General features: G+C 42.0%; 1 protein-coding gene and 1 long non-coding RNA gene across 30 annotated transcripts; one reads left to right on the top strand and one right to left on the bottom strand.

Moving 5' to 3' along the window:
- Positions 1–54,095: 54,095 nt before the first annotated feature.
- On the bottom strand, positions 54,096–262,235 carry adgrb2 (adhesion G protein-coupled receptor B2). 29 transcript variants are annotated; one of them, XR_015108006.1, is made up of 37 exons: positions 261,259–262,235; positions 199,401–200,280; positions 164,495–164,575; positions 162,400–162,588; positions 154,573–154,806; positions 149,572–149,736; positions 148,402–148,566; positions 146,455–146,556; positions 144,103–144,209; positions 142,651–142,845; positions 142,066–142,134; positions 141,487–141,595; positions 140,968–141,114; positions 134,733–134,820; positions 132,316–132,418; positions 123,469–123,512; positions 107,866–107,992; positions 98,419–98,522; positions 98,157–98,259; positions 97,134–97,284; positions 92,515–92,584; positions 90,254–90,320; positions 85,724–85,809; positions 84,113–84,211; positions 81,658–81,757; positions 80,523–80,594; positions 77,778–77,870; positions 74,291–74,330; positions 73,893–73,907; positions 72,607–72,779; positions 71,626–72,321; positions 69,857–69,892; positions 68,394–68,507; positions 65,967–66,048; positions 60,700–60,751; positions 59,218–59,271; positions 57,279–57,305 (listed from the first exon to the last, which is right to left on the bottom strand). XR_015108006.1 is itself a non-coding variant. In XM_086171278.1 (36 exons), the coding sequence occupies exons 2-35, from the start codon at positions 200,263–200,265 to the stop codon at positions 59,234–59,236; spliced, it is 4,899 nt and encodes a 1,632-aa protein (XP_086027404.1). In that variant the 5' UTR covers positions 200,266–200,280; positions 261,259–262,235; the 3' UTR covers positions 57,164–57,305; positions 59,218–59,233. The 29 variants fall into 29 exon arrangements, 28 of the variants coding, with proteins under 28 accessions (XP_086027406.1, XP_086027392.1, XP_086027394.1 ...); XM_086171278.1 differs by lacking the exon at positions 65,967–66,048 and having other exon boundaries at positions 57,164–57,305; XM_086171279.1 differs by lacking the exon at positions 59,218–59,271 and having other exon boundaries at positions 57,240–57,305.
- LOC147220538 (uncharacterized) lies at positions 81,938–88,827 on the top strand. The gene is made up of 3 exons (XR_015108007.1): positions 81,938–82,023; positions 87,265–87,389; positions 88,549–88,827. It is a non-coding gene; the product is annotated as an uncharacterized LOC147220538 (long non-coding RNA).
- Positions 262,236–265,525: the final 3,290 nt, after the last annotated feature.

The raw sequence follows: 265,525 nt of genomic DNA, 5'->3' as shown, positions 1-265,525 counted from the left end.
TTTAACGGGATTTTTTTTTTTTTTGGGGGGGGGCACAGGGGTGCAAAATGAGTATCTGAACCCTTTCTTTGGTTATATAAAAGACACTGTCCAGATATTAACAATATTGTTTAGACAACAGTTTCAAGAAGCAAACGGTCAGTCTGAAAATATGTCTGTTTCACCGCAATGTGAAAGAGCAATTAATTCACTTTGTTAAATTCACATTTTTCGTTACTTTATTTTGACCTTTTCAACTTTTAAAATACATATCAGACGGATGATGGCGCACGCAGATCCAATCAGGAGGTTTAATTAGGTCGGAAATATCACATTTGTGTTTCTTCTACTTTTTATCTCTGCCTGTGATTAGAGTTTATTTTCTCATATATAATGAGGAGATGCAATGAAAGCCAGGTTGTGCAACACACTCATAAGGTAAATACATGATAGTGCTCAATAAAAGCAATTGCATGGAAGATGAACTTTGAACGCTTAAAAAGAGGAGTCTATCAAAATTAACTGAATCGATGTCCAATTCGTACCCCAAAGATCAAGTGTTTTAAAAAGATGGAAGTCTCTATTAAAAGTGGCGTCCTTTGCTTCGCTTCCTGTTTTGTCTCCGACGACGCGCCGCTCTTTAAGAGTGCCAGTCATTCCAGAAATTAATCCAGATTGGCAAAATCGCACAACTGTTTGGAAAATATCATCCTGAACTTAATTGGCGATGGTCGGGTCTCGGGGTGAACGTTTCCCACCATCTGTAGTCGGGTGAAAAAAAAGAGCAACGGACAGAATTTCTATTTGTGGAAAATACTTGCAGGCTTCAGTTCGCAGCCAGTCTCAGGCCCCGGAATTTAATATGGTTTAATTTGGGCCTGAAATTAGATGAACGAACTCCTTTGAGTCTTTCAAAATATCTTTATTATTGCTCTTTTTAGAGACAAGCTTATCAGAAGACAGAGTTCTATCCCTTAAATCTCTCTCTCTCTTTCTTGCTTTCAAACTCTCTCACTTGATTTTCAAGCCTATAATTCAACCGCTATCAGCAGCTGGCGTCATATTCTGCACGGGTGCATGTGAGGAACAGAATCAATACCTAAATTAGACTAAATATTGGTAAGAATTCGTTCGTATCCATCTGTGTTTGGTGTGAAACAGATTTCATAACAACTCGTCACATTACGCTTTACGTTCACGTTCCTCCCTCGTCTGTTCACACTTTGAAAGACAGCAGGTGAAACTCTATGTGAAAGAATTTTCACATCAAGCGAAAATTAAATGTGTGCAATAATTAGGCAAACAATCACATGACTTATTGATTATTGCAAAGGGCTGGGAGACACTGGTGGAACCCCAAGATCACACACACCTTGATAACGTTACATCAACAACACATTTTCATTTGCCCGCTTCTCTACATGTAGATGTTTATCAGTCGGTGATTTAAAATTAAAAGGAGACAGAGCACATATGTTAGCACTCACCCCTGATGCAGTGTCCTTCTGGAGCCTCCTGAGTGGCATTTGCGAGCTCCTCCCTTGGTTCTCCTCCTCCAGGTGAAAATAGTACCGGCTGATTAACGACACAAAACCGTCCGTAGGTAGCGACTGCTAGGAGGCGTCTTCATGCGACCTCGCCCTCAAGCGCCGACTCGTCGAGGTCAGGGGTCGGCAACCCATGCGGCTATTTCTTCTTTGCACCGCGGCTCCGAGCGGCTTGGGAAAATAAATGATAAATATTTAATTGAAGTGTGTTTCATTTGTGTTAATTCCTTTTTTTTTTTTAATTTTAAGTTCTAAGTTGGAAGATTATTGTGATCTTGAAATATTAAATAAAATTATATTTATAATTTTTTCGCCGCTCAAAATTTTTTTGAGCGTTTTTTTATGTGAAACTCTGGCACAACAATTTCCTTCGGGATTCATAACGTTGTTCTCATCTCAAATAACGTCACACTCGTGGAAGTCGGTAAAGTCGCGATTTGCAGATGCTGTGCGCAGAAGTTCAGCAGCAGAAGTCCCATAAACCAGGTAAAATAAATATTGATGAAGATATTTTGCAAATATTTATTTTTTATTGTTTACTGACACAGTGATTTTTTTTTTCCGATTTATTTTTAAAATTCAGGTCGAGGCTCCGCTAAATGCTCTGAAAGCCCAAAACTCAAAATGAGTTCATTACATAAATAAAATTTAATTTTCTCCGTAACACTTTGTGAATTTCAGAAGCAACACACGACACACTTGTTTATACAAACTGTAAAGGTAATAAAGAGCAACATATACAGTGGTACCTTTTTTTTAGACGTCAAACGTAATTGCGTCTCCCAGTGTTTTCTTTTCCGGGGAAACCGGGTCCGAATGGCTCTTTGGGTGATTCGGGTCGCCGACCCCTGCTTTAGGGTTTACTCTCGCCGGAGGTCATCTGGGACGGCTTCCGGCCCTCCTGTGATCCTGCAAGCACGATAAGAGAGTCAAAGTCAATTTTAGCGTCAATATTGCCATATGTGGCTCATGTACAGAGGACCGAAATTGTGTTACCCAACGGGTGCCGGGAGCTAGTTTAGCATCCTGACAGCCTGATGGATTAAAATTGTCCTGGAGTCTGTTGGTGCTGGTCCTGAAATATTCTCCCTGACGGCAGCAGACTGCAGGAGCTGTGAGAAGGTGCCAAACCATGTTAGGATGACACCGTTCGGGAAGGTGGGCGTGGCTCTGGAGCTTCTCTTTTTGCAGAGGAAGTAGAGATGCATGTGTTCTTACTTGTATTGCAGTGATTTTGGTCCAGGAGGGGTGCTCGGACCGGTGCTCACCCAGGAACTTAGAAAACACAGTTCCAACCATGAATGACTGCCAGTGAAGTACGGTGAGGATCGTGGCTGGTGAGGCACGTCTACCATGAGGCAAGGGAACTGCGCGCCTCACTTAGCGGCTCCTCGCAGATGTTGTATAATCGCTCAGCACTAGAAACTAGTAACACGCATACAGTTGTTGATGAATGCAGTTTATATGGCAAAAATGTTTTTAACATTTTAATAGTGACATACAGAGACAGCAATACGGTCTTAGTGCAGAGCATGCCGGCAGACAGCCGTCATCCCACAATTACGTTGAGGCTAAATAGTCCGCTGCCTCATCACATGTCTCTTCTCTGTGTTTGAACAGTGATAATCCAGTGATTTTGAATAAAAAAAGAGAATCTAAAACCGGTGATGTTAAATGAAAAATACCTTTATAGTGCAAATTACGGATGAATATAACCATATAATTCAGTTTTTCCTCTGACATTTTTTTCTTTCAAAGATTGGCAAGTGAGGCACGGCCTCTCCTGCCTCCCCTGACTGCACGCCACTGATGACTACAGGAGATATTACACCAAGGTGACCCAAAATGTCCACAAGAAAGTTTGACATCCTACTCTTTTAAGAGAGCAATATACCAATACCAAAATGGTGGGAGAAACATCTGGAAGCACAGCAAACACACACACACAAACATGCAAGAGATACACTTTGCAACCCTAGCAAATCTGTTCACATTGGACCAGCACACTTGAATCACGAGGAAATCTATTGCTTAAAAGCTAGCGTTTTGTTAGCAGAGCTTCACTTTCGAAGCAGGTGATCCTGCGGGAGTTTGGACTCGAACAGTAATATAATGATTACGTCTGCAAACTCATTTCACAATTGGATGAAAGGGGCGTATTTGGTCTAGTTTCAGGGCGAATCAGAACAAAATTGCCATATTTATCCCCTTGTGTGACGCCAGTATTACTGTAAAAAAAAAAAAAAAAAAGAAAAACAATCACCTGTCATTCTCTGCCCCCATTTTCCCACCGCACGGGGTCTGGCTTGGTAACAATTTCGGTGTGTTTATGTGACTGACGTTTTCAATCGTATGGAGAAAGATATGTTCACTATAGCGGTTGAAGATCGCTGATAAACCCAGAGTGCATCAATCCGGGGAAAAGGAAATGTGCACGTTGTGTCACACATGAAGTCTGCAGCTGATCAATTCCTTGTTAGCAGCACAGTAGCATCGACTCAGCTGACTCACTGAGATTGACAATGACAGATTGACGATGACATATTGTATTGATTGCATTCAACTCCATTGGGGAAATATGAGAGAAAAAATACGACAAATTTATGGATTTTATTTCTTATTTTCAGAATTTCTCACTATATTCTTAAGTGATGAATAACAATATCATATTCATAGCTTTTTTTTAAAATGCCCATATATTGGCTGAAGTTATTAGTTGATGTGTCCACGCCAGTACAACATTTTTCTTCATCTCATTTCTTGGTCTCTTCATCAAAAAATAATTAGATAAATAATTAACCGATTAAACGAAAGAACAATTTCAAATTAAGTTTCATTTTAATGCATCGTTGTGTTTTCTGAGTGGTAAAGTGCGGTCGCAGATCAACCAAAACCTGACTTATCCGTAATCAACAGCATTGATAAGCCAGATGTTTTCTGTAGTAATTTATCCTTATATAATGAGAAAGCAGGAATCTCCATGGACCATGATGTTTGCGGATGACATTGTGATCTGTAGTGAGAGCAGACAACAGGTGGAGGAACATCTAGAGAGGTGGAGGTATGCTCTGGAAAGGAGAGGAATGAAAGTTAGTCGCAGCAAGACAGAATATATGTGTGTGAATGAGAGGAACTCAGGTGGAACGGTGAGGCTACAGGGAGTGGAGATCAAGAAGCTGGAGGATTTCAGGTATTTCGGGTCAATAGTCCAGAGCGTAGGAGAGTGTGGAAAAGAGGTGAAGAGACGGTCCAAGCAGGTTGGAATGGGTGGAGAATGATGTGATTGAAGACTTTCAGCCAGAATAAAAGGAAAGGTGTACAAGACAGTGGTGAGACCAGCGATGATGTTTGGACTAGAAACTGTTCCAATGACCAAAAGACAGCAGGCAGAACTAGAGCTTGCAGAGATGAAGATGTTGAGGTTCTCTTTGGGAGTGACCAGGATGGAGAGGATCAGGAATGAGTCTCTCAGAGGAACGGCACATGTTAGATGTTTTGGAGAGAAGGTCAGAGAAGCCAGACTGAGATGGTTGGGTCATGGACAGAGGAGGGATAGTGAATATATTGGTAGACGGATGCTGGAATTGGAGCTGCCAGGCAAGAGGTCTGGAGGAAGACCAAAGAGAAGATTTATGGACGTAGTGAGAGAAGATATGAAGGCAGTTGGTGTGAGAGAGGAGGATCCAGAGAATAGGGTTAGATGGAGAAAGTTGACTCGCTGTGGCGACGCCTGAAAGGGAAAAGACCAAAGGAGAAGAAGAATTTGTCAGAGAGGTGCAGGACATGTATGACTGAGACAAAATGACGGCTGAGATGGTTTGGACTTGAACACTCCTCTTATCATGTCCAAACCAGGGCGAAGATCTGGGTAGAAGGTTGCTGCAGGTGGAGCTGCCAGGCAAGAGGTCTGGAGGAAGACCAAAGAGAAGATTTATGGACGTGTGAGAGAAGATATGAAGGTAGTTAGTCTGAGAGAGGAGGATCCAGAGAATAGGGTTAGATGGAGAAAGTTGACTCGCTGTGGCGACACCTGAAGGGAAAAGCCGAAAGAAGAAGAAGAAGAAGAATGAGAAAGCAGAACTTTCAACGCATTAGTCCAAAATCTTTTCATCTCAATTCGTCCCACAAAACCGGGCAGAAAGTCAACGCCGGCAGTTTGGCGTTCAACATTTCCCCAGACTCCCCGGGTCGTCTTGGCCCCGAATCGTCACGCCACCGATTTCAACCGCCATCCGCCCCACACGTGTCCCTGTATGTACTTTTGCAAATTTACAGTGTAAATAATTTGGCACACCACATGGGAGTCTGAGCTACACAGGGGGCCTATTATCATCGCAAGTGCTCTCCCACTCACGCTTGTTTGTTGTTTTCGTCTGAGGACTGTGCGCACACGTGAATGTGTGCGTGTCCCTTGAGCCGCACACTTGAAGGGATTTTCCTCGGTTTTTGATCTCAGCCGAAATCCAAACAAGCTAAACAGGAGGTAAGATGGAAGTAGACGGAGGAGAGGCAGAGAAAGAGGAAAATACAGAGGGAGATATGTGACGGAGGAGACGGCGATGAGCAAAGGGGGGAAACAGAATGCAGGTCAGGTCTCGTAAGATTACTGCATGAAGGTGGTCTTGGCAGCACGGCTAATTGGGCGTGACATTACTGAATAAGCTGTTCCACTTGCTACATTTTATTAAACTGGGTGAGAGACTGCATGCCTTAATTCATTATTTATTGATTTATAATGGAAGTGTCTCGGCGGAATGACGGGGAACGAACAGGCAAATTGTCCACCCGCCGGCTTCACGCTCGGGCCGGAGAAAGAGAAAAGTTTTTCGGATTTTTTCGGGGAGGTCGAAAATCAATCCCGTTTCATGATTTTCTACAGCGATATCAAATAGCTGATTGGAATTTTGGACATTTCTGCCCACGTCTTCCTTTGGCATATTAACTATTCATGTATTTGAGCGTTGGTTGTCGGCGCTCATCTTGCACGCGGACTGTTCTGGACCAGGAAACATGGAAAAAAAAAAAAAAAAAAGAAGAAAAATGAAAAATAAAAAAATAAAAATGCACAAAGGCACAGGGAGAATACTACAAGCTCAACCCAGGAGGCCACAGGTTTGCGATTGCGTCAGAAGCGGTTCGGAGACGCTCAACTACCGCACAACGGCCGACATTGCCGGCTTTTGGAAAGCGGATTTGATATCGTCCAGGGAAAATACTTCCTTTCTGATACTACGAGAGAGTGAAGGTCAGAGCTCCAATTTTAGTTTTGTTTTTCCCAACTGATATTTGTACAGAGGTTGACACGGCAAGGCTGTTTTTGCATTTTCCAATAAAAAATTGTGAGACGCCTTGTGCTCATCGGACATGCCCGGTTCAGGGCTGAGTCTGGGGCAGCTCGCAGCTGAAATGGAAGCAACAAGGCTCAGAATTATAAATACTGAAGAGGTCTTTTCGATGCAGAGGTTTCTGACACTATTTTAGATACATCTTCTGTATTGGTCACCTCTCTCCACAGTGTGCCGTCCCCTTCTGAGGGAATCACCGTTTCCCAGCTCGGCAGTCGTTTCGTAACTTGCCATTTTATTATTTTGCCGCCAAATTTGCTGTGATAAGCGGTTTAGGGTGGGAGTCGAGACAATAAAACTGAAAGTGTATTTATGCACATTGATGCTGCAGCTAAAAGGGTTCAAGTGTTTGACGTCACCTCGACGTTACAGCACCGAATAGTTTCAGATATTTCAGCGCGGACACGAGTCCTTTAAACGAATCTCCCGGAGTTTGTTCACATTTGGGCGGATATATGGAGTTTTTGCCGGGCAAATGAGCGACCGTTTCAGGAAAATAATAAACATTCGCTCGGCTTTGACTCTATTCTTCCGATTGAGATAAAGACAGAAACACCAAAACACGACCTCCTTGGAATTGATGATTATACCTCGACTAACTGTTGGATTATTTCTCTGATCGATTTGATCTTTGATACCGTCGCTGGCCTTAAGACAGGCACACTGTTTGATTTGTGAAATTAATACACAGATCTCAAGACAGCTTTGTACCGTTTAACCGCCCCCCCGAGGTAATCCGCATTAACAAATAAATGCCGAGCTCAAGAACGTCTCCTGCGTATCAGTAAAGGGAGTTTTGTACTGAACAAGGAACTGACTCAGACCTCATACTGAGTCTGTCGTGATGCTAATCCGTTCATTTGTTCTTCCTCCTTCCCTACAAGGTGTTTGCCAAATGTGTTAATCCACCTAAATATACCAATTTATCCCAGAGTGCAGTTTGATTCGCGGAGGAAAAAAAAAAAAAAAAGCCGCAGAGTGAGATTTTCGTGAAGCTCATTCCTATCGACGCAAACCTATCGCGCACGTACACAATCCTTATCCGCAGATGCAACTTCCGTGCTCCGTAAAGACACACACAAAACACGTGAGCACGATTTCCTGTGAACTACACTGCCGGGTGAAGCTCTGGGAGCAGATGTTTTTGTGCATCTCTGAGTTGCCAGTGTGAATTAGAGAGAAGGCTGCTCTGCCCCCTCTAAATGTTTCATGGTGTTTACCAGGCTGTTTGTTCTGAGAGCAGATCAAGGGCGGACCACTCCCACCGGCACCAACCTAGCAGGGTGGGGGGTGGAGAGGTGCGGAAAGGAAACAGAGGTGGATGAAGGAGTACAGCAGTGGGGAATGGATGGGGTGGAAGGATGGCGCCGGTAATGGATGCTCGGATAGATGCGGACATCCATCATCCCGGGATCGCGCCGAACGTGCTCGCCGTCCGCCGGCCGTGCGAAATCGACGGAATCGTTATCGGTCACGTTTTTATCGCGGAAAAATCACACAGGTTGTCACCACGCCGGGGCGAAACGGATTTTATTGGTGCGCAAGTACGGGTAGGAATGCGAAGGACGGCGGGTTTGGTCGTCGTGGAGCAGATCTGTGCTTCTTTATGTTTTTTTGGAAGGACGTTTCTATCCCGAAATGACAAGCGATGAGGATTCATCAACAGATAAGATAAACTTTATTGATCCCCATGGTGGAAATTCCTGTGTCACAGCATAACAAATAAAAAAAAGTAAATAAATATGAATAGATATATACAGAGAGAGAGAGAGAGACGGAAGATGCAATGCATCCACAAATAACGATTTCATTGTAACGAAAATTACCAAGTTTACATCATGGCCATGATTGTCTGCAACTAAATAAAATTAAAAGAGAAAGTGCTCAGATGTGATCGGTAGTTTGCTGGTACGCTCTTGTTTCTAAATAAAAAAAAAAAAAAGGAAATAAATGAATGAATAAATCACTAAAAATCACTGTCTGCAATGTGAAAATCTGGCAGCGCCAGAAGGTATCCAAATTTTCCGTGATGATTCGTTGGTTAAAATAAGAGGGAGAACATTACATCATTACACGCCATTTTATCAACAAAGAGAAAACCAAGATATCTGCTGCTTCAGCGGTCTGCAACCCCCGGGCCGCGGACCATCACCTGTCCGCGGGTTGTTTGGTAACGGGCACAGAAAGAATAAATCACTTACAGTATTTCCGTTTTATTTATCATCCGAGTCTGAGCGATGTTTTATTTTGAGAAATGACAGAATTCACTCCGCTACATCCGTCTATGACTCACTCTTGACGCACGTCAAGATGTTTGTCTGGGTCACGTGATACATTAACGCTACTATTATCGCCACAAGCTAGCAAAATGAGTAAAAAACAGACGTCTTAGGAAAGTTTCTTTGCAAAGGGTAAAAGGCCCGGTGAGGAGACAGAATAAAGAGCCTATGACCAATCAGAAAAAGAACGCATACCAGGAGACCGACTTAAAATATGGATTTATCACGACATATGATTCCCAAGAGCCCGTCGACCGGTTCTCCAATGAGGCAACAAATTCTTCGAAACAGCTCGTCCGATTGGAGACCAAACATTAAAATACAAGCCTTTGGAGTAGTTTGAAAGAAAAAAAAAAAACGGTTTATTGTTTGATTGGATTATATGTTGAGCCAAGCAAATGTAATGTCTACTTCATGAGCAAAGCAAATATGTTGATTTCTTCAATATTCATATGTTTTCATCCGCCGCACCTTAGAGGCTGGTGCTTGAAAATATTGTCTGACATTAAACCGGTCCGTGGTGCAAAAAAAAGGTTGGAAACCGCTGCGGTTCTTCACAAAGTTTCGGCGATAATCGATGGAGACGCACTCGACGTGCAGATAGAACCGCAGGAAGGCAGCGAATAGAGAGGAGGAAGCCTGCAGTACATTTGTCTGGCAGGAAAGATATACAGCTAATCATAGACGTCCATGGCCTGTAGCTTCATAAAGGATCAAAAGGAGACTGAGCCAGCCTTTTGTATACTTTTCAACAATAAATAAAATAAAAAACGCTGGTCGAAGCTCTTCTTTGTATTTTATATTTAGGAGCTGAGTCTGATCTGCGGCCGCTCGGAGGTCTGCCGGCGATGGACGATGAAAATGTCCGACCAGGAAGAGCTTTGCGGGGAAGGGAAAGGATTTGTAATCTGGATTATATCACGGAGAGGCGAATCGATGCCGGCGTCGGCGGCTTCATATTTCCTATATTGACGGGAGGGAAGGTTTGGTATTCAACTCCGATTCTCGAATATAAGGCACTGCTGGTTGTTTGTTTGTCTCGGCCGCACGAAAAGATCAAATTTAGCCGTTACAAGCATCAACCGCGCAGACCATTAAAAGGAATAAAATACCCTTTAAAGGGCAACTCCTCACATCGTAAGGTAGCATCCGGCTTAACGGGGACCGGCTTCTCTGTCTCGTCCACCGGCTTCGACTTCGACGTCCGGCGTCCGAGGACACGACATTCAGGAAAGCCAGCGGGGTAATATTTTACCGTGTTCACTCGCTTTCCATCTGATATCAAACAATATGGAAGAACTCATTAGTATTCTAGCCTGTAGTCTTATCTTTCCTCCTCCTCCTCCTCCTGTTAAGCTGCTACATTGGACAAATAATTTCTCCCCGACTTACCATTTTTCATCGTTTTCAAAACCGAATCCCCGCTCGCCTTCCGTCGCTCCTCAGACGGGGTTTAAGGTGATAATTGACATTCTCAGACAAGATCAGAGCTGACCTGGAAGCAAGCAGGGGAGCATTTAGGCGACTGCGAAGCTCACAATGCCCCACAGTTCTGATGGTAATTACACCCGAGGCGCAGAGATCAGCCACCGCTTATTGAATTCATATCAAATAAAACTCCAGAGAAAGCGCCGGCTGGTAAAGTGCCGCAGCGACCGTCGCCACTTCCTCACCCGTCTCTCCACGCTCCCTCCAGCCCGGATCCCGGTTCCTTCTAATTCAATTATTCTGTCATATATGCTTCCCGTCTCTTATTTGTTGGCTCAATTCTCCAGCCATCCTTCACTGTCATCCTCGCTCACGGAGAGCATGGGAGTGTTTTGTCTCAGTTTTCATTTCTTCAGAAAGTGGTCAGACCTCCAGCGCTTTCTTCATCTGGTTCTTCAACTGCTTTGCTCTTCCTAAAATAGGAAACCTTCGCGTTCTACGCCGGTGGATTTTTCCAGTCATTGTTTTGTCTTTGAGCTCACCTGCTTTGAAATCCTGTCATTGCTAATTTCACTTTCTTGACTTCAGCTTATTTAAATGCTATGAATCTCATCGTATCGCTTTATATTTCATGTCACTCCCAGATAGCCCTTAATGATGATAATTATTCTCCATGTCATTTGAATTAACATTATCAACAGACTAAGCATGCAGGTAATAACTCTCTACTTGACATAAATAAAAAAAAAAAGAAAAAATGCTGTTTTTGTTTTGTTTTTTTCCTGCATGTGTGTGTGTGTGTTTTGTTTTTTTTTTTCTCCTTTACAATGCCGCAGTTTGTCTCCGATCCAAGAATTCTTCCACTCGCCACTTGGGGGCGTCGTGACCATATGCTTCCATTCAAAAAAAAACATTCCCGCGACTGCAGGTCCGTTCCCTGTTGCGCCATCCAGCTCCTCCATCCCGTGGGCATCCGCCTTCTCCTTCCCAACCTTAATCCCTCCATTACCCCGAACACCCCCCTCCCCCCCCAAACCCCCGCGCTTCTTAAATCATCTGCAATAAAAACAGATGCCAGATTGAAATGTCACCGGCGTATCTCAGACTGCGAGAACATTAACCTGTTCACCCTCAGGTGCCTTGATTTGCTCGGGTGGAGGGGATGTAGGGGCGGAGCAGGGACGGGGGGGCGGGGTGACCCCCGATTGATGAAGAGCCCTCGTGGGTTTCAAAGTACGGGCAGATATACAGGCTGGAGGAGAGGGGAAAAACAAGCGGCGTAAGCAAAGTAGACAACAAATACTCCGGCTTTTCAGAGCGAGAGGCGATGTAGAGCGGAGAATAAGCCGGAGAAGAAGCCGGGCGAGGGGGTCGAGACAACAGGGGAGATAAAGTCAGAGATGAGAGGGATGTTGGGAGAAGGGGAAAGGTGAGTAAATACAAAAGTACAAATAATACAGGGAGTGGTAAAAGGTATGATTGAGGCTTTTAGATAATAATGGTAAATGTTGTGAGCATTGATCTGTAAAGAGAAGGACAGGGAAAACCAAGGTGGTTTATGTGCTGCGTCTCACTGAGGGCCATTTGGTTGATAATAAGCTGATAAAAACCACCGCTAGCTCTCAATGAACGTCGTATAAATCTCGCATCGATATTTATCCTGTCTCAATCCTTCTCGTGTTCCCGTCTCATCTCACAACACAACCATCTCAGCCCAAACAGGTCAGCCATGCCTTTGAGAGTCTTTGTAAATAGGTTTGAAGAATAAAAAAAAAAAAAAAAGAACATCGAGGAGAAATCCTTCACTTTGACTCGCAGGACCGGTATTAATATTGTAAATAAACGCATGCTGAGCGTCAACCATATTTAATTTCAACTTAAAGCCTTAAAGCAGCGGATCCATCCCTATCTGCACTTCCCCCGTTTTAGCGCTCCTCCTCATGCCTATCTCTTCTGTGTTCCCAGATATCCACTTCATTGACACATCCATAAATCACCAGGAATGAGAGGGTCTTGTTTGCATCAGAGGGTAATTATATGTACTGTATGTAAGCTCCCAGGCCATGATGAATTAGATGCCCTACATAGAGCGTTTCCGACTGACACCGTTGGCACCACCCACCACGCTTCTGAATCAAACAAGTAAATATGTGAGCGGAAAATGAGAAAATAAATTAAAGAATGGCGAGGCAGGTGCAAGTGGGTACTCCTAAGTATCTCTAAGCCCCACGGTAGAAATCGCGGTCACAGTGTCATAGCTTGATAAGGAACCGGAAAAAAATAATAAGCAATTTGCGGATGCTGTTACTCTGCAAACACATTTCAATGGTGCTTTGGACTGCAAGAACAAAATCAAAGGTGACAAAAGGTATCATTAAATGAAAATGTATATTTCAAGGAGCATCTTCAGTTGTTCTCAAACCCCAGCCCCGCACTTACAAGGGTACAATCCCACACATCACCGAATTTTCCAGCCTCACCCTTATCGCCGCAATACCATTGACTTCTGCGAGGGTCGAAATTTTTGTCAGCCGTAAAGCCGCGCAACGCACAACATGGGCGCGATGAACATTAAGTTCGCAAATCGCGCAATTTCGTCGACAGCGTTATTGCGTTGCAGAAAGAGAAAGTGCACTTGCGTCTGTCTGCGCGTTAGTAGTCGTCTCGACGCTATAAACGCCGGCCGCAATGAACCACAAGACCGTGGTCAGCTCCAGCCAACAGTAATGGGTATTCATCCATTCAATATCCCAAACCACTTATCCGTCAGTCACAGAGATGTGCAAATATTCGTGCTTCTGGACGATTTAGCGTCTCAAATGAACCTCCTGGATGTTGTCGGAGGAAACACTGAGGCTGTGCGCCGAGAGGCCGCCCTGTCGGAGCTCCACCGGAGATCTTTCTCCTTGCGGAAGCACCAAACAGGGTGCCACTCTACTATTAAAAAGGTAGTTAAATGTGTCATTGCAAATGCCCAGTTTGCTCATATTTGGTGTCACAACATGCAAAATATCTAAAAAAAAAAACCCACAAACATTTACATATGAAAGGAGGCTCCAGCAGTTGTGTGCTTTTTTTTTTTTGCAAGTTCAGGTTTCTTTATCCGTGGACTGACTGAACACCTGCAATGTCCACCGACTTCCTGCAGTACCAATCAGTATCTCCCGGTAAGAGGCTGCATTTATGCACGATACACACCATTACGACGGAACGGGTTTACTTTTAGTAAATAAAAGTTTGCCACGCATGGAGAAACATCCCCCGGGGCAAATATTATAAAAATAAAACTGTAGTTATAAACTTCACTGGAGGCTTAAAAAGCTGCAGGGGAAATGAGCAGATCCTAGTTTTAGAAACAAGTTGTTTCCTCACAGAGAAATGATTTTGTTTGTTTGTTTTCAAACTGCCAGATGCATCCTAACCCAAGGTGCCGTTGCCTCCAGCTCTTCAGGGGGGGACGATAGAACGGTATGAATGGGCACATTCTTGTTATTCAAAAAACACACCAATTTGAAGATTAAAACACCAGGCTTTCTTCCCTAATTAATGATCATTGAACTGAATTAATTCAACACGCTCCCAGTTGCACTTGCACTACGCTTTAACCGTATGCCAAAGATTATTTGACTGAGGCCCCCAGTGTCTGAGATAGATAACAGTATAAACTTTCTGATCCCCCGTGGTCATTACGCAAGTTTTCACACCCTTTCTCTAATCTACATGTCTTTTCAGAAGAAGATATGCGACGCAGTTCAAAACTTTCATCTTCTAGAAATTACCTTTGCCAACTTCCATTTCACAAAATTGATAAAACTTCATTATTTGCCCCCCCCACCCTTTATGTCAAGTCATGACTGTGCGGGAAGTGCCGCAGGCAGGTTTTTGCAAACGCGCCACTGCAAAGATGTTTTGGGGAGTGAATGAGTTTAACAATATTCTACAACAATCAAGCCGGTTCTCCTGTCACGTATTAACGGCGTCACTTACCGAGTCGTATTATGATAAGCATGATGACGGACGGGATTTTCATCTAAATGGAGTCTGCAGCCTCCGTCTGAGAGGATCCACGTGTGAAGCGATTCTAATATGTCGGTCTGATATTTTCTGAGATTTTGCATATACAAATCGTGTCGACGAAAACGTCACGCCAAACCCGAAGGGGTTTTCAGAGACCAGTTCGATGGATGAACGCCGGCTGCGGCTCCTGAAAAATGAGAGTTCTGTGGATCTCTGGCCAACGGAGGGTCGGGTTTACCATGACCCGGATGGAAAATGGTCCAATTAGAGAGGACACTGGAAACATTTCCTGTCGCGGGTTTCTTGAAAATGCAGATTTTCTTTGCAGTCAAGGCTACGGTGTTAGCCTCTAGCGTCATCCCGCTCTGCCGTGCGGAATAACAACAACCGTCTTTGTAACTTCCGCGTGTTATTGTTACACGTCAAGAAATGCATCGCTCATAATAAACCAGAACCGGATTTATGGATTGATCCCTCGAATGGTTTCATCTACTGAAAACTTTAGCTTATCATAAAGACATCAGCCCTGACGTTTTTTGCACAAAAGTTGTTACAATTATTTTGTTTTCATTTTAATAAACAGGAAAACAGTTGGAAACCTCTATTTGTGATCTAAGCGAGTTTTCTGCTCTACCTTCCACACAAGCGAACCTCTGATGGAATTCAAACTTCGGAAACAGATGATAATTTTTTGCAGATTTATTTTGCAAGCTCATATAGCCAAACATATTAAACTGACATTTATATTTTGCAGCACAAACAAATTAAGGTGATTTCTCTTCAGTGAAATGGTTTTCTGAACTATATGAGATTTGATGTGAGATTTTTTTTTTTTTTTTTTTTTGGGGGGGGGGTTGTGACTGACAAACTGTTTCTGACGTATCTGATACTTTTGTTATTGCAGCGGCTTTAGTGAATCTTGTTTGCTTGCTGAGAGGGAGACATATTGAATAAAAAGTCAAGCAGTGGAGACAGGGTGAGCTTCCAGCCTGCTAATAAAAAGATTAATAATAAAAGTAAAGTGAAAGAGATGACCTTACTTCCCACACCTTAATGCCAGCCGCTGCGCTTCGTCAGCCACACCGATGCTATTTCGACAGAAAGCCGTACTGTTTAGCGTCCGGCAACAAGACAATGGCAAGAATGAGGAGGAGCAATGTGGCAGGAAAAAGAAAGAAATGCAAAAGTGTGCAAAAGTTAGGAAAATGTTTTTTTTTTTTTTTTTTGTCCAACTCCTAACCTCATGACATCCATTTATGTTGACTTCCCTCCTGAATGGAAGATGTTAGTGAATAAATCTTTGAAACCACTTTTACAGAGCCTCTTCGAGACGTGAGAATTCGACTACTATTCTGCGTTAACCTTCTGTAGAAAATAAAAAAGTACTGTTATTACCACCGCACAAGGGTCAAGTGGCCTGATGTGACGGCGTCCTGTTGCGAAACATGTCAAAGCTCTCAGATCACACACACGAGTGTGACGGCATTGTGTTCGAGTTTGACTAAACGAACAAAGGAAACTTCATGAAGGTCGAGCAAAGTGCAAAAAAACAAAGAATTGGGGAAAAACAGCCGGATATGTTGAGGAGATACAGACGTAAAATGTTGTACATACATGATCACATATAAGGAGGAGGATATTTTTCTTTTTCTAAAATACCACCTTAGCATGTGATCTGTCGCACCACATCCCCTGACTGTAAGGCGATGATAAGCTGTGTGTGAGTCGAGTATCTTGATGAATAACGAGTGTGTATGGTGATCGCTTAACTTGCACCAGTGACAGATGTGTGGTTTGTGACGGAGTTTATTTTAACTCGGGGAAGGATTTCTCATCTTCTGTCACCCTGACTGACTCCCTTGTTAGTTGGTTTCTCATAATAGCGAGGGAACTTGTCGGGGACATTCTGAAGGGTTCCAGCTTGTTTTTTCTTGTATTTTCACCGAAACCCGAGCTTCTTATTTTGCAGGAAGAACCTGCAAAGCAGCAAACAGTCAACTGGGACCTTTATGATGAAACAGAGGGACGAGACCACGTCGAATTAAAATATTAGCGGGGAGCCTTTGTGTTAATGTACTCGCTTCAATTCGGAATTGGCTCATCGGAGTCACATTTTTGATTTATTAATAAGACCTCCGAAGTGTTTTGTTCTTGTTTTTGAATGACGCGTTCCTCCTGCCAGGGGAAGATAATGGGTCTGACATTACAGAACGCATCAACCTGTTATCACGGTTTCGAACGCAACATCCAACAAATGTCTCAATAAAAGATCACATCGAGCAATCTTTTTACCGGAAACCGTTACGAGATCGGTCCCGGCGTTCTTCGGGACTGCAGAAGATGAACAAAAGGAGCGGAGTCAACAAATTGCAGTCAACACAGCGGGATTTTTGCAAACAGCTAAGTCGAACAAATTAGCTACGCTGACGGGTGCAGATTTCGGTTTAGTGTCACAGACTGCTGAGGTTTAGACCCTTCCTGCTGTCTATACTCTGATAGCTTGATCCAATCTAAATCTCTCGCTCACTATTCCACCCAAAAACGGGGAGGTTGTATTAGCATGTTTTGCTCAGAATGCAGATACTTAAAATTCAAGTACAACAACTCGAGTCTGAAACAAACGCCGGTCCTGTTTTCTCCTGGCGTTCGGGTCAAAAGTTTGAAAAATCTCGATCCCGCTGCGAGTCAATGGACGATATTCCAGATATGGAAGATAAGATCGATGTTGCGGGACAGTCCGGCTTCCGAAAAGACCGTCAACACATGGCTGTCCTGAACATCTGTATAAATGTCAACAAGGTTTACGACTGAATCGAGTCCCACACCGAGTGGTTAAAGTCATCCGCGCAAATTGCAGATGACGAGGTTTTACGAGGTTGGTTCCAGCAACTGAAACTCGTAAAAAAGGTTGAGGTCACCCTTAAATGGCCCTGAGGTTCTCCAGGTGGAATGTGGACGATTGTCTTTTGCTCTTAACCCTCTCCATCTTTTTTTTTCTGTTAGTCTCACTGGTACAACCCTCCTCCAACCAGAGGTGTGTGCATGTCCAGCTGGTGAATGTCATGCTCTGCTGCGTATTGCTACACAGTGGCCAAGAGAGCAGCTGGACACACAAACACACACACACACACACACACACACACACACACACACAGGCGGGAGGAAAGTCTTCCCGGAGATATACTATTCATTCTCTTCATTACCATTTTGCCTGTCTTTCAGACGGGGAAGAGGCAGGTTGTGAATGATGCTGCTGTTTCACCAAGTAACGCCATCCAAGTTCCTTTGAATAGCTGATGGCCAATGGCAGGTTTCCATTTCCATCAAACCAGAAAAACCCATCGGGGTAAAGGTATTAAGCCTCCATTTACAATTGCTGGATTTTATCCTGAGCTGGCACTTTCAGCAAAACAATACCAATCACAAGGGCTCTGAAAAGACAACCGAAGTGGCTGCACTTTACCTACAATATGCCCAACTGAAGTTGGCGGCAAGGAAGAGCAGATAGTAAGTTCTGGCCTGATTTAATCCCGGTCCAGTTTAGCCTGACAAATTTCAGAACAAACCCAAACTCCCTTCAGAATGGGTGTTTATCACGGTTTTTGAGCAGGAACACAGCAGCCCAATAAATAGCCGCTGGAGCTCCCTGACAATCGTGCCGGATAATGTGGCATCAAGCCACATCGATGATAACGCAGAGCGACACGGCGTGGTTAGGATGGGCAGGACGGACGAAGCGCGGCTCACTGGAAACATGGACCTCTATACCGGACCGGATTTTCTCCGTGACTTCCATCGTGGAGAGAACATTTCAAAAGGCGATAGCGATTGCTCTTAAGCAGCTGGAGAAGTCACATATGAAATGTTCCTCCAAGAAGAACACATTGTAAGATAGAGCAGCCCTATGTCGGAGGAGATCTTCTGAAAGCCAACTAAAAGGACGATGGATAATTGCTGCTAATCGGTTAATCGGCGTGATTGCTCGCAGTGTTTGGCCACTGAGCTGCTCTTCCTCCTGGGGAAAGGTTGTCCCCACAGAGACCCGGCCGTCAGCGTTGACAACACCGTGGTCTGGCCGACCACAACTGCGAGAAACCCGGGTGTGGTCTCAGACAACCAACTGTCGATCTCAGAGAACGTCGCAGCAGTTGCACGTTCCTGCAGATTCCTCCTTCACAACAGCAGGAAGATCCACAGATTCCTCACAGAGGATACAGAGCAGATACTCATCCAGGCTCGAGTCGTCTCTGGTCTGGACGACTGCAACTCCCTCCTTGCCGGAGCCCCAGCGGTGACCATCAGGCGTCTGGAGCTTCTTCAGAAAGCTTCAGCCCGTCTGGTGCTCCACCGTCCCAAATCCTCCCACATACTCCCCTTCTTAGGTCCCTTCACCGGCTCCCGGTAGCCGCTAGCATCAAGTCCAAGACCCTGGTGCTCGCCGATGGGACGGCCCCGTCTTATCTCCAGGATATGGTGGAACCACATGTCCCTACCCGTCCCCTCAGATCCGCCACCTCCGGGCGACCGTCCACCCCGTCACTCCGAGCCCCGGCTGACGATCCAGCCGGTCTCGGCTACTCGGTGGTGGAACGAACCCCCAAAAAAGGTCAGAACAGCCGGGTCGCTGCCCATCTTTCACCGTGAGCTGAAAACATACCTCTTCACCAAGCACTACCCTGCTAATCGCACTTAGCACCCAACCCCCCCGGAAAAAAAAGAAAAAAATTAACGATGAAATGTATGTATGTCTTTGGTTCTGAGATGGCTATTTGGTAGTGGTCACTTCTGACTGCTGGTACTTTGGATCTTCATGACTGAATTGCACTTCTTGTAAGTCGCTTTGGATAAAAGCGTATGCTAAATTACTGCAATATAATGCAATATAATGACCAAACAAGCTGCTGTTCTACTGCTCGGACAACATCTCTAGTATCAGTGGATAGTGCCATGTTTTCAGGACTATTGGGTGCACCTGAATATAAGCTGCAGCAGCTAAAAATAAAGAAATATTCCGCACTTGTATATAACCTGTCCACATTGTAACATGAGATGTTTACACGGAAACATTATTTTTTTACTTTTAATTGAATACATACCGGTAACATTCACGTATTGGAAATGCTCTTTTCCCGTAACACAGCTTATGAAAAAGATGAATAATAAATAACACAAGGAAAAGTATCCGTTCATCCATTTTCTATCCCCGCCTTGACCTCCTCCAGCCGGTCTTCCTTCTAAAACCACTGAAGTCGCCTCTTTCGGTGTCTGAATTGAACGGCCTCGGAATTTCATCGGTCCAGTGTGACGAGGCTAAACGTTTTGGCAATTTTGAGCGGATTTTAGTTAACACACAGCTCTTAATTTATGTGAGAGCCAGGTCTGTGCAGAAGGGAGGGGCAATTAAATCCCTCACACGGGTCTGAGAGTCCAATAAGTAGAAGACAGGAGTCTCCGTTGTTCTGATATTTCAGCACTTACAAGTCCCAGGGTTTATTACATCCTAATTGCATCATAAATCTGATCGCAGTGATTCTCAAAACCAACAGTTTTTAGGCGATGGCGGTCTCCCGCCTCCATTACTCCGCTCTTTCGGGGGATACTGCGTGTCTGGTGATTGGGGGAACAGGAAGATATTAATGGTATCGTTTAGCTAATGCCTTGGAAGGTAACATTTTTTTCAGTCCATTGAGACTTCATGCATCAACAACCCTGTCAATCACTGTATTTCCTAAAAAAAAAAAAAAAAATGATGCGTATTATGACTCTATATGTCCATTTATAATTTTAGATATTAATGTTGTGATGGACTCATGCACACGGCACTCAAACTAGGGCTGCCAGAATTCCAAAAAGCCTGCAGGGCTTAATTAAAATTCATGACAGGCACACTGTATTTCATACAGTAAAGCCATGGTTAAGCTAGATATTGCTTAATTGCACAATTAAAGATGCAACACATGTTTTAGGATGCTACCCATAGGTCCTGCTAAGTAGCTCTCTGCCGATATGTCGCAGACTACTCACATTAAGTAATTTGCATTTAACCGTCGTTGCTGAAACAGGTTTTTCTGTATCATCACGTTCACAGCAAAAAGACGACGATTAGTTTGTTTGTGTACAGGAACAATGTTTGTTTCCTGTTTTACTTTTGATGAATTACCTTTAAGCATGGTGGGACGTCCACTGAAGGTGGCGAGGGTGCCATCTGTTTAATACTGGAACTGCGAAGGTGTGCTGTTAAACCGTCAAGTTCAAAAAGAGAAAACAAGAAAGGAAAGTTTCCGGCAATTAAAAAAAAAAAAAAAAAAATTGATGAAAACTGCTAATTAAAGGCTGTTTAATCAGGTAGCAGACATCAAACATAAGAATGAAAGGCACACACACACACACACACACACACACACTTCAGAGGCCTCATGAAGCGCAGTTCTTGGTTTGAATAATTACTTTGAATAATGTCTTAACTTTGAATGGATTGTTTTTATGTTAAATTGCTCTCAAAGCAGCAACAAACTCCATGTAATCCGTCATGTTGGCGCTCAAAAGATCCCGGTTCTTTAATGCAGTGAGCTGAGCGGGAAATACAGCTAGAAAAGCAAAGCCTTGACACAATAAGACAGGTCACACTGTTCAAGACGGTTTGTTTTTATATGTCTAATCACACTTTCATGTCATTTTTATGAATGCACGTTTCTTTCAGTTCTTTATTTCTATTTAATACGTATCATATATTCCTTAGGCTTGGCATTTTTTTAATTTCTTTATTGTTTGTTCTCCCACCCTACTAATTTCCCAGTTAGGAGATCAATAAAGAACACTTATATTTAAACCATAACATCCTCGGCTCTGATTGGCTCAATTTTAATATTAAAAGTTGTCGGAAAAACCCGATTCCCAATTCACTGCACTGGAATTTTTTTTTTTTTTGCTTTTACTGCAGAAACAATAATTTGATCAGGAATGACGCCCTCGTGTTATGCAGGTACTTCCTGCAACTCAGGGGACGCACATGATTTTTAAAATACATTGAATTCTATTTAATTCTTGTTTGTCTGACGAAAGTGAGGTAAATATATTACCTTTGTTTCATTCAAGCTTCCACCTCACTGTCACACTTTTTAATGTCAATTATTAGTCAGTTGAAAACATCTATGAATGATCGGGATTTTTTTTATTACCATTAACCACAAAATATACATTGATATACAGCCATAATGGGAATAAAGAAAATGGAAATAGATGTTTGAGTTCTGGAAAAAAAGAAAAAAGGAAAAAACTACAAAAATGACGACACAAAAATCATATTTTCCAAAGGAGAGATTTCTCGTGCACTCAAGCATACAAATTGAAATTTGTAAATTCTATTTTCCTATCACAGCAATGCAGGGAATTGAAAAGGAGTACAATCAAAACGGGAAAAGGAATCGAGACGGAGAAAAATACAAGGCGATAATCAAGAAAAATAATCAGACGCTGCATTAAAGAAGATGAACAAGATTAAAATAGATGCTGCTGAGGCATCAGAAGCCTAAAGAAGGTGGTCACAATAATTAAGAAAATTGAGAATGATGAGAATAGAAGGGAAACATGTTGGTGAAGGAGGGAGAAACACCAGAGTGGAAGGATGGATGGAGGAAGGTTAAGCAGAGTTAAAGGGGACGACAGTTAGGTTTGATAATTACTTACTGATAGTACATTCGATGTGTTTTCAAAATTTTATCCTTTCGGCTTTTCCCTTCAGGGGTCGCCACTGTGAATCAACTTTCTCCAACTTACTTTCTTCTCCAACTAACTTCATATTCTCTCTCACTACGTCCGAAAATCTTCTCTTTGGTCTTCCTCCAGACCTCCTGCCTGGCAGCTCCAATTCCAGCATCCGTCCACCAATATATTCACTCTCCCTTCTCTGTCCATGACCCAACCATCTCAGTCTGGCTCCTCTGACCTTCTCTCCAAAACATCTAACATGTGCTGTTCCTCTGATAGACTCATTCCTGATCCTCTCCAACCTGGTCACTCCCAAAGAGAACCTCAACATCTTCATCTCTGCAACCTCTTGCTCCTGTTTCTTAGTCATTGTCACTATTTCTAGCCCATACAGGATCTCTGGTCTCACCTCTGTCTTGTCCACCTTTCTATTCATTCGGGCTGATATTCTTCTATCTCTTCGTACCCCTGACATTTTCTCCACCAGTTCCAACCGGTTTGAACCCGTCTCTTCACCTCTTGTCCACACTCCCTGCTGCTCTGGACTGTTGACCCCAAGTACCTGAAATCATCCAATTTCTCCACTCCCTGTAGCCTCAACGTTCAACCCGAGTTCCTCTCATTTACACACATATATTTTGTCTTGCTGGGACTAACCTTCATCCATTTCCTATCCAGCGCATACCTTCACCTCTATAGATTTTCCTCAATCTGTTTCCCTGCTCTCACTACAGATCACAATGTTGTCTGCAAACATCATGGTCCATGGAGATGCCTGTCTAAGCTCATCTGTCAGCCTGTCCATCACCACTGCAACAAGAAGGGGCTCAGAGCTGATCCCTGATGAAGTTCCACCTCCACCTTGAACTTCTCTGTTACCCCTACAGGACATCTCACCACTGCCTCACAGCGAGCATACATGTCCAGCACCAGTCTAACATACTTCTCTGCCACTCCAGGCTTCTTCATACAATCGCAAAGTTGAAGTGTTTTCAAAATGATGCACGTTTTTTATTCCGCAAATCTTGCACTCACAGTCACATGTCATACAGAGACAAAACCATTCATGTGAGCATGAATGGTATGGAAACCGGACGCAAGGAACATGGAGACGCCCCCATGTCTGAATCCAACCAGAGACCTTCAGCGCCGAAGCACTAACCAGTCCACCACCCTATGTAGTTTTTCTTTCCATTTTAAAATAATTTTTCATCTCATGAGGCATCAAGTGCCACCTCAGCCACTAAAAGGAATAATTAGGGGGAGGAAATTTTTGGTTAATGTATAGTATTACTTGTAAACAGTGCTGCTTTTCTGCAATAAGGAAGACCAATTGCTACACTCTACTCATTTAAGAATTCAATATTCCTTTGATCGAAGAGGGTAGACAGTGCAAGAAAACGTCATCAAAAATAGAAAAGAAAACTAACAATAAACAGCTTAAACAATATATATACATAAACAGTGTAGAACTAATTCAACAAGTTGCAACTAGGCAATATATGAACAGTGTAAACATGTGCAAAAGGGGACAACTAACAACAACAATGCTTGCAGTGGAATCAGTGTAGTCGAACAGCAGCTGTGCAGGAAGGACCTGTGAAAACTTGGGGGGTAGGATTCTGTTGTGCAAATCAGAAGACTATATTTTTTTTGCAATTAGACGTGTTAGCCATTTGGCTACAACAAGCCACATGAACCGGCAGCGGCACAAAATAGTTTAGATTGAATTCTTGCAAATGAGGGCAAAATTCCTTCCTACAGTGACTTTGCAGACGGTGGGAAAATGGTGCAGTGCAAAGAGAGGAACCTGCTCTGACGGTAAAGGCTGAGCATTATATCCTACCGCCTGCAAACACGTGCACGTGGTAATAGGGTGGCTTATAGGCGAACAGTGGCAAATATGTTTTTTTAAAGAAAGGTCTACAGCTGTCATCACCCGTCTGACAGCGGCGTGAAATTGGCCTTGCACCAATCAATCACTCACTATCTTAGCCATGCTCTGACCTCACAGGGAAAGAAAACCTGTAAATGATAAATCAGAAGATCTGCAAGTTGCAAAAGCTTTTTATACGTGGTCGCCGCGAGTCAAAATCGATGCGGGGGGAAAAACTTCTTGGTTATTCTAGCGTGTGTGCAAAAGAATAAGAAATACTAAGTTCTGTTCAAACGAACGAAGAACGGTTACAGCTATTTAGCAGAAGATTGTTAATCCACCAGCTTCGAGGCGGCGCGAGACCGCTAGCCAATTGCTCACCCTGCTGTGGAAAGTTTTTGTCTTCCTCTCTTTTAATCTCTTGATCCTCTTATGAATTAACACCATCACATTTTGAGACCAATGCCGTCTGCAGCATCCAAGCTCAAAGTGCCATCATGTTGCAAACTGTGAGACCCGACCTGACCGCACAAACTAACCCTTGCTTTCACATAGAGTTTCATATTTTTTTTATTTTTCTGTATGCTCTGCTTGGTTTTGAAAAATCACTGGTTTTACACGGATGTCCAAAGTTGAACGAAGATGTCTTTTGACCTCCTTTTGGCGCTGGGGGAGAGTATTATCCATCCATTAATGATGAAATTGCATGAATAGCCCTTCGATTTTGAACCAATGATCTTTGGAAAGAAAATACACGGTTTGATAGTTATGTAGACTAATATTGGAACAAATATGCTCGGTCTAATTGAAACTATTGTCAGTCCAAGTGCAACCCTTTCATGCACACTATCTTTGATGTCATTCAGTAGACGCTTCAATCCAAACCGACTTAAATTCACATGAATTTAGTCAGAAGTAAAGAAGCGACTGAGTCACTGGACAGAATGTGAGCATTTTTGGGATGCAGTTGATCCAGCGAGTAGGAAGGAATATGTTTATCAGCATATTTATGGTGGAACAGCGGAGGTCAGGCAAAGTATAGTCTCACACGTTCTGGATTTTATATTTACGCGCGCACACTTTATCTTGCCATGGCCTCTGCAGCAAAATATTTAATTCAACCAACGGAAAGGTCATGTGGTTCTCTGGTCTACCAGAGGCAAGACGAGGAAAAGCACTTTCCACTCACTCCATATTTCTTACAGGAAGTGCCCTTGAGCAAAGCATTGAACTCACAACTGCCCTCGTGTGTGTGTTTTGGTATCGCGTGATAAAATGAATGCAAAGAGAAATAAAAAGGGTGACGGCAAAATCAGCATGATCACTTATATCGCTAATTTCACCTCCATTTTTCTCAAAGTACAGGGATTCGTAACTTTCATCCTGCAAAAGTGGCAATCAGGCTTTCCTTTTCCAGCTTAGATAATGCTCTGTGCATTTTCAAATTGCACCATTATGTAACTTTAAATGATCTAAATGATTTTATGCGGTGAACTCCGACATGGAGCGGCACTCTGCATTTCCTCGCTACTTCGTTCTCATCGTTTCCAATCGAAGAATTCAGATACACTGTCGGCAAACTGCAATTTCATTTATTAAGCCAACCGATTGTGACCGCTGGGATTAGTTCTGATTCCGTTGCAGACCTTCCACAAAGTTTTACGCAAATGAAGAACTAGAGATAGTTAAGGCAGTTAAAAGAAAGAAAAAAAAAAAAAAAACAGAAATACAATGAAAAACGGGGTAAAAACCGCAGAAGAGACAAAGAATAAATAAGGTTGAAGACATGGTGAACCTGAAAGCTATTTTTGTGTCTGGCGGGATAAATCCCCCGGGGGAGCATTTAGCTCCATGCTGTGCTCATATCTGGACAGTCATGCTCTTAGTTTCGCCGTTTTAGCTTCTGATTATTTCTTTATTTTTAGTCTAAGGGATGCACTGCCACTAAGTGCTCTCGGCTTAACGCGATACCCACCTTACGCGATAGGAAGTAGATTTATCTCGATGGCTAACTCTTCCGAGACAAAACAATTCAGTCGTTTTTTTTCCCCAAGTCGCTTCCTCAAAATGATCTGTTTCTAATGATTTCTTTATTACCGCTATCAAAGACTGGCAAGGCTTATGTCATGTTATCTCTCATACTTTGCCTCCCCGTGCCCTTCCCCCTTTTATTCTCCTTACCAAAGCCGTCGGGGTGGTTGGCTGCTCTCCCTGAGACCGAGGGTGCAACGTTCTCTGGCTGCCTCTTAAAAATCACTTTCACTTTGGCATCGCTGTCAAACACGGAGTCGCGATAAGAAGATGGCAACTTTGAAGGGCTGTTCAAAAAGTTCCCCGGATCACTTTTTTTTTTTTTTTTTCAAAAAATGTGATCATATGTGATTATAAAACACGATTCAGCAATTAAGTTACGACTCCGGCGCAAAAAAACAGTGTCTATTCACCGTCTATTCCTTCTCCTTCCTCAGATCCCGCCTTCATTTGATCCGGCTTGGATGCGTCGTCCGCTAATTGTTCCGCTTTTCCTTTCCTGATTTTTTTTTTTTCCTCCCCCATCATTTTTGTTACTGTTCCCAACTGAATGTGTTCTTTGGCTCTTTATTATCCATCCCTCCCTTTGCTCTTCCCTTCTGCACCGGCTGGGAGGTGATGTATGGTCCCCGTCAGCGCCGGGATCAATGGGAAGCCGGTTGCTTTAATTTAGGCCGGGAGCCCAGCGGATCCAGATTCTCGGCGTCACGGAAGAGCGATTGCGGTGGCCTTTCTCTCCTCTCGGCCTGCATCCCTCCCTCGCTCAGCGCATTGATCAACACTTAGCTCTCATTGGAAAAGGCTTGCTTAAGTCAGGCCACCTAAAAGATTTAAGGAGCGACGCGAGCTCACCTCCTGTCCGTTAACATGCCCCGGACTCGCATCGGTGACAATTGATCAGGTGCCGGCAGTTACATGTTAGCATTCGGGTAGAGGTTGCCGAAACAGAACAAGCCTGTCGAGGCCAATGATGGAAGGTCATGTGTCATTAAGTCCAAAAAAAGCATTTCGTGCAAGTGGTCCGGAAATGTTATTTTACTAACGTTTGACAGAAGACGAAAAAGTATCATATCATCCGGTTCGACGAGGCCAACACGAACTCGGAAGTATTTCATATATTTCTATAAAGGACAAATAGCTTATGGATCGCAGATTGTGATTATGCCTTGCAACTGAATAAAAACAAATGAAAGAAGAAAAAAAAACAGCTAAAACAAGATTGAGCAACTGAGGCCAAGGGTCGGCAACCTTTACTACTCAAAAAAACATTTGGACCAGTTTCCTCACTGTAGAGAAAACACCACACAACCCTTTTAAATGTAAAATAAATTATTACGCCATATGTTTTTTTTTTTTTTTTCCCTATGCTATGTGTTGCATTTATCTATATCAATGAACAGCTACAGAAAAAATAATATTACATTTCTGCGTGCAACGAAACATTTTGAACTCTGCAAAAAAAGACGTTGGGTTGAAGGCTCCTTTTGAAGCACAGGACTCAATGTCTACTTCAGTCCTTCTTGCATTAATGAAAAAAAAAAAGTGGAAGTCATATTATCCACCGGCAGCAAACCAAAAATGCTGCTCTCATCCTTTTACTGCCGCGAGAGCAGTCGCTTATTAAGAGACAAAAAATATTTTAACACGTCTTATTTAGAGGTTGCATGATTACCGCAACTTTTACATTCGGAATTACATTTTAAAAATGAACAAACCAAAACAAAATACATTTTAATGAAATCCTGTTTCATTATTTTGCTGACTTAAGGCAAGAAATTGACTGTCTACCTTGTTGGAGAGGCGCTGGCGATCTGCTTTCCTTCCACATAAAGGTGGAAAACACGAGTGGATCCGATTGTTCGTGTAACTGGCGTGATCACACCGCTTTCACAACAATTAATATAATTTTTGTTTATGTTAAATGTCTGTTTCTGATCATGCAATAAGCAAAGAGCAACATATCGGCCATTTTGAACCTTGCGGAATATCTGCCTGTTAACTGCAATTGTAAACTTTTTCCAGCCACCGGGTTGCAGTCGACGCTTTCCTACTGATTCTCAAGTGCTGACCAGTCGGGTTTCTGCAGATAATAAACCACTTCACGGCAAAGATGGGTTGAGTCTCTCAATTCTTGGCTTCACAGTTCGTCTTGGAGTAGTTTGGAGAGACGTAGAATTACTTCCTTAAACTTCTAACTGCTCAATCCCCTCGAAAGTTTGTGTACTTAGTTTTTAATATCAAATGATTCCGGCCTTTTCGCTGTGATCATCTGTGCTCCACTTTTTTTTTTTTTTCCAGCTTTGAAGCTTTGGCACGGAAATAAAAATATATTGATGGAAATATAAATTATTAAAGAGGTAGAGGATTGGATTAGCTTCTTTGAACTCAGGAGCCCGAGTGCATTGACCAGATATATCCTGGACGGACCCTCGACGCCGCCTCCCGTCTCCAATCATTTTCCTCATCACCGCCGCCGCCGTCATTATCGCAATTCGTGTCCCCCCTCGGCCCTGAATGCCAAGCGGGAGCAAAAGCAGTAATGCAAACCTCACATTACGGGGCTAAAGTCATTAAAGAGACGGCTCGGAAACAAAAGGCTGAATAGGAGGGCGGCTTCGGAGAAAATGAAAGAAATGTACGGCGCAAGACACGGGAGCGATCGGACAGATGGGTCCCACCATGATGGCCGTCTTGGATAGAAATACGGCGTGGATGCGAGCCACGAGGGTCCGATCCAGATGGATGCATGAGGATATTCGGAAATAGCGGTGACTTCGAGCTTAGTTTGATCCAAGGCACAATCGCATGTAAGAAAAACAATTGACGCGCCACATTGGTCGTCTCTAGAGGTATTGGTTGCATCGCCATCTCCAACGCAAACACATTCAGTCCATTTTACTGCTGACATGATTCAACAGGTATTTGTCTCAGTGTACAGCACTGTATTAATATATAAATCAAGATATATTTTACCCCATTGGCTGGAAAGCCATGTGGAGGAATTATTGCAAGGTTGGAAGTTTGGATGATATACATCAGGGCAGGATACAGAATATAATTAAACAGAGCGTAATTATCATTCATCCATTGCAGTAAAATGGATATGGTGTTAGTCGTGTGAGGCTTGATCGACTTTAAATGAAATATCAGTATGCAAATTAAAAAAAAAAAGGATCAAAATCCTAATGCGCTGTCAGAAAATACAAAAATAAAACAGAGAAATGTAAAATATAAGAAAAATAGAAGTGACAAACACTTCATCACCGACGAATGTTCTTCTCCCCTCCTGGTCTTTTGATTATGTTTGAAAGATGTGAGCTTCCAAAACCTGCCGTCACCATCGACCAGACGAATAAACTTCACAGCTCTGGGGCTGAGGAACCAGAAGGGTTTTATATTTTATATTTTGAAAAAGCCATGTACTATAAGCCTTGAAAAATATTTGTTGGGCTTTTTTTTGTTTTTTTCTTTTTTCCATAGAACCAGATAACAGTCATTTCGGGTTGCCATCCCTTATAGAGGTCCTTCAAAACATCACAAGGCCTACATTTCCCACCAGGACTGAGGCTGCACGTCCATCTCCCAGATACAGTCTGACAACGCCACATACAGTTGAGCATCTTTTTGTTGACTTGAAAACGCACAAACAAATTGATTTGTCAATAGCGGCCAGCCCTCGGGTTTGATGCCGACGCCACCTGTCATTACGATGAAGCTAAAATCCTGATTCCTGTGGAGAAAACAGGCCTTAAACACCTGACAATCCATGCTGTTCGTAAATGCCTCGATAAGACATAGCTATGGTTTTATGGCAGTAAAACGCAGCCTTCTTTGTCAGTGTATGGACCGCTTATGTTATTCAACATGTGAATTGTTTTTACAAATCCTAGATTTTTCTGTTATTTTTCCCTCACAAAAAAAAAAAAAAAAAAAAAAAATCAAGTTTGCAATGAAATTTGCATTTCTCAAACCTCTTACTGATCAGCCGCCGGCCCTTTTGTACACAAAATGGCACAGACAAAGCAGCGTTTTTACACTTTTTTTTTTTTTACAAATTGTTGCCACAACACTTACAAATCAGCTTGGAGCTTTGAAACAACATCCGGGGAGCAGTCAGCTCTGTGCAATACAGTTGTGCAATATATTTCTGCGCAATATCTCATTTCATAACAGCTACACTACAATTTTTCTTTTTATCATACTATTGTGCACTCCTTACCTCACTTGTTACTAAGACACTTATAGTTTTATCACTTGTTTACTAAGACACTTTATAGTTTATAGTTTATTTATCAATATTAATTCTGCCTTTTCTTTTTATTATTTACTACTGTTATATTTTCTGTAACTCTGGCACAACAATTTCCTTCGGGATTAATAAAGTTGTTCTTATCTTATCTTATCTTATCAAGCCACTTGCAGGTAAATAGGAAGCTTTGGGTTTTCACCGCAGAGGATTTGATCATCTTGTGTGACACGGAATAAACAGCGACATTTCGAAGCTCGAAAAACGAATGTTTGGCTTCGTCAAGTAAACAATCGCGAAACATCATGAAGAATGACGGATAATGTCATGTGTAAAGACATTAAGGAGCAAAGGGTTAACTCAATGATTCTCCTTCAGACGCTGCTGATGACACGTTTGTTTTGCTTCAAGGATATTCAAATGTTTTTCCTCCGGTTACCAACACGGCCAAGACGGCGAGGGCGATCTATGGGAACGCCGTAAATCAAACCCGAAGCCCGGTCTAATAATGTCTTCCTTGCAAACCTGGTATGATGGATACTGACATTCCCAACACTGATGGTCGGCATTAGGTCTAGAAGACAGATCAACTGGGCTTTGACAAGGTGTCACGAAAAAATTACAATGGCAGAAAAAAAAAAAAAAAAAAACGCAGGAAAAAAGCAGAGGAAATACTGGATTTTCAGAGATAGAGGAGCTAACCTTCTCTTCTGCTGTTACCTTGGAGACAGCTTACAGAAACGTACAGATATGTGCACATACGCGGACGTACGGCATCACGGAAAGTAGAAATAGTCGAGGGGAGGGAGCAGGCTGACATTTCAAGATGAGTTTCAGCTTCAGTGTGAAAATGTCATATTATTCAGTCGGATACATCAGTCAAAGCCAGGTAGTTTCCTAAAAGTGCATCCTAACAGAATTATCATGTCATTACATCACTGTCTGCTCTGTGAGTCTGCATTTCTCACCTCGCTCTCTCCTTTCTACATAGACAATGGCCTCAGGCGAGCAACCTTTTATTTATGTTCTGATATAAAAGCATAAATCTGATACACCAAAGTCTCACACACACACACATGCATACACACACACACACACGTGGCAATAAATAAACTTGAGTTTGGAATCTCTTGGGTAATAAAACTTAGCCTTGAGGGAATAAGAGGAAATAGAAACATCCCACATCAACTTTGACACAGCATTTAGAGCTCAGTTTTGAATATATAATTTTTTTATTTTTTTTTTGCACTGTACATTTTCTGTGTTGAAATGTTCCCACTGAGGGACAATTAAAAGGATATTCTATTTTATAGACACAAAAGAGACGGGTGTTTTTCTTTTTTTTCCGTGTTGAGGCAAATGAGGCATAGAAGGTGGCAGAGAGGCATCGAGTGCGGGTCAGATGCACACAAGCGCACACACACTGCAACACACACTGCAACACACACCGCAACACACACCGCAACACACACTGCCCCCTGGGTAGTCTGAAATGTCAAGAAACACACTCCACACTGTCACTGACTCAAAATGGAAGTTTAAAGTCTGAAACAGGATTCGTCTTCTAGATAGATGCACCACCACGGGACACGGCCGTCCAGAGCATAGCAATGACCCTTCGGCGAGCAAATGGTCATCACAAAGTCGAGCCGCGGTGGCGGAGAGTTTCTCCGACAGATATCAGCCCCGTCGGCCCTTCCGGCCGCGGTTATGTCCGTGTTTCGGCTCCTTAAAGGCCGAGACTTCCATTTGAAAGAGACCGAAACTGCTCGCTCGGACACAACGCGGGAATATTGCAGACGAAATATTGTGCCTGCTGCTTTGCCTAAAGGCACGGATGTGTTTGTCCGATGAGTTGCAGATCACTTAAGGTGGCACGAACGGCGGAAGAGAGGGAGAATGTGTGCAGGAAGGAGACTTGTCAGGGTTCTAACCGAACACATCTCAAAAAAGGAATACATCATCGTCCCCGCTGATGTAATAAATGCATTTTCTGCCATGTCAAAAGGCCTGCGGAAAAAAAAAAAAAAAAGGCTAAAGTTCTGCCTCAAAGCCTTTTGTTAGTATCCTGTTAAATAAAAATAAATAAATTAAAAAAAAAAAAAAAAACATCCACATCAGAAAATGGCTTAATCATATGTATTTGAAGTACACGGTCCATTTGGAGGAATCGGCTGGAAGAAGCAGCAACAAGTCAGCAGCCATTACTCGCTACCTTAATGGCGCTTCTTTGTTCGTAATTGTCAATGTACAACCGCCCGTTATTCAACAAACAATTTATACCTGACCTCATTCTGTTCTGTAGTATATTTGCATAAATGCTGCTCAGTTTAAGCTGTTTTTTTTTTCGACAATGATTTTATTTTCTGTGATTCAGTCATAGCTTTATCCTTGTCGTTGTCATTCCGCTTTCTATTTTTATCCTTGTCGTTGTCCTTTTAATCGTCTCTTACTTTTATTTGTATTCATATTTATTGTTGCTGTTGCGCAGCGACAAACAAATATCCCCTGTAGGGATCAGTAAAGTATTATTTACTTATCGTTTCTTATTAATTACGGATATGGAAGTTCTGCTTAAACTGACCACAGTCTTGATATCACAGTAAACAATGGGACATTTTGTCTTCTGCCTTTAGCTGATAAGCGCAGAAAAACAACTTTGATGACACACCCATAAATACCTGAGTAATATTTGTCACTCTGGATCAAACCGCGACCTTTGGCCCGCTACCGCAGTTATTTTTCCACATAAGCGCTCAAAAATATGCCAAGGGATGCCGTAATAGCCTTTCAGAATCAAATATAAAGACATGATATAACCGTTTTGGGGAGACTTCCAAATCAGTACAAATGGATTGGCACAAGGGTCGGCCTGGAAAAAAGTAATATTTGGAAAGGGCTAGATATTCACCAGGGAAAGAGATGATGACTGAGAAAAGGAGCAAAACTGAGATCTTCAGATTGTCGGTATGAAGAGCCAGAGTCTACAAGATAGAAGCTACCTATGATAAATGACCCGGGGCGTGTTGGGACGGTGAAATGTGAAAGAAAGAACCAAAACGACAAAAAAAAAACAAAAGCTACAGGCCAAAAATGATGGAATCCTGTCCTAAACTTTAAACAATTGAGTCAGTGTTCAGACAATATCGCTGATGTAAACAAAACAGGTGACATTTGCTTCAGCATGGATAATGCGATATATCCACAGGATATTGCGATGAGAATAAATAAACAAATCTAACCCGCTGTTTGTCTTGCCTTGTTCTCTTGAGATTAATAAAAGATACACAAAGTAGCGTTTTTTTTTTTTTTTTTTTTTTGTTTTTTTTTGTTGTTATTTTTCGCACGCATATAAATTACATTTGAAAACACGATAAAACGAAGTAGCGGGAAGTTTATCGGAGGGTGCATCAGCCCTGTGAGATACTGATGCAGCTCTCGCACACAGCCAACTGCAAACATAGCAGGAAGGGAAACTAAACTCCAGGAAAGGCCCTCCTAGATAGTAGTTAAACCATCTAGGAGAACCACGATGCAAATCATCAATCTGTACCTTCAGCTGCTTCAGAGCCGACAAGAAGCGTCTCCACCTTGTTGTCTTTCCGCCCCCTTATTTTGGCAAAGGTGATTAAAGGGTTCTTAAAGTATTTTCACATTTTGCACAGTTGTGTGTCTGGGGAAAACTAAAGGGTGCTCAAATATTTGGAGTTTATTGCTATTTAAATTATAAAAGCAGCTTTTTGGAATAAAGCAGATGGTTGCTACTTGAAAAAAGTGATAAGCAAACAGATGACCGCTTAATGAAAGTTATGTAAGAAACACATAGTGTTATTTTTTTTTTTCTTGAGAAGTGTTACTGTTGCTGCATTTGGATGGACCGACGTTTTAGCTCATATGAAAAGATGAGGATTTTCTTTATCGTACCAATGTTTTGAGAACGGAAGCATCAAAGTAAGACGAAGAAGGCCGATCAGGTCCTGCTGGCTACCAGACGGTTTGCCCTCCATATTGTGTTGTCGGAGCCCCTGCAGACGATGTGCAGAAGATCCGTCATGGTGGCTGGAGTGACTCCCCGGACACGCCGCCGGACTCGTCTGTTTTTCTTTTTCCTCCCCTGCCGCTCAATGGCAAGGCGCGACATGAGGCGCCCGGAAACTCCGAGGCCATCTCGAGCAGCAGCCGTGGAAGCCGGTGGACGGAGCGGGTTGCTCTTTAGCAAGACCTCAAGGACCGGCTCACAAAACGAACCCTCTCTGTCCAACTAGGACATGCAGGCCAAAGGCGGCGGCCCCCGACTGAGCGTAGCCTAAATTTTGTCCAAAGTCGGCGTCTGTTTCCACGTGGAACTTTGTAATCTCCTCCACGATTGTTGTGATCATCGGCACGCCCACGGTCTGCTCATAGTTGTCACAACCGCTGTTACGTCGACTCTGTCTTTTTGCTACCTTTCCGTGCTATCGGGTGAAGCCTTCCAAGGTGCAAGCGGTGGTGGGACTTCTTGGTCCAGCTTCTGTTCAGGCCTGGCAGGAGTTTTTGGACATGGTGAATTTCCATAACCATTTCCTCCCTCGCAGTGCCCGCCTCCGTCTACCGCTTGAGAGGAAAGACAACCCTGTTACTGGACTCCCAGTCGTGACCTGACCTTTAACGGGGCTAAATATACTCTTGCTAACACAGCGTCCTCACCTGTGGTGTCCATAGCTTTAATGACAGACACGTCTGAAGTCGCCATGGAAGCGGGGGTCGAGCAGCATATGGTGAATGCGTTGCAACCACCAGCATGTAAGAGTTTTTGACCATGAAATGCTGGTCCTGCGCCTTGTAACCTCTCATTTTGGTCTCTGCTGGTAAGAATCTCTTTACCGACTTGTGTGGACCGTAAATCACTGGCTTCCATCAGATCCAGGGTGACTTAGCCATGATCTGCTCATCAGCAGCGCCAACCGGAAGGTCATCTCTGAATTCAGCATGTGGTCAGGAAGTCCGAGCCTGTTGGCGATTGTCTGTCAGGTGTGTTTTGTGTGTCCTGTGTACCTTGGGGTGGATTTCAGGCTGAAGCCGCCGCCCTTGGATCGACGCACACCGGCCTTGAGCTAAAGGGTGCATTGGTGCAGGAAGGTAGTCTTACCCCTTTCTCTGATATCGCCACTTGCCGTCCTGCCCCGTGGTTCTGGCCACCTCAGGTTTATGACTCAGTTGCCTCTCGCAACCTGGAGTTCAGGCGTCAGTGAAGCTGGTTAGTTCCGGGCTTGCCTAGCGCTGCCGGCATGCTAAGGTTCACCAGCATACTCGGTCGGCGGACGTCGACCCGGTGAGCGCTTTATCTCCTTCGCTGGATTTTACACACCGGCTCACAATGGGGAGTCAGACCACCGGGTCGGACAATGCGGGCATTTCTTTCCTCTTGGTTCGCCCGTTCGTTTTAGAGTTCCTGTCGGCACTTGCAAGATGGTTGGGTATGAACCTGCGCCATACGAAAGGACCCGACACCCACCGAGCTGGTTGTCAGCGAGCCTCTCTGCGTCCCGGGGGAATATTTGCCTGAGATTTCTGCTCCTCCACCGTGTCTGGTTGTTTATCCTTTTTCGCCCAACAGCGCTGGGATTCCAGGCGCCCTTCACCACTGTTTTCCGTGTTTTTTCGTGCCTGCAGAGCTCACATCAGCTCTTTTTTTCTATGCCTCACGATGCTCACCGCTCGCTTCTCCAGCCCCCATACATTGGCCCATTTTCAGATTCTTGAGAAAGGTCCTAAGGGTTTTGTGCTAGATATAGGTGAGTGTAGGGAGCTGATGTTTTCCTGCCCGGGTTCCTGGTTTATGCCCTGGGTGTTTCTGGTACGAGGTATTTCTTGGTTAAGGTCTCAAGGAATAAAAAAAAAGGCAATAGCTGTCAATCAATCTTTCAGGGCTTATCTGATTCTGGTCAGTTGGGCAGCAGCCCAAAGACAGAGACCCACACATCCACTTTGGCAAGTTCTTCCTGAGGGAAGCTCCGGGGATTCAGTCCCTCCGGGATGTCTTGGGTCATTCCTGGGCCGTCCTCCCTTGGGACGGTCCGGGGACGCAAGGGAGGCATCCTGAAGGCCCAGCCGCCTCGATGTACAGGACCTCTCCTTACCAAGAATCATCCTGAGATTCTCTTAGGGTTGAATTAAAAGTGGATTTAAAATTAGCAAATCAGAGTTTAAAACAGACTACTTGGAGAGATCTATAAATCCAGTGCAAGCAAGTGCTGTCCTCAAACACAACCGTGTGCTGCAAGTTTGATTTTTTTTTTGTATCAGTGCAATTACTCACACATTCCCATTTCCTTTGAAAATGGTCAAAAAAGAAAATGGTTAAAAAAAAAAAAAAAAATGAATCTCAATAATTCTAAAATGACAAAGCATGCTGCAACACCGACATCTATCATAACTGTTTTCCAAGACTGCACATAGCACTTTTGTAGTCAACCAATCTCTCTTACACACACACACACACACACAGAGACACACACACACACACACACACAGCTGGCAGAGACGGCTATGCAATGTGCCAAGTCAACTTACTATCACACCGGCAAATTCCTACCCTGATGGCAAAGGCATAAAGAGGAACTGGCCTCTTCCAGAGTCTACACTTGCATTATTCTTACAGGATATCCAAAGGAAAAAAAAAAAAAAATATATATATATATATAAAAAATAATAAATCAATTCTAGACTCAAAGTAGAGTAGAAACTTTCTGACTGTTCATCTTTGCCTGCAGAACTTCCTCACCATGGCTGTCTAAAGATATGCAGTTGCTGAGATGTATTTCCCCTGTTTGCAATAATAACAGGCCCCTAAGTGTGCATAACATACACGCACACTCACACACACACACACACCGTATACAAGACAGAACGCTTTTGTCAGGGGGAAAAGCTGAAGAAATAATAGCAATGAGGTGATGAAAAAGCGATTCATCTATAACGATCGGGATTTATATAGATGCAAAAAGGAAGGTTTGATATTTATAATGTATCGCTAGATCTCCCCTGACAGCCTGCCTGGAATTGTGATTCTTTGAAATCCCTCATATCCATCTAAGGGTTTAGTACCTCGTAACATTCATAAGCATTTATAGCTCTCTCACCTAGGGGACAACTTAGACATTAATATGCCACGGGAGATACATGAGATGCATGGCGTATTCTGTCCCCTACTGGAGGAAAAAAAAAAAATCATAGCCAACTCTGTTACTTGCGAGACCGGATGCGACGGAAGAACGGGATGTAAAAGTAACCGATGGGAAGACTTTGTGAGTTGGGCCGAAGCCGCCCAGACAGAGGGATTAATGGGTCACCGTCATAACGTTGTCCTGTGCTTTCGGTTCCGAGTCCAGAGGGACAAATCACTGTGTCATTGACCCGTCATTGAGCATGTTATAAACCAGTAGCGTTTAACAGGCGCCTCTAAAGCATTTGATTACTTTCCATGAAATCAGGCATCGTTGCAACCCCATATATCTTAAGGCACACTGGTGGACGATAAGGCTCTCCCTTCCCCCGTCATAAACATAATAGGAAAGGCGCAAAATGTGTATTTCACTGGACTCTGAATGTCACATCAGTTGTATTTTTGTCCAAAAGTAATTGAAGTTCAAGGTTGTCCTGGAACCGGAATATTTCACGAGAGCCCTCAGCTGAATTATGATGTTAAAAAAAAAAAAAAAAAAAGATCAAAATAAAAGTCATTAAAGGCTTTAGTTTGAGATGTAGAGGTGAAAGCGAAATCCCCAAATGAAGGCGACTGTGGTGCCTTTTATTTTTGATCAACTGTTCATAAAAAGACTAACATCTGAGACTGATTCATTCACAGTGATATGTCAGTGGACCTGGAGAATCTGAAATTGTATCTTTTTTTTGCAAAAAAACAAGACTGGTTGGAATAAAAAAGGGGGAATTTAACAGTTACTTATGACATTCTGCACAACAACTGACTTTAAGTATCAAAAACATCCTTGGGCATCAACACATTACAGGCCATCATTTAAGCAGAACTCTGTTGACCAGGTGTATCTCAATAAAATATCACATTTTTGCAATAATGAGTAAGTACAATGTCTAAGTCAGGGATCAGGAACCTTTTTGACAGGGAGAGCCTGAAAGCTAAATATTTCTAAGTATATTTCATTGAGAGCCATATAGTATTTTTAATGTAAAATAAATATGTTTTACTTCTAATACAACCTCTGTTGCTGAATGGATTTGATCGAAGTGACGCTTCATATTTGACCGTTTCATTGATGTAGTTTTATCGTTAGTCGTACCGCAGATCCAAATGTAAACTCCTCTGTCCACGCAGCCTGGCGTGCACGGTGATCATCGTCTGACCCGTGAAATTTATCTTCAAAACTAATTTCCGTTTGCTTTAAAATTACACAGAATCATGAAGAAATATCATAAGTATTTTAAAATCAGTTGCAAACTGATTTTTTTCCCAACTCAAAATGGTCCGGGAGCCAGAAACCGTCAAATACAGGTTCCCGACCGCTCTACTAAATACTTAAAAAGCAGAAGTGTCGTCCATGTCTAACCATTTGATTGCTAAGGATTAATTTTTTTGCTGTGGGTGTGATAAAAAAAGACAGCGCAGAAGGCATGTGAGGATTAATTAATTCTGCTTTCTACATGATACACTAGAAAAAAAAAAGAAAATAAAAACCAATCAAATTTAAGCTATATATACATGCGCGTGTATATGCATACACGCAAACATTTCAAACATTTTTGCAGAGCACGTTCGGTCGTAAGGATGTCAGCAGATTCAAATTTTTAACAGCACAGGTTATATTTTTTTTATTATTATTCCGAGTATTTCATACTTTGACATCAGGCTCTCAGCCAGTGGGGGGAGGAGGGTTGTCCTATTAAGACTTTGGCACTGTTAGCGCGAGCAGCTGGCTGGTGGGCAGCAGTGGACACTAAGTGATAACACAGGAAATGGTTAGTATAATACGGCACTGCGAGCGCCATCCCATGAGCCGTGATTAGCAAAAAGTCTGGCAAAAGTTACATTGGACTGCGGCTGAAAATCTCTAAGTACATGTGTGAGAATTTGTGTTTCAAATTCTTAGACGGTTTGCTATATCATGGTGAACTTTGAAAAAAAAAAAAAAAAAAAAAAAAAAAAGGCCACCATTGGGGAATATAATTATAGCTCAATGCGTTAGATCTGCAGAAAATATCACATTTCAATAGGAAGTCTTGCACTGGTGGAAAAGCAAATCTGGAGGGTTTGCATACTCAGTCCCAGAGCTTTCTGTCTCTGTAAAATATTCCTTTCTATTGTGCAAACATGATCTAAAGCCTTCTCTTTACATTTATTCAATAAACCTTTACTCGCACCAATTTATTATGAGAGTTAATTTAAAATCAGTTTCAGTCAATGCACCAGCTGAGGCGTTGATTGATTTGTAGAAAAAATAAATCTTGATGAAATTTGCATTCTTCAAGTTATCATTTAATAACCTATTTCTTTTACTCTTCAGAGTTGTTTCTGACTCAATGTTACATTTATCTTAGCAAAGACATGACAGCAGATGAAGCGTGACTGTGGGATTTCCATTAATGACAGGTAAAAATGCTGCAAAATGCCTTTTAGACAGCTGGTCACCGGGAGCCAATCAAAGCATTCTTTCAACAAAAGTAGATGCAAAACACGTATTATAAAAACACATAAGATAAAATATGGTTTGTGTGCCTTTTTTTTTTCTTTTAAAAAGAAGGTTTAAAAGTTTTATCCTCTCTTATGCGTTTGTTATAAAAGTCTATATTGCCATTTGGACGCTTCTGTGTATGGATTTGCTCAAGCATGACCGGAAAAGCTTGAGGTGTTGGGGAATAAAAAGCACATCTCACACACAAATGATCGTCAACCAGTATCAAATTACAAGATGACAGTTTCTAGAATAAATCAGATGGATTAAGACGTTTAAATTTGTCAGCTCATCTGCAATATTGACAAAATTTTGCAAGAAGCTGGTATGTTATCCTTGGATTTATAAGAGGCAGACAGGGCAAATAATCAATGCAGCCTCAGGGCGGCACTGGCCCGTGCCTCTCCAAGCCTGCCTTGGGGGGGCACGGAGCAGTGTCTCCCTGTGCCGGTCCCAAGCCCGGATAAATGCAGAGGGTTGCGTCAGGAAGGGCATCCGGCGTAAAACTTTTGCCAAAACCAAATATGCGAGACAACCAAAACTATACCATACCGGATCGGTCGCGGACCGGGTTAACAACGACCGCCATTGGTACTGATGACCTACAGGGTACTAATGGAAATTGGGCTACTGTGGGTCGAAGAACAAGAACAAGAAGAAGAGGTGGAGTGCGTGTTCGGAAGCAGAGAGAGAGGAGGAAGGGAAAGAGTCTGGGACTGAGAGTAGGGACTTTGAATGTTGGGACTATGACAGGAAAAGGTAGAGAGCTGGTCGACATGATGCAGAGAAGGAAGGTGGATATACTGTGTGTCCAGGAGACCAGGTGGAAAGGTAGTAAGGCTAGAAGCTTAGGAGCAGGCTTTAAGTTGTACTATTATGGTACTGACAAGAAGAGAAATGGAGTAGGAGTTATCTTGAAGGAGGAGTTTGTTAGGAACGTCCTAGAGGTGAAAAGAATGTCAGATAGACTTATGAGTCTGAAACTGGAAATCGAAGGTGTGATGCTCAATGTTGTTAGTGGCTATGCCCCGCAGGTGGGATGTGAATCTGAAGAGAAGGAGAAGTTCTGGAATGAGTTAGATGAAGTGATGCAGAATATTCCCAGAAATGAGAGAGTGGTCATTGGTGCAGACTTCAATGGACATGTTGGTGAAGGCAATAGAGGGGATGAAGAAGTGATGGGCAGATTTGGTATCCAGGATAGGAATGCAGAGGGACAGATGGTGGTAGATTTTGCAAAAAGGATGGAAATGGCTGTAGTGAACACCTTTTTCCAGAAAAAACAGGAACATAGGGTAACTTATAAGAGCGGAGGTAGGAGCACGCAGGTAGACTACATCTTGTATAGACGAGGTAACCTGAAAGAGATTAGTGACTGCAAAGTAGTTGTAGGTGAGAGTGTAGCCAGACAGCATAGGATGGTGGTTTGTAGGATGACTCTGGTGACAAGGAAGATGAAGAGGACAAAGGCAGAGCAGAGGACAAAGTGGTGGGAGCTGAAAAGGGAGGAGTGTTGCATGGTTTTCAGGGAGGAGTTGAGAAAGGGTCTGGGTGGTCAGGGTGAGCTTCCAGATGATTGGACAACTACAGCTAGTGTTATCAGGGAGACAGGTAAAAGAGTACTTGGTGTGTCATCTGGAAGGAAAGTAGATAAGGAGACTTGGTGGTGGAATGAGGAAGTGCAGGAGTGTATACAGAGAAAGCGGTTAGCGAAGAAGAAGTGGGATACTGAGAGGACTGAAGAGAACAGACAGGAGTTCAGGGAGGTGCGGCGAAAGGTAAAGATAGAGGTAGCAAAGGCAAAACAAAGGGCTTATGATGACTTGTATGCTCGGTTGGATAGTAAGGAGGGTGAGAATGATCTATACAGGTTGGCGAAACAGAGAGATAAAGATGCAAAGGATGTACAACAGGTCCGGGTGATAAAGGACAGAGAGGGAAATGTATTGACAGATGCTAGAAGAGTGATGGGAAGATGGAAAGAGTACTTTGAAGAACTGATGAATGTGGAAAATGAAAGAGAGGCAAGGGTAGAAGAGGTGACTATTGTAGACCACAAAGTAGCAAAAATTAGTAAAAGTGAAGTGAGGAAGGCATTGAAGAGGATGAAGAGTGGAAAAGCAGTTGGTCCTGATGATATACCTGTGGAGGTGTGGAAGTGTCAAGGAGAGGCAGCGGTAGATTTTCTGACTAGATTATTCAACAGGATCTTAGAGAGTGAGAAGATGCCTGAAGAATGGAGACAAAGTGTGATGGTGCCTATTTTTAAGAATAAAGGGGATGTGCAGAATTGTGGCAACTACAGAGGGATAAAGTTGATGAGCCATACAATGAAGTTATGGGAAAGAGTAGTGGAAACTAGACTGAGAGCAGAAGTCAGCATTTGTGAACAGCAGTATGGCTTCATGCCTAGGAAGAGTACTACAGATGCAGTATTTGCGTTGAGAATGCTAATAGAAAAGTACAGAGAAGGCCAGAGGGAGTTGCACTGCGTTTTTGTAGACCTAGAAAAAGCATATGACAGGGTGCCAAGAGAGGAGCTCTGGTATTGTATGAGGAAGTCTGGAGTGGCAGAGAAGTATGTTGGACTGGTGCAGGACATGTATGCTAGCTGTGAGACACTGGTACGGTGTGCTGTAGGGGTAACAGAGAAGTTCAAGGTGGAGGTGGGACTCCATCAGGGATCAGCACTGAGCCCCTTCTTGTTCGCAATGGTGATGGATAGGCTGACAGATGAGGTTAGACAGGAATCCCCATGGACCATGATGTTTGCGGATGACATTGTGATCTGTAGTGAGAGCAGACAACAGGTAGAGGAAAATCTAGAGAGGTGGAGGTATGCTCTGGAAAGGAGAGGAATGAAAGTTAGTCGCAGCAAGACAGAATATATGTGTGTGAATGAGAGGAACTCGGGTGGAGCGGTGAGGCTACAGGGAATGGAGATCAAGAAGCTGGAGGATTTCAGGTACTTAGGGTCAACAGTCCAGAGCAACGGAGAGTGCGGAAAAGAGGTGAAGAGACGGGTCCAAGCAGGTTGGAATGGGTGGAGAAAAGTGTCAGGGGTACTATGTGATAGAAGACTATCGGCCAGAATAAAAGGAAAGGTGTACAAGACAGTGGTGAGACCAGCGATGATGTATGGACTAGAAACTGTTACAATGACCAAAAGACAGCAGGCAGAACTAGAGGTTGCAGAGATGAAGATGTTGAGGTTCTCTTTGGGAGTGACCAGGATGGATAGGATCAGGAATGAATCTATCAGAGGGACGGCACATGTTCGATGTTTTGGAGAGAAGGTCAGAGAAGCCAGACTGAGATGGTTCGGTCATGTACAGAGAAGAGATAGTGAATATATTGGTAGACGGATGCTGGAATTGGAGCTGCCAGGCAAGAGGTCTCGAGGAAGACCAAAGAGAAGATTTATGGACGTAGTGAGAGAGGATATGAAAGTAGCTGGTGTGAGAGAGGAAGATACAGAGAATAGGGTTAGATGGAGAAAGTTGACTCGCTGTGGCGACCCCTAACGGGAAAAGCCAAAAGAAGAAGAAGAAGACAGGGCAAATAATCAGCTCCAGTGTATAGAACCGGTATTTTGCAATTGAGTTGCAACGAACCCTTAAATGGTGTTCAGATTTGTTCCTTGGCCCTCGGGTTCGTGGTCTGGCACGGTTTTACATTCACGCTTATGTTAAAATACATAAGAGTTTAATTCATCCTGATTACAAAGCACATTGATATTTGCATTTTTCCGCTCAGAGATTGTGTTTAGGACTTAAGCAGTTTGTTCTTTGAGTAAAAATGCTAAACAAATTAACGACGGAACAATTCAGCATGTTTATAAATGAAGCAAAGTTTTTCCTCAATCACTGATTTTTTTTTGATTTTTTTTTTTTAAATTAGAAATGAATTATACACAATACAAGAAGATCACATAATGTAACCACGTCATCTTTACAGATGAAACTATCCAACCCATGAAGGGCAGGACTGCATGCTTGATTTTTACTTCTTGCACGTAGAATGCAGCGTTTTTCTGCCCGGCTCGACTCCGCACGCTTCCCCGATGCTTTTTTACCACGACCTGGAAAAATGAAAATCGGGCATTTTACCAACACAGCTCTCTCACAAGGGTATGAAGGTCAGACATAAACTGTAACAGTGTCACACACTTACTTCAGACTCTGCAGGTGGTGGTTGTGCAGATCGGGTGAAGAGGGCAGCAACGTCCTTTTAAAATCCTCCTCGGTGAGGCTGCAGAAGCCGGGGTTCTTGCCGATTCCCCTCTCGGTTCCTTAACTGGAGCTTGTTTTCCCACTCGGGGGTTCAGTGCCATTCAGGCTGAAATGTTGGCGACAAAATTGGAAGACTTGATGGGTCTCTTTGTCGTCAGCGGTGAAGGCGGACGCTCACTTGTTCTTCCATTTTATTTCCGCTATGCTTGGCTTCTTTAGGAGCTGTGCAGGTTGGAAAAAATAAAAAAAAGCGTCTCCTCTGATTTCCAAGTCATGCCCAGGACCGCCTGGACTAGTCAGGCACTCGACCAGGTTACTTGCAAGTTCCATGCATGACAAGTCGGCCTCTCAGGAAGCCGAAATCTAACATATATTGCTGGTTTAGATGGTGTTTAATGCGTAATGGGGCAGTGGCCCCTAAATGGCATCAATTGCTCACAAAACACAGCAGGCCCAGACAGAAGGGAGGGCAGAGGGAACAGCAGGACCCACAATTTCTAAAGTTATTAGCAGCCGCAAACATCCCGTATGCATACAAATAGTGTGTGTGTGTGTGTGTGTGTGTTGTGGGGGCGGTTTGTGGTCATCGTAAATGTGTTCTGATATATTTTTCAGCGAAAATGAGCCGAGGCCAATGAGTCGCAGCCGGTAAAAACAACGTCTTTTGCTCTGGCAAAAAAAAAATAAAATGTGAACGCCATACAAGGGTTAAGACAAATAAATTAAAGTAAAAAGAGTTGGTTATGACCAAGCAAGAAAAACGTTCCTTAATTATGACAGGTGGTTTCTTTTTAAGCATTTGTCTCAATTTGTTCTAGTAAAGCGGAAAAGCTAATTAGAAAAGTAATCGTGTATTGATAAGAATTTAATATTACGCCGCTTTTATCACGTTGAACGCGTTCCCGGGGTTTGTCCCTTGCAAACAGTTACGTGACGAAGCAAAACAAAAATTGCTGGATACAAGTTCGAACCAGAAGCACTTTCATAATGCATCATGAATCAACACCAAGATCACCAGCTGCAGATGCTAGAAAGGTAGACAGCGGAGAGGAGGAGTTGGAATTTATTCTAGTCTTGCTGTAGGTTGGCTTGAGTTGGCAACACGAGGCTCTTTGAGTGGGATCAAATGATATTTCCATTCCCTCAGGGGGGAGGCAGGAACCCCCAACACATCCTGCTTTTATCTCCTACCGCACTGCCTCTACGATACAAGTATAAGAATAGAGGGATGACATGAAGGTGAATCCGAGGCAGCTGCCGTGCGCCGTCTGTATTTTGTGATAGTATTTAGATGGTATATTTCATCCCAATATATTCATCTGAGGGCATGTTGTAAGGTGAGCGGGGAGAGATAAATAATAAATGAGAGGCGGGAACATATCTTGAGCGTGCGCGATTGTTCCGTGCTCATTTCACGCCGCACGCGCTCTCCCACACGCGTGTATACGGAAATAGAAGAAGCCAATCAAACGCGGCGTAAAACTCGCCGCATTGTCTGAAATAATCCATCCTTTTTTTTTTTTTTGTTCTTCCTCATATCTCATTTTTGTAAGTAAAGAGTTATTTAAGACAACACTGACATGCCACATTTACTGTCAAGCCCCCAGGAGCCCGTTAAAAAAGAAATTCTCTGGGTAGCCAAGAAACAGGGAAAAATAAACTGTTTAATGAGACATTTATTTACTAGATTTCCAGCTTTGCTTCCGCACCCACTGCCAGTCACCTTTGACATTATTGGGGAAGTTCTAACTGACAGTCCTTGAACTCCTCAGAGAAAAAAATAAATAAAAATACACATCTTACAAGATGACATCCGTAAGTAGAATGTAGCAGAGGTGGGTGACCCAAACAATAGTTTCAAATGTAATCATTTACAAGTTCCCTCAAAATGCTTCAACTCAGTGACTTTTGGACCAACATATCTGTACCTTCCAAAGTTACACCTGGATTTCAGTGATTTGGACTCATTGTGCATAAATCACATCTTATTCAACATATTTCCGCACCCCACACCAGCATTTTGCAGTTTGTGAAATATTTACAAGTTGGTCCAAAATGCTTCGACCCGGCGAGATAAGCGCTTTTGGACCAACGTAGCCAAATTGCTGAGTTATTGTTTGAGATTACGGTTTCTTGCCGTAATAACTTCGGGCCGAGGAACCAATTGCAGCACAACAGACTACGCAGGCGTTCATCGAGAGGGTTCGAGCAGAAAAAAGCGGTCATAAAATCGGGGAAGAAGCTCATTACCGGGCAAGCAGGGGTCCGAGGAGGCGGGCGGGCCGGCGCCGGGCAGAACCAGCAGAAGTCTTCTACCAAGCAGGAAACAGCAATGCTGGCGCTCTCATACCGACCCTGACTTATGCTAATCACATTCAGCTGAGTGCATTCAGGTGAGCGAGTGGAGGTGTGTGAGGAAGGCAAGGGAGCCAGAGAGAGAAAACACTAAAAAAAAAAAAACACAAAGATCAGGCTGCAGAATCTACAGGAATTGACATTTTTAACACACACTCTTGTTTTTATGTAACTCAATTGCATAAACAGCTTCTACTTGATAAAGTTCTTTAGCAACCTTCCCACAAAGAACACGAACCTTCAATAAAAGCGCCTACTTGCACCGCTGTTTCCCAACCAATGAGATCGTCCGTTGTGCCTGATCGGTCCATCAAATTATCTATTCCACGCAAATAATGTGTCTTCCTACGTCTTTCTATGTGATCTTCGTGCAAAGACAGGCAGAAGAATTACATGCTCTTCCACTAGATGGCAACAGGTGGTGACCCATCTTCAAGAAGGCTCTGTTCTTCCTCAGGAGGCTCAGATCTTTAAACGTCAGCAGGACCTGCAGATGTTTTACCACTCGGTGTGTCCAGCGTCATCTTCTACGCTGTTGAGTGCCGGGCAGCAGGCTGGAGACAGCTGATGCTAACAGACTCAAGAAGCTCATCAGGAGAGCTGGATCTGTCCTGGGAGCTGGAGTTTGTTCTGCTCCTCAGCATCATGGACGTCCATCACGCCCCGCATGGACGCTGAGGTCCTGTCGGAGCTCCATCAGCCGTAGACTGATACCACCCTTTCCTACCTGAGGCTGTCAGACTTTTTAATTCCTCTTCCTTCAGCCGCAGGGAATCTCAAAATCTTAAACCTTAAAAAAAAAAAAATCTCACCCACTTACTGTAAATTGTAATAATTTATCTGTATATACACTGCTCAAAAAAATAAAGGGAACACTTAAAAAACACATCTAGATCTAAATGAATGAACTATTCTTTTGAAATTATTTGCTCTTTACACAGTTGAATGTGCTGACAACAAAATCACACAAAAATGAGCACGGAAATGAATTGTATCAACCCATGGAGGTCTGGATTAGGAATCACACTCCAAATTAAAGTGTAAAAACAAACTCCAGGCTGATCCAACTTTGATGTAATGTCCTTAAAACAAGTCCAAATGAATCTGTGTTGCTTCCTGAGTGGACACTATGATTTCACACAAGTGTGATTGACTTGGAGTTACATTGTGTTGTTCAAGTGTTCCCTTTATTTTTTTGAGCAGTATATATTCATAACTGTGCAATATTTCATTTCATAACAGCTGCATGTGCAATATTTTCTCACACTCTTGTGCACTCCTTATCTTTCTCCTGGTACTTAAGACACTTTATAGCCTTGACTTGTTACTTAGATGCTTTATAGTGTATCTGTATTTCTTATTCTCCCCCTTTTTTTTCTGTTTATACAATTTTCTACTATTATTTATTATTGTTTGTTTTTACTTGTAACTCTGGCAAAACAATTTCCTTCAGGATAAGATTGGTAGATACACCTACCTGTACGCTGACTGTAGAGAAGGAGTTCCCCATTTTGACAAATAGAGCTTTTTCAACTCTAAAAAAAACAAAAAAAAAAAAATAGAGAGACAAGTAAATTGAGATGACAGATTTGAAAATTCCATTAAAAACATTTTTGACATGTTTATTTGGCGCTCTGCCGTGTGATTTTGCTAACGTAAAAAAAAATGCGCCGCGGCTCAAAAAAAGGCTGCGAAACACCGATTTACAAGACCGAAGTTGGAAGCGAATGGAACGATTCAAAGGGAATCCTTTCTTGGATTGGATTCTTTCATCGGTTGGGTTTTTCCGCGCCGACGTGGACGCCGTTTGGGGATCGGTCGACAAACAGCGTGTTTGTCGTGGCCTTCTATGACGCGTGCTCGGGTCAAACAGCTGTTAAATATCTAATCCAGCACGTGGTGGTGATGTCAAGGGCCGACTGGAGACGCCCTCATTCTGACTAATCGTGGGTTTCCGTGATTTACGAACACGGCTTTGCAAAGAGAAACAAACCCTCAATGAGGCTTTTGCTTTGCAGCTGAATAAATTACACCCGATGTGTCAAAGACCGCTTGTCCTTTATTTCTCAATGATTTGAGGATTCGCTGAGGCGGAATTCAGACGAGGGACACCGGGAGCGTTTCTTATGGATTGACATCGGTGTAGAAAGGCATCGTCCGACGACCGGTCCGGCCGATCATTCTGCATTAATTATCCGTATCGATCGGGGACGATTGACGTGATGAAGCGCTCAATAATCCGCCCCGCACCGGGATGAAATTAAAACAAAGTGTTTGTGGAGGTAACGATGAAACGGGAAGGTCGGCGGCTTCCGTTGGCGGCCCAGTTAGCGCCTTGCGAGGCGGCTGTCGGTCATCAGTGTGAGGGAACGTGATCCGATTTGGATCCATTTAAAGCGCTTCATACGTTGGGGACCTTTCGAGGGACCTTTTACCTCAATCTTTGCACCGTGGACGTCGACGGAATTCTCCTTGAATTATCTCCGGGCTCTCGTCTCAGTGAGGCTGGAAGTGAGGTGCTTTGTGGCTCGAAGAGGCCGGGATGAGGATCAGCACCAGGAATGCCCACTCCAGTTCGGGGAAGAGGTTCTGCCCCAAATGGAGGAGTTCAAGCATCTCGGGAGGTCGACAGGCGGATCGGTGCGGCATCTGGTGAAGATGGAGCTGAGCCAGAAGGCGAAGCTTTCAATTTACTGGTCGATCTACGTTCTTACTCTCACCTTTGGTCCCGAGCTGTGGGAAGTGACCCAAAGAACAGGATTGCAGATACAAGCGGCTGAAATGCATCTTCTCCGCAGGGTGGCCGGACCCTCCCTTTGAAAAAGAGTGAGAGGTCGGAGCTCCTCTGCCGGGGTGATCTGGTCAGGATGTCTCCCGGACGGGGAGGTATTTCAGGCGCGTTCCGGATCTTTCTGCTCCCGCTGCCGCTTCCGCGACCTGACTCGTAGAAGCAGAGGAAGATGGATGGACTCTCGGAAGATCTCGCCGTCATTTATACCACGTCCCCACATGCATTGTCTTAACTTGTGTCTAACGTGCGGCATTTGTTTTTTCTTGTGTTTTTGATTTTGCCGTCCAATCTTGTGCATCTTTACGCCCGGTTGTGTGTTTACATCGTGTCCCCGCTTGGACACCGTATGCAGCTATGTTTGAAAAAAATAATACATTTAGTCAAAGGTACCCCATGGCATTTTCTTTTGAATAAACATATTTTTGGGGTTTGATGTAGTGCTTCTCACCACAGGTTTTATCCTTGAGGGCCGTCGATGCCTTGAATGTATTTCCCTCCTCATTAAGCATTTGTGAAGCTCCTTGCCGTCTGCAGCAGCATGTGGGCAGTTTTGTTTTTACTTTGCAAATCCTCCTCCTTGGTGTTTGTGTGTGCGCGCACATGCATGCGTAAAAAAAAAAAAAATATTAATAAAGAGACTGAGAGGATTTTCAGAGGTGAGCTGGTCACTCAGTCAAGAGCTCACATGCAATGCACCACAGGAAGTTGCCATTAGCACCTTTTCCACCACAGGAACTTCATCCAGAGGTTTTAAATTAGCCGGAATACTCAACCCGCGACCCCAAACTTTCTTCAGAAGACGTGGCTGGTCCAGGGGGGCGGGAGTTTTCAGATCCAGAATTCTTTAAGGGGCGGGGAAACAACCAATGTGTGCTCCACAGATCAACGCTGAACTAAAGAAGCTTGTTTGTGGAGAAACTCGGTAGGATTCTGCAACAGGAAATGAGAGAGCGTCACCTTCTGGACTGGAGTTGCTCTGCAGATTCTTTCACCGCTTCCTCGTACGTTACCGGTCTCATTTCAATAAATTCCCCCCGAAGTGCAGCGGAAAATACGTTTCTGATAATTCAAGTTTAGTCTACAAAAATGTTGATTTTCCTCCAAAACAAATTCATCCACTAAACTGTGCATCTCTTATTTATCTTAAATTTATGGTGAAACTTATTTGTGAAAACCAAAACAAAGAACCCGGTATAAAAACGTATTTAATTTCACAAGGCTCCGAAATTTTGCTATTTTTCGATTTATTTCTTTTTCTATTATAAGAACTACATTAGATTATAAAAGTGAGTTCGTTAATATGAGGTCAGTCCAACCTTTTAAAGTCATATGACGTGAGTTTAAGGTGTATTTCCTCAATACATGACCACTATTGCACTATGGCATTTGACACTTTTTGCAAACAAATATCTAATTTTTCACTGTCTCTCTTTGTTCCACCTGTTTCAAGCATAATATATTTTGTCACCCAGTCGTGCTCAAGGATTGTGCATTTTAATGGAAATCTACTGCATGAACTGTCTTCTTCTTCTTTTCCTTTCAGCTTTTCCCTTCAGGGGATCCACAGCAAATCAACCTTTTCCAATCTGACTCTATTCTCTCCATATTCCTTTTTCACACCAACCAACGACATATCTTCTCTTTGGTCTTCTTCCGGACCTCCTACCTGGCAGCTCCAATTCCAGCATCCGTCTACCAATATATTCTCCATCCCTCCTCTGTCCATGACCCAACCATCTCAGTCTGGCTTCTCTGACCTTCTCTCCAGAACATCTAACATGTGCTGTTCCTCTGATAGACTCATTCCTGATCCTCTCCATCCTGGTCACTCCCAAAGAGAACCTCAACATCTTCATCTCTGCAACCTCTAGTTCTGCCTGCTGTCTTTTGGTCATTGGAACAGTTTCTAGTCCAAACATCATCTCTGGTCTCACCACTGTCTTGTACACCTTTCCTTTTATTCTGGCTGAAAGTCTTCTATCTCTTCGTACCCCTGACACTTTTCTCCACCCATTCCAACCTGCTTGGACCGTCTCTTCACCTCTTCTCCACACTCTCCTACGCTCTGGACTGTTGACCCCAAGTACCTGAAATCCTCCAGCTTCTTGATCTCCACTCCCTGTAGCCTCACCGTTCCACCCGAGTTCCTCTCATTCACACACATATATTCTGTCTTGCTGCGACTAACTTTCATTCCTCTCCTTTCCAGAGCATACCTGCACCTTTTTAGCACCTGTTCCTTGCTCTCACTACAGATCGCAACATCATCTGCAAATAACTTTAGTTACTGTAGTAAATTCAATTAAATAAATCATTTTAACAGTAACAACTTATATGGAGAGACATGTGCAGCAAGTTATGGCTTGAACTAACAAATGACTCGGGTATCAGCAAACCATGGCTCCTTACTAACACACAGTTATTGCATTGATTAAATAACTGTCAAAATAATCAGCCGGTGCCGTAAACATCCAATGAGCTGAGTCAGAAGAAACGGGCGCTTTGTAATAATGAAGTCCATTTTCAAATCAAGTTTTTTTTTTTGTTTTTTTTTTTTTTTCGCCGCTGCTGGGCTCAAAATGCGCCAACTTTTTTCCGACCTGCCCCCTGTTCGGGTGAACGATCGCACACTTAGACGCACCATCATCTCAAGGCGAGCATCACACATCACAGTGGCATTTCAAGGCAAGGCAACCACGTTGGGGTTATCAACAAGAATCGCTGAGAAAATACAGCGTTATGATTTACAAAGACTAAAAACAAAAAATGGATTCATACTGTTTGTCGCCAAAATGACACGAATCTTTTACCAGCTAAGCTACGCAAACAGGAACAGCTGAGCATCTTGATGCGACACATTATTTCAAGAGCTATTTTCATGAACGTGGAAATCGAAATACTTTCTCTCGCTGATACAAAGACTAAAATAAAATGGATTCAAATTGTTTGTCGCCAAAATGACACGAATATTCTACCAGCTAAGCTACGCCGACAGGAACAGCTGAGCATCTTGATATCGTCCGATCTAAACATGAATGAAAATGCGACACATTATTTCAAGAGCTATTTTCATGAACGTGGAAATCGAAATACTTTCTCTCGCTGCGATAGAAGCCATAGGAAAATAAATGAAACAAGAGATTTTTCTTTCTTAACAGTCAATTATAAATGAATTGCATTTCCTCACATCCGTGTCGGCCCGTTCTCCACTTTGTCGCCCCGAGTTGTTTGTCTCCAGAGTCTCTCCTGAGGTCACTAGTGACATACAAAAGCTTAATTACCCACACACCTCAGGGCAAAATAACCAGGAGGAAGTCCGTTCACTTCCACTGTACGGCTAGAAGTGATGCGAAAACCCCTCCTTGCTTTTATTCGTCAGCGTGCGTTTCATCCTCCGGGCTGTCCTCTTCATTTTCTTCCTCCGCTGACCTCTCCCACATCCTCCTGGCTCCCTGGAGAAAGTTCCAGTTGGTGGCCTCTCTCCGGGGCGACCGATGGCAGGACCGTGGGCCGACTCATCCACACTTAATTACACACAAGTCCCTTGGAGAGCAAATGCGGAGTGACTGAGGCTTCCCGCCGTTCCCTCCTCCGCCTCCTCCTTCCAGCTCTGACTCTCAAATATCATCCAACGGGGCCGTTTGAATTTCCTTTTTTTTTTTTTGGGATAACCATATTGTGAGGGAATCTCACTGTGCGCAATGTTAGGGGGATTTCACGTACGTCCAGTCCGGGGGTCGGCAACCCTCTTCCATCTTGACACCGCGGCTCCGAGCGGATATTTAATTGAAGCATATTTCATTTGTGTTAATTCATTTTTTTTGTAAGTTGGAAAATTATTGTGATCTTGAAATGTTAAATAAAATTATATTTATTATTTTTCGCCGCTCGAAATAACGTCACACTGGCGGAAGCCGGTAAAGTCACGGTTTGCAGATGCTGTGCGCAGCAGTTCAGCAGCAGAAGTCCCATAAACCAGGCAAAATAGATATTTATGAAGATATTTTGCATTTTTTTTATTGTTTACCGACACAGTGATTTTTTTCCCGATTTATTTTTAAAATTCAGGTCAAGGCTCCGCTAAACGCTCTGAAAGCCCAAAGCTCAAAATGAGTTCATTACATAAATAAAATTTAATTTTCTCCGTAACACTTTGTGAATTTCAGAAGCAACACACTTCACACTTGTTTATACAAAGTGTAAAGGTAATAAAAAGCAATACATACAGCGGTACCTTTATTTTAGACGTCAAAAAGTAATTGCGGCTCCCAGTGTTTTCTTTTCCGAGGAAACCGGGTCCGGATGGCTCTTTGGGTGTTGAGGGTTGCCGACCCCCGGTTCAGACCCACGATCAACGCTTTGGTCGTTCCATTCTCCTGGCTTAAAATTCTCCTATTACAGTTTTAGACGGAGCGGCAGCAGGGCTCTGCATTCGTCACGGTTAAGCTTCGGCGCTTCCAGATAACCCGGTTCGTCACGCCCAACACTCGCAACCACAGTATGAAAACACGGGATGCGACGGATGCTCATTCGGAGACGACCTCCGGGCAGCTCATGTTCACATACGAGACACAGATCGATTTGAAAATTTATTTTCATATAAAAGACACTATGAAAACTTTAGAGGACTACTTTGTACAATCTTATGTATAAAAAAAAAAGAACAGAAATGAGGGGCGGGGAGGGGAAGGAACGGGAGGAACTCTCGGTATTAAATCAACTCGGGATGCTGGATGGTTGGAGCAGTTGGTCAACACCTAGGCTTTGAAAGCGGAGGAGATAGAAGAAGGGTAGGAGGAGCACGAGGGGAGGTTTAGTCGACGTCCACGTGGAGTTAAATTGTAAATTCGCTTGCCTTTGCGTTAAATGTCTCGGGTGAGTCGGTTTTCAAAGCACACAAATCAAAACATACGCCTTCGCTAACTGTCCAGAATTTTCTTCACGGGTTTCTTCATATACACACTGCACATTCATTGTAATATCCACACACACGCACACACACGTATATGTATGTGTGTGTGTGTTTGTGAAAAGCAGAGCTACAAGATGATTAGCACGAATTAAAACGATAAGGGAGCACGATCAAATAATCAGTCAAACGTAGCCAGTCAGCATCGATCTTCGGTGTGAAAACATCCTCATTTCAATTTTTTTTTTTTTTTTTTTTGTTATTTAACCGCAAATCCTCCTTATGTTACCATGGGAACACAGCTTTGTGATTTGATTAAGGGCTTTCCCTCTAAATGCTTTCCAAATTTTAGGACTACCTTGTCTATGGAGCTAAAATCAATTTCACCTGAGATGTGTTTTTTATATTTTTCTTTTTCTTCTGTTATCATGTAATGACGGGCCGCCGTTCTTTGCTGCGATCGGACAATCCGAGCGGCAGAGTTTGCATCCAGAGCTTCGTGGAATTGAAAGTCACCTTAGCCTCGGTACCTCGGGGGCGAAACCTATGCGGTTCCTGTGAGAGGAAAGGAATTGTAAGGTTTGCCTATCGGTGGATTAGCTTGAAAGGTTAGAACGGCCGCGGTCTCGTCTCGCCATCTGTGCCGAGCTGAGCTTCTACCACATGAGGGATCTTTAAACAGATGGGTCGAGGGCTGCGTGAGAAAATGTCAGGACGTATCTCCGCCCCTCTTAATTACTGTTGTGAGCCCGCCTCTTCTTAACTTGCCTCTTTGTTTTTCAAATGTTTTTAGCTCTACTGTTTTCTCTTCGTTGCTTTTCATTTCTTTCCGGACGCGGTTTCAGTTCCGGATGCCCGATTTCCAAAAAAAGGCCTCCCTCGTGAGAAACTTTTTTTTTTCGATTTTCCTCTTCACTCCATAACTTACGCGACTCCGTCCCGGCCTGTCGCGGTTTACAAGCAAATTATCTGAGAAAGAACACGATCGCGCGTAGGGAATCCATGGAAACGAGACGCTTTAACGGTAACGTCCCGTTCCATCTGGCGGCGTGAAGCTTGGAGAGAGAAGGACGGCATTAGAGATGGCAAAGGTGTGACGCCGCTGAAAGCAAAGTGTTTTATGCCCAAGCCTGGATTCCTGCATAAAGAAAGAGGAAAAAAATCTCCGGTGGTGGTTCGACGTAGGATGCATCCCCGGTCACGTGGAGTATTTCCTCTAACTGGGGAACGGTGAGGTAGCTACTGAACTGATCGATACTTCGCCCGAAGCGGCGTCAATGCACGTTATTTAGGAATGAGATGTGGAACTCGATTCGGGCTGAAATGACCACGATTCTTCTTCTTCTTCTTCTGCGATTCGGCGGGGGCTGGAACGGATTGAGACGCTAAAAGGCTTTCAGCTCTGAGCTCGGAGGGAGGAGGGTTAGATTCGGGAATCACGTGACGATAATAATCCTTTTTTTTTTTTTTTTTTTTCTTTTTTTTTTTTTCCCCCCCTAATGGCTGGGATGACATGTGGCACCCATTACCTCGGAAAGCAAGCTCACATTTATATGCCTTGTGTGTTCTAAATCATCTTTTGAAAGTTCCACTTTGGCAAATTGTCACAGGAAATGAATAAAGGGAAAAAAAAAATAATAATAATAATAAAAATAAATAAAATAGAAAGGCAGCACAAGCAAATCAAATTTTTTTCAGCTGGAAAGAAACCGATCCCTCTTGATAAGTTAGGCCATAAAACACAACTCAGTAACTTCTTCCTAGATATATATATTTTTTCCTTTTTCTTCTTTTGTTAAAAGTTTCCAAAGCATGTGGAAGGACGGTTTTAACTAAGTCACAGAAAATACACACACAGAAGAGGAAAAAAAAAAAAAAAGGGGGGGGGGAATACAATGTTAACGGAGAGGAAGTGTGAGGATAGATGGAGCTGTTGAACTGGAACCTGAAGAACCAGGCTGGATGGCACAAATCAGCGAGCAGCTTATCTCCTGCAACCCCAACCTTAACCATCCAAATGAGGAAAAGAATAGGACACATGCGCGCGCACACACACGTACGAAAGAGATACGAGGAGAAATGAAAAAGCTGACAGATTGAATGTTTTTGTCATCCATTAGAAGAGAAAGGGAAATAAATGAAAAGGGGGGGCGACAGTGTGCGAGAAACCTGGATGGGATCTTTTTCCTCGTTGCTATAAAAAGAACAGAACAGTGCGGAAATACTCTTCTTTATGATTTGTTGTTTTTCTTTTCTTTTTTTTTTTTTTTTTTCTAACCCCGCCCCCCCCCCCCCCCCAAAATCATCAAATCATTGAAATAGATTCTCTTTTTCACACATTTTTTGTCTTTTTTTTTTCTCCAGAAATAAGTTTTAATCGTTCCTCTGTTCATTTTTAAAAACTCTCTTGGGTCTCAGACGTGTCAAGCTCCTGTTCCTTCTTCTCAACGGTCTCTGTGAAAATATAGAGTAGAACAGTCTTCTTCCCGTGTCTGTCCACCGCGGCGGTAAACAAATACGGTATGGGATCCAAAAAGAGCGCGTTGCAGGAGTCGGGCGACAGAGTGTGAGATCTTTGCAAGTGCGAGCGGGTCGGCGCCCTTTTATTTTAACATGTCCAGTATCTCTCTCTGCATATGTGTGTGTGTGTGTGTGTGTGTGTGTGTGTATTCAAGTAACCGCGCGTACGTCTGCATCTCCTCACACTTCAGTCTGGAAGTCTCCCTCGGACGAGTCGGGCGTGTTAGCGGAGGAGGAGTCCCAGTTCTTATTGTGCAGCTCCATCCGATCTTTCTGCTCCCCAGGCACGATGGAAAGCTCGGGGGTCATGGTCTTGAAGCTGTCCCAGGAGCTCTGGTCCTCAAGGATGGACTTGTCCTGATGCAGAAAAAGGACGAAGGAACAGAGGCTTGTGAGGACAATCGGGAGGACGGACGGGGAAACGTGCGCTTTAATACAAGGGGATCCGTTTTACGGAAACTGGCTCTGATTCTGAAGGCTCAGCGGGCTATTTTAGCAGATAGCAACAATGCTAAAAGAAGGAAACAGGAGCAGACATTTGATAAAAGTCTTTCTCCAGGCGTCTGTGCCTCCAACTCCAGGACCCGAAGGCTCTGGATAAAGACACATATCTAAGTTTCATTCATTCCTGATGAGTTTGGCGTTAGAGCATTATAATGGGGTGGCGGTGAATATCATTTGGAATATTTCAATCACAAGCGATGGCTTCTCAGAAATCTTGCTGTTTTGTTTTTTTTTTTTGCAACAAAATAGTGTTATCATCAGAGAGGATAACCTCTATTTTTTTAATTTTTTTTTATTTTCATTCTTATTTTATTTGATTTTATTTAGGGGAGAAGCATCCGAGATGTGATACGTTGTCGTCTTTTTCTAAACGCGGAGCTCAGAGATTTGGAGATGGAGACATTTTGTTCATGAATTTGCAGAGGAAACTGGAAACTGGCTTTGCAAACAAAGACAGGCAGAACACGAGGCGAATCGTTAGTATTTCCGAGAGGCCCCCCGTTAACTCATAAGCACAACAATACATACCTTTGTGTGTACCTGTAGATAATATCCAACTTTAAATCAAAAGGGACACTATTTTTATCCATGTTTTGGAGAAATGAAACCGCTTATCTTATCCCGCACACATTCTGCATCCGGTGACTTTTCATAGTTACTGATAAAAGTGTGAAACCCTCATCTCGGGGGGTCTGTGATCGGCGCACGTGGTCCACAGATGTACCCACCATGCATGTAAAATGCATGTTGGGGGATTAACTAAAAGCAGAGTTGGAGGTAGCATTATGCATCAGATAAAGCCCATTATTCAAATAAGACTCATTACCTCATGGAGGTAATTATTTCATAGATACTGGAGGGGGCGCGAGAGGTTGCCGGCCGCGGCGACTCTCGGCAGAGCGAGATCTACCGAGACGAAAAACCGCGACGAAACCGTCGCGGCGCTTCGAACACACCGACATGTAAACAGAAGCGAATATTCATTTTGTAATGACATTGATAAAATGAATATTCCGCACTCTTCCGGTGAATCTGAAAAGAAAAGAAGATTCACGGGCGCTGGATTGAACTTTAAAATTCTCGCCATGTTCTCCCCACCTGTCCGAATTAATGACAGTCAGCGGTTTGCTTTCATTTTAATCCAATGGTAAGCGCTCGCAAGCTCTTCTCCTCGCCGGCGCCTCCAACCAACTCAGCTAAATCCTGCAGCGCCTTTCATTAAATTTTCTTCACCTTTTTTCGTGCACCGTATTGCCCTCTCTTTATTCAGCCACTTCTAATGGAATACACATGTAGCTCAATACGAGCGATTCGCACCCTCAATCCCTGGCTATACACTCGTCCGACACACACACACACACACACGTCTCCTTAATCTGAAGTCGCACAGTACTCCCTTTCCTGTCGAGCAGAGTGACAATAGTCGCCGGAGCGCTAGGGGGCAATATCTGCCTTATTATCATTCTTCCTGCGTCACAGTCTGACAGTTGGTAAAATGAATACAAAAGGCATAATCTGGGAGCCAATTTGCATGCTAACTGCTGGCGAAGGAACATTTTGTAATGCAGGAGAGTGGGTAATGCTGCAGTTAAGCTCAACTTTATCCCTGGGAGACTAGGCTAACGCGATTGTGTTGCTTCTGTGTGTCTATCCTTTCCCTTTTGCCATCTCCGCCTGCCTCCATTCCTCCTTGGCCCAAAGCCCCATCTCATCCCTTTTTCGCCTCACACTCTCTCCCTCTCTGCCAGTAACCCCTTCTACTTACACTCGATGAGTTCTTTTCACCTCCAGCAGACGAAATGCTCCAACGCTTTTCCCTCTGTGGTGATGAAATGGGAGGGAGAAGACAAGGGGAGGTGACAAGAGAGAGAAAGAGACAGACAGAAAGGAAGAAGAAGAAGAAGAAGAAGAAGAAGAAGAAGAAGAAGAATGGCAAATCACAGTCACTGACAACTCCTGCCCTGAAACAAAAGCATTGTCCCCACACCTTCTGAAGGTGACCAGTCAGCTGTAGCTTTGTGTTCACACCTCATTCCTTCTCTCTCGCTCTCTCGCTCGCTCAAACTCTCCTCACCAGCTCTCTCGTGATAAAGTGCAACATACAAACACACACACACACACACACACAAAGATAGATAGTCCATCACTGCACAGGCAATGATGGAAGAAGTAATGTTATTGAAATACCCACAGACAAAAGGGTCGTGTTGGACGGACGGTGAGTTTAATATCCTGGTCGGTCGGAGGGGGGGAACTCAAACACTGGAACACTCCACATGCTAGGCACAACGGAAAGCTAATATAGCTACGACAAAAACAGCGAGTGGAAAGAAAATGCTTTTTTTGGGTAAGATCGGGTTAGATTCCAATTGTGCAGCACGACAGGCTGTGCGACATTCGGCGATGTTACCACCAAAGAAACTCCTACAAGCGAAAAAGCCTGAGCGTGTTGTCTGTTAAATGCTTATAATAGTCCAAACTACAGGAAGCAGATAAAGCTAAGATGAGAGGTGGACTGGGTTTGTTCAAACTGACAGCTCCATCGCTGATACCACTTTCTATTTAGCAGTTAGCGCTGAGATTCTACCGTATGTGACCGATCCGAATGTAAACGAATAGAAGAATTAAAAAAAAAAAAAAAAATGCATGAATAGAGCGCATACTGGGAACTTGAAGTGCAGCAGCTGGAAAAAAAGATGACAAACCGAAGTGGAAAAAAAATAAAAGGAATACAGGAACGACGGTTTTAGCTGATGAGACGATTGAACTGGTCTTTCAATCGGGCAACATTCTTGATCAAGAACAGGCCACTCTGTGGGAAAGGTCACTTTTAAATAAGAAAGCAAAAACAAAACATTATTTTATTCAAATTATCTGCGTAGCGATGACGCCCGCCATCACAATAAGGTTGTGTATTCGTATCAAAACCCCGAAACCGACCGATAGCTCGATTATCATGTTTCGGTCACTTCCTATTCTTCGCCGATGTGAAAACGATTCTTCGGCCGCGGAGTCAAGCAGGATCTGGCGTCGAGCTTTCGAGGAGACACCTGAGACTCATCACCTCCTCATAAAGAAGTAGACGACCTGAGCAAATTACGCAAAAGAACTGACTGAGAGGTTCGGACAGCCGAGGATCCCCTATGTTGGACCGTACCATGCGAGTTCTCAGGGGGGGAACAAAGCAGCGGACATTTTTAGTAATGGAGGCGGGCGGCAGGGTGATGGGTGAGTGGGTCGACTGTACCTTTGTTGACTTGGATGGCCGTGGCTCTGCTGACTGTCTGGCTACATTCAAACTGGGACGTGACAACAAGCATACAACACAAAACCCCCGTCAGGCAACAACGGATGCAAAATAGGAAATGAGCCCAAAAAAACAGGACATGAAAGAAAGGAAAAAAATCATAATAAAGAGAACCTGTAAATCAAGGAAAATACATGCAGAGACATAAAAGGTTACAAAAATTACGCATGAACAAAACACACAGGGATGAGCGGACACCAGAAATGTTCTTTACAGCTTTAGAATCGCACCCTTTTTCACTAATAAGCATAATCGATACGATCCTGCTTTACAGAGATTTTGCAACTCCCACATTTCAGTGATTATCAGCGCCGAGCGGATCCGTACGATGGCACACTCCCATGTGATGTGATGATTCGCCCCGCAAAACACGGCTCGTGCGAGCTGGCGTCCGACTTAAATTGTTTCGGACGCTTTCGAGTCGTCGCAAGTCGATGGGAGGGCGGGTTTACAATTATTCAATTATATTAACACGATAATGATACAATCTCCCCGAGCCAGCAGACGTTTCGTTTATCGGAGGCCGTGAAAACAGACTAACCGGCGTTAGCGGTCTTTAGCATCGTTTACCCCTTTAGCTGGGGAGGAATCCGTGTCACAAGTAATAAGGACTTTCAAAGGAGCCAATTTGGGAAAAAAAAAAAAATGTAGGGCAAATAAATTCCATTAGCGCAACACATTGCAAACAAATGAGGAATCAGACACACAGACTTGGTTTGGTGCCGTTTGAGCCTGGATAATGAGGGGCAATGGCATCCAAGGCCAGTGCTCCCGTACGGAAATACTCCAATCCAGCGATTTGGCCCCTTTCAACTCTCTTTAATTCCCCCCCCCCCCAAAAAAAAAACACCAAATGAGCTAAAATAGCATTGTGCCTGCCGGTGCACGAAGTCTCGTCTCGTTTCGCTCGGCCCGACCGTTCCCTTCATTAGGAGCCAACGATGTAGCCGATGCGTCGAAGCCTTTCGTTTTCATGGGGAATTTGTGTGTCGGGATGAAAACAGTTGATGAGCCACACACTCCGTGTGGTGAAGGGGGCACGGAAATAATTAAAAGCAAGCTGATGAGAGGAATGAATTATTCAATTAATGCCTCAAATGTTCCACCGAGGGGGCAAATGCATGGGGTTGGGGGGAGGTGGGGGGAGCAGAAATGAGAAAACGAGGGAGACGGTAAGATGGAAAATGTCACGCCATGAGCAGGATTGGGGAGGGGGATGCTGAGATATGAAGGGGAAGCCCTGAGTTTATTGCAGGAATGCGAGATTGAAGCCCCTTTAGCGTAATACCAGCTAATTGATTATCAAGACATGTAGGGTTTTCGAAAAGAAGGGGAAACCGCCCTGAGTGAATCAACAAAAATGGGCTCTTTGTCATTTGGAATTCTACATCTTCATTTTACACGGGACATAATTAGAGAAAACACATTACCTTAGCTAAATGTCATCCTTCGTTGCCAAAATACATCAATTACACTCACAAATGTTAAGTGGTTTAATAAAAAGAGCACCCAAAGTCCGCTATATCTCTAACAGGAAACCCTAATGCACCCAATTGAATTCAAGCACATGTTGTCAGGACTGAATTGCACATCTTGTCTTTCTTTTGTGCGGGGAAAGCTACTTTTTTCCTCTCTTATGCATCATCCATTCATTATGTATAATGGTAGGGCGATCGCTCAGCGTGGCGGGGGGATTGTAGCCTATCAGTTCAGGGTCTATTACCCTGATGCATGTTTTTGGGTCGTGGGAGGAAACCGAAGATGCAAACTCCACACAGAGACGCCCTCCACTGTAAATCAAAACAGAAGCGCTAACTGCCTTTGCAACACGTCTGGAGTCAAAGCGTTACGAGACGCCGCGTGTGGTCCTCTCGTGTTCCATCCCAACCGGAAGCATCGCGCACGATTTAAAGTGCGATGACCTTTCCAACCCCCGATGGAAGACAGACGGATACAAAGAAGCTCTTTTAAATCTAAACATCCGTTCGGACGCTAATGCTAATACGTTCACCGTGACTCAATTATCTTGTCTTTCACAAACGTCAGTGACCTCGTTTGTATCCTCGGTGAAAACAAATCCGGGTGGATCCGCCGGACCCGAGAGCAGACTCAAATTCATATCATTAATGCTATTATTCATATTATTATTTAAATCGTTATTCCAAGTAAAGCTACAACGGCGGATATTTTTTTCTCCTTCGGCTCTGCGGATGCTGAAAAGCACTTGTTTCAGGTCACCGATTATTAAGAAGATTTCAGATGCGCTAGATTTAAGTACAAAGTAGCCTTTTTTTTTTTCTTTTTTTTTCCTAGGGTAAATTGCTATGCATGCTGAAAAAATAAATAAATTAAAACCAGAGGAAAAATGTCTTTGCCAAAGCCTGCCGCTGACCTTTGTAAGTCGGAGTTAAAAAGTAAGGAATTTTGCTGAGTGGTTTTCAGAACTAGGACAACATGTGCATTAATTTTTCAGATATCCTTCGCGCACTGATAGATAAGAGAGGTAGATCATATCTTCTATATGCATCTTTTACATTTCCGTCATCATTTAATGCCTGTTGAGCCGCATTTTGTAATAACAGTGTATTTTGTAATAAACGTCCAAAATGTAATAGCTTTTTCATTTCATTTTGTAATAAAGCCGCATTTTGTAATAAATTTTTGTAATAAATTTTGCCGCATTATGTAATAAGTTATTACATATTTAGAAGATTATTACAAAATGCACTTGCAACTTTTTTATTTTCTAGGAAATGTAATAACATGGTGCATTATGTAATAACAATTCTAAAGCATAAGTTTGTTGATTGTATTTTATTTTACTTAAAAGTATTTGTAAAAGCTAGGCCTATTATCAATATTACTGTATTAGCCTAGTAGCAGTACTTAGCAATTACTATCAGTACACTATTCAAAGGTTGCATTAACAGAGAATATTCTATAAATTCCATGTTATTACATTTCCTAGAGAATAAAAAAAGTTGCAAGTGCATTTTGTAATAATCTTCTCAAAATGTAATAACTCATTACATAATGCGGCAACATTTATGACAAAATGCGTTGGGGCAGTTTATTACAAAATGCGGCTTTATTACAAAATGAAATGAAAAAGTGATTACATTTTGGACCTTTATTACAAAATGCACCGTTATTACAAAATGCGGCTCAACGTGCCTCTACGGGTCGCTAATGGGTGACATAGTGGACAAGCAATGAGGGGTCAAATGCAGTGTGAGTTGCTGGTGTGGAGACGAGAGAATGACAAGAGGGAGTGCAGTTCAGGAGATTTAAGACCCGGGCCGGAACACGCGATGCCCAAAACCACTTTAAGTCCGGTACGCTTACGCCGAAAATTGGATCGGATGTGAGAGTGGAAAAACGGGTGTGTGTGTTTCCGGCCCGGATGTTTTCTGGTATCCACTCATCTCCTCGACACAGACAACACAGAGATCCTACCTTGTCGGAGAAGTAAAACGGTTCAGGGATTCCCTGAACCCGGAGCGATTCGAAATATTTCTGAGGGACTCGGCACCCATACGGACACTCATTGTGTCGAGCCCCGTTTAGAGCCAATGAGGTAGTTTATGGCCAGAATATAATGGTTTATGATGTGATTATAAACGTGTTTGGATGGCTCATTGTCTTTAAGAACTGATTTATGAAAAGGCATTATTGGTTAGTTCCTGAGCTTTAACTCTGGCGCTGCAAGGGACACGATGACCGTATGGATGGCGGCGCCGTCGAAGCAAAAAGCATGAACTTCTTCTCGTATTTCATCTCGGACGAAGTCCAGCTACGCGTCCCGTGAACCTCACGATCGCACGCTGCGCATTTCCAGACGTTAAATTGGCGAAGAAAGGCGCGCTAACAATAATGACATCACTGCCAAAGCACAGGGGAGGGAACGCCAGACCACACAACTAGGGGATCGTCTGGTGCTTTAGGCTTCGTCCATACAATCGGTTCACTATGAAACACTGAGAGGTATTATAGATGAAAAGCGACATGAAGTCAATTTTAAAAGTTTGACACTGTTTATGTCATTTAAAGGTAAATGCCATTTTTGAGAATTGATGTTATCATATGCAGACTGGCGGTTTTGTGAGATGAGCACCTCCCCCCTCGGTTTGTGTCAAAGAAGATATAGACTTAGTTTTATACAGGACTGTCTCAGAAAATTAGAATATTGTGATAAAGTTCTTTATCTTCTGTAATGCAATCAAAAAAAAAAAAAAAAAAACTTTTTCATGATATTCTTATATTTTGAGATAGGATTTTTGAGTTTTCTTAAGATGTAAGCCACATAAAATAATAATAGGCTTGCAGTATTTCAGTTGATTTGTAATGAATCCAGAATGTATGACATTTTTGTTTTTGTAATTGCATTACAGAAGATAAAGAACTTTATCACAATACTCTAATTTTCTGAGACAGTCCTGTATGTCTAAGACTTACAATCCAAGTTATAGGAAATTAAAATATATATATATATATATATATATATATTTATATATCTATATTACTTTTAAAGTACCTCTACATAAAATGCAATTATGCTCATGCCAACAGACAATAATTACACAATGATTATATTTTTCGATAGCCCATATAATAGGATCATGAGCGTATGCTTAGATCATTAGGGTTTATGAATTTATGGCATGTTGCATGAAGAGCATTGAGATTTAGATTGGTCTTTAAAAGAGTTCACTGTTAAATTATTTGTAATATTCAAAAACATATGCCCAAGAAAAGGTTACTTAGAAAGGACGTCGGACCGAACTGAAGCAAAGCTTTTTATGCTGATAAAGTTCAGTTGGAACTCATCGTGGGAAAATGCAACAGATCGAATGCGAACGCGTGCGTTGATATAAAAACACTCGACAAGCGTCGCAAACTAAAGGAGTCGACGCGTTCGTTGATTCAACTTTTTTGCACGAAGAGAGGAAACAGAATAAGTGACCACCTTCTGAACTTTCCGAATTGAAGTCCCGCGCGGTGCTGATCACTAATCCCAAGATTGTGTCGGGGGAAGGACAGCCAGTCGTGCTCTGGTGAAATCTGGATCTCAGATATGATACACACAGTGTCAAACTAAGGAATGCATATATACGGGAAATGTGATGAAACACTTTATACAAACTACTTTATCATGACTGAGGAGGGGCTTTACTGCACAAAGTTTATGCAGGTTCAGATTGCCTTACGTTGACTCTCTTTGTAAACCAATGACGTTCTGCGCACTAGTGACGGCTCAGTGTTCTGCCTCGGTGGAGGCGGAGGGGGGACCTGTCGTGGATGAACAGCGTCCGGAGCGGTTAGAAACGGTTACAGGCTTTTAAGATACCGGGTTAGAACACTGTTTGGCACTTGAGGATTCAAAGAAGCCTTCCCGAGTCGGACATTTCATGAGTTTTTAGGTCGTTTTTTGAGTATTAACGGGGATTTGTTCGAGGTCGGGAGTTCTTTCCTTCTCCCTGTTGACTCTCAGTCTGGTAACACTTGCAGGTCATTTTCTCCAGTTCACCTTTATCCGTTGGACATGTGACGTTTGGTTGAGGGGACACTTTTGGGGATTTTGGTTCGCTATTAATACGGGGGAAAAAAAAAAAAAAAAATCCTACTTATGCTTTTTTTTTTTTTTTTTAACTGGCGCTTATAGCACCAACATGGGGGTCAAATCAATCGATAGATAATCAATAAATGAACCGGATCATCATCGTCGCCTATGCCGTAGAAAGGAGGTTATTAGATTTAATACGAAACAATGATATCATTACTCGTGCAGTCATGGTCTACTATGCACACTGCGACACAAGGAACTCAGACAGGTAAAAGATACAAGTATAAACATATAATATGCAAAAAGAAAAGCAAGAAAGAAACACAGAAACATTTACGTCATAGATGCAAATACACACCCATGTGTCTGACAACACAAAATCATGCAGCGCACACACCCCTGCAATTCAACGCACAAGTGTATGGACACGCTCGCAAAGTTTTCATCTACATAATTAGTGTATAGTCAGCTGTATCTGTCTGGTGGTGACTCTCAAAGTGAGATGTTGACAACAGGAGTAATGACTTCAAGCTGGGTCCTGTCAAAGGCCTGACACTGATAGTATTATCTGTGTAATTATTCAAATTTAAGTGAGCCGCCTACTTTCTTTTAACATAATGGGTTCGGATGAGCAAGTCGGGGTTTCACTTCACAGCCCGTGATGTCACTAACCCGCGGGACGTATGGATTCCAATTTGTCTTAATTAATTTGAACTGGGCTTATCTATTATTTGTGGCCATCGTTCATTCCGGCTATGTTTGGGCATAATCTCAAAGTACACCTGAGCTCCCTCTGCGGCAGATTAACGCGCTGCAGTGAAACTGTTAAGAACCATCAACATCTAATATACGGCAGGCAGGCTGCCATTTTTTTCTGCTCTTCCATAAAATATTTGCCCGACTTTAATGAACGGAGCCCGAGCCAAACCTTCTGAAATTCTTGATCAAGATGTTGGGCAAATGAGGAGTGACGGAAAAGTCTGCCGCTTCAGATTTCGGGAGGATGGAAGCGCGTGTCCGTGCACGTGTGTGCGCACGCACGCTCAGATAAAATGTATGGCTTGGCGGCACGGCTAATGAAAGACGTCAGTCCGGCCCCTGCTACTTTGCCGGTGGTGTAAATTGGATGGGAACCAGCATACCGTTGATGCCCGGGCAAAGTGCACCTATCAGGGATGAGTAACTCATCACGGCTCCACGGATGAGTTCCGCGCGCACGTGCACGTGTTTGAATGTTAATGAAACTGTCCGTCTGAAGGTCAGAGCAGAGCAGGCGGGGGCTCTTTTGTCTGTTGCTAATTGTTTATTAATGATTCAAAGATGTGTCTCCCGTGCACAGGCGCCCGCCCACATTCAAGGAAACTCAAACAAAACCATGTCTTTCACACACACACACACACACACACACACACCACACACAGTCACGATAAGAGACATATAAACCAACATGACACGGGCACAGACACAGTGGTGTTCATCTTTGTGCATTGCGGTGAGTCGATTCGGGGGGGAAAAAATCGAGCCGTAGTCGCAAAGTTCTTAAAGTGCAGGATTTGATTACCGTCTATGATTGCTTATCCTCCGGCTAACAAATCATGAAACTGTTTCGACGGCTATTTAATGAGGCTAAAACCACAAGCAGTTCATGCAAAATACAGTGGGGAACAAAGGAATATTGGAAGGTTGGAGTAAAGTTTGTCTCCGGAGTTATACATTTGAGGACGTTATAATTAGATTTTCCGGCGATGTGTTAAGAATAGCAAGCTAGAGGAGACAAAGAAAACGGTTTCGACTAAACAAGTTCCCCTCTAACCTTTTTCTTTGAGGGAGCCATCTGAAAAGCAATTAACACAACTGCTCACAAACGTCCTTTGTAAATAACAAAGGAGGGATTTTCCTCTTCCGATCGACCGACGTCATCGCGCATTGATAAAATCTGACGACCGACGCTGAAAACGCAGAAATATTTAGCGCTCCTGCCTTCTTTTGGTGACGGGGGAGTCGGGCGAGGGGGAAGTGAAGGTGCATCGGTACTACGGGGACTTATCCTGCTTTGGGGCAATGGTCTTACCTTGAATGTGGACATGGCTTGGTCCCTGTTATACCTGTCTATGGTGTGGAACTTGGAGGAGTGGTTGAGCTCATGGTACAGCTCAGAATGTCTTTTGCGAGTGTGCATCACTTTCTGGAAGGGAAGAAAGGAAGGAACACCAAAAAAAAAAAAAAAAAAGAAAACAAAACAAAAAAAAAAACGAAATGAACCAAAGAGAAACCAAAAATCCAAATGACTGGGAGCCAGAGAGGACAGGCAGGGTTAGGGTTGAAGGGGAAGGGTTGAGGGACTGCGGTGATGCCAGCATTGAAAAGGAATTAGAGGGACATTTGCAGATCGGCTGACTGTCGGCTCATGCTTGTACATTTATCTGCCTGTAAGATCCTTCGGTAAGATCCACAGCGGGTGCCGTTGGGGAGTTGTATTTGTAAAACTTCGGGGCAAATCGCTTCAGTTCGATCCACTGCTCATTGTTGGAGGCGTCAACTTTAACGTCCAACGCGGAGCTTTGAATTTAAAACTCGCCCACGAAAATGGACGTGAAGCGGCGTTCCTGAATGTTTACCGGCTAAAGAAAAAACAAAAACAAACAAACAGCTCATCCGACGGAAAACAATATTTTTCCAGGCCACTTGAGTTGCATCTCAGTTACGGCGCTGCTGCTGCTGCTCGCAAATAAAAGCAACTTACCGACCAGGTTTGGTATTACGGTGAAAAAATATTCACTCTCCATTGAATCGTAGCAGTGCCAGACTCTTTCTTTAAGTCGAGCGATAAAAGCAGAAGTAATTTCCAGAGCCAATATCCTTGTACATGCAGCTTCGGTAAACTTGCCAGATAAGTACAATACCAGTCATAACTGCATTAGTAGCTTGTCAGCACAGAAAGCGTCTAAGAAAACATATGGTGTGTCTCTTTGGTTCGACATGAATCTCCAGTCTTTAAAAAAAGTCTCCATTAAGACGAATGATCCCCCAAAACAGTCGTAATTTACATGATGGGGATTTTTGGCCAAGAAATTCTAGCGTGAGACTGGAGATTCACACGGCACCCGGGTAGTTCTACGGAGTCGAGGCTTTAACACAAACATACTCGCACTGCAATAAAACCCCAAAACGTGTCGTTCCAACAGATACAACTAGCCATTCAAATGCGGCCACCCTCATGTTTGCCCTAAACTTAAATGCTGGTATTCTTTCAGACAACTCTACTTTGCTGTTTCTTTAACCATTGACGGGATTTTCACGTAGGGGGATTATAGTTTATAGCCTCATCGGTCAATTGAATAAAACAATAATGGCACTGTTGGAGAAACAGCATACCTCGAAAAGTAGGTGTAAAATAGATCATTTTTTCCACATGCAAGGGAGGGGTTCAGCAATGCCTTTCGCTGGTTCTACGTAAAGTACACGTCAAGTTCCGGCAGAAGCACAAGAAAGCAGAGACAGGCTGATGACAGGGTGGGAGGTCCGAGATCTTACCTCGAAATCCAGCTCAGAGTATCGTACTCTTTTCCTCTGGAAGAGGAGGGGGGCAGGGGGAGAGAAGAAAGCATCAATGTCCAGCCCTCAGCTACTACTGATCTGCAGACCTCGGTCTCGGTGTTACCGTGGCTCCCTTATGGTCATTGTTCGGTTAAAAAAAAAAAAAAAGGAGGAGGGGGGGAACTAATATGCACCGACTCTCCGACATGAAACAGATATTCTCACAAATGTCAATTTAAAAAAGAAAAAAAAAAAGCAAATTATTCAGTCCTTTTCAACGTAATGAGATTAGTGAAGTGTAATAACCCGGAATTAGAATAGAATAATAATTTCTTGGATCGCATACACTCAAATAAAATCATTTAAACCACAGCATAAATCGATGTCCTCGCTATTTCTGGAGAATTCGTCGGCGTAAAAAAGAGACCGCAAACATACGAGAGCCGCGCTTCATCCTCTAATTTCGTTGGAACTCCTCTTAAATGCCTCTTTCACCACAGCAAGTGGCACATAAACCAGCCAGTGTAACAGCTGCAGATGTTTCCAGCTCATCTGGCCCTGACATTGCTTTGCATTACATTCCGTATCTGACTTCTGACTCTCGCTTTCTGCCAGATTTGCATTTGGCAGTGAGAGAAGCCACTCTGCGCAGTTAGTTAAAAGCTGACTTCAGTCTTTGAAAGGGCAGAGCTACTTATGTGAGACTATGGCAGCCAAAGTTTCGAAATGTAAAGACATGAAAACAGATGGAAGAGTAGCCTGTAAATGACTCGCTGACCTCTAAATCGCTTTTTTTTTTTTCAAATGCCACAATTTGTAAAGTAAAGTTCACGATGCTCTCATAGTGGGGCTCCTACCTTCAGCAGAGACATTCCATGATAGAGGCTGCTCGGTAGAATAATGAACATGGAACATGCATATACTGTGTGTACACAGTGTAGTGCATGTACGGGTGAGGGAACACAGAGCAGGCGTGTAAAGAAATGAATGCATTCATTTACGCTCATGTGTTTGATGGATTGGAGATGGTGAAGGATCCTAGCTTTATGAAGGACAAAGGCACTTATGTAGACTTAAATCCTGCCCCTACTGCTTGGTTCACAAGCTGGTACAATATCTATTTCTTTATCTTTGTCATGCAGAGTCCACTTCACAACTCCAATGTCCACAGTGCATGGATCTAGCCCCATACTTGTATGCTCACAGCTCACGGATAAATGAAACATTTTTGGGGTTTAATTTTGACCTACCTTGATATCCATCTCCAAATCTATAACACTCAAAGTATACGAGCAAATTGTAACCCTGAGGCTTTTTTTTTTTTTTTTTTCGGTAATGGAGATTGCACTTTTGGAGCTTGTTTTTTCTCCACTCAGTTTTAAGTGAGCTGCCCTTAACATACTCAGTGAGCGATTTCCACCTTTTAATCAACCTCGTGAGTCAGCATGAAGCCATTCAAGGATTACTTGATGTGTTATCAGTGTGCAAATGTGGCCACGGTACGGCGTGCCCGCGTGTAAAATTAAGGTGGGCTGAAAAACATTCGTCGGGGGTATTTCCTCTGATCCTAACTGTCCCAGTCCATCTGCTGTGCCACCTTGCGCAGTTAGGAGGGGGTATAAAACACTCACACACACACACACACACACACACACACGGCGACCTGTATGGTGTAACCGATTTCTACACGGTGATCTCTGGTAACAGGTGGACAAGGTCAAGATGCAGCACGGCCGAAGGAAGCCCTCGCTCATCTTCTTACCCACCTCCAGGGATCCTGCAGAGAGACTGGTGTTGGCGTTGGCGCTGCCCAGGTTGCGCGGTAGGGTTCTTGTCCTCTCCACCGCGTTTCCCCCCGTCAGAATCTGCCTGACCGACGGCCTCTGGCTCGGTTTCAGCTGAAGCGAGTGCCCGTGGGAGTGCATGTGTCCTCCGTGGGGGTGCACGACGCCGCCCTGAGCCATCATGTGGCCGTGGGGCACCGTTTTCATGGTCCCGTAGGAGCGGTTGAGGTTCATCGTTATGTTCATGTCACCCACGCTGGACGGAACAAAATCGGCCGGGTAGGCTTCACTCTCGGCAGGATGGAGGGTCAAAGGGGAAGGAGGCGGAGGGAAGGGAGGATCCTCCACCGCAATGTTGAGAGGCTTGTCCTCACCCCCCAGGCCTCCTCCTTGGGAGGGGGGAGCCGGAGGTTTAAGACTAACCGTCCTTCGAGGCAGGACCATGTAGTCCCCCTCCCCTCCACTTCCTCCTCCTCCTCCACTTCCTCCACTTCCAGCACTTCCATCCTGGGAGGTGTTGGAGGACGCGGGTGGACGAGCCCAGCCGAGGCCGCTCTCGGTGCACAGGTAGATCGGACCGCCGCTGCGTTGCTGCCCCTGTTGTCTCTGCTGGTCCACATTCACGTCTTTCTTAAGCGGCGTCTCGCTCAGTTCATTGAGACCTCCGAGAGGTGGAACCTTGCGGGAGTGCAAACGTTAGTTACACAGAAGTAACGTCACGTCAATAAGACATCGCGTCGACGCTTATCGTGCATCGATGCCGACGCGGGTGTAACGCTTTCATTCATACCGTTAGTTCAAAAATCTCATGTTTGCAAGGATCTTAGGCACTCTTTAAAGACTTTCGTGGATTTCCCCCTTCCAGCAACATTCCTAAAACCCCATTCATGCTGGGCTCATAGCAGGGACGCTAAAGAGGGCGGAACATACGCTAAACCGTAAGCCGGTCGAAACGTTTCCCACCTGCACGATAAGATTGGGAGGAGGTATGTTCCCAGGCAGGGAGCTGAAGTTAACTCCGACTCCTCCCTCCTGATGGGCTGCTAGTTTTGGATCGTCCTCATCGTCCAGGGATATACGTGACAGGGTTCCGGTGATGGTGGCCGGATTACACGTGTTCACCTCCTTGAAAATGACTGGCATTCAAAACAGAAATCAGAGATGGGAGGCGTGAGATGGGGAAGGGGATGTCGGAGGAGCAGGAGGAGGTTACAATCCTCTGAAACGAATTTGAAACGACTGAAACTGGAAGGGAAAAAAAAAAAAAAAAAAAACAACAAAAAAAAAATAGTTGGATAAAAGCCTTTGGTGGCCTATTTCCTAATCTGCATATCAACAGTAAGCGCATTGTCACAAACCTGTGAGGACACATAAATAACGCACTAATATGCACAAAGACTTTGCGCTTGGATGTAGCCTGGAGCAATAGAGTTTTAATATGACCACTTGATAGAGTAAACACAGGACGAAAGAAGGAGAAGAAAGAGGCTAAACATCTTTTGGCTTTTGGTCTAAATCACACAAATTGAGTCTTTCCCCCTGTTGAGGTGACCTGAAGACCATATCCATCTCTGGATTTTTTACCATTTTGAAGAAAAAATTCCCCTCTCTTTAATATCCAAACTTACTGCTTTTCTTTCACGCAAGGCTATTGCTCCTTTGTTTGTTGTCACAAGTAAAGGTCCATTAAAATATACATTTTTATGACGAAAACTAATCGTGGGCGAGGTTCCATGCAGAATGTCCGATGCAGCAAAGGGCGTAGATCATGTCTTAAAGATCATCTATCAAATAATACATGCTGATGACAGAGTCTGAAAGAGGATGCGGACAAAATTATAAAGACAACTGAATCATAAAAAAAGATAAAAAAAGAAAAATGAAATGACAACTTATGAAATATATTCATAAATAAATCAATACACTAAATGAGGTATTTCATGCGGTTGCAGACGAATATATGTAGCGTGGAGTAATTTGAAAGGGTCAAGCATATATTTAACCCCAAACTAAAGCTAATCCAAGCTGATCTAAGTGAGTGAGGACAGAACCTTGCTTTTTGTAAAAAGTCACATGAAAGAACTTCTTTTCTTTGACAGATTTAACCAATCTCTCCTCTCCACATTTACATCCAGCGCGAGGGATGGGGGGGTGGAGTGGGGGGGGGGGGGGGGGGTGACTTTCGCGAGTTATTTAATTCTGGTTTCAGACGAGGCAGTGTTATGTAGGTCAGTTGGGTGGAAACTTACATGGGTGTCCTCTCTCTGCAAGGATGGAGGGGGGAAAGTGATTCTGTGTTAATATCGTGGCACATTTGCATTTGTTCAACCGCACGTACAAAAAACACACGGACCGTCGAGTGTCACAGGTCTGCATACAGTGATGCCTGTCATTATCATGCACAATTAAACATCCAAAGACGCCGTCTGAACACTTATTGGTGTTTTTACCGGAACACGGGTTGATTGACAGGGCATAATCATTTGCACCCGACTGTGTCGGGTTTCGGCGAATCAGCCGTGATATCATTTGTATGCGCCGTCGAATGTTACACCTTGCCGGTCTGCGCTCATCCCTGCAATGCTAATGCTACGTTAAAGAAACCGACGTGATGGGAAAGCGAAATAAGGGGTCGAGGACGGCTCACCTGTTTGACACGCCAAATCCACATCCTTCTCAAAATCCGTCTGAGGAAGGGAAATAGGGTGCGAAAGAGAAAAAAAAAAAAAAGGTTGAATAGGTGAAAATATATGCGTATATGTATACATATATACATATATATATACCGCTCAAAAAAATAAAGGGAACACTTGAACAACACAGTGTAACTCCAAGTCAATCCCACTTGTGTGAAATCATAGTGTCCACTCAGGAAGCTACACAGATTCATTTGGACTTGTTTTAAGGACATTACATCAAAGTTGGATCAGCCTGGAGTTTGTTTTTACACTCTAATTTGGAGTGCGATTCCTAATCCAGACCTCCATGGGTTGATACAATTGATTTCCATCGATCATTTTGGTGCGATTTTGTCGTCAGCACATTCAACTGTGTAAAGAGCAAAGTATTTCATAAGAATATTTCATTCATTTAGATCTAGGATGTGTTTTTTTAAGTGTTCCCTTTAATTTTTTGAGCAGTGTATATATGTACACACACAAGGATATTTATTCAATAGCAGCAGCACAATTCAAGGTGAGTGAAAACTATCAGATGGTTGTGGCAGAGGAACATGTGTTGCCATGGTGGTGCGAGTCCGTCTATGAGAGGCGCCGGGAGAATGTTAAAATCGAGGGTTTTCCATTTCTCTGAAGGGAACCCACCGGAGTTTCTCCGACAGAAAAGGGACACGTATCAGTTGCGTCGGTCTGCGCTCGATATGAAGATCAGCTCCAAGCAACAGGCCGGGCGCAGGGGTTAAAAGACAAACGGGACGCTGCTCTCGGAAATTAGTCGGACGGCTTTCGCCTGAGTTGAATGACGTACTCCGACCTGTTTGAAAGGCGCGGACATTTTTTGAACCCTGGGAAAAGACGCGGTCGGCGTGTCGGAGTATTTCGATTTCAACGAATTCATCGGGTGCTACTCTGAAATGTAACAGGTTAGGAAAAGCGAGACGGGGTGAAAACTCTGAGCAAGAAGGGGAAAGATAGTAATTCTAATCATTTTCGCTAAGTCTCGCTCGAGTACGAGTTGTGTTCTATGTACTTTGTACATTAGGGAAAGTCCTACAGGGATATTTGGTGCAATATGTAATTCAAAACACAGTCGAATGAAAATAGGACTTGTTTTTCGGTCAAATGAATAGATTGACATTCTGCGAAACGGTGTTTTTTGCGTTCTTGTTCGGAGTGAGATGAGCGAATTTGTGCGTGGTTAATAAGAAGATACCACCTGCAACCGATTAGAGTAGCAGAGTGAGGAAAAAAAAAAAGGGAAAAAAAAAAAAATAAACAGACCGGCGGCGGGCACCCATATGGTCTGGCATCGACACAAAGGGATCCGAGTCACTATAGCTGTTTTATCACATTTTGATTTCTCCAATCATACATAACACGCCTCGTATTTGTGCTCTGAGGTGGAATACGAGAAAATACTGTTTTCCCGCCTTCGTCTTAAACCCCATTTACGCACGGGCGCCGCTCTCAAGTCAAATTGCAGGTCCGAATCGCAGCGGCGTCAATCATCTCATCATCATCTCACCAACAAAAAGAACACATCGGGTCTTTTTTTCTTTTTCCACCGCAGAACGCCGTCATTACAGACTGCACCTTTTTTTTTTTTTCTTCCCCCTATTGACCGATCAAAAACGACTAGCACGGCGCTACAAGTGACGTACGGGTTGGCTGGCACTGTTGCTGCGGTTAAGGATGTGATTGTGCGTATTGTTGAGGAAGGCGCTACGCTCGCGCGCGGAGCCCAGGGCGAGGCTGCGGTCGGGCCCGGGGTTGCTTCGGGGAAGACTGTGGTAACAGGCTTGCCGGCATGCCTGGTGGCACGACGGCGGGAGCGAATGTGGGCGGCAACCCGGCAGGGTCAGGGATGCGCCGTAACGCGAAGAGCCGGAATGCTGCCCACAGTAGCTCGTATTTGGACACTTCTGATGGTGCGAGAGAAATGTAATGGAGAACATAAAGTTGAAATGTTAGAGAAGGCCATATAATCAGCTTTGTAGAGCACTGAGCTTACATCAGAGATTAACTAATTATAGGGGTTTTCTAAAGACTGCTTTGATTCATCGGGAAAAAAAAAAAGAAAAAGGAGGGGTACGGAGACGGTGCGACATTTTTGTCTGTAAATGTCGAGATTAACATTCTAATGAGGTGGTTCCTTGTGAGTATAACAAGAGCACCGAGGAGGATGGTATTTACGGTAATGATGACACTGATATGAGTCGTGGCAGCTTCATTAAAGTATCTATTACTGTGAGTGTTCTAAAGTGCATTATATTTTATAGAGAACATTCTTCATCGTGTGATTCCTGTCTGGAAGCACTTCTTCAAATGTTTGGGCCGGATAATTGAAGGCGGTAAAATAAAAAAAAAAAAATGAATAAAAGATGACATTTTTTTTGAAGTCGTAAAACAATGGGTTTGATTAATATACACTCATCCCAAAGTCTAATAAACACTTTTAAACTGTAAGTGTTCCTTTTGGAAATGAAATCGAGGCACCGTTATGTGCCGTGAGAAGGTTCCTTCAGCCGAATGACGACTGCGAAGTTTAATCTTCACGTCAAAAGAGCCGTCTGATCGCCATTATCATTAACGCAAACGGATCCCGGGGAGATATAAAGCGCCGAGACGCCAATCACTTGTGCTCTCGCGATAGAATTGTGGCCGCGACGTCACGGTGATTTATCACACGGTTACATCCGCAACATTCTGAACGCTGCTTTTCAAGAAATGATTCGGGTGAACGGCGTATTTAAGCGCAGAAGTACATCTTCTGGAAACATCCATTGTCCAATGACGTGACGATGCATTGATAAGTCGGCGATATACGTGATCCCGTGAACTTGTCGGGCGAAGCGATACCGACGACAGTTCACGTCTACGATATAGTTTTTCTGCACTGGAGGTGAGAGGGAAATGTCATTTATACAGGATGCTAAATAACATTTCTGGGTCTGAAGTTCAATGGCATTCACTTGGCAATTTAAGAAGAAAAAATTAAATAAGATTAACCCTCGTGCGATCTTAACATTGTGTTGTCGCCCCTTGTCCTACGGGTCAAAAATGACCTATAAGACAATCTTTGTACCCTAGAGGTGTACAGCCCACATGGAAACATAAACAAAAAAAGAAGTATCACTTTTTCTAATTATGGGGTCTCTTTAGGAAAAATCATAAAATTTCAAGTTGGAAAAAAATAGGTTAAGGTGTTTTTTTTCTACAGCTAAACTTGGTCGTGGGTCACTTTTGACCCGCAAGACAACACAAGGGTTAAACAGATGCAGCATCATTAGACAGTCCTGAACGCTGGCGTTCGTGTTGAACTACCTAAGAATGGGATCATTTCTGTCAAAAAAGAAATCATAGTTTGTATGACGGGGTGGAGGTTCAGCGAGGACGCTGCACGCCAAACGTGAACGCACGGCGAATGTATGCGGGATGGAATGGGATGCTATTCACCATGATCTGCACCTGTCCGTTCTTGCAGGAGTCTGGCGAGTTTTCGCTGTCGTCTTTACAGCCTCCCATACGACAGCGCACCGCATCCTGCACCTGAGGGGCGGGAGGGAGCGGGAGCCGGGGAGAAGAAGAAGAAGCGAGGAAAGAAATAAAAAAAAAAAAAAGATGGAAAATGGAGCGGGGAAATTACGAAATGATGAGGGAAAGGAGGGGACAATGCGAGAAGAAAGAAGTTAGCGAGGGGGGGCTACTTAAGTTAGGTTGGCAAGCGGAGGCGCGCAGGGAACTTACGCCTCATGCATTCTTTATTTCTGAATTAACAGATGTTCGCTGAATACTGAATTACATGAAAATTACAAAAAAGAATAAAAGTGACTGAACAGCTGCATGGTTCATAAAGTAAGTATGCTTACAGCTTATATAACAGATCGCTATGGAAAGCACACTGTCGAACTTCAAAAGCGGCCTATTTGAGCCTTGTGAGATCTGTGACACAAAGTCCTAATTAAAACCAGGTATATTTTTGTTGTAACCCCTGGGCTGCAGCGGTGTCATATTGTTTCTCTATCCTCCCACATGCCGCATCGAAGGAAACACACCAGAGCCGCCGTCGGAGGACCGGCACTCATAAAACAGCTCCATTCGAATGCAATGCTGTGCATTGAGTTTCACCTGCAACTCTTGAATTTCCCTCTAAACATATCCATGTTGAAAAGCCACATCATTTCTCAGTGTTGCTAATCCCGCAAGAACGGCATGGGGAGGATTAAAATTACAAAATGAACCGATGCAAGAGCGAAAACGAGTTCTCCCCGGATGGTCTCGGATGTGACTGTCCACCGCCGGAAACAAAGTGCGCAGAAGTAGCATCCATGCCCGATTAATATACCGCTCAAAAAAATAAAGGGAACACTTGAACAACACAATGTAACTCCAAGTCAATCACACTTGTGTGAAATCATAGTGTCCACTCAGGAAGCAACACAGATTCATTTTGACTTGTTTTAAGGACATTACATCAAAGTTGGATCAGCCTGGAGTTTGTTTTTACACTTTAATTTTGAGTGCGATTCCTAATCCAGACCTCCATGGGTTGATACAATTGATTTCCATCGATCATTTTGGTGCGATTTTGTTGTCAGCACATTCAACTGTGTAAAGAGCAACGTATTTCATAAGAATATTTCATTCATTTAGATCTAGGATGTGTTTTTTAAGTGTTCCCTTTATTTTTTTGAGCAGTGTACTTAATGGGAAAGCTTATTGCCTCCATCAGTCCCTTCTATCCATCTCTTCCCTTTATGTCGATAGTTATACTCTTGGAAATGTACTTCCTGTGCGGAGCAGACTTTTCTCCCTCCTTTCGCTTCCTTCACCTTCCATGTTTTGTTTTCTCCTCCCCTGCTATCATCCTTTGCTTCCATCTCTTCAAACATCACGCAGATCTCTCTGCATGCATCCTTTTATAGGCCTCTTACCTCTTATTTAACTAAGTTGCTCAACCTTTCACATCCCAACTTCTTCTCTCATTTTCGTCCGCCTCCCGCTGCCTCTCCTAATCACAGCGCTTCTAATGATGCGCATATTCATTTACTCTCCTTTCCTAGACTGATCTCAGCGGGCGACCGGCTCCGCCTCGGTCCTGCCGTTCCCCCGCCGCACCTCCGATGCACCGGCTGCTACGCGGGAACGTGAACCGGTAGTTTACCCACCGTAAACTCGTTCTTTGTACTTCTTTCTCTCTAGTTTTGCAGCGTAATACTCCCTCGTTCTTGTTCTTCTCCTCCCCGGCTGCAACGTAGCGCTCCCCTCTTTCTGTTGTTCTGCAGCTATGAAAGACTCACGCTCGGTCTCTTCTTGGGGATTTTCATACACGTAACAATAAATGATTTCAGGATTTACAGTACCCTGATCCCGGCTGCCTTTGTGATGTTAATTTCACAAAGCTTAGCCTTTTACGGAAAAAAAAAAAAAAAAAAAACGAAAATCACTTATGCTTTTATCACCTGACAGGAAAGATTCTACTTTGTACGCATGCAGCGGCGGCTGCAGTTTTGCAGTTTTGTCAAGATGACGGCGTGTTAAACCCAGGTGGAGATCGCGCAACAACCAAGTTGTGTGTGTGTGTTACTACCTGTCTCAAGGGCAGGGAAAAAAAATGTATGTGCATAATGATTTTCAAATTCAGCATCACCGGGGGCAGAGTAAATCCTTTGGCAAATAGGCACCAGGGGGCATTAGTTAGGGACTTATCGTCTTATTCCATACAGCATCTTTCTAAGCTCGTTTAAGCAGCCTCGGATCCAGCGGACAATGCTGCACTATCATACGGCATTATGAGGAAGAAGCAGCGCATCACAGGACATAAATACTGTGCTAATCCTCCCCATGTCTGATCTGCTTGTGTTCTGCTGTGACCTGGAAATGAACCCCCAAGAAAAAAAAAACTAGCGTAGCTTTTGTGAACATGTTTCCCACCTGTTGAAGCGCGGAGCGGCATTAGGAATGTAGTGTACAAACCACCAAGCTAATTGTCGCTCTTACTTGTTTCCATGTTTACATTTTACTCGTTGTTATTTTTTTCCTTTTCTATTTATTTTTCTATACCTCGGAACCTGACCCGGGTATTCATTTGGGCGCACAAACTGTGAGGTGTGCTGGTATGACAATAAAAGTTCCTTGAACCCTTGAATCCTAATGCTTAGAAACGTAAATAAAACGGAAACAGTACGACAATGGACTCACCTCCCGACGCATTGCACAGTGGACAGTGATGATGACAAAACCTTGCACGGAGTCAAAGACTGCAAAGAGGACCTGAGGGACACAAAAAAAAGAAATAAAATAAAATTAAAAAAAATTATATATATATATATATATATATATAATTTCCTTTTTTTTGTATTTAAATTTCATAAATTTATAATAAATTTTATATATATATATATATATATATATATATATATATACAGCATGTGATTATGAACTCCCTTCATATTTCTTCTTAAAACATAGCTAAGACAACATGGCGCTAATTAGAAACATCTCTGAATTCTGATGTGGGTTGTCATGCCAGTCCTGCTCGGTCGTGATTTATTGTCATTATTTTTAATCATCAGATATTTATTTGTATGAGATTCTTTGTACCAATGAAAGCTTGATTTTACTTAGGTATTTGGGAAGGACCAATATGTCATATTTTATTGTATATACTTATCGTTGGCATTATCATTTCATTCATTATTTACCTAGTTACTAAAGTTTCTGAAACCTATGATCAAATAACAGATTTTATAATCAGCTATGTCAGAAAAAATACATTTATTAAATAACATTTTCTGTAGTTGCTTTAGTATAAATGACAAGCACTCTTACGGAGAGCTGTGTATTTTCTTCATATGTTTATATTTTTTTTAATTCATTCATTGATTTTTTTTCATCTTTTTATCCATGGATTTCCTTCAGAAATATAAATATGTTTCTAATTTTATAGTCTATACTTAGTGGATACTTATTGCTGGTATTATCATTTTAATTATTTTTTAAATTGTTACTGGTTTCTGAAACCTAACTTATGTGAGAAAAATATACTTATTTAATAACATTCTGCGTAACACTCTTTAACAGAGCAGCATTTGTGTGTATTTTCTTCATATGTTCATATTTTTTTATTCATTCATTTATTTCTTCATCCTTTTTTTTCCACATTTATAATTCCAAACCTGTAATTCAACAGTACAATTCAGATGAGTGGGATGATCTGCACATTAAGACATCCTTTCCAAGCCTTTTTGTCTGCGATTCTCACCCCGATTTATTCATTTTTTTTCGTTTGTTTTTTTTTCGCGTGTGAGCTTTGGTGTGTGTTTTCGAGCATCACCTGAAAGAGCGTGGAGCGGCGGTCGGTTATGGCCAGCACCGCTGACATCCAGGTGAGAGCTAATAGAGGCAGAACGACGCAGGAGCTCCACAGAGAGGCCCTGTCACACGGGGTGGGGTGGGTGGAAGAGAGGGCGACAAGAATAAGACTCAAAGCAGGCCAACCAGCTTGAGCATGACACACACACACACACACACACACTGGATAATTTGAGATGGTTTGTTATCATGGACAGCATTACACAAGTGACGATAGCTGGCGGTTACATGCTGGTACGAGTTCCACAGCAGGAAAGTTTGGAGTCTCACGGCTGATTTTCCCTCAACGGGAAAAATTGGACGGATGGATTTGTCACCCGGTGTCAAAGTAAGTCTGTCGCGCTGTTCGTGCGTCATATCGTCAATGCATTTGACTTACGGATGTGTTTTTATATTTTCATTTTAAATTGTTTGGGATTTCATATAAAGCCTTTTTTTTTTATTAAAAAAATAAAAAAAAATAAATAAACAATTGAGGGAAGCTATACCATTTAAAAAAAAAAGAAGTTCTCTAAGAGAACAGGAAGCAGTTCATCAGTTAAGCAGCAGTGAGTCCAGGTGCTTATATATCGGGCTCCTATAGGCTTAGGATTGCTTAACATTTCTTACAGCAACTCACTACCTCAGACTAACAGCAATACTCATTATTTGGAGCTTGAACTTTTCTTTAGAGCTATTTTCCTGAAATTTGGGAATGAATCTGACATCCTCCTGGAGACCTCTCCACTGTGTGTGTGTGTGTGTGTGAGGTTCGGGGGTTTGACCTCCTCTTTGCTCCATATAAGGCAGGCCAATGGGGTTCTCAGGAGTAAATTTGTGCATGTGGATTTGCTTCAGAAACTTTGTGGTTATTATATACCGGTTAAAGTATTCATGGTGTCTGAACACAAGATTGGCTTCCAAAATGTGCTAGTATGACAAATGGAGAGCCCTGTTTAACTGTTTTGCACAACAAAAACTATATCAAAGTGCACAGCCGAAGGCGATGAATTAAAGTAATGAGAAATGTAATTAAAAACCAGTGCTGTTCCCTCATCAATATTTCGAGCCGTTGTTTCAGACATTTAATGTGGTTTGCCGTAATGCAAAAGCACAACAACCTACTTTCTAAAGTCAACACGATGATACTGCCAGTGTACTTAAGTGTTTCTTAATGAGCTGTTATTTTTCAAAGTGCAACCGAGTCATTTGGGAAAAGACAAATGTGTAGAAGGAATTACTAACTCTTTTTTTTTTTTTTTTTAATAATCAAGGTTATCAAGGAGTGAAACAAAATAGTCACGAGTGGTTTTATCAAATCACACAAAAATACTTGAATGCAGGAGTCGATTAGCAACAGAACAATTTTAGCGAGGTTCCTTTTGGCGAGTTCATCGACACGGTAAGAAAAGGGGTAAAATAGCTCAACACTGAGGTTTCAAGACGCAAATTAGGTGAAGAATAAAAAGGCATAGTGCTAGATATATAAAGCGCTAAATGACCATTTGATATCAAATCTTTGTGTGATTTGGTTTATACCTGTGACAGCAAAAATATACAGTTTTACAAAAAAAAAAAAAAAAATCCCAAATCATTCAAACAGCATTGGAAGCTCAGAGCACTCCAATCTAAAAATGGAAAAAAAAAAAAAAAAAAAAGGATTTGCCAGAATGACATAATTACTGGTATCAGGTTCTGCAGAAACAGGTTGTCCAAAGACATCGTTCAGTGAGACAGAATTGCGGTGCATTTAATGTTAACTGACTTAAATGACACCAACAGTGGAACTCAAATGCTTCGACCACATAAGGAAGTGAAATGAGAGCCAGACGGTTTTATGCGTCGAGCCGCAGCGACACAGGCTGCATGATTGAAATCCTGCCTTGCGATGGTGCACGCTAACGTGTTAAGCCTCACCAAATGTGCACTATAAACAAACAGAAACACAAATGATTCACAAATACGGCCTGGCACAAAACAGACTTGTTCTGCAGGACCTGGGCTAAATAAATGTTTACATCAAAACATGCTTTCATTTCATTATTAGACCTTGCAGCACTGATGCGATCATTTTTTTTTTTTTTTTAATTATTATCATGATTCAATTTCCATTGATATTTTTTTTGCATTTTGTTTTTGAATGGGACAAGTCTGAACGTACCCTGCGTCATTGAGCGAGAGCAACAGATAAAAAGGATGGGACAGAGATAGATAGATAGATAGATAGATAGATAGATAGATAGATAGATAGATAGATAGATAGATAGATAGATAGATAGATAGATAGATAGATAGATAGATAGATAGATAGATAGATAGATAGATAGATAGATAGATAGATAGATAGATAGATAGATAGATAGATAGATTGATGGAGACAGAAGAGAAAGAGAGAAATCCAGTGAGTGAAAAAGAGGAAGAGATGAAGATGGACTAACATGGCACTGCTGGCAGTAGAGCTGGACATAGCGGTGCTCGAGATCACGCCACACTTGGAACATTTCAGGAGCAGTCGGCTACGCGCCTCCGCCGGGACACTTTAGGACGAGTGCACACATGTATAACCATGAGAGAGGGACGGGGGGAGAGTCGGGAGGTGGGGGAATGCGTGGAAACACAAGTTCCGGTGATGACGAGAAGTGAATTTTGCGGGTGTCACAGTTGCAACGGAACCAGAAGGAACGTAAGAGGAGGAAGGTGGAGACGACAAAAAGGAAAAAAAAAAAAAAAAAAAAAAGGGGGAAAGGGGAAGAAAAGAAAGAAAGAAAGAAAGAAAGGCAAAATTAAAACCAGATCTTAAAAAAGTAGCAGCAGTGAAAAAAAACACAATACAAAGACTGATTTAGAGCAAGTAGAGTGAAAGTGAGAGACAGACATTCCAATGTTACAGTCGAGTCGTGAGGATTAACAGATTACAACGACAAAGACAGGAAATGCACCAGTAATCTTATCCCGCTGCTAGTGAGCTGATGTGTGTGTGTGTGTGTGTTTGTTTTAATTATATGAAGATGTGACTGAGCGTCGTCAGGCTTTTTCAGGTCATGAACCTTTACGCTTTACGTACGCGAGACGTTTTTTTGGGGGTTCGCGCCTAAAATGCTAGCCTTAGCGTGAAGCGCAGTCACGTGGCTGCAAACGGGAATGACAGCTTGTCCTGTTAGCAACACTGCAAACATCCGGTTGCGTGTGTGCATGTGTGTGTGTGTGCACCACTTCTATAAACACTCTTCCGAGAATCGCATAGGATATGCGCCCGACGGCGGGGTATCAGCGAGGACTTAGCCCGCGATAGAATGGGATGTGGCTCGATGGCGTGTTTCCGTTCACGAATGTGCGTTTGTATACATCAACTGGTTTAATCTGCGGGTAACAAAAGCTAATCAGCCCCCAAGAGAGCCAATCTGTTCTGTTAACCCCTTGGGCGAGACACAAATTATCAATCTCAATTTGCTCTAAAGACAGAAGCCGTGGGAAACATGAGAGAGAACAATATAACGATTAAAAAAAAAGAAAGAAGTATCGAATGTTATGAGGGATGCAGGCGCGGCTTTTGGTTTTTCGGTTGAGGAAAAGTCTGCTTGTGGAATTAGTAGAGATGATGAGCAGATTTAAACTGCTTAGCATCAGCGAGCAGTGGGTTGTTGTTCATGCATATGAATAAAGTAGTCTGGGGTGCGGTTATAATTCACATCTGACAATGATTTAGCCCACCATGTGTCATGAAACGCTGAACCCTAAATAGAAACAACATGAAGGCCAGAACAGCTGCAAACAACAGATTTATTACTTTTTGGGGGACGGCATTTGATTTGTTTTACTTTCCAGGAAGCAGTTGGTACTTAATAATATTTCGAAAGAGCTGTCCCGAGAATGCTATTTCGCTTAACAAGAGCCGAGGTGAAGAAATATTGAAAAAAAGGTTAATTGTTTTTTTTTTTTTTTTTTGGCCCTCTCAGGTCGACGTGTGCAAGCGGTATGTGTGTATGTGAGTGTGTGTTTAAAATGCTTACGTATGAATGTATTTCATAGGGTTGCGGACGTCAACTTACCCCGCGCGCTGCTTCTTAGACTTGTCTGAGATGCCGTCCCGAGACATGAGCTTGTTAAATACCACGATTCCGATGAGCATATTCACCTTGGGGAGACAGAATGGGAGGTTTGATCAAATTGCAGTAATGGGTTGCCGACAGGGATTTAGTTCATGCAAAATTGTAACCTTTCTACATGGTTTAGACACTGTTTAGTTGACTGAAGGTGGCTGTTTTTAATGGTGCTGCTGAATCGAGACAGGAAAAAAAACAAAAAAAAACAAAAAAAAAAAACGGTTCTTTGATATTTTAAGACTCCCTTGCGGTTCCTCCCTATTTTCAAACATTCTAAAGCTTTTTCCAAAAATATTCAGCAGATTATGCTTTATTTTATCATGATTATAATTTGGTATTACATGGTTTCATAGATAAAACAACACTTGCAATACTCAAGTAATTATAAACATGATACATGACATGTATATACACCTTACATATATTTTTACATACCTTTATTTTTACATACCATTATTTATATTTTATTCTATATTTTTACATGGAGCTCTATTTTGATTCTTGCCCACTTTAATGTGTAGCAGCAGCTGCTTTCAACAAAAAGCAATTTCCCGTTGGGGGGATCGATTAAGTATTCTGATTCTGATAAAATACTAACAATAAATGAGTAAATAGATACATGGGAAAATAGAAAGTTATTATTATTATTATTATTATTATCATTATTATCAATTTAATTAGCATAAGTGATGATTTATAGTAATATCAATAATTTTAGTAATGATAAAATTAATAATAATAATAATAATAATAATAATAATAATGGTAGTAATAATTCACTGCAATGAACCCGTCATGCAACAACAACAACACTTCGACACCAGGAATCGAACCAAGAATGTTCGGTTACAACGACAACTGTTCCTGTCCACGCTGTCCGCATTGAATAAATGAATACATTTATAAATATAGCACTCCGGAGCTAACGTGAAATGAAACATGTGAAACAATTGAAAATATTCAGAAAAAAAAAAAAAAAATAGAACAAGCATGGAGAACCTGCAATGCATTATTCCCTTCATTGAAAAAAAAATGTAATAAAAAGAAAATAAATAATTAGAATAGGATCATAAAAAAATGAGAACTCTTTCCTCTGACAGCCATTGATGTCAGAGAAGTAAAATAATTCTCTGACCATCCTGAATATGCATTATTACTTCTGTCGCTTTTAGGTAAGTGAGGAATAAAACACACAGCAACCAAATACAACTCTGACCGCAGCCTTTCCATTTGTAGAGAATGCCCTAACATATAGAAGAAGGAAAATGACTCTCACTTTTTTATTCTTCCTAATGAAGAGCCTAAAGCTCCTCATTAGCATTTGGTGATGGCGTGCACATTTATGCAGAGTATAGAAGACACAACCTTGTGATAATATCAGCCTATCCTGCTGAAGCTCCTGATTTCTGAAATCATGCTGAACCATTAAGTCCTGGCAACATGCTCCTTATAAAGATGGGTTTTATCTCGCAAGATTTTTTTCCCAGGTTGGTTCCAGTATGTTCTCCTTGAAATCCTACGATTGGCTGGACAGGAACTCTGGGAACGGATACAAACGGTTTGATCTAACGGACGTCACCAGAAATGACGTCGTGTTGTGTCGACGGCCACGGCAAGAATTTTGCACAAATTTTCACTTCTGGAGGCAAAAATGCCACTAAGAAGTTCTCTGAGTTGGAACTTGAGCTTGCTTGATTCCATGAGGGAAAAAACACCGGTGACTAATAAATAAATAGATCCATATATACGTACATAAATGAACAAACAATACAAAATAAACTATAAAAAGAAATACTGTAGCTTTGGATCATCTTTGACCACAAACTGCAGTCAAACCAGCCATACAGCACTGGCACATTGCTGCTTTCTATCTTCTGATAAAAGCTTTTGCTGCAGATTTGAATGAATAATGGGAAGAATCAGTAGCTGGCTCTGTAAGACAGAGGAAGAGAAATAACCCAATAAAAAGAGTAAAAAAAAAAAATGAAATGTGCAATTTTAGCCTTTGCCCCACTTCCAACACGCTAATGTATGTGTTCCTGATATAATGTAGATAGGATTTTTGTAAATGGTATTTCTGGAAATTAGACCGCACCGGAAGTTTTGACAAGCCAGCTAACACTTTGGCATTAAATCATGTTGTTAGCAAGAGGTTGAAGCCAACTCTCGCCGGAACTCTACTGTAAAACTCTCCCCTCCACCCCGGAGGACGGGATGCAAACCATTCACACGAATAATCAAATACATAAAACCATATTTTTGTGGTGAAGCACTTTGAAAAATGGCACTGCCATGTTAGTGGATACATATACACCAAATATTCCTATTCTAATCTAGCTCCTAAATTTCATGCCTTCCCGGATTCGATTCCTCATCAGTCACAAAGGTTCGGCCTCTTGGGATCAAAAGAAAATCAATTCTAAACAATGTTCCGGGCAATCAGAAGTCTAATCCCTATAAGCATTCATTTTGGGTGGATCTACCATACATCAAACAGATTTTACAATTTGAGGAAGATCAAAAAAATAAGAAATAAATAAAAAAAAAAGTCTCCGGTCCACTTCCCTCCCGTTTTTGTGCTTCTGTCGCTGATAACTCCTCACAACCTGCCAGATCGTGAAAGCATTATTGTTATGTCAGTCATGCCCGGCTCCGGCTTGGTAAGTCAGCTTTGTTCTGATCTGCTATTTGCCCAAGGCCAGTTTAATTAATTAGAGGAGCGTCCTGTGGGAAGGACTGTGCTTCTCTGACCGTCGTCTCTCTCATTACAGCTGTTTGTTAGAGTGGAGCGGCTGCAACAACACAGGGCGGGCAGGGACCTGCCCAGAGGAGCTGGTGTGAAACGTCGAGATTGAGATTGTAGAGAAAGAAATCAAGGAAGCATACAGTGATCTCTAGAAAGATACAGACCGTGCAAAGATTGCCAGGCTTTATATTACTTACTTCGTATAGAGCGACACTGTGTGCATGAATATGCAGGTGACTTGCTGTATTGTTATTTGACTGGAATATGCATACATGCATCTCGTTGCATTGACTCTCTACTATATGACTGCATTAAACTAAAATTATTTGCAAGAATGACAATCAGACAGTCAGTGCTTTCTATGATATCCAAATATAATCCTTCTGCTAGCATGCATCGCTTCGAGTTTATAAGATATTTTCTTATCTATTAGTCATCGACCGTGTCTGAATAATCTAAAACTTTAAATCGTGGAAAATATCGGGAGAAATTTTGACAAGTTTTCCTAAATGTGTTGTAATATCTAGGATATTGTTTGGGTATGGGAGTCAAGGAGTGCGCAAAGTGAAAAACAATGTTTTTTTTTTTTTTTCATTAATTTATTTTAAATGAGATTTTATTACGACAGAAAATGCATGAAATGTCTAAATTACTCAGCAACACAACTCTACAAATCAAAACCTATTTAATTGTTAATCAAGTCCATGCAAATCATAACTAATTTCTCCTGCCAATAAAATTGCTCATATTTTACTCTGGCTAAAGGTGCCCCCTTCTGTATTCTGTGTTTTGAGCCACTCCTGTTGTGCACATGTTTATATAATATTACAATAATGCATGAAAAACCTTAAATATTGCAAGTGTATTACTATTTTTTTTCCGTATTTTCCCCTTGAAATCTAAATTGAGCCCCACGAACCAATCATTTGGGAAGGCTCCCTATTTTCACAGCCAGAAACCGATAACACATTTTTACATGTTGCACTTTGCAGAAACAATCATACGGACACCCCCATGACAGGTATATAATAGATATATAAATATGCAGGACTGTCTCAGAATATCAGAATATTATGATAAAGTTCTTTATCTTCTGTAATGCAATAAAAAAAAAAAAATGATAAAAAAAAAATACTTTTTCATAATATTCCAATACTTTGAGATAGGATTTTTGAGTAATAATAAAGATTTTTGAGTAATAATAAAAGGCTTGCAATATTTCAGTTGATTCGTAATGAATCCAGAATGTATGACATTTTTGTTTTCGTAATTGCTTTAAAGAAGATAAAGAACTTTATCACCGTATCCTAATTTTCTGAGACCGTCCTGTATACTGTATATATATTACATGCATTTACACATATATGCTGGAATTCAGATACATTTGGGACACTAATTCATATCGCGAAAGAGCAAACAAGAGTGAGGTCTTTGTCTGCCGTTGTAAAGTCATACAAATCAGGCCAAGCATTTGTTACATGGCTGGGGAACACTTGTCTGCCAGAATATATTGTAGTTTGTATAGGCTGACATTTTAAAGTCACGGATCAAAGTGCTCAACTCATCATTTTGTCAGCGGCACCCGGAGTTTCTGCACTCGTATTTTCACGGGGTAGCAAAGACTGGGAAATCCTCCGGGGTCATTGGGCAATTCCAGCGAAACCAGAAAATCGGAGGCTGAATTGGCAAAATATTTGTCAAAATATGCAAAGTGTCAGGGGTTGACTCACCAATACAATTACAGCAGCGGGTCCGACAAAGGCATAAAGCAACCCGCCTTCTAAGGATAGCCAGCAACTGCGGGGAGGAAAAAAAAGATGTGTAATAGGTGAACAAAGCCGAATCAGTCAGTTCAAAACATTTCAGTCGAGTGCCAACTACTTAACCATAACAAGAAGCCAACACATTTACTACCGTTTCCCAAGTGCCGGATAAAGGAGCCATTTCTCTGGATAACTGCCTGTTTCTGAATATATCCCCACAGTGCTGCTTTAATTCGCACACTGCCTCAAACATATTATCAGACTGCCAGAGGTGATGTCATGGCTAAAACCCCTCTGCAACGCATTGCAAAAGAAATACCTAAAGGTGGAAAAAAGAAACTCCCGATGTGTTCTTCTTTTCTGTCCGTCAAAGTCAATTTCAGATTTAGCAGAATTGAAAATACTTTTTTCGACCCCTTTCTGGAATATTTTCTCAAGAATATTTGAGGCAAGAAAGCCAAACAAAGCAGAACTGTAATGGATTTTTATATTTTTTTGAACTTCATAATGTTTCACATTCAGAATGTTGCTGTGTATATTTCACATTTCTAATTATCTGCAGGCCGAACTGCACTAATGGCCTGTTCTTCCAATAATAGCGATGACGTCTGTATCAGTGAAAGTATCCAAAGGCCATTTCCAACAAGTTACATGGATGCTGCAGATCTTGAATATGACTGGATACCAATGAGAAGCGGCACTTGGCTATCACTTTAAAAGGTCTTGCTGTAACTGCACTGCACTTCTTATATATCAACTGCTCAGAATTAGTTGGATGGCTCCTTTTTTTATTTTCCCATAGTGCTTTTGGTTTCGCACAGACAAAATGTAAAGTGAACGGTAATATATCAACGGAAGCCAAGCAGTGGCTGTCATTCTGGTTCATTTGACAGGCATTTCTTGGGTTCGGCAGGCAGAGAAAGAAGAGTTTGTTTTGTTTTGTTTTGTTTTTTTTTTTTCTTCTGGGATAGCTGCCCAAATATCCGTGCCAGCCCTGAATTCATGTTGCTTGTCAGCAAGCCGTTAGCAATAAAGAGTGTATCCTTAGCCCGCAATGCACAGCGCGGCTTCCTGCTGGAGGTCATTTATTCCAAACTTGGCCGACGCTATTTGCAGACGCTTCGATACGTTGTCGGATCACGTCCATGCCATCAAAGAATTAAATACATGATAACGCTGAGACTATTAATGGCAGTACAAATACTTTCACTGACTTGGTTAAAATGTCGAGTAAAGGTAAGCTGATGTGAGATGTTACCTACCAGGAATACTCATTACTAATATATGGGCAAATTTTCACTCGTCGCTTGCAGCTTGTTTTGGTTTGTTTTAAAAACATACCTCATATCACTGCATTCAGCTTTAATATTACGGGTAAAAGCAACATTATGGCATCCAAGAGCATCAACATAATTGTCCTCCATTGTCAGTAGGTGATCAATTCGTGGTGTTTCTTAGAGAACCACTTTACATCTGCCGCCCCGGCGTCATTCAGTCACCAATGCATTACAATTTAATTGTGAATCTCCTGCCTCATCATTCGCTCATTATTGAAACTGTTCTGTATTTCCACTTGATCCGTCTTCATTGAACTTTTTGAAAAAGACGCCATCCATCTCCTCCAGTTTGATTGTAATGAAAATCTCGAGCGTTTCATTTCCCATTGTGATGTACGATTTTAAAATGAGAATAACATTATCAACAGTTAACATTTGCATTCCTTTAGTGCGACTGCTACTCCCTGTATGTGCAGGTATCTGCCAGCACTGGAAGTCAAGGTTAATTGTCTTTTTCCCTTCCTACTGGTTTTACAATGGCTGTGGCCTATTTTGGTTCATGGATATTTCACATTATATTTCACAAGGAGCGAGTTCTTCATGGCCGCATACAGAAAACATATATTTTCTTCTTTTCTAAGCAGGGAGAGGACTCATCACCTTGTGATGCACGTTTAAAAACACACTAGTGTGGTAGCTACAGATGCTTTCTGGATGCATATGATTAATTTACGCTAAAGAGTCGCCAAAGTGGCCATCAGCTGAGGTGGGTTGCTGTCACTCCTCTGCTGTGAGCGTAAAGTTATCTCTGCGCCGGGTTCACACACATATCCAGCTTAAAAGCGAAACCATTAAATCCCAGAGGGGAGTGTTTGTTAACCCGTTTAATGACACGAGGTCTTGGAGGGTTGGAAACACATGCTCTGTAGATTGTTTGAACATTCGACTCACTAGCTTGCTGTGCCGTAACCCCTGGCTCTGGTGAAACCCACTGACACTGCAACTACGAGAGCTGGAAGACCTGCAGAGAAGGGATGGGGGGGTAAAAGAGAGAGAGAGAGAGAGAGCAAAAGAGTAAATAATGATATGAAATAATAATTGGTATGATGAATCATCTCCAGACAATCTCCATTCATCAGCAAGAAGAACTCTATGAGTCCCTTCCATTCATATGCTAAGCAGCCAAACACTGCTGTGCAAGTCAGAGAAACATGGTGGTTGATTTGAATGATGAGCTGCAACAGCAACAATGCTACTGATTATAATACTAATAATGTACATTAATTACTAATAGCATAATTATAATAATAACATTGTAAGTATATTTATTTTGACTATAATATATAAATAACAACAATAATAACATATTAATAATGACAACAACAATTGTTATTCTTATTCTTATTATTATTACTATATCATGCTATTATATCATGTTATTATGATATCATAATAACAACAACAACAATACTAATAATAATTACAATAATAATAATTATTATTATTTTGTTGTTATTATAACAACACTAACACTAACAACAACTATAATAATAATAATAATAATAATAATAATAATAATAATAGTTGTTGTTATTGTGTTATATTATCATTATTATTATTATTATATTATTATTATTAGTAGTAGTAGTAGCAATAGTAGTAGTAGTAGTAGTAGTAGTAATAGTAGTAGCAGTATTAAATATGATGTAATAGAATTATAGAATAATGATAATAATAATGATAATAATAATAATAACAATAATAGCTATTGTTATTATTATTACCCTCATTATTTATCCGGTCATCGTTATTCATTTGACATCTTGACTGATTGTGTGGCCCAAAAGTGACCTGAAGAGTCACAGGTGTGTGTTTGAGTGATACAAAGAGTCCATAAAATGTGAAGAAGTCACGCACGTATTAGCTAAATCATGTTTGTGTGTGTGTGTGTGTGTGTGTGTGTGTGTGTGTGGGCATATGCAAATGAGAAAGACAGACAGCTGACAGCGCAGCCCCCGTCAGGAGGGGAAGAAATGCCGTGCTCGTGCTGAGCGCGGTTCTGACACATTCATGCAATTAACAAGGCTGTGATTACGGCTGCAAATAAAAAGCGATAAGGAAAAGTCACAGGAAAATTAACAACTTAGATTGGGAGGAACCAGATTGGTCCAATAACCAGCTTGCCCAAAGTTTCAATTAGATTAAAATGATTATGATTATATTCTGCTAAACACACACACGCACCTATAAATTACATATTCACACTCTTCAGATAATCTTACCAATCCAGTCATACCCCAAATCTCCTGTTTCCATAGTAACTGATTTCAATCATATCATCTGGGGAGAAAATTGCAGACTGGATGTGAGGAGGATACGATCTTTGATCCTCTCCACTCAGCGACCCTTTCATGCGTTTCATGCACATTTGCAAAAGTATATTGCAATATTTTATCCATCACCGCAAACCCGACACACACACACACACACACACACACGCGCGCGTACGGTTCGAGCATCCCTCCGTCTGCAAACTGTACGCGAGTCTTTACATCCCGCTCGCTCTCTATCTGCTAAGGGCATCGGGGAACGGGCTGATTAGACCGATCGATAGCCGGTGAAATGAAATGGACAAACAATGTGTGTGCGCAGTGTTGTTTTAATTTATCTGAGTATCTCGAAACCATCTCGGCGGTGTCGCGAAGATCTTATCGTATCTTTTGATTATCTGCCAACGCCCCTTGCAGCCTGTTGGATCTCAGTGTAGTGCATTGAAACTAAAGCATAATAGAGCGACACGGAGGCTGGAAAAAGGCAAAGTACAATGAGGTTTTCTTCCCTCTGAAAATATAGCGACACCCGTGGTGTGTATGCAACCGCACACGGATACATCGGCGGCGCGAGATAAAATTATGTGTCGAACCCGAATGAATGCTAAATTGAGTCCTTACGGAGACAATTTTTACAGCGCGGAGAAGACAAATGACAAATAAATGAGAGCGGAACAATCGGGAGGTTTTTAAGCATTATGCGAGCGATAATTTCCACACTACACCAAAATAATCGCTTACAATTTCGTGTAAAATATGTCTGTCTCATTCCTCTCCATCACCGGCACATGTTACACAACAGTAGTTCAATCAGCATCCGATTCATATAACCGTACTCGTCGCGATGCTGAAAATCCTCCGGCACTCAGGAACAGATTGCGGTTGCAGAAGCAGACACTTACACAGCAACTACCGCTGACAATGAATATCAGTCATAGAAAATTTCTTTTGAAATGTAATAATGGTCCGGCAATTCGAGCCATTAACACACATTCCAGCCGCGGTGATTGCCTGACGTGAAATCCATGTGAAATGCAAAATCGCACACAAAGCAGACACTGATGACGCTAATAACGCGGCCCCCCGACAAAATGCAATTTACAAATTGCGTCGCTCTGTGGGGGCATGCTCATCGGAGCGGGTTCATTAACAGTCATGAAGTGTGTATTCTGACAAAGGAAACCAAAGGAGGAGGAAAATTAAAGATAACACAAACCGGGACAAACTGTTTTATTTGTTGGACGGATTCATCTCTGATGAAACTATTTGCCGATTTTCGCTGCGTCGGCCATTTCTTCTTCAAAACGCATCGACTTGAGCTGTAGTAACAATAAGCGTCGTCTGGTTTTTTATCATTTTCCGCCTCCGTAAATGGTGCCGACCGATCTTTAGGGTTTGCATCGAGGAAAACCGGGGTCCTAATTTCAAATAAGCGTCGTCATGGCACAGCCCGCTGCTTGGTTCCAGCAGCTCTGCATATTTTATTCAAGATATAGAGATAGCCCGTAATCAAAACACTGTATTTGTCTGTGTAAATATGGACATGTGATTTTTCTACGCGTGTGCTATTTCTTATGTTGCATTAAAAATTAAAACACCGGACTGCCAGCGCTCTACGTGTTTCTCTCAGTCATGATACACGGTTCAATTACCTTTTACCGTTGAACGTTCTCTCATTTCTTGCATTTCCATTTGTTGGTATTTTGTTGAATACAGAATGTGGTCCAATTTTTAGATGGCGTGTGTTTTTTTTGAAATCTATAACTCACCGCATTGGGAAACCTTCAGCCGACACACATATTTATCTTTTACGAGGTGTGCGTGTTTATTGGGAGCTCATTTTCTATGCGACTAACCGCTCTGCGTTTTAGCCTGTAAATTAACTTGGCGGTAAAACATAGATAGAATAAGATTCGCCACCTATTTATCCTCTTTTTTTTTTTAAGGTGAGCCATCTTTGATCGTGATCATTTCCTCGGAAAAGAAAACACTGGGAGACGCAATTACTTTTTGATGTCTAAAATAAAGGTACCACTGTATATATTGCTTTTTATTACCTTTACACTTTGTATAAATAAGTGCGTAGTGTGTTGCTTCTGAAATTCACAAAGTATTACAGAGAAAATTAAATCTTATTTATGTAATGAACTCATTTTGAGCTTTGGGCTTTCAGTGGGTATTAATCTGAATTTTAAAAATAAATCGGGAAAAAAATCACTGTGTCAGTAAACAATAAAAAATAAATATTTGCAAAATATCTTCATAAATATTTATTTTACCTGGTTTATGGGACTTCTGCTGCTGAACTTCTGCGCGCAGCATCTGCAAATCGGGACTTTACCGGCCGGCGGGTATACCGGCTTCCGCCAGTGTGACGTTATTTTGAGCGGCGAAAAATTATAAATATAATTTTATTTAATATTGCAAGATCACAATAATCTTCCCACTTGAAACTAAAAGTTCAAAAAAGGAATTAACACAAATGAAATATACTTCAATTAAATATTTATCATTTATTTTCGGAGCCGCGGTGTAAAGATGGAAGAGCCGCATGGGTTGCCGACCCCTGACCTCAGGGTGTGTCTTCCCTGATATCCACCAGTGTTTTTTCTTTAATGAGTATTAAAACTATTAATGCATCATTTCCGTTGTTACGATGTGACCGTCAGCGCTACTAATTTGTAGAGACAGATCATCCCCTTGCCTTTCTATCACACTCTTGCTTTCGATCTGTGTGGTTGTTTCTCTCTTTGCAACCAAAGGGACGCCCACATTTATCTGGTGCCCGTCCAAGGTTTCTGCCCCGGTAAAAAGCAGTATTTTCTCATGGGGGGAAAGTTTTACAGGTTTCTGTAAGTCATATTCGGGGGTCCTGACCTGTTCTACATGTAAAATGTCAGACAACTGTGTGGGATTTAGCGCTATATTAATATAACCTGACTTGACTTCTCCGTCGTCTCGATGGTGAATGTGTTAAAATGAGTACTGTAAACTTGTGAGCGCAATATTTCAGACCCGTATTGACATGTGCGAAGGATATTTTCAGCTTTTTTTTTTAATTTTTGAATCCGAACAGCCAAGGCTTGAAAGTGTTTTGAACGCATGCGCGGACGGATGTTGATAATACAAATGAAACACAAACCAGCGATGCATTTTCATCACGCCGGAAATTAAAAATCAAGGGGTAAAATTAACACTCGTTGATGGGAAAATGCTGTAATTGCGCTCGGGAGTGCTCACCCCAGCCCAGGCACAGGAAACGCTTCCGAATGAGTCGTGACCTCATTTTGCCGATGACCGCCAGGTAAGACTGCCAGGCTTCTGTCAGCACCCAGCAGAAGGACGCCAAGAAGAAAAAATGCAGGAAGGCAGCGATCACAGCACAAAGGCCCTGAAGTGAAACACAACATTTGAGTATGTTAAATAATGTGCAATATTTTTTCATACTCTTGTGCACTTTCACTTGGCACTTAAGACACTTTATAGTTTATTTGTATTTCTTACCCCCCCCTTTTTTCCTTTTTTTTTTTACAATTTTCTTCTATTATTTATTATTATTATGTTTTTCTTTATAGTTTATTTGTATTTCTTACCCCCCCCTTTTTTCCTTTTTTTTTTTACAATTTTCTTCTATTATTTATTATTATTATGTTTTTCTTTATAGTTTATTTGTATTTCTTACCCCCCCTTTTTCCTTTTTTTTTTACAATTTTCTTCTATTATTTATTATTATTATGTTTTTCTTTATAGTTTATTTGTATTTCTTACCCCCCTTTTTCCTTTTTTTTTTTTTTTTTTACAATTTTCTTCTATTATTTATTATTATTATGTTTTTCTTTATAGTTTATTTGTATTTCTTACCCCCCCTCCCTTTTTTTTTTTTTTTTTTTTTTACAATTTTCTACTATCATTTATTATTATTATTATGTTTTTCTTGTAACTCTGGCATAACAATTTCCTTCGGGATAAATAAAGTTGTTTTTTTTCTTATAGTTCGTCTTCATTTTTGAAAATAACTACCCCAGGAAATCTAAACGAATCAAAATAAAAAGGATACATGGCGTATCCAACCGAACTGCGTTCATTACTACGTCACTATTGACCTCCGTCAACAACCTCTGGTATCGGGACGGAGGCTCATAGTCGTTTCCAGGAACGATAAAACATCTGGTCGGCAAATCTATAGTCATGCATGTGTTGACAAACACGACGTGAAATGCTTTTACAAAAGTATGCGCGCGGTTATCCGCAACTTCCTCTTACCTTGCTCAGCGTTTGAGATTGTCCCACCAAAATCAATAGATTGGAGGCAAGGATGGACAGACAAAAGTTCACCAAGATTATTGATCTCTCAGAACGGATGTACCTGCAAAGAACAGCGAGATAAACATTACCAGACATATATTCCATTCACTTGATTTCCAAGTTGTGTTCCAAAAAAATGAAAATGAATGAATCTGCATCGCTGTACAAACAAATACAAAATAAGCATATCTAGAAAATATCTTTGTGTGACAATGCTGACCTCCAGAAGGCAGCGTAGATGAGCAGCAGGATCAGCAGAGCAGTGCACGAGACCCCGCAGCCGACCATGAGGGGCACCGAGGGCATGCTGGTCGGACCCATGTCCTGCAGAGCGGAACCAGAACCGACCATGAGGAGTCGAAAATCGATCGTCCGAAACCCGATCATTTAAATAATCGCATATGAATCGTAATTGACGAACCAAAAATAGCAATACTTTCTTAACTGCGATATGAGTCTACCTCAATTTCCCCCCCCGGGATGGCCAGTCATCCCTTTCGTCGAGATTTATCACCGTACACACACTTAAACTGCACAAGGTGACTGTGTAAAAGAACATACACACACACACACGTCCGGGGTTGTGCGCCGAGTCATTGAAAACCACCGTGTGTGTGTGTGTGTGTGTGTTTCCTTCTCTGTTTGAGATACCGCAGGCTGAAAATGCTGGAGTCAGACGAGGCGAGGGAATAATAAGAGGTGCACAAAATAAAAGGAAGACATTCAGGAGCAGATGTGGAAGGGAGAGTTAGCGGCAACTAAGAGAAAGCGAAAAAGTGAAACGGGGAAGAAATTCAAAGAGAAACGCTGGATTCAAAGCGCTCTTTTTTTTTTTTTTTTCCTGCTTTCTCCTGACCCATCAAAAAAGACAATATCCCCAGAGGAACACAGAAAAGGTCGGACTATCAATATGACAAACAGACACAATCAGAGAGGAATGGAAGTGGAATATCTGAACCGCCTTTTATAAGGGAAGAAAAAAAAAAAAAAAAGGGGAAAATAAGGAAATCCAGGGTTTCTGCTTGGAGTAAAAAAAAAAAAACCCTCTCGTTGTGGCAACTGAACTTGATTTATCCACTTGAAGACGTTCCAGCCCTCGTCTGAGAAGCTTCTCCAGTTCTAATGACCTGCCGGGACTCATGCTGGGATCGATACCGAGGCGGATTTGCACACAAAGACTCGAAAGATCCAGAACCGGAACCAGAATGATCAAATCTCCCATTTACATGATCTGGACTCGCCCCAAACCTCGCCAATTATATTCAGAACCACTGGAACCGAAGAGGCCTCTGGGAGGGAAGAAATCCAAGTCCGGTTGCCGAGATTTCAACAAGAATTCTCCACGACCCGGACGTCCGAGAAGCTCCACGGACGGATCTTTTCTTCTTCTTCTCCTTTTGGATCTTCTCTCCTCTTCAACCTCCTCCTTCTAACTTTAATCTGTGTCTTCTTCGCTCAAACAAACTAACTTCATGTCCTCTTTCACTCCATCTCTGAATCTTCTCTTCGGTCCTCCTCTCGTCCTCCCGCTCGGCAGCTCCGACCCCGGCTGACCTTCACCCTCCTCCAACACGACCCGACCATCTCGGTCCGTGTTTTCTCCGAAACATCTAACCGTGTGTCGTCCCTCTGATGGACTCGTTCCTGATCCTCTCCGTCCTCAGAACCTCAACATCTTCATCTCCGCGACCTCCGGCTCTGCTTCCTGTCTCCTCTTCAATGCCGCTGCCTCCAAACCACATCTCTGGACGTCTTTCATTCTGGCTGATAATCTTCTTTGGCAGAGAACTCCTGACACGTTTCTCCACCCGTTCCTTCACCTTCGTTCCAAACTCCTGAACTGTTGACCCTTAAAATCCTCCACTCCCTGTAGCTTCACCGTTCCAAGTAGGTCCCTCTCTTTCTCGCAGATATCTCCTGTCCTGCTGCGACGAACCTTCGCTCCTTTCCAGAGCAGACCTCCACCTCTCTAGATTTTCCAGATTTCCCTCCACGTGTCCCACCCGCTCTCACTATGGATTCCAACGTCACATGCAAACATCAAGTTCCAAGACGATGCCTGTCTGACCTCATCTGTCAGCCCGTCCATCACCACAGCGACCAAAGGAGAAGGTCAAAGCCGATCCCCCATGTTTCCCCTCCACCTTGAACCTCTCCATCACACCTCACCACCTTCTCGCAGCCGGGATACGAGCCGTGCACCGATCTCACGTGCATACCGGACGTCCATATTTAATAGAGATGCAAGCCAAATGGTACTATAGAGGCCCTGCTAATTTTTCATCCATTTATTGTTTGTTTTGAAGTTTATTAGGACAGTGTGCAAATACATCAAGCACAGAGGCAGAGATGTTTGTACCAGATTGTAGCTTATAGCTAATTTCCATCTGTAGTCCTGGAGTCCTTTTCGTTCAACCATTCGTATCTACACCTGGAGCCGATCACGATGGGTTTCACCCTGGACCGCTGGCCATTCCTTCACGGGGCCACGTTTGGAGATGCAACCGTACAGGGAACGTCCAAGCTTGCACTTTCCCGCTGTGAGGCGGCAGCGCCAAACACCGCCCTGCAACGCCACCTTTACTATGCTATACTATCTATTCTCACGTACGTGCTACGTATGGATTTCCTCAAGCTGCGTTATCAAATCCGACCGATAAAATGTCATGAATACGCATCAGTACCCAAAACATTCGAATGATTTTGTAGTTTGCCTCCAAGTCTTTTTTTTATTTTTTATTCTCAATTCAATTTTCAAAAGAAGAGGAATAAATCACGGGCTCACATGTGATTTACTCACTATCCATGCGCAAATTGTCCCTCAGCTGTGTCAATTTGTCTAATGGTGTTTTCTTAATTGGCACCGTTGGGTTATGCGAGTGTGCTGCGATTAAGTGTCTATTTGGATAATGGGGGGGGGTACAAAGAAGCAACTGGCATGTGGAAAAGAAGGAACACAAAGTATTCTCAGACACACACACACACATACACACACACACCCACGCACAACTGCTCAGTCCCGAGGCCCTGGCCTAAATATTAAGAATGCTGTGTTGCACCGGAACGATATATGTGTCTGCACTTTATGTATAAACCGAGTAAAAGCAGACCCAACAAAAAAAGATAGATCGCAGATTAGAAAGCGTGTTTTAGGCCGAGCCGGATTCGGCCGAGCTCCCCTTGGCAGCCTGGCGACCATGTGATGGAGAAGATAGCTATTTTCAGCTCAGGAAGTTTAACCTACTTATATCCTCTCACTGACATTCCTCCTCCCTCCTCTAATACCTATCAGACTGGCTCCTCCTTAACTCTCTCATTCTCCCTGTTTCTGTAATTATCCCTGCAACTGACTCCATTCATAATCTCCACCGCCGATATTCTCTCTTTTACTCCACATCCTCTCTCGGTTGGTATTCACTCAACCCAGAAGGGCTCATGTGACACCTCTGTTCGTCCAGTAGCTGCCAGGATCAAGCACCAGGTCCTGACCCTGGCCTTCAAAACCACCTCAGGAACAGGTCCAGCATATCTGAACCAAATGATAAGACCTTATGTTCCTCTAATACAAACCTACTAGCAGTACCTTTTGCTCGCTCTAAGCGATCTCAGGCAAAACTGTTCTCCGTTCTACTACCTCAGTGGTGGAACAAACTTCCGGAAGCAACCAGACTAGCATCATCTCTCTCAACCTTCGAGAAACAGGTAAAAACGTTTCTCTTTCAGGACTTTTTACTGCGCTGATGCCCCAGATCAGGTTAGGCAGCAAGTTAGGCTATGCAGTGTGTGTGTGTGTACGTTTTTGTCTTAAAAGAAAACCAAAAAAAAATAACCCCAGCTTACTGTTCTGTATATTTCCTGTGCATCTTGTATTTGCAAGTGTTATTTGCAGTGCTTATGTCCTCTATTGTAAGTCGCTTTGGATAAAAGCGTCTGCCAAATGTAATGTAATTTCACTCATGGACTCTTCCTTTTGCTTCCGTTCGCAATGAAGACGTGAGGTCGTACGCCGATCGATCGAATTTTATTCCTCCGAATGCATCCCTCGGTGTTCGGGTCGGAAGAGGATTTCCGTGAGACGTCTCGGATGGAGGGGGTCTTTGGCGATCGTCTCATTCTGTAATTATGATGCCCAGTGACATCATTCCGATGGCTATTTCTCTTACGTCCGATGTTTTGATTTTTCTTTTTTCACAAGCGTGTGTACGTAAAAAAAAAAAAAAAAAAATGTATCGTTTGAATAAAAGGAAAATACGAGGAACATCAAGATGCTTCTGAGGATCAGCTGTCAGAAGCTCTGAGAGCCTCTATTCCGAAACCAAACCATCACTTATTCATTTCTTTCATTTCATTTGCTGTTTAAATATCTTCAGCGGGGAAGACAATGGCGGATGATGAACATCCAATGAGACAGCTGCTTCAATTGATTGCACACCTCAGTTCACATGTAAACGCCGTTCTATATATAGATTGTGAAAACACAACCCTCTGCTCGGCCGTCCCCGTAATTTTATATCTTTTACAACAGCAGCGCAAACGCATGGACGTGAGAACAATAACACCGTCTTGTTTGTTAGTAAACTACTGGGAAAATCATCTAAATGGTTTCAGATATTTAATGCCTCATCGTCACTCGTTATTATTATTATAACTTTAGGTTTGTTCCGGCAGGAATTCAATGACTTACGCAACTCCTTGCAGTCCCTCATAAATTTTTCCACCCTCGTCTTGTAATTAGAGTCGACAGCAGAGCGATATTTGCAAACTGTAACTTTGCCAGCCTGCGTGATTGAAGGAAGCGTTCATTTTCCTTTCTGTTGTAATGTTAGCATAAATCTAAATATTAACAGTTAACATCCTCTGTATAGTTTGTTTGGTTTTTTTTTGATAACTTGCATGACTTTTCTATCAAGGGGCCTAAATAAAAAAAATGAGATGTAATGAAATAAGTGAGATATTCTGATGCACAGCAATAACATGGAAGGAAACAGCCTCAAATAAATGCTGTGTCGACTCCAAAATGTAATTAGCGTGCTGGAGGAGAGAAACTGTGAGAAATCGCTTATAGGAAAAAAAAAAAACAAAAAAAACAAGAATAAACCCCCCCCACATCATTTGCCATCATCAAATATACATCCTTCTTTTGAGGAAATTGCTTTGATGCGCTATATGGGTTGTAAATAAGTTATGGAAACACCAAAGTAATCCCTATTCTGTCCCAGCCACGTGTGTGTGTGTGTGTGTGTGTGTGTGTGTGTGTGTGTTGTCTGTCTGTACTCTGGCTGGATCGATGTCTCGTCCACCGCTTGAGCCGCTGACCTTTATCTCTGCGTTCCTGCTCACCTGCCCGGACAGAAGCTAACCCTGGATCGCTCCCAAAACCGAACTTCGGAATGCAATAAATGTCCGTTTCGACACGTGCCGCGACCGCCGTCTACGCCGGAAAAGCACAAAGATGTTGTCGTTTAATCAAGTCGAGCCGCAAAACGTTAAATTGGACATTTTATTTGGAAATCCGATACCTTCCTTCGACCGTGAATCACACGATTCCTCCGAGGGCCGCGGAGGCAATGAGTCCGGACGTATAAGAACGCTTGGTTTTCCCACTGCAGTCATTTTGGGAATTAAGCGCCTGGGCGTATCGTACGGCCTCGTGACCTCCATCAATCAACTCCTCTCTCTATTTCTTCCAAGTGACAACCCGTCTCGTCGCTGAAAGTGAAGATCTAAGCACGCATGCAAACAAACGCACAGATACACAAATCTCAGAGGCTACAGAAAGTAAACAGGATTAACCAACTATCCTTTTCTTCGCTGTAAACTGCCCGTAATGGCAGCCTCTGCTACCAAACCCCTGCTCCCTTTTTCTATTAAACATGGAGGTTGATCCTGAACCCTCCTCGTCCCTCGTACCACGGCCCGGGATGAGCCGTCAGAGCCGGGCCGCCGATACTCAGCTCCGCTAAACTCGCCACGCCTCCCGGACGCAATTTATACGCACGCGTGTTTGGGTTTGCGTGTTCGCAAACACCCGAGTCGATTTCGACCGTCGGACGCGAGCCGCTCGCGGTCTTTTCCGCTGTCTTAAAGTCAAATCCCCGCTGGAATTTAAAAAGAAGAAAGGGCCGCGGAGCGACGCAACACACAGCAACCGCAACCTGACCCAGCGACGACTTACGAATGACAAACACACTCTTCGCGCAAATGTAACACAAGTCAATAAGCTTTCCCCCCGTTGCCCTCTTTGACTCAACACGGTCGACCTGCTTGCTGCATAACAGTCGATATATGAAACAGGAGTCACGGGAAACAGAAATAGCAGCTTAGATAACCGATGCAGGTAATTGCTTTTAATGGAATTTGTGATTTTGAGGTAGGAGCGGAATTAAGGGAAGTAATTGGTTTGCATGGCATTCAGAAAATGTATGGAAAAAGAAAAGCACGTAAAGTCTGGAGAACTTGTTCTCATCGAACACACACGAATAGAATTTCACCACTTTTCCTTGAAAAGGACATGCCAATAATGCACTTTGTATTAAACTGACGTCTAGAACGTGATAATGCCAACAAGGCGGGGATGGAAAATTATGGAGAGATATAACAAAATAGCTTCTGACAAAAGTACTGTTAATTGACGGCGTGGAATTGAAATTCTATTCAATACGAGCAAAGGGGGGGAAAAAAAAAAGTCAATGAAATTCAACATATAAAAGAATTATAAATAAAAGCTTTTTTTTTTTTTTTTTCTGGACATTTCTACATCCCTGGGTCGCACTCATTGTTTTTAGTTATTTTAATTAAATGTCAATGTATATTACCTAGATCAGTGTAACATGTTTCAGGCTTCAGCATAATAATTAAAAAAAACAATTAAAGAATGATAGTCTAAGCATCATATATACATATATATGATTCTAATTCTGAGCCGCTTTTCATGTCCAGGGGCGGAAGGGGCAAAAGTGAGAAAAAAAAAATGCTGCGATCATCTCAAATCTCGCAATAGCTACTTTTTTTTCTTTTTTTTTTTCCAGAAATCTGTCCACAGTTTCAATTGAATGCATGTAGAAAACAGAAGGAAAGCCTTCTATTTAACACTTTAAGACGTGCCATTCACATTCCATCTTACAAGGCGTTTCCCCTTCCATCCAAATGTGCAGCTAAGTGCTAGCTTGGCTAATACATCAACAATATGAGTAATACATATTCAATTTATATCTACTGTAATTTTCGTACTATAAGGCGCTACGTTTTTAAAATGCTTTGAACACTGCGGCTTAAACAGTGGTGGAGCTAATTTATGGATTTTTTTGGGGTTACCGAAGTTCACGGCGCCAAAACGTTTAGCCTCGTCAAATCGGACCAATGAAATGACCGTGAAATTCCGAGGCCTTTTAATTGGATGGATGGACTTTTCTTTGTGTAATTTATTAATAATCCTTTTCATCAACCTGTTGCAAGCACAATTTGGAAAAAAAATGCATTTTCAGTATGTATTTGTGGATGTTACCAGTATGTATTTGATCATTAGTTAAAAAAAAAAATGTTTCTGCGTAAATATCTCATGTTACAACATGGACACCTGCGGCCTATGTATGCACGCATACATTTATTAGTTTATTTGTAGCCAGTGTGGCTTATATTCAAGTGCACGCAAGAGTCTGGAAATTACAGTCATGTTTGAAGGGATAGAAGATGATCAAGTATCTTGGAATCTTGTTTCCAAGCGAGGGCAGGTGAGATGGACAGGCAGACGGATGAATTGGCCCGCTGTCAGAATTGATGGCGGTGAAGCGGGTGTCTGTTGTGGTTGAAGGGGAATCGAGCCAAAAGGCAGAGCTTTCAGAAAAGCAGCCATTCCAAGCTTCCCCCCGCAGGCGCTCATGAGCAAGGGGAAAGTTTTAGAAACAAATAAACAAAAATACTTTTAGACATACGGTAAAGGAACGGGCGAGAGCCTCGGCATGCTACGCTCACATGCTAATGTTCGGTGAGCTTGGATTAAACCCGCTGGGATGCATTATTCTTGATCGCATCTTAAAACATTAGTATTCTCAGAGGCTCAAAGTAGTCAGTGATATAACGAACATCCAACTTGGACCTTAAAAGATCAGTATCATACAATTGTAACGCTACCTCAAGAAAGGAGCAAACAGACTTATCCGTGTTCGGAGTAAATGACTTGATCCTTCCGGGTAAAAGACCAAGACACCTGTCACTTGAATTAATGCACCCAAAAGTTTAAAATACAGTGGCTTAAGGTTATGCTGTGGCCAAGACTGTCCACGCCATATGCACTTACAACCAATTATTTCCAAGAGGACTTCTGCATGCGAGTGTTATCTGAAATCCCATATAACTTATTTAAATAGAATCCACCTTTCAGGTTTAATTGGTTACAACACAAAGGCCAGTATCGTACCAGCAAGTTTAAATACTTGGGTGGTGTAAGGGATGGAGGTGTCAGCTGATCGCATGTGGCTTAAAACGGCTTACAGGTTAAAGACTGGGTTGTGCTTAACAACAAAATGTGCACGAAAAATATATAGATACATAAAACATGCTAAGGAGCATTTGGACCATTGCTTATCTATTTAATTTGTATTGATGGTATTCCATTATTTACAAAGAACAATCATTGTTATGACATTCTTTTGAGAGTTTTGATATTCTGCAGGTGAACTGCAGTTTTGGTTTCCGATGTATAGTATGTGTGGCCTTTTCGAGAATTGAGAAATATATTAAAATAAACAAAGAAATTAGTGATAAAAGTAAATACAATTAAATAACACGAATACCTTTAAGCATAAAACCTGAATTGAACCAATTGAGAACGACGGTCACTTCATGTTATATTATATTTTAATATTCCATCCCTTCTGTCATATCTCATGATGAGCTTTTTGTTGCGAAAAAGAAAAAAAATATATAAATAAATCTATATATAATTGGCCAAATTGATTGTTTTTTTTTTCCTTCTTTTTTTATTTATTTTTTTGTTCCTCTTATGACAGGTTTCTGGGCTCGGCCTCAAAAGCATCCAGGGTTGCTGGGATATCCAGAGGGAAGAAAAGTAGCAGCTGCTGCTTCTTCGCATAGAAAGCCAGTTGAGGTGATGCGGGCATCTGATTAGCATGTCCCTCGAGCACCTCCGCCTGGAAATGTTCCAGGCTTGTCCTACTGGATGCAAGCAATATCCCAACATCTCGTTGCAACATTAGCGCGAACAAACACCCCGGACTCTGCTTTACACATTTCAACCAAGGAGCACCGAACAAATTGCGAACTGTGTTCATATTTATAATTTACAAGATAAATCCGCATAAGCATGCCGGTTTTCCTAATCACATCGGCTGTTTGGGTGCCAAAGCTCTTCCTTCTCTCCTCCTCCTCTGTTTTGCTCATCCTTAACGTCTCAGTCGATTATTTTTTTTTCTGATTTTATTGACATTTTCAACCGCAAACCCTCCATTCCTTTCCATCTCCGTGCCACCTCCCCTACCATGCTGCAATGTACTTTCCAGTCTCTCACTCCCAACTAACCCCCCCCTTCAACACTTTTCTGAAAAAAAAAAAAAAGAAAAATGTTACAACCGCTCTGGGCCGTGGAAGCAGTTACTTAATTACCCCAAATGTCCCAAAGAGGACATCGGAGTATCCACCGGTGACTCACCGGGTCTTTAGCTTGCTGCGCTAACACGGCGTAGGTGGATATCCTGCTGCACAGGCATTTGGTATGGACGGTGGTCGGTGCGAGCGTTTGGCAGCCTTCTGTGCCCCAGTTTTCAGCTCCAGCTTCCCTAGAGGTAGGAAAAAAAGAGGGGGATGCGGGGTGGAGGACAGGGCACACGGAGGTTGTTAGAAAAACTCACACATACATGTCACATGACAACACGAGTCGACCGGAAACGAAACTCCCGGGAACACGGCGGGAGACGATAATCAATCATCATCAAGTTCAACCTTTTTAGCGAGTGATCACCTTTACGCTACGGATTTAATATGCGGCGGACACCGCTAGGCATCCTTGACCCCCGCAATCGCCAGTCTACTCCACAATGATCTTCTGCTTGCTTTTTTTTTTTTTTTCTTTGCAGGAGTAATCCGAGTCTCTGGCCTTAAGGGTAATTTAAAGTGGCTGCAACAACTACCAGTTAGTAAAAATCAATGCGGCTTAAATGTAGACGGGAGTTTCCAGAAGGCTCGGATGTTTGACGAGGAAGAGTTACTGGAATATAAACAACTCATGCATGAATCAAAAAATGTCCTTTCCCGGACTAACTTGCTTCCCCTTAATGTCGCTCTGAGTGCTCGCAATGGAAGTTTGAGCGTCGGAGGAGATCAATACAATTTAAACTGCACTAATTACCCCGGCAGATAAAACTAAACATTGACATCATGTTTACGCTGGCGACTCCTGTGCTCAAGTCACCAGACAGAGGAGGAAAAAAAAGGGGAATCATTATGGCAGACATGAGAGCAATCAGGAATAAATACAAGGATGAGAGGCCGACATCCTAAAACATAAAAAAAAAAACATTCAAAAAGATATAAAATACATCAAAGAGAGCAAACGATACACTACAAGACAAATTGGATAAAAGTAAATCTAAAGACTTTATGAAATATATTTTCTTCGGGGGTCGGGTTGGGGGAGAAATGAGAAGAGTTTGAAGCAAATTCTGGCAAATCGTTATTAGCCGCTAATGCGGTTAACCTGATGTTTTGGACTGTACGGGAAACGGTATATTCCACTTTCCGGTGTTGTATCTTTACATTCTTTTACACAGATTCTTGTTTTTAAACAGCATTGGAAGCTTTAGCAGATAAATGAATGAGCCTCTCTTAAGCAGAAACAAGAATCAAGCGTAAAAATAAACAGAAAAAAGAATACACAAATTATTCAGTACATGATGAAATCAAATGGCATGAAATCAAGTCAGATATCAAAACATTAGCGGAGTATCTGTGAAGGTTCTCGGTCATCCTGGTCTTTGTGGATCATCAAATCATGTCCCGGCAACCGGATTTATGTACCCGCTGGGGTCGTGGTTGCTACAAGTTGTCAGGGTGTATAATGTTCATGAAGCGGTTGTTTAGCAGCAACTACGCTGAATGGAGCTATGCTAATGTGTGCGTTCGTGACGATCGGGGAACAGAAGCACAAAGTCTCGGGACTCGCATGAGTTCCAGTCTGAACGGGTAATTATAACGCTAATGTGAAGATTGCGTGAAAAGAAACCCATCGGTTCACCCGGGCTCAAGCTCGGACGGGAATTGTCGGAGCCTGGTTTCGATTGCGGATCTTACTGGGTTGTTTTCGGGGTTCGCAGATAGATCCGGTATGTGAGCATCGATCCGTCTCCAGGCCGATCCAAGCGTGGCGGTAAATGTAGGTGAACAATTGTATCTAGGATCCCCCTCGGCTCCTGCGACTGCCACCGAGCCTCAGCCCAAAAGAACTAATGGGTTTCTGTTGTTTCATGCAATCTACACATTGTAATTACTCGTTCAAATTCCGAACCCGGGTAAATCCCTAGGATTCCTAATGTTGTTCTCCAAACGGGCCAAACATAATAACGCACACGTGAAAAGAACGACCCCATTCAACCGAGTCGATGCAGAACAACTGACTTATTAGCATCACGAACCCCCTCAACTTCGACCAAAGCCCTTCCACAACCCGCAGGTAAACGACAAAAACTCCCCTTTTTTAGTCTATTAGACCCGAAGACGCCACTGGGATGAGACGAGGAACGTCATTGTTTATCTTTTATCTACACCGCTTATCCTACAGGCTTGTGAAGATGCTTGTCGGCCTTGGGTGTGAGGCGAGCACATCCTGGACGTTAGCAGAGACACGGCGAGCTACAACAAAACATCAGTCACTCGTTCACACATCGAGGAAAATCAAGGTCGGTGAACCTTCTGTTTGTTTTTAGACTGTGGGAGGAAACCAGAGAACCTCAAGGAACCCAACGCAGACATGGGGAAGGGAGAAAGTCCAGTTGCCATGACGAGGTTTGACAGCTACGAGCAAAGTCTATCCAGTAAAGGATGATCAGTACCCAATGCGATGTACGTCACTGAGACCGTTGCGGGAGTATCAACATTGTGAAAATGATGGATATATTGCTTCACAACTAATATTTTACCGTCAAAAACAGAGAACAGTGTCGGTGAAACACTATTCGATGCACGCTTGTGAATTTCATTAAAGCGGAGCTCCATATTTGAAATGGGATGGGGATGACTGGCAGTGATTATTGAAGGTAAGAACCCTCTGTGACAGTGTGGACTGAATACAGTTATTGAGTTTAAATCTTGCAGCTTTACACCCGAATGAAAAAGCCGCTCTCGGTTTTGACTTCCGCGGGTCAAATTAGATACTAGCATGGAACACGTTGAACACGGCTGGGCTAAAAAAGACGCTTTTTGACAGGTTCCAAAGCGAACCTTAGTATCGGCGTGCACACCTAAGGATACAAAGAGTGGCATTGAGGAAAAGACAGGAAGCAGAGGTGGAGGTTGCGGAGATGAAGATGTTCAGGTTCTCTTCGGAAGCGACCAGGATGGAGAGGATCAGGAATGAGTCGAACAGCAGGTTAGATGTTTTGGAGAGAAGGTCGACTTTAGAGAGGAAGGATGGTGAACATTTTGGTAGAAGGACGCTCGGGTTGGAGCTGCCAGGCAGGAGGTCCAGAGAGAAGATTAACCCATGGAGTGAAATAGCACATGGAGTGAGCTGGTGTGAGAGAAGAGGATACAAAGAATAGGGCGAGATGGAGAAGGCTGATTTTACGGTGGAGAAACCCGGAGGGCGCAGCCGAAAAGAAATGCATAATACCCTCTGGTAATCCCCGTGTTCGCACAAACGCAACGAGATCATTTCAAAACACACACATGACAGCACTCGCTCATGTCATCAATGAATCGTGACCGCGATTAAAAAATCCGAGGGGCTGGAAAATGAGACGTGTTGAGTGTGAATTATTGTGAGAAAAAGGCAGAAAAAGGAAAATATGTTGTGTTTTTTTTTTCTTTTCATCACATATAAATCCTCTACAATGTGATTTTGCAGGAACCGAGTTATACGTTTAAAACAGGACGAGTATCCATAATATGATGATATTTCAGCCAAAAGCTTTGCAACACCAAATAGAAAGCAAGACTTTAAAAAAATGTGAAATGAAAGGACAATTATCGCATTAATGATTTTATATTTCATAGACAGAAAGTACTTCCTGATTCAGTCGTCTTTTCTAGTTCAGCAGCACGATGTAGAATAATGGTCCCGTGCTCTCGATTTACTCACAGCTTGTTGGCTCGCACACACACACACACACACACACACACACACACACACACACACACAAGCAGCCAATGCGAGGCTGGCAACAAAGAGGAAGTTGGCGTAATGAGAAAGTGTCTGACTGCTCACTTCAGGGGGTGACCACAGTTAATCTGCACACACAAATACTTTGTGACTACCTTGAATAATTTGCCGAGGCTTAGTTGACTCCTCACCTTCATTTAGAGGGTGTTTTGGATTGCTGGGATGCAGGCCTTTTGGGAAATAAATGATTAATTATTAAAAAAAAAAATAAAAAAAAAAATGTCTTGCTCAGAAATGCTCCCAGACCATCATTTCCCTTTGTCTGTCTAGGAAGAATAAAAAGGATGTGGTGATTGTTTTATTATAAATAAGTAAGAATACTGAACCAAACCTGAGGGTTTAACTAGTTAATACGCGAGAGGAGGATCCTTAAGTGAGTAATCCAAAAAGATAGACACACATTTTGAGATGTTTCGACATTTCAAAGTACCATGTGTTATTTTTTCTGGGTTCAATGTTCAATCCAATACATATCGGAATTCCCTTTATTCACACCGATTGATAACCTATCATTTGAAAAGTAAATGGCTGTAATATTTCACATTTAGACATGATCGAAGCATGAGTGAAAACCTACGGAAAATATATACTTACTTGAAATGCAACTCACAGAAAATATAAGGGGGGAATCGCCCAGGTGAGCATTCTTTATCCTCTGCAGAAGTGTTTGGCATGTCTAGCAATCATACTTTTTTTTTGTATGATTTTTTCATTTCTTTTTTTTTTATTTATATTATTGAATATCATTGAATCACACTGGAAGAGTGAATGATAGACAAATTCAAGAAACATTAGTATTTCTCATCCGTATGTGATCCTTTACTTTAACTACTGCATGAGCTGCCTTTCAAATGTATTTCATAATTGGTATGAAAATAAAGTCACGTATGTTAAGAAAAAGCGTAAATGATATATCCTGAACAGAAGCATAATTTGACCTTTTCTGTCTGCTGAGAATAAATTGGCGGCAACTCTTGACTGAAAGGGCAACGCTATGAAAGCCAATTCCAGCCTGTTTGGGGGGGAAAAAAAATAAAAAATAAAAATGTGGGTTAAACATGGCCTGAATTTCTAAAAGTGATGATCTTGATGCCGTGATTTCAGCTGTGTGTGTGTATGTTAAATGAGAAAGCAACCCCTTAATCCGCCTGGCATGTGGACACGAATAGGGATGAGATGCCAAAGTCTCTTATCCGAAGCAACTTTCTCTGCGCCGAGAGCTTTGATACAATTGCTGTAAACCTGAGCTAAACCGCAATCTGCGAGTTTGGTTGAGTTTAGTACACATGATGACTTGCTTCGAGTCAGCTAACTGACGGTATGACGTAATGTAGGTTATATTTACATAACCAAATTACGGTTTGTCGGAAAACGCCGTCATATTTCGTTCCTTACTGACAAAAGCCCGTTCAATCCGTGCTGTTTAAAGAGAAGAAATCAGCGTAGACACTCACTCAACTGAGGAGATTGATGAGTGTTTGGCTCCTACGCACTCTTTCCTGTCATTTTTACAAAAACCTAAAGAAGCGACTCTTTTCGGGTTTACTTACTTTTAGATCTAGATACAAATACACGACGTTGATGCACCCGTGACGTCCTGGGTCGGTCGAACGAGGACGAGTCGTGTGTCTGGTTTTGACGCTAAGTGAACCTTCACCATTAGTCGAGGTGTTGACGCATGGGGTGAGAATGTATTCTCGGATCGGTCGAAGTGCAGTTTAACACTGCGAATGAGAAGCGTCAAGGACATGTACCCGATACTGACGGCCCTTATTCGAGCCACCCAAACCCCAAATGACTCTGTGGGCCACATTCGGCCCGTTTTGCGTTTTTATCCGGCCCCTTCAACCTACTTTCTTTGAATATTTTAATAAGTATTTTCAATCAATATTGAATTTAGAACCCCCTGTTTTTTTTATTTTTATTTTGTTTAATTTTGTGCGGATGATTACATACAAAATAGTGTCAGTACGTTTATGTGATCATTAATGCTTTTAAAGTTGAAATAAAATAAATCTAAATATTGCGATTAAATTTAAATATAAATTTCAATATTTAAATTGCAATTTTCATTTTGTTCAATTGACATGATACCTAGTTGGCTGATGCATAAAATTTTACATTTTAAATTTAAATTTTGAAATATAAAATTTAAAATATAAAAAAAAATAAAATTTAAAATTCAAAATTCAAAATTCAAAATTTAAAATTCAAAATTAGAATTAAAAAAATATTAAAATATTAAAAAAATAAAATAAAAAATATAAAAAATAAAATATAAATGATAAAAAAAAATATTATTAAATAAGAAATCTGGCCCGCCAGCCACCCTAACCAGTGTCTTCAGTTGCCAATGACCCCTGTTCTCAGGAAGGAGGGAGCAGATCAGGACTCACTCCCCTGAGTGATTGTTCAACTGAAGCTCACCACAGTCATTTACAACTGAAAAGAGCCCTTAGATTAGAAGTGAAAGTAGTACAAATAGTAACATAGACTCTTTCTATCATGTGAAGAGAACAAGTAGAGCACAATTATTCTTGGCGCATCAAAATGAAGGAGGCAAATAATAAATGATCTCTTAACACAGAGGATCACAAATCAAAATATGTGAAAATCTTTAAACAATATCAAGAAAAAAAAAAAAAAAACCTCAATATGCATATCACAATACCAAATCTGAGCCAATAATTGAACGGCTTTCCTTTTGTCTGTTTCCTAATGTGTCGTGATAGGTAATCGGGGAAAAAATAAATTTAAAAAAAAATCTATATAAATATAATATATAACTATAAATAAATAAAACAGCTCAAGCACAGACATGTCTCACGAGGCAAAGTAAAGGTTCACAACAGAGATTTTAATAGCAAATTGCAGGAGGTGCTATCGGACGAGCTGGCACTTCAGCTTCGGGCAAGACGAACGGCAAATAACCAGGAAACACGTCTCGCACAGGCTGTCGATGGCAAAGCAACAATTCCGGTAATGAGGTGTCTGAGACCGAAATGTCAAGGAATCGTCCAGAACGCACGTACCCAGAAATTGCTAACAGAAAGCTGTGCGGCGTTATCGAGACGCATTTAGAATCGCGATAAACAAGGAAACTCAATCGGTAATGAGTTGACTATTCATAAACAATAGGCAGACCGCTGTCGGTGACACAGGTGAACACAGACTGGGAAAGAAATTAAAGAAATAAGTCGATGACAGGGTCGGACACAGATGTCCAGGAATGATTACAGCAAAAGTGAAAAGAAAACAGAGTCACTGACAGATGGAGTGGACGGGTGGAGGAGAGACCCTGTCGTTGCACAAAGAGGATTTTTGGGGATTAAATGAAGGTGGCCATAAGTGGACACTGAAGACCAGATACCGATCTGTTCATCTTGCCATGATGCAACCGCATCCCCGACAAACAAGAGGACGTAAAGCATTTTAATTCATCGTTCTTGATTCAATATCTTTTCCAAAGGTGGCTGCCTCAAAGGCAAAGGAGCATTTAGCTCTCGATCACTACTACTTTTATAGAGAACTGTGGTCAAGGTATGCTATTGCTAACATTCCTCTGCAATATCCAGATTTCGATCACCAAATTATCAAAAAGAAACGCACCTTGATATCGACATGACGGGCATCTGTGTCTGTCGTATTCTCATTTTCTTATTTTTCATGTTTCTACATCACTGTGCAGCCACTTGAAATCAATAGGATTTGTGCAAAATGCTGGTATTCTGGGAGTCCTGCTGTGCGGTAAAGTGGAACAACAGATTTACAACTGGAACTTTGGTCCAGTTTCCTCGTGTCCCTGCGCTCTCCAGTAGTAATCGTACGGTTCTTCGAGTGAAGAGTCATTAAACACGGTGAGTAAGGTTTACTGACGCATGTTCTTGGGCAAATGAACTTCACTATCGGTCGTTTTTGTAATGATGAAGTGTGCTGGCATGTAAACACAAGGTTTGAACGGGAGTTTTTCCTGTATTTGTCATTCGTGTTTTAAATATGAGATAATGAAATTAAATCATTCTGGATCAACAGGAATTTTGAATTGCCTAGTAAAACCTGCCAACACTTAAATTTGCATCTGAAATATTTATACATGAGTAAATAAATTTTAGTTTGATATGTTTTTTTTTTTTTTTTTTTTTTTCATTTTCTTTTCCCAACTATAAAGGGACTGGGAATCGATAACAAAAGCCTTGTGATCCGGACAGCTCCGCCCAGGATGTGTTTTACGCAGCGGTAATACACACTGGCCTTTACCCTCAATTCACTGAGAGCACCAGAGCACATTTCCATGTGACACATATCAAACCCGATATCTCTGCTCTATTTTTTTATATCTACTTTTGTGCAGGACTGACCGGCTCAGTTTTCCATGCCATTTGCTTCACAGTAAGCCTGTTTTTTTTTTTTTTTTTTCTTTTAAATCACATGCATGTGCGCATACACATCCTGTACATGGGAGTATCTGACACAGATTTTAACTGGATGATGAACTAAGCTTTCTTCTTCTCCGCTGAGTGATGTAAAGATGGATCCACTCACCAGAAAACCATGTCACAAGATTATCTGAAGCTTTCTGTGATGCTTGGCTACAAGACTATATGGCTTACATTTCTAAATGTTATCTCTGTTGATGTAACTCAAACATGAAATATTCATTGGTGTAAGTCCCACATGTTATGGGGCTTGAATCAATGAAATAAAGTATGTAAGACAGAGATGGTGCATCAGATGCATCAGTTCTGTGAGAAAAAAAACCAAAACAAAAGCATATATATATATACTGCTCAAAAAAAATAAAGGGAACACTTGAACAACACAATGTGACTCCAAGTCAATCACACTTGTGTGAAATCATAGTGTCCACTCAGGAAGCAACACAGATTCATTTGGACTTGTTTTAAGGACATTACATCAAAGTTGGATCAGCCTGGAGTTTGTTTTTACACTTTAATTTTGAGTGTGATTCCTAATCCAGACCTCCATGGGTTGATACAATTGATTTCCATTGATCATTTTGGTGTGTTTTTGTTGTCAGCACATTCAACTGTGTAAAGAGCAAAGTATTTCAGAAGAATATTTCATTCATTTAGATCTAGATGTGTTTTTTTTTAAGTGTTCCCTTTATTTTTTTGAGCAGTGTATATATATATATATATATATATATATATATATATATATATATATATATATGTGTCACATGGATGGCAGGATGTGTTTGAACATGGATGCCCGGAGGCGTTCCATTACATTATTTTCCAAGACCGATTTCCAGTTGGGCTGCTTTTATAAAGACTATCCAGATTAATGCCCGATGGAGTCAGAACATACTTTCTTTTATACATACGTGTGTTTCCCTCAACACAAAGCGTTTGATTATGTGATGTGGAAAATTTCCGCCACTTCACCGATTCTCATGTAACGAGCATGCTTTGTCATTGACCTCCACTACCACAATCAGCTCTCTGGCACAGCCGTGGGCTAATTTCTAAGCTTCTTTTCCGGGATTATCTTTCTTCCTGGCATGCGAGCTAGAGAGTGAACAGGAAAGCAGAGATGTAGATTTCATCCGCAGCCAGAATCGGTGTTCTATTTTGAACTGTCCGTGGTCTTTGGAAGCATGAGCTTAAGAAAATAACCCCTCAGTTACAAATGATTGGATCAAATTGATTCATATATAAATATAAAAAATTGGCATGCATTTTCCAATTTATCGCTGTATTCGTCACCTCGTTCTGATGTTTTTAAAAGTTGACAAAAAGTACCAAAAGTATCCGTCCGACGACTTTTTTAGACCTTTTCCGAGCGTATTAGCAGACTCCTCGGGCCAAACGGACAATGCTTGAGCTCCACAGAGCGCTAACACAGTGACCTTTCACCTTACGTTCGGTGGCACGAGATTAAAGAGGATCACAAGAGTCAACAAGATCAGCATGAGGGAACACACTGTTTGCCCCAGGTGGTACATCAGATCTCCAAGTGTCATAAAACATCTCCATCCAGGCATCCAAAAGCAAAACTCGGGTGTGTGGACGTTACTTACCCGGTGGTTTTTAAAATATCCGTCCAGGAGTGAAGACTCAAGGCATTCCGCTCCAAACGTCTTGTTTTCACGGCCTCTAATTTTACCTCGGAAATCTCAAAGAACTCTAAACCTCTGCGATGAAGACGAGCTGAGACTATTCCGTGGGAAAGTATCAGATCTACAGACGATCCATCGCCGCGTCGGAGTTGACAGAACTCCAGAGCACCCGCACCAGTCACATGATGGTCCGCTCAACAAGAAAAGATTTCTTTTTCCCCCGACGGAGTGCTGTGAATAAACAATCCCGACCTACAAATCTTTCTCATCCGTCTTAAAACGTTCGTCCTCGAAGTCCAGGAGCAGAAAGAAGTCATGTCTCGGACCGGTCAGGACTCAGCTCGACGTGTCCCGGCAAGGTGAAGGCACCGAAAGGCAACCGGCGCCACTGCAACAAGTCCACAGATTTTACCCGCAAAGAAACTGAAGCTACAGCATTAACACGTTGGCTAAGGACTGTTGTGAAAGCCGGGGAAATGAGCCGAGAGCTCGTTCGCATCTGAAACGCCCCGTGGAGCCACGGTACACTTAAGCCCTACTGGCCGATTCCCTCTTGCCACTCTGACTCACTGTATGACACGGTTTTGATCCCTTCTGCTCTGTCAGATGGAAAAGTGGAGCAAGCCCTATCAGCCCTTCATCCCCTCCTTCTGGTGACGACTCCGCTAAGTGTATGTATTTCCGTGTTGAACTTTGTCCGCCATGACGGGAAAGCTGAGGGCGTACGAGTACGCTTAAATAATGCAAGGCGGCACGAGAGACGTATTGGAGTTATTTATCGCTCCGTCGGCGATGACCTCATGAATAATGTCTGACTGTCCGGGAAGGTTCTCGGTCGTCCGGGTCACGGCCGGTCGTCGTCAAACCTTCTCACGGCGACCGGACTCGGTTTCTCACCCCGAACCGAAGAAGCCTCTCGGATGAGGAGCGAAATGACTTCAAGGGGATAAACAACATCCAGGCGCCACGATAAGATTCGACAGCAGATGTAGGAACGACTGTCTATGCTTACGGAGGATTAAATCTATCGGTTTGGTTTCTTCTTGTTTTGTGATTCTGAATCTTACTGCAAAAATCCAGGTAACAAGAGAGGTATGAAGAAAAAGCACCACGTCCACGAATACCGATATATTTTAGACTCTGGCGCTTTGAAAGACCAAAAGACTCCCTGCTGACCCAACAAGTGTCTCTCTGGAACTTTTAATGTCATTACATTTAAATGAATAACGGCTCTACAAATGATAGCCTAGAAACAGCTTCTGGTAATTCTGACGTAAAACCACCGAGGGATTTAGGCAGCTACATTTTATTATTACTATTAGTAGTAGTAGTCATGTACTTATTCAGAAAATCTAAAACAGTGATATTTATAAAATTCTTTTTAATTGTGGCGGCGGTAGAATCAGTAGATTTGGATTTACACGACAGTATTACGACATTTGAAAATGCCTAATATGTGATTTAAAAATGTGATGATACACGTCAACGAAGGGAATAACATGAAATAAACACGGTTAGACTTGATGCATCCAGCTGTTTTCAGACAGAGTGCAGAATACTCTGAAACTCTACGTGAGATCCAGTCATGCTTTAGCTGATAGCAAGGAGACAGATTTTTTATTTTTTTTTTATTTTTCTGTCTAAAGCAAGCCTTCGTATACCATGTCAGACTGAGGGTTTTAGAGTAACTTGTGCTGCACACCAGGTCATTATCGCTCTACGGTCGTGCGAGACGGTGGGTTAGAGTTGGGGAGGGGGTGGCTGGGTCTCTCACCGCTGATCCTAGATCAAGCTGAAGACCGCTGGGGATTAGAAATAGGATTAACTGACCCTCAGCCTTTCCCAAGCTTACTGTCATCCATCTATCTAAAGTGTGTATTATATTTAACTCTAACTAATGGGTCATATTTTAATGCACGGTTTCAAATGAAATTGCCCTGTTGACGTATGACTGTCTTCGTTTTGCCATTTGAATGGCAGCGTCATTTGCTATCATTTGCTTTTATACTTGGAAAATGAAAAGCGGGAGATGAGAAAAGCGTCTATATTCCCCTTGAAAAGAAGATATAAGACCTCAAAAAGTGCGATGCTTTCGTGCGTGAGAACCAAAACCGAAATCTGCGTGAACGTTATCATATGCGCGTTAACGAAACAATATCAAAAGCTGCGATAAGAGTTGAACCCAAACGGGAATATTGTTTTAGTGTTTATTCCACTTCGTCGACCCCAAAGGCCGAAACAATAGACCTGTTAAAGGTTGAGAGTGGATCGACAGGCCGATGCGGAAGACGGTTAGCGATGGCGAGCGCCGACAATTTGGGCGGGCAGATGGTGCCGACATATGGGCCTGTTAGGGGCTAAATAAATAAATAAACACTCACACATAAATACTGAGATGAACGATGAGCGCAACATACTGTTGGCCGGCTTTGCCAGCTGAGAGACAGGACGAATACACGGGAGAGCGACGCTTGAATATGTCTTCCCATTTCTAAATGGACCACCGTCGCCACGAAAACATCCCATCACACAAACGTTTCATCGCCATGGAAATGCGGGCGGGCTTGAGGGATTTGAGCCTCTGCTCATGCATAATCCCCCCCCCCCCATGCATTACCTGCATGTACGTTAACCCTCTTATTACCGTATTTTCCGGACTGTAAGTCGCGTTTTTTTTCATAGTTTGGTGGGGGGTGCGACTTATACTCTGGAGCGACTTATGTGTGAAATTTTTAACACATTATTACCGGTACCGGTATATAATTTCACATGTTATTTTCACATTGAACCGAAAAATACGGTATGTTAAGGGTCAATTTGACCCATTTCACCCATTGACCCAATGGGTCAAATTGACCCTTAACATAATATGAGGGTTAAAACCATTGGGGGGGACGGGGAGGGTCACATCCGTTTTTTTATATTTTTTATTTTCAATTATTAATTTTACATTTTTGAATTGAGATGCATCAAATCCTGCCCGCGCTATCAGAATGTAAAGCACAGGTGTCAAACTCATTGTAGCTCAGGGGCCACATGGAGAAAAATATATTCTCATGTGGGTCGGACGTGTAAAATCATGACATATTAACCTTTGTTAATATACCTATTGTTCAATTCACCCCTGAAACCTCGTATCTTTCAGCTTTGCAAGCCCAATTAAAATTGTTTGTTGCCCTGATTCGCCCCTCGAGTTTGACACCCCTGATGTAAAGTGTTCGTTTGCTTTGTTTTTTTTTTTTTGTGTTTTTTTTTTTTTTCACTTCCTTGCTTAGCGGCGGAAGTGCTGCTGGTTTTGCGGCATGTTTCGATCGATGTGTTTGCAAATTGTCCTTCGGTGAGAGGCGGCCTGCTCTCTGGACGTCTTGCCCGTCGATGGTGGAGAACACGACCGCTCACGCTTTCATCCGCACGTCACATCGAGACGGATGGAGATGCATGTAAACACACATAGAGACACACACCCTCTCATTCACACAACATATGGAGATGCACAACCAATCACGGATCATAAAGAGACATCTGGAGACGCTTTGTGTCTCCAATCAACCTTTTAACCAACGAACTTGGAGAAAACGCACAACTCCACACAGAGCCCACATGGATCTTCTTGCTTTGAGGCGTTAAACACTTTCCCACCGTGCAGCATTTAATTTAATCATTTCTGTGTACAACATCAACCACGTTTAGCCTTTTTATATGTGTGTGTATGTGTGTGTGTGTGTGTGTGTGTGTTTGCCCATCAGCCCTCACACGGCCGTTTCTGTAAACATGTTGACATGTTTTACACACTCCTGTACGTCTGAGTGTTTGCTTCATAGAAACCAACCTGCTACTTTATATTCCACGCGAAACTTCACGCTCACGATGTCTTCAACTTTAATTTGATTGCAGCCGTAATCTGGTGGAGAGTTAATTAACTTCGGCGCGCTTTGTTTTTCTCCCACACTGATGGGAGTGGGGTAGTTTGAGGGTAGTTTGATAATCTCTTGTACTCTACCTGCAGCCATTGTGTCCACTGTCCGCTGCAGTAATAGAATAAACAAATAGGAAACTCAAGGGGAAATTGGAGTTGACCACACAATTTTTCGTCATCCATCTTGTTGTCAGGCTAGAAACAGAACCTTGCCGTAATGGATGCAGTTCAGCTGTCAGGAATGAAAAGTGAATAAAAGCATCGGTGACCAGAGGTGTTGTTAAAACACACGGGAAGCGCTCAGGGTGCGCTTGGGTGGAGGTTTGGACCACATTACATTATTTTCATGAGCGGTATTTGTTGGCCTGCTAATGAGCTCCAGATAAATAAAGCGGTGAAATCGTTTTTTTTTTTTTTTTTTTTTTTTTTTTTTGAGAAATATTTAACACGATTAATAGTTTCTTCCATTTCTTCTTCTTTTACTTTTCCCTTCAGGGGTCGCCACGGCAAATCGACCTTCTCCATCTCACCCGACTCCCTGCGTCCTCCTCTCTCACACCATCTAACTTCATATCCTCTCTCGCTGCGTCCATAAATCTTTCCCCTCCTCGGTCCGTGACCCGACCATCTCCGTCCGGCTTCTCTGACCTTCCCTCCAAAACATCTAACGCCTGCCGTCCCTCTGATGGACTCGTTCCTGATCCCATCCATCCTCGTCACTCTGGAAGAAAACTTCGGCATCTTCATCTCTGCGACCTCCGGTTCTGCCTCCTGTCTTTTCCTCAATGTCACAGTTTCCATCCCATAAGCATCGCTGGACTCACCACTGTCTTGTAAACCGGTCCTTTTATTCTGGGTAAAAGAAGAATTGCAGCGGTGAGCGCTTTCGCCTCACAGCAAGAAGATCCCCGGTTCAACTCTGATAGTGCATTTCTCTCTGAATCTACACGGGTTTCCCGGTTTCCTCACGCAGGAGGTTCAGCCGGCACCCAAAAAGTGCCCAGATGTTTGAGGAAGAGAATAAACGAATGTGATGAGAGAGCCAGTAGTTTTATGTGCAAACTGGGAAAAGGTCCGGAGTGAATCCTGCCTCTAGAGCAGAGACGACGAGGTTCGCTTCCAGCTCCTGAGCACAGCATGAGCAGTCTAGATAGCGGATGACGGAATGAATGAAACACAAAATAATACAGAGAAAAAAAAAAAAAAAATACTGAAATGATTCAAACAGAGCCAGGAGAGGAAACCTTACACTCGATGACGTTCTCTTCCAGCAGGTGGAGGATACGGGCCGGTAGATTAATTTAGAAAAGCGCCGTGACCTAGAACCGAACCCTTGTTCCGCATAAGTTCGACACGACCGTAGTATTGACAGCGTCCCGCAATCATTATCTGGGTTAATGGCAATAACAGCTGTGATTGATTGTGCTGGCTGGCATGTGTGAGATCAATGGATGGCGCTCTAAAACACCTCAATGAATCCGTGTCCTACAAAGACAAATTGAGGAAAAATCATTTCGATAAAAAAAAAAAAAAAAAAAGACATCGGGTCAGAGATGGCGTGATACCCGACCGTCACAAAATGTAAGTTTGATTACAAGCGAGCATGAAAGGGAGCTCGTCTCTGCAGTGTTACTTTGAAACTCTCAGCACAACAGATCCTGGATGGTGTTTGTTCTAAATGACTAATTTAATTAACACTAACACGGGGAACTTCATCGGACAGTTTCCCGTTAATTAATAAAACGAATCTGACTGGCAGTGGGCACCGGGGCAAAATGAGATAAACATCTCTGACACAAAGGCAAACAAACATGGGAACACACAAAGATTACCACACACACACACACACACACACGCGGCGGAGTAATTCAGAGTAACTTACGGGTTGCCATAGTCCCACACAACACACTGAGGATCCGATGTACCCTGCAAGACACGGAAAGGAGGGGGAGGGAGATAATCTGTTACTGTCATTCCAGTGTGTGAGGACAGAAATGTTGCCCGAGAAGAAAGAGCGATGCTGCACGGATGATGGAAGACAGGTAAACATGCAATGAAAGAAAAGGATTGAGAGTAATGGTCGGAGAGGGGAATGGAGAGTTACTGTCGAGCGGAAAACGCGGAGAAATGTTCCTGCTGCTGAGGGAATAAAGGTTAGCGAGCAAAGAATGGTGAGGTACTTATAAAAAAAGAAAGAAATAGATAAATAAAGGTCATTTCACGGGCGGTAATGCACGACAAAAGGTCATAAATGTCAAGTAATGGAAAAAGCACTTGAATGATTCTCTTAAATGTGACATTTCCATAAGTGAAGAGGAATTACGAGCATTTTACTGCTTCGTAATTTCACTTCTCTTTGTGTAAAAACACTCGCAACGCTTTTTAAAAGCAGAAAAATAACCTATTTCTATTTTTTTTTTTTTTTTTAATGTACATACGAACGCTAAAACAAGTGATTCGCGATCAGCTGGGTTTTAAATGCCAATCGGCGCTGGCGTTGGAGCGGGCGAATCATTTGGTAATCAAAGCTCAGCCACGTGCGGTGACGCCGTGACTCATCAGCCAATCAATCAAACAATCAATATATTTAACCGACTCATCACAACTTGTTCCAATTGTGATCTTCAGCGACGCTTGGATCGATTACATTTAAAGAATCCTCTGTTCCCCCGTCGACCTTTAAGCATCGCCGGAGAGGAACGGTCACGTGATCGGCGGAAATTATTAAAAGAAACCGGCGTTTCAGAACGGGCAAATTAAGAAAATGGCGACGCTGATCATGTGACCGATACACCCGACGCTCCTCATACCAGTGCTGCATTTTGGCCACTTCCACGTCCTTGATTAAGGACTTTACCTTTGAGCTCCCCCTAATGGCAGAAGGTGTTATAGCAGTGTTTACATGCTGCGTCCATTCCAAACATGATGAGTCTGGTCCTGGGCTGCACACAGGCTCACTGCAACCTCAGGAAAATTACTTCCATCCCGTTTCCAATTTTGCGAGTGTCCTCTGCGTACGAGCGGTGTTTAAAATGAGCAAAAAGGAAGAGAGGGGGGGGGGGCGCGTTCTGAAGACTCGGTTCTCCGAAGGCAAGGTCACCCCTCCGGTTTTGAAAAGTGCAAAACTAATCTCCCGTGAATCACCGCCGAAGACGGCGTTTCTACACAGCCGGGTTTTTTTTTTTTTTTTTTTTTTTTTGAGGACAGAACAACGCAACATTTATACACACGGCGTCGGAGGGGAGACGACGCAGATTGATGGATGACAGCGCGGCGCTCTGGCTCGCATACGGACCGCTGTCACCAACATTAGATGTCCCTGGGCGTGCATTAGCGTGGAGGGTTCTGCTAGAACTCAGCTATCAATCAGCAGGCATTCAGCCTGACTGTACGCTACAGCCAAAGTGACACCGCGCACTCCCACCATGTCTGCCCCCTCTTAAGTGACGATACGTTGCATAATGACAGCATCTGCTTGACTGATGTCTCGCAAAGCGTGTGACATGTGTTTGATTTTAGCCGCGGCATTTACGCCGCGCGGAAACAATTCGCGCATTATCTTCCTCCTCCTTTTTTTTTTTTTTTTTTTTTTTCTCAGAAGCGACAGACATTTTCTTCGAGGTAGTTATAGCGACGTGAAGTTAAGCTCGCGATGATAAAATGTTGATTGCACACTAACTGTGAATGTGGGAAGTTAATCTGACGAGACGCTAAGAGAGCAACCCCTTTTTCGGAGCGCGAATAAAAACTCTCTTATACGTTGGGGTATCGTCGGTATCCTATAGAGTCCTAATGCAGTTCTGCTCGCTTATCAAATCTTGTTCTTATCGTATCCATGCGATGGTACGACAGAAAAAAAAAAAAAAAAAAAAACTGATAAGAAAACATTACTTTTTCCATTTACTTAACATTTCAAAGAGAGGATACTCTTTATCATGCACTAGCATTGCAGGTTTAAAAAGATTCACAAAGTACCTGTGCTATACCTCAAATGGAAACCGACAAATATACTTTTCGTGTACCACAAGTACTTAATATATTAAGCGGGGAAAGATGTGATAAATAATGATAAATAACCCTGGCCACACAAATAAAACAAAAACAAAATACTCTGATTCTCTCTGTCTGATGTAACTTTGCATAAAGACCGTATCTTTCACATTGCATAAGAAATGCAGCACTGAAAAATTTCTAGTTAATTAAGTTCCGGCCTGATTATTTGTCTTATTCTACCGCAAAATAATCACCCCAAAAAAGTGGGCTCATTCTGCTCGACCTCAGAATCAGAATTACACAACCTGGAAGGAAGGCCGGCCACTGAAAGGCTCCAATCAACAAAAAAAGTTCACAAACATTGATCTTGTTCTTTCATTTTTACGTTATTTTTTTTTTCACTCCGAAATGTAAACACGCCACGCTTGAGTGTTTTCCGTATGTTCGTCTCCAAAACGGTCGTAACGCGGCTCACGCTATCTTCGGAAACCCCACGCCGTCAGCACATCGAGGTCTCATGTGGTAGCAAAAATAAATCCCCTGCAGCTCATGTTGCACGTTAAGAAAAAGAAATGGGCATCCAGGTGTGCTGATGTTTCATAGAAGTGGGTTAATCTCAAATTTCAATCGCAAATATCTGCCAGTTAAACTCATTTAAGAATAAGAATAAGAACAACTTTATTAACCCCGAAGGAAATTGCTGTGCCAGAGTTACAGAAAATATAACAGTAATAAATAATAAAAGAAAAGGTAGAATTAGAAATAAAAATAAACTATAAACTATAAAGTGTCTCGGTGAAACTATAAAGTGTCTTAGTAAACAGTGATAAAACTATAAGTGTCTTAGTAACAATTGAGGTAAGGAGTGCACAGTAGTATGATAGAAGGGAAAATTGTAGTGGAAATTGTAGTGTAGCTCTTATTTGTATCCGTTTCGACATCGTTGACCACTTTTTGCAAATAAAGAACACGATGTCGTAAAATATTAGTATTGCTTGTGCAGATGAAAAAAAACAAAATGTCAGTCAGAAAATAGAAATAAAACAATAAAATCACCTGTGGCGATCAAGTATTTATGACAACTTATTTCATCCATGGATTTATTGCTGTATTTATATTCATTTATTATTTAGCCATGTCGTATAAATTGTTATGATCATGAATGTTAAGTCATGATTGTTTTTCTTCCAATGGGATTTTATTCTACTGCTCAAACTGGAGGCGCCGCTCTACCTCCTCCACTACCCTTTGAGCATGTTGGAGTTAAACTTGCATTAAGCTAATAATAATATACTTCTGATCTGATAAAAGTGAACTTGATTAAAAAGTTAGATTTACCCAAAAGGTGTTTAGCTGAGTCGCCGTTTCCAACAATGGGAACGGCTAAAAGAACGGGTGGGGGAAATGAGGGGTAACTTGTCATCTTGTTTAATAGTCCCCTTTAGGTACACAGAACTTTCTGCCCTCCTGATTTTTATTCACTATTGAACACACACACACACACACACACACACACTCACAGGGGAACAAGGGCGGGTGGGTGGCATCTGACTGGAACAGATGTCTACTTGGTAAAGACATGAGCATGCAAAAAGACCCCCTTCCACCCCCTTTGAGAACGGCGCCCGAGGCGGCCGTTGCCAGGGCGCCGCATCAGCAGCTGGGTGTTTCTACATCGGCCAAGGTCAGCATCCAGGCGTATTGCAGCTGGAGAGCGTGACAGGGAACCGCTTTCCTGTTCACTTCCATCCACCGCCTGATGTGGTTGAGAAAAACTCACGCGTCATCCGGTTAAAACCAACATCAGGAGTCGCCAAAGAAGGATTGGAGTCATCGGGCGGAGATTAGCATGGGAAGTTATATACGCGAGGAAACAGCTGCTGGCTACTTGCTAGCTGGCGCTTTTCAAAGGTTACATTTTCTTCTCGATCCCTGTAAGGACATGATGAGGCGGCGCCCCGGTTGTTCTTAAGTTCTCCTCATTGCGAGGGATGAACGTGCTGTGTATTGGAATCGAGACCTTTGCTCTGCTGATCCAGATGTAATTATCCTCTGAACCCAGCGGGGTTTTGCTTTTCCTGTCGGTTTCCGGTCCGAATGCCGAGTTAAACTACGGCTCAGAGTCGGCCCTCTTCGAGGTGTATTATGCCGGCGTCGTGGGGGATTATGCTACTCTCAGATTACCTGCCTACACGTGGCAGTTCGAAGAAAAACAAAACAAAACACAAGCACGTGGAACCATGTGGCACCGAAGAGCGAACCATCTTTCCATGCTGAGTGACATGACAAACTGCTAGCCTTCGCGCACAATAGCGAGATCTCTTCATTCCCTTTATAAACAAATTATTGATGTATTATTGGATATCTGAAATCTCTATGTCCCCCTTCCTGTTTGTCATTTGTAATTTCTTCAGGTCATTACAAAAAACACATTTAGGTAATCGGCAGAGATAAAATAAGTAAACATAACATGCGGTTTTCAAATGAAGGCTTTCATTATTAAAGGGAATAAAATAAATATCTAACCCTACCTAGCCCTGTGTGGGAAAATTACCTTCTGTGTGAAGACGTTCACACAGTTCAAGCCCTGTTCAAATAAAAATTAAAGTTAAATGAATGAGATCCATCACTTCTGGACGAGGTTATAAAGCTTTGTGCCTCCAGTAAGACACACTGACAGAGGTGAACCTTCCCACGAGAGGCCAAACAACCAAAACCACGCAAAGAACTCTGCGACCATTTGTCCAGGAGGTCACATGAGACCATCCAAAGAATCCCGATCTGAAATTTTTTAATAGCCGATTTTTTTTTTTTTTTTTTTTTTTCCCAAATACAAGGAATTGAATGAGCAGAAAACAGGGAATAATCACTAAATAGCAGAAGGGAAATCAGAACAAGGCGCAAATGAGCAAACGGTGCAAATTCGTGCAGGAGAGGAACGTCCAGACGTGGAGGTCTGAGGCCTTCTTGATGAGGCAGGAAGTGAGAGAAGAAACTGTTTTTGCGGTAAGAGGTTTCGGTTGTGATGGACCGCAACGTCCTGCTTCAGGCGATGCCTCATTTGCCTCAGTTAAGGTCAGTGTTCACGACCTTCTCAGCCAGAAGACAGAGTCTGGCCTTGCATGGCAGAGTTGCAAGATAAAAATCTCTGCTGAGCAAAATAACATCAAGGCTTGTCTCAGCTTTGCTAGAAATCATCTTGATGATCCCCAAGACTTTTGAAAAAAAATTCTCTGTGGACTGACAAGGCAACAGTTCACCTTTTTGGAAGGTGTGTGTGTGTGGCATTATATCTGCCGTTGACAGTAACAGCATTTCAGAAAAGGAACATCAAACCAAAATATTGTGCTGGTAGTGTTATGGTACGGGGCTGTTTTGCTGCTCCAAGACCCAGAAGACTTGCTGTGGTTTGTGGATCCATAAATTCTGCTGTCTACCAAAAAATCCTGAAGGAGAACATCAGGTCATCTGTTTTTGACCTCAAGCTGAAGCACACTTGGGTTCTTGGACTTGGACTTTGGAGTGACTGACTTAAACTCAGGCGTGATGATGCGGCGTGACCTTAAAAAGGCAGTTTGTGCTGAAAAACCCTCCAATGTGACTTTATTAAACCAATTCTGCGGGAATCAGTGGGCCAAAATTCCTCCACGGCAATTTAAAAAGACTCATTGCCAGTTAGCACAAACATTTGATTTCAGTTGTTGCTGCTAGGAGCGGCCCAACCAGCTATTATGTTCAGGGGTGGAAATCACTTCTGCTAATAAGACCACCTAGGTTTGGATGTTTTTCCCAGTTACATTAAAAAAAAAACAACTTCATTCTAAAACTGTCTTTTGTGTCTACCTGTATTTTCATTGTTAAATATTTCAAAGTGATTTGAAGCATATAAGTGTGAAAACAGGAAGTGGCCAAACACTTTTTTTCACACCACTGTCTATATGTGTGTGTGTATATATATATATATATATATACACTCATCATCCACTTTATTAGGTACACCTGTCTAACTGCTCGTTAACACTTAATTTCTAATCAGCCAATCACATGGCGGCAACTCCGTGCATTTAGGCATGTAGACGTGGTCAAGACAATCTCCTGCAGTTCAAACCGAGCATCAGTTTGGGGAAGAAAGGTGATTTGAGTGACTTTGAACGTGGCATGGTTGTTGGTGCCAGAAGGGCTGGTCTGAGTATTTCAGAAACTGCTGATCTACTGGGATTTTCACGCACAACCATCTCTAGGGTTTACAGAGAACGGTCCGAAAAAGAAAAAATATCCAGTGAGCGGCAGTTCTGCGGGTGGAAATGCCTTGTTGATGCCAGAGGTCAGAGGAGAACGGCCAGACTGGTTCCAGCTGATAGAAAGGCAGCAGTGACTCAAATAACCACCCGTTACAACCAAGGTAGGCAGAAGAGCATCTCTGAACGCACAGGACGTCCAACTTTGAGGCAGATGAGCTACAGCAGCAGAAGACCACGCCGGGTGCCGCTCCTTTCAGCTAAGAACAGGAAACCGAGGCTACAATTTGCACAGGCTCATCGAAATTGGACAATAGAGGTTTGGAAAAACGTCGCCTGGTCTGATGAGTCTCGATTTCTGCCGCGACATTCGGACGGTCGGGTCAGAATTTGGTGTCAACAACATGATCAACGGTTATCATATCAACGGTTCAGGCTGGCGGTGGTGGTGTAACGGTGTGGGGAATATTTTCCTGGCACTCTTTGGGCCCCTTGGTATCAATTGAGCATCGTTGCGACGCCACAGCCTCCCTGAGTGTTGTTGCTGACCACGTCCATCCCTTTATGACCACAATGTACCCAACTTCTGATGGCTACTTTCAGCAGGATAATGCGCCGTGTCATAAAGCTGGAATCATCTCAGACCGGTTTCTTGAACATGACACTGAGTTCACTGGACTCAAATGGCCTCCGCAGTCACCAGATCTCAATCCAATAGAGCATCTTTGGGATGTGGTGGAACGGGAGATTGGCATCATGGATGTGCAGCCGACAAATCTGCGCCAACCGTGTGATGCCATCATGTCACTATGGACCAAACTCTCTGAGGAACGCTTCCAGCACCTTGTTGAATCTATGCCACCAAGAACTGAGGCAGTTCTGAAGGCAAAAGGGGGTCCAACCCGTTACTAGCATGGTGTACCTAATAAAGTATACATGTGTGTGTGTTTGCTTATTCAGAGTCCAACTTCATTTTACAAAATCAATAAATAAATAAAATAATGAAAGGATTTGTCATTAATTATTCAGAATGAAACACATTAATTGCATTTCAATATTTGACAACAAAACAAAACAAACAAAAAAAAAAAAAACATTTAATTAATTTGATTCATTTAAACATTTAATGTTTTTGGTCTCATTCATAGCTTTATAGGATATATTTCTGTTACTAAAGAGGTTTATTTGGTTGTCATTATATGCCTGTTATCATGCATATGCAATATTGTTTTCATTTTGCGGCTCCCTTGTGTTCTGTGTTGCATTTTGCTACTTGTTTAATCCAGCAATAGTAGCATCCCAGATATTGGTAATGGGAGGAAAAAAAAAAAAGATTTCATTTCACCACGTCTTAAACTCTGGTTCACGGATGAAGGTTCTATCATTATCATTCTAATTGTTGTCATTATCATTGCCATCATTATCATAATCGCTGTTGTTATTATACTAGAATCTAGTGCGATTTACATGTTTCATGAATCCTATAAAATCCTGCTTTGAGATATTTTAAATTCAGATTTGGCATGGGGCTGATAATTGTGGCTTCTATATTAAATAGGTATATAATATTGGCCGTGACATTTGATTACTGGTTCAATTTAGTGAGTTTCATACATTGTATCTGCAAACAACAGCAATATTTCTCTGGCTTAACGTGTGAAAACACACATTAATTGGAAGATAAAGGAGAAAAAAAAAAAAAAAATCCCATAATTATTTATTCTACATACCCAGGGAGATGTAGTGGCACAGACTTGAGAATTAATAGGAAGTCTTGAAAATGGAATTGAACAATAACATTTCCACCAAGGTCCTGGCTGACACACCAGGGTAATTATCTTATCAAAAGGTGCGTCATGCATATACGTTATATTTACGCCTCTGTTTATGTCTTACAAAGAGATAATAATAATTGTCCAGCGTCATTTTAAGTCTGTCCACACCTTTATACAAAAGAATGGCTAATGAAATTCCCATCTTATTGAGGTAGTGGGGAGTGCCTCTCATTAAATGTGCACTTAAGCCTTTCCATTGAAGGCCCCCCCCCACGACTCATTTACACTCACACACTCCACTGTAATATAAACCCAATCGGTGCCCAGAGACATTGTAATATAAAGAAGTCCAAAAAAGATCTGCCTTTGCTCAGGCAATTCACTAAGCACTGTGGCACTTTATAGCATGCAGCATTTTCCCTCTCACCCCAACTCAGAAAACATATGTCAGCAAGGGGGGAAAAAAAATTGCAATCTGGAAAAAATAAATACAACATAGAACTATATCATATATATATATATATATATACTGTAGTTATTATACACTCACCCGGGGCACATCTATTTCACGAAGAATAATTTAGATTTTCTAGAATGCTGATTGTGTACAGTGCTTTCATATACCCCCCTGCGCGAAGCCAATTTTTGCTCGAATTAACATAATATTGAAAACAAGGCGTGTTGTGGTGAGTTAGCAGTTGGGAGGAAAACAGATTTACTTACATTGAGAAGCGTGGAGAGCTCCACCGCCACACTCGGCTCGCTGGGCTGCGGTTCTGGTCGGACCGTCACCGTCAGTATCTTGGAGTTAATCACTGCAGGGGGACTTCGGAGGCAAGGATGCAAAAAAAAATAAAGATAAAAATGAAGATGTATTTATTTCTCTATTGGCGTTTCCACTGCAAAATCACGCTTTGCATGAAGACTGTATTTTGCATTTGATGCAGCCTGAGGAGCTCCTTCAGAAGAAGATATTTCGCAGGTCTTTCCTTCAGGCTACTGTTTGACTTTTTAGCTCTGCTCCCAATAGCTGTCATTCATTCATTCATGCATCCATACCAGTGATGTGCGGTTTATTGCTGGTGAGGCGCTCACTTCATCGAAATTAGATTTATAAACACATGAAACCTACAGAGTAGCTTCTTCACCATTTAATTGGCAGCAGTTAACGGGTTATGTTTAAAATCTCATATCCGCCGTCTTCACACATACAAACTGTAGCACACAAAAAAGCACATTTAATTTAAAAAAATAAAGTTAATATGGTCTTGCTTTTACTTATACATAAAGTCCATGTGAGTCCTAATTAGATAATTGTTTAAGTTTGGATATGTAATCCTCTGTTTTGAATGTGCAGAGAGGAAAAAGAAGTGATAGCTGCACTTGGCTTGCTAACTCTGGCTTTCTTTCACAGTATTCTGCAGCCGCGGAGTCGGAAAGAAAATCCCTGGAATCACAAGCGCCCCCTACCGTGAGGCAGGAGAACTGCGTGCCTCACTTAGTTGATCTTCGCAGAAGTTTTATGATCGCTCAGCACAAGAAACAAGTAACACGGATACCGTTGTTGAAAAAGTAGTTCATACAGTGAAAGTGTTTAAACATTTTAGTAGCGACATACAGAAACACAGCAGTACGGTCTTATTGCAGAACGTGCCAGCGGTCAGCCGTCACTGCGCAACCCACCTTGAGGCTCAATGGTCCGCAGCCTCTTCTCAGTATTAGAACAGAAAAAGTGAAAATCCAGCCATTTTGAATAAAAAAACAATTCAAAACTAGTGCAGTTTAATGTAACAAGCCTTTATCGTAAAAATCACTGATAAATATAACTATTGAATTTTTTAATTTAATTCTACTTTTTTTTTTCCTTCCAAGATTGGCAGGTGAGGCACAGCCTCTCCTGCCTCCCCTGACTGCACGTCACTGATTCATAAACTCGTTCGTTCACCACTCATTCATACAGCCATGCACACATAGCTGTTGCTGCTGTACGCAGCTGTTATATGCTGCTAGTTTAGATCTATTTATTTACTTTTTCATATGATTGCAACATTCTTGTATACCTGCGCCTCTTTGAATTACGAATACAAAAAGAAAAAAAAAAGAAATGGAAAGAAGGCGTCATCTCAAATAAGTTGAAACTTGTTTTTTTTTTCAACTATCATCATTAGTGTGAGCTACTAGGGGAACATGCTTTTAGAGATCCAGTTCACCCGGAACCAAAAGTAGCTCAGTGGTGGGAATTAAAAAGGCCAGAAGTGGGAAGAAGCATGTCTCGGTCCAGATTTGTGATAATTTTAAAGCCTTTGTCTGTGTAAATAAGTTTCAGGACCCATTTGGACAAAAAATATTTTAAGTCCAAGGGCTATTAATAGTATACAGACATAAGTAAACAATTAACAGTAAATGAATAGGTAAATCACACCATACCATTAATCAATATGTTAAAATTAAAAATATAATTTAAGTACATGAAAAATGCATGATGAAACAAATAAAAAAGGACATACATTTCTTAAGGAATCAATTTTAAATAACCGTACTTTTGTAATTTTTAGCTAAAATTGAAGATATGCGTCGAAAACATCATCTAATTATTGATTGAGATGCATTAAAATCTAAAAAGCTTGCATTCCAGAAATGGGGGTCTGATATTCCCTTCCACCAACAAATCAGTAGAATAACGCAAATGTACACTTTAAACACATCTATATTTTGATAATTAGGAATGCATTACTTGGTATTTTTTTCATCAGTGAATTGATATCGTAACTTCAGCAAAGAAATTCAATGGCAAAGAAAAAATGTATAGTTTGTCATAATCACGAAAAGAAAGGAATACAAAATATAAAACATTTACCTTGAAAAACAGATATTTCAGCACAAAAAGATTTGCATCTTGCCGAATCTTTCATTTAAATAATCCTGAGAGAAGTTGCTTCACAGATTTAAAAGATAATAAAAGCAAACATTCTCATTGGTTCAACAGCTGTGATTCCTTTGGAAAGCATTTATAAGTGCATCGCACCAAGACGACGCGCGTTTAACTAATTTGAAATGTTCCCATGCCGTGTTCTTTAGGAGCTGCTGGAAAATCGCTCAAATGGATCCTGGATAACTGGACCGCTTCTGGAAACACTCACCTTGGTGCAGGTAAGATGAAACCCAGTGTGCGATACAAGATGGCACCGATGACGTAATACATGGTTGCCTCCGAATCGGTTTCGGCTTCTGAAAGGAAAGAAAAACAAATGCAAATAATCAGCCTTAACACTTGCAGTGCAAAACAAGGGAATTATCATATAATTTCACACCAAGAACTCCTATTTCGGCAGTGAATGTCTCTTGAATGCGTCTCAATGGGGAACATTGTACTTTCGGACGTTTTGCCAAAGCAGCGTCTCATCACATGCTGTTAAACGTTCAAAAGATGAATAATAATTATGAAAAAAAATAAAAGACATTCACAGCTGTTGGCAGTAATTCTATCCATATATGCATCACCAAAATGACAAATGACAGCGGCGACACCTTCAAACGTGATGTGAAAACATCTGTTTTATTCCCACACACAGGTTTTGTCATCAGCGTCCTTATTTATATCTGGGTGCTTCTTTCAGAACGCCTACTTTCATTTATATTAAAGGATACAAAAGAAAAACGATCAAGTCAAAGTAAACATGCGAGTTTTCACGGCACGATTCTGCTTCCGAATACCCGTTTCATCGGTTGCCATTTTCCATTCAACCTCTCAACTTTTCCATTCTTTTTCCATCTTTTTTTTTTTTTTTTTTTTTTGTAGTTCACAACCCCTTGCCCCCACCCCCTTCCTTTTAATGTTCTTTCAACCAAAAGACCAGTGGCTGCCAAGGACAGACAGTGTCTCTCTGTAAATGTCACTTTGTCTCATGTGAGGGGGCAGGAGGAAGCACCGAGGAAAAGCAAGGAGGGTAAAGAGTTCATGCAGAGAGATGCCACTCCCTCCTTTGCCCTTTTAGGAAGCCGTGGAGGAGCAGGAGGGGGACGACATGGAGGGGGCTGATGGTATCAGGTGCCCTGGGTGAGTCATCCGAAATCTGCCCACTCCATGCCCACTAGAAAGAACAACCCCCGCCAAAAAAACAAAACAAAAAATAAAAGAAGGGGACGCAAGAGGTCTCTGGTGTGAGTTGCAAAAAAAAAAAAAAAAAGACAAAAGATGATGGATTGTAATTTGACAGTTTCTGCAAAACCTCGCTAATTAAAAAGTTGGCCTGTTTTGTGAGAACGGTGCGAAGGATTGTCAACAACAGAAAAGGCTTTTTTTTTTTTTTTTTGTATTTTTCTTTATTAATCCCTTGCAGGATATTACCTAACGTGGGTGAACCACAAGCAGCCACGTAGCGGCGCCGCGGGAGTGGTTAGCGTTCGCTGTCTTGCTCAAGAACACTTCGTCAGGATTGGAGGAGACGGAAATCGAAACGACGACTCAAACCCTCTGCAGATAAAGGCTAAACCACCCGTCACTGGTAGTTAACTTAAATATGTCATTTTATCCGGTTAATTCACATACCATGTGGTCCCGTCGTTGGCGGTTCAATTCCCTTCGGACCGTGAATCTAATATTGGAAACCACATATTGCAAACTAAGTTGTCATAAATCTAGTTTGAGATTATATTAATACATTTGAAATAAACAAATAAATAATTTGTACCTCATCTGAGATGTTTCTTAAACCAAGAAATCCTAAAAGTTATTCTGTCTTAAAAAACTTTTTTTTTTTTTTTCCCTTTTGCGCTCGTAGTTAATAAAATATAACATTCTGATGTGCCAGAGTCACTCGCTAAGATGTTCCTGAAATAAGAAATAGAAAACAAACCCTTTCATCTTCCCGAGCAGCTTCGGTATAATGATATGTTTGACTAGAAATTAGACAAATATATTGCCAACATTTTGGGTTTTGTAGCAGATCCAAACATTTCAGTGTGAGTTTCTCATCCCCCCCCCACCTTATTTCTCACTTTTGATTTCTGTACGGTTTAATTTAATTTTATTTATTTGGAGGATACAGACACGGTGGTAATACGGCTGTCTCAGGGAAAGGGGTTCAGGCAAAAAAAAAAAAAAAAAACAATGGAAAAACAAACTTCAGCTGCCATTTGTACGTATCGTCTTGTATTTTTTATTTTATTTTTTTATATCAATCGTTACCGAATGAGCAGGTGAAAAATAACATCACAGGAAAACGCCATGATTTTCTAACCAGACGTGAGACTGTCAACGCCGCAAGGTGCCGCATGTCGGCCGTCTCCCGAAAAACACATCAGAAACCGCGCCGTCTTCTTGCGTTAAGAGACATATCCTTTCCGAAATGTGTCACTTCTAGAGTGTGTGAAGGACGTTGTGTTTTCACGCTATATGTTTCACTCTCTTCTGACGCAACAGTCACCTGGAGGCGATGTGATCAATCTACTTGCAGGGTGAGAGTTCCATATTTCCAAGACCCAACCTTTCCCTTTTCCCTCCCACATGTTTTGCAGGAAGCCTTGTAACATATATCCTTTAAATTGAAGTCTACCACTACACACACACACACACACACACACTGGCTATTGGCATCTCTCCATTTTGTTTTTGTTGTATTTTATGTAGCCATATTTGCTTAAATCAACTAGCTGTGACTTTTCCGACGGGGCCAGATTGTGACAAGGTGTTTAACAAATGAGACGCAGATACAAATACAGCGCTGCATTTTAAACAGAAATGACATCTGTTGCAGCATTTATATTAGCTTCTTTCCAAAGCCTCCCGTTTTAATCCTGAATTAAGGTGCTCAACCGTTTGTAGAATAAACGGCGCTAGTTATTGATCAGCAGTTGCATTCGCCATATTGCCTCTCATTGGCTAACTCGTATTATCGTCCGTTGATCAAAAACTGTGAATTCCCGATACGTCTTCACAGTAACATACCAAGTTACGTGGTCGCCGATCTGGGTCGGCTAGTTACGCAAAAACAGGTGCACGTTGCACCGCCGAAGGATAGCTTTTGAAATGCTGTCGTGTCACCGGCATTCGGTCGCATGTCTGCAGAGGAAGCGGCCGAGCTGAGAGAAAATCACCGAAGGAAAATCCCGGCGATGGAGCATTGAAGTGATTCATAAACTTATCAATAGGCTGCCAATATCTATGCCTGTGCGTACACGTGCACACACAACGGGGCTTCGCGAGCACGTTAAAATGTATAGACGGGCTTTCATTACTGATTGAATGAACGGAATAAAGCGAAAGAAATCAGCTTGGGATGTCGTCCCGGGGGGCGCCGATGGGATGAGCTATATCTGGAGGAGTCAGCCTAATAATGTCAAAATTTGTGTGCCTTCACGCGCCCTTTGAATGAAACCGATTCCAAAATAGCACTCGGAAAATGTCAGTGCTGTTTGCTGAGTATCTTGTGATCCTGAGGAGCTGGGGGTGCATATGGCGGGAGGGTAAATAAAACACCGTGCTTTGTATATAATCTTTCGGTCGCAAACAAATGCAAAGGTCCCTAAACATGTTTCTTGAGCTGTATTAAGTGTTTTCTTCTCGCCCGCCAAGGTGCGGGTATTTTCATTTATCTAATTTTTGTTTGTGTCTGGATTCATCCTGACATTTGTTTCTTCATGTCTGGGAACGGCAAGGTTTGCAAGGATTTTGCGAAAAGAGGCTCAACCGGTGCAAACATTCGCCTCGGCAAACTGGACGACATAGAAAGAGGAAATAGCGTTTAGCTTTAGCTAACCGCTAACTCGCGGCCGCATTTTTATCCTCCAGCCTGACAAATAACCGCAGACCGATGAAACACAGCGTGAGATCGTGTCGCGGAGCAAAATAAAGGCGAAAAAAAAGTTTGGGGGGGATCGACCTGAGGTGCGCCGAGGGCGTTCGTATGAATGATGTCTTAAAACAGCGATGCAAGAAAGCCTCTATTATTAGTCTGGGTCAAAGGTCTCAGACAGCTCTGTTCTTTTGGCCTTTTGCCTCGCTCTACTGTAATTTCAGCCGAGGATAGAGTGTCAGGCGGTGTAATTTCCTTTGGAAAGTAACCTTTGTCTTTGTTGGTCGTTGATATTGTGTCTGCAGAACCCTCTTTCTCTTGTTTCTTCTTAGGTCCGCTCGTATATTCTGTTTGTTTAGGTCCCGCTGAATTCCTTATGTAGTTTTGGAAAACCAATATCTCTAATTTTGTTATCACAAAAATAAACTGCTAGGCTTTATTGGTATTATAGCGTCTCCATTTTTACGATCATTGCTATTAGTATTACGATAGTTTCACGGCAACTCCAAGTCACTGGCGTTGGAGTCCCTCCATGTGTTCAGTTGAGCGTTTTCCTCGCAAATGAAAGAGCGGCATCTTTTTCGACGATCCCGCGGGGACGTCTTTACGGCACGTCCCAGTCGGGTTTACCTTTCCACGTCCTTGAGATGTCTTCTATCTGCTACTTTAAGACGCATCTCAAAGTAAATGAATTCACCTTGTTACGATGCTTTTTAACAAGCCGGTCTGACCTTGAATGGGGTAATAACCTATAGGAATTGGAGAAGGGATGGCAAATAAACCGGGCCTTTTGGGCTGGAACACGACTAAAAAAGATATTTGCGATAGCCGTCTCTTGATCTCCGACGTGTGATCCGACGCCGCTACATTTCAATAGTGATGGAAAATCGTTTTACGCCGACTTTTTTTTTTTGGTTCAAAGTGATTGTTCTCAGCCAAATCAGAAGTTGTTCCCGTACCGACGGAGTGTTCAGTAGGAGGGCATTGTGGCCCGACCGAGCATGAAAACAATCAAATCAGGATTCGGGCCCTTTTCAAGAAGGGCCTGTGTCTTCAGGTCATACATTAGGAACGCTTGCAAGCTGATAGTGTTTCATGCTCTGTGCATGAGGCAACCACCGCTTCTTTTTAGATTATCCAATCCTGGTTACTCCAGATCACTGATAACCAAGGGGTGATTCCGAAAAAAAGGAAAAAAAAAACAAAGAAAATTAGAATGTAAGAGTAACATGTGGTGAAAATGCATTAAATGACATGGCTATATTTAAAAAATAAAAATGGAAAAAAAAAATGGAAGTTATAAGGGGTTAGAATGAATAAATCCAATTGGGATATTATCATTATTTACAAGAGGAAAAACAATATAGACTACATGAAAGAATTAAGTGTGAACACGCTTGGACCATAAAGCTTAGGGGAGGGAGCAGTTAGTCCATTCATTATTTTATTCAATTTTTAATTTTATTTACTTTTACAGTTCACGTTTGTCAATCTTTCCAGCCGCTCTGGTGTGTTTTATTTATCAAGAATGCTGATCTATGCCTGTTGAGCCGCATTTTGTAATAAACTGCCGCATTTTGTAATAAACTGCCCCAATGCATTTTGTAATAAATTTTGCCGCATTATGTAATACGTTATTACATATTGAGAAGATTATTACAAAATGCACTTGCAACTTTTTTATTTTCTAGGAAATGTAATAACATGGTGCATTATGTAATAACAATTCTAAAGCATAAGTTTGTTAATTGTATTTTATTTTACTTAAAAGTATTTGTAAAAGCTAGGCCTATTATTAGCATCACTGTATTAGCCTAGTAGCAGTACTTAGCAATTACTATCAGTACACTATTCAAAGGTTGCATTAACAGAGAATATTCTATAAATTCCATGTTATTACATTTCCTAGAGAATAAAAAAGTTGCAAGTGCATTTTGTAATAATCTTCTCAAAATGTAATAACTTATTACATAATGCGGCAAAATTTATGACAAAATGCGTTGGGGCAGTTTACTACAAAATGCGGCAGTTTATTACAAAATGCGGCTTTACTACAAAATGAAATGAAAAAGTTATTACATTTTGGACGTTTATTACAAAATGCACCGTTATTACAAAATGCGGCTCAACAGTGCCTCTGATAACTTACTGTCAAAACACGCTTAACTTTAAAATGTACAAATAATACAACTCACTTCATTCTCATGTGAGAACTTCAACTCACTGGAAAAGCTTTACGATACCGATCGTATCCGTAATATAAATGATTCGTATCGCATTCCCCGCAAGGCGTGTGAAGGCGAGAAATTTGGCGTCCTCAGATCAGTGGAAAAAAAAAAAAAAACGGATTTGTTTTTATTAATTAGACATTCAGTGTAAACCGGTAAACGGTCTCAGGACGCAAATACGCGGCACCACTTGAAATGTCTCTCACGGTTACAGAAGGGTGCACATAATGTCATCAAACAAAACACGCATCAACCGGCGAACACGAGGCCGATACATACAAAGGCGCTGTTACCGGAAAGGTCAGACGCTTTGAGAAAGATTAAGCTCTATTTATTTGTCTACATAACCCTACCTTCATTTGGGATTATGAAAACCTCCTTAGGGATAAAGAGCTTGTCCTCTGCAGTCCTGGCCCAGTCTTTCATCCCTCGCCGACCTTTCATAGGGAAGTTGATATCGCTGGAAACGGCTGAAACCGGCTCTCGCTGGATGGTGATCACTGGACAAAGGAGGCAAACCCCGAAATTACTCTGGGCTCTCTGAAGTGCGGAATGATATATAATTACAGTTAATTAAGTTAAAGATAGCAAAAGTAGCCTTACAAGTTGTAAAAAAAAAAAAAAAAAAAGGGGGAGTCAGTGTGACATTCATACATGAGATTACAATAATAAAAGCACTTTGGTCACATTTTTTTCAAATGATGGTTATTGAAATGTTACACAGAAGAATTACATTTCGTTATTTTAAAGAGAACCCTAAAAGTGAATGCTCCAATATTCAATAATAGAATAAAGAACAATGCAAATATCCGTTGTCAGCCGTCTTGTTTGTGATATATTGTCACGCAGCATTGCGTCGCACGACTACTCACTGAGATTATTGGTCACTACCAGAAAACTCTGAAAAGGTTTTTGCGCCTCTCCGATGAGGTGGATGAAATCTTCTAATATCCTCATCAGCAACGCAGCGCCAGGTGCCACCTGTGGACGAAGATAGCGCGGCGTTTCAACAGGATAATAAGATGCAAACATGTTTAAACGCCCTGGAATTGAATTACCAATAATAATATTGATAATATTATAACAACATATGTTGGTTTATTCATTGATTTGAGATGTCTTGAGTCCAAAATCCCCTGATTCAAGGTCGCTGAGAAGGGTTGAAACACAAACTTACAAAATACAACGTGGTTGATGAGGGAAGATGCTATTTTATGACTAACCCGGAAAAGTTACCGTGGGATGTGCACATCCAAATATCTACACACACACACACACACTCGCTCACACACACAGGCGTGCAAACACAGTTTATCACAAAGGTTTCCCACACAGTGCTAACACATGCATTTCACTGTTTGTTATTATTTCAATACATGGTGCATACGCACCTGCAGACACACACACACACACACACACACACACAGCTGAAGGAGGAAGATGGGGTTAACCTGGTGAGCGTCCTCCCACTTCTCCAGGTTCTCCATGTCCAACATATGGCTGATAATCTGGAAGAATTTCTAAACAGAAGACCCAAAGATGAACGGACAATAACGCAGCCTGAGCGCAAGCATTATATGTGTCAGCCGTTGTCCCGTATTATTTTACTTTCCATAGTTTCTTTAAATCCACCAGGACAAGTAACACAACAGCAGCGGTAAAAGTAAAGAAAGAAAGCATTCTTTATGAGATCGTGTACAGAACGATCTTTTTTTTTCTCCTCTACATCGGCATATAGCGTAACATAATATTATGTCCGTTCAGATAGTGAGTGAAAAAGAAGCCGTTTTTACTGGTGTAAGCGGACGAAAAAGAAAAATCCCTGCAAAAAAAAAAAAAAAAAGGAATAAATCCCTTTGAAGTCGTAGCAACTGTGCAGCTACAGTTGGATGTTATGCAAACACTGTGCAGTAGAAACTGGGGCTGCTACATTTAATACATCTGAATATGTTTGAGTAAATCTGAATGCAATATTACATCTTCCCCGTGGTTTCAGACCTGTAGGATTCCGAAGGAGCCGCGAAGGCTCGACCTACCTGCACGTCGTCGGGAGCTGGGATGTAGGTTGCTCTTTTGAAGGTGTCCGTCACATTTCGCAGGATCTCCGTGGAGAAGAGAAGGTCGCCACTGTAGTAGCTCCTCCTCTGCAAGAGTTCCAGGAGACTCCTTACGATCTGAGACATGCCCTCCCCGGCCAGGGTCCTCTGACCCTTCGCGAGATGCTCTCGTAACTATAGTGAGTCGAGAGAGAAAACATTTCAGGCGATGTTCTCGGACAGGTGGTGCTTTACCCGGTGCTGGGAGGAAGGGATGAATGCATCAACGCAGGCACGACCGTCGCTGTTATTCACAAGTATTGATAAATATACTGCTCAAAAAAATAAAGGGAACACTTGAACAACACGATGTAACTCCAAGTCAATCACACTTGTGTGAAATCATAGTGTCCACTCAGGAAGCAACACAGATTCATTTGGACTTGTTTTAAGGACATTACATCAAAGTTGGATCGGCCTGGAGTTTGTTTTTACACTTTAATTTTGAGTGTGATTCCTAATCCAGACCTCCATGGGTTGATACAATTCATTTCCATCGATCATTTTGGTGTGATTTTGTTGTCAGCACATTCAACTGTGTAAAGAGCAAAGTATTTCATAAGAATATTTCAGTCATTTAGATCTAGGATGTGTTTTTTAAGTGTTCCCTTTACTTTTTTGAGCTGTGTATATATCTGTACATAAGCAATTTTTTTTTATATTTGAGCTGAATATAAAATGAAAGGAAATGTTTGACCTGCTTGTGCTAAAATAGGCAAAAGGCATCTAAAGTTACCACACAGCAGAAATTGCATCTCATCACTTCAGAAGGAGAGATAAAGGAGGCAAGACTGTGTGTGTGTGTGTGTGTGTGTGTGTGTGTGTGTGTGTATGTGTGTGGGCATATAAGATGCAGAAAGAGAGAAGTGACAGAGCCGGGGAAGAACAGAAGATAACAGTAATCACAGAAAATTAATTATTGACTCTTGGTGTTAATGGAAAGGTGGGGGCAGACGCTAACTGTGCAATCAACTCCGTCACGCAAAATATCCAACCTCAGTCGACTGCCATAATCGCAGAGATGTAAAAAAAAAAAAAAGAAAAAGGTTGAAAGTTCACAAAGGAAGAGACAGGGAGGCTGATGAACATGTCCATTAGCTACGTTCATTAAATGATAAGTATAAGCTCTAGAAAAAGAAAAAACAAAAAAGCTAATTAGAGATACCGGTGAGCCTTGAGTCAAGGCAATGAGTGAACTTTTTTCTAGAAATAAAGTTAAAAGTTACACGGTGGGTTTGAATTGCTGAGCAGCGACATATAACTCCTATCTCAGAAAATAAATATCATGTCCGGATGAAAGAAATAATAATTCTAATAATAATCACATGTACTTCCGCACAAACTGACGCTAAACATGCCTTGGGAAAGTCTCTGCTATTTTGCAGAACTTACAGATAAATGTAAATATCTATATTCAAATGAGACGCATCTGGCGAAGCTCGGAGGACCCCAGAAAGCAACTCCGTTATTGTCCAGCATGCAACGACGACTAGCAGATCCTGCGAACAAAGCCAAAGAGAGAGAAAGGGATCATTTATTTCGGTTCTAAAAAAAAAAAAAAGGATTAAATAAATGAAAGTACCTTAGAACAGTTTATCGTGCAACCTCGAGGGCATTTTGATATTATCTCTGTCTTGCAAACATTATGTTATAACTTTTTGTTTGAATCAACTTAATAGCCTTAACCTTGACAAAGACCTTGAAACACTTGACAATTTATATTTTATTGTATTTCTTATTCTCCCTCCTTCCTACTATTATCTATTATTGTTATGTTTTTGCTTGAAACTCTGGTACAACAATTTTCTTCCGGATCAGTAAAGTTTTTCTTATCTTAATCTTATGATGGGGTCGAAAAAGAATTTTTTTTTTTTTTTTTTTAATAAATAACTAATAATCACTCATGTCAAGAATACATCATTTTTTTTTTTTTTTTTTCTGTTTTGGCAGATTTTTTTTTTTTTAAATATAAATCAGGATTCACAGGGAGAAATGTACATTAATAGTATAATGTTCAGACACGTATTTCTTTATCTTTGCCGTATAAAGAGACATTATATTTTGTTTTACAGCCTTGTATTCAAATATAAGTAAAGTGTTTCATTTCTACATCTATTGACTTTGGTACCTCGCACTCAGCCAGCGCAAATATTTTACCAAGACCCATTCCTTTCCCCCGCAAATTAATATGCACTCAGTGAACTGTTTTATGAGTAACAGATTGATTGCTTGGACTTGAGAAAATCCTATGCACGCACGTGTGTGTGTGTGTGATTGTGAGTGTGTGTGTGTAGGTTTTTATAAGAAAGAAAGGGGCAAAGCGCGTGCAGGACGGGTCCTCGATGGCCGAGCGGTGGGAAGCGTTTAGATTTATTAGGCTACGGACTTTTGGGCACCCGTATATTCTTGCATTGCGTCTGCTGTGAATGTGTGTGTGTGTGTGTGTGTGTGTGTGTTTTTCAAAAATGCAACATGTTTTATTGAAGCAAGGCCACACATCACCAGCAGCAAATCTTTTACCAGCCACCTCTTAATGAACATCAAGACGGAAAAAAAAAGGCTACCTCGTGGCTCGAGACCAGAGCGGACATTTACAGTTGACCTCTGTCCACAAGGTCATTTAACATTGATCCTGGTTTGGTCTTAACAACTATCTAGACTTTAACAACAGCTTAAATAATATTGAGTTCCTTAAATAATTTGACGTGCATTTTTTTTTATTCACACGTTTGGTTTTTCCTGTTTAGACCGGATGTCTTCGCCTTCCAAGATAGCGTTCGGAATTTGAAAAAAACAATACAAGAAAACACTGCTAATCACCGAAATGCAAAGTTGTACTTTGGAGAATTCATTGCTGGTGACGTGGTACCTTTATTTCCTGAATATAAGTCTCTACTTTTTTTTTTTACACGCTTTGAATAATGCGGCTTAAAAAAAACATGCGGCTAATTTATGGATTTTTTGGGGGCTAATGGCACAAAAACATTTAGCATTTAGCCTCGTCACAGCGGACCAATGAAATGTGCGTAAAATTCCGAGTTTGTTCATTTCTGACATTGAAGAGGACGACTTTAATGGTTTTAGAGCGCAGGATGAAGACTAAGATAGCGATCAGCTGGAGTGGGACGAAGCTGGGTTATTTATTATGAACCTGTCTCGTCAGCCATGTTACAGGCATTGTTCGGGGTAAAGCATTTCCAATATATATTTATTTCTGTATTTAATTAAAAGACAAAAAATAAAATTGTTTCCATGTAACGTGTAAAATATCATTATAATGTGGACACCTACGGCTTATAGACAAGTGCAACCTATATTTGCACATGTATTCATTTGTTTATTTTTAGCAGCTTACATTCAGGTGCGTTCAATAGTCTGGAAATTACGTCAAATTCTTGAAATTCTAGTAAATTCTAGTAAAACTAGTAAATAATACACAGAAATATGATCATTACAGCTACTTCAAGCACTAAACTGTAGTTTAACACACGCTAAGTGCCGTGTCCATAAAGTCACGGGCCACAAAAGCAAATGGCTTTCCTTCTTTTTGCCTTTATTTCTGATTGTTTCAATCAGAAACAATGGCATTTCATCACAGGGTTCGTATAAACTCAGCCTGAGACTTGCAATACTTCGGATTCACGATAAACAATTTATGTCGAAGAGAATCCGAAGCTCAGGCATGCTGTTATGATTATTATTATAATGATTATTATTTGTAATGATAAGCAGAGGCTAACTGACCAGTGGCATTAGTTGGACACTTGTTGTAAACAGTCTCTCCAGCAGACGCCCTCTTCCACGACATGGAGAGAAAGTTTTCATCTTTACATATCTCGTGAGGAGCTGCGAAAGTAGAGGAGAAAGAGAAACAAAAGAGAAAAAAAAAAAAAAAAAAAGTGAAACAATGCACACTCTAGTGGGCACGCAGCAAAAGACAAATCACCGCGCGATCTCGCCCAGACACACACACACACACACACACACACAGCTGCAGAAAAAAAAAAAAAAAAAAAAAAAAGGAGATGGAAAAGCACAAAAAAACAAGATTCAAATCAATGTGCTCCTGCAGCAGCTCCCAATCCTATTCCCTTGTACATTGCTCAGCGCTCTCTGTCAGTGTCACTGCCTCACTACAGTATCTCATTCCCTCTTCATCTCACCCCCTCCGTTTTTCTCCCTCCCTCTCTTTCATAACCCTGATGAAAAAAACCAGAGGCGAGCGCTCTGAAGATATTCCGAGGGGGGCAGACAAGTGTTGCCGCGGCGATGCAAAAAGATGAAGAAAGACGTAGAGGGGAGAGAGATAGAAAGTGGAAAAAAAATAAAGGGTGATATGATGTGTCCCTGCAATGCCAACAGACGAGATCTTTGCCTTGTGCACGAGCGGAGCTGGAGAGCTTTTCAAAACAAGGGAGATCATGGCGGAGGCTCAGAGATTCATCATTTGTCAGAGTTCAATGCACGCGTGGAAGCAGCGGCAATCAGGCGTCGCAAAAAAAAAAAAAAAAAAAAAAACACTTATATTTCATGCATGCGCTCACACACAAACACGGTTCACAGACGTGGGTTGTTAAATGGCGCTCGTGACGAATCACGCCGGGTGGGACGTCCGACCGAGGCGACGTCCGACGGGAAAAGGCGGTTCGGGACTCTAAACGGCGGGGAAGACGCCGGAAAGCGGGTGAATTCGAGTCTCTGACAGGTGGAGGCGGTCGGAGGAAGGCGCCTCAGGACGCCACGCTGCAAAATCAATGACCAAAAAGCAACGGCGTGGACGGATACGCCGACTGACAAGGGGAGATAGATTATGATCCGGGTGCGGCTCGGAAATGTATTAGAAGCCTTTTGGGAATTCGGTAACTTCCTTCCGCTTGGCAAGACCCGTCTCACTTCTTCTCACACTCCCTCCCTCGTATTTAAACACTTCAACGCTAATGCCGTGATCGCTGATGGAGAACGGGAGAGTTCTTGGTTGCCCTGGCAAAAATGTTTAAGCAGCCCAACATGGAGGGAGTTCAGCTGGAAGTTAAGAATAAGGTATTTTAAAACTCCCTTGATAATAGCTTCTTATGATAATAACTGTTCTCCCCTGTGTTGGAGGGGCTGTGGGCTTTTCCCACGTTTTTTTGGGAGTGCCCTAAACTGATGAAATTCTGGGAAGAGGTAAAAAAAAAAACAAATAAGTGAGGTTTTAAAATTAAACAGACCAATTGATCCACAGCAAGTTATTACGGGTACGGCATCAACAAGCGATTTAAGGAAAAACCAGGTGTTTTCGCTTAGAGTTCTTCTATTAATGGCACATAAAATGATCCCAGTGAACTGGTTCAAACCCCACAAACCTACTGGACCAGCGCCGTCAGAGGCTTAAGGATGGAAACTGCATGGAACGCGTAACAGCAAACCTACCACTTCAGACAGACCTATATCTTGACAAATGGGCACCCATTAAAAAAATATATTTGGAGAGTTGAAGATATTATCTCTATTTGACTGAGTTAGATTTTTTTTTTTTTTAGTTTTATTTCATTTTTTCGCTTGCTATTGAGGAAATAAGTGACCCATAAAGAATATTGTATAATGTGTATCTTGTTGTGAGGTTTTGTAAGAATGTGTGTGACTCTGTTAAGGAACCTGTTCTAATAAATGTTCCAAAAAAAAAATAAACACTTCATCGGAGCCACTGACCGGGGCACTTTTTCTCATTACAGGACCGAATTTCCTCTCCCGACCCGTCGCAGGGGTATCCTTGGATTCCGGTGCCCTCGCACATTCTGAAGCGCCGCTGCCAACCGGAGTCGCACGTTTTGCTGCAGAGACTCCAGTGGTTCCAGCCGCCCCAGTTCCCTCCGCCTGGGAAAAAAGAGCAAACGACACCACTGGAAATTAAAAGAGCCGTGCAGAATATCAGGGAGGGATCAAGTGGGAGAAACAGAGGAGGGTTTTTAGGTCAGGGGTCGGCAACCCTTTACGCTGCGGCTCCGAGCGGCTCGGGAAAATAAATTCTAGTGGATTCCTTTTTTTTTTTAACTTTTAGTTCTAAGTTGGAAGATTATTGTGATCTTGAAATATTAAATAAAATTATATTCATTATTTGTCACACTCGCACCAGCCGGTAAAGTCCCGGTTTGCAGATGCTGTGCGCAGAAGTTCAGCAGCAGAAAGTCCCATAAACCAGGTAAAATAGATATTTATGAAGATTTTTTGCAAATATCTATTTTTTATTGTTTACTGACACAGTGATTTTTTTCCCGATTTATTTTTAAAATTCAGGTCAACACCCACTGAAAGCCCAGAGCTCAAAATGAGTTCATTACATAAATAAAATTAAATTTTCTCCGTAATACTTTGTGAATTTCAGAAGCAACACACTACGCACTCGTTTATACAAAGTGTAAAGGTAGTAAAAAGCAATATATAAAGTGGTAACTTAATTTTAGACGTCAAAAAGTAATCGCGGCTCCCAGTGTTTTCTTTTCCGAGGAAACCGGGTCCAAATGGCTCTTTGGGCGTGACGGGTTGCCGACCCCTGGTTTCGGCGAAGTCCGGGATACTCTTGCATGTGTGTCCGCGCATTTATTTATGTGTTCCGTTGTGTGAAGGTCCAGAATATTTTGATCGCAATGAATCACATCACATCGAGTCAAATCAATTCTGGTGACAAAGCTCATCAAATCAGACAAGTCTCCAACTCGACCGGGTTCCGTCTCACGACGGACACGAACGCCACGTTCGCTCCCTTCCGAGCCACCCAGTCAAATCAGATCCAACCATGTGATACTTCTAGATAATGCATGTTCCATGTTTGCATAATGGCATTTGAAAGCAAGGGGGAGGGAGTATGAATAATGAGTATACCGCTGCATGAAGGGTTGCTGCATTCTCTGCTCTCCTGATGGGGACCTTTACATTCAGCCCAGCCGTGCACGGACGCACTGCAACGTCTTTGCCTCTGCTGGGTTCCCGTGTTGCAGGTCACGCTGCACCTCGACCACGGACCCCAGTCCAGCCACTGGCCCTCCACTGGACACATGTGGAAAGATGGATGCAGATGCAGAACCAGAGAGGGATGGATGAGGACGAGTGGAGGAAGGTGAGGTTTTTTGTTTTTTTAAGTTTCCAATCACCGAAGGGAAAAAATAACAGGATTCGTAAGGGAGGGAATCACAAAGGGGGAATACAGGAAAAAAAAAAAAACGAGAATAAGGTACTCTAGATTGGTGAATAAATAAAACATATATGCTATTGGGTCTCCAGTGAATAGCGGCAAACAAACATAACACACCACGGTACTATGGACATTTTAAATATTTAAATCTGTTCTGAAATAGTTGATTATAATTCCTTTCATCCGTTGATTGGAAGAGTTCACACGGAGTGTTGGGTGTTACATTTTCATTCAACCGCTCCTAACTGTCATTCATGCGGAAACTGATACGATCACCACCCCAAAAAAAAATAAAAAAAAATAAAAATAGTAATAATTTCGACACGGTCCAGAGAACGCCTGTCAGTGGATGCATGAACATCGAGCATCTGAACCCGATGACGCGCGTCTGGTATCGCAGCCTCCATTGTGTTGCAGCAAAGGAAACAAGGGTGCAAAAAGAAATGCCCTAAATTGCAAAGCCATTACAAGAATCGAGATGAGGATTTTTCTGATGGGTTTTCTTGGCTTAGTTTACTTCAAAGCTCAGACCGAAGGGTTTGAAAGTTGGAGACCGTGGCTCTCCCTTGTTTACTCGCTCATTTTTGCTAAGTTCCTCAAGCCCTGTGGGATCGTGATTATATTATTTGATCCCAGAGACACACAACAATTCAGCCGAGGGGGCCAATATGGCTGTTTTACATAAATTTAGACTTCACCAAATACATTAAAGAAGGTCTGTCTTCAGGCATTTATTAGTTTATCAAAACTAGTGCATTACTCTCAAACCAAATCACCCATATTCAAGTTCTTGTAGTCTTGATAAGTCGAGTGGAGAATAAATGCAATACTTTTGTGGAGAGTAGTCCTCTGCTGGCTCCACACTTGCAAAACCTTCTGTTAAGAAACATCCACATTCCTCTATCAAAAGTACAACTGGGAAAAACTCACCATTTTTACAAATTTAAGGTGTCACTTTCTGATCTTGGTGTTCCCTAACATAATAAGAAAAATGCACATATCGTGTACATGCAGCACGGAGTTGAAAAGAAATAAAATAAGGAGAAATTACGATATTCCACTGGAATATATGGATGAGATTGCGTCCAAAACAATGCTTTTTTAGAGTACAATTAAACGCGTTATCTTAATTCAGAGACGATGCCGTTGGACGGAATATGAAATTGTTAAACTGTAAACACATTATTCATATGTGCAGAGCCACCCTGACAAAGATACATAGAGAATAAACTGTGCCTTAAATCGTCCCAAAATGCGTCGCTCGATGGCCTGTTTACGGCTCACATGAAGAAATCCACAGCATCCACCGCTTTATAAAAAATAAATAAGTTGCTATAAAAAAAAAATAAAAAAAATCTCAACAACTGGGCATCTGTCAGTGTTAATTTCATCAACAAAAGCAATTATGCAAAACTCATAAACTCATATACCATGGCAAGATGTTGACAAGACAAAAATAGATCCTTCATTAAAAACGGAAGATGAATATGATGAGACGCTTTATTTTGTTGACAAGGCAATTAAAATGATATAAGTGAGTTACCAGGCATTAAGCAGGAGGTCCATCTACTCCATGCTTTTCAACCATAAATCGCCAAGAAAGGGAGGCATGTGATAGTAAAATGGTTACCGGCGGAGTTGAGTCTCCAGCGGAGAAGTGAGGCTGGAACTGACCTTGGCTTAACATTTTTCACTTGAACGGCGTTGGTGTCTGTGTCCTGCAGCGTTGCCACCAAGCCCGCGGCCCGCCGTTTCCCGAGCCTTTGAGAATCTCAAGAAATAGCACGGCGCTAGACCCTCATGCCAAATCCCCCGGCTTTCCTTTCAAGGGTAACCAAGGGTAACCAAGCATCAACTTAAGCACAATAACATTACAGGCTGTTGTTAATAGTGTGATATGCGGGGGGACTAAACCACCTTATCCTATTTTGCTTGAGGAGAAGATAGAGTACCACTGGAAATATTTTTTAGTCAGAAGGGATACCATTTAGAGGTAATATAGTGGTTCAATATGTCAGTCAGCTGACATTAAAATTCAGCTTTTTAGGTTTTCTTCAGCTATCTGAAACAAAATCGTCAAATAACAGCCATTTGGTCCAAAACAAATAAAAGTCGCACTGAACCGAACCTGTATGTCATTTTTGTTTTTTTAATATATCTTTAAATCTTTACTATCGCCTCGTGTTTCGTTTATTTGTTTGAGCGATGTGCTTAACAAGGTCATCGGACATCGCGTGTAAATGCAGCTACTACAAAATCAGGACAGTCATTAAAAAGGTGGACGACTTGACAGCATAAAAAAATCAAACGGAAAAAGAAACGTGCCACGTATCAGCAGAATGAACGACAACCAAGAATAAAGATACATTCAAACTTTGCAAATAACTTTTTCGGTTCAATAACGCAACAACCTCAACCCACCGATGGCAATACGGACATCGACTAACGGTACATTCCTGCAAACATATCCAAACGCTAATATATTCACAGGCATATGCATGACCCGCATTAATATATACATGCACAAATAACCGTAAAGACACGGAAAAAAATTCTTTCAGACACTTAATCTTTTAACCGAACCGGTTAAAAGCATGATTTTAAAATGGCGTCACTGTTATTAGCTTGTATACGTATTGAAGTGTGTGCTTTAAACCTGATGAATGCGTTCTTTTTAAAACGATTCACACACAACAACGCACTAATGGCAAAGGCTGCCATGGGAAACAATTAAGGGTTCAGTGTCAAGATCACTTTGAGGGTAATGATGAATTACCATCAGGTATTCATGCCCCTTTTTCAAGGAGAGATCAGGCAGGATTATGTGCCTTAATAAATATAAATAAGTGCTTGCATTATGGTTGAGTGAATGCATATACTACAAAAGCACACCAAATTGCATTCCCCTTGATTAAATGCTATAAGGAGGAGGGGAAATGAAATAAATAAGTAAATAAAAATAAGAAAAAAAGACTCCATAGCAGCTGCTCCTCATTGCCTTTACATTCATTAATACATTTGTTATAGTTTAATGCTAAACATGGTATCCTGCTGCGGGAACGACAAAATAAAATGAGAAAAAGAACAGTTTAATGTCAATGCTTTCAGGGAAAGTGGTTTTCAAAGGCGCATTTGAGTACAAACGTGCGTTATTGAAGGGAAACCTGACGTGATTCATCGAAGACCGTCTCTTTTGGTGTACAAAAGATCGGACCTTTTGACAAAGTTTTCGCAAGAATCCGTGAGGTTTCATCGGACGGACCCGTTTCGTTCCGCCTACGTCATAAAAAAACGTAATATTTGCACGATCTGGACAGCCAGGTGATCAGATTCAGCCGTAAAAGCCTGACGGGAAATCTCACCAAAGGTGCCGCACTGCATTACCGCTGAGCAATCTAAAAGAATCCGAGCGTGAAGGAAAATATAGAATTCAAACCTAAAGGCTTTGCTTTGCAATCCTGCAGGTTGGCCGAGTCAGAGTTTGAAAAGCGGGCACGAATCACATGGCTGATCATAGATGAAGGTAGAAATTAAAACTCCGGTGGGGATAGAGGAGTTAAAACAGTGAGCATGAGCAGGCAGGAAAGATGGGGTTATACTGCATTCATGCTGTTTCAGCAGAGAGGTGGGGAAATTGTAAATTGGACACGTTCTGAATACCATCTATCAACATTAAAGTTACAATAGAGGACAGGATTTAACAATTAAACGGATTCTGATTTAGCGTTAGCGGTTTCTTAAGTCGTTAAACCTGAGATCCAAAGACAATGAATTAATAAAGTTTAGGCCGATTGAACGACGCCACAAACTGTAAATGACTGAATAGCGTTAATCGATATTTGCGTTTGCTAATCCTATTTCTTTATAAATGTATAATGCGAGAAGAATATCTGAGATTCGTGGGGATTTTATATTTTTCATTGAAATATAAAACTGGCAGCTCTCGTGGATGAAGCTATTTAGCCATCGGGTTGTTGACGATGAAAATAAAATAAAAAAAAGATGAATTGAAATGAATAAAATGGCTATGGCTGATATATAAATAAATGTATGATCTGATTTTTTTTTTTTTTTTTTTTCCCTTTAACTTTGAGATATTTGTACCAGCGCATTTGTAAAACCAGTGCTGTCTGAAGGAAACACATCTTTAAACTGAATATCCTGTGTGTGTGTGTGTGTGTGCGTGTGTGTGCGTGTCACCCGCAGCAGTCCATTTAACACGAGTTTCATTTGTAACTCTGTAAATATATACATATATATATACATATTATTATCTGTGCTGCTAAATGCGTTTCATCAAAGTATACTCCTACTACTACCGCTGATAATAATAATAGATAAATATAGGACTGCCTCAGAAAATTAGAATATTAAGTTCTTTATTTTCTGTAATGCAATTAAAACCACAAAAATTACTTTTTCATGATGTTCTAATATTTTGAGTTTTCTTAAGATGTGAGCCATAATCAGCAATATTAAAATAATTAAAGGCTCGCGATATTTCAGTTGGTTTGTAATGAATCCGGAATGTATGACATTTTTGTTTTTGTAATTGCATCACAGAAGATAAAGACCTTTATCACAATATTTTCCGAAACCGTCCTGTAAATGAATAAATAAGCCGAAGGTGAAGGTGAACGGGCTCGGAAACAGAAGATCTGGGATGTTACGGGGTCGGGGACGGTACTAACCAGCACACACTGCTATGTTGCAGAGTTTGGTCTGTATTTCAGGCCGTCCACAAGCCCCGCCTTCGTTCACACACTTCCTGGCTCGTGTCCTGGAGCCTCGCCCACAGGTCACGGAGCAGAGACTCCATGACGACCACTCTTCCCACAGCCCATGCACTGCAAACACCCACAAACACACACACACACACACACACACAACATGGGCATGAGGGATGAGAGAGGGAGGGCGGGGTTCTGAGCATCCCATCGCAAGCAAGCAGTTAAAGACGGAGAGAAACCAGAGATTAAATGAGTATGAGAACATTCCTTAAAAAAAACATGGAGGCGTGACCTTTGACCCTGCAAAACATTACAATTAGCAAGAAATGGAGGTTAGGAATGGACACATTGATATTCAAAGGCATGCGTTCAAGCGGCAAGTAATGGCGAGGAAGTGAAAATGGCGAGTCTGTCATTCATAGCGCTTTCGCCCGAAATGCTGTCGAACCGTCGGACGGAAAGACTCCGATTACCTCGTTCCGCCGAAAACTCCACATTACACAATGTAATTTCTGCGCTCATCTAACGTTCTTAATCCCCGCCCGTCTTCTGGTGCTCTAGATCCAAGAGTGCTTGAAAAAGAAATGAAAATCTGTCGATAATGAATATGACCTCGAGACTCATCCCGGGCTGCTCTTTACTTTGAGATTAAAAAAAAAAAATAAAAAAAATTAAACGCCCCGATTCAGCCGGAGGGCGAGGCGCTCTGTCTGAACAGCCGGGGAAAATAAAAACGCACGGGGAAAAAAAAAAAAAATTTTCCTGCAAAAATGCGATGGACGAACGGCGGGAAGGAAGAATAATAATGCTGAGGGAAAAAATAAAATAAAATTACGAGAGCAAAGAAGGACGGTCGGAGCCGGAAAACAGACGGGAACCACAAAAGCGTAGACAGAGAACTTTAAACAGTTCTGGAAAAAAAAAAAAAAAAAAAAAAAATGGAACTTTGAAATAGTTCGCAGCGAGAAATAGAGCGCGGTTGCGAGGAGGGTGATTTTGGAAAACAGAGAATCACTCAGCGGACGACCACAGGCGATCGGGTTCTGCTAAAAGGAGAGAGAAAGATGCAGATTTTGGAGGGATGCAGATCAAGAAAGGGGAGTTAAGAGACAGGGCGATGAAGATGAGCTGGCCCTATGTTGAGAAAAGCTAAATAAATTATAATGATAAATAATTAAGTCGACTCTGTGAAGGAGGCTCAGAGGAATAGGAGGCATGGAGGAATGATATGCAAATATGGAGTGCTGGTAAATAGCAAGAGATCATTAAATTCAGCAAAATGCTATCTCTTCATCGATGTGTCTTTTTTTAAAGGGGAGCGTCGTCGCTTTCCTTTCGTCCCCGTCATTCGCGTCGCGCTAAAACGTGACCCGCTCGCCGCCGGCGTTTCAAAGAATTGCTAATTTGTTAGTGCCGTTTTCCATTTTTTTGTAATTTAGTCTCAGATGTGGATATAATATTATTTACATTATATAAGATGAGATAAGATAAGAACAACTTTATTAATCCCGAAGGAAATTGTTGTGTCAGAGTTACAGAAAATATAACAGTAGTAAATAATAAAAAGAAAGAAAAGGCAGAATTAGAAATAAAAATAAACTATAAACTATAAAGTGTCTCAGTGAAACTATAAAGTGTCTTAGTAAACCAGTGATAAAACTATAAGTGTCTTAGTAACAAGTGCACAATAGTATGATGAAAGGAAAAATTGTAGTGTAGCTGTTATGAAATGAAATATTGCACTATTATTGGTGATTGGTGATTGTTGATGATAGCATAATTATTTATAATTACTTTATTGTATTTAATTTTGCTTTTTTGTTGAGTACATGCTTATTCATGGCATTTAAGTTTAGGTTAACCAAATAAGGTTAGGAGCTATGACGTAATCAGTTCAAATGTGTATAAAGGTAAAACCGTTTGATACCTGGGCTGATTCAGCAAAGGACGGAGCGAACACACTGTTTTCTACCGTCGTCGACAGTAAACACGCGTAGAGACTCGTTCTTTCCGTCTTAGAGTGGTTAAACGAGTGAATACTTTGGCAAATACTTGAGTTCAGAACATTTTTTTTTTTCCTTATTCCACAGGAAGTTCATGGAAACTCATCCTGGTCGTGGTTATTCGGCCGTCACGCATCTGCATACGACCGGGTGACGACGTTTTAGTGGCTTTTAGACGCCGGCCGGGTTTAAGAGCGTGATACCCTTAAAGGGAGAGGATTTTAACGGCTTGTGTGAAACAAGGGTCAAAGTAGTCACTGTTGCAGCGTCCTTGAAGAAAACTACCCGTCTGGAAGACAGAACGGCGGATCCCCTTGAAACCTCATGCAGTATTGATGCATTTAATTATGTTCAATGGGATGTATTTCTGAACTGTGCGTCTTTCACATAAATTATTTTCAATTGTGTTAAATTATTAGCATTTAAAAACGGTATCATTAGGATAGTGCCTTTAAAATGCACTCTCCTCAAAAAAGTTCAGGCTTGTGGGAGAAAAGAAAAAAACCTTTTAACATTCATGAAACAAATTCTACAATAAACTGCGGGGCTTCTCTTTTGTGTCGATTGAATCTGCAGACTTTGATTTAGAAGCAACTTCGCCGTCACATTTTGTTAAACTCAAGTTTGGGTTCAAATTAAGGATTATTAGTGTCTTTAAAATGCAAGATAAAATGAAGTTTTTTTTTGTTTTTTTTTCCCCGGCTCTTCAAGCTAAATTGCTAAATCAAAACAAAAGTTGACTTCGCCTTTTCATCCCCCTTTCTATGTATTGCAACTGAGGCCCTAAAAGGGACAATTATTAAGTTTCGAGCATTCAAACGTCACGTCACCGTGGCGATAAATCCCGCCGCATCTTAATCCCATTATGTCGACTTTTAATTTGACGTAATTAGGATGCCGCGTTATCGGGAAGCACGCAACTAAACCACGGACGGATCAATCGATGACTTAAACAGCAAAATAGGGGAAGATGCCGCATTTCGGCCAATATTTTCATTTTTGACTGTGCACTCTCAGAAAGTCTGATCCCGAAATGACTCCTGCTCTAATATAACAGCCCTCTTGACTTCATGAGAATTATAATGTCTAGCCTTCGGTGAGTCTGTTTGAGAGATATATCGTTTCATTTCCGTCATCATTTCGGAAGCTTGAAGTGCCGCTGTAAAAAAATGAAAAAAATAAATCAACACCTCTCTTGAACCAGTTTGGTAAGACACCGAGCATTATAATCATCATAAAGAGAGGATTTATAGCAGGGAACATGGAGCATTTCGGGCTTTAAATATTATACACAGCTATTTTGTAAACAAAAACTAATATTTCTTTCTGCAAAATTGCACATAAAACAAGTTCCTTTTGGAATGGAGAGGCGAGATCCTTATCCTGCTTCGCAAAGTGACAACTTGCCGAAGTGCAAGCCGAGAAAATATAGCCTTATAAGTATCGATGACTTATTTTGTTTTCTTCTATTCGAACACTGACGGCATTTAACATTTCTGTTTTATATTACTTTCATTTGAATTTAAAATCCGGCGCTCGTAAAACGTCACGCAAGTGTCTCGCGAGTTGGGCTGCAAAATCCACATATTGCTTCGCGCGGAATCGAGCATAAAGGGTCTTAAGACGGGAAAAAAATTCCAAATCGTAAACAAGAAGCAAAGTCAGAGACGTTTGCGCCATTTCCGAGAATATCGCGAAAGGCGTAAACGCTACTGATGAGGTATTTCGATGACTTTTTATTTTACCTGGCGTTTCTCCTCTGAAGCCGAAATGGACAGGAAGCTCCCGGCCTAGTTTTGGTTCAGAAGCTGCGTCCTCTGTACCGTGGTCGATGTTTAATATTCAGCCTCTTTGCGTTTGCGGTGGCCAGCTCCCCGAAGATGTTTAGCTCCAAGTAACACGGCGCATGAACTCACACTGGCCTGAATTTCTGATGCAAATGCAAGTAAGAGAATATAAATTGTCCATTCATACCCATATGGGCACAAAGGGCATGGCTTTGCTGCAGGGAGCTTGAAAACCTCGTGTGTGTGTGTGAGAACTCCGCACACCAATGAAAGCGTGTTCAATTATTAAATATACTTACGTATGCTGAATTAAGATCTCAACCCTTAATTTGATATTTCTATCTGATTAAATAAGTAGCAGAAAATAAAAAGGATTTTTTTTTTTTTTTTTTTTTTTTTTTCATGTGAACTCAAACGGTTGTTGTTATTCCCGGCATTTTTTTTTTGTATACAGCTGGAATGCAGCTGTGTTTTATTATTTAAAGCTTTGTGTGTGTGTGTGTGAGTATGCGTCTGCACACATTTGCGCCTTTTGCCATTTAGCCACAAGTTCAAGGCTGCTGCGGAGAAAAAAAATAAATAAAAAAAAAATAAAATCATAGCGCCTTACTTGAGTGATTACTGGGCGTACGGTGTTGACCCAGACTTCTTGTATTCACAGAGCAACATTGTTCTACACCGTGCTTTAAATGTCACTGACTCTATGGCAAATGAGCAGCGGCTAAATAGAACAGAAGTAGAAATACGACCTCTCTTTGCATGTGGCATGAAACCTTTACTTTATCTTTTTTTTTTTTTTTGTTCTTTTTGATTCATATGCTGGGCCTGTAACTGCAAAATATATGCATTCTCCAGAGTCAGACCATCGCTTTAACATGGATTACCTGCACCACTTTAACTTAGGTATAATAGAATTTAAAAGATAGATTCATTCTATCCAAACTATCTAATTTAAAAAACTAAGTAGACACAGAGTTACGCATCGAGATGCGCGTAACAAGTTCAAGGAATAACCTGAAAACACATGAAGCTCTGGCTGGAGAATGTGTGAAAACCAGAAAGGCAACACGTCTGTGGAGGTCGTCAGTCGTCCAGATCGCGGTAAAGTCTTGTTTTTGTCGTCGCAACTGGACTTGAAGACGTTTCAGAGACGTCTTCAGTTCTGATGAGGACTTTCTGAATAGAAGTGCAAGGGTTTTAGGCGGGTTTTGGTCGCGGTGGCTTGTTTTTAAAGGGGGGAGTTGATGAGCAGAAACTTGGTCGCTATGCTAACGGTTGTGCTGTTCGTTGGGACAAAAGAGCAACTTTTGGGGATCACCTTAACTGGAATGTGAAAAGGTAAAGCTAAATAAAGGAATGAGAGCTGTGGAAGTTACCAGTAGCCGGTCGTGTGTTACTTTTTGGACGTTTATTACAAAATGCACCGTTATTACGAAATGCGGCACAACAGTCGTGGCGTCGAGTCTCTGCTGGTTGTTTGGAGGATGCCGATGGGCTCGGAAACTCCCCGCAGGTCATCAGAACTGAAAAAGCCTCTCGCGTGAAACGTCTTCAAGTGAAGAAATCCAAGTCCGGTTGTCACCACGAGAAAAATTTCGACAAAGAGAAAACTGTCAAACAGTGACACCGAATAAAGACGGTATTTTGCATTCTTATCTCGATAGAAGACTCAGCATAGCTCTGTGTTTGCGTCTTTATCTACGTTGTTCTCGCCCTGTAAATCCTAGTAAAGAAGAATTATTAATGATATTAAAGACGTGTTTTCCTACATTTGTAGATAAATGAGGGGGCTAACACAACATTTCATCATGTGATAAAAAAGCAGGCTGTAATAAAAGGAGTGCATTACGTCCTTATATAAAGTGATCTTCAAAACATTTTCACGTCTATATTTACTGAAATCCAAAGTAATTTGAATTCCAATGAAGGAAACAATAGATTGACGGTAAATCCGCTGTGCAACGACACAAAATGCCGAATCCGCCTTCAGAATCCGTAGTTTCTTAACGAATCCTAATCAAACTGCGGGGAAGAAATTGCATGAGTTCATCAATATTAATAAGGAGCTGAATATTGTGAAATTTTGTTCTCTGTCTGGACACGTTGTGTATGCATATATATATATTTCCTGTCGTCCCACTCAGGCAATCCCTGGAGTGTGCTTACATCCCTCTGAAGCCACGTCAGAAGACATCAGAGGGATGCAGAAGAATGAAATAATAAATGCAACATAACGCAGCAACCAATATCCCATCAAAGGAGTGGCTGAGGATATTAATATCGACACTGAATGGAAAATGAGGCACTTAGACATACAAATCGCATTGGCACATTTGAATAAAAACAAGATTAGCATATGCACCAACAGGGGAGGAAAACATTCCTCTTTTTCCAGTAGGTCTTTTTTTTTTTTTTTCCCCCCTCGTGCAGGGAGGAGGGTGGGATGTGCGAGCCCACTCACGTCTGGTAAAGAACTGCAATTCCATTGCACTTTTTTTTTTTTTTTTGGGGGGGGGGGCAAAAAAAACAACAACAAAAAAACAAAATCAAAAACAAGAGTCACTCAGTCGCCTGGAATGCAGAGGAAAAATAAAACTACACGTTGAAATCATCAACAGACGTGCATGCAAACGTGAACGCGTTCGAAACGTGCATGCAGAGGAATTCGTCACACACTTTTCAAAGCACAGAAGATATACTCGAAGAAATTAAATCTACCTCTGTAAATACCGCAAAGGATTTTACGAACAAACACCCGCAGAAAAGGCCTCATCCGGTAACAGGAGATACTTTGTGGTTTGAGCTTTTCATGCGATGTCAGCCATTGTCACCGCGGATCTTTTTGCTTTCAGGGATTTCTGCTGCCGTTTTGGCTCTAAGAGCGTTGAGAGGCCTTGATAATGATGAGGATGAATTATTTTCTCTCCGACTGTCCATCCTTCTATGCCTTATTCTCGCGGCACAGATATTCTACAACGATTGAATTCGGTGCTCAGCCTGGAGACCAATCAAAGTCCTGCCCTTAAAGGGCGGATCGATGATTTTTGTTACGTTCCCCGCGCAGCCGAAGGTCACTTCCCGCTTCCCGATCCGGGAAAATCATAAGAGAGAATCACCCCGGTGTTTTATGGCAAATCCAGCCGGCGTGTCACATGATTCCATGTACTTTTGGGTGCGAGACACGGATTTATATGAACGCCGTTGTGAGACGTTCGTACCATTTCGCGTTTCGACTCGGCACGGCGGATGATTACCGTATAAAAGTAATTTTCCCGCTGACAGAGCGGGCAGGATGGGTAATGCCGAGCATTCACCTGACACTTTTTGGTAAAATATGAACCAATATGATGAGACGCCACACTGATTATCTATCAAACAGAAATTCTCCTTTTTTTTTTTTTTTTTTTTTCGGCATATCAGAGTTGAGGGTACGACCGCTACGGAAAATCTGGATAGGATAAGATTGATAAGGCGACGCGTGAGCTGCGGTTTTAGCGGTAATCTCGATACTTTTTTCCTCATTCAGTGGTTTAGAGGGCAGGAAGGGTGAGGGGGGGTGGGCTGGATTAGCAATGGTTTCAAAGAGGGAACGTGGGCAGGCATTAGTCTGTGCTATGAAAGATTTCACTTCCATTGCAATCAGAGCAATCAAACTAGATACGGACAGGCAGTACTTAAAAAAAAAAGAAAAAAAAAAAAAAAAAAATCATCCCGCAAAGACCTACACCGGCAATCAAATCAGAGAAAAAACTCATTATTCAGGATGAATGGTGCACGAGTTTATTCAGTGACTTGATTCGGGTTGATTATATAGAAAAAAAAAAAACAGAACTTTGAATCATGATGAGGACATCGATTTTTTTTTTTTTTTTTTTTTTTCGTTCCTCGTGCACATGTGACACCAAATTAGCAATAACCTCAGTAGCGACACGATTCTGAGTAGCAACGACCCGTCGGCTAACGCACACCAACCCCCGAAGGCAATTCTTTCAGCATACCTGAGCCTACGATCCCAGGTTCTCCTGGACAGGAAACTGTACTGTTGCACATGCGTGTTTCTCGCAGGGCACCACTACACAATGTCCCATAAGGAGAGGCAACACATGACCGCGTCCTCACTTGCCAGCCTTGCCCACATGTGAGAGAACACATACTCCACTGAGACCACTCCTCTGCTGCGGGGTCACCTTAAAATCAAGACAGAAACGGGAAGGGATTCTTCTTATGGCGGCATTGGAATTAAAGGAAAGGGCTGCTAATTCACTATGAATAAAAGTGGAGAACAAAAAACACCTTGCAAAGAGCATTGTTTCAATGTACAACATTAACAGTCACATCTATGTCAGGTTAAAGTGCGCACAGACTTCATTGTTACAAACATTTACACGGGATTGTATAACAACGGAATTATAACATTTGACAAGCGAGCGGCTTCGGTTTTAAAACTAGTTTATTTACGATCCGTCTGACTGTTACTCTTGGCAGTGACATCTGAGGTAATTGCTACAGATACATTGCTGTCGCCTTAAAGCTATAAAAAAGGAGTTGCAATATTGGTTGAAGTTATAGGTGCTGTTGGAAAGGAGACACTTTACCGGTAGGTATCTTCCACCACCGTTTCCTTCATCAAACCGTTTGCTTAATTGGTACCGATGTCGGCAATTCTCAATTCATATGTGTGATATTTAATTGGATGGCTGTGGCACTTTGGCAGCATTTCTATTGTCAGAAATAATCAAAAAAGTCAATAATTAAGTTTGAAAAAAAACGCCACTGGAGAAATAGACAAGGTATATACAGTGGCAACCGTGAACAAAAAAATTAAAATAACGTATTTATAATGTGAATGTCAACAGGAAAAGCAACTAAAAAATTGCACGCGAGAGTTAAATTTCCCAATTTGTGGATCAGATAATTTTGTGCTAAATATTCTATGTATGTGTGTGCATGTGAGTGCATAAAATGAATTCTTCAAGTGCGATTATTCATCTTTTTAACCATTCAAAATGACTTTCTAGTGGCATAGAAATCTTCACGTTCACTGCAAAAATCAATCTCCATGCTTCGCTTCAACTAGCAGTTGTTTTTAAAACAATTATGGTTTTTAGAGTTTTCAGTGTCCTTTACACCTTCGGCATGCTTTTCCAACACCCAAAATGCTAACTGGGAAAAGTTGCTGTATTTATTGTGAAATGTAAGTGCTAAAAGGTGCAAAAGCAACAATTTTGAATATTTATCTGCGTCCATCTATAAAGAGGATGCCGTTATTTTTACCGCAACATATGATGCGTCAGCGGAAGCGTGTTTTCGCTTTGCGCGAATTCTCCGAGTGTGTGTGTGTGCGCCCATTGACGACTGGGTGTTCACCGGAGGTGTATTCTTTATCACGGAAAGGCAAGTTTAAGCGAAGGTGTCATGGCATGCCAAAAAGGGAAATCAAATTAATTTCATGTTCCTTAATCACATTACATCTTCATTAACATGGCATGAGTCAGGGCTTAAGCTCGTCTCCCGCGCCTGAAGGAAGCCAGCAGAGGAGAAGGGTTGCTGTGCAGAAAGAAAAAGCACAGCCAGGAGTATCCCAAGCTCTGGGTCCTCCACCCACCAACACACACACACACACACACACACACTGATATAATTGATATGTTTGCGCATTGTGTGTATTACCGCTTCGGGGGTGCAAAGTCGGATTAGCTTATGACCTATCCCGCTGCAGGTGAATCAACCAGCATGTAATGTCATGTATGTATGAGCAAACCCGCTGCATATATACATGTGACATTCTGCAAATAGTTAATGCATGAAGTCATAAATAATTTAATTTTCCTTTCAAATACCATCAATTATGTACGATGCGAAGAGTCACCGCCCCCCCTTTCAGTTATTCACAAATGCCACTGGTCAACAATGAAAGATACCTCTTGGCTTAACATGAGGCAAAAAAGGTGGATTACGACATTTATTAATCCAAGCGTCTGTTATTTTGGTGTATCCACAGCTCGTCTTAAACGGAAAGCCGGTTACGATTGTTCCGGGGGTGCGTACTTAAGCCGACACACACACACACACACACACACACACATCACTCACCTGTTTGTGCCTGAAACACACCTGGCTGGTCAGCTGAGCGCGGCCTCTGTGTCTTCACCTTCAGATCGTCATCATAGGGGTCTGAAATATTTCACATAATTGAGACGTCAGTGTTTGTTTCTATTCTCTCCCTTTCTCTGAATTATAACTGAAACATCCCAGAACGCTTAGGAAGGGCGAAGATTCAGAAATGCACCGTTTTATCGTTCCTTGACTTGCACCTTGAAGGGCGCGTCGACAAAATTATGGACAGAATTTAGGACACGTTGCGCAGAAAGAGAAACAATATCAGGGCGAGTGAGAGGTCCGTTGTTATCGCCTCATAAGCGGGGAGAGAAAATAAATAGTGGATAAAAAAACAAAGACATTAAAATGCAGAGAAAGCGCTTCATTTGTTTGTGGAAAAAGGAGAACGCGAGACAAACTCAAAGCATATTAATCAATGTTTATCGTATTGTTTATTATCATCATCATCACAATTATTATCCGTATTATGATTATTTTTGTTATTATTAATTGATCTATTTTTTTTTTGTTGTTAATTCGGTTCCGGTATAATAACTCGCCAATTTGGACTATAAAACGTCCAGAATGAAGGATTTGTGTAAAACAAAAAGCTACCGCCTTGGGAAAACAAAACTGAGATCACGCAGCATCTCTGAATGTTTTTTTTTTGTTGTTGTTGGAACAAACATGGGCATGACGACAGATTGTCCTTCGCCTTGTTGGGGGATTTGTAAGCTTAGTTGCGGCAGCACAAAACTCAATTAAGCGTTTTGGTCAAGAAAACAATCTTATTTATTCCACTTGGGCACTTTTCGCCTGTGGGACTGATGGAAGTGATGCTTAACATGTTAAACAAATAAACAAAGTCAGAAGTAAATCATGTTTTTTTTTTTTACTTAAATACAGAAAAATGTGTTTTGGACATAATGATAATAAAGTGAAAATAATTTGATTGTTTTAATTCAGGGCGTAATAACTAGCTATATAAATGAATGAATGAATGAATGAATGCATAAAGAAATAATGAAAATAGAATCGGTGGAGACAAATTGACTTCCCGGTGTGTGAGATTTGATCAAATCCAGCAACGCCGTGTCAAAAATACAGTGACGTTTGAGCCTAAAAGGGAAGTTAATCATCTCCGACCACCGTCATTCCCCGTATCTTTAAGAGCAACGCTGGGCTCGCTCGATTCCGCTCAGTTCCCTTAAAGCCAAATAGTGCTAAATATAAAATCCTTTCTACCGCTTTCTTTGCGCGAACTCGTCGTCAAACTACGTGAAACATCAGCTTTGTTTGTTGGGACGGCAGATAAAGCATTAGAAGTCAGCGCCGGTCCCGTTGCGGGAGAGCGGGTGGGATTTTGCCAGAATCCGCAACACATTAGGGCCTCATGTGTAGTGTAAATTCTCCAGCTCTCGGCTCCTGAGACATGGAGGTCAGTGAAGCAGCAAAATGGAGTAATGTCTCACATAAAATGACCCGTGAGGACGACTTTCTTCCATTCCCCCTCTCTATGGATGTCTCTCTCTAAGCCCTCTTGTCTCATTCTTTCGGGTTCTCAAGCTGTGTCGCAGAAGAGGATTTGGACGGACACCGGAGCAGAGTCCGGCGAAAACTAAACTAAAGATCAATATGGATAAACCCTAAGAGCGCTGACCTTTGCAAACCCCTCTATATTGTTTAATGTTCTGGACTGCACTTTAATGGACACATCATCACACAGTTCATCAAATCCTCTTGCCCTCGCTCATCCTTTTCCTTTCCTCAAGCATTTCACACGACTCCGCGTCTCCCAGGAAGACTCTTCTTCATGGGAAAATGTCAATATCATGAACGCCCGTGGACGTCCGATGATTTGTATGGAGACTTTGACATTCGTGGTTCAAATACAATGAGTTGCTGGTATGTGTAAAGAAGGGCTAAAACACCACGAAACACAACAACATTTTTGGCTCAGGGGCCGCATTCACTTTTAAAGATGTGACAGACGGGCTGGGTCAGCACAAGATACAATATCTTGATTAAAAAAAAATATATATTGTCAACAGTACATATCAGACTCATCTGAAATTTGCTTTAAAAATAAAAACCAGCTGACGTTTGCTTGCATTTGATGCATAAACCGTTTTTTTTTTTTCCCTCGTAGCTTCGCGTCCAGCTCATTCATGTGTCAGTATGTCCACGGTAAAAAGCGAAATCACAAACCCGATCTGCGTCCCGTAGCTCCAAAATTGAAATAATCTCCAATCATGATCCAATCATCCGCATCGAGTATGAAATCTTTGGATTAAAAAAAAGAGCAACGGGCCGGATGTGGCCCGCGGGCCGTAGTTTGCCGTAGTTTAATGATCTCGGCTGCAGTCAGTTAATAGTGACAGGGAATGCTAGCAGCTGCAATCCATATGCATGATAGATATTATCACCAGACATGATGGCATGGTGAAAGTTACAAACATTTTGTCATTGCATTTTGCAATGAGTGTCTCGTCGGAGGAGGAAAAAAAAAAAAGAAATCAACCAGAGAGGCGGCTCCGGAAGGCATCCCTGCAGTCGCTGTTATTTGCATGACTACCGGTGCGGCTTAGCACGAATGCATCCTTGCCAGCACTCCGCATGGAGAAAAAAAGCAAATAATGGCTGACGATTTGAATAAAAAGGTCTATTTGCTGTTATTTCAGCAAATATGTGCTTTGTCCGTTTTTCCAGTCCCACTACAGCGGCGGGCCTGGAGGAGAAACACTTGAACAAGTAGACAAGTGGTGTGTCATGTGAAAAACTGCAGCTCGCTTTTTTTGTTGAGATGCCAAAAAAAAAAAAAAAAAATGTGCCGTGAGGTTTGATCCAGCAGAGGTTCTGGAAGTCTGAAGGAAGCGAAAGGACATCCTGCCATGCCTGGAATTTCTCTAAACTATACATGAAAAGATAACTGGAAACCCATTTCTTCACGGAAATGCAGAGGTTTGTTGCCTTACGCATACATATTATTTCCATGTTTTTCCACTTTGAGTAAATGCATACATAAATAAATAAATACCCTTGAGTGTGCGTGAGCATTTTCAAATTGCACTTATTTTTTTTATTCTAGAAAATTCAGCAGTGTGATGAAAACAAGCTGACCCCAAACTGCACCTTTGGCCTCATTTGAAACTAAAGAACAGCAGCAGAATAACAATTCCTCATCACATTTCGGTGATTTGTGGTTCTCTAGTTACTTTTTAAAAAGTCCTACTCAAAGCTAAAGACGTAACCGTCACGCTGCTCGGTGGGGGGGCGGCGAACCTCCTGGATTGGGTGCAAAAAGCGACGTTTTCACGCTTAGAAACAAACTTCGGAACATGAGAACACATGCAGAGTTGAAGTCAAATCATACCACGTGAATATGGCGCGCAAGCAGATAATCGGTCAATAAGAAATTTGGAAAATTCCCGATGCGGCAGGCTGCCGAAGAGGATTGGTAAAGAGCCAGTCCGAGTCTCCTTTGTCAGCCTGAGCCGGCTTTAAGCCTGCTTGGAAAACAACGCATCAGTGCGTGTTTGCGCAGCGAGGGAGCGCATAACTTAATAAGGTATAACAGCTGTACCAGCCAAACCATGCGCAAAAAAAAAACCAAAAAAAAAACATTGAAATATTTCCTGTTCACTGGTGTCGGCTCTTCGGTGAAGCATCCTCACACACCCACAATCAAAAGCTTTTTTTTTTTTTTTTTTACCCGTACATCTAGTCCTTGTGTGTTTATAGCTCTCTGTGCTGTCCATTTATTCTAGGGTCCATCTGGGAGAGCCCAAATAGATAGAAACGCACCATAATGGACTTTTTATAAGCTGCTGGACAGACAGGTCCACTCCATCTCCTGCTTGCTCACTCCTCTCAAACCGCTCTCGGTCTAAGTAGCAGGTATGAGAAGAGAAGTTGAATTAGGTCGGTTGAAGGCGGCGTTTGCCCGATGATGTGGATCTCAAGGTCATTTGTGTGCTTTCAAAACCGATTCTGCATCTAAGTTGTCTGAATCTCACAGGCGGAGTGTGTTTTGGGTTCACACCTACACACAAGCACAGACAGCGTATAGTAAATCAGCAAAAAGCTCTCCTTTAAAATTGGTTTTGTTTCATTTCGCCTTCATTTTCAACCATCAGTCGCCCAGTTTGCTTTCTCTTATTACTCTATATCTATCTATATCTCCATATACAGTACAGATATATATATACTGCTCAAAAAAATAAAGGGAACACTTGAACAACACAATGTAACTCCAAGTCAATCACACTTGTGTGAAATCATAGTGTCCACTCAGGAAGCAACACAGATTCATTTGGACTTGTTTTAAGGACATTACATCAAAGTTGGATCGGCCTGGAGTTTGTTTTTACACTTTCATTTGGAGTGTGATTCCTAATCCGGACCTCCATGGGTTGATACAATTGATTTCCATCGATCATTTTGGTGTGATTTTGTTGTCAGCACATTCAACTGTGTAAAGAGCAAAGTCTTTCATAAGAATATTTCATTCATTTAGATCTAGGATGTGTTTTTTTAAGTGTTCCCTTTATTTTTTTGTGCAGTGTGTATGTATCGTCCAACTACTACACTGCAAAGTCACTTAACATATCTCTTTGTTAGTTCCGGGACATAAAGATGATAACAAATAAACAAAATTATGGATGTATACACAGTCCACCTGACCCAGGCAATGTTTACAGAGGTAACCCCCCCCCGAAAAAAAAAAAAAAAAAAGTCTTAAATGTAATAATTATACTATATATACTATCCAATTCTAAGAAGTTAGCACCCCTGCTGAAGCTGAAGAAAATACATCCCATAAGTCTTCATGTAAGTCGATGTCATTTATATTCATTTTGATTCAGGGCTGCAGGAAAATGACATGAAGCCTAATTTGGCATCCGGCTGCACGAGGACTGTACCTGACAGCAGCCGTACGTACATACACTGTACGGCCACGTGAAAAGATTGATTTCCGTTCACATCTGTCTCTGCAGCCGGATGGTGTTGCCATAGAAACATCATGATCCCAATGGCAGAAAGTAACACAAGGGCCGTGGATGTAAGATGTTAGGGAGACGGATAGAAAAGGCGTAGGATAAACTGTTGCCCACAAAACAAAAAGGGTCGACCAGATTTGGCGAAACGTGTAAGATACGGTAATTCCTATTAATTTATTTGATTTCCTCACATCTCTGTTGGAATCGCTAGCCGCTGCGCCACCGTGCTGCCCACGATATCAACATCTCACGTCTAAACATGCAGCTTTTGTTCATATATTTTGATTTATGCATACCGTCGACAATAAAATATGCTCATCTCCGTTGTTTGTCATGTTCACTTTCACAACATCAAGGTTGTTTGCAACTGCAGCTGGCAATCAAATCATTTGCATTTAAGCAAGTGCTGGTTGCCTTGTAGATACAAACAAATAAAAAAAAAACTTACTGCACTTGCTGATAACTTTGCCTATAATTTGCTCTTTCTTGTTCCAAGGTTTAAAACACATCATTTCTCATGAGTCAAAGCATATTCACATATAGCGCTCTATTTATTTACACGCAGACACATCAAACCACTCGGGAACTGTCCAGTTTGGATGAACTGTTGGAAAAACGGCGTCCGCAGCCCAAATGCCGACTGCTGAGACAGAAGGATGTACGGGGAAAGTGATAAGGAAGCAGAAAATAGAGTCGAAACCCAAGAGAAGCATTGAGAAGTGAAAAACAGCTCAACAAGTCAGTGACACAGGGAGGCGGTGATAACCCTGAATCATGTAGAAATAAAATGACTTCGATAGTTTTTCTCTTGTTTTAGCCTTTCTTATATATATATTTTTTTTTCTCTTATACAGTGGCATAACACTCCAGACACTCTTTGAATTTTTTTTTTCCACATTTTCTGCTGTTTTTTACATAATTTATAAGTCTTCCGTTTGACAATTATTTCTGATTTGTTGTGCTATTTTCCCCTCCGGTTGTAGTTTTTATAGTGCAGCTTAGCAGCCAATGCATTCTCCGATCCACTGCTCAACAGTACACTTTGTTTCCGAACAAACATCACCCAGTAGCCGTTCAAATGATAAAAACACTCCAATGAAAAAATGACCAGCTCCTGCCAGCAGGGACTGATCTCTGAAAAGAAGGGCAATTAATGAAACAAGGTCTTTAGCTTAGCAACGTTTAAATCCACAAAGCAAACATGGACAGCTGTCACACACGACTGTGGCATACAAGGTGGTTTCTGATTCAGTTACTCTCAGTGACGTGTAGTCAGGGGAGGCAGGAGAGGCCGTGCCTCACGTGCCGATCTTGGAAAGAAAAAAAATATGTAAAATGAAAAAAGAATTAAATGGTTATGTATCAGTGATTTGCACTATACAGGTATTTTTCATTTAAATTCACCAGCTTAAAATGTTTTTTTATTAAAATCGCTGGATTTTTACATTTACTATCAAAATACTGAGAAGAGCCGTGCGATGAGGCCGCGGATCACTGAGCCTCAAGGTAGATTGCGCAATGACGGCACTAAGACGGTATTGCTGCATCTCTGCATGTCGCTATAGAACTGTTGCTATATGAACTACATTTCCAATGTACAGTGTTTTTGTCAACAATGGATGTACGTTACTAGTTTCTTGTGCTGAGTGATCACAAAACGGCTGCGCAGAGCCACTAAGTGAGGCACTGAGTTCTCCTGCCTCACTCAGATTTCAAACAATCAAATGGTGAATAAGCTACTCTGTAGGGTTCATATGATTGTAAATCTTATTGTGATGAAGTCCGTACCTCTGAGCAGTACATTTGTGTTTGGCTTCACCAGAAAATTAGCACAACTCAAATGCCAACCCCATGGCTACCAGCAGACTGGCATTCAATCATTCATTCTACACGCCTGCAAGTGTCAACGTTGAGTTATAAAGACATACGACTATTTATGCACTCGCTCTTACATACAGGGGGAATTCAAGGATCTCACTGCCTGTCTCTGGACGGAGGGAGGAAACAGAAGAATCCAGAGGACGCTCACGCAGACACAGGAGGAGGGAGTGGATTCGGTCCGCGGCGTTACTTGCTGTGAAGCGTAAGCGCCGACCACTGCGCCACCATGACGCCCCGGTTGTATTCATTTAGGCTCGTTACAACCATTCTGCGGATCCACAACCATCCCTGCCATCTATTAGCTTTTCCTGCCACTGGAAGTGAAGTGCTGCGGTAAACTCAGCAGGAGAACACCGCTTTATTTGAGGAACTCAACAGCGGCTTCATGAAGACTAGCTTCCAGGTATGAACGGCGGGCTCTCGCAACGCTTGAATACAGAAGTTACTGTAGAACCACTAAAATAGAAGTTATAGCAGAACATTGACAGAAAAGCTGTGTTTAAGTGATGAAGAAGAGAAGCACCAGACTGTAGTTAATTTCAAGTTTCACCACATTGATAGATAATGTGTCATTTTTTTTACCTTTCTGTAACAGCTGTATATATTGTTGTATTGTTATTATATTGTATTGTGTTATATTGTATTGTTGTATATATTATTAGGTTTGGCTCTGCTGACTTCCGTCACTCCGACTCAAGTTTCTCTTAATACTGCGATGTAAAAGTTTTTTTTTTTTTTTGGTTTATCAGGTTATTTTGTGTGTGTGTGTGTGTGTGTGTGTGTGTGTGAACATCAGGGATCTGGCATTCCCTAATTTTTTAAAAGCCTGCTTTGGTGAACTGTTCTGGGATTTAGGTCAGTTGTCAGGATTTGACAGAAATGAGGTTGTCATCTCCAACTGTAACACTTTCTCTTTTGTCTTTCCTGCACAGGATTCTTTATATCGTAACGGTTGAACTGGAGCGTTTGGGAATGTTTGTTTTGGATAATGTGATCTGTCCTGCTTTATTTCGCAATTCAGCTTCAAATGTCGAGATCTTTTCTTTTTGTCTTTGTTTGTCGTAGAGCTCTCTTCGGCTCGCCGGCTCGGCTTGAAATGCCCGTTTTTTATAGATTCCCCTCCCTTTGTTGCGAGACCTTTTCCGAACAGGACGTGAACATTTTGGGAATATTATTTTTACTGCTTGCAATCGGAGGTGCAGGAATCTATCCCAGCTTTCAGTGGGGCAGAGACGGGGTGAAACCTGGACTGAAAGGCCACGTATAGAAACATCTCATTCTCACATCATTTGGAGCAGGCAAGTGCAAAGTCTGGCCCGCGGGCCAAATATAGCCCACCTTCAGATTTACACCGGCCGGCAGCCTCTGTCATAAAACCAATTATAAAATCTAATTTGATCTGGCAGCCTGTTTTTTTTATTCCATATTTTTGATTTGAGCCCAAAATTGAAATAATGATTTCATCTTTTTTGATAATGAGTCATTCAAGGATTCATTTGACCCTAAATGTTTTGTACATCTGAATAATGTCACTGTTAGTGTTATTTTTAATAGTGAATGAAATTGAATGTTTCAAATCAACCTAGATATGTTTAATCGTTATTTCTGACTTTTTCCTCATTTTATATGGTATCCAAATATGAAAGACAGAGTGATAGTGGTCAAAACTTTAGATTTGTGTTCTGTCTTAAGACATGAAAAGTATGTCTTTGCATTTAAGTTCATTTGCATTTAATGTTACTAATTCAAAGAACGACCTCACACATTTTCACCTGGCTGAATATGGTCCTCTTTGCAAAAAGTTTGGACATTCTCAATCTCACCTTAACGCATCATACAAAGACCCTTCGGATTTAGTGACTAATTTCATTCTCTCACTTACTGAACCGTCACGTGATCCATCTTTCAAACGACGACGTGATAAAACATTTGTTGTCGTCTCCTCTGTCGGAGAAAAACAGCTCCTTTGTTCAAGTCACATTGCGAGCATCCATCGACTCGCAAACTTGTCTGGAAAACTTAAAATAAAACTCAAACCCTTTCTCTTTTGGTGAGAAAGTGCAATCACTTGGGTAAAATATAGTTACAAATAAGGATGTTGAAACCTGTGGACTTCCTACTTTCCATTCCTTCCACTCAGAGGACGAAGGTTCAAACTCAGCAAACATGCAACCACAGGTGGTTTAGAGTGAGAGATCTCTTAACAGGTCAAATTCATCGTTTCACATTACGCGCCTCCTCATTTCTTCCCTCTATTACACAACAAGATGACTCAGGTTGTTTGGTTGGAGGAGGAGAAAGTGTTGTGTATAACAAGTGACAAGATAAAGTGTCCTGAGGGCAGTGAGGCCACAAGTGAAGTGCTGTCATCCATCATGAAAAAGCGTCTTGCTAAAGACCTAATATCATTTAAGCCACCACCACCCCCCCCCCAAAAAAAAAAAAAAAAAAAAAAAAAAATGATAATAATATTATCTTCCCTGAGGGAATGTTTGGCTTGTAATTAACATCTAGAAGTGTTTGGAATTTCTCAGAAAAATCCAGTCCATTTACACCAGTACAAAGCACATGGGTCCATTCGATTATATCTGTGTGAGTCACATGCTATCAGAATGACATCCCTCCATGTCAGCAATTTATAATAAACCAGCCCAATTAGCCTTAATCCAAACCAAAATGAGCAAATCCAACAACCTCCTCTTTTCCTTTCTTGCCACAACAAATCAAACTCCTCCATCTCACTGTTCTCTATATCCTCTATATCATGGATATATCTCTATCATAATTATCTATTTTTGGATTTAGGACAATCCAAGCAACAGACCCAAGTTTGCCTAAAACAAAAAAAAAAAAATCAAACAAAACAAACCAAGAAGAAACACACACACACACACACATATATATAGAAAAAGAAATATATACATATATATATCTGAAGGCTACATCAGTCAACTCGACTCCCTCATCACCAACAAATTCATTCACACCCACGGCTATTCTTTTATTCAATAATAACTCGCAATATAAAACCGCTGGAGCTGTAAGAAAAAAAAAAAAAAATGGATATTTGGGGCTGAATTGTATTTTTGGATAATAAAGTCCTCTCTGCAGTCATGACTCACAGTTTTGGCTGATATTTACCTGAAGACAAAGAAGTGAAAAACTACATTGTAAGTGTCATGAATTTATTCATTAATTCGTTAACTTTATCCTCTATCCTGCACTCAAGGTCGCACCGCGGCCTGCAGCCTCTCAGCTGTCAATCACAGAACCACATACAGAGACAAACAACAGTTAACTCTGTCATTCGCATGTCGTATAAAGATATAAAACATGTCATTCACTTCCTTATTTGCACATCTCGGCAATTTAGGGTCTTCAATAAACCTACTGCTTTTGGATTGCGGGCGGAAAACTGAGAATCCGCAGGAAACTCGTGCAGGTGCGGAAAGAACTGAACTCCACGCAGAAATATCCCATGTCAGAGGCGAGCAGGCTTTTGTAGAATTTATTTATTTTTTTTTTTATTTCTTTAAGTGGGGTTGGATTAAGAAACAGAAACTGAACATGAAGATCATCATTCAGCGCGTTGTAGAATTCAAACGACCGTCGTCTTTCTCTTATGTCACTATTATCAACAGTAAGCGAAGAGAGCTTCGAGTTGCTGAAGAGTATTTTTAAAGATATACGTTGACAAACGTGGGTTTATGTGCCGACTGACGATGCAATTTCAATTTGGCTCAGCTCGAATGAAAAATGTAGAATAAGCCGTTCACGCCGACTCTGTGTCGCAGTTCTTTTTTTTTTCTCTCCACATTTTCTACCCTTTCTTTTCTCATCCTTTATCTTCATACGTCTGTATTCCAGGCAACCAGACTTGATCAGGAAACATTAAAAACTGCGTGATCGCCTTTCAAGAAAAATAAAAATTTGTTTCAAACTTGGAGGCTTGGATATCCACTCTTCATATTCTAGAGCCATTTTAGAGTTGGATATAAAATATCATTTTAAAATGATCTTCGGCTTGTTTCGAGAAAAGGCCAAAGAAACAGATACTCTTAATACGTGTACAAATATAGAACTTACCATTAATGTTCATAATGTTCATAATGATCAGTTCCTTTAAAAACGCCGACACAATGACATGTTTGTTCAACATATTTAGGTTAGCATCTGAGGAATAGCATATTTTTGCTCAAAATGTCACATTATAAACAATTTTTTTGTGCTCTATGTAAAATAAATTGTCTTTAATTTTGGAGCCCTCTTGGTGTACAGATTTTTGATCCGGCATCTGTCCCGAACGGAGTAGCGGATGTGCATTTTTTTTTTTTTTTTCCCTCATGTTTTAGAGTGCATGGGCAGATGAAAAAAAAAAAAAAAAAAAAAAAAAATCTGTCGCTCATTCTTTCTGATAACAAGATGCACCTGAACCTTGGCCTATTGTGATTTGAATAAAAGTCACCCAAGAATCCGAGAGCGTAACGTTTCCTGGCAAACTTCCCGAGACGTACTGCAAAGCTATAAACTAGTATGTGCTACGGTTAGCGTTTGTTCAGCCCTTTCAAGTTTATAACTGTTGTTTTAAATTTTGCAGCCTCAATATTCAGCAATATTTGCAGCGGGAATGTAAAAGTTCAGAGTGACTGACTCAGTCTCTCTTATCTTTAATGTAAATCAATAAAGATGGCGCCCAGCATATTAAGTAATGAATTAAGCTGTGCCACTCCGTCTCTTAATAAATTCAGAACCGCATGGATATAAGGGCCTTAAAATGCAAGCGGGCCGACGCACCGAAGCGGCACAAATCCATGTCCTGGAAAAAAAAAATCATATATCGTTGTATTTCCTTTTCCTTGTCTATTTTTACCCCTATGTTACTGTACATATATATTTTTTTGTCTCTGCAGTTTCCAGCACCAGCTGAATGTCCCACTGATTCATCTCTTGATTATTTTTAGCCAATTAAAGCTCTGATCGACCGGTCAAGGTTATCCTTATGACTACGTTGGAATTTTATGCACTTTCCAACTAAGATCATCTTACTTCCTTATTTTTAAGCACAGAAAAATATGTGGGCTCTTATACTTATGAAATGATGTTGAGTTTGTTACACGTGACTTGCTTTGATCAAAACCGCATTTCGGAGCCTTAGACATCAAACATCAACCGTGTTGCCGTTTCCGGGATGGAGAAAAACATTTCGAGTACATTTCCTCTCCGACCTCTCGGGTGGCCTCGCGCCGCCACAGACGTCTAACCGGTACAATTGGCTCGGCGAACCAGACATCACAACTCCACCTGAATCAATCCGGCAACGACTTTAAACTTCCCACGCTGACAAATAAGAGTCAGCAGGAACTTCGGAGCAAATCTTCTATCACCGGATGATATGTGCGCTCTGGCTTTAAACAAAGCAGAGATGCAAGTGGAATAAATTTGACTCAAGGCAGGACGTGTTACACTTTCAGCTCCGTCCTCTTACCCAAGAGATTCGCGCACGGTGTCGCAGGCGTGTAGCCGGCTTGTACGCTAATCATTAGCGTCCGCGTCGGGCGTATAAGAGATAGCGCATCTGTGATCTTGTGCGACTAATTACGGGAAAGCAGTTTCGTATCCAAGGCAACAAAGCTTACACATTGCACCTGAGGAACCTTTGCATCGCAGTTTTGACATTGACGCGTCGAGCATTAGCGCAAATCCGGACAGTCGGTCTGTCGGCCGAGAACATCGTTGCATCCATCGCCGAAGAGACGACCCCTTATGTAAAAAAATGTTCAAAGGAGAGAAAAAAAAAAAAAAAAAATGCTGCTGGAGCAACACTGCAAACCGCTGGCTAACTCTCTAACATATCTTCAAAGCTAACAGCTGAGTGGAGGCATGCTTTTTTTTTTTTCTTTTTTTTTTTTGTATCTATGAGCGCTCCATGAATGTGTGCATCTGTGTGCGTGAGTGTGCCGAGGGAAAGGGTAATGAGGACCACCGGGGCTCGTTTGAACAACCAGGGTTCACTAGCTGGGAAGAGCACGTGTGCTCGACTCTTCCTCGGGCAAGAAAAAAAAAAAAAAAACATGAAAAGCTCCGATGCTTCCCGGTCTTGTCCTTTCGATCCCGTGTTACCACAGGACATTTTCAGACGCCATGAAATCCAGCCTGATCCTCCCCCGTCTGTAGGAACAGAACCCCTTAGACGCCTGAACAATGAAGATGTTGGTGACAAGTGTATCCAGGGTCCATGACTTCCAGAGGATTCCCTCATCCGCAGTGGGACGAACAGATATGAACAAAAAGAAAATAAAAAACAAAAGGCACCGTGGGACAACATTGAGAATATTAATATGGCTGTGAATCATGGAGCTGGTGTTTAGATCTGCGGCTCTTTTGAGGGAAACTCTGAACCCTGAGTTGCACCTGAGAGGGACGGTTGTTGTTGTTGTTGTTGTTGTTATTATTGCTTTTTGATTAATTAATGAATCAATGTATTTTATTTTTCGGTTTAGATGAAGCTTTTTGATGAAATTTGCGACGCACGCACAAGCTATCCGTCAGCGCCGCTGCTGTAAAAAAAACACCCTAAAGCTAAAAGAAAAAAAAAAAAAAAGAAGTTATTATGGAAATATATTCACTGTTGAGAACAAATAAAATATCTAAGTATTTCCCTCAACATGCTGACATATTATCCATAAGAAGGCAAACAAACCGACATTCCTAAACATACAGGACTGTCTCAGAAAATTAGAATATATTGATAAAGTTCTTTATCTTCTGTAATGTAATTACAAAAACAAAAATGTCATACATTCTGGATTCATTGCAAATCAACTGAAATATTGCAAGCCTTTTATTAGTTTAATATTGCTGATTATGGCTTACATCTTAAGAAAACTCAAAAATCCTATCTCAAAATATTAGAATATCATGAAAAAGTTTTTTTTTTTTTTTTTTTAATCACAATATTTTAATTTTCTGAGACTGTACCCTCTTTGCCTCACGTTGGTTTCCCGCCGGCCAGCCAACTGCTTAGCCATCATGGTGGTGACAGGTTGACTCATGAGGCCTGTTAGACCCTCCCACCCCCGAAAAGCAGAAAACAGAAAAAAAAAAACACACACACACACACACACACACACTCAGACATACATACAAGGAGCTATTCTGGAGCCCCTGGGGAACCCCCAGAAGCATTTATTGACCACAGGGAAAAAGTGGCTATTAATCTGACAATGGCTTAAAAGGCTGTCACCATCTGTCTGTGAGACGTTGTGTGTGTGTGTGTGTGTGTGTGTCTGAATTTGTATGACATCTGAGTACGAGCACGAATTCGTACAAATACACATTTGTCTTTGCTTTAACATACGGTGAATGTGAGCCATAAAATGTTCATTCATGAACAACGGAGTTTAATATTCTGTGTAAATACCCACTTAAGATGCAGTTAGGAAAAAGAAAAAAAAAATCAAATTTAAAACTCTTACGTAATAAATTGTGCCGTCTACAGTCTCGCTCATATGAAGAACACAAGGTGTTCCAAGATTCATTCCAGCAAATTACTGTCATACTGTTATTTTTGCGTGTTCTCCCTGGAGGCTAACCCAGAGCATCATGATAATGAAATGAATGAAACACACACACACACACACACACACACACACGCATGCAGAGGCAAAAAAGAAAAACAAAGACGGACTGTATTTTGCATGGATGCTCACACAGATTAGATTATAAGTTACCACTGAGATGTCTTCATCCTTGAAACAGAGATGTGACTTGTGGCAGAATATTAGAATAAAAAAAAAAAAAAAAAAAGAAAGTAGATGCTGCAGGATTAAAAGGGCGCCGAGTGGTCAAATACAGAAGGAAGAGAAAAGATCCGTCTAATGTCATTGTGTTGAATTCTCCCGAAAACATCAACTTTGGAAAGTGACTCGGGAGCCTTGTTATTGTCATCTCGATGTCCAAAGCCATTGTGCGTTGAAATAATCCCTAAACCGAAAGACAAAAAAACGCTGGCGCCGACCCGCAAGTCGAACATGACTCAATGCAGCCTTTTTTTTCTCTAGTATTTTTCCACGACAAAATGGCGTTTGTCGGAGACTTTTTTTTTCCAAGCGTGTGATTTGAAGCGGCCTTTTTTTCTTTTTTCCGTGCGTGTTTGTGTCGGCATTGTTTCTACAATACGTCCGCCTTTGGCGCGTCCTTTGTGAATGATGGCGTTGCTAAAGTGCTGTGAAGAGAAACATTGGTTTGCTACGTATTTGATTCATGGCCGGTGTAAGAGAAATTTGCATAGCAGGCAGACTCGGGGCAGATCTGGGCTCTCGTTAGCCGGATGGCTACATACTTCATCATTATCATCAGGTTTGCCCTTTGGCTCCGGCCACTCTGCCCTTGTTCATAAACTTCAAGCAAGCCTCGCAAAGGAAATATAAATTAAAGGTCTTTCTTTTTTCTGGTGCCTCGGGGGAAATAAAGAGCGAGTAAAAACACTCCGGGCCATCTCTGGCCACTTTCTCTTCCAGTTTGTCAAGCGGTACGGTAGATTTCCTCTTTTTTTTTTTTTCAAGGCAAGATGGCGGGCGGGAGGACGCTGGCGCGTTTGGCTGCCGCTTCTCGCTCTCCAACCAATCAACCAAACCAAAGACAAAGGCTCACCTGGACAATCTCCAGCAAGCTACCAAACTAGCCAGCCAACCTGAGCAGGCTGGCTGGCTAGCTAGCCTCTCAAAACTCCAGATCCCGACGGCGACCTGAGCAGGCTGGCTGGCTGGCTAGCTAGCCGGCTAGCTTCTCGAAACTCCAGATCCCGACGGCGACCTGAGCAGGCTGGCTGGCCGGCTAGCTTCTCGATACTCCAGATCCCGACGGCGACCTGAGCCGGCTGGCTGGCTGGCTAGCTAGCCGGCTAGCTTCTTGAAACTCCAGATCCCGACGGCGACCTGAGCAGGCTGGCTGGCTGGCTAGCTAGCCGGCGAGCTTCTCAAAACTCCAGATCCCAACGGCGACCTGAGCAGGCTGGCTAGCCGGCTAGCTTCTCGATACTCCAGATCCCGACGGCGACCTGAGCAGGCTGGCTGGCTAGCTGGGCTCTCAAAACTCCGGATCCCGATGGCGCCCAGCAAGACGGCATTTCCATCGGCCGAAATCTTCTTGCTCCTCCTGCTCCACCATCTCTCCCTCCACCAAAAATCCATCTCCGACATCCAGCTCCATCACTTGCCTCCTCACAGCGGCACGACACTCAGCTGCACACCGGCGAAGCTCCTCCAGCTCGTCCCTGGACTGGCGCTCATCGCCACACTCTGCAATTATGGACTTCTTTCCAATAATTCTGTGTATGTTCTGTTCCTTCTGTTTTTTACTTGTGAAGCGTCTTTGAGTGTCAGGAAAAGCGCCACAAAAATCCCATGTATTATTATTATTATTATTTTTGTCCGTCGTTCCGGCTTCGAAAGCAGGCCTGATTTCTTCCCCCGTCTCCCCGCCGACCGACTCGCCGCGGCGCTTTCAGGGACACCGCTTGTTATAGAGGACATGCTGACAAGTGTCGATCGATACCCGCTCTCAAACCTGCATCATCCATCTGGGATCTGTGCATGCGCATTTTATGTGGAGAGGCATTTGCATCCCTTCGCGCACGTGTGTCCGTTTTAAAGATGAGCGAGATGTTTGGCGCCCGGGTTTCGGCACGTGCCGGCGACGCTGTCGTCTATTTCATTTTGCCCTTGAGGGTGTCGAATCTCCCATCGCAGGTGTATCGGCGGGTGATTTGGATATCAATTTACGGGGACTATGTGGACATCTTTCTCAGTTATTTTCCTCCGTGAATATTTTACAGCTGTGTAAAACAAATGCAATTTGAGGACGGCCGTCGGCACGGTACCGACGGGCGGGCGGGGATTAGCGCGAGCGCGTCGCCTTCGGCAAAACGTATGGAGACGCCGCCGTTAAACAGGTTAAAGGAATTTTTGGGGCGCAAGAAAAATCCCGGCGGAGTTCCACTTGAGGAAGTTTAAATAAGAATCGGCTGCAGCGTGAAAACAAAAAAATACGGTAGTCGAAGCGGCGTGGTAAAGAAACGGAAACGAGACTGAGATGGAGACTAAAAGTGCTTCTTCTTTCCTGAGTCCTAAATCCACCACGAGGAACTGCTGGAGTGTGACAGTAGGCTTATACAGCCACTGTCTCGATAAATCCCAAGCGCATTTATTTCCTGCAAGACCGGGGAGGCATACCTTGCTTTATGTCCCTGTAGAACAAAAGGCAAGATGATTTTTTTTTTTTTTTTTTTTTTTTCTCCTTTTATCCATTTATTTGTCTCATTATTTATATCTTAATGGCTTACATGCATCATAAACCCCTTCTGGTATTTTTAGGCTCAGCACACTTCCAGGTCAGGGATTTCTTTCGGTTTCTTTAACTTTTTTTGGTTGAAATGCAATTATTTTGTATTAGAGGGACAAAAAATAAAGTGACTTTTAGCGGTAGGTTAAGTCTTAAGAGCCAGAAATCAGGCCGCTTTTAGACCACAGGTCATCATTTGGATGTTTCATCTCCTGATAGCCGTATTTAAGTACAGAAATGACGAAAGCGACTTTTGTACATCTGTAATGGGAAAGACTGAGAAGGATAAACTCGATCTTAATGGGAAATAATAAAAATAATAAAACAATAATGGGAAACTCAGATTTAAACGCGTCGCCTGAGTGGCACGTTTCATTTAGAACATTATTATTCAGTGTTTCTCAGGCAATTGAACATGTTTACGATCTCTCATTGGACGAAGACATGTGACTACGCCGGACTATTTTTTTCGCTCCTCACTTCCGGAGGTTTCTCCTCACTACAGTCATAAACCGGATCAAATCGGGAACCAGACAACACATACGGTGTGTAGCGAACCACGGCGCCGCATCGCTGGTCCATTAGACTTCCATGAGGACGATATGATCTCACAGCAGAGAAGGAGGAGGCCAGAGCGAGAAGACTTCGCAAGAGTGTTAAAGACTGATCCGAATGATGGCGTTGATGGATGGCGAAGGTAGAGAACGCGCATGAGTAGCCGCCGATACAATCGCAGATGCACGCGCACGCAATTCCGTGTGTGTTTGCTTAACTCACAGGATTTCCTTGACTTGTAATGCTTTCTAAATTGGGCCTCATTGCCCAGGGATATATTTAATTGCCACACACCGGCTGGTGATGCTAATATGCTCTGACAAATAGAGAGCGGGAGGCAGAGGGAGAGCGAGGAACTAGTCACACTTAATTGCGGTAACTTTGACTTAGCAAGGGCACCGAGTGTTTGTCATTCACCGGTCATCGTTCGGGTGAAGACGCGCCGAACCACGGCAAAGAGCGGGCGCCAATTAAGGCGGTCATATAAACACTCGGGCCAAGATGTTGCACAGAAACACACTCCAACCGGATAACCGACGGCCAGGGAGCGCGCAACGTGACAACATGACTTCCAACAGAGTTCCGTTGAGTGTAATTATCGGTCGGACAGTGATACTAGAGACCGGTGACCTGTGGGTGTCAACGGAGAGGCAAATGCATCATATATCTTGTCACGCTTTGGAAAACAGTTTCCATTCCGAGCAGCTTTTCTCAAAGATGCTCCCGATCACACGTTCGACGATTTTAACGGGCCGGGAATCTCAACAAGAAGCCCAAGGGATGCATCCGCTACCCAAGTTTCAAACTTGGAGGTTTGAATATCCACGCTTCATATTTTAGAGCCATTTTAGAGTTAGATATAAGATATCATTTTAAAATGAACTTGTTTCGAGAAAAGGCCCAAGAAACAGATACTCTTAATATATGTACAAATATAGAACTTACCATTAATGTTCATAACGTTCATGATGATCAGTCCATTTAAAAACGCCGACACAATGACATGTTTGTTCAACATATTTAGGTTAGCATCTGAGGAATAGCATATTTTTGCTCAAAATGTCACATTATAAACAATTTTTTTTGTGCTCTATGTAAAATAAATTGTCTTTAATTTTGGAGCCCTTTGATTTTGGAGGATTTTTGATCCAGCATCCGTCCCTAACGGAGTAGCGGATGTGCATTTTTTTTTTTTTTTTTTCTTTTTTCCTCATATTTTAGAGTGCATGGGCAGACGAAAAAAAAATAAATAAAAATCTGTCGCTCATTCTTTCTGATAACAGGATGCACCTGAACCTTGGCCTATTGTGATTTGAATAAAAGTCACCCAAGAACCCGAGAGCGTAACGTTTCCTGGCAAACTTCCCGAGACGTACTGCAAAGCTATAAACTAGTATGTGCTACGGTTAGCGTTTTTCAGCCCTTTCAAGTTTATAACTGTTGTTTTAAATTTTGCAGCCTCAATATCCAGAAATATTTGCAGCAAGAATGTTTCCGCGTAAATCTAAAAGTAAAAGTCTCTTATCTTTAATGTAAATCAATTTGTTGATTTGTTTTATGTCACAAACACGTTTCTTATTGGAAAGCATTGAAATAAAAAATCCCCCTTCCATGGGGAAAAACATAATACCAAAAAGTAAAATAAAATGAAATGTCAAAAGCAACTGGATGCTGAAAAAAACATCTTTGAATCAGTATAATCTTAAAAAATGTGAATAGTTCTTATGATAGTAACTCTGTTGGACTCTTCCCACATTTTCTGGGACTGCCCTAAACCGATGAAATTCTGGGAAGAGGTAAAAAAACAAATAAGTGAGATTTTAAAATTAAACAGACCGATTGATCCACAGCAATTTATTATGGGTACGGCATCAACAAGTGATTTAAGGAAAAACCAGGTGTTTTTGCTCAGAGTTCTTCTATTAATTGCACATAAAATGATCCCAGTAAACTGGCTCAAACCCCACAACCTACTGGACCAGCGGCGTCGGAGGCTTAAGGATGGAAACTGCATGGAAAACAAAACAGCAAACCTACCACTTCATCTTTATCTTGGCAAATGGGCACCCATCAAAAAATATTTGGATATTCGAGGATATTATCTCTATTTGACTGAGCTAGATGTTGTTTTTTTTTTTTTTTTTTTTTTCACTCTGTTGTATTTTAGTTTTTTTTTTTGTTTTGTTTTTTTCACTCTGTTGTGTTTTTTTTCTTTTTTTTTGCTTTCTATTGGGGAAATAAGTGAATTGCTAAATGAATGGTATAAATTATTATACCTATAAAGAATATTGAATAATGTGTATCTTGTCATAGGGTTTGGAAGAATGTTGTTCTAATAAATGTTCAAAAAAAAAAAAAAAAATGTGAATAGAATGAATTATAATGCACAGAACTGTATGAGAATTAATCTCTATAAATTATAAATATAAATAATAAGAAAATGGCTAAGGGTTGGGGGTCGTGGTTTAGCCAGGTATATGTGGTTGATCCTGGATGTTCAAGTTCTAGTTGTTTATTGGTGACAAAGTCAAACTCCTCCACCATGGTTTAATTGCTGATACCTCAGTTTCCTGAGTTATACCGCGGTTTCCTGAGTCCCTTCTGGGTGTTTTGAGTTGGTAGGCAGATAGAAAAGGTGTGGACCGTCACCCCACGGGTTGGAGGACAGAGTCAAACTCCTCCGCCATTATTTAATCGCTGAAACGCCACACTATAAACACTATTTTGGTCCTTCCTCAACTCTGTCCCTGCCCCGGCCCTGTATCATTGGCTTTCCGTCAAAGCCAATGATACAGGTTGTTCCCGACCGTCACATCAACCACACACACACACACACACACACACACACAGACATGTCCTGCTCTATGCAAGGGAATTATTTCCCATGTCCCCTTCTGAGTTTAGTGCATTTTCTAATTCCCATGTGTGTTTGTGTGTATCCATGTGCTTTTCGCTCTGAAGTGTTTCAAGTATTTTGAAGGTGCCGTTACGACCAGGCCGGAGCGCGTGTCAGAGAGCGGGCGATATTTTACATCGTGCATGGATACAGATGCACATAAGGCAGATCTTTCTCCTCTGGCGTGGGCGTCCATATTGGGTGCAGCTGTTCTTACAGTCTCTGTGTGTCGGCAACATACCAACATATCTATACAAGATAAACAGCAGGGAACAAAACATCATCATGCTTCAAGCATCAGGGTCCTTTTATATTATACAACGGTGTCAACCCTGCGATCTGATTGGTGAACTGGACTGTTAAGCCATTTCTACATCACCAGACTACCAAGTCACGCTGAAATTAAAATGCCTCATTACCAGAACCATCACTCAGCCACTGCTTGGAACCGATTCTCTTTACTCTCTGCTTTCTCTCTTCTATAAATGTCAGACTGGATTAAACTTTTTTTTTTTTTTGGGGGGGGTCACGAGGAAAACAACGCAGACACAAAACAATTACTGAAATACTCCAGTTGAGGCTCAGCTGTTGTCTCCGCATTAAATGATGTGGACATGGCACAATGTCGCTCAAGGCTGGGACACAGACATGGTGCAACTTGATTCAAATACATGGCTGATATAAAGATGACAGGCCCATTATTATTATACATATATATATATATATATATATATACACTGCTCAAAAAAATAGAGGGAACACTTAAAAAAGACATCCTAGATCTAAATGAATGAAATATTCTGATGAAATTCTTTGCTCTTTACACAGTTGAATGTGCTGACGACAAAATCACACCAAAATGATCAATGGAAATCTATTGTATCAACCCATGGAGGTCTGGATTAGGAATCACACTCAAAATTAAAGTGTAAAAACAAACTCCAGGCTGATCCAACTTTGATGTAATGTCCTTAAAACAAGTCCAAATGAATCTGTGTTGCTTCCTGAGTGGACACTATGATTTCACACAAGTGTGATTGACTTGGAGTTACATTGTGTTGTTCAAGTGTTCCCTTTATTTTTTGAGCAGTATATTATATATATATATATATATATATTTTATCTTTTTTTTTTTTTTTAATTATTTTATTTTATTTTTTTATTTTATTTTATTTTTTTCCAAATTTAATCCATCTCATACCGCCTCCAGTGTACTGGCTGATTAAACCAGGATATCCTCAGTCGTTGATGACAATCCTGAAGCCACACTTGAGGGCCTCTTTTGCCCGATTTTTTTGTTACGAATTCATGGACGGAGATGCAGTCCGGAGAGATTTACTTGGAATTCAATGGAAACGTTCACATAAAAATCACTGGTATGACAATAAAACCATGTCCTTGAATGTGATCTTCAGAAATATGGATCCATGAAAAAATAAAAATGCATCTTTCGGTGTTTACGGCGGTCGGGATGGATGTGAAGACGATTAGGAAGATCTTCTGTGCTCGAGGTTCAGTGCAAGACAGTCTAGCAAACACATTCTCATCATGTCAGACTGGATTAATACAAATGAGCTCCCCAGAGGAGACATTTCAGGGGTAAGAGTGTCCATGTGACACTTCATGTGAAGGACATTTTTTTTCTGGCATAGAAGACGTCTGTGTGACAGTGAGGGGAAAAAAAAAGTAACATTGTGTATTTACCTAGGTTTTCACAAGTTGAGGCTGGTCAGAATGACTTCAATATAAAACACACGCATGCATAAAGGGGGGTTATTTGCCACGTCTCTATGATGCTCAATATCAGCAATCTGCCGTCTCTTCCGGTGAGGACACCATACGCTCACCTCTGGAAATAAATGGAGACGGCGGCTTCAAAATAGCATTAGATAACCACTGGATGTCAACCGCTATGGCGCTCTCAATATAATTCTACCTGAGGGGTGACAGGTCCCTAGCACACTAAATCACCATTCGCTACCAAGAGGTAATTATACCACAGCTGTAAATCTTTTCCGATCGCCCGGCAAATAAAATGATCTCCTCACATGGCTGCATCCACACACACATGATCACAGACACGCATTATAATGCATGCATACACAAGAACGTGATGGGAATATCTCACTTTGGGGCTCAGGTGGCCAGTTGTTTACCACATGGGTGACGGCTCTCTATAAAACTCCACAACACGGGATCGACATTATATACTGTACGCTGCATGACGAGGAGCATTTGTTTATTACGTTTACTGCATTTCTTGTAATAGTTTTACTACAAAAGCGTGTCGCATCCTATGCAACTTTTAGAGTAGTAGGGGAAGCACTTGCTATTAACTCGACGTGCTTTATTTAACAGCTTTTCTTTTTTTTTTTTCCCCCCCAACATTAGGTGCATTCAAGAACAGGTTGTATTCTTGAAAGGCCAGAAATAACATTTTTAAGTTCAGTTAGATAACGCATCGGTTAATCATCGCCGACTAACAAACATGACATCTGTGCCGAATCCAAAACCGATGATCTGGTTGTCCGGCGCGATGGAATTGTTGATATTGTGGAGCATTAAGAGACAGCGTGAAGCAAATTGCCAAGGACAGGATACCTGTTCACCACCAAAGACAAGTGTCACGGCAAAATAATTATCCCGGCAGGCTATGAAAGACTGATCCGGAGAACAATGACAGCTCTCTCAGGGCTCAACCTGATGCTGTCAAAGTCACTGCAACAATGCGTTTCTTTGCAAGTGGGTCGTCAACAGCTTTCCCTTGAGCGATACTTACACAATCTTTCAAGGCGAAGGAAAAAACATTTCACTTGTTGTAGTTCGAGTTTTGATGTCATTCATTTTCCGTGATGATATTTTATGAAAAACTGAGTTTATCTGTGTTTTAATTGGAGACAAACACGACAAAATATTTTGACGCGAAACTCGATGACAACACGATGAGGGAGCTACGCGGTAAAATGTTGGAAAAAGCTACAGAGGCGTAATGTGATGTATTCAAACCATGCAAATCAAGTAATATCGTGCTATAACAAGAGGAGACAATAATAGATACTGTACATTTTCCCAGCGTGTGCAGCATGTTTGATTGATGAATATATAGATGAAATAGACGGCACCGCGGGGGAGCGTAATATTAATTCCCTTACTGAAATCTCTTTCATATCCCATGGATTCAGCCAGTTGAGGAAATAGGACAGGAGGACAAAAGTCAGCTCTGAATTTGGCTCATCACTCTGTCTGCGCCTAATGAAAGTTGTATGACGTTAAGAGGCCGGCAGAAGAGAGAGCCTGGTAAGATATTTCCGGAGAGGGAGAATTTCCGATCGACGTGAAGCAAGGAAAGGCGTGAAGGACGTGAGGAAGCGAGGGAGATGTGGTTCAGGCACCACCGGGCCAAATTAGCTAACCTCAAGAGACCTCACATCTCCACCTGCCGTGAGAGAATAAAAAAAATGTGTCCATGTTTACGGAGAACTCACGTCATATACACTCACTGGCCACTTTATTAGGTACACCATGCTAGTAACGGGTTGGACCCCCTTTTGCCTTCAGAACTGCTTCAGTTCTTGGTGGCATAGATTCAACAAGGTGCTGGAAGCGTTCCTCAGAGAGTTTGGTCCATATCGACATGATGGCAACACACGGTTGGCGCAGATTTGTCGGCTGCACATCCATGATGCCGATCTCCCGTTCCACCACATCCCAAAGATGCTCTATTGGATTGAGATCTGGTGACTGCGGAGGCCATTTGAGTCCAGTGAACTCAGTGTCATGTTCAAGAAACCGGTCTGAGATGATTCCAGCTTTATGACACGGCGCATTATCCTGCTGAAAGTAGCCATCAGAAGTTGGGTACATTGTGGTCATAAAGGGATGGACGTGGTCAGCAACAACACTCAGGGAGGCTGTGGCGTCGCAACGATGCTCAATTGATACCAAGGGGCCCAAAGAGTGCCAGGAAAATATTCCCCACACCGTCACACCACCACCACCAGCCTGAACCGTTGATATGATAACCGTTGATCATGTTGTTGACACCAAATTCTGACCCGACCATCCGAATGTCGCGGCAGAAATCGAGACTCATCAGACCAGGCGACGTTTTTCCAAACCTCTATTGTCCAATTTCGATGAGCCTGTGCAAATTGTAGCCTCGGTTTCCTGTTCTTAGCTGAAAGGAGCGGCACCCGGCGTGGTCTTCTGCTGCTGTAGCCCATCTGCCTCAAAGTTGGACGTCCTGTACGCAGTTCAGAGATGCTCTTCTGCCTACCTTGGTTGTAACGGGTGGTTATTTGAGTCACTGCTGCCTTTCTATCAGCTGGAACCAGTCTGGCCGTTCTCCTCTGACCTCTGGCATCAACAAGGCATTTCCGCCCACAGAACTGCCGCTCACTGGATATTTTTTCTTTTTCGGACCATTCTCTGTAAACCCTAGAGATGGTTGTGCGTGAAAATCCCAGTAGATCAGCAGTTTCTGAAATACTCAGACCAGCCCTTCTGGCACCAACAACCATGCCACGTTCAAAGTCACTCAAATCACCTTTCTTCCCCAAACTGATGCTCGGTTTGAACTGGAGGAGATTGTCTTGACCACGTCTACATGCCTAAATGCACTGAGTTGCCGCCATGTGATTGGCTGATTAGAAATTAAGTGTTAACGAGCAGTTGGACCGGTGTACCTAATAAAGTGGCCGGTGAGTGTATGTGTGTGATGAGAGAATGACAAAAAAAAAAAAAAAGCTTTAAATACAGTGTGTCTCCAAAGACTCATGCAGCTTTAGACGAGTCCAACAGACTACAATGATAATGGAGCACAGAAAAATATCACTGCAGCGCACACACACACACACGCACACACACACACACACAGAGTCTATATCATTCTCTCGCCAAGTGAGTCCCAGTCAGGCTCCAGTAGGTTCATGAGATCGATTAACTGGAGAAAATACCTCGGCATCCCTTGGTGCACCTGTGCACCATCATGTGATGCCTTTCAGGAGCCGTCATTTCCATGTGCGTCCTTCGCAGGGATGCTGATGTTTTACTTGTCGGACTCCAATCATGCATTTTACTGTGAAAGATCTCACATTTTGAAGGGAAAGTTAGAATCAGCAAATGCTTTCTTTTTCCTGTTTATCTTTGTGTGACACCGCGCATTGATTGTCAGGCATCCCTGCGTGGCTTTCTGCTAAAAAATAACATTTGGTATAAACAGAAGCTTGGCATCTGCTTGAAGCAAAGAATTTGATTTTTGGATGAAATCTGATCAGTTGTTTATTTTGTTCCATCATACAAATGTTGATTTGCTTACAAGTAGACCGCTATTTCACTGGTTTACAAACCCACGGGCGTGGATTGGCATTTGTTTACCGCAACTTCGGTTCCGTTGGCGGTTGTCATTCTGTTATCTTTTTTTTTTTTTTTTTTTCTCTCATCTTGTTTATTTTTATCCTTGTTCTCATCGTATTATCCGCTCCCATCCTTGTGATTGTCTTTGTCCTTTTAATTGTCTCTTTTGTTTATATTTATTGATATTCTTATTGCTGCTGTGACAAAATAATTTCCTCTATGGGGATCAATAAAGTATCTTATCCGAACGTATCTTAAATACCACAGTTATTGCAGTTCAAATGATGAATCTTCCAGTTACATGCAGTAATGAGCTCGGGTTTCGGGCAACAAACACACTTCACCCTCGGCTCTGAAGGACGATGCCCTTTGAATTGACACAGGAGTTGGAGTTAGAACGACGACACACACAGGACGGGAAATAGTGCAGGCGGTGATTTAAAGAGCGGACGGTTAATGTTAAAGTTTATGATGTTCTCTATGCTAAGAATCGCAAAAGATGCTTTGGAAAAATCCCCCTAAGTTTCCCACAACACGCCAAAGACGTTCGCATCTTTTTGTTTTGCTCATTTGTATAACAATTCTGTAATTGTGTCAAACATCTGGATTCAAAACACAGACCAGTCTGTGTATATCTATTTTAAAAAAAAAAATGTATTATTTCATTTTCAGCCTCAAAAGACAGGAAGGCTGCATTTATTGTCTCTGTTGGGTTAAAAACAGTGAGTGTGAAATTAACAGACGTGGCATGTAATACACACTTGTGTGAGTTGGCAACATGAAATCAGTGACGGGTAGTTGTTTTAAATCCCTTGATTTTCAGATCAAGGGAATAAGAGCTATCATTTTTATGCCATTGGAAACTTCACGCTGTGAAACCAAAACCTGCATTTTGCCCTAAAAAACAAAGGGGTACCTTGTAAAAAAAACGCAAAAAAAAAAGAGGGATAAAAAGAAAATGGACATATTTGTTATTTAACGTTGTAGAAAAAGAGCCATATTGATTCTGAGATTAAGAAAGCAGAGTCAGCGGCCCTTACAAAAAAAGGAAAAATTGATAAATAAAATAACCATCAATTTGTTCCTTTGTAAGCAGAATATTTATAAAAAGGTTGATTCCTCGATCTTCAAAGTCTTTGTGACATTGTTGTGATTATCATCTTATTGGCAACCACCAATTTTATTTGCCTCAAAGTAATGGATCTTACTGTTAACGCTGCAAAATGTCATTTATATTTACCCCAAAATGAGCAAGCAATATATAGATATTCTTCAGTTAGACATAAATTATATCCCACAAAGCACCTTTTATTCTCAATTGTAGTGCAAAATAACCACTCCTATCTTAAAGCGTTAGGCTTGCCTTTCATGGTTGTTCAATGAAACCTAAAATACAATATATGTGTCACCTTCTCAATATTTAATTCTTTTTCTGACACAATGAGGAAGCTTGTTGTTTGATTCAAATTGATGTGTTTCTTCATTTTTCTCTGGGTTCTGTGGTGTCCTTCTACATATAGTTGGCTAAAAGAAATAAAATCTAAATTTGGTTCTCCGACAGATAATAAGAAAAAAAAAAGGGTGATAATAGACCACAACTCAGATGACTGATTATATTCACAGAAAATGAATGAGCTAATAAATCAATACATAAATAACCGATCGATATTTCCTGCAGTAAACATACACCCTTATTTACCGGTAGCCTGTGCAAACGTAAACACTCCCCAATGCCGACATGTCTGCGGAGGTTCTCGGTCGACCAGGTCGCGGTTAATTCTTTTCAAACTGCCGGCTGCCACCAGAAGTCCATTTTAATAATTACAAAACAAAAAGAATTCTTCTTGATGTTCGGGTTTCCTGGTTATTTTGTGAACTTTCCATTTGTCCTTGCCTCTGCGTAAACAGAGGTACACCAGGAAGGAGATGGACGGCCAACTATGCTGACAATGCAAATCTTCCCCATCAAGCGGAGGAAGCCTTGAAAAATGCTGCCGACGCACAATCCGGTTGGACACACAGGTCGGCGCATCGACATGTACACAAAGAATTTTCCTTTAAGTTGATTTATGAGCATTTTAATTGCATTGCGGAAAGTTGCTAAGTGTTACGCTGCAGCTAAAGCCAGAGTGCGTATTGAAGCATCCAAAAAAGCTGGGAGGAAAATGGGTAATGAATGTATGAATGACAAGGTGTTGTGTGTGTGTGTGTGTGTGTGTGTGTGTTTGCGCACGCACATGCGCAAACAAACGTGCGTGCAGGCGTGCGTGTCAGGGCCATTTCCATGAGCATAAAGAGGCTCAGTGCTGAGCTTGTTTGGAGAAAAAGCAATAGCTCATGAGCACAGAATACTAATCCTGCAGCCACAGTCCCCCCTGAGCAGAAAGTCCTTTGAACGCGCAAAATGCCTTTTGCTTCGAGCGTTTTTCGTGAAAACAGGTACTGTATTGAAAAGTATGCAATTACCGGCGTTCATCAACACAGCTGCGAATGTACTTTTATCACTCCGAGCACGCTTGTGTTCCGAGTCAAAGGTTATTTAAACACCTGTATCTGCTGTACGTCCCCGGTTTGAAAACAAACATCCCTCTCATCCGTGCTGCAGGAAGCAGGCGCACCAAACCGCACACGTCTATCTGCTCTAATAACCAGGAAACAGATCCGATCCCAGGAGGAAGAGATGCGCCTTGTATAAATTTGATAGGGGGGGGGGGGCGAGAGAAAGGAAGGGAGAGGAAAAAGAAAGACACACCACTTGCTCCTGCTTAATGCCGGGGTGATCTAGTCCCAAGAGGTCCTGCCAAATCCCGGCACTGTGTCGTTTTTTTTTTTTTTTCTCTTTCTACCCTGTCCTTATTTTGCAGATAAAACACTTTGCACCCTGTCTTTGCTAATGAGAATGGTTGCTGTGGCCACAGTGCACGTGTTTAACGATATTGGTGTTACACTGTGACACCCAGATAGTGGACTTTCTACCTACAACTTAACACGGAGCCAGGAAGTCACTTTGTTTCCAAATACGATCGATATGGACGACTTCGGTGGTTACATTTCAGTTTGTGGTGCCTCTTTTGTGATACGGCCTCTTCGCAAAAACCTGGCACTGAAAAAAAAAAAACTAATTGAAGCATTTAGATCAGTGGTTCTTAACCTGGGTTCCATCGAACCCCAGGGGTTCGGCGGAGGTCGAGACACACATCGGTGATGACATCACCGGCCGCGGGTGATCACGCTACATCGCTCGGCCTATCCGTGCCGCGGGGATTTTGGCGTGCTCAGTTGTAGTAACTTGTGACCGTCGTGATGGTACGTCATGTGATTTCTCTCTTAATATTTTAATCCCTTCATACTTATTATGTCGGGCAAAAAAAGAAAGCGCTCGGAAGAACACGTACAATACGGATTCACATGTATGACGGAACGCGATCGGAATCGATGTCCTGACTGCGTGATTTGCAAAGACAAGATGAGCAATTCCAGTCCGGCACCGGCAAAACTAAGGGAAGGCTTCCTTCAGCTGCATGGAGATGGGAGCTACAAGAACATAGCGCTTGCTGAATTCAAGGTGAAGGGAGCCAGATTCCATGAAAAGGCTCCTCCGCCTGTTCTTTGTACCCGTCGACGAAACGATCCTCCATCCAATAAAGAAGGGTTCGGTGAATGCGCATGTAAAACAGGTGGGGTTCAGTACCTCCGACAAGGTTAAGAACCACCGATTTAGATTATTTTTAAACAATAACTCCTGGTGACTTATTTAGCATCGGTTTTAACAATAATCTGAAGGTGGAGAGAAAACGGTGCGGTATAAACAAACTGCAGGTGTATTTGTCTTGCTTGGCTGCATCTGTTGACACATTTGGACAATGCAGCTGTGCCCTGAATGTGTCACATCGGCAAATGTCAAAATTCACATGCGCCGAAGGCACCGGGCGCTGCTTTTAAGTGCTTAACTTTTGACTTTCGAGGTTGCACCTCGCTCGCGCCCGTAAAAGTCAAAATAAAGGGAAATGTCGATGAACATCGCTTACAGAATGTTTACCAGGCTTCGACGAAGTTAGATAAAACGCTTGAACTTTTAAGATATAAATGAATCGAGTATCGAGGGATATCTCTCGGCCCGATGAAGAATCCGATCGGATTTGAAAGTGATCTCGTTACGGGAAGACAGAATTTTAAAATCGGGCCTGGCATTGAATAGAGCAGAAGAAACCCTCGTTAATGTTTACGTGATTGGCAAATACCATCGGGAACGTCTTCTTGCACAATCAGAAAGAGAAATGCTTACGCTATTAAGACAACCTTCGGAATAGTAAGATGAGTTATCGGAGCGGAGGAGAAAATAAACATGTTAATTCGGATGCGGTAATGAAGGCCTGAGAGTCTGGCACGTTTGCGTTTGTCTTGCGGACGCACGTCTCAAGGGAAATAACGTTAAATTACAAATGCCGAATTCAGGGCTTGGAGGATTATTATCCCATTTTGACAGAGAGTATCATTTTGAATACTTAACATATATTGACATTATATTGATGAAATTGAAATCCGCAAAATAAAGCAGACGGAATTAGATCTGAAGATCCATCTAGAACTCTATCTATTCAAAAGATGGTGAGTCACCATGATTCAAATTTATAAGTAACAGATGTACAGGTATTTAAGCTACTGCAAGGAAAAGAGAATAGTTAAACAACACCATCTATGATCATTACTATGATCATAATTACTATGATTTATTTTCTAAACGTGATATGCATCGAACGCACTCCCGTTCTTTCAACAAATAACCTTCCAGCAGCTGTAGACCGGTTTTACAACATGTTAACACTCGTACCGGGCCAGTTCCCACCGATGCGGGCGGCCGTTTACACAGAAAAGTTCTTAAATCTCCACTGTACATTTCACACTCCCGAGCAAAAGTCAAAGAGACAAAACCGACAACCTGGCTTGTAAACACGAGGAGCGTTTAACGTCTTCAGATGCAGACGGTTCCTTCAGGACCCGGCGGAGAAACACGGAAACTCAAACAGTTTACGTATTGAACGAACATTCAATCGGCGCTCAGAAATATAAGTCGCCATTTAGTGCGATGTGCAGATCGCCATACCTGCTCGTTTAAATTCAAATTAACCCTTTTTTTTTTGTCTTTTGTTTCATGTACAGATTTTATGAATAACTTTGCAAGTGATCATTTCTATGAACGGCGATTCATTCTTTCATCGCTGTACTTTAACAAATAAATAGTCTTCGTGTGGATGACGTTTGCATTCATTTCAGGCAATAACACATGCTTATTTATTTTATTTTGTGACTCATTTTACACAATTGCATATTTACTACATTTATCAAGGACCTCCTGTTTATGACAATCAAAATCAGTTGTTAGAAACCAGTACGCCTTTGTACGAAACTCCTTAACCAGCCACTCAATATACGTGCTATTATTATAATTATTATTATAGCATTTGTAATGGCATAAACCCCAGCTGATGGGTTAAAATTCTGGAAAATAATCCCTGTCTTGAAACCAATAAAACATCTGGTGAACACAATTATAGCGCCCGTCAAAGAGAAATCATGTACACAATGCCGCTTTGATAAATGTTACTGCCGAACGCCAATTACTAGCCACAAGTTAGTGAATGCGAGCCAGCTAATTAAATTAAAGAAGATTCCAGTTTTTATGGCAGCGCAACGGATGAATGAACACACACATAATGGCGTCATTTTACCTCAAAGATGTGATGAGTCTTAGAAACACGGCAATAACTGTTTAATGTCGTCGCATATCCTCCCCCTTGCACAGATCGGACGTTGCTTTTTTTTCTTATTTCCTTTTCTTTTATTTAATGTCATGTCTTTTGCATGATAGCAAAGCCACTCAGAGCCTCAGACTTAAGACCTGAGCGTAATGACCGCTGGTTTTCCGAGAAAAAGAACCGTAAGCAAGGGTGTGTGGTCTCATCGATGGCGGAATCCACCCCGATGATGAGGAAGGTAGGAGTGAAGATGGAATAGAAGAAGACGGCCCAGATCGAGCATGAATAATGAGGCTAAACCACACCAGAGCGTTCAGCCACAGAGGGGATGTTCTGTGCAGCCGAGCCATTTACCAGCACGGGAGGGCCTGGCAAAAATAGAAGACAGACTTCTCAATAATTAAGGATTGTTCTGTTTGTGTGTTTATGTGTGTGTGTCCATATTCACCCAAATCTAAATGATAGAAAATCTAAATTCCTGATGGACGAAGCGATGTAGCTTGTCGGTCTATAGCAGGGGCGGGCAATTATTTTGACTGGCGGGCCACATTTCTTATTTGATTTTTATATGCGGGCCACCTGGGTGTAAATTGTAATATGAATAAAATTAAAATTGCAATTTAAATTTTTTTAGACACTTAATTTTAACTTTAAAGTCATTGATGATCATATACAGGTATATACATGTACTGATATTATTTTGTATAAAATCATCCACACAAAATTAAACGAAAGGAAAAAAATCAGGTGTTTGTAAATTCAATATTGATTAAAAATACTAAAAATATTCAAAGGAAATAGCTTGGCGGGCCGGATAAAAAAGCAAAACGGGCCGCATGTGGCCCGCGGGCCGTAAAATGCCCAGGTCTTACATTTACGGTCATTTGCCGGACGATTTTATCCAAAGGATGCTCAGAATGGTCTTTGGATGTTTATTTTCAGGCCCCAAAAGGTCCAAGTCTCACAGAGTAGAAAACACTCTGCAGGAAAACACACAAAACACACACCGGGAGTGTTTTTTTTTTTTTATACATGTAGAGAAGCGGCGCCGTCTCGGTGCCGTCAAGGTCCCATCGGTGAGGAGGCGCGCTTGTGTGATTATTGGTTTTACGCACGAGACGAAGAACAACACATTGTTTGGAGGACGGTTGATTTAGCAACTGACATTTTGTTCATCAAGGCCGAATACATGCTACGATTTCGACTTATCGCCCCCGACGTGAGTTTCGCACGCTCGGTAATTTTCCACCCAGAACAAAAGCACAGCAGAGACATCGGTTGGGATAATAAGCATAGTTTCAAACAGAAGCGTTATTTGATGGTTTCAAAACAGCTCTTCCAAGGTCGTACATTTAGTGAGTAACTTTCTGCGTGCACGTGAAGCAAAGCGCAATCTTGAATACACTGCAGATGCCTTGACTTATGAATCCTTTTCAATGAATTGTCATAACTCATAAATAGAATTTTTCAACCATTGGACCAATTAGTGAAAAAAAATGGACTACATGGAGGATAATGCGGGAATATACGCACACACACACACACACACACACATGGCACAAATGTTGGTGATTTTTCTTATGTCGAAAGTACTTTCAAAAACCGTGATGAAGCTGAAAAGAACAATTAAATTCCTCACGCGAAAGCTTTGGAAATTCAGTCCTATCAAGGCCTATCTGGAGTTCACATGAACGAGTGCTCTGTCGGAGGTCGACCGAGGAAGAAATATATGTGCAACTTCAGTGAGAGGCAGAAAAGCAAAAGCTGCTTTCAGAAATTTGGCACCGGTCGAAAATCGCTCCGACACTTGGCATCCGACTGTTTTCTTTGACTTTTTCACAAGCGAAAGCGTCCCGAGCCAAGTCAAACCGGCTAAACAAACTCTGTCGTCTCTTTCCGCGTCTCGACTCGTGACCTTTCTTACCCCCAAAGTCCAAGTTTATTACGAGATAAAATCCTCCCCTGCGTGTTTTCAATGATTATCCACCACCAGCGAGCTACAGCACCCCCTGCTGATACGTGTTCGTCTTTCATTGATAATGAACAACTTCTTGTGTTAGAATTGCAATTCCCTAACTTTTAGTCCAGTTCAAAATCACTGATGGGATAAAACTTCTATTGATCATCAAAGATAATACACAATATATTGTCAATATATTTGTCAATGCACCTCCTAGTGGTTTCCTTCTAACGCTACAAGTGCTACGATGTTCTGAAATCATCCAGAAAATACTTGTATGTTTCTGAACCAAACACAACACACTGGCACGCGGCGTTATGTTTGCACAAGGGCTAATCACTTGTCCGACTCGATCATGTATGATTGACCGCGCACACGCGTGTTCTGAATGAGCATCGGTGTCACATCCCATTTGATCTTAACAATGTCAGAGGATGATTTCTCACACCTTTGCGCACGCAGTAGCACTAGGATTCGCATATATGCATGTGTGGAAACACACATATCGGATAAAATTATCAATGCTGCGTGTAAACAGAAGCGTTTTAGCACACGCCTCTTGTTTTTTTTGGGGGAATCTCTAAAATGTAGATCAGAGGGACAAAATTTCCAAAAGCCATTTGCAAATCTTTTGATGGGGGCTTTTAAAAGCCCCTTCTGAACTGCTTTGTCTTCTTTTATTTATTCATTTATTTATTTTGAATTCGAAGCCAACAGATCAAAGAAAAAGTCCCCCAAAAAAAAGAACCATTGTTAAAATGGATGGCGACCTCTGTGATTAGGTGGCCGCGAGGAAATATGTTGGTTGTCTTTTTAGCACAATAAGCTTTAAACGCTAAATGAGAAAGCTGAGAAGTAACACACCTGGAGCAATATTTGCAGAAATGCTTGTATCTTAGGTAGTTCCATCATGCCGGTCATGTGGTAGAAAATAAAACATACATTTTTACATGTAAATTTGTACTTAACCCTGATATTATGTTAAGGGTCAATTTGACCCATTGGGTCAATTTGACCCTTAACATAATACGGGGGTTAAAAAAATCATAAATAAAATGCTCATTCAAAATGTCTCGCCATTTCTAAAGCAACGGGAACGGAACGAGAGAGCGTTGAAAATATCAGACCTAAAAAAACAAACAAAAAACGGTCTTACCTTGCCGGACGTCTCTGGGCGCTATGGCGATGGCGTCGTTGGAGTGCAGCTCGGTGACGCAGCAGTCATTGGGAGCGAAAGAGCCGTTGCTGAAACTATGAGGTGTCTCTGGAAGTAATGGGACAGGGGGTGCCATGATGTTGTGATTTGGACAGATGCAGCCCGTTTGGGTCATCCCGCAACCGTCGCTGTCGGTCACGTCTTGTTCTTCGTGGTCGCCGGTTCGTAAACACTCCTCGAACCAGCGGCAGAGCATACCGCAGGTGAACTGGCTGGAGTTCTCGTTGTTGATGAGCAGCACCTCCACAAGTCTTAAATCCAACACTTCCTTCGAGACCGGAGGCTCGTCCGCGGCGGGTTGTCTCGTTAGACACATTTGGACGAAATTTTTATCGAATTGCAGGAAGGCGTAAGGAGCTTCCGAGTCGGATCGGCTCCCGCAGAGATCGATCACTTCCTGATCCCTACCGACGGCCGTCTGCAAGTGAAGGGGACAGCTTTGATTCGCCAGGTGGTGATCCAGGGAGAGGAGCATCGGGGAGTACGTCCGGCAGATGACGGGGTGGCGGGTAAAGCGGAGGTAGAGGGAGTACTTGGTCGGATCGGGGTTTTCCAGGGACCAGGAGCAGCCCGGCGCCCTGAAGGGGAAAAGCTCCCTCAGCGAGAACGACCCATAGAGCACCCCTGCGACCAAGCTGGAGCACAGCGAGGTTATGGGTGAGGGAGCCCCCTCTACCCTGGCGGGAGTGACGTCATCCGCCGCCCCATACGTAACCTCAGCCAAGGCGGAGAGAGGAGCGAGTGTGAGGGCAGCAGCCAGGAGAGAGGACAGCACAGACAGATACACCCCACCAGCAGTGTTCATCCTATGACATTTGTCCTGCAGAAGGAGAGAAAAAAAAAAAAGGGCAACAGAGTTTCCATGTTAGATAGAGAAATGTTGTGTTCATATGTTCAAACACATCCTGGCAAAACAGAGGGACCGAAATATCCCTTTGCAAGAACGTAATGGGTTGGCTTTGGCAGGATTCTTTGTTTTTTTTTTTTGTTTTATTTTATTTTTTTTTATGGCAGACATAAACACACAGGCACTGTCGAATAACAAACATCTCACGACTTGCCTGATTAAAGGTTGATGACTTGGGGTGTTGAGACATGCAATGTTGGGCTGGCTGGAGCCTTCGCACACTCACACACACACACACACACACACACACACACACACACACACACACACACACACACACACACACACACACACTATCACTTGCCAAACCCCCCCCCCCCCTGGTGCTTTGGCAGACCCTGACCATCAGTGACACTAAGGCTTTGCCAATAGGCTACCTTTGCCTCTTATAGTGCACGCACAATTCTGAGACAAAAAAAAATAAAATAACAAGTTTTATTATTTTTAAAAGCTTTCTTATACACTCGGCACTCTGCCGTCACTTGAGACCGACTTACCAAATCGGAGAACTCTCTAAAGCCGCTGCTATTAACCTAAACAGCAAAATGTAAGCAGATTTTTCCAATAGGCACGGACACAAATGCAATTTGAGGACTATGTGCCGATAATTTAGACTGTGTTAATTATGGTGATAATGACTCAATAAAAGAATAAATAAGTGAAAACCTTAAATGTTAATTGCACCTGAAAACATAAAATAAAAATAGACCTCTAAAGAAGGTAAAGCAATAAATCCACAGGCTGTCACACCGCTGACGTGTGTCAGTGCCTGACTGGTTACTTCTTAGAGGCAGCCACTTAAAATCATTAAAATTAGCGCTGACGGGTAAAATAGACATCACGTCATTATCTATACCGTTAGACAAAATAATAACACGAATAACACAAAAAAGTCCGCCATTTCTCCCAATTATTTTGCTGCCATCTACAAAACAACACGGGTTTTATCCCCTCCCTACACATCAACCCGGCGCCAACCAAGATGACTAAACGTGCAATCAAACACCCGAATCCTCAGTGTGAAGTACCTGTGTGCCTTTACGGCAGGTACTCCACTTCCCTAAGGCTCAGGTTAATGAAACACGGCAGCAGAATACTTCACAGGATTTATGTAAGTGTGTTAAGGCTTTTCGGCATGGGGCATACAGTCCACTGGGCTCGTGCAAGAAGCAAAGAACGGTGCTTACTTTGTCCTGTACAAAGGTGACCCGCCGGCTTCGGATTGTAACGGCCACTTAGTCTTATTTGGGAGAGCTGGGAGTGATAGTTAAAGACTCCTGGAAGATGGACAGATCTGGGGTCGGGGTGGAATCTCGAGGAGGGGCGGTGGGCGGGGATCGGATAAAAATTCTCCTTCTGGATCTACGTATTTTCCCTGTAATTTATAGCGACTTCGACTGCATCGGACGATTTAAAACCGTGTTCTTGGACATAGATTGGTTTTGAAATCAGACAGAGATCAAGGGGAGGTTGCAACAGTTTACACACCAGGGCCTTCCTGGATCTGAGGTACTTTACAGAACCGCAGCAGAGCAAAGCTGCTCAGTCGTATGACTTTTTTTTTTCCTTAAAAAAAGCATGTACTCGATACTTTAACACATATATATATATATATATATATATATATATATATATGTGTGTGTGTGTGTCCTTACCCTATATATATATATATATATATATATATATATATATATATATATATATATATATATATGAGATAAGATGAGAACAACTTTATTTATCCCGAAGGAAATTGTTGTGCCAGAGTTTCAAGCAAAAACATAACAATAATAGATAATAGTAGGGAGGAGGGAGAATAAGAAATACGATAGAATATAAATTGTCAAGGTTAAGGCTATCAAGTGTTCTAGGGTCTTAATATATATATATATATATATATATATATATATATATATATATATATATATATATATATATATATATATATATATATATATATATATATATATATATATATAGGGCAGCACAGTGGCGCAGTGGTTAGCCCTTAGCATGAAGGACCCCGATTCAGTTCCGACAAGGGGAGTTTGCATGTTTGCCTCGTTTCTGTGAAGGTTTTCTCCGGTTTCCTCCCGCAGTCCAACACCGTGTACCCCATCTCTCGCCCGATGACGGCGGGAACAGGCCCCGGCATCCCCCCCCGTGAGCCTGGTTGCAGGGTAAGGACACGTTTATGTCATACATGCTAGTCTATAACTCCTTTTACCCGACAGACGGTGTCACCTTTCAGCTTAGAGAACAACTTCTTTCCTTTCAGCTTTTCCCTTCAGGGGTCGCCACAGCAAATCAACCTTCTCCATCTCACCCTGTTCTTCTCTCACATCGACTAACTTCATATCCTCCCTCACGACGTCCATAAATCTTATTCCCGGGTCTTCCTCCAGACCTCCTGCCCGGCAGCTCCAATTCCAGCATCCGTCTACCAATATATTCCCCCTCCTTCCTCTGTCCAGGACCCGACCATGTCATCTGGCTTCTCTGAGCTTCTCTCCAAAACATCTAACATGCGCCGACGAACTCACCAAAGAGAGATCTTCATCTCGGCGACCTCCAGCTCCGCTTCCTCTCTTTCCGTCGTCGTCACCGCTTCTAAACCATTCAGCCTCGCTGGTCTTTCCACTGTTTTCTACCAGCTTAGAAAACTACTAAGGTGAGAAATATAGTCGCCATTCCCTTGTAAATCTGAATCTGCATTATCTCCTGTACGATCACAATTCATGCTGGGTTTTACTGACACCGAAAACCTCTGGCAAGATTGATAACGCGGGACAGGTGACACGCTAGCTTTTCTAATAACGCCGGCTCTGGCTGAGATGACACTCCGACAAATGCATGGCTCAGTGGGGCCGGGGAAGGCTAATGTAGCATGTTGCGAAATACGCTCAAGGACATCACGCCGTCCGGGATATGATGGTGTTATAGACTCTTGTCACTTGAACGCGCTTTGAGACTTCCGAACAAATATGATATAAAGATTCCACCGGAGCCAGAACACATCTCACGGAGACCGACTGAAAAACCGGACGACAAATACCGACGCTGTTTATGCGTCCGATGTCTGAACTTTTAAACGTCGTACCGTATTTGAGTTAAAAGATCTCACTCCAGACATACGGCGTCAAGAGTCGAGATAGATGGCAATTATAGGCCAAACCATGCATAGGTAAACCCTTCCGCATTTTTAACGGATGAAAAGAAGTCAAATGCGTTAAGCAAATTGTTTTTGGGACAATGAACAATGAATATTCATACATGCAAGAATAAGCCCTAAAGTGCTGTCTTCAGCTCCATTCTGTCCCACTTCACTCTAAAACAGCACTTTACTTTGGGCCTCCATAAATATTCATTAGCTGTGATGTCTTCCTTCCCTCTTCCACCTTGACGTTAATGTTATCACTAAGGATGGCAAAATATGTATAGGCCTCGCTCCTCTGCTTCTCCTCTTGGCTTCCTCTTCATTCTTTAATGCAGCGAGGTGACAATATGACTCATCTGATTTTTGTCGCCACCGTGAAACTCTCGCCCTGACTGACAGGGGGACTCCCGAAACAAGACCGTCTCAAAATAATTACCGACAGCGAGCCGGACTAAAAGTGGCACGGGTCTAACATGAAAGATTGTGTTAAGATATGCATTTTCATGGCTGCTAAAAAAATAACCCGCCCCTACAGTCACACACACACACACACACACACACACACATGCAGGCACGCAGGAAGGGGGTATTTTTATTCATCGACTGACTGCAACTAAAAGTGGGTTGTTCCTCTGATGTGTGATTGAGTTTTATTGCCGCAAATGAAATAGTTCAGTATCTCAAGGTCTCCCATAAGTGGGGCTTAAGCTAAGTGAATCAGCACGGCTTCCACGCCGACGCCGGCGCCGTGCGAGTCCATCCGGGCGAAGACGGAGCCGGGCTGGAAGGCAAAGCTCTCAATTTACCAGTCAATTTAAGGTACCTGTGGTCACCAGCTTTGGCTAGTGACCGAAAGAATGAGATTTCAGATACATGTCGCCGGAATGAGCTACCCTGCCCAGGGTGGCTGCACTTAGCTTGAAAGATAAGGAGTCTTTCAGTGACGCGCTCAGCTACCCAGAGGGAGGTCATATAGATCTCCCGCTCCTTCAGGTTGAGAGGAATCAGCTGCTGTAGTTTTTCCATTTGAGTCGGCACTTCCAAGGACCCTCCCAGCAAAGGCACACAGGAGTTATAGGTTGGATTATATATCTAATCTGCACGTAACAGCCTAAATCTTGCAATCCAGGACAATCAGGCAAGTCGGGGTCTCCTATTTGTTAACGCACACAAAGCCACACCTGCTGCTTTGCGTGCACTTTTAATAATAATATAATAATAATACATGGGATTTTTATAGCGCATTTCATGACACTCAAAGACACTTCACAAGTGAAAAAAACAGAAGGAACAGAACATACCCATATACTTTTGAAGCAAATATGCCAGAAAAATTTAAAAAATAAAATTAAAAACAGAGCCAATTGCCACACAACACCATTTGGGTAAAATGTTTCCACACCTCCACCAGCATGATGTCCACAACATATTAAAATGATACAAATTTATGAATCATTTTGAGCCTCGATCATGTTAATTTTCTCATCGCATTACACACGGGGGCATTTCTTATCCGAATTATAGTCAGAGTAATAACGCTGTAAAAAAGGTTTATCTTAAAGCTTCTTCATCCATCAAAAGACAGACCTGGAATGGGGCTATTCTTCTCTGTCTGTGTTGACAATCAATAAGATGACAACCAAGGAATACACCAGCTTTGTGGGATGAAATTATGATCAATGGCTATGTATTAATGGAGATAACACAGGAAATTGTTCAGTTTTCAGAAATAGATTTTTTTTTTTTTTTGTGTGTGTCTTGTAAAAATAACATTGCTAACAGATGCTTACCAACAACACACACAAATCACTGAACAACCAAAGCCGTCGTGAAATATCTCACAAATATTATTTAAGGAACGTAGCCAAAGAAAAGTAATGATATTTTCCGTCAAAATTCTAATATTTCTGACCAGACATTACCTCCACAGCGGCGGTGAATAGTGAAGTATTTTTTTTCGTATTTTCTCAGTCGAGAAAGCCGCACCTCCACAGCCATTCAGAGCTTTCGGAAAGTCACCCAAGAATTCGAGAGCGCATCTTTATTCAGGCCAGGTGTTTGGTGTTCAGAGAGAGGAAACACTCTCCCTCTGATAAGTCCGTATCTCAAACCTGTCTGATGTTTAGCTTCGCGGACAGTGTGTCACATCTCTGCTTTCTCACAACTTTATTTATTCGCACATACCGTATAAACCACCACGGCGGTTTTGCTGTCAATCATTTTCTTATTTATCATTTATTTCCTTACTTGTATTGTTTAGCCAGCATGCCGTTGTCTTCCTTTTTTTATTATTATTTCCTCATTAATTTGTCTATTTTTGCATTTGATGGTCTTGTGGTTAACATTTTAGAAACCAGTATTTTTTTTTTATTTTTTATTTTTTTTATTATTTGATGAGTTTCATTCTTTGGATCTTTTTATTTATTTATCATTATATTTTTTAATGTATCCGTTTATTTATTAATTTAGGTATCATTTCAATCATTTACAGATTTATTGTCTTTTCATCAAACCCACCACTCCGGCACACTGTCAAGTCAGCCCGTATCGTCTTTTCAGTTATTCACAAATGGCAGTGAATCTGCGGGGGAGCTCTGCTGCCGAGACAAAAAATAAAATAAAAAACCTGTCGTACGAACAACCTATCCATCTTTCACAGCAACTGGCGTTTTATCTTCTCGCTTTGTGTCACAAACACCGCACACGCAGAAATACGCCCATTCACTCATACATATTCATACTTTTGTGATGACTTGACACGTGCGCTGGTGGAAGACAAAAGGTGGAGATCAGAGAATAACCAACTAAGTTTACAAATCATATCGTTATTATTATTATTATTATTATTGTAGTTCATGAAATAAACCAAACATGAGCGGATACTTTTTAAATGAAAACGGTTTGGTTTAGCCTTCCAAATAACGCAGCGTTGCGGCTTCAAAATGTAATAATCTTCCATTGCTTATAAACTAAGCACTCTTCAGTTGGGAGTTAAAAACAAAAATAACCCTTTAAAGTCCAGTTTTTTGGGTTTTTTTTTTGAACGTCCTGGAAGTCAGTTCCAAGGCAACATGATTTGGGTATCAAGATACTGGTGTTTATTTGTAGAGGGTGCATCTTTGTTCCAAGACAAAATAGCAAAGGATGACTGAATGTTGAGTCAGCTGCTAGAGATACTGAGAAGTTAAATAACAGTACGGACACATGAACTGCCAGGGGTTTCTGCCGCTTGTTTTCCTCAATGTGTCTGTCAGCTGCTCCGCTAAAGAAAATCTCCTTAAGCTACCGACTATGTGCTTATTACAATGACGTGCACCGCCAATAATAAGGGGAACTTCGACTAACTGGACAATTGAGCGGATTAAAAAGATTTAAAAAAAAAAAAGGTAAAACCCAGCATATGAAGACGGGGAACAACCTCCAAAATAAGACCTGTAATATATAACTGTAATATATAACATGTACCTTGCTCGACAGCGGGGAGGTGGTATAACAATAAAGAAATGTGAGGATAATTTCTAAACGCAAATTAAAAAGCCCAGAAATACTGCCTTCGAGTCACTGCGACGTATGGAAAACCACAAAAGCCATTTTTATATTATCTTAACTGGAGGTGACATCTCATGATTAGTGGCATCATGGCCACAATTTCCACCCATATGAGATTGATAACATCTGTAATAAGCAGCAAAACAGAAACAGACCATAAAAGAATACGAGCATGCATGGAAATGACCACTGCTGCTGCCAACGCCATTAAGATGCCAGCTTCTGGGAGATTATAAAACGCAGCAGCAACTGTGTGCCGGGTGCATATCGTGCTGCCAATCAGTTTGGCTGACTGTTGGATCCATAGAAATGAACAAAATAAAGATATCAGCATTATGCGCTCCAGCAAAAAGAGGAAACATTGAAGATAATTATTTCTAGATGCTCTCTTCCAGTGAGTTGCCTGGGTCTCCATCCACTTTCACAGGCAAAACTTTCAAAAATAAAATCATTAAATGAAAGCTTATTGCTTTTTTTGTCGATCACATACAAAGGATAGCGAGAGGAAATAACCGATCCGTCAACGTTCTGTGAAGTTCCCATCAACACGGCCTTCTTGAACAACACCAGAGGCTAATTTTCCAGGTATGATACGCAAACAAACGGGTGTTTGGCATCCAAACAAACGCGTTTAGGCAAATTCACAGCGTCGAGTATTTTTCTTGTAACAGTAAGTAAATAAATAACATAAATGCCACTGTTGTTACAGTGTTTGATTGGAAGAGAAGTAACACATATGCATGTATAGTTATATTCCAAGGTGAATAAGTGCATCCCTTTACGAAAAAAGAAAGAGGACAGGAAGTGGGTAACAAATTCCCATAAACTGGTGTTTTTGGTTTTATTTGGGTGGCAACCGTCCCGACGACTAACCGACTCTTAGCGTCAAGAAATAAGTCCTCACTAATACCGCTAAGAGGCATTTCACATGTCCGCATCATCGAAATAACAAACAAATAATGCATTAATGTAAGATCCTGTACATGCAACACAGCCATGCAAATGAAATTTGCATTTGTTATTTTCACCACAAGGAGGGCGTGTGAAGAAATCTCGCAAGCAAATTGTTTCGTTAATTTTAGTTGCGTTTATTTGTGCCGATGTAAACAAGAACAGCTCAGCATCAGCACTTCAATTTACACGCCGTGAACCAGATCCGGAATTTTACACGGGAATAATTTTGAAGACCACTTAACATGAAGAACCAAATCATCTGAATGGGATGTAGAGGCCATTAAAGAAGCTTTTAAGTTCCAAAGACATTGATTCAGCAGTGAGTGGACTATGTGGCGAGGCATATATTAAAATAAGACTATGTCACACAAAGCTACAGTGTACTTAATGTAATTGTGGCCTCCGGATGGAGAATAGAAAAAACATGCAAAGCTAAATTTTTCATCTCTGTCAGAAATGCTTCGACTAAAAGAAAAGGGGGGGGGGGGTGGCAGAACGTCTGAGAGCTTCTGTGAGGAGCTGACATGAATACAAGGCACCTGCTTATTGCCCAAAACCATCGGGCAAATAGTGTATTCATGTGTGCGCAAATTGTGAGGAGAGTGTTTCAGACAACCGTATTCACATGCAAAACATGTATGAGCACATGGCTGTGGTCTTTTGAATATTTTCAAAAAAAAAAAAAAAAAAAGGCCATATCCTCTGTCTGCCTGCATGCACATATGATATGAATATATGAATAATAAATGCAATGACACACGACCATTGGAGAGAAAACCCACGATTGTGTACAACTAGAGATAAAGGTTAATCAAAGTTTGGACAGCTTGGATGGCTTATTCTCCCATATTATATGAACGAGGATTAAAATTAACATACGCCGCCGCTCGTAAGAAAGGCGACGCGACTAAATCCGGTCAGCGATACCGGGAAATCGGTCGACGACATCAAATTTTTCGGCTTCGCAAGAGTCCGGCGTAAAATTAATGTCGGAGGAGGCTCTCGTCGCTCGATCTTTACGTAACATCTCCCTCTCGCCGCCGCAGAGCATCTCCGTCTGAAGCGTTGCCAGGCAGGGTATTTATTTCTTTATCTCCTCCCTCCCCCCCTTCTTCTTGTTTATAAAGGCTCATTATAAAGAAGAAAACAGAAATAAAAGGCGAGGGAAAGCTGACACCGCGGGTCGCGAATCCGCGTCACCGCGTCGTCCGGGTCTTTCGGCGGGTGAAAACGCCAGCGTGAAATCAAAGGGCTCTCGTCATCGGAGTAATTAAAATTGATACGCGTATCAGATTTAGATAAGACCTTCACTCAGAGCTACACCTGGAGGGCTTCATTAAAAAAAACGCGACTTGCTTATTTTAGCCGCTCCGGCTCGACATCCGTCACGTCAGCAGAAAGCGCACCTGAACCTCGGAGGCGAGTATGAATTCATCGAGCGGTCGCGCGCGCCGGTTCGGCGACCTCCGACCCCGTGTCCGATCCGCTCGTGTCACACATCAGCCGAAGGGTCGAGAGGTTAAACTTGACTGTGTCGTCGCCGCCGCCTTACCTAACGCCGGGTTAAAGAGGAGCGATGACCTTTGACCCGTACCTATCGACTTAGCGCATCCGTGTGAATGAATCGACCTGCGCGCCGCAGCGTTGTGGGTTTTACCGCCCATCGCTGGCGATGGAAACACCTTCATTTCGTTGATTTGTCACTTACAATGACAAAGAAAACTATACTATGTTCTCCATTTTGGGAATTTTACCGTGTACGATTTGGGACGAGGTCGAGTTAATACAGTCAAACGATGACGGAATTTTTAATTATTTTTTGGTCCGTTACATAAAAAGAAATGGGCTGTTATTTTTAAATCCCCTTTTTGGATTCGTTTCAACTGAAAGCCTTCAGTTGTGGTGATTTTTTTTTTCTTTTTTTTTTTCAACACTAAGATTCAGACAAATGCTTTTACCTTTTCCCCTCCTGGTATCGGCGGCGGTTGATCGGCTGGAATACGAGCCACACGAGTGGATGAGCCGCCCTGCTTGTCTGAATGACTTACTCAAGTTATGTTTAAAACCGTAACGTAATTTCCAATTTTTTGGAAGGTTCCACGTTAATGTCTTGAATCGCACCGCTAGGGAGTCATGATGGTCTGATTTTTTCCTTTTTTTTTTTTTTTTTTTTTCACAGATTCCCATTAAAATATTGAGAATTTGGCGTGTTATTATTACTTTCAGGTGAAACACCCTGTCATTACCAATCCGGCTTGCTTATTTTGCATCCGAATAATCAGTTCGGTTTGAAACCCGGGCCGGTAAGTGGGGTTTTACGGCCGCTTTACCGAGATGATTTTTTTCGTCTTCCTTTGAAATGTTCAAATGACGACAGATCCCGTATTTAGATGTATGCATTTACATTTTTTATTTTGTTGACGACGGCTACTGTACTTCTCTCCCAGTATCATCAGGCCTGTCATGTAGCATTTGCTCTGCCGATATTGACATTGTCTCTGTTTGTCATTACCCACTTCGTAAACACTACTCACCCACACTTTTTCCCTGTTTTTACCTTTTTTTTTTCCTCCGCCGTACATTTCCAGCTGAAAGTCTGACAGATGCCTTAAGGAAAAATATCCCTATCTTGTCTTCTCTCAGCTTCCCCACTTGGCTCGAGCTGAGTATAGCTCTTCTTTATTTATCCAGACCTGTCTGTCACCGGCATATATTTCTTGTCTGCTTCAGTTCTCTTTGCCTCTTGCACTGACAGATATATAGAGAGCGGCTAAGAAAAAAAAGGAGAGACGGAGCTTACTAAAATGAAAAGAAATAAATAAGGAAAAGGCAAGGAAGTGTAATATATGTTCCTGCCTTGCATAAAAGGTTGATTCTAGAGCTCCAGACGCACACGTCAGTCGGAGACAACCTTCGCACGAGCCATCGCCCCGGCACCGAGTCTGACATCCTGTTGTTGTCATCGCGAAAAAAACAAATATGGGTCGAGGGACTTTTTCTTTTTTCTTTTTTTTTTCTCCTCTGAGGGAAAAGTCTGGAGGACGGGGTCGCAACAGCCAATCGTCTGCCTCCGTGGAACCTTCTCCTCTGTGTTCGCTTCTTCCGCACCGACTTGCTTCATGTCCTCTGTAACAACTGCCCGCAGGAGGCTTTTCATACAAATCAAGCGACAAAATGTTTTTGTCAGAATATTTTGCAGTTCCTGGAGCCTTTTCAAGGACGGGACGATTTCATGGTGCCTTCGGACGGCGCGGGAAACCGGGACCACGGACCGCCGTTCCTCCATCCTCTAAATCAAGGTCTGTCTAGGTCCCATCGGAATTCATAAGCTACACTGATAACCAAATATTTCCCACGGACGGCGGCGTGCCGTTTTTAAAAACTACTGTTTTTGCCGTTGAGCTAGGTTTTTGTGACAAAATGGAAAGACCTAGCGAGAAATAGAGCGACAAAGAAGCCCGAGATCTTCTGGCCTACCCAGATCTACCCGGCGCTCGCAGCAGAACATTAACATTTTTGCTCGTGGCAGAATTTTCACGCTGTGCACAGCGGTGACCTGCAGGCGGGGAGGCAGGAGAGGCCGTGCCTCACTTGCCAATCTTGGGAAGAAAAAAAATTAAAAAGAAAGGTTATATATATCGGTGATTTGTACAATAAGGGCATTTTTCATTTTACTTCCTCAGTTTCAGATTATTTTTTATTCCAAATCCCTGGATTTTCACATTTACTGTTCAAATACTGAGAAGAGACGTGCGGTGAGGCTGCGGACTGTTGAGCCTCAACATGGGATGTGCAATAACGGCTGGCATGTTCTGCACAAAAACCGTATTGCTGTCTCTCTGTATGTCGCTATAAAATGTTTGAACACTTTTGCGACATGAACCACATTTCCAATGTACAGTGTTTGTAAACCTGATTGTGATGAAGTCGGCGCCTCACCAGCCATGAACCTCAACGCATGATAAGCAGCACAGACGAGTGACTGAACAATCATTCTGCAAGTGTTTCCATAAATAAATATCACCACCGTATTCTGAGTCAAACCTACATTACATTTCAACGACGATACTATAAGAACTGCATTTTTCAACAACCGAGCGTGTGTTACTAGTTTCTTGTGCTGAGCGATCATAAAAGAGCTGCTGCGAACCGCTAAGTGAGGCACGCAGTTCTCCTGCCTCACGGTAGGGGGCGCTCGTGATTCTAGCGATTCTCCTTGCAACTGCTACCAATCAAATTGTGAATACTATGTTTATAAATCTGATTGTGACGAAATCAGCGCCTCACCAGCCGTGAACCTCACCGCACATCACCGGTGCAGAGTACAGGGAGAAAAGAAAACCACCTGATAGCCCATGTTTATAATTCCTGCGTCGCAGAATGCGAACACTGAGGCTACATCTTTCTCTGCAGAGGTTTGTTTTCCAGTGCGGCGCTGAGGTCACTTGGACCAACAGCAGCTCCTGTTTTCGGTCTGACAGTGACTAAAACTGAACCATATATAGGATACCGTGAAACAGCACTTTTGCCGTACGATCCATATGCTGGGAAAAAGCCATGCCGTGCTTAACTCATTTTGAAATCCACTCTTAAATGTGTCATTGGACGCTAAACTAATTCCAGACACAGCTCTTAGCCATCGTGAAGTGTGTATTTATAGACTAAAAAGACGAGCATAAAGGGATCACATAGAAACAAAGCAACAGGCGTTGTTTGAGCCTTGATTCTGATGAGGAGAAACATCAATAAGTATGGATGTTTGTTTTGAAGAAAAAGGAGATTGCTGTTCAATCAAGCAAGCGCTTCTGAAATGCAAATGTTCATGACAGTGGCATTTTCACACACACACACCGTATCGCTGTCTGCATTTGCGTTCGGTAAAGGAACGTATATCTTACTCGCGAATCAAGCCGAGAAATCCCACGTCTTCACGGAACCCGGTCGTCCCCAAATAGATTTTCAAATGACCTAAAAAAAAATTGGCCCGACGGAGGAGGATTTGCCGCGGTACAAGAAAACAAGGTGTGAGAGCAGGGTAGTACACGCCCTGAGAGGAATAGCTTTTTGGAAAACCAACACATTTCAAGGATGGCCAGAGGTGAGGTGGATCCTTGATTCATTCCAGCTCAAGAGACTGCCAGCGGTGAGAGTGAAGGTGGTTTAAAATTCACCAAAAATACCGCTGTGTGTGTGTGTGTGTGTGTGTGTGTGAAATGCATTCCAGCGTGATAACATTTCAGATATATACCATGATGCGTGAGGCGCTATCGCACACAAACCTTCCATTCGTAGCCCGATTCTTAATTATGAGATGTGAACTTTGACCTTGCAGGGAGTTTATATGAAGATAGCGGTCCATAACATTGTTTCTCAGTTCTGTTGTTTCTTATTATTTATTATCTACGAATGATGACTAATGAAGGTCGTAGTCGGAGACAAAAGATCTTTATGTGAAAAGACAATAGTTTAATTCCTCTGCTCTCGCATTCTAGCATCTGAATTCAATGGTTCCTTAGACGTTCTGCCGATAATAAAAGAATGACTAGAAAACCCCTACATCACTGAATCACAACTCAAGCAAAAAAAACAATGTGATGGATTACCTTAGGTCTTAGCAGGGTGATTTTCATGGTGGTGAATAAATAAAAAGTAATGGCCGACAAGCGGAGAATCAATCTTAACACTAATGGCACTGTTCAGAATATTTTCTTAATAAGCAAGTCCATCACCCGCTTTCTTCATCCTTGGTGGATGTGTTTCTACTTTTGAAGTCCACATGCAACATTTAAAATGTTATCCGATGCTGTTTTGAGAGAATCAAAGAGTCTCATTTGGACGGGTGTGCTAAAAGATATCGGAAATTTAAAAAAAAAACAACTAAATGACTAAAAAACTAAATACATGAATTAAATGACCGAAATAAATTGATATTTCCTGCTCCAGGACAACAGATACATTGAACTGACATATGACCAACAAAGGTGATATCATAAAAAAAAAGAAACAAGCACATATAAAATAATAATAATCAAACAATACAATAACATTAACAATAACAATAACATTAATAATAAAAAAAATGAACAAAAAAAAAAAAATCTTCGTGACCTCAACGTCCAAGTAGATGTTATGAATTATTCTTGGACTTTCTCTGACAGAGAATTTGATGTAAACAACCAGATCATTGACATGAAGGTCAGGTCTGTTTAGCTGCATTAGTGGACTGAAGAGTGATTCAGATAAACGACAATGAAAAGTACTTATATTTGTATTTCCCGTGTATTTGGGATCAATAAGAATGAAAAGAAATGAACTGAAACCGTGAGTAGAAAGAAAAGTTCAGGTAAATTACCCTTCAAGACCCTGAAGCATTTGAAAAAGCATTGATCTTGGGATACATCTTCAATAGAGATTAAAAAAAAATAGAATTAAATAAAAAAAAAAAAAAAAACTAAAAATAACTATCAAGGAGATGACAATGAGGACAGTGAGATGAAAGAGAGAAAGGGAGAGAGAGAAAATTAGAAACATTAGTAGCCCTCCACAATGGAATTGGTTTGGCTTAGAAAAGAGATGAATCAATTTGCGGCGAGGGAACGGAGCAGAAGGAGTGGACAGCGGGGGAAAGCAAAGCCAGGGTGACGGGAAAGACAATGAGAGCGTATAGAAAAGGCAGGTATAAGAGGTGGCGAGGAGGCGCGAAAGAGCGAGATGAAGAGCGAAGACCGGAGAGGCAAAGAGGGAGGATTAAGCGGAGAGCGAAGACGTGGCCGGCTTTCTTTCTATTTGGCTGCAACTTTATCTCCGGCTCCAGACCGGCAGCGGCGGCGTGAGGAAAAGGCCCGACGGCCCGGCGTTCCCCGGGCGCAAAGCGGAGACCGTAAACACACGCCGTCGTCGACGATCGCGGCGAGCCGATAGCACTTTCGCTAACTCCAGACCGTGCATCTTGCGGCCGTCGCATTTGCAAAACACACGCGTTGTTGTTGACATGCTGCACTGGCATTTATATTTGCAATGCCCACAAGAATGCGGATGCATATTTAAAAGGTCCTACATTTTAATATTCACCCCGCTGTGTCACGATATATTAGGTTAAAATAGGTGGACTATATTCAATTCTCAGCGTTTTAATTGAATTTAGTTTGAGAATTTAGTTCGGACATTTATAATTACAGTAACCTTGGCTCTCGTGGCTCCGGTAGGACTTCTGTTTTTCACTTTCTCAGGACGATGCAAACCTTTCGGGGTGCAAATAATAGATTGCAATTTTGAAGACCTAAATATGTGCAATCTCGAAAATGTATTTATTAGTAGTCTCAAGGTTGACGCCGCAACCAATTTCAGGTAACAATTTCAAGGTTATGGACCGAGGCTGTGACTAAACATCCATGCTTTTAGTTATTTAATTTACTGCGCGGTGCGCTGTAGGAACCAGTAGCCAGAATATTGGATTTCCTGATAAATTACCCGCGGATAGATGGACCGAATTACTCCTCTTTGCGGAATTTTCATAGGATGTAAAGTCAATTTTGATGGCGCATCATGGTAATAATATTCAGTGTGATGAATGGACGCTGTTAAAGTGAAAACTGAACAATTTGTCATAGCTTTAACCAATCTTAAAATGGACACCGGTCGTAACCGATAGATGTATCTCAACGGCGACACGCTGCGCGGCTTGAATCAACAATCCTGCGACCCCCCGCCGGCGACTCCGCCCGGTTTAGGCCATTAACACGGAAAAGACTGCAAATGACAGCTCATCAATAGCAACATAGCAGGCTAACACAGGATCCTCAGACTGAAAGAGAGAAGAAAAAAAAAAAAAGAAATAAAGAATTCATCTGATCTCTCTCATTCGACAAGAAGACCTTTATTTCGGCAGTAGAAAAGACCAGATCATGGATTTATTATTAAATATGGTCATTTTAGCGTCGCGGCTGATGTCAATGACGCGGCCGTTGGGAGTGTTTGTAACAAGAATACGTTGCTTTCGCCGGAGGCCGAGTGACTCGGTGCGGTCGGATCTTTGACAGCACTTTCGCTTTTAACCTATCTTGAGTCAGCATTGGCCAGAGTAGAGATACACAACCACTGGCTTGCAAATAGGGGAGAATTACAGTTGTGCTGTGCAGGATGGACGGGTTAGAAAAGCAAATGCTAAGATGTTTAGGTTTCTACTCGAGGATTGACTGATTAGGATCTTATTTTCCCTGAAATCCACCTCGCTTGTATCGCCGACGGACGTTTTAATATAATGATAACTCAGAACTCCGTCACCTTCAGGAGAGTTCGGCTGCCGGGCGGGATAAGGTCGGACGCATCTATCGAGGGAACTTCTCCGGGCTCTTGTGTAAGAGCACGTTAGTACGAATAACGTTGAGCCGGCGAGGACAAACGCCCCTGTGGCGAGATTTGCAAAGCAGGTGAGACCTCGGGGGTGAAGATGCACGGTAAACACTGCTCAGACCTGGATGGGTTGGGCGGCTAAAGAGTTGCAAACCTCTTCGGTGCGTCACGGCCCGACGCTGGGAGTATTAGAGCCTCCAGATCAAACACTTCCATCAACAGGGGTGTCAGCAGCTAATTGCAAGCAACAATAGGGATGTGCAAAGAAAGGGAAGGCTCTTAACATAAACAGTGTACCGGCTTTGTAATGAGGAATGAGTTTTTCACCACCAGAAAATAACTTACATGCGCTGATCGATTTAAGAACAAATGTGCCATCGGGGGCATGTCTCAACAATCGGTCATAGTAAAGAGGCTGAGCTAAGCCGTTTCAGAGCCATCCAATGGGAAAGCAGGGGCAATTTGTGGAAAAAAGAGGCTTGACAATGGATCGCGACTAATAGAGCACTCAAATCTTGCGTCTCCAAAGCACTTTACATTAGAGAGCATTCGCGCGCGCGCACACACACACACACACGGAAACTTCGACATGTAGACAGGAAACCGCCAAACTTCTGGTTGGAGGGACGCCCACTCTACCACCAAAGAGCGTCCAAAAATTAGGGGTCGGCCATTAAGAGAAATGATTTAATTGATTAAGCAAAATAACTGCATCCATTTGATTTTGACTTACAGCTAATAATATAGGAAATTCATTCAAACACATATTAAGAGGTGAGCATTTAGGGATTCTGGCCCCTCAGGCTGCCATTCTGCAGGTATGGATTCACTAGAAATCACTACCAGAAATAAATTAGCCACCAAAGCTATATGGCATTGGACTGATCGCTTTGGAGGTGCAGAAAACGCATGACGGGCAAATACCGGAGATGTGATAAGGGGCCGATTAGTTAATCCTCAAAACTACATCCGCCACCTATATTTGGTACTTAAAAGTAAAAAGCTCAACATCGCATCCCTGCAAGACGACTGTGCACGGTTGCTGCCAAACCGATGTTTAAGCTGGGAGAGAGAATGAGGGCGTCAGCTAGAAGGGAATGACGTGAGCATCGGGCCAAATTTGTTTTAACCGCGACGCCCTCAGGTAGCGAGAAAAACGCCATCTGAAAATGACCGAACCCCATCCAGGTGGGATTTTGAAGCATCTCGGCACAACTTGCACTAACATTTGGTTTTCCAGCAGGGAAAAGGTAAACGGTGAGAGCGAGGAGTGAGTAGGAGCTCTACGGCAGCAACGCTGGCGTGTGTGTGTGTGTGTGTGTGTGTGTGTGGGGCTACTGACGCACCAACACTGACTGATTACTCCTGCGTAGCCCCGCCGTGAGGCCGCCGCTGCAGAGCCTCGCTTACAGCATCCTGAATAAGGGTCAAAGCTCCTGATGGGCTTCAGTAATGAAAACAGTGGTTGTTCCTACTCATCCCCCGATGATGTCATCCAAAGTATGTAATACTTTACTTCTAAATGTAATCAAAATGCATATCTTATGTCTCACCATCCCCTCTCACAGACACACACTTTCTTACTCAAGGTGTTGAAAATCTCAGGAAATAGGAGGACGTACATCTCGTAAGAAGTTCTGGATGATTTTGCGAATGTGTCATGGAGACACGTTTGAATTACTTGAGAAAAGGTTGTTATTTTTAAAAAAAAGCAAAAAAAAAAAATGTCATCTCCAATGTGCGTCAATCACTCTTTTTCATCCGTTGGATACGGGCTTTGCTGTAAAAAAAAAAAAGGGAAAAAAAATCTCATTACACATTGATGTCACTGTGTTCTGGTGATTTTTACGCTCATCACCAAAAAGTAACTATTTGAACAGAAATTAAAATAGAAAAGCATGATATGAACCGAGCCGCCTCAAAATTTAACAGTATGTGCTTCTTTTGAAAATTTCTCTCTCAGCATGAGTTTAGAAGTAAGGTGAATTTTCTGTGTTCCATGATCGTGTATATCTTTAGATAAAGATAAAACAAAAGCTCGCTTATGTTTCTAAACGGGGTGTTTTTCTCTGTCAGAAAGTAAAAATCGAGGGATAATTTCTTTAACAGCTCTTTATCTGACTAAATAGCAATTTAGTCCGCATGGCTTCAAGACAGGCACTCAGTTTGTTCATTACTTCATTGTTGTTCAGACAATATAACCACTCAGAAATGCAGTGAAAATGATTGTTTTTCTTTTTTTTTTTCGCTTGAATCTAAAATCGTACCCTGGAGGACAAAAATCAATCTCCCGCTGTCACAGAGAGTTGTTTGCAGAGTTAAGGGCTCGGGATGGATTCATCAACTCGGCCTTGTACCCTGAACATTAAACCGCAGGTGACTCCACTGCGGCTGAGGAGGAACGTAAACCTGACATGAAGCATGTTTTTAATTTTACCCGCGCTCGAGTACAAAAACCAAGACCATTCCTACGTTATTGGGTTTATAAATTGTATCTACCGTTACCGACGCCGACATCCGATCTGTTTATTTTAGCGTCGTTGAAAATATGAGCTCCAGATCAAACGAGGAGCGCGATCTGGAATACGTGGATGTTTTTGAAGTTCCATTGGACGACAAGCTTACGTTTCGTGTCGATGAATGTTGTCGCGCCGGCGCTAACGCTAACGCTAACGTTCCTGCGGGAACTTCTACCACCGTCGCTTCGTCGGAGACCTCAGATGGAAGCGATCGGACGTCTGGCTTCATGAACGTCAGATTGAACGGTCGTAGATCTCTATATGTGACCTCGTGACGGACAAGCGGCGGGTCCAGGGTGAACCCGGCCAGCAGAGATGATAAAGAATGAATATTACGGTTGGTATTCACTCAACCCGGAAGGGCTCATGTGACACCTCTGCTCGTCCAGTAGCTGCCAGGATCAAGCACCAGGTCCTGACCCTGGCCTTCAAAACCACCTCAGGAACAGATCCAGCATATCTGAACCAAATGATAAGACCTTATGTTCCTCTAATACAAACCTACTAGGTGGTGGAACAAACTTCCGGAAGCAACAAGACTCGAATCATCTCTCTCAACCTTCAAGAAACAGGTAAAAACGTTTCTCTTTCAGGACTTTTTACTGCGCTGATGCCCCAGATCAGGTTCGGCACCAAGTTAGGCTATGCAGTGTGTGTGTGTGTGTAGGTATGTGTACGTTTTTGTCTTAAAAAAACAAAAACAAAACTAACCCCAGCTTACTGTTCTGTATATTTCCTGTGCATCTAGTATTTGCAAGTGTTATTTGCAGTGCTTATGTCCTCTATTGTAAGTCGCTTTGGATAAAAGCGTCTGCCAAATGTAATGTAAGGTAATATTACCGAAAACTTTGACATTTATCCTTTAGCGTGTTTCGTTTCGGTCCGAATGTCCTGTACGACTGCCGATCCCGTGAAATCCTCCTGATCAGTCGTCACCCACGGGGCAGAGGGTGTGTGTTTTCTTTGTATTCCAACATAGTTGCGTGGAGCGCAGTTTCGACCTACTTTAAAACGGTCAAAGATATTTTATCAAAACATCTGTGATGGCTGATAGAAGATAATCATTAAACAGAATAACAAGAGTAACCGGGTCAGTTGTAATGGAAAGGGAACAAAATGAATGAACAACAAAAAGACATCTTGCAGGGGGGTAAAAAAAAAAAAGAATTAAAAAATTAGTGAAAATGAAATACTTTCCTCTCATTAAAGTCGCCAGCTTCGTCGGAACGTCCTATTTCCAGCCTATTTCCGTCGCCGTAAACAGACAGAGAAGTAAAAACGAATCTATTTCCGCCGCCCTATAAGCTCGGCGACTGCACTCTCCTCTCGGCTCCTTGGGATAAAATGGCAAAGCCGTCCAAAGACCCTGACCTTCAAATCACTCGTGGGGTTTGGAAAGCATTGTGTGCGGCGGGAGGGGGGTTTGCAAGGGGGGGCCGGAGGAGGTTAAGCGGTCGGTCCCGGCAGACTCGGCCCCCGTCGTGGCAGCTGCTTGTCATCAGTCCGTGAACGCGCCACACTAATAAACTTCCCCTTCTCTTTTCCTGTCAAACAAATGGCCCGACCATGGTCTCCCCCGAGAGGAAGGCCGTGTCATAATCGATGCGGCTGCTCGCATATATCACTCCCTCCCCGCTGCCGGGCTCTAAGACGGCTGAACGGATACGCTTACATGCACACGAGGTGAAACGGCGATCTCCGGTGAAATGCGCGTGCGAAACCTCTTCCGTCCCCGAGAGCAGGACTCGAACTAATTGTAAACTGACAAATACTCCTAATAATAATTAACTTTAAAACACTAATCGCCGTGCAGCCTCTCCTTGCGTTTTCTAACGGTCCTCCATCCCCTGGTCTCAGTCTTTTTTTTTTTTTTTTTTTTATCCTTTCCTGAAATGAAGCCTATAGTCCCCTGATTAAATGTAGTAAAAAAGCAGGGAATGCAAAATCTAATCCAATTACAGCCGTGATAAAACACATGTGTCCCCCTGGCTTGGAGCCTGGTCAGATTCCCCGAAGACAACAACAGCTGAACAACAACCCTGATTGAAATGGCAGGCCTTCAAACAACATCCGCTCCCATTGGAGCAGAGCTAAACAAACCGCGCTCCCATTGGGTCCTGGGTAATCGGCGGAGCGGAGTCTAATTCGGAAAGTTGAGGAGAGGAGTGCTGCAAATACTGATGCGCCGTCCGAAATCCGACGCCGAACCTGCGAGAGGCGGGGAAATATCCGATATCCCGCGTTGGAAAAGGAGTATAATTATCGGCTTAAGCGCGCTCGGGCTTCGCCGGAGTTCCGTATTGCTTTTAATTTTTCCTTCCTTCCCATTTCAAAGGGACATATTTGTCTTTTGCCGCTTTAAATTGATGGCGCTTGGCAAGAGTTACCACTCAGAACAATTACATTTTCCCTCTAAATTATAAAATTATATGAAGCAGAAATGTCTTCTTCCTTCCGCTCGCTCTTTCTAGCTCCGCCCCATTAATTATCCCACTTTTAGCTTGTAGCCTGTCTGGAAGTGCCCTGAATTCCACACCGCTCCGGCATTTTCAAACGCGTCGCAGAAAGTAGAATTAATACGTCCAAACACAATGCAAATGTGAAAGTTGAGGTATTAATTTGTTTGTTTCGCTTCCTTTTCGAAAGACCTCGGACGCGACGGGCTTCAAAAGCATCGGCTTTCGCGAGCGATCGATAGCGAAAGAAAATATTCCCGCTTCGCTATATCTGACATAAGTGTCGTCATTTCACATTTAGCACATCCTAAGAAAGCCCCGTATCTTTTATTTCATTTTTTTTTTTTTTGCTTTCGGGAGTCTGTGGAGTGCATGTGTGGAGAGCACTTCAGGAGATACTGTACAAACTCACCAGGGGTTGTGTCAAAAGCTTGTTTCCTAATTTAATTGCCAATTATACGAGCGCCTCGGTTCCTCTGAGTGCAACACAGATACAGAGTCAAAATAATCACAGGCTCAAACATAATGTGTAAATACTCCCAGAGGGACGGGACACACTCTCGGAGACACGTGCAAACACACCCGTACCCTCGAACACGCAAATACCGGCGAGCGTCGGGGGTTCGGCGTCATCCGAATTAATCGCGGTAAAAGACGAGGAAGTTAAAGGTGACACCGGATCCCGCGTTGTTTACGGGGAAAGTTGACGCAAAGTAAGGAAACAGTGAGGAGGCGACGCGAAAAAAGGGGTGGCGATGCAGACTATATGAATAACCCAAAAGATCTTTGTGTGTGTGTGTGTGTGTGTGTGTGCCTATAACTCTCAGCTCCATGCCCGGACGAGGATAAGGAGTGAAATGCTGTATTCATAATTCATATCCCGGTTGTGAAAAGAGAGGACAAGCGAATGACAGGTGTGCTCGACTCACATCTTCCCTCGGGGGATTCAAAAAAAAAAAACGCTCCCTGACGCATTAAGTTTTTTTTTTTTTTTGAAAAGAGAAGAAACCAGCTAGGAGTCGCGGGGAAGAGAGAAAAATGCCCTTCAAGGTCGGGAGGAAACAGAGAAGAAAGAAAGGAGTGGCTTGTTAGAGTCGACTCGGAGTTTTGCCACCTCAGGTTGCTATGCGGCGACTCTTTCTGAAAGGACGGACGAGCGGGTGACGCTGACGGGCCGCCTTGTTAAATACGCAGCAAGCGACTCGCACATTAAAGAATGCTCAAATCCACTTTTTTTTTTTTTTTTTTCCCTCTGGGAATGACAAAGAAGATAAAAGAATTAATGTGAGAAAGAAAAACACAATGTCTATTGTGAGAGAGGACAGGTCCGCCGGAATGGCACCTGAAGCAAACAGATTAAACATTAAAAGGGCTCATAAAAGGGTGTTTAAAAGGGGTAGAGAGAGGAAGAAAAAAAAAAAAAAAAAAGGAAAGAAGTTGTGTGAGAAGAAAAAAAACTGTATTTTAAGGATGTCAAATGACATCGCCCCTTTCCTCCAGCGTTTCCTCACCCAACATGGTTCTTTAACCGGAGAATAGAAGGAAGGTGAGGGAAGAGGTCACTAGCTTTCATGCCAATTTGGGTTTATTAGCAGGGGAAATGAGCGGCAGAAGGGAAGGGGAGGATCACAGAAAGAGGAAGAGCGAGAGAGAGAGGGCATTCTAAGAATTAAAAAAAGGAAGCTATTGATGTCTCTTGCTCCAAGGCCTTCTTTTACCTGACTTCTAATTTAACATTTTACACAACACCGGGAAAATAAATGAGAGGGGTTCGGACGGCGGAGGGGGAAAAACTGGAAAGTACGGAGGGGGGAAGGAAGGCACGGCAAGGACGGCGAGGAGGGAAATTGAAAGGGGCGCGAAAAGGGGAAATTAAGAGACGCTACGAAATATAGGAAGTGACAAACGGCGGCGAAAACGCACGGAGATGAAGATGAAGCAGAGAGAAAGCAGGAATTATCTTTTATCACAGCATCCTCATTGATGAAAGGATTGGGGAGCAACCCAATTAAATCAGCTTTTTCATTAAAGGGAATTCATTAGCCAAAGGGCTCTTCTAACGAGTGGCTCACTGCAGGCTAATCCACACTCACAAATGGGTCTACACACACACACACACACACACACACACACACGAGCACACATGCGCGCATTTGTGAAAATCCAGCCGTCCGAAGACATCCACACTTTAATTGCCACTAATGTTGTTTAACCATGAATAAGCACAGGTATCTAAGGCATTTCCGTCTTTACACGCCCAAACACGACGTATTATTGCTCATGCAAAAGTACACACACACACACACACACACACACAGAATGCATGATGGCTGGAGGTCTCCTGCTCAGATGGCACTGACCAGAGACAGGTGGGTAATTCAATTCTATACGCAGTTGAGTGAGCGGCTGCTTATAAGGTCTGCTACTGCCTTGCTCCATTTATCTTTTCCCGGCATAAGCACTACCTCCGCCTCATCGATCCACGACGTGATGGAACCGCGTGTCATCCGGCCTTCGGTGCCCACGCATGATGAGAATAAAGATACGGGATCCTTAGGATGGTTAGAAGAAGGAGCTAAGAAATACAAACGCATTGGCGGGAACGCCGACCGCGGATCGGCTTCGTGCGGAGGATTACAAAAAAAAAAAAAAAACGAGCGAACGTATCGAGAGTGGCGGCGATGAAATCCTTCAACGGAGAGCTGGGTTGTAATTTGTATGTATTTAGTGTCTTCTTTGGCACGGGGATTCGGCGATGAACTTTAGCGGCGTAGCATCCCGCCTCCCATGGCGCCCTTTAGCCCCCCTTTTCTGCATTATGCTCCAATCCTCTACGTCTACTCTTTGTTCGCTCCTTCTTTTCATCTCAATTCTTCTCTCTGACCCGGGTTAGGCAGGACATGTCGGTGGAAAATACTCTCTGAACACCGACTGTCAAGTTCACTCGTCCCTCGCCTCTTTCTTAGTCTTCCTCTCGCTCCGCTCGCGTCCGAGATGAAATAAACCGGTTTCTTTATTTCACCTTCATGTCAGCTTGCTTTCAATAAGCAAACTGCCCACTGGGAGAAAGTGTCTGATAGTGTAATTTGGTGTAATCTCTCCCCTTTCCCGGTAGCTGTTTTGTTGTTTCAAGAAAAGACTGAATCCCGGGGAGAATTACCCGATTGTAGATTCATCTTAATTGCTAAATGAAAAATTACACACACACTTTTTTTTTTTTTTTTTTGGAAATGAATCGGGGCTGCAAACCTCGCAGATGCATTTATGAGATTCTGGCAATATCGGGACGACGGTAAAATATTGATACCGCCGTCGCGTGAAAACAGAACGGCCGTACGAGATGCGTCTCTATCGGCGACCTCGCGGTTGAACACGGCGATCAATTCTTTTTTTTTTTTCCAATCAAAATATTCAAGACGATACACAAACAGTCCGGAATGAATGAAACGAGGTTAAACTCGGGTTGCTAAACTCGAGCCTGGGTTCGACCCCCGTCGGCAGAGAAAAGCCCATCCTGCTCTAACAGTGTATGAAATATCTTATTAATGCACGTTACCAACTCCACGCCGTCACTTGGTATAACTCAGTCCGGATCCGTCCAATCAGATGGCTCTCCATCCTGAGTCGGATAAAAGGGAACGGGAATTCTTTTTCCTTCACGGGGTAATCGTGAAAAATCGTCTTGACTCTCTCTAAATAGGTGCAAATACATAAGTTAGTCCTATTAACATGTGTGTATATATACATATATAAATGATACATGCATGCGTGCATATATGCTATACATATATATAGATGTGTTTTTTTTTTTGTCCATGTTGATACCGGTATTGATGTGTTAACGTGTTTATATCTCCCTCTCCTCTCAAGGCTGTTCATTTAGTGACATTCTCACAGACTGACCTATTTTCTAGCTCCTTCCTTTCTCGCCGGCTCGCCTTGTGTGCCGCGGCAATCCTCGCATTTGCAAATTGCACTGATGAAATGGACGATTGCATTTTTTTTTTTTTTTTTTTTTTATTATTCCGCAGTAGTTTATTATACATTTTCTGGAATCTGTTCTATAATTTCAATCTAGCAGAGTAGACAGGAGTAGATGGCTCGGGCTCCTGCCATGAAGGCCGCTCATATTTTATATAATATATCAGCCTTTACCCAATACACCCACTCAGAGCTGACTGGATGCCTGCGAGATATTTTTTGCTTAAAATGGGTAAGGGTGCATGTGGCATATCAAAACCTCTAGCATCCCATGAGGTGTGAAATCTCACATTGCCCTAACTTATACCCACCACAGAGACTGCAGCACACACACACACACACACACCCTATGACATATATATGCATCCCTGCAAACACACATACATGAAACACCCATAAATATAGGCGCAAATCCATGCAAGCATGTGAAGGTACGCCATTTCCATTTATGACACTAATGCGCGCCCCCAGCTGTTAGAGTAATAGCGACGCTAAAGCTCCGTGAAGGCGCCCGTTTGCGGTAAGGCAAGTATACACACTCGCAAACATAAACATATACTAATCTGCCCTCCGAGCTCTCCCTGAAGTCAATTAAACTCTCCGATGGCGGCGGGCCTCCCCTATAACATCCGCCGTGACACGGACGCACAGGTACATCCGACCGTTTGCAGATTACTCATGATTTACGGGCTGCGAGCCAAAGGGAAAATTCTCAAATATGTTTGTTTTCTATTTAATACACTTTAAAATAGACTGGCTTAAAAGACATCACGCTTTCCCATCTCATAAGTCAATTTCTTTGTTGAAAGCGTGACTTCCCGGTTTTAATGAATCATGTATTATTCAGTATCTCCTGAGCGACCAGCTGTGGACTGACAAGTAACCATTACTCTTTGGGAATGGAAGCTCTGCTGTTTGGTGGAAACAGCGTTTTCATTTGACGATATTCCACAAGAGAATTTGTCATTTTCTTTTATATACTGCTCAAAAAAATAAAGGGTCCACTTGAACAACACAATGTAACTCCAAGTCAATCCCACTTGTGTGAAATCATAGTGTCCACTCAGGAAGCAACACAGATTCATTTGGACTTGTTTTAAGGACATTACATCAAAGTTGGATCAGCCTGGAGTTTGTTTTTACACTTTAATTTGGAGTGTGATTCCTAATCCGGACCTCCATGGGTTGATACAATTGATTTCCATCGATCATTTTGGTGCGATTTTGTTGTCGGCACATTCAACTGTGTAAAGAGCAAAGTATTTCATAAGACTATTTCATTCATTTAGATCTAGGATGTGTTTTTTAAGTGTTCCCTTTATTTTTTTGAGCAGTGTATATCGAATGAACTCACGTATTCATTGATTCATTTGTTTCCCCGTTTGTTTTGGACTGACTTAGGAGGCGCTACCTTCTATAAATGTGATTGGCTCGGGGCGTCGAACAGTCAACCCACTAACCTAGCAAAGATAAGCGGATTAACTTTTACAGCAAGTCATAGGCACGAGCCGTATGTTTTGAATAGTCATGGCACTTTGAGTCGGTTTCCCATGAGTCAACAGTTGTGTTGATAATCCGTTGAGACAGCCGCGTCTCATTTTGTATAATTAACATTTGCAGGCATGAAACTGCGGCATACACAATGAATCTGTGTACTTTTTTTGCTCAAAGTCATCAACGGTCTGTTAGAATCACCATTATAATCTTTCATTTAAAACGTTAAATAAAGAAAGAATGAGTGACGCCGGGTTTCAATGCTGCATATATTATATGTGTGGCTTGATATACAGGAATAGATGTAACTGAAGCCACTCCTGAGGAAAAGCTAAATATGTCCCGGCCCGTTTTATCTGCTGTCCAATAGCTGCTGCATGCCAGACCACTTTAGTACAATTTTTGCATTGAAACGTTCGACGGCAAATATTTGATTAATTAAACACCGGAGAGTTGCAATAAACATCCAATAAAGCATCCCTCATAAAAGCAGATATGCTTTTCGGTTCTACCGCTACACCGGGACGATGACGAACTTCTCCTTCTAAATGAGCAAAAAACGGAGAGTGAAAATAAGAAAAAAAATGTGCAAGGTGATGAAAACCAGACTTTTTTTTTTTTTTTTTTTTCTGTCTATCTGCTGCAATTAACTGAAGGTAAACAAACCGCCTATGAGTCAATTTAAATGCTGCCCTGGGCAATGAGAGACGAGCCATGTGTATCATGCTGTTAAAGGTTTTCAGAAGCAGAAAGCTTCTTCTCTTCTGCCCAGATTTCACATTCATTGTCATCCAACACACGGCGCTCTTAAAAACATCTCAGCAGATCCGTTCTGTCTTTCCAGACGGAATCCGGTGAAGCTCGCAGCGTATTGATAGTTCTTATGGCCGCGCCTTAGCTTTATAACAACCTGAGATTCAAAATTGATGTTTATTTTCTCGGTGTGGGAGTGATTCAATCGGAGCAATGAGTTCATAGGACGGTGAGGTATGGGGAGTCTACAGACGGCGCAGCAGTGGACAAAATTGTTTTTATTTAATAGTTCTGAAGTTTTGGAAGGAGAATTCAGACACAAAAATGAGATCAAATTTCAGCTGACAATTTCAGATTTATTTTTATTTATCTATTTACCTATTTACCAGTTCCTTTTTTAAATTGTATTTATTAGTGTTTATTATATGCCGGAGTGTGTGTGTGTGTGTGTGTGTGTGTGTGTGTGTGTGTGTGTATATATATATATATATATATATATATATCTTCGCAGCAGTGGACAAAATTGTTTTTATTTAATAGTTCTGAAGTTTTGGAGGGAGAATTTAGACACCAAAAATAAGATCAAATTTCAGCTGACAATTTCAGATTTATTTTTATTTATCTATTTACCAGTTCATTTTTTTAGTGTTTATTATACACTGGAGTATATACATTTTATATATATTTTCATATATATATTTTTTTTTTATTTTATTTTATTTTTATTATTATTATTTTTTTTTAATTATTTTTAAGTTCTTTATCAGCCACAGTGAGTACTACATGGTTTGCTATAGTTATCGCAGAAAGTCCAAAAACTTTTTTAGTCAATGCATGATGCACGTGCACAGGAACCGGTGGACAAAATAAAGGGCAGGTCCACTATGATCCATGCTAACTGCAATGTTGGAAAATAAAAATAAACATTGGAGGAAAAGCTCACGCTCTTCTCATCATCCATCCAGCGAGTCGTGTCCTGACCCGGAGTAAGAGTGGATGGATGGAACTGAAATGTTATGATTCACACAGTTCCAATCAATTCCCGGCTTCTGTTGAGTTTTTAATATTTGATGATATTGGGAGATTAGGAATGTTATTAATCAAAAAGACAAAGTTTATAATAAACATGTGATTTTACCCGGACCCTTTTTTTATGTGATCTATATCTAATCCGCAGGTGTGAAATAAATGCTCCAAACGTTTGTCAGTCGCACGCATTTGTAGTTTAAGCGAACACAGACGTAAAATATAGCGCTGAACACGAGCCGGGTCTGATTTTAAACACGAGCAGACGAACAGAAAGGAGAGGTTTGTGCAGTAAATGAAAGGCCAGGTATTGACAAATAACATGTGACACGACTGATGTATAAAAGGCAGTCGGATAAATGGGAAAAAAGTAAGCCGAGCTACTCAAAGGATCTGACTGAAGTAAATGTTGTCCTCAAAACGCTGACATCACACACACACACACACACACACACACATCTATCCGGTTTTACGAAACTTTAAGCATTTGTCTGAGCTGCAAACAAAAAGAGCTGATAATAAAGCTTGTTTCTCCTTTTTCCAACCTTCCTTTGACAAACACCGGCAAAACAAACACGTCCTCACCTGAATTCTTTCAGTGCTGCTGTTTATGATGACTTACTTGCCCTAAAATATATTAAAAAAGAAAAAAAAAAAAAAAAAAAATCACATAAATACATAACCCATAACACTCCTCTTCCCGTCTCCGATCATTAAATATCTCAGATGCATTACAGTGAAAGCTGGTCTTTTTCTTATTGGCAACGTGCGCCTCGTCTTCAAGGTCTGGAAGGGCATGTAGAAGAATTGAGCTCTTTTTCAGATAAAAGCTGGAGAAAATGTCAAATCAATACTTACATTTTGCTTTGTCTTTGAAAACCGCAGACATGCAGCATCCCCTATACCTCACACTTAATGAGGGGAAAAAAGGGACTAATTTTTTTTGTTTTTTGGAGCGTTTGATATGAATCCATTAATACGAGCGCCTCTTTGGGTGAACTGCTCTTAAGCGACTGGTAGCGGCGGTAAAAACAGCATCGCACTGGCTTTGCACATAATAATAACAACAATATCTTTATTTAACACTTTTTTCAAAAAAGTTGAAGTCACCTTCAGAGTTTTTGACGCAAGTTAGTGACGCTTCAAAATAGTATAATAAAATATACGGTTCGATGATGATCTGGAAATTGAAAATGGTCTAAAGAAGTGTCTCCAGATGATGTATTGCTTTCCTTCATTTCATTTTAAGGGCTTGTAAGGGGCTGCGCTATCCAGGGAGGGATTCATTCGCTTTTCAAGCGCGGTATCAAATAAAATAAACAAAGACCCACTCGAAAACCTTGAAGAGGAAGCGAGTCATTCGCCAGCAGCTACAACGCATCATAAAGATCGCTGGTATTGTAATACTTGGAACCCATTCCCCCCCCCAACATTTACAACCAAAATTGCGTATACATCCGATCTTGCACATCAAAATCGCTCCCAACTCGAGGGTCCTGCAAACGGGAACTGGATTTTCAATTAAACGCAGAGTTCCGACACACGCCGTTGACTCAAAAGCAGGTAGAAAGACCACGGGGCTCGGTGATGAGATGATCCAGCGGATGCTTACGTTGCGAGCGATGGAGCAATGATGGCTCAAAAGATGTGTGTCAAATGGAGAATGGTGTGTGTTTTTTTTATGTTAATTTCCTTTCAGGTGAATAGAAAGCCAGACAGACGACCAAATCTCATTATGCAGGCCTGTCAGACTCTTTCTGTCTCTTCTCTTCCAGATGGGTTGGTTTCCTCACTTTCCTTTCTGCATTTCTGTTTTTGAATGTCTATTCTCTCACTTTCTTTTCTTTTTTTTCACCCCCCTTTATCCCTGTACATTTCCAATGCCTCTTTTGAAATCATTTGTCTGTGCAGGGATGGACTAAAATTAGATTCAGGGATAAACGTCACAGGAGTGAATGCAGAATTAATTTCCCCGACTGAACCTAGAATGTTGTAATGAGGTTTTATTGCATATTGATCCAATATAACCACCCAATCGCCAAAAGAAGCAAGTGGTCCTCAGGGGTTTGGAGAAAATAAAAATATCAGAGCGGCCTATTCGCTGCGGAATTATACCACACTGCAAAATATATACACCGTAATTTCTGGACTATAGAGCGCACCTTTATATAAGCCGCACCGGCTAGCCGACCGCTATCTCGGTCTTCCTCCTGCGCGCTAAAACCGTCAAAGTCGTCGTCGTCGGTGTTGAAGTTGAACGGACTCAGAATTTCCCGCTCATTTCATCGGTCCGATGTGACGAGAAATGTTTTAGCGCCATGAAGCTTGTTAGAGTCCCCCTCCCCAAAAAAGACCATATATTAGCCGCATTTTTTTTTTTTTTTTTTTGGCAAGATGGCGGGCGGGAGGACGCTGGCGCGTATAGCTGCCGCTTCCCGCTCTCCAACCAATCAACCAAACCAAAGACAAAGGCTCACCTGGACAATCTCCAGCAAGCTACCAAACTAGCTTGCTGACCTGAGCAGGCTGGCTGGCTGGCTGGCTGGCTAGCCTCTCAAAACTCCAGATCCCGATGGCGACCTGAGCAGGCTGGCTGGCTGGCTAGCTGGCTAGCTCGCCGGCCAGCTTCTCGAAACTCTGGATCTCGACGGTGACCTGAGCTGGCTGGCTAGCTGGCTAGCTAGCCGGCTAGCCTCTCGAAACTCCGGATCCCGATGGCGCCCAGCAAGACGGCATTTCCATCGGCCGAAATCTTCTTGCTCCTCCTGCTCCACCATCTCTCCCTCCACCAAAAATCCATCTCTGACATCCAGCTCCATCACTTGCCTCCTCACAGCAGCACGACACTCAGCTGCACACCGGCGAAGCTCCTCCAGCTCGTCCCTGGACTGGCGCTCATCGCCACACTCTGCAATTATGGACTTCTTCCCAATAATTCTGTGTATGCTCTGTTCCTTCTGTTTTTTTTTACTTGTGAAGCGTCTTTGAGTGTCATGAAACGCGCTATAAAAATCCCATGTATCATTATTATTATTATTATCGTTATTTACGTGAAAAAAGTTGCGGGTTATCGTCCGGAAATTACGGTATCTTATATTCAGTTGGCAGTTAGAGCTTATTAAAGAACGGGCCAGTTCCAGTGGTGAATGAATTAGCGTCTGGTCTTAACTCCAATATTATTCTCCATTTAACATACAGCACAAGCGCTACGTGGCGTTCGAGCAGCCGATGCTGTTGCCAATTGAAATCCAACAGCAGTTTGTGCCGCCGTCCCAACTGTCATTGGCGAAACGTCAGGGTTCACCTTGGACCGGCCGGCAGTCGATCGTAGCTCCGCAGACGGACATACAACCATTTCCCGGGCGACTGAGGGTCTTCAATTTGGAAACCGACACGGTCAAGGGGAGAACATGCAAAAGTCCAAAGAGACTAAAGGTGCCCTTTCATAGATGAACAAATGCACCGCCGTTTTGAACAAAGAACTTAGTGAAACAGTGGCCGCTGTTGATCTTGAGTGTTGTTCAGCTGCAGTCGGTGGAAAATCTAAAGCTGAATCTACACAAAACGCCTTCGTGCTGCATGATTGCGACCTCGCCAAACAAACAGGCGAGCTTCGTTTGCGGGAAATTTCTTGGATGTTCTATTAATGGCGTTTCAGTCCGTCATGCCGATTTTCTCTTTATCACATTTATTCCGAGGTTAGAGCAGATGCTAAATAATTCCTGAATCTCAACGTTCAGCACAATGCATCCCAGAAGCAAGCAATGACAATAAACCAGACAGGACTAAAAACACAAATACAAGAAAAGTCAGAGATGCGCGTTATTCAACGTCAATTAAACATCCTATAACTATTAACTGTTAACTATTAACTATTAAACATCCAATATCGAGGGATGTAACGTTGGAACCCTGCAGCAAAAGCATTTCCTTGGGGATTAATAAAGTCCTTTTCTATTCTGGAAGGGGACGCCCTACGTGTTGGGGCGCTACAAGAAAAACAGATTTGTTGTTCATAGGCAGCCGGTTTGTGCATGTTTTCTATGAATAAATAACAAATAAACTGAAAGCCCATCACTATGACCAGTGGCTGCTCTAATAGTTTTTGCCCGGAGGCGGTGAGAACCCTCCAAGATGAGAGGGATTAGTTAAAGAAGGGATTAAAGGAACACCCCTCATTTCAGAGGCTAATCAAACACGTACCCTCTCGTTTCTCTGGTCCTTCCACCCTTTTCCCGTCCTCTGTTTATTCAGTCAGGACGAGCTGTTGACTGGCATGGAGTGACATCGGTTGAGAGTGGCTCAATCTGTTTGGTGTATATTTGCATACTAACTAGGTGCCGCCGAGGATCTTATTTGCATCATTTCTAACACGACTCGTCAAACGCAGGGGAACGGACACTGTTTGCAGATGTCAATAAAAGAAATTGTGCCGCGACTGTGCTGGGGAGACGGACGGCGGTATGACCGATAGAACGGACCTTTGCTTATTAGTGAAAACGCCGCGATCGTGTTTTCAAGCACGCGACTTAAATATTTAACATTTAGAGGTTGACGAGGAGCGAACGGGTACGGCTGTAATAAATTAAAATAAGGATCCGCACTGAAGTTCAAGGTCAGGTATAAGTATCCTCTATAAATCGTAGAACTCACCGTCACCCGGCGCTAATCATTTTGACGGCACCTCCGACGAGCAAGAATGTCCATGAGGAGGGATTTTTCACGTTTTGAATTTCTGTGGCTATTTTGGTGTGTCGTTATTTCATAAAGAACCATCGCGATCAGTCACGCTGTCAGTCTGGGACAAAACTGCACGCCGGGAAATGTTTTACAAAGCAAATACCCTGCAGCTTGCACCTTCGCATTGACGCTGCACCTCCCGACACGCCGGTGACAAAAGTCCCAAAATGCGCGACAAACCGTCAGAATAAAAACAGTTTGAGCGTACGTCGTTTACACAGCTTTGAGCGCAGCAACACACCCGCGCTGCAATTAGCCATCAAAAATGGTGGAAATGACATGGCACAAACCTCCGGCGCTGTTTCCGGCGCAGAGTTAGGAAAAATATCACGAGCGAACAGAGGACTTCCTTGTCCGATGCAGCCAAATAAAGAAATCTTTCTGCGCGCTGTGAGATGACACTTTTGGGGCACAAAGTGCTCATTGTCCATTGCTTGCGATTCAAAAGACATTCTTGATACATGATAGTTACTACTAGAAAATGAAGAAAACTGAGGGAAATGGTGTCCATTATCCAAGGCGTGGGATTAAAGCAGACGCCGTATTATTTTGCTTTGATTTCCGTCAGTTACATATAAATCAGAATTGAAAAAAAAAAAAAAAAACGCTCGGAAACTGTCGATATCGGCTGACGCGTTTGCAAAGAATTATCCGTTACTGCTTTCTCACTCGCTTTTCCAGTATGTGGGTCATGTTGCAGGTCACCCCATAAATTTAATTGTCCTCCGTCCACCAGTTCCGCGCCGATATTAAGCTTTGCGGATTCTTTGCCGCGCTTGTGACGACAAACCTCCTTTAGCCGAAACGTTTTTTTTTTTTTTTTCCCTTAAGCCTCACTGGTCTGCTTTGCTGAGATAACCAGATACATATATAACCCCCCTTTCTGATAATTGAAAAAAGAAAAGGGCTGGATTGTTCTCGGGGAAATTAAGAATTGTACGATACGCTCTTAGAATCTTAATATTACCAGGACACGTGTTTATAGTGGAATGAAGCAACATCATGAATTTCAGAAACAATACAACAGATATGCCTTTGAGTATCGTACGCCTGGTGAATTTCAATCTCTTAGATGTTGGCTGGGAAGCTGCTCAAACTGAGACCCCCCCCCCAAAAAAAAAAAAAAAAAAAGTTAAAAGTAAGATGCCTGAACATGCTGATTTTCTGCCAACACACCAATTTAAACAAAGTCAAATGAATACAATAAAAATCAGGAAATAAATGCAATTTTATTTACAGCACACACACACACACACACACACATATTCACAAGTTTATTCTAAAGATCACAGGGCCTACTTTGAAATAAGCCAGGAAACCTTAATCCGTTTATACAGCAGGGGCCTAAATGGCTGATACATTCTGGTTGTAAGCCCACCCTCGTCGCTGAGCTATTACACATTCATCTTTCATGCAACACGGGAGAGGCTGTGTACGAGTATCTGGGTCAAGCATGTGTGACATGTAATTGAAACCTCAGGAATTACTGTGAGAATCAGGGACAGTTCAGTGTTGTCTGATGAACAAAGGTAATTGGATCTTATGTAAATCCCCCCGATAGTCGGAAATATCGCTTACGTGCTGAGGCCGATGGTTCTGATGGGGGGAGACGGCGATCTTTTTGAATGTTAAATATCCATATCTCCACGAAAGCGTGCATTTGCGGCGCACATGTGACTGATTGCTGCCGCATTTCCATGCCCCGTGGTCCATATAGATTCAATATTGTGCCGAGACCAATATAGACATTTAAATGAGCTTCCCCTCTGCATTGCCGAACCGATCAGCTCCGGCCATTGACATGTACACACATGTTCTGAATCAAGTGCAGAAAATATCGCTTCGGCTAATGACGGAACAATAGCGCTGATCAAATGAAACGTAAATAGAAGCTAAATCCGACCATGAATATCACCGGGGTGAAAAATGACAGAATTACAGTATATGCTTTCTCTGTATTTCTTCCCGCTATCATTAAACCCATTGGTTGTAATCTCCTATTTTGGCACTGATTAGGTGGTATAGCGTGATATTAAGTCGTCTCATTTTAGCAGGGTGTGAGAGAGTGACAGCTCTGAAACAAGTGTCTGGCACTAAAACCATCACTAATGCTAATTCCTCTGGAGCTCGTAAAAAAAAAAACGTTAATCTCTAATAATGGCACAAAGGGGTACCGTTGGAGGGGAGGGGGATACAGCCATATTTCAGAACATTTTCTACAGTCAGCATAAAGAGTAAACTTGGACTTAGCAGTGAGGACGAACGTCAGGACGCTCGCAAACGACATCCACGGATCGATGCGCAGCGTTCACGCCTTTATCGGGAAAGATCAACATCGCCGGCGCGCGATATCGGTCAAGCAAAATATTTGGAAAGAAGGTTCCACTATTCACTGCAGTGGCAACAACTGGTAATCAGAGAGAAAGAGGAGGAGGGGAGGCTGAAACTGCAGTGAAATGAGTCAGAGGAAGGATTAGCAAGGGGTTACATGCTTGCTGTAGGAGTTTGGGCCTCTTTCGGTGAAGATCAGACAGAAGGCGGCTTTGCAGCCAAATCAGATGCTGTGTTCTTCCTACACTCGGCTCGCTCCTGTCTGCTTCTCCTTATCACGCCGTGAAGTAACAATGACTGCTGTGCCAGCCACTCAAAGGGGGAGAGGAAAATCTGTGCTTCGGTTTAGTTTGAGCAAAGACCGACATGCAGAGAGAGAGAGGAAGCAGTTAGACGATGTTGTAATTGTGCAGAGTTGCAGGAACTCATTACCCGATCAGATTTGCAGATATAGTTTTAATTCATGCAAATCACAGGAGCCAAAACCTGAGGGCTCCGACTTTGTATTGCATAAACATGAGTACAAACATTAAACTACAATAGAGGTGTTATTTCTAAGATGCGGGGGTTGTTGAAATGTGAGGTAGTTTTGATTCAGAATATGATGGGAATATTTATTTGCAGAATATTCAGTCGTCTATGCTGCTTATCGGAGACGTGCGGGGAGGTTCATGGCTGCTGAGGCTTCATCACAATCAGATTGACAAACACTAAACATTGGAAATGTGGTTTATGGAGCAAAAGCGTTTAAAACAAATCTGGGCATTTTCGCCGTATCTGGCTTGTTTTGCTCTTTTATCCGCCAAACTATATTCTTTGAATATTTTAATAAGTATCTTCAATTAATATTTTTGATTTTTTAATTTTATTTTTATTTATTTTGAATTGAGAAAACCCCTTTTTTTTTCCTTGTGTTTAATTTTGTGTGGATGGTAATATACAAAATAATGTCTGTGCATTTATGTGATCATTAATGATTTAATGTTGAAATAAATGCCGAAAAATTTAAATACTTAAATTAAATTTTTGTTCACTTTTCATGCCACCAAGTTGGCCCGTGCATAAAAATTTAAAAAGTAATGTGGCTTAAACGTTTTAATCGTGAAATTCAGAGACAACAAGAAGGTCTTCCTGCAGAGCGTGCAGCAGTCAGCAGTCAGTGCACAATCTACATTGAGGCTCAGCAGTGCGAGGCCTCACCGCACGTCTCTTCTCACTATTTGAACAGCAAATGTGAAAATCCAGCGATCTAAAGCCGGTGACGTTCAATGAAAAACACCTTTATAGTGCAAATCGCTGATAAATATAACCACTTAATTCTTTTTTCATTTCATGTTTTTTTTCTTCCCGACATTGGCATGTGAGGCACGGCGTCTTCCTGCCTCGCCTGACGGCACATGGCTGCTGCTAATGCTGCGATCGACCCTGAACCGATCGCCGGTTCGTCCAAGGCCACACAGAGACAAACAAGAACTTTCTCTCTCATTCAAACATCTGGGCTGTGAAAGATCTCCCATGAACTCGCTGTGACTGTGAGAGGAAAACCGAGACCTCGCAGTACGGTGATCCCTCGCTATAATGCGGTTTACTTTTCACGGTTTCGCTACTCCCCGGATTTGCATGGTGCATTGTGTTCTGCATTCTGATTGGCTAAAAAGTCACTCCGCTTCTTCTCTACCTGTGCGTCAATAACGTTGCAGTTTGATATGTACACGTACGTAAAACAGCTTGCCAAGTTTACATGACGTACGTGCAAAGTCTCTCGCAATTTCGAGTTTCTCTAAAACCCATAATGTTGACAAAACGCGACAAAAGGGCCCAAAAGGCAGCGGAAGATGCTATCTCTGGCAGATAAAGTTAAACTTCTGGACATGCTAAGGGAAGGTAAAAGCTATGCGGCTGTAGGTCGGCATTACGGAATTGATGAATCTTCCGTTCGTTCCATAAAGCAGGAAGAAAAAAACATAATGACGACAGCAGCAATGTATAATAGAGTATTTAATTGTGTAATAATTGTAAAAAAAAAAATAAAGGTCTCTACTTCATGGATTTCGCCTATCACGGGTTCTTTTTGGAACGTAACCCCCGTGAAAAACAAGGGTTTACTGTACACATATTAGCTTCCAAATTGTAAAACAACAGTTAATTTACCATTTGAAAGCAGCTCTATTTAATTTGACCAGATAAAGAATACAACCATTCACTTCCTCGTTCACACAGACGTCCAGCCAGTCACTCTGTCATCCACACGTCACATTAAAATAAACAGCCATTCAATATCGGATTACATCAGCAGACAGATGTAATTACACGGAAAAAGCCCGCGCTCTCTTTAAGATAGACTTCACAAGACACAACAGTGGCTTCAGACTCTGACTTACATAATCTAAACAAAACACTGGATGTGTCTTCAGGCTTCGGCCAAATGTCTTAAACGCGCACGCGTCGGGACCGGCCTTTTTCCTTCCAATTAAACTTCGTTATTTTAGACATCTGCCAAAAAAAGCCAACAGCCCAACACATATTTCACAATGTATAAGCATGTGCCCGCTTGCCAAGATGATTTGCCTGCTGGGCGTCTAAGTTTATGATAGTTGTAAAGAAGTCTTCGTCATCGGATGAGACAATAAATTGTTAGATTCTAATCTGGAGGAATTTTATTTTTAGGCACAGAATTACATGATGAACGCCGCGCGGCGAATGAGCAACAATAGGTGCGTTATTTCCTGTCGATTTAATTCCGGCGTCGAGAGGCTTTGCACTTTTAACCCGAACGATTGATAAGATTACAACGGAGGAGAAGTTATAATCATGACTTTGCAAATGACAACAACATGACAGTGCACATTCTTGTGAAATGTGCATCGGTTTGATGGAACATCCTGTCTGGCGGGAGACAGGGAGGGCATGAAATATCATTGTGGCCGAAAAGCAAATGCACACAAATTCACACTCCGAGACACATTCAGTCTGATGCGCTTTCCACCCACACACACACACACCCACACACACCTTTAAAAGTGTATAAAGATGACATTTGGCTGTCAGCCACTGGAAGATATTACAGCTATAATTCATTACTCCCTGGCCTGGGATGAACCTCTTGTTTACAGCTACTAGTGAATATTTCAATAAACAAATACATAAATGAATGTGACTTGAACAAAGAATACGACTGACGGATTCTGAAAACGCAAATTGAGAACCTGATTGGACAAAATCAAGCAATCTATTGAAGATTCTCCAAGCATATCCGAGTTTTCTCCGGATTCTTCCCGAAGTGGGTTCGTCGGAGATCCCAAATGCTTGAATTTGAGCGTAAAAGGGTCGTACGTCTGCATGTGACTGGTGCACGGTGAGCTAATGGTGCTACGCGATCGAGCCCAGCTCCAGAAGCCGGTCGTCCCGGTTCCGGGATAAATAATAAACGAGTCAATCGATCAAATCTTTCAAAGCGAAAAGCTGCTCTGCGGCGAGCTGAAAGCATGACTGCGGAGGGGAAACCGTCAGGAATTCAAACATGAGACAAGGAAGTTGCTAACGTAACACAAAGACAAAGCAAGGAAGATCGCTTTGAAAAGAAAATGAATAAAGTCTTGAATATTATCTGTCTGGGTCGTGTATTCACTGGGAAAATCATGCTAATGGTTTGTCCTCGCTAGCTTTATTAATACTTCTGTTCGGTGACGAGTTGAGTCTCTTCACATGCAACCAGAAGATACAAAAGAAAAGAAAATCCTTTTGACTAACAACATAATAAATTACAATGTTGTAAACTATGTTTTGTCCGAAGCAGGTATTGAAATCTTTCTAATCTAGCTCTCATTATGCATCTACTTTTTCATAATATACCTACAAAAGACAAAATACAGCCCTAATGCATTGAACTGTCGTGTTCTTTTTTTTAGTAAAAACATATTTTTTTTTCCCCTATAAAGTTCATGGACGACAGTTAGCAACTTAGCTAGGCAGACCCATTACTAGGTAGGCAGCCTCATCAAACTAGCATTTGGTTTTGAGACTTTCACCCAGAGCCATTTCATTTTTTTTTTTTTTTTTTTTTTTTTAAATATACATATATTGCTTATTTACTTATTATTTTAATTTCCTACAGGCATAGTCACGATCATGGCTACTGCATATTCTCTGGCTGCAACGTCTGCCATACTCTGATTGCATGCCTGCGATTTGCTGCTATCCAAAGGTTGACAATTCTGTGACATGAAAAAGAAGGAGAGGAAAAATGTCTATTTTTTGTTTGTTTGGTTTTTCTTTTTTTTTTTTCCTCCACACAGAAGCTTGAGTCAGGTTTATCGGCTGCGCACGGATGATAATGTCTTGTCATTGTGGGCAATTATTTGGGGGAGCACACTTGGTGGTCAAGGGAAAGCCAAAAAAAGAAAAAAAAAAAAAAGAAAACAATTTCCTGAGGCTGGAGAGATGGAAATTACGGAGAATCATCATGGCAATTTGTAACTGGACATTAAATACAGGCCTGGGTTGTGACCATACTTCAGTACTTGAAGATAGCAATTTTGTTGTGTGACTGTATGCCTTTCCATAATAGCAGCTGAGAGATGCAGTCACATGGAAAATGTGATATTTGAAAAATCCTGGAAAAGGTACACATGTATACACTGCTCAAAAAAATAAAGGGAACACTTAAAAAACACATCCTAGATCTAAATGAATGAAATATTCTTATGAAATACTTTGCTCTTTACACAGTTGAATGTGCTGACAACAAAATCGCACCAAAATGATCAATGGAAATCAATTGTATCAACCCATGGAGGTCTGGATTAGGAATCACACTCAAAATTAAAGTGTAAAAACAAACTCCAGGCTGATCCAACTTTGATGTAATGTCCTTAAAACAAGTCCAAATGAATCTGTGTTGCTTCCTGAGTGGACACTATGATTTCACACAAGTGGGATTGACTTGGAGTTACATCGTGTTGTTCAGTGTTCCCTTTATTTTTTTGAGCAGTGTATATATATATATATACATACATAGATACATAGATAAATTTAATTTTACACACACAATCTGAAATATCAAAACTTTTGTACTGCCTCTGATTTGGAATCACAGGTCCATGAGTCTATACAGAGAAAATGATTACAAAAAGAAACAGCATGGCACTGAATATGTTTGCAAGAAGTCAAAAACAGAGGGAAAAAAAAAAAAGCTTCAAAAGCACAAAGTGAACACAATATGGTGTTAAATGTTAAAAGGCAGCCCACTTGTAACCATAGCAGCAGAACTTCAAAATCATTATGAGAACTTGAGTAAAGTTACTACTGCAAAAAAAAAAAAAAAAAGCATGAAATATAATGTGTCATCGAGTGACGGCCATGTATGCATGCAGAAGCAAGGCTATGGAGGAAAAGCTTAGATCAGGGGTGGGCGATTATTTTGGCCGGCGGGCCACATTTCATATTGATTTTTTATGCGCGAGCTAACCAGGTATCATGTAAATTGAAAAACGTGAAAATTGGAATTTAAAGATTTGAATTTTTTGGCATTTTATTTCAACTTTAAAATCATTAATGATCATATAAATGTACTGACATTTTGAATGTGATCATCCATACGAAATTAAAAAAAAAAAAAAAAGGAAAAAATATGGAGTTTCTAAATTCATAATTGATTGAAAACACTTAAAATATTCAAAGAAAATTGTTTGGCGGGCCGGATAAAAAAGCAAAACGGGCCGGATGTGGCCCGCGGGCCGTAAAATGCCCATGTCTGGCTTAGATGCTAAGTTGAGATCGCTGAAAAAGTAGAAAGCACACATACGTTCAGTGAGTTGGCTGTTTGTTCATTCTTTTATAGAGGGACCTGCTCCAATAATGAATCGTGGCTCTTTAGATTTTCCAAAAACAGAACCTCAGCCAGCACACCAGCATCAAAACGCAGTCGAAGGAAGAAAGCGGCAAGGCGGTGGAAAAAAGGAGGGGGGAGCGATTGGAGAAGAGCCGCTGCAGAACGACCCCATTCTGCTTCCAAAAATCTAACAGAATAATACTACATCACTCATATTCTGCACCCAGATACAAAACCCTCCTACACACAGGGAGGAGGAAGATGCAATAAAAAAAAAATAAAAAAAGCAGAGTAAGAAAAGGCACAGAAAAGATGAAGCTCGCCGGGAAAGATGGAATCTTATTTCGTCGCACCTTAAGCGAATATAGCAGAGGGCAAATACGCGAAGGTGCCAAAGAATCTAAAAACAGTAATGGAAAGGTGAGCTGCAAAATTACCAGGGCAACGGGAATGAGTCAATTAAGGTTTCAGTCCGACTCCACAAGTGAGCTATGCTGGCAAATCTAACAGCTAGCAACCAATCAGAAAATCTCCTCACTTATATAATGATCAAATTAAATAAAGTCATTTATTCAATGTCTGGCGGGACATAAAGCCACCCAAGGTGCTATATAACCCCCTGACATCCTGACGACGGGCCTGGTGAACTTTGACCCCATCGGTGCAAAATCTCTCACGGGTGTTAAAATGGATATTGAACCCCCGTGTTATCCGTTTTTGCAAAATCGCGCCCGTCTGTATTGCACCCTTCCGATCGTCCTATCACTCTGACGAAACCGGGGGGAAAAAAAAAAAAAAATAGAAAATAGAGCGGCGCGTGAGAGAAACGGGGATCGATTTGATCGGATGTGATGCCGCAAGTAGGTTTGGTTTTGCTCGGCACTCGAACGCGCTCAAGAGAAAGCGAGCCGGGGGAGTTTGTGTAGGCAGGGTGTTTATGAGACAATAACAGCCAGGAAAGAAAAGAAAGACTTTTGTTGCCGCTGCAAAACCAAAACGAAAGATGTTACCGAGAAGGCTCACTGTGTAAATGGACATTTCTGGAACGTCACTATAAACTTGTAATATGGTAAATTTTGGAGGAATTTACAGATTTCGCACCCTTAAAATGTCATTTCTGTTGTGCATTTCAGACAAAAAAAAACAACTTTTTGCATTGATTTTTGTTTGCTATCTTAAAAAAAAAAAAACAACAAATGAACAAGTCTACTCTTACGACTTCCAAGACTTGTGCTACTACTAATCATAGCAATGATAACAGAACAATGGTTTTCTATTTATCAGTTACCTTTCTGTAAAAATAAAGTACCCAGCATTTAAAGTCCCTCTTGCAAACTAAAGATCAGATTTCTGCTTACATAAACAAATAAAAGCGATAATGTTTACAGCAGAAGGACCGTTTTCCTCAAATCCTATCGTTCTCAAATTCAAATTAACAACTAAAGTTAATATGGATAAACAATAGGGTATGCAGCACTAGAGGCAATGTAACATTCGTACAATATTTTGAGGTTTAATTGTGGGAAATGTAGATTCTGTTATTCCTGGCTTCATTTTCCACAAGCGATAGTTGTGATCGATCTATTCCCGATGAGTTTTTTTGCGTTTCCGGTTTCTGACATCTGTACTTTATATACAGCGAAAAGCAAACCAGGGACTCGTGCGTCACGATTTTTACGAATGAAACTCACGTTCTTCCTCAATAATTTAAATCGCATTTCCAGATCAAATGATTTCCTAATGCGCGAGATGATTTCCACTAAAACATTGAACAAAAGCCACCGCGAGGCTTTAAAAACATCCCCGTTTACCCTCATTATAGCAATTAAATGACCAGAAAATAAAGCAGGTTTAGCCCTAAATGAGAGAATCTTGAGATTCCTTCAGCTTTTGTCTGTTAGAGATCTCCCCCTCTGGCAAAGTGACAGCCTTATGACTGGTTGTAATTGCCTGTTACACTCAACCCAGCGTGGGGTTAATAATGCCTGTAGCCTCTCATTCCTGCTGTCACCCTCAGCTGTCCAGCTCTTGCAGTGGCTCTCACTCAGGACGGTCATTTAGTGTCTACGCTGCGCAGACACACACCTACACACACACACACGAGCGCAATCATTCTAACACAGCGGTGTGTGTGTGTGTGGAAAAAGTGTAAACGACAGCGGAGGACGCCCTTCTGTTTTCCCGGCTCATTTGAGCCACACACAAGTAAACGTATACATCAGTATCAACCTATATGACGTGTGTTTTATAAATCATATTGTGCGTTCAGTCAAAGGATGTCATGTTAGTCCACAATAATTCATATCACAGCTGTGAAGCCCATATGTTTCCAACTTATACTGCATTTATTTGGTTACGTCTCGCAGGACAGCCTTCTAATTAAAACGCTGGGCAGTTTCATCTCACGGTTTCTATGTAAAAAAAATACCGAGTGGCCGTTCTGTCTCCTGAATTTCATTTCATTAATGCAAGAGTCCCATTAAGCCGGTTCCAATCGCGCCTTCGGCTGCACACAGTTTCATAGTTGCCCCCTTTGCCAAAAGCGTAGCGACGATCCATCCGTATTCAAACGGACACACTTGGGTCCAGAGCAAATAACGAAAATATTTCCTGGATAATAGTTGGTGTAGATGCTTCATCTGAAAGATGAGTTACTACTGGAGGGTGTGTGTGTATGCAGAAACTATCTCCTGTGAGTGACCACTCGCCCTGCTCCCGAGTGAACGCCAGAGATTGGCAGTATCTAATTACATTTCCAGGCGGTCCATTCCTTTCAGGTACTTGGGTGCTTCTGCATGACGTGCACTGTTCTGAATCTTCTGGGGTCTCATATGCTAGATTTAGGATCCCTGACTAAATTGGGTCCAGGAGAAAGGTGCTGATGGTGTGGTAAGAGGAGATTGTGCTGCTATGATAGTGGAACCGCAGGGGGAATTAAAATGCTGTCAGACCACTGGCAATAAAACCTATCTAAGCATCACCCGGGATTTTCTTCTTCACTAGAGCACATATAGAGACGAGTCGGATGTTTTAAAAGGTTGCTTTTGATGGCGATGCATTAAATGGTACTGATTGCCGGCCGGCGTTGTAAAATACTCCATATGCATTTCATGCACCGGGATATTTACGCCTTATTGGTAAGTCAACCTTAAGTGTGTCTGTTTATCTATTGTAAATGAACATTTCAAGCCCAGTGCGGATCATTTTATTTTTTTTTTTGTTCACATTAACATATGGACACATCACACGTATCACACGATACCTTTCATTTCTACTCATTTTACTTTTAGTTGCCAGATAAACTGATCGAACAACAACAGCCTATTCGTATTAAACCAAAAGTTGCAGCGATTTCTTCGAATCTTGGAAAAAGAAACGACAAAAAAAAAAAAGAAATTATACACGATTTGATATCTCACCGAAAAGAGTCATAACAGGGATATTATCTGTTTTGGTTATTCTTGGGAAGACATGGAAGATCCGCTGAATACTCATGAAATGAATGATCTGCCGGCTGCGTTTACACGGGACTACATTTTCTCGCTCATGTCGTCCCATTTTTATTCATTATTTTCCTTAAAATCATACATCTCAGTGATCCAAGTGTTCACATATGACCAAATAAAACCATCACGGGGGCGGCGGCGAGGAGGCCCCTCGCTTCGAAGCCACTCGTGCAATTGATAAGAGTTGTGAATACGTGTTGGAATTCGTTGTTTGGTGTATTTTCTGTTATTCTGCGTGCGAAGCAGTTGTAAAGAACACAAATTGGAATAAATGCAGGACGTGCAAACGCTGGTGTCTGTATGTAGATTCATGAACTTACCGCCGAGACGATCGCATTGATTTGAATTAAAAACAGAACCAAAACAACCATGTGTGTAATATTCATTATACATGCTAGTTATGATGTGTTCAAATCACAATGGCTATGTTTCTAGAGGACTTTTGAACAGATGTGGCACACAAACATACACATATACCCTTTTTAAGTCTAAATGCACCATCTGCCATTAAAGGTGCTTCATAATCCTGCATCAGCTCTACATCGGAGATTATGCATTAAGAGACCAGACCTGCCGCAATTACGCTGTACATTTCTACATATCACTCGGGACGGGAGGATTCTGGAGAAGCCGGGTCGCTCCATGAGCCGGACCGTATGTTAAAACATGAATTAAAAATGACTAGAATGATGAAATAAGTATCTATCTCTGTATACGTTTACAAACCGGGCCATATATCTAATGTAGTCATTCGCACACCCTTCAAAATAAGGTGTTGTTAGCGATATTTCTCGAAACACAAAATAAACAGCCCGGATATTCGCCCTTAATAATTCATATTGTTTGGTCTATAATGTCTTGAGCAAACTACATGAAGAAAAAGACATTTGCATTTGGAGTAAGGAGAGGTCAGATTAAGGTAAAATATCCGCTTTACTGATTCAATCAGTGTAAAAAAAGAGTACGGATCATAAATTACCACCTTTGAATTCCACTGCCGCGCTTCCCATCATTTTTCCCAAACATGGCACGTCTTCTTTACGCAAACTGGCGAGGGCGAATCAAGACATTGGAATTTTATGCATCCCTGTTTCCTGCAGCAGCGTGATGACACTTGTCTTCCTTCACTTACCTCAATTACCTTTCCTGCTTTCGGTAAATGAGCCCGTCGAAAATTATCAATAATTACACCATTAATAGAGGTAGACCTTCAGTCGCGGCGGAAAGGCAATTCTGAATGCGCGATTCACAACGTAACACAATTACAGGGCCTGCAACTATCTCTTGTATTCCGTTATTAATGAAAAAGGAAGAAAAAAAAAAGGGACTCTGACCATGAAGGGTGATCTAATAGCGGAGTTCCACCGTCGACTCAACCGCCACCCATTGTCCTCCAAACAAAACACTGAAATTCAGCTCAGCCGTTTGATGGTCGTCCCATTATGTTCACCCCCCGCCACTCCCAGGCTACTCAGCATGCCGCTGAGCTGCAGCTCCACCTGTCCACATTGCTTCTTCCAAAAACACACAGGTGAGGCTTTGAAGACATGGGGTGACTCGTTAAACACACACACACACACAAGGAGATGCTTGCAAGCACACAATGGAATGGGAATATTTTAACTCATGCTGAAAGACACCTGAGAAAACATAAAATGCAACAGCAGTTGAATTGTTTGCTGACATTTTTCCTCAAATAATATTCAAATAGGTGAGCTGAGCCCATAGCATATATTATATATATATATACACTGCTCAAAAAAATAAAGGGAAAGCTTAAAAAAACACATCCTCGATCTAAATGAATGAAATATTCTTATGAAATACTTTGCTCTTTACACAGTTGAATGTGCTGACAACAAAATCACACAAAAATGATCAATGGAAATCAATTGTATCAACCCATGGAGATCTGGATTAGGAATCACACTCCAAATTAAAGTGTAAAAACAAACTCCAGGCTGATCCAACTTTGATGTAATGTCCTTAAAACAAGTCCAAATGAATCTGTGTTGCTTCCTGAGTGGACACTATGATTTCACACAAGTGTGATTGACTTGGAGTTACATTGTGTTGTTCAAGTGTTCCCTTTATTTTTTTGAGCAGTATACATATTGCCAGTTTTTGTTTTTTTTTCTTTTTTTCCCAGTTCTAATTAAGAATAATTTCCTTATTTTGCTTTCAGACGAGATGTTGCATAAAAATTGCAATTGTAAAAATGTCACGTGCCATGTGTACATGATATGTCAAGTGCACCGTCAAAACTGTCCTTAGTGTTGCCGCTGTTTTGTTTCGCCAAATATCTACTTTACCCTCCGGTACGCCCGAGTTTGTTGGTTTGAGGGTTCGTTTTTTGTCATTTCTGTCATTTTTGTTTGTTTGTTTGTTTGTTTGTTTGTTTAGAAGTTTATTAGGACTGTGTACAAATACATTAAGCACAGAGGCAGAAATGTTTGTACCAGATTATAGCTTATAGCTAATTTCCATCTGTAGTCCTGGACAATGAAAATATAAAACTGTATAAAATAGACAATATATAAAACTGTACAGTACAATATATATGTAATATATATTTTATAATACATTATATGTGTACAATATATAACACTTTTTGTATATACAGATAGGCAATAAAATAACTATACAATATATAAACAGGCAATAAAATAAGTATTTTGCAAGTTGAAAGTGCTATTGTTGTGATATTGTTACTTTGGTCATCTGGGGTAAAACCTTTTTCTTTGTCTTTTTAAGCTCAAAATATTCTCCTTAGATTCTGCCACCTCTTTACCGCAAAATAAATCCACGACATGCGTTAACGCTCGCATGAAAGTGGCCTGTTAAATGTTCAGATTTACTGTTTTTCCTATAATGGGAGCAGCACTGTAGTCTCCCCTCCCCCCCTTCAGGTCCGGGGTGATTTATTTATTTATTCTCTATTGCGAGTGCGTTAATGATAGGAGGGGAGCCATTAGAAATGTTTTAGAACACTTGCGCGCATTAATGGGCATTTATTATTAACACATTCCCAACTCTGCATCTATTTTGTGAGACTAACTGCCTGTTTTAAACATATAATTCTCTTTACAGATATAAAGGTTCATGTTTATGGTGCTCGAGTGATAATTCAGCCACTTTCACTGCTTTTGGTTGATAATATTCAAACAATTGTACAACCCATTTTCATTTAAGAGACATTTATATCCTGGTAAGTACATAAGAACGTGCAGATTTATCACATATATACAGATAAAGCCTCAGGAGTAGAATACCAGCACAGTCCAGCACAATCGTATTTTCTTCAGATTACTGCGGCGGTCGTGCTATTTAACTCCTGAGTCATGATGGTGTAATAATAGTTGTAAAACACTTTAAAAAAAACACCGTCAATTCCGTATTATAAGACACTACTTTTTCCACACGCTTTGAAACGACGACACTGACCAAGATAGCCATCAGCTCGCTAGTGCGGCTAATACTCAGGTGCCATCAGTAGTCTGGAAATTACAGTACATATGACTACGACTACTATTACTATTAATAATGATGATAATAATAAGAAAATAGATGAGGAACACAATATTAAAATGTGGTCCAGTTCATCAAACTGCATGATTAACCTTCCACTGGTTTTATGCAAGTCCACCACTTGAGTTTTTTGCAAAAGCCATCCAGGGATCTTCATATTAGGGATCCTGATATTTTCCTGAGAGCTAATTGCGTCCTAAAGTCTCACAAAAAGTACCTTTTCAAATCGGTTGTTTTTTGCAACGTGTGCATGCAAACTGAAGGCTGTGATATGTAAATCATGAATTGCTAGAAAATCCAAAACAAACATAATATGAAAATAGGAGATGTAAAAATATAACCTGTAAATGCATTACCATATCAATTCGCAACAGGGCAGATTGTTCAGATTTTTTAAGCCATGCAAAGTTACACGTTGCATTAAAAACTATCTTTATATAAGTAGAATATGAAATCCGAAAGACCAAGCATGAACATCCTGCTAAACTGCCACCAAAATGTTCCGGTGGAAGAGCTTTCCAATAAATGCTGCACCTTCATGAATGATGAAATCCCAGTGTGTACAAAGGACCTACTTTTCTTCCTGCAACACACTTTTCTCACTGCACTGTTTGCCTAATATATGAATGTAAAGATACATTTGCTGGCTCATTTACATCCGCCTTATTAATTTTTGCTAATGTTATACACATTTCCATTTTTTCCACTTACCCTCCAAAATGAAGCGGCGGCTTCCATTTTGCAGCGGGGTGATTTGCAATATGTTTTTCGTTTTCCAGCTAAAAGCACATGGATGTCCTATTTACCGAGTCCACAACACTGAACACACACATGCACACATCAGATCCCATTAGATTTCACCACAAAGGAATCCGGGCTCCCTCCATCTGCTTCTACAGCGCGCAGCTTTCCACTTGTTGGCCCCGCAAACACGAAGCATCCTCCTCCACGAGGAGCCGTAATAGAGGCCGATGGGTGTCACAGCATGGCACTCTGCTGATGGTGAATCCAATGTGCTAAGGCAGATGAGTCTGTGCCCGCTGAATGCTGAGTTAAGCATCGGCACTAGCTGCCCGGTTGTGCATGAGCAGCGTGAGTAAGAGAATTGACTCCGTGCGCACGTGCATTCCTTTTGCAATGGGGAGTTTAGAAATCCCGTGATACAACCGACGACGGAACCTGGATGACGTGGCGTCTGACTTGCGGTGGTGGACGTGATTTCATTCTTCTCCCTTTACCCTTTATTTGACCCACATGCTCAATCTAGTGCGAAGCCCGACAGCCTTGTAACATCCGACGATAAACATCGGCGCGTATTTGCATGCGACGACAAATAAGCCAGGACATTTAACGTACCTGCTAACAGAATAAACAGAAATATTCTTATGAAATACTTTGCTCTTTACACAGTTGAATGTGCTGACGACAAAATCACACAAAAATGATCGATGGAAATCAATTGTATCAACCCATGGAGGTCTGGATTAGGAATCACACTCAAAATTAAAGTGTAAAAACAAACTCCAGGCCGATCCAACTTTGATGTAATGTCCTTAAAACAAGTCCAAATGAATCTGTGTTGCTTCCTGAGTGGACGCTATGATTTCACACAAGTGTGATTGACTTGGAGTTACACTGTGTTGTTCAAGTGGACCCTTTATTTTTTTGAGCAGTGTATTTTCAGTTCATAAAAAGTAAAATCCTAATATTGTATTGCAGGGGACACTTAACGTTTGTGTTATTAAAGTTATAAGAGGGACAAAATACAGCTGCGGCTAAAAGGCTCATACAAATGAAGGCTTTATTTGCCTGTAGATTGCAATATATTTTGTTTTTTCATTCTCTTTCTCACTTACCTCTTCCTCATTAAATTCTCAGACCTGAGTGGTTGCGCTATCATTAACATTCCCCTCACCTGTCCTGAACAATATCTACGGGTAATCTATGTACTGATTACAATTACCGGGGACCGGCATTGTTTTATGTTTTTTCGATCCTGAGAGTTTGTGGAAGGTCTGTGGAGCCGTGTCTCATCGGGAATAATAGCAGCAATTAGTCAAACGTATTTTGAAAATGAAATTAACGAGGAGCCGCTTATGCGTGTTCATGGAGGGGTTGGACAATTACCTTTAAATTAGCGCCGTTTCTGGCTTATCGCCGTGTTTTGAGACTTCGTGTCAATAAAATATCGCGCTTTAACCCCTATTATCCCTACACGCATGCAAAAGGTACTGGGATTTATGGGAGATTAGCTGCCAAAAAAGGCCTCCATGGGCAAGTATGCTTGGGTTCAGGGGGTCATTACATTGCCAAAATCCTACACTGTTAATTTAAAATTAAAAAAATCCCTCATTCTCCAGCTTGAAGCCTCGGCCCAATCGAATTTTGAAATGCGCCTGTGTGTCTTCAAGAGTTGGGGGGTAAAAAAAAAAAGGTTACTCTTACCTTTGACAGAAGATGTAGTGAAACTCCTCATATTTGATAAGATAGCAACCAAATGCTACCATAAAACAGCACACTACTGACACCGACCAAATAAACAGCTAAAGAATTAAGAATTTCTGAGTCCCAGCAGGAACAGCAAGTGTTTGAAAGCACAGCAGACATAAAAACAACCGCGAGCCCACTACCCCAATTTTAAACTCAGCACTGCCCATTTTACATCTCTGAGAATACACCTGCCAAGTTTGAAGTGGATTGGATAAGCAATACTTCAGAAAGTTAATCCAGACAGACGTGCTCTTTCTGCCAAGAATAATCAAAAGTCTCCCAGGTTGTGGGGTTTTCGTGTGACAAACAAGTTTAAATCACAAATTTTCAAGTCAGTCTTTTTTTTTTTTGGAAGAGGGGGGGACTTGAATGAAATGGGCTGTACAATTTGCTGATGCTAAGTCAAACCATCCCTTTTAACTCCTATTAAGTGAGAGCAGGTTATCCTAAAGGCTTTGTATATATACTGCTCAAAAAAATAAAGGGAACACTTGAACAACACAATGTGACTCCAAGTCAATCCCACTTGTGTGAAATCATAGTGTCCACTCAGGAAGCAACACAGATTCATTTGGACTTGTTTTAAGGACATTACATCAAAGTTGGATCAGCCTGGAGTTTGTTTTTACACTTGAATTTGGAGTGTGATTCCTAATCCAGATCTCCATGGGTTGATACAATTGATTTCCATTGATCATTTTGGTGCGATTTTGTTGTCAGCACATTCAACTGTGTAAAGAGCAAAGTATTTCATAAGAATATTTCATTCATTTAGATCGAGGATGTGTTTTTTTAAGTGTTCCCTTTATTTTTTTGAGCAGTGTACATTCGTTTTTCACCTCAGCGCCGGCTGACTCCCGCCGGCCTCCCTTCTGGACGGAGGTAAAAGCGCTAAACGCTTGCATGGATTGTTGCACTAACCATGATCACCGTAAACACACCCCGAGCGTTCTGCCCTTGCATCATTTTACATTTGATCAGTACACACACACACACTCACACACAATCAATGCTTTGCAGAAAGGTTGCATATTGTTTAATGTTACACTACTGTGAGAAAAAAACTGACTTATTTAAGGTCCCATTGGGGAAAAGGCTGGGTGGAGTGTGTAAAGAAATGAGGCGAATAAAAAAAAAAAAAAAAACTTTTACTTGTCACGTAAGGTGCAGCCCTCCTAAAATAAACAAACAAATAAATAAACAAACAAACAGCTATCAAGCAAACACTTTAATTGATTCAGACAAGCTCCCCTGTACTATAAACGTCAGCTTCAGATGCTCTGGATCAATGCAATGTGCAAGCTGGTGCTGTTTCTCCATCCCCAAGGGCTACACATTATGGAAAACATTACATAAAAAGGCAAATATTACTGTTGGGACTCTGCCGCTTACCAAACAATAGGCCACGCTAGCGTGCGGTTTGATGTGCGCATTTGTGGAAGTAACAACCTGAAATTGCAGTGTCATTGCCCGGTGAAGTCTCCTTGTTTATCTTCCTGCAGAGTTATTAGCGCAGAAACTCCTTGGAATAACTGAGCTTTTATCGGGTCAATATAAAATCCATCCATCCCATCCATTGTCCACCACTTAGCCGGCTCCGGGTCGCAGGGGTACAACCTGGACCGCTCGCCCGTCAATCGCAGGGCCGCAAATACCGGAACACACAACCGTTGGCTCTCTCGTTCGCACATCTGGGCAGTTTTCTGAATATTTCCGATTAACCTGCTGCATGTTTTTGGACGGAACCCATGCGGAGACGCTCGGAGAACATGTAAACTCCACAAAGAGTGTCCTGGATTGGGGCAGAAGCATCAACCACTGTGCCACCCTTAATGGAAATAATAATAAAAATGTATTAATCGATCAGTGTCTTGGTCAACAACACTTGGAGGAGCAAAGAATCGAACCAGGAATGTCCGTATCCGAGGACGATCGCTCTATCTCCTCCGACACGCCGCCTCTAAATCACAAAAGCCAACATTTTTTTCTGCAATTCAAGACAAAATGGATTTCTTTTGTTTTTCCTCTGACCCCCTCCCACCGTTCTGCTCCAAACCACGTCTTTCTTCCCCAATACAGGACCCTCCTTTCCCCCTTTCTTGCCAAAAGCCTTAATTAATTGTACAAACCGAGTCCGGGGGTCCATCTGTTTTTTTTGTTTCTTTTACCCTGTCGATTTTCTTTACCCTCAGCTTCGCCTAAATCCAACCGCGCTTATAGACGCCCTCCTAAACTAAACTGGTATCCACCGCAAATATTGACACGGTCACCCGAGGCTGCGCCAGTCCAGCCCCCGTGACCGTCATCTGCGACTCCAAATGAAGCATGGCAGAATATAACTATATTTATTTTCCTGCAACTAGACATGCAACCCATTTTTTTTTTTTTTATACTGTTTATACAATTTCCTGCTATTATTTATTATTGTTATGTTTTACTTGAAACTCTGGCACAACAATTTCCTTCGGGATAAATTAAGTTCTTATTCTTATTAACTTACAATGGCATAGCTTATAATCAATGGTAATACAGTGATCCCTCGCTAGAACGCGGTTTACTTTTCACGGTTTCGCTACTTCCTGGATTTGCATGGTGCATTGTGTTCTGCATTCTGATTGGCTAAAAAGTCCCTCCGCTTCTTCTCTACCTGTGCGTCAATAACGTCGCAGTTTAATATGTACACGTACGTAAAACAGCTTGACAAATTTACATGACGTACGTGCAAATTCTCTTGCAATTCCCAGTTTCTCTAAAACCCATAATGTTGACCATACGCTCTGGAGCGACAAAAGCACCTGCGGCAGGAAGATGCTTTCTATCGCAGATAAAGCTAAACTTCTGGACATGCTAAGGGAAGCTAAAAGCTATGCGGCTGTAGGTCGGAATTATGGAATTAATGAATCTTCCGTTCGTTCCATAAAGAAGGAAGAAAAAGACATAAGGACGACAGCAGCGATGTATATAGAGTATTTAATTGGATAATAATTGTAAAAAAAAAATAAAGGTTTCTACTTGATGGATTTTGCCTATCAGGGGTTCTTTTTGGAACGTAAACCCCCGCGAAAAACAAGGGTATACTGTAGTTAATAGTCAAAGACAAATGTAAACCTCCTTGTCTGGTGCCGCATTGTGACGCCGTGCCGGAATTTTATCTAACAATGAAATGAGACGACTCAAGGACGACTCAACAGGCAGAGACAATGTTATAAAATAATAGCACAGTCCAGCTTTAAATGATAAATCAACCACAGCTTTCTCAGAACCATTCTCACCCAGAGTGATGGGTTGACTTTCAGTGAAAGCAAAAAAATAAAAAAAAAATCATTAAGTCTCACATGAGTTGCATTTAAATAAGGGAACAAGAGGATGGATGGATGGATGGATGGATGGATGGATGGATGGATGGATGGATGGATGGATGGATGGATGGATGGTCACATGGGCAAAGGTGACGAGAAGCTTAGCGTAGCTTAGCGGACGCCTGTTAGCAAATAGGCTGGTAATAGAGAAGCAGTGTGTTTGTGAGTGTAAAGGGTGGCGTCAGAGGAACAATGGCACAGCTAGGGTGCACTGATCCAAGCAAGACCAAGCTGTTTCCCGGCCTCTGTATATATGTGTGTGTGTGTGTGTGTGTGTGTGCATATGTATCAAACATGCACATAGAAGCACAAATGCAGTGTACCGAGTGTGTGTGAGATTCTACACTATCAACATTGCCCATCTGAGTTGCTCCAGTGAAAGTGAGATGTGAGAATGAGAGAGATAGATAGGTGGGAGAGAGGATGCTCTGAGCAGTGTGTGTGTGTGTGTGTGTGTGTGTGTGTGTGTGAGGGGGATGTGGAAAGATTTAGCTGGGTAAGTGCATGACGTGGGAGGATATTGAAGATGTTATTAGTATCACATTTAGAGGCCGTATAAAAACGGTATCGTGCAGCCGGACAGTTTTCATACATCTTATGCTGGTATAGGCTGCACTGTCATACCTGCTGCATTTCAAGCAGATGCAGAGTCACTATCTTCATGACAGTTAGTGCCACTGCTGAATTTTGCTTCTGACTCAATCCACTTTTTTTTTTTTCCTTTATATCCCTCGATAATATCCAAGGAAATGGGAATGAATGGTCGGATCGCATTTTTTTTTTCCAGCTGTTTACGGTTCATTTTTGTTAAAGATGTTTTCTTTTTCTCAGACAAGAAGAAGCCTAATTTAACACTGACTTCAAGTTCCAAATTACTCTGCAACAACAGTTTGATTTTTTTTTTTGGATGTATTTATTTTTTTAAATATGTCACTTTTCTCTTAATTGGAACCAAACAATGGAACTGATTATGTCTGATTACACCAAATATTGCAATCAACCACAGTGCGACACCTGAAGTGATCCACTTTCCCAATTTAAGCAAAGAAAAATATCCTCTCACTCACAAAGGCATCATTCTGTACATCCATCACAACATGCAGAATCATTAACTTTGAATAGAGCATGTATAATTGGAAAGCTGGTGCTATTGACAAAAAAAAAAAAAAAAAAGAAACAAAGAGAAAAAAAAGCCATCACAACAGACGTACAAACTTAAGAAACTTCCGACATACAAACCTGAGCTGATAAAACGGTTTCAGGTACATAGGACGTTACAGGGATAATAGCTTATAATAAATAAGAGCATCTGGAGTCAGAAGTCAAGCCAGTCAAAGTTAAAACATCAACTAAAGTTACGTATTTATCAACATTTCAATGCATGATGCAACGGCTCCCAAATGTCTGAAGCTGCTTTCTTTGCAAGTACGTTCATGAAATACAGCTGAATGGCAATGCACGTAAAACGTCCATTCCTTCGACATCTAATTACAATTGACTTATTTGGATTAAATCTCTTATCAGAAAGGTGTGGAAAATTGTTGCTGACTGGCTGAGGCTGGCGAATATCTTACTTAGTCTTGTATTTAATCGACCGACGTGACAAACCCAACGCCACAAACAGTGCTATCGGTGCATTCTTACATTGTAGAAGCAGGAAAAGGAATCATTACATTGCACTGAAATTAAAAAGACTATTTTTTGTGTTTTCCAGTGAGAAACAATAGGATTTAAAAAAAAAAAAAAAAAAAAAAAAAAAAAAAGTGTCTTTTGATAAATCATTTAAAATGTTTTTTAAAATATCTCTGTTCAAGATTTACCTCAAATGACATGATTTTTTTTTTTTTTTTTTTTGTGAGAAATGTTCTTAAAGTGCATGTACAACTGAAACAAAGCTGCGGTTCCCAAATCCGAGAAATCGGCGTGACCTCTGTATTTTTGATAGGCGACGATTCGGTCGTTCATTGTCGGACCGCTTATCCTGCATTCGGGGCCACGACAGTCCCAGAGCCAATCAGAGCTGTCACTGAGAAAGAGGCCGGGTTCACCCTGGCCTGGTCACCAGTCAATCACAGAGCCACGGTTGGATACAAACCACCAGTCACTCCAATATCTACGCCTATGTAAAATAAATTGTCTGCAAGAACTTGCAAACTCCACAAAGAAACGCCGCAGTCCGACTTGAAGTGGTGGCGCTAAACAATAATGCAGCTGCTGCGCCCGACACAATATCTTAAAGACATTTCCTCCATGTCAGGTGTGTCAAAATCATTTTGTCCATTTACGGCCTAATTTGGTGTCAATAAAATCATTACCTTGAAGTAACACTAAGTCCAATTTTTTAGTGCAAAGGAGCTAAACAGGTAAATTATAAAAATCTTTATATACCTTTACAAAAAAAAAAACATGACGAATTAACAATAAAATCAATATTAAAAAAGAATTTATGAACACCCTAAAAATAGTGTTGCGTTAAAAGAGAAAATCTGGTCACTGTGGGAAAATTTACCGCTAGAATTTATCAGAAAATTGCTTGGTAGCATGTATAAGAGGAGGTATAGTGTTTGCAAAGCTAATGGTGGCTGATCTGCTTATTAAATCAATCTTTTTAATTTTGACTTTTTTTTTTTTTTATAGAAATAAGAAAAGCTTGTTGAACAATGTCACTAGACATTGTTTCATCAAAAAAAAAAATCATGAAAATGCTTTCAAATTGAAGCAAAAAACACAACACAAAGTTACTTTTTAATTTTTTCCTTGCCCGATTTTTTTTATTTTTTTTATTTATTCCAGGCAGGGGGCCACAAAATATTGTTCCGATGCCCGCGAGTCTGAGACCCTGATTTATGTAGTAATTACTGAATTCTCCCTCACGTTTCGGCCGCTGGCGTGGACGAACCCACGGAGAACGTAATGACCAGTCCTCTGCTAGCATAGCATTTGGCATGCTTAGCGCACCTTTTCATATCAGATTATTAGCTCCTGGTCGCCGGCCCTGTAAATGCCACCACCTGGCGACCAACCCCAGCGTGACTTTCGCCGATTATAAATAGCTTAACGTCTAGTTCATGTTTTTCCCGCTCGCAAACTGCCATGATTGACTCGAGAATTTCCTGCCTGCTATTTAAAATCAACAATTTATCAAGCGTCGTAGAAGTAGAAGAACATGATGGTGACAATAACACAAGGCTTGTTCAGAAGAATACACTATTATGATAATAATAATAATAAATAGCAAACAGAAACTGTTATTGCAGCTTGCAAACAACCTTTACCCTCAACTGCTAATTGTACAAAGCAGTAAACATGTAATATGCGCTAATATGCCACTAAGGAAATCCATTAAACCACATCAGCAATATTGTCTCCAGTTTCTATGACAGTTTTCTAATCACAGATACACGGATTGATTCATCAATTCATTTATTTGTTGTCTATATTGTCTATCCTGCACATGGGGGTTTTGTAGATGCTGAGCCAATACCACCAGACAAAGAACGAATGTCAGAGGATGCGACTTACGAATGTTTTATTTTCTACATATGCTGTAGAAGTTCAACGTTGTCAAAACATGCAAAAGATTACGTGAAATCCCGTCCAGTCCCTCATTTTAGGATGGGAGGAATAAATTCATTCGTGTCCGACTGTTAACCCTTCTCACTTGCACGGTGCTTTGATTTTAAGTGCTTTGGAAAAATATAAATATTACTTAAAATTCAGTGTCTTAGAAAATTAGAATATTATGATAAAGTTCTTTATCTTCTGTAGTGCAATTAAAAAAAAATAAATAAATAAATACTTTTCATGATATTCTAATGTTTTGAGATAGGATTTTTGAGTTTTCTTAAGATGTAAGCCATAATCAGCAATATTAAAATAATAAAAGACTTGCAATGTTTCAGTTGATTTGTGATGAATCCAGAATGTATGACATTTTTGTTTTTGTAATTGCATTACAGAATATAAAAAACTTCATCACAATATGCTAATTTTCTGAGAGAGTCCTGTATGTTCAAACAAATCTCAAAATAAACAATGTATGTTAATAATAATAATACGAAACTGCAAAATGCATGACCATATTCTGCAACAAGTCAATTATACAAATACCTAAATATTTTTCATAACACAGTTGAATGTAGGAATTGATCCATTTGCTGACAATTCTTGAAATGGAAATTTATAAAAAAAAATTTAAAAATTGTAAATCAAACCGGCTCTCCTCTCAAGCAAGCTAGCCTTCTTTGATCGTGACAAAGCCATCTGCCACTTTCTATTTTGGGTAAAACAAAATGGTAAGATTAAACATTTGCCCTCTGCCATTCTCTGTTTGTCTGAAGAAAATTGCAATATTAAAAATAAATTCAGATCTTAACATTATCGGTCTGCGGAATTTGTCTCACCTTGGCATTGATGTGACACAAAATATTTGACCGGGTCAAAACGCAATATTTTGAAATTCCACTCCAATCAAAAGAAGAAAAAAAATGACCGGAAGGCACAGTTTGAGGAGTCAAAGTGCAGCGGTGAGAATAAGCTCATTACTCAATTCTTCAGACGACCGCAATAAAGATCCGCTGAACGGCTAAGCGGGCTTGTAAGTTATGAGCGCAAATTATATTAGACTTAGCCGCAGCTTTTACTGAACCGATGCCCCCTTCTGCAGTTTGTCCTCCACCCAACAGCATTAAAAAGAGGCCCTCCTCTCCCATCCACATCCCCGGCCATCATCCCTGGGTTGCTCATATCTGCTAAAAGGGGACGCCGCCCTGCCAGCTCCATTAGTTCCGACAGCAGCCCGGAGAAATAAAACAAACGAGGTTATTCTCTGTTTTTTTTTTCTCTCTCCTTTGTATGAAGAGGAGGGTCCAGGGTGTCTCCTGCACTGGAATATTTCCACATTTACAAACCCTCCCGACCTGGGAAGGGAACTTCCTATTTGACTCCCACACTGGAAGAGTGTGCCCAAAAAATGAAAATAAAAATACGACAACAGAGGGGTTTAAAGGATTTGCAAACTACTATGAAAGTGCAGAGAAAACAACTCTGGTTCACTGATGTCCAAAGATGGAGGAAAGAAGCATGATTATATATATATACACACTGCTCAAAAAAATAAAGGGAACACTTAAAAAACACATCCTCGATCTAAATGACTGAAATATTCTTATGAAATTCTTTGCTCTTTACACAGTTGAATGTGCTGACAACAAAATCACACCAAAATGATCAATGGAAATCAATTGTATCAACCCATGGAGGTCTGGATTAGGAATCACACTCCAAATTAAAGTGTAAAAACAAACTCCAGGCTGATCCAACTTTGATGTAATGTCCTTAAAACAAGTCCAAATGAATCTGTGTTGCTTCCTGAGTGGACACTATGATTTCACACAAGTGGGATTGACTTGGAGTCACATTGTGTTGTTCAAGTGTTCCCTTTATTTTTTTGAGCAGTATATATATATATATAGGATGATGCGTTCCCGATTAAAATACACGCACTTTTGGAGAGTTGGATGTCCCACAGTTCCTCTGCCCCGTGGAACGATGGGTCAGATGTGAGTGGGAGTTTTTTTTTTTTGTTTTCTTTAAGGAAGGTGTGTGCAGACACGGAGGAGGCTGAGGATGCTCAACAGATGGGTGAGGGGGGGAAGAAGAAGAAGAAGAAGAAGAAGAAGAAGAAGGGATGGAGGAGTGAACTCTCGTCGTCCCGGTTGTCGTTTCTCCTGACCGTCCTCCCCGCCACCTGCTCGGGAGGAGCCTCCGAAGAACCAGCCGGAAATCTGATCTCTCTTATTTTTAATCTAAACTGAAAACAACATGGAGAAAATGTGACGGGTAATAAAAAGGCGACACTGCGGCATGACGCCCGCCACGGTCGGAGGCGTCGAGAAACGCACCGCATCGGAGCACGGTGCGTGATCGGAGGTTTTATTTCGGGTTTTCCGTTGCGTGGGTGCGGGGTGGGGGGGTGTCAGCGAGGACGGGAGTCATCCTATCAATTCTCCACGCACGATTCCCGGCGTCTTTGGTACATCCTGGCTCCTTAGCATTCAGCGGGGGGACGCACACTCTCTCCGACGCGCACAGGAGGGGACGGGATGGGGGGGTTGCGGGGAATGATGTTGCGGGGGGGGGGGGGGTCCAACCTCAAGCTCGTACGTGAACCAGGCCACGGACCCCCCCCCCCACACACACACACACACACACTTCTTAATCTCCTGCGTGGATGCAAACGCAGCCGCGGTTATTAATGTCATTCAAAAGTCACGGCGACCTCGTGGAAGCCGCGGGAGGCCTGCGTGGGTCTGCAGGCAACGGGGAGTGGACGTGGAAATGTGCGCCTTCCACGATGCGTGATGTGCGTGGATGCGTTTCTGGAAACCCACTGCGCAAAGTTGCGCACCGGCGTTTTTTTTTTTTTTTTTTTTTTTTTTTTCTTTTTTTTAATAATAAACAGGACAGTCACCACCTATTGGTTCCGCAAAAAAAAAAAATGCAATCCTAAGCAACAATTGTGCCGCAATTCAACTGAGGATTATAAAAGCAGCGTTAATGGTGGACTGTGTGTGTGTGTGTGTGTGTGTGTGTATGTTGGGGGGGGGATCTACAGGCGGATATCCAGAGTCTAGGGTGGTGGTGGAGGGAGGGGGGGACACTTTCGGACCCCCCCTCCCAAAAAAAAAAACCCAAAAACTCAATGCACCATTCAAAACTGCACTACACTTGTAAGGTTACACAAGATGTTCAGACAGAAACACCAACGGCTGCAAAGACGAAGACGCAGGCGGACGGCAAGGCAACCCGGGAAGGAAACGGTCCAAACTGCTCTGGGCTTTCATAGATGGAGACGTGGACGTTACCTGCTCGCTGTCAGCAGTAGTTATTTGATGCGGCGTCTAGTCCCCGATTGGTTTCGTGGATAGAAATTAAGTTTCCCATCCATGGCACGTCTCAGGTGAAGAGGGAGACTATCATTCATTCATCCTTGCAGCTGCTCGGAATCTTCTCCCCTCAAATGTTCTCGGCGAGGCATCCCACTTCTGCGCCTCGAAATCGGAGCAGATATAAGAAGGGCGAAAGCGGAAACAGCCAAAAAAAAAAAAAAAAAAATGTTGAGGGGGAAAATCAAATGGAAGAAAATAAAAAAAAAAAAAAAAAAAAGGATCACCTTGGATATGAAATCATAAAGTAGCCATGGATCAAACGGAAAAGGAGAAGCAAAGAATCAACGCAAAAAAAATAAAAATAAAAATAAATAAAAAAAGGGAGGAAAAAAGAGGAGGGCCGTTTGTGAGGTTGTCCACCTTTGCTCAAAGATGAAAATAATAAATCCATCATATAATCTCCATGGTGTTTGGCAGCAGGGACGCTCTGTATTCCAAAGCCGGAGCGGACGCGCTCACAGGCGGCAGCGCCGCAGCGGGGGCAGAGTGAGATTACGGATTTTTTTTTTTTTTTTTTTTTTTATATTTATTCTTTTTTCATTATTCCCCTCCAGTGATGCCCGGTACTCCAAGTCCAAGGAAGCTCTTCGTTTGAAGCGCGGAAAAGAAAAAAAAAAGGGAGAACGGGAAATCTCATTTAATAGACGATTCTCACTCCCGGTTCTCTCATCCTCGCCGTCACGACGGGCACCGTGGGGGGTTCTGGGGGGGTCTGGGGGGGTCTTTGGATCCCGCCTGCTCTGGCATCCACGGGCAGCGGCTCTCTCTCGGGCATCTGGCTCCCCTGCAGTCGCTTCACAAGCGGAGGACGGAGATGCGCGTCCACGCTGTCCTCAGACGGGGATCCGTCAGGCGCGTTCACAACGCAACGGACCAAACCCTCCTCCTCCTCCTCCTTCTCCTCCTCCTCCTCCTCCTCTTCATCCTCTCATCCTCCTCCTTCCTTCCACCCCATCACAGTTGCATAGAGTGACGTCAGCAAGAGCGCAGTTTCCAAAAAAAGCTCCGTGCGCGCTGCCCGAACGGTTAATTCTTCAAAAAACACAACACATCTGCAGCGACCTGGAAGATTTGACGTGGATTCTCTGTTCTGTCCACGCCACGATGCATGGCATGGACCTTATTTTATTTTATTATTTTTTTTAAATTTCTGTCATTTTTTATTTTTTGAAATTCGTAATGACCGTTTCGAAGGGCGATGCGTTAATTATCATTAACATTGAATAATTGTATTATTAAATATAATTGTTATTTGTCACTGTTAATTGTAATGATGATGAATTTGATCAATATAGTAACTAATCAATATATATTTCATACATTTTGAATAACGCATGGCATTGCAGCATATTCATGCTATACCCGATGCGGTGGTTCTAAAGGGGAAAATAATTTGATCCTGACCCGATGTCTGTCTGGACTGCGGCTTTGCTGACGGTATCAAACTACTAGTTATGGTTAATGGTCTCCATTTAAAGAGCGCTTTCATACTGGATGATATTCATGCACACACCAACGGTGGCAGAGCCGCCATGCAACGCCAGGAGAAGGTGGAGATTCAGTGTCACGTCTGCAGGAGCGTCCAGGAATCAAACCAACCGCCTCTTATTCTCAGAGAACGTCGCAGCCGTCGCACGTTCCCGCAGATTCCACCTTCACAACATCAGGAAAATCCGCAGATTCCTCACAGAGGATACAGAGCAGATACTCATCCAGACTCGAGTCGTCTCTGGTCTGGACGACTGCAACTCCCTCCTTGCCGGAGCCCCAGCGGTGACCATCAGGCGTCTGGAGCTTCTTCAGAAAGCTTCAGCCCGCCTGGTGTTCCGCCGTCCCGAATCCTCCCACACGACTCCCCTTCTTAGGTCCCTTCACCGGCTCCCGGTAGCCGCTAGCATCAAGTCCAAGACCCTGGTGCTCGCCGATGGGACGGCCCCGTCTTATCTCCAGGTTATGGTGGAACCACATGTCCCTACCCGTCCCCTCAGATCCGCCACCTCCGGGCGACCGTCCACCCCGTCACTTCGAGCCCCCAGACGCCGATCCGACCGGTCTCGGCTCTTCGGAGGTGGAACGAACTCCCGTAACAACAGGGTCGCTGCCCATCTTCCGCCATGAGCTGAAAACATACCTCTTCACCAAGCACTACCCTGCTAATCACACTTAGCGCCCCCAAAAAAGGATGGAATGAATGTATGTATGTGGAAGGCTAATTTCCAAGAGGTAGCGTGCCGGGGCCGTGGGTAAAGAATAAAGAATCTTCCAGTTAAAAGGACAGTGTTACAGCAAAACCGGAGAGACTTTATTTCGTACTCACTTGCAGGACAGTCAGGTTCAACCGTTTCTCACCCGTATGCTTCAAAACAAGTCCCCCCAAAACAAGGGCAGGTAGAACCAATCACACCCCATAGTTTCTCCCCAACGCACCTCTTTAGGCAACTGCCAGCAACAACAAGACAAATTGAAAGAGCACCAACGTACAACGCATAATCAAAACAACACATTTACACGGTTACATATGTATATGGTTCTGAGATGGCTACTTAGTTGAGCGGTCACTTCCGACGACTGGTACTTCGGCTCTTCGGAGACTGAATTGCACTTCTTGTAAGTGACTAATGCAGTGTAACCTTCCAGTTAAACAGGGATGAGCGAGTGAGACACGGCCGCCTCCCTCATGAACAGCTATGATGCTAATCCAAATATACGCAGGCTAACACAAAATTGAGAATAGTCGGGAATCATTCTATAAACAATGGGACTTCATGAACATTTTGCTTTCGAAATGTTTTTCAATGAAGTGTGCGATGCTTTGCGGAAATTTCCTGCGCTGTTTGTGTTCACCTGAGCGGGGCGATACTTTAATACCAGTTCAAACCGGATCATGAGGGAAAGTCAGAGAATTGGATCAACGGGTCCTGATCCAGGTTGAATTTTCCAGCCGAGCGCCGTGAATCCACGCCGCCCCGGATCGTGTTATTTTCTCTGTTCGATTTAAACTTATTTCTGAGGCTCGCGATCCGAAAAAGACCGTCACCGACACCCGTCGTCGGTTTTACGAAGAGCGAATGCCATGCGAAGTGAACACACGGGAGTAACCGTGGAAAAAACAAGGGGGAGATCAATGAGGAGGTAAGAAGGGCAAACCGGCGATTGTAATTTGATGTTTGTACTCGGATATAAATAGAGAAGCTCTTAAGCGACACCACCTGTTGTTCTCGTTCGCCAAGGAAGCCGAAGAAACCTCGGTCAACACCAGAGACAAACCGCCAGATATCAATCCAGCATCAGTAGATAATTCCAAGAGGCGAAAAGCGCCAGAGAGAGAAAACGGAGAGCCGGCGAAGCAGGAACTCCAAGTTAACAAGGTAATCAACATCTCCGTCAGTGTTCTGTAATAGAGATTTAGATGCTTAAAAATCAATTATCTTTGAAGAAGATATCAATACCAAAGCAAAGCAGTAATTACTCTCATTACATTAAATAATTGTGTGTTGATTTTGTTAACCCTTTGAATACAGCAGAGGTCGGCATGTAAGCTTCTGAAAAGACAACGGTAAAGTGAAGCTCGTATATTTACGATCGAGGAGAAGGTAGATGTAGAACCCGGTCGAGGTAAATCTAACATTTGGTTTATGCGAGTACTACAAATAAAGATTTTTCAACAGATGGAAGTACTACTTCAGAATGTGACATTTATCCTCAAGGTTTCATGACACTCCAGACGTTTTGAGAAACAAAGACCGTCTCAGTGACAAAGTTAACAGATCAAACGGTTTCGTCGAAAATCGGCCTCGACCAGCAAGAACAAGCTGCTTCTTCAGCGCGGCTGAGGACCGTGATGACGATCGCTCTTAAATCAGATTTATTTATTTTACTCAAACTCCGTTGAACTAAACGACCGCTGTTGTCGCCAACTGCACTGATTTCAACTGCGCTGAGGTAGGATTTCGTTTGGAAGAGTCATTTTGGTGTTGACTGAAATATACCTTGAATGAGGTGTTGAAATTAGTAAACAGTAGAAAAGTAGAAGCAATCAAACATTTTAAATAAATAAAAATGATGGGAATGATTGGTTCATTTTTTTTTTTTTTTTTTCAATTGCTGCTTTTTCCTAATAATTCCCAATTTTTTAATTTTTTTTTTTTACATTTATTTTCAAATTACTGAGACAAGTGGCCTT

The sequence above is a fragment of the Fistularia commersonii genome, chromosome 24, assembly GCF_037954325.1.
Source record: "Fistularia commersonii isolate RoL2024-O1a breed Wild chromosome 24, RoL_Fcom_v1.0, whole genome shotgun sequence".
In the NCBI taxonomy this organism is placed as follows: domain Eukaryota; kingdom Metazoa; phylum Chordata; class Actinopteri; order Syngnathiformes; family Fistulariidae; genus Fistularia; species Fistularia commersonii.
Note: the sequence above shows the minus strand (reverse complement) of the source record. Positions and strands in the feature narration are given on the sequence as shown.

Bases quoted from the DNA above. Each gene is read 5' to 3' on its own strand.
- adgrb2 (XM_086171266.1), bottom strand. From the start codon at position 200,265: ATGAACACTGCTGGTGGGGTGTATCTGTCTGTGCTGTCCTCTCTCCTG. The intron at 98,260-98,418 runs GTCAGCATTGTC...TGTTCTTTGCAG, and splicing joins ATCTACGCTGCCTTCTGGAG to GTACATCCGTTCTGAGAGAT. The intron at 80,595-81,657 runs GTGATGCTCGAA...TGTGTCCCTCAG, and splicing joins GCCGCTCCACGCTCTTTCAG to GTCCTCTTTGCAGTCTTTGA.